Source organism: Trachypithecus francoisi, unplaced genomic scaffold (assembly GCF_009764315.1).
Source record: "Trachypithecus francoisi isolate TF-2019V2 unplaced genomic scaffold, Tfra_2.0 Lachesis_group18, whole genome shotgun sequence".
Lineage (NCBI taxonomy): Eukaryota > Metazoa > Chordata > Mammalia > Primates > Cercopithecidae > Trachypithecus > Trachypithecus francoisi.
In genome coordinates, this window is record NW_022681463.1 from 590,126 (window position 1) to 830,121 (window position 239,996).

The 239,996-nt window shown below is 42.5% G+C and overlaps 4 protein-coding genes, 1 long non-coding RNA gene and 4 pseudogenes across 17 annotated transcripts; 4 read left to right on the forward strand and 5 right to left on the reverse strand.

The window, feature by feature from the left end:
• Positions 1–832: 832 nt before the first annotated feature.
• EEF1AKMT1 (EEF1A lysine methyltransferase 1) lies at positions 833–52,899 on the forward strand. Of its 4 annotated transcripts, XR_004428876.1 has the most exons (6): positions 1,558–1,689; positions 22,780–22,942; positions 39,528–39,610; positions 45,878–46,158; positions 49,039–49,671; positions 52,384–52,899. XR_004428876.1 is itself a non-coding variant. In XM_033177051.1 (5 exons), the coding sequence occupies exons 2-5, from the start codon at positions 22,799–22,801 to the stop codon at positions 48,872–48,874; spliced, it is 645 nt and encodes a 214-aa protein (XP_033032942.1). In that variant the 5' UTR covers positions 833–954; positions 22,780–22,798; the 3' UTR covers positions 48,875–49,023. The 4 variants fall into 4 exon arrangements, 3 of the variants coding, with proteins under 3 accessions (XP_033032942.1, XP_033032941.1, XP_033032943.1); XM_033177051.1 differs by lacking the exons at positions 1,558–1,689; positions 49,039–49,671; positions 52,384–52,899 and adding exons at positions 833–954; positions 48,738–49,023; XM_033177050.1 differs by lacking the exons at positions 49,039–49,671; positions 52,384–52,899 and adding an exon at positions 48,738–49,023.
• LOC117063340 lies at positions 5,859–6,432 on the forward strand (annotated as a pseudogene).
• LOC117063397 lies at positions 32,655–34,270 on the forward strand (annotated as a pseudogene).
• A 1,716-nt stretch (positions 52,900–54,615) lies between the features above and the next one.
• IL17D (interleukin 17D) lies at positions 54,616–87,084 on the reverse strand. Of its 2 annotated transcripts, none has more exons than XM_033177053.1 (3): positions 86,399–87,084; positions 85,434–85,729; positions 54,616–56,043 (listed from the first exon to the last, which is right to left on the reverse strand). In XM_033177053.1, the coding sequence occupies exons 1-3, from the start codon at positions 86,411–86,413 to the stop codon at positions 55,725–55,727; spliced, it is 630 nt and encodes a 209-aa protein (XP_033032944.1). In that variant the 5' UTR covers positions 86,414–87,084; the 3' UTR covers positions 54,616–55,724. The 2 variants fall into 2 exon arrangements, with proteins under 2 accessions (XP_033032944.1, XP_033032945.1); XM_033177054.1 differs by having other exon boundaries at positions 86,275–87,084.
• A 2,952-nt stretch (positions 87,085–90,036) lies between these two features.
• LOC117063345 lies at positions 90,037–93,633 on the reverse strand. The gene is made up of 3 exons (XR_004428879.1): positions 93,345–93,633; positions 92,154–92,302; positions 90,037–90,270 (listed from the first exon to the last, which is right to left on the reverse strand). It is a non-coding gene; the product is annotated as an uncharacterized LOC117063345 (long non-coding RNA).
• Positions 93,634–94,640: 1,007 nt separating this feature from the next.
• On the reverse strand, positions 94,641–227,018 carry IFT88 (intraflagellar transport 88). Of its 9 annotated transcripts, none has more exons than XM_033177023.1 (26): positions 226,831–227,018; positions 218,644–218,739; positions 212,236–212,298; positions 204,703–204,759; positions 203,563–203,616; positions 202,910–202,973; positions 202,195–202,264; positions 198,151–198,241; positions 197,273–197,377; positions 195,319–195,421; positions 194,649–194,763; positions 192,275–192,503; positions 189,602–189,672; positions 178,066–178,152; positions 172,513–172,612; positions 167,279–167,365; positions 159,659–159,845; positions 156,858–156,966; positions 154,341–154,491; positions 152,786–152,901; positions 136,392–136,444; positions 133,930–133,995; positions 123,262–123,368; positions 114,702–114,768; positions 95,269–95,379; positions 94,713–95,024 (listed from the first exon to the last, which is right to left on the reverse strand). In XM_033177023.1, the coding sequence occupies exons 2-26, from the start codon at positions 218,731–218,733 to the stop codon at positions 94,903–94,905; spliced, it is 2,475 nt and encodes an 824-aa protein (XP_033032914.1). In that variant the 5' UTR covers positions 218,734–218,739; positions 226,831–227,018; the 3' UTR covers positions 94,713–94,902. The 9 variants fall into 9 exon arrangements, 7 of the variants coding, with proteins under 7 accessions (XP_033032914.1, XP_033032915.1, XP_033032918.1 ...); XM_033177024.1 differs by lacking the exon at positions 226,831–227,018 and adding an exon at positions 226,412–226,823; XR_004428874.1 differs by lacking the exon at positions 114,702–114,768 and having other exon boundaries at positions 94,641–95,024; positions 226,831–226,975.
• LOC117063628 (tetra-peptide repeat homeobox protein 1-like) lies at positions 99,373–105,059 on the forward strand. The gene is made up of 2 exons (XM_033177435.1): positions 99,373–99,384; positions 103,887–105,059. The coding sequence occupies exons 1-2, from the start codon at positions 99,373–99,375 to the stop codon at positions 105,057–105,059; spliced, it is 1,185 nt and encodes a 394-aa protein (XP_033033326.1).
• On the reverse strand, positions 181,629–181,806 carry LOC117063781 (annotated as a pseudogene).
• Positions 184,369–187,386, reverse strand: LOC117063342 (annotated as a pseudogene).
• Positions 227,019–239,996: the final 12,978 nt, after the last annotated feature.

Here is a 239,996-nt window from a genome sequence, read left to right on the forward strand (position 1 = left end):
TTAAAGTCAACGATTTGATTAAAAGACTGAGCAATCGGCCGGGCGCGGTGGCTCAAGCCTGTAATCCCAGCACTTTGGGAGGCCGAGGCGGGCGGATCACGAGGTCAGGAGATCGAGACCATCCTGGCTAACATGGTGAAACCCCGTCTCTACTAAAAATACAAAAAAACTAGCCGGGCGAGGTGGCGGGCGCCTGTAGTCCCAGCTAGTTGGGAGGCTGAGGCAGGAGAATGGCGTCAACCCGGGAAGCGGAGCTTGCAGTGAGCTGAGATCCGGCCACTGCACTCCAGTCCCGGCAACAGAGCGAGACTCCGCCTCAAAAAAAAAAAAAAAGACTGAGCAATCGACCAATGAAGTCTTGACTTTGAAAACCTACTTTGCACTTTGACTCTGCAAAACAGTGGGTTTAACTTTAATTAGGATCTTAATTTCTTTTTTTTTTTTTTTCAGGCGGAGCCTTGCTCTGTCACCCAGGCTGGAGTAGCTGTGGTGTGATCTCGGCTCAGCTCCCGGGCTCCAGCGAGTCTCCCGCCTCAGCCTCCTGTCTAGCTGGGATTACAGGCGCAGGCCACCACGCTCAGCTAAGTTTTGTATTTTTAGTAGAGAGGAGGGTTCACCATGTTGGTGAGGCTGGTCTCGAACTCCTGGCCTCAGGTGATCCGCCCGCCTCGGCCTCCCAAAGTGTTGGGATTACAGGTGTGAGCCACCACGCCCTGTAAGGGCCTTAAATATCTCTTGCCACCATTCTTGGAGGCAGCTGATGAGACAAGTGAAGGAACAACTCCCAGCTGGAGACAATCCCCACGATTGTAAACGCGAGAGTGAGACGCTGCCGGGAGATGGCCTGTCTTGCGCAAGCGCCTGGGCGGGAGGGTCTGCGCCTGCGCGAGCGCCACTCTGGTCAGCCCCGCCCACTGTTCCCGGCGAGTCTGGGCGACTGCGCACGCGCGGCTGGTGAGTGGCGGGTTCGCGCGCAGCTGTGGGGTTGGCTGCGCGCCGCCGAGGGGTTTTGGACTGGGTTAGGTGCCTTTCGTGTGTTTGTTTCTCACCCTTTTTCCAGGGCGGTAGTGGTGGAAGAGTTTAGTTAGCGGTGGCTAGCGGATGCCTGAGGGAAGGAGCTGGCGCTGGCCTGAGAATGGGTCCTGGTTGCTGGTTGGGCGCGGTCGGGCCTCGTGTCCGGGTCGCTGGAAGGGGCCGCGTCCTGGGCCGCGCACTTTGGCTTCCGGGCCTCAGGCAGCCTTGGTGCTGAGGGGAACGTGAACCCCTAGGCTGCGGCAGCGCGTGGAGGCCTTCCTTCCGATTAGAAACAGGACTCGGCCTGCGGTCCTTTCCATCTTTGCTCTCAGAAGTTCGCGGATGGAGTTTGCGAAATACCCGACCAAGCTTGACTGTCCGCTGCTGGAGGGCGGGCACCCGCGACGCCTGTCGCCGGGGCTTCTGAGGCGGGTCCCCTGCCGGGTGCGGGGGCTGCGAGGTGGAATAGACCAGGACGAGGGCGGCTTTACTGCGAAACGGCTTTACGGCTGCTGGCTTGGCTCCAAAGCCAGTAGCTTCGGAGGTGCAGAAGCAGCGCTGGGACGATCCCGGAGGGAGCCACGTGTCAGACAGGAAGGCCTTCCTGATGGGGTTGTGGTTACACGCGGTGTCCATCCCAACGTCGCACTGCACATCTACGACCTGCATTTCACTGTAAGCGTTACCTCCTTTTTAAAGTTAATTTAAAAACAGGATAAATAGAATTCTGGAAAGCAGTAAGGAAGGAACTGTTTGAGGCAGGGGGACTCAAAGATGAAAAGAGAATGAAAACCTTTGGCCCTTTTCTGGACGTAAATTGGATTAAGGGTAGAATCATACAGCAATCTATAAAAAGTATTTGGAGAATATCTAGGCCTTACCCATTCGTAGAGGGAGTCTCGCTCTCCTGCGGTTTACTGGAGTCTGGGATGGCTCCTAGGTTAATGCTCTTTCTGCTGGATCACACTATCTGAACCTAATTTCACACAAGAATGAATGTGGAAATTATAGTATGGTGGTTTTGCCCTAAGTAAATTTGATAACATCGAAATTGAGTAATTTTATACAAAAAGAGACTAACCACAGCCCATGAGAAGGCAGCTAATCCCTGCTTACGCTGCAAGCCAACGTGTCCGACCCTTTGGTCAGGCTGTTCCATCCTTCTGAAATCCTCACTCTTCATGCTTACCTTTCCTTCAGGCGAGTTGAAACTCCACCTGCTCTTTCACTCCTCTCCCCACTCAGTCCCTTCACTCTGATCCCAGGGCTCGAATGGTGCTTCTCTATAGAGGGCCTCCACCTTACCGTTGGTGTTCGCCATGTGTCTGCCTAACCTGGAATTTTTCAGCTGCAGCTTGTAGGGTGGGATACTTCTTTGATGTGGAGGGCTGTCTTGTGAATTTTAAGTTCGGCAGCCTCTACCCACCGATGCCAGTAGCACCCTCCTCCCCATTTATGGCAACCAAAATGTCTCCAGGCATTACCAGATGTTCCCCTTGGCGACAAAAGGGCTCCTCATTCTGTGAGAACTGCTGATCTAGAGTCTCATTAACCATCTAGTCTTTCTCAGGGATGGTTTCTCTTGATTTATTTTTTTCCTTTGAATGGGCCGTACTTTCCTGTTTCTTTGTGAGCCTTGTAATTTTTATGTTGAAAATTAGGCATTTGAATAATAATGTGATAACTCTGGAAGCCTTTGTGTTTGAATGTCTCAGTTCTTAGATGTCTGGCTTCCCGAAAGGGTAAAAAAGAAAAGTAAAAGCATGGGGGAAAGGTGCTGGCCCTTTAAATCTGCCGAAAGTCACTTTAGCCAGAGGGAGAGGGGCTTGCAACAATGACTGCCACCTGTGTCTTTGACTTTCTTATCAGAAGCAGCAAAGGTAGTCAGAACAGATTATTCCAATATTTGAAAGACGGGGCCGGGCGCGGTGGCTCAAGCCTGTAATCCCAGCACTTTGGGAGGCCGAGACGGGCGGATCACGAGGTCAGGAGATCGAGACCATCCTGGCTAACACGGTGAAACCCCGTCTCTACTAAAAATACAAAAACTAGCCGGGCGAGGTGGCGGCGCCTGTAGTCCCAGCTACTTGGGAGGCTGAGGCAGGAGAATGGCGTAAACCCGGGAGGCGGAGCTTGCAGTGAGCTGAGATCCGGTCACTGCACTCCAGTCCGGGCGACAAAGCGAGACTCCGCCTCAAAAAAAAAAAAAAAGAAAGACGGTATTTCCTGTAAGTTTTATGCAAGGTGTTTCCTCAATGTGTGCATAGCCAAGCTGCTCCTGGAACTATTGTGTGTTTACTTAGACGTTGTGTTTGCCTATTTGGCACGTATTAATTACAGGGATAAACTAAAGGCTAAAGTTGTTTACATCATCCTTTTTTTTTTTTTTTTTTTTTTGAGACGGAGTCTGGCTCTGTCTCCCAGGCTGGAGTGCAGTGGACGGATCTCAGCTCACCGCAAGCTCTGCCTCCCAGGTTTACGCCATTCTCCTGCCTCAGCCTCCTGAGTAGCTGGGACTACAGGCACCCGCCACCTCGCCCGGCTACCTTTTTGTATTTTTTAGTAGAGACGGAGTTTCACCGGGTTAGGCAGGATGGTCTCCATCTCCTGACCTTGTGATCCGCCCGTCTCGGCCCCCCAAAGTGCTGGGATTACAGGCTTGAGCCACCGCGCCCAGCCTACATCATCCTTTTAAGCCCTCTCTTGTGTGTGCACAAACCTCATATCACAGACTTCCTGGTGACAACCATAGAATGCCTGTTTTTGCTTTATGCCCTATAGGGGATGTCCCTACCTAGATCCTTCCCACTTATTTAGCAATAAAGGCATAGTCTCAGGTCCTTTCTCTGCTTTGTGCTCTCTGCTCGTGACAGAGTTTCACGTGGCCCCCTGTGGCATGCCATGACCCTCATTTCTGGGGAGAATTGTAACATTAAACTTTCTTTTCATTGGCATTGATCTTTCCATGTCCTCTCTGTCACCTTTATAAATTAAGACTTAAAACAAGAGTGCATGCATAGCTGCTTGTCAGGGGCCTGGAGGGTGAGAATGGGTAGCTGCTGCTGATCAGAGAGCTGAAATTCGCTGAAATTAACCACTATTTACCATCTAAGCCTTCCAATAGACCCTTCAAAAGATTGAGGTGTCCAGTCTTTTGGCTTCCCTGGGCTACACTGGAAGAAGAATTGTCTTGTGCCACACATAAAATACACTAATAGCTGAGAATCTGGGTAGGCCAAGATGGCTAGAGTGCAAGGCTGAGTACCAGAGAGAAGAGAGAAAGAACTCCAAGTATCTGCAGAGGGACCTCCTTGAGAAACTACTGGAAGATAGGGAAATAAACATCTGAAAATATTTGAAGGAACAGTACCTGACTCATTCAAGACCAAGAATAGTGTCTTTTTCTACCAGCTGGACTGGAAAACCTCATAATTTATGGGGCATTGGATAGAGTACTTCAAAGGGTTTTGCCTCAGTAATGGGGTGTAATCAGTTTAGACTAAGTGCTGCTCTGCTCTTGTCTAACAGTCTTGAAAATGAGACCTGAAAGGATCAAATTGTTTCCAAGTAACTAAACTGTGTCTCAGTGCAAATCAAGAATAATTATATAGGAATACAGAAATATACAGCATACAAGTTAAAATTCACAATGTCTGGCGTTCAATAAAACCCATCAGACATGTAAAAAAGCAAGAAAATACAATCCATAATGGGAAAATCAGTCCACTGAAACTGACCCAGAATAGATATATGTTAGAAGTAGTGGACAAGGATGCTAAAATAAATTTATATTCTATGCTTTCAAAAAGCTACAGGGAAGATTGAACATGTTAACTGGAAATATGCAAATAAAAACTCATGTAACTTTTGGAGATGTCTGAGATGAAATGTCTGTGGTGAAAATTACACTGTAGGGGATTAATAGATCAGACACAGAAGAATAGACGATTAGTAAACTTGAACACTGGAAATAGAAGCCATCACAAATGAAATACAAAGAGAAAGAAGTTTAAAATGAAGAAAGCATCAAAGACCTGTGGTGCAATGTGAAGCTGCTAAATGTGTGTGTGATTGGAGTCCCTGAAAGGGAAGGGCAGCAGAAGATTACGTAGGAAATAATGGGCAGAGTTTTTCCAATTTTGGTGAAAAACTATAAACCCACAGATCTAAGAAGCTCAATAAACACGAAGTACAAGAAATATGTAAAAAACCACACCAAGGCACATAATAATCAAATACCCAAAACCAGTAATAAAGAGAAAAACCTTAAAAACCATAGAAAAGAAAGACATGAAGAAAAATAAGAATTACAGCAGATTTTATGTGTGGAAACAATGGTACTGGGGAGGCTGAGGCAGGAGAATCGCTTGAAATCAGGAGGCGGAGGTTGCAGTGAGCCAAGACTGCATCACTGCACTCCAGCCTGGGCGAAAGTGAAACTCCATCTCAAAAAAAAAAAAATCAAGGGAAGAAACAGAAAGCAAATAATGAAATAGCAGGCTTAGCACAATATATCAATAATAACATTAAGTGTAAAAGGTCCAAATGCACCAATAAAAGAACTTACCAGTAAGGATTTATTTTTTATTTTTATTTTTGAGCTGGAGTCTCACACTGTTGCTTGGGCTGGAGTGCAATGGCACGATCTCACTCACTGCAACCTTCGCCTCCTGAGTTCAAGCGATTTTCCTGCGTCAGCCTCCCGAGTAGCTGGGATTACAGGTGTCCTCCACCATGCCTGGCTAGTTTTTGTATTTTTAGTAGAGATGGTGGTTCAGTATGTTGACTAGGCTGGTCTCGAACGCGTGACCTCATGATCCACCCGCCTCAGCCTCCCACAGTGCTGGGATAACAGGCATGAGCCACGCACCGCGCCTGGCCAGGATTTTTTTTTAGAAGAAAATTATGTGCTGCCCACAGGAAACTCACTTCAAAATTAGCGGGGTGTGTGTGTGTTGAAAGTGAAAGGAAGGGGAAAATATATACCATAGAAGCTTTTTAAAAAAAGCATGAGCACTTTTATTGATAGCAGGTAAAGTAGACATAAGAGTAAAGAAGTCAACTCGGTGGTGGCCTCTGCGCAGACCAGATTGCTCGTTCTTGCGCGCCTCTCTCCGCTTTTCCTCGGCAACCATGTCTGACAAACCCGATATGGCTGAGATCGAGAAATTCGATAAATCGAAACTGAAGAAGACAGAGACTGCAAGAGAAATATCCACCGCCTTCCAAAGAAATGATTGAACAGGAGAAGCAAGCAGGCGAATCGTAATGAGGCGTGCGCCGCCACTATGCACTGTGCATTCCACAAGCATTGCTGCCTTATTTTACTTCTTTTAGCTGTTTGACTTGTAAGATGCAAAGAGGTTGGATCAAGTTTAAATGACCGTGCTGCCCCTTTCACATCAAAGAACTACTGGCAACGAAGGCCACGCCTGCCTCTCCCATCTGTCTATCTGGCTGGCAGGGAAGGAAAGAACTTGCATGTTGGTGAAGGAAGAAGTGGGGTGGAAGAAGTGGGGGTGGGATGACAGTGAAATCTGGAGTAAAACCAAGCTGACCCAAGGTGTCCTGCAGGCTGTAATGCAGTTTAATCAGAGTGCCAATTTTTTTTGTTGTTGTTAAAATGATTTTGATTATCTGAATGTACGATTTTTTAAATATGCAAATAAGTTTTAAAACTTAAAAAAAAAAAAGTAAAGAAATCACCAGAACAACAACAACAGAATTACATAATGATGAGTGAATTCATCAAGAACAAACTACAATTCTAAGAGTGTACGTACCAAATGAGAACAATTTAAATTACATGAAGCATGAAGTAAAAACTGAATCCACAATTACAGCTGGGTACTTGAATTCCCTCTCAGCAATCGATAGAACTACTAGATGGGAAACCAGGAAGGATACAGGGGACTTAATAACACCATTAACCAAAAGGATCTATTCACATTTATGTAACCCTTCACCCAGCAACATCAAAATACACATTATTTTCAAGTATTCATGGAACATTTCACCAACATAGGCCATATCCATAGCCATTACACAAACTTCAGCATTTGAAAAAAGTATTGAAATTATACATGCTAGAAAACCTAACGAAAATCTCCAAACACTTGGAAATTAAACAGTGTACTTCTAAATAATATATGAGCCAGACAGAAATTTAAAAGTACACTGAACTGAATGAAAATGGGTGAAAAAGTATACAAATTTGCTGGGATGTTGCTAAAAGGGAATTTAAAGCACTAAACGCTTAAATTAGAAGAATGGTCTCAAAACAGTGTTCTAAACTCCCAGATCAAAAAGGTAGCTTAAAACAAAACAAATGCAAAGAAAGTAGAAGGAAGGAAATGAAAGGCACAAATCAGTGAAATTGAAAATAAAGTCTGATGCAAAAACTTGTTTTTTTTTTAAATTATACTTTAAGTTCTAGGGTACATGTGCATAACGTGCAGGTTTGTTACATATGTATACTTGTGCCATGTTGGTGTGCTGCACCCATCAACTTGTCAGCACCCATCAATTCATCATTTAAATCAGGCATAACTCCCAATGCAGTCCCTCCCCCCTTCCCCCTCCCCATGATAGGCCCCGGTGTGTGATGTTCCCCTTCCCGAGTCCAAGTGATCTCATTGTTAAGTTCCCACCTATGAGTGAGAACATGCGGTGTTTGGTTTTCTGTTCTTGTGATAGTTTGCTAAGAATGATGGTTTCCAGCTGCATCCATGTCCATACAAAGGACGCAAACTCATCCTTTCGTATGGCTGCATAGTATTCCATGGTGTATATGTGCCACATTTTCTTAATCCAGTCTGTCACAGATGGACATTTGGGTTGATTCCAAGTCTTTGCTATTGTGAATAGTGCCGCAATAAACATACGTGTGCATGTGTCTGTATAGCAGCATGATTTATAATCCTTTGGGTATATAGCCAGTAGTGGGATGGCTGGGTCATATGGTACATCTAGTTCTAGATCCTTGAGGAATTGCCATACTGTTTTCCATAATGGTTGAACTAGTTTACAACCCCACCAACAGTGTAAAAGTGTTCCTATTTCTCCACATCCTCTCCAACACCTGTTGTTTCCTGACTTTTTAATGATTGCCGTTCTAACTGGTGTGAGATGGTATCTCATTGTGGTTTTGATTTGCATTTCTCTGATGGCGAGTGATGATGAGCATTTTTTTGTGTGTCTCTTGGCTGTATGAATGTCTTCTTTTGAGAAATGTCTGTTCATATCCTTTGCCCACTTTTTGATGGGGTGTTTGTTTTTTTCTTGTAAATTTGTTTGAGTTCTTTGTAGATTCTGGATATTAGCCCTTTGTCAGATGAGTAGATTGCAAAAGTTTTCTCCCATTCTGTAGGTTGCCTGTTCACTCTGATGGTAGTTTCTTTTGCTGTGCAGAAGCTCTTTAGTTTAATTAGATCCCATTTGTCAATTTTGGCTTTGCTGCCGTTGCTTTTGGTGTTTTAGACATGAAGTCCTTGTCCATGCCTATGTCCTGAATGGTACTACCTAAATTTTCTTCTAGGGTTTTTATGGTATTAGGTCTAACATTTAAGTCTCTAATCCATCTTGAATTAATCTTCGTATAAGGAGTAAGGAAAGGATCCAGTTTCAGCTTTCTATTTATGGCTAGCCAACTTTCCCAGCACCATTTATTAAATAGGGAATCCTTTCCCCGTTTCTTGTTTCTCTCAGGTTTGTCAAAGATTAGATGGCTGTAGATGTGTGGTATTATTTCTGAGATCTCTGTTCTGTTCCATTGGTCTATAGCTCTGTTTTGGTACCAGTACCATGCTGTTTTGGTTACTGTAACCTTGTAGTATAGTTTGAAGTCAGGTAGCGTGACGCCTCCAACTTTGTCCTTTTGACTTAGGATTGTCTTGGCAATGCGGGTTCCTTTTGGTTCCATATGAACTTTAAAGCAGTTTTTTTTCCAATTCTGTGAAGAAACTCATTGGTAGCTTGATGGGGATGGCATTGAATCTATAAATCACCTTGGGCAATATGGCCATCTTCACGATATTGATTCTTCCTATCCATGAGCATGGTATGTTCTTCCATTTGTTTGTGTCCTCTTTTATTTTACTGAGCAGTGGTTTGTAGTTCTCCTTGAAGAGGTCCTTTACATCCCTTGTAAGTTGGAATCCTAGGTGTTTGATTCTCTTTGAAGCAATTGTGAATGGAAGTTCATTCATGATTTGGCTGTCTGTTTGTCTGTTACTGGTGTATAAGAATGCTTGTGATTTTTGCACATTAATTTTGTATCCTGAGACTTTGCTGAAGTTACTTATCAGCTTAAGGAGATTTTGGGCTGAGACAATGGGGTTTTCTAAATACACAATCATGTCATCTGCAAACAGGGACAGTTTGACTTCTTCTTTTTCCTAACTGAATACCCTTGATTTCTTTCTCTTGCCTGATTGCCCTAGCCAGAACTTCCAACACTATGTTGAATAGGAGTGGTGAGAGAGGGCATCCCTGTCTTGTGCCAGTTTTCAAAGGGAATTTTTCCAGTTTTTGCCCATTCAGTATGCTATTGGCTGTGGGTTTGTCATAAATAGCTCTTATTATTTTGAGGTACGTTCCATCAATACCGAATTTATTGAGCGTTTTTAGCATGAAGGGCTGTTGAATTTTGTCAAAAGCCTTTTCTGCATCTACTGAGATAATCATGTGGTTCTTGTCTTTGGTTCTGTTTATATGCTGGATTACGTTTATTGATTTGCGAATGTTGAACCAGCCTTGCATCCCAGGAATGAAGCCCACTTGATCATGGTGGATAAGCTTTTTGATGTGCTGCTGAATCCGGTTTGCCAGTATTTTATTGAGGATTTTTGCATTGATGTTCATCAGGGATATTGGTCTAAAATTCTCTTTTTGTTGTGTCTCTGCCAGGCTTTGGTATCAGGATGATGTTGGCCTCATAAAATGAGTTAGGGAAGATTCCCTCTTTTTCTATTGATTGGAATAGTTTCAGAAGGAATGGTACCAGCTCCTCCTTGTACCTGTGGTAGAATTCAGCTGTGAATCCATCTGGTCCTGGACTTTTTTTGGTTGGTAGGCTATTAATTATTGCCTCAATTTCAGAGCCTGCTATTGGTCTATTCAGGGATTCAACTTTTTCCTGGTTTAGTCTTGGGAGAGTGTAAGTGTCCAGGAAATTATCCATTTCTTCTAGATTTTCTAGTTGATTTGCGTAGAGGTGTTTATAGTATTCTCTGATGGTAGTTTGTATTTCTGTGGGGTTGGTGGTGATATCCCCTTTATCATTTTTTATTGCGTCTATTTGATTCCTCTCTTCTTTATTAGTCTTGCTAGCGGTCTGTCAATTTTGTTGATCTTTTCAAAAAACCAACTCCTGGATTCATTGATTTTTTGGAGGGTTTTTTGTGTCTCTGTCTCCTTCAGTTCTGCTCTGATCTTAGTTATTTCTTGCCTTCTGCTAGCTTTTGAATGTGCTTGCTCTTGCCTCTCTAGTTCTTTTAATTGTGATGTTAGAGGGTCAATTTTAGATCTTTCCTGCTTTCTCTTGTGGGCATTTAGTGCTATAAATTTGTCTCTACACACTGCTTTAAATGTGTCCCAGAGATTCTGGTATGTTGTATCTTTGTTCTCATTGGTTTCAAAGAACATCTTTATTTCTGCCTTCATTTCGTTATGTACCCAGTAGTCATTCAGGAGCAGGTTGTTCAGTTTCCATGTAGTTGAGCGGTTTTGATTGAGTTTCTTAGTCCTGAGTTCTAGTTTGATTGCACTGTGGTCTGAGAGACAGTTTGTTATAATTTCTGTCTTTTACACTTGCTGAGGAGTGCTTTACTTCCAATTATGTGGTCAATTTTGGAATAAGTGCGATGTGGTGCTGAGAAGAATGTATAGTCTGTTGATTTGGGGTGGAGAGTTCTATAGATGTCTATTAGGTCCGCTTGGTGCAGAGATGAGTTCAATTCCTGCTGGATCCTTGTTAACTTTCTGTCTCATTGATCTGTCTAATGTTGACAGTGGAGTGTTGAAGTCTCCCATTATTATTGTATGAGAGTCGAAGTCTCTTTGTGAGTCTCTAAGGACTTGCTTTATGAATCTGGGTGCTCCTGTATTGGGTGCATATATATTTAGGATAGTTAGGTCTTCCTGATGAATTGATCCCTTTACCATTATGTAATGGCCTTCTTTGTCTCTTTTGATCTTTGATGGTTTAAAGTCTATTTTATCAGAGACTAGGATTGCAACCCCTGCTTTTTTTTGTTCTCCATTTGCTTGGTAGATCTTCCTCCATCCCTTTATTTTGAGCCTATGTATGTCTCTGCATGTGAGATGGGTCTCCTGAATACAGTACACTGATGGGTCTTGACTCTTTATCCAGTTTGCCAGTCTGTGTCTTTTTTTTTTTTTTTTTTTTTTTTGGACGGAGTCTCACTCTGTCGCCGGGACTGGAGTGCAGTGGCCGGATCTCAGCTCACTGCAAGCTCCGCCTCCCGGGTTCACGCCATTCTCCTGCCTCAGCCTCCCGAGTAGCTGGGACTACAGGCGCCCACCACCTCGCCCGGCTAGTTTTTTGTATTTTTTAGTAGAGACGGGATTTCACCGTGTTAGCCAGGATGGTCTCGATCTCCTGACCTCGTGATCCGCCCATCTCGGCCTCCCAAAGTGCTGGGATTACAGGCTTGAGCCACCGCGCCCGGCCCAGTCTGTGTCTTTTAATTGGAGCATTTAGTCCATTTACATTTAAGGTTAATATTGTTATGTGTGAACTTGACCCTGCCATTATGATATTAACTGGTTATTTTGCTCGTTATTTGATGCAGTTTCCTCCTGGCCTCGGTGGTCTTTACATTTCGGCATGTTTTTGCAATGGCTGGTACTGGTTGTTCCTTTCCATGTTTAGGGCTTCCTTCAGGGACTCTTGTAAGGCAGGCCTGGTGGTGACAGAATCTCTAAGCATTTGCTTATCTGTAAAGGATTTTATTTCTCCTTCACTTATGAAACTTAGTTTGGCTGGATATGAAATCTGGGTTTAAAATTCTTTTCTTTAAGAATGTTGAATATTGGCCCCCACTCTCTTCTGGCTTGTAGAGTTTCTGCCGAGAGATCTGCTGTTAGTCTGATGGGCTTCCCTTTGTGGGTAACCTGACCTTTCTCTCTGGCTGCCTTAAGATTCTTTCCTTCATTTCAACTTTGGTGAATCTGGCAATTATGTGTCTTGGAGTTGCTCTTCTCGAGGAGTATCTTTGTGGCGTTCTCTGTATTTCCTGAATTTGAATGTTGGCCTACCCTACTAGCTTGGGGAAGTTCTCCTGGATGATATCCTGAAGAGTGTTTTCCAACTTGGTTCCATTTTTCCCTTTATTTTCAGGCACCCCAATCAGACGTAGATTTGGTCTTTTTACATAATCCCATACTTCTTGCAGGCTTTGTTCATTTCTTTTTCTTCTTTTTTCTTTTGTTTTCTCTTCTCGCTTCATTTCATTCATTTGATCCTCAATCGCTGATACTCTTTCTTCCAGTTGATGGAGTCGATTACTGAAGCTTGTGCATTTGTCACGTATTTCTCGTGTCAAGGTTTTCATCTCTGTCATTTCGTTTATGACTTCTGCATTAATTAGTCTAGCTGTCAATTCTTCTACTCTTTTTTCAAGATTTTTAGTTTCTTTGCGCTGGGTACATAATTCCTCCTTTAGCTCTGAGAAGTTTGATGGACTGAAGCCTTCTTCTCTCATCTCGTCAAAGTCATTCTCTGACCAGCTTTGATCCGTTGCTGGCGATGGGCTGCGCTCCTTTGCAGGGGGAGATGCGCTCTTATTTTTTGAATTTCCAGCTTTTCTGCCCTGTTTTTTCCCCATCTTTGTAGTTTTATCTGTCTCTGGTCTTTGATGATGGTGACGCACTGATGGGGTTTCGGTATAGGTGTCCTTCCTGTTTGATAGTTTTCCTTCTAACAGTCAGGACCCTCAGCTGTAGGTCTGTTGGAGATTTTTTGAGGTCCACTCCAGACCCTGTTTGCCTGGGTATCAGCAGCAGAGGTTGCAGAAGATAGAATATTGCTGAACAGCGAGTGTACCTGTCTGATTCTTACTTTGGAAGCTTCCTCTCAGGGGTGTACCCCACCCTGTGAGGTGTGGGGTGTCAGACTGCCCCTAGATGTCTCCCAGTTAGGCTACTCAGGGGTCAGGGACCCACTTGAGCAGGCAGTCTGTCCGTTCTCAGAACTCATCCTCCGTGTTGGGAGATCCACTGCTCTCTGCAAAGCTGTCAGACAGAGTCGTTTGCATCTGCAGAGGTTTCTTCTGCTTTTGTTGTTGTTGTTGTTGTTGTTGTTAGCTGTGCCCTGTCCCCAGAGGTGGAGTCTACAGAGAAGGCAGGTTTCCTTGAGCTGCTGTGAGCTCCACCCAGTTCGAGCTTCTCAGCGGCTTTGTTTACCTACTTAAGCCTCAGCAATGGCGTGCGCCCCTCCCCCAGCCTCGCTGCTGCCTTGCGGTTAGATGGCAGACTGCTGTGTTAGCAATGAGGGAGGCTCCGTGGGTGTGGGACCCTCCTGGCCAGGTGTGGGATATATTCTCCTGGTATGCCTGTTTGCTTAAAGCGCAGTATTGGGGTGGGAGTTACCCGATTTTCCAGGTGTTGTGTGTCTCAGTTCCCCTGGCTAGGAAAAGGGATTCCCTTCCCCCTTGCGCTTCCCAGGTGAGGCGATGCCTCGCCCTGCTTCAGCTCTCGCTGGTCGGGCTGCAGCAGCTGACCAGCACCGATTGTCCGGCACTCCCTAGTGAGATGACCCCAGTACCTCAGTTGAAAATGCAGAAATCATCAGTCTTATGTGTTGCTTGCGCTGGTAGTTGGAGACTGGAGCTGTTCCTATTCAGCCATCTTGCTCCGCCCCCCCCAAACATAAAAAAACTTATGTTTTAAAAGAGATCAATTGGCCGGGCGCGGTGGCTCAAGCCTGTAATCCCAGCACTTTGGGAGGCCGAGACGGGCGAATCACGAGGTCAGGAGATCGAGACCATCCTGGCTAACACGGTGAAACCCCGTCTCTACTAAAAAAATATAAAAAACTAGCCGGGCGTGGTGGTGGGCGCCTGTAGTCCCAGCTACTTGGGAGGCTGAGGCGGGAGAATGGCGTAAATCCGGGAGGCGGAGCTTCAGTGAGCTGAGATCCGGCCACTGCACTCCAGTCTGGGCGACAGAGCGAGACTCCGTCTCAAAAAAAAAAAAAAAAAAAGAGATCAATAAAATTAATGAACCTTTAATAAGAAAAAAGAGAAAATAGAAATTACTGACATTAGGAATGAAATGGGGATATCAGTACAGATCCTGAAGACGTTAGAAACTATTAGACACTGCTATAAACATCTCCATACATATAAATTTTAACAACTTAGATGAAGTGGACCGATTCGTTGAAACTACAAACTACCAGAACTCACCCAATATGAAATTGATAATGTGAATAGCCCTGTAAGTATTAAATTGAATTTGCAGTTAAAGACCTCTCAGAAAAGAAATTTTCAGGCCAGGCAGGGTGGCTCATGCCTGTAATTCCAGCACTGGGAGGTCAAGGCGGGTGATCACTGGAGGTCAGGAGTTTGAGACTGGCCTGGCCAACATGGTGAAGCTCCATCTCTACTAAAAATGCAACAATTAGCCAGGTGGGGTGGTGGGCGCCTGTAATCCCAGCTACTCGGGAGGCTGAGGCTGGAGAATCACTTGAACCCAGGAGGTAGAGGTTGCAGTGAGCCGAGATCGAGCCATTGCACTGCAGCCTGGGTGACAATAGCAAAACTCTGTTTCAAAAAAAAAAAAAAAAATTTCAGGCTTTAAATGCTAGGGATACTGTAACAAAATACCATAGACTGGGTGGCAACTATAGACCAATATACCTCATGAAGATAAGTGACAGAATCATCAGCAAAATGTTAGTAAATATGATCTAGAAGTACATAAGAAGAATTATATACCACAATTAAGTGGAACCTATTCCAGGAATGTGAGACTGGTTTAATAGAAAATCAGTCAGTTTAATTTATATCATGAGGTTAAAGAAAAATCACGATTGTATAAATTGATATCAAAAAGTTATTTGAAAATTTAACACCCATTCATGACCAAACTTGGCAAACTACTAATAAAGGGAACTTCATCATCTTAATATAGAACATCTACACTCTGGGTGCAGTGGCTCACACCTGTAATCCCAGCACTTTTGGAGGCTGAGGCAGGAAGAGAACACTTGAGCTCAGGAGTTTGAGACCAGCCTGGGCACCAAAGTGGGACCCCATCTCTACAAGAAATAAAAATGTTAGCTGGGCATGGTGATGCACGCCTGTAGTCGCAGCTACTTGGGAGGTTGAGGTGGAAAGATCACTTGAGCCCAGAAGGTTGTGGCTGCATCGTACTTAATGGTGAAAGATTGAATGGTTTCCCACTTAAAATCTGGGACAAGCATAGGATATCTGCTCTTACCACTCCTATTCAACTTACTAGAAGTCCTGGGCAGGCACGATGGTTCATGCCTGTAATCCAGCACTTTGGGAGGCCGAGGTGGGCGGATCACTTCAGGGTAGGAGTTCAAGACCAGCCTGACCAACATGGCGAAACCCTGTCTCTACTAAAAATGCAAAAAAAAAAAAAAAGTTGCTAGGTGTGGTGGCAGGCACCTGTAATCCCAGCTACTCAGGATGCTGAAGCAGGAGAATCACTTGAACCCGGGAGGTGGAGGTTGCAGTGAGCCGAGAACACACCATTGCACTCCAGCCTGGTGACAAAGAGAGACTCTGTCTCAAATTAAAAAAAAAAAAAAAGGTCCTAGCCAGTGCAATAAGGCAAGAAAAGGAAATAAATAGCATCTAAATTGGAAAGGAATAAATAAAATGATTCCTGATTACAGAGATGATTTTCTTTTCTTTTCTTTTTTGAGATGGAGTTTCCCTCTCCTTGCCCAGGCTGGAGTGCAATGGTGCGATCTCGGCTCACCACAACCTCCGCCTCCCGGGTTCAAGTGATTCTCCTGCCTCAGCCTCCCAAATAGCTGGGATTACAGGCATGTGCCACCACGTCCAGCCAATTTTGTATTTTAAGTAGAGATGGGGTTTCTCCATGTTGGTCAGGCTGGTCTTGAACTCCCGACCTCAGGTGATCCGCCCACCTCATGCCTCTCCTGGGATTACAGGCATGAGCCACCACACCCGGCCAGAGATCATTTTCTAAGTATAAAATCTCAAGGAATCGCTAAAGGATCTAGAAATAATGTAAGAGTTCATCATTTTTACAGGATAGATCAAAACACAAAAATCAGTATTTTTGTATATTAACATTTAACACTTTGAATCAAATTTGAAAAAATTCATTTACCATTGCCACGTCTCCCTGCTCCCTGAAATGAAATTGATATAAATCTAACAAAACAAGTGCGGGACCTGTGTGTTGAAAATTATAAAGGACTGATGAGGCCGGGAGCAGTGGCTCATGTCTGTAATCCCAGCACTTTGGGAGGCCAAGGTGGGCAGATCACGAGGTCAGGAGATCGAGACCATCCTAGCTAACACAGTGAATCTCCATCTCTACTAAAAATACAAAAAATTAGCTGGGCGTCGTGGCAGGAGTGCCTGCAGTCCCAGCTACTTGGGAGGCTGAGGCAGGAGAATGGCATGAACCCGGGAGGTGGAGCTTGCAGTGAGCTGAGATCGTGCCACTGCACTCCAGCCTGAGCAACAGAGCAAGACTCTGTCTCAAAAAAAAAAAAAAAAAAACCTGATGAAATAAATCAAAGATGAAGTAAGTAAATGGAAAGATGTGCCATGTTTTATGTTTTATGGATTGGAAGACCCCCCAAAAATAACGATATCAATCCTCTCTAAATTGATATGCAGTTTTAACACAATGTTTATCAACTTCCCAGGAAGATTTTTTTTTTGTAGCTGTTCATAAGCTTATTTTAAACTTTGTAGAGAAAGGCAAAGGAACTAGATGAAAACATTTTTTGATTAAGAAGAGTAAAATACGAAGAAACATGCCAACTGATTTTAAGACTCAGTATTCAACTTCAATCATCAAGAATGGTATTTTCAGTAGACCCAGATCAGTGGGACAGAACAGAGAACCCAGAAATAGACTTATACAAATGTCCCTAACCGATTTTTGACAAAGGTGAAAAGGCAATTTCAAGAATAGCCCTCTCAACAAATGTTGGAGCAATTTGTACATCCACACACAATAACAACAACAACAAAAAAGAACCTGACCTAAAACTTTTATGTGACGATTAATTAATTCAAAATGAATCATAGATTAAAATGTAAAGTTCTACATATAATAGAAAAAGTTTTATATAAAACGTCTTTGGGGCCAAACATGGTGGCTCACACTTGTAATACCAGCACTTTGGGAGGCCAAGGTTGGCAGATCACCTGAGGTCAGGAGTTTGAGACCAGCCTGGCCAACATGGTGAAACCCCATCTCTACTAAAAATACAAAAATTAGCCGGTCCTCGTGGCACATGCCTGTTATCCTAGCTACTCAGGAGGCTGAGGCAGGAGATTCACTTGAACCCGGGAGGCAGAGGTTGCAGTGAGCCAAGATTCCGCCACTGCACTCCAGCCTGTGAGACAGAGTGAGTCTCCATCTGAAACAAACAAAAAAAACTTCTTTGGGACTCTGTGGTTGACAAATCCTTCTTAGCACCAAATACAAGATCCATAAAAGAAGATGATATATTGAGCTATAGCAAGACACATGAGCAGAAATTTCACCAGAGATTAAAAAGAGATGGCAGATAGAAATATGAGAACACGTTCAACATTAAGCATTCAGGAAATGCAAATTAACACTGCCAGAAGCTAGCACTACACACACATTGAGACAGCTAAAATAAATACCAAATCCTGGTGAGGATGCAAAGGGACTGGATCTCTCAGATACTGCTAGAGGAAATGCAAAATGGTACAGACACTCAAGAAAAATGTTTCGCAATTACTTACAAAAGTAAACCATTTACAAAAGACTACATATTGTATGATTCAATTTGTAGATGGGATTTTGTTATGTGCAGAGTAACCAAATACATACAGACAAAGTAGATTAGTGGTTGCCTAGGACTAAGTGTGGATGGCGAGATAAGTGTGCCATACGCTAATAGGTATGACAAAAAAAAAAGAGCAAAACTCTTTTGGGAGTTTTGAAAATGTTCTAAAATTTGATTATAGTGATGGTTGCACAACTCTGAATATACTAAAAGTCATTGAATTATACACTTTATTTTTTTATCTTTTTTTTTTGACACAGGTTCTCGTTCTATTACTCAGGCTGGAGTACAGTGGTATGATCTTGACTCACTGTATCCTGTGCCTCCGGACTTAAGCGATCCTCCCAACTCAGCCTCCCATGTAGCTGGGTCTGTAGGCACATGCCATCACACTCAGCTAATTTTTAAAAACATTTTTGTAGAGACAAGGTCTCACTGTATTGCCCAGGCTGGCCTCAAACTCCTAGGCTCAAGTGATCCTCCTGCCCCAGCCTCCCACCTTCCACCTGAATTGTACACTTTAAATAGATGAATTGTATGGTATATCAATTAGATCTCAATAAGGATGTTTTAAAATTTGCACATTTCACTTCAATAGGCATTTCAAAAACAAACTACATGATTGCAAAGAGAACCCTGACTTCTCTGGCCACAGTAAACCGCATAGTACAGGGATTCAGTTCTTCATTTGATAAAACTCTCTTTTAATTTATCATCATGAAATAAATTTTTTAATGTCCTCAAACACACTCTAACCATGAAATCCAACATCATACTCTTGAACATTTATCCAGAGAAATGAAAATTCCTATACATTATACGGGAATGTTCACAACAGCTCTATTTGTAATAGCTTAAAATTAGAAACAGCCCAAATGTTTTAGTGGGTGAATGGTTAAGTAAAGTGTGGCCATACTATGGATTGCTACTCAGCAATAAAAAGGAATGAATTATTGATATACAGAACATCCTGGGTAAATTTTAAACCATGCTGAGTGAAAAATGACAATCTCAAGTTGTGTAATGTATGATTCCATTTATCTAAAATTCTTGAAGTGACAAAATTATTGAAATGGAGAACAAATTCATGCTCTCCAGGGGTTAGGAATGGAGGGTGAGGTGGGAGAGGATAGTAATGACTTTAAAAAGGTAGTACAACTCATCTCTGTGGTGCTGGTATATTCTGTCTCTTATCCAAGGAAGTGTTTTCATGAATCTACAGTGATAGCATTATATAGAACTATACACATGTGCATACATGTGCAAATAAATGTGTGTAAAATGGTTGAACTGAACGAGCTCTGTGGATTGTACTGTTCATTTCCTGGTTTGACATTGTACTGTAGTTATATAAGTTGTTACCATTGTGGAAAAATAGGTGGAAGGATACATGGGATGGACCTCCATTATTTTTGCAACTTCCTGTGAATCTGTGATTATTTCAGAGTAGAAAGCTTAGGAATGAGAATTGGTGTAGAAAGTAGAAATATTTATGTCCAAATTATCAGATTCCTTTCCAAAAGATTATGCCAATTTAAATTGTTATCTAAATTAGAGAGTATACCAATATCCCTGCATTCTCATCAGCATTAAGTATGTCCATTATTTCGATGTATTTGTTTTGTCTGTGAATTCTTTTTAATTTTTATTTTTTAGAATATGTATATTTTTTAATTTTAAAAAAATGTTTTATTTTTATTTTTAATTTTAGATTCAGAGCATACATGTGCAGGTTTTTCACATGAGTATATTGATTTGGGTGATGATGGAGTTTGGGTTTCCAGTGAACCCATCACGCAATATTGAACATAGTATCTGATAGGTAGTTTTTTCAATCCTTCCCCCACTCTTTCCCGCTCCTCTTTTGGAGTCCCCGGTATCTATTATTTCTGTCTTTATGTCCACCTGTACCCATTGTTTAGCTCCCATCTGCAAGTGAGAGCATGTGGTATTTGGTTTTCTGTTTCTCTTTTATTTCACGAAGGATAATAGCCTCTAGCTGCATCCATGTTGCTGCAAAGGACATGATTTCACTCTTTTTTATGGCTGTGTGCTAATCCATGGTGTATATGTACCACATTCTCTTTATCCAGCCCATCTTTGATAGGACACTTATGTTGATTCCATGGCTTTACTATTGTGAATAGTCCTGCAATAAGCAGACTAGTACAGGGATCTTTTTGTTTTCCATAGAATTAACTAACTTACATTCATACCAGCAGTGTATAAGCATTCCCTTTTCTCATATCCTTGCCCGCATCTGTTGTTTTTTGACTTTTTTTGAGAAAGAGTCTTGCTAGAGACTAGAGAATCTACAGGCTAGAGAGCAATGGCACAATATCAGCTCACTGCAAGCTGTACCTCCCGGGTTCACGCCATTCTTTTGCCTCAGCCTCCTGAGTAGCTGGGACTACAGGTGCCTGCCACCAACCTGGCTAATTTTTTTGTATTTTTAGTAGAGACGGGTTTCACTGTGTTAGCTAGGATGGTTTCGATCTCCTGACCTCGTGATGTGCCTGCCTGAGCCTCCCAAAGTGTTGGGATTACAGGCCTGAGCCATCGCGCCCGGCCTATTTATTGACTTTTTAGTAATAGCCATTCCGACTGGTGTGAGATGGCATCTCATTGCGATTTTAATTTGCACTTCTCTGATAATTAGTGATGCTGAGCATTTTTTCAAGTTTCTTGGTACTTGTGTGCCTTATTTTGATCGTGTACTTTGCCCACTTTTTAATGCAATTCTTTTTTTTCTTGTTGATTTAATTAAGTTTCTTATAGATTCTGTATATTAGTCCTTTGTTGGATGCATAGTTTGCAAATATTTTTTCTGATTCTGTAGGTTGTCTATTTACTTTGTTGATTGTTGTTTTTGCTGTGTAGAGCTTTACCATTGGTCAATTTTTGATTTTGTTGCAATTACTTTTGAGGTCTCAGTCATAAATTATTTGCCTAAGCCAGTGTCCAAAAGAGTTTTTCTTATATTTTCTCCTAGAGATTTTATAGTTTGAGGTATTACATTTCAGTCTTTAATATGTCTTGAGTTAATTATTGTATCTGGTAAGAGGTAGGTGTCCAGTTTTACTCTTCTGCAAATGGCTAGCTAGTTTTCTCAGCACCATTTATTGAATAGAATATCCTTTCCCCATTATTTATTTTTGTTGACTTGGTCGAAGACCAGTTGATTGTATGTGTGTGGCTTTATTTCTGGGTTTTCTATTGTATTCCATTATGTATATATATATATTTTTAACCTGTACCATGCTGTTTTGGTTATTATAACCTTGTAGTATAGTTTGAAGTCAAGTAATGGGATGCTTCTGGCTTTCTTCTTTTTGGTTAGGATTGCTTTGGCTATTACATTCTCTTTTTTGGTTCCATATGAATTTTAGAATTTTTTTTTAATTCTGTGGAAAATGATGTTTGTAATTTGTTAGGAATTGTATCGAATCTGTAGATTGCTTTGGGCAGTGTGATCTACTCTTATGTTGACCAACTGTTTCTCATACTGAGGATATATAAGCTAGCCAAAATATGATACATGATTTATATGCCATAATTTGTTTGATGTATATATAAATAAAACTATTCAGAAGAAATTGGCTTTATATGTTTTAGGGAGACATAAGACATCAATCGGTGCATGTAAGGTATATATTGGTTTGGTCCAGAAAGGCAGGACAACTGGAAGTGGAGGGCTTCCTGGTCATAGGTAGAGTCAAAAATTTTTTGATTGGCAGTTGGTTGAAAGAGTTAAGTCATTATCTTGGAATCAATGGAAAGGAGTGTCTGGATTAAGATAAAGGGTTCTGGAGACCAAGGTTCTTATTATTCTGTAGATGAAGCCTGCAAGCAGCAGGCTTCAGCGAGAAGCGATGCTAAATGCCTCTATCAGACCGAAAAAGGTGCCAGACTCTTAATCTCTCCTGGGTCCGGAGAAGACCTGGAAAGAGAAGGGGCTTCTCTATAGTATGTAGATTTTCTCCACATGAGACAACTTTTTAGGGCCATTTCAAAATATGTCAAAAGATCGGGTGCAGTGGCTCACACCTATAATCCCAGCACTTTGGAAGGCTGAGGCAGGCAGATCACGAGGTCAGCAGATCGAGACCATCCTGGCTAACATGGTGAAATCCCGTCTCTACTAAAAATACAAAAAAGTAGCCGGATGTGGTGGCGGGCGCCTATAGTCCCAGCTACTTGGGAGGCTGAGGCAGGAGAATGGCGTGAACCCAGGAGGCGGAGCTTACAGTGAGCCAAGATTGGGCCACTGCACTCCAGCCTGGGTGACAGAGCGAGACTCTGTCTCAAAAAAATAAAAATCAGAAAATATATTTGGGGATATTGGGGATAAAATACTTCAACTTCTTTTGGGGCCTCTTATCTGTTGTGTGTGCTATACTAGAGTCAGATTGGAATTTGATATCTTATTGTTACAAAGTCTGTTTTGTCACTCTTTAGATCTCCGTTTTAATGTTAATACTGGTCAGTTGTGTCTGAATTCCAGAGGAAGGAGAGTATAATGAGACATGTGCTTCCACCGTGGCCTGGTTTTTCAGGTTTACTTGGCCCCAGAAGAGGGATTTATTCAGTTGGCTGGGGGGCTTAGAATTTCATTTTTGGTTTACTTGTATAAAACTCACTTCAGTTTGGATCCTTGCTGTTAAATAAAATTTTTAAAAAATCATTTCTGGATGGGAAGGGGAAACAAAATCTGCATAGAATGTTTATTTCTCGATCTGCAGGTTATAAACAACTTGTGAAATGAGTGATTTGGAAGATGACGAGACACCCCAGCTTTCTGCCCACGCCTTAGCAGCTCTCCAGGAATTTTATGCTGAGCAAAAACAACAAATTGACCTAGGCGAGGATGATAAATATAACATTGGAATAATAGAAGAGAATTGGGTAAGTAAATGGCATTTCACAGCCATCAGGAAGTATTGATATGAAACCTACTCTGTGCATTAGTCCAGTGTTTGTCTCACCTAAAACCGGAATCTCTGTCACCTGTCGTTTGGGATCTGAACTTCTCTATGGGGAGCTAAGACAGAAAGCAGTTAGTGAACATTTTAGAACAGTGTAACAGCTTTTCTTGAACAGCTGTTCTTGATTCTGACTATCAGGCTGGTTGGTGATCAGAAGATGGGGTTTTTCAGATAAGGAGATAATGATGCAGGATTTTTCTGCTTGGTCACTTTGCAAGCTGGGGACCCTCGGCTGGCAATACCCCACCCAGGCCTTGCTCGGCCATGCTGGTGTGCCCCAGCTTGGCAGTGTTATAGCTCGGACCTACGTTCAGCGGTTCCCAAGCTCTTGTACTACGTCCAAGAAGAATGAGGATATGAGGGACACTGGAGAGTGAAGAGGGTGGGGAAGAATTTTAATGAGTGATGAAAACTGCTTTCAGCAGAGATGGGACACAGGGTTGGGGATGGTTACGCCTTGTGGTTGGGTCTGGGGCCTTTATGGACTCAGAATGGGGACTGTGTGCTGATTGGTTTGTGAGTATGCAAAAAAGGTGAAGGTGAAGGCACCACTCAAAGGTGGGCACAACAGTGTAGAAAAAACAAGTAGGAAAGGGTAAGTATATGTAAAATAGGTAAAGGGTGGAGAACAATCAGAAGAAAGTGTGCAAACGGGAAGGCAAGTTCTCAGTCTGATCCAAGGATTTAACTTGTAGCTTGGCTTTCAGGCTTTAAACTGTCTTTGTCTTGGAGGTGGGGTTTTTACTGGGGACCCACCCCATCTGCCTAGGCGTTTGTCTGCCTCTGTCAATAATACCTTATTATGTCCAACACAAAATTCTTCATATTTGGATACAGATACACCTACTGGTTTTTATGGACCCCAGAAATCCTGGTGGAAAGAAAATATTATCATTGCTGGAAATTGGGGAATTAAACATGTATTGAAAAATTGATGAAAAGGAAATTTAAAGAAGATATGAATAGTTTCTGGTGTATAATATGTATTTCAATTATATTTTTATCATCTGAATTACAATAGGGATTAGAAAAAAATGAGTTGAAGGAAACTCCTAACATGACCAGGAACCTATAATTTTTTTTTTTTTTTTTTTTTTGAGACGGAGTCTCACTCTGTCGCCCAGGCTGGAGTGCAGTGGCCGGATCTCAGCTCACTGCAAGCTCTGCCTCCCAGGTTCACACCATTCTCCTGCCTCAGCCTCCCGAGCAGCTGGGACTACAGGCGCCGCCACCTCACCTGGCTAGTTTTTTGTATTTTTTTAGTAGAGACGGGTTTCACCGTGTTAGCCAGGATGGTCTCGATCTCCTGACCTCGTGATCCACCCGTCTTGGCCTCCCAAAGTGCTGGGATTACAGGCTTGAGCCACCGCGCCTGGCAATTTTTTTTTTTTTTTAAGGAAATAGTTGAGAAACAGACAAGGCTTGAAGTTTGTCTGTGACTACCCCTTGATAATAGGTATATCTTCAACACTTTGCAGCTGGAAGGAAGATTCTGTATGCTTATCATTTTTTTATAGTCTTTTACATTTTTGTGTCCTGTTTGGATCTCTAAGTTAAATAAACTTTTCCTATTTACTCTGTTTGAAACTGTGATAAACATGTTTCTTTCCATTAATCTACATGTTCCACTTATTCTAAAGCCTCTTTCTTACTGTTTCCCTTCTTTATGTCTGTTTACCTTCTAGCTTGATGCTTCTATAAATAACAAATATAAGAAATTTGAAGTACTGCATTATTCTTGAGGTGATCTTTTTCTTTTTTCCTTCTTAATTTTTAAAATACTATGTACTTTTTTTCTAGTTATGAAAACTAGTGCTAATCTCACTACTTAGAATTAACACCTTTTCTAATTTTGAAACTTTGGTTTGATTATAAAATTGAGGAAATGTAGAAAACATAAACATCGACAGACAAAATTTCACCATGATGTCTGACTAGAGGTATTGGGTACTTGCCTCCTCCACAAATAAGAACCAAAATAGTGAGCCAATAATCTCACTTCAAATAGATTACCTTAGAGAGAATGCTGGAATCCAACAGGGAAGTGACAGGAAACACCTAAGGTGAGGAAGGAGAGGAAGCGAGGCAGCCTGCTTGACAGGGATCAATTAGGAGCCTAGAGCGGCTCCCCAGTGTGGGGAAAGGCTAAGTGAGCGACTTCTAGCAGTTTATATTCCCACCATGGATTCTGCAGTTCTAGCCACAGAAGAGCCCTTTTGACCCATACAGGTGGCCCTGATACAAACATAGGAAACTGCCTGGAGACCATGTGATAGCATTACTCCCGTAAGGGAACACATGCCAAGTCCCACACAAGGCACCATTTTGAGAGCCCAGCTCCCACAAGACTGCGTCCTGCCATGACACCCAGCAGCCCCTGCATCTCCACATCTCTGGAGCCCCATTGACTTCCCCCAGACTCAGCTGGGGCTGCTGTGGTCTGCTGCCACCAGGGCTGAAGTGTGAGCCTGAAGTGCCTCTAGTAGCAGGACCACTGCACAATTAAAAGTACTCTTAGGAAAGGCTACCCTGCTTATAGCCATGACTAGGGCCAAAGTGTGCACTTCCCAACCTCCTGTTCATGGCTGCTGCCACTGAAAGCCACACCACCCTCCCTAAGAATAGCACAGCTACTGCTGTTCCCACCAGGAATCCTGAGTAAAGGCCTGCTTAGCCTGGCTCCATCTTCCCCTACATGACATAAGGGACACCGTAAGTGGCCAATTTTTTTTAAATTTTCTTTTTTTCTGAGGCAGAGTCCCACTCTGTCGCCCAGGCGAGTGCAGTGCAGTGGTGCGATCTCGGCTCACTGCAACCTCTGCCTCCCGGGTTCAAGCAGTTACTATGCCTACAGGCATGAGCCACTACACCTGGCTAATTTTTTTGTATTTTTGGTAGAGACAGGGTTTTACCATGTTGGCCAGGCTGTTCTTGAAATGATCTGCCTGCCTTGGCCTCCCAAAGTGCTGGGATTACAGGCAGGAGCTACCACGCCTGGCTTTTTAAATATTTTCAGTGTCCCAGAAGGCAAAGAGAAGACAAAAGGGATAGAAAACCCATTTCATGGAATAATAGATGAAAACTTCCCAAGTCTAGCAGGAGATTTACACATCCAGATACAGGAAGCTTAGAGATTCCCAAACAGATTAAATTCAAAAAAGTCTTCTTTGTGGCACATTATTGTCAAACTGTCAGAAGTCAAAAGTAAAAGAGAGAATTCTAAAAATAGCAAGACAAAAGTGACTAGTCACTTATAAGGGAAACTTCATCAGACTAACAGCATATTCTCAGCAGAAATCTTATATTCCAGGAGAGAATGGGGTGATGTATTCAAAATATTGAAAGAAAAAAAAAACTGCCAGCAAAAGATTCTATACCCAGCAAAATTATTCTTCATAAATGAAAGAGAAATCAAGACTCCCTTGAGACAAGTAAAAGCTGAGGAAAATCATCACCTCTAGACCAGCCCTACAAGAAATACTTAAAGGAGTCCTACGCATCCTTTAGCATAAGCAAAAGGATGAAATCTACCATCATGGAAATACACTAACGTATAAAATCCACTGGTAAAGCAAACACAGAAAACCACCAAACCATAATGATAATAAGAGAGAAAGAAAGAAACAAAGAATATACAAGACAACCAGAAATAAACTAATAAAATGATAGGAATAAGCCCTCGCATGTCAACAACCTTGAATGTTAAATGGATTACACTTTCCTCTTAGAAGATAGAGACTGCCTGAACAGATTTAAAGTAAAAAAACTTGATCCACCTATATGCTGCCTACAAGAAACTCATCTCACCTGTAAAGACATACAGACTGAAAGTAAAGGGATGGAAAAAAAGATATTCCATGCACAAGGAAACCAAAAAACCAAAAATAAGCAGGACTAGCTGTGCTTATATCAGATAAAGCAGATTTTAAGTCAAAAACAGTACAAAGAAACAAGGTTGTTATATAATTAGAAAGCGATCAATTCACTAAACAATGATTCTAAACATATATGGACCCAACACTGGAGCACCTGATGTATGAAGCAGATCTTATTACATCTAAAAAGAGAGATAGACACGAATACAGTAATAGCTGGATACTCCAACATTAGATAGATCATCTACATAGAAAATTAACGAAGAAACATTGTATTTAAACTGCACTTTAGACCAATGTACTTAAGAGATGTTTGCAGAACATAGCATCCAGCAGCTAAAGAATATGCATTCTTCTCATCACCACATGGAACATTCTCCAGTTCCATGTGGTTATGTTTGGACAGAAAACAAGTCTCAACTATTTTTGAAAAATTGAAATGTCAGATATCTTCTCAGTTCATAACAGAATAAAACTAGAAATCAATAACAGGAGAAACTTTGGAAACTAAAAATACAGGGAATTTAAATATGCTCCTGAATGATCATTAGGTCGGGGATGAAATTAAAGAGGAAGTCAAAAAATTTCTTGAAAAAATGGAAAATCAAAGCACAACGTACCAAAATCTATGGAATACAGCAAAAATAGTGCTAAGAGTGAAGTTTATAGCAATAAAAGTCTACATCTAGAAACTAGGAAGAGTTCAAATAAATAATCTAACAGTACACCTTAAGAAACTAGAAAGGCAAGAACAAACCAGTCCCAAAATGTGTAGAAGGAAAGAAATAATAAAGAGCAGACAGAACTAAACAAAATGCAGAATTAAAAAAAAAAAATCAATGGATCAATGAAAAATTGGCTTTTTGAAAACATAGGCAAAACTAATAAACTACTGGCTAGACTAACCAAGAAAAAAGACTATAGACAAAAATAAATAAAATCAGAAATAAAGGAGACATTACAACTGAAGTCCAGGACCAGATGACTTTACCGCTGAATTCTACCAAACTTAAAAAGAATAATCATACCAATTATCTTTAAATTATTCCAGAAGTTTGAAGTGGAGAGAATTCTCCCTAATTCATTCTATGAGGCTAGCATTATCCTGACACCAAAACCAGACAATAATGTAAGAAATAAAGAAAATTACAGGCCAATATCCCAGATGAATATAGACACAAAAATCCTCAACAAAATATAGTAATAGAACCTAATAGTACATCAAAAAAATATTACACCATGATCAAGTGGGATTTATTCTGGAGATTCAAGGAAGATTCAACACCTGCAAATCAATAAACATAATACCTCACATTGACAGACTGTAGGAGAAATATTATATGATCATCTCAGTAGCTGCAGAAAAAGCATTTAAAAAAATTCAACATCTTCGTGATAAAAACTCTCAACAAACTAGGCATAAAGGAACATAACTCATCATAGTAAAGGTTATATGGCCGGGCGCGGTGGCTCAAGCCTGTAATCCCAGCACTTTGGGAGGCCGAGACGGGCGGATCACGAGGTCAGGAGATCGAGACCATCCTGGCTAACACGGTGAAACCCCATCTCTACTAAAAATACAAAAAACTAGCCGGGCGAGGTGGCGGGCGCCTGTAGTCCCAGCTACTCGGGAGGCTGAGGCAGGAGAAAACCCGGGAGGCGGAGCTTGCAGTGAGCTGAGATCCGGCCACTGCACTCCAGCCTGGGCGACAGAGCAAGACTCCGTCTCAAAAAAAAAAAAAAAAAAAAAAAAAGGCTATATATGATAAACCCACGGTTAACATCATACTGAATGGGGAAAAGCTGAAAGCCTTTCCTCTAAGATCAGGAATAAGAGAAGCATGCCCACTTCCACCACTGCTATTTAACATAGTACTAGAAGTCCTAACTAGGACAATCAGGCAAGAAAAAGAAAGAAAAAGTATCTAAATTGGAAAAGAGGAAATCAAATTGTCCCTCTTTATAGATGACATGATCTTACACTTAGAGAAACCTAAAGACTCTAGGAAAAAACTTTTAGATCGTATAAGTTCAGTAAAGTTGCAGCATACAAAATCAACATACAAAAATCAGTAGCATTTCCATACACCAGTAATGAACTAGCCGAAAAAGAAATCGAGAAGGCAATCCCATTTACAATAGCTACAAAAAAAAGAACTACCTAGTAATAAATTTAACCAAGGAGGTGAAAGGTGTCTACAAGGAAGACTACAAAACTCTGAGGAAAGAAATTGAAGACACCCAACAAATGGAAAGATATCCCACCCCAACAGATCAAAAGAATAATCACAGTTAAAATGATTATACCCAAAACAATGTATATATCCAGTACAATCCCTATCAATACTAATGTCATTTTTCACAGAAAAAAAAAAAGTCCTGAAATTTCTATGGAACCAAAAAACAGCCTGAATGGCCAAAGCAATCCTGAGCAAATAGAACAAGGGTGGAGGCATCACACTACCTGAGTTCAACTGATGCTACAAGGCTATAGTAACCAAAACAGTATGGTATTGGTATTACAACAGACACATAGACCAATGGAACAGAAGAGAGAACCCAGAAATTAATCCACGTATCTATAGCCAACTGATTTTTGACAGAGGTGCCAAGAACATACATTGGGGAAAGGACACCTCTTCAATAAATGGTGCTAGAAATATTAGATATCCATATGCAGAAGAATGAAACAGGACCCCTATCGCTCACCATATGCAAAAGTCAACTCAAGATGGATTAGACTTAAGCATATGGCCCGAAACTATAAAACTTCTAGAAGAAAACATAGGGGACACACTTTAGAACATTGGTCTAGGCAAAGATTTCATGGCTAAGACCTCAAAAGCACAAGAAACCAAAATAGACAAATGGGACTCTATGAAATTTAAATGCTTCTACACAGCAAAGAAAACAATCAGCAGAATGGAGAGGCAACACATTGAGATGTATAAAATATTTGAAAACCATTCATCTGACAAGGGACTCGTATCTAGAATATATAAGAAACTCAACCAAAATTTCAAAACCAAATAATCCCATTAAAATGAGCAAAGGACCTGAATAGACATTTCTCAAAAGAAGACATACAAATGGCCAACTGGCATATGAGGAAAGACTCAACATTACTAATCATTAGGGTAATGCAAATCAAAACCACAGTGAGATGTAATGTTACCCCAGAATGGCTATTATTAAAAAGATTTAAAATAACAGATACTGGTAAGGGTGTGGAGGAAAGGGAGCTCTTATACACTGTTGGTGGGAATGTAAATTAGTATAGCTACTATGGAAAACAGTATGGTGATTTCCCAAAAAACCAAAACCAGAAATACCATATGACCTAGCAGTCTCGCTGCTGAATATTTATTCAAAGGAAAAGAAATTAGTATATCAAAAAGTTACCTGCTTCTCATGTTTCTTGCAGCACTGTTCACAATAACAAGGATAGGAATCAACCTGTCCATCAACAAATTAATGGATAAAGAAAATGTGGTATTTATACACAATGGAATACTGTTTAGCCATAAAAAAATAGTGTAGTTATGTCATTTGCAACAATGTGGATGGAACTGGAGGTCATTATGTTAAGTGAAATAAGCCAGGCACAAAGACAAATATTGCATGTTCTTACATGTGGAGGCTAAAAATGTTGATGTCATGGAGATAGAGAATAGAATGATAGATACCAGAGGCTCAGAAGGTGGGGTAGGGGTGATGAAAAGAGATTGGTAAATGAGTACAAACATATAGTTAAATAGAAGGAATAAGATCTGATGTTCTATAGCAGAGTAGGGGGACTACAGTTAACAACAGTGTATTGTATATTGCAATATAGCTAGCAGAGAGGACTTGAAATGTTCCCAACACATGATAAATACTCAAGGTGATAGATACCGTAAATACCCTGACTTGATCATTACACATTCTATGCATGTAACAAAATATCACATGTACACCATAAATATGTACAAATAGGAAAGAAGACATTGGAAAACTAGCATAAATCCAGGAGGCTCAATATTCAACAAATAAGATTCCAGAAAAACAGAACAAAAAATGAAGAGGGAAAGAAAGCTTTAAAGAATATTAGAAATTTCCCAGAACTGAAGACCCTCATTAAGACACATGATTATCATGATTATGAAAATTCTGGATACAGATGACAAAGAACATCCTAGAACCTTCCAGAATAAAAACAGGTCTCCCACAAAGTCTTCACACTATGAGTTACATTGCACTTCTCAATAGCTTTATTAGAAACTTTTAAAAATAGAACGATGCCTTCAATATTTTGAGTGAAAATTTTGTTCGCCTTAGAATCCCTCTCCCTCTCCCTCTCTCTTTTTTGAAGTGGAGTCTCACTATGTTGCCCAGGCTAGTCTCAAACTCCTGGGCTCAAGCAAACTCAGCTTCCTGAGTAGCTGGGATTATACACATACTGCCACATGCAACTATATCCTACAATTCTATACCCAGCTACACTATTACTTGTGTGAAGATAAAATCAAAATCAAAATATTTTAGATATGTGAAGTCTCATTTACATTTCCCTCTTGTGTACTTCTCAAGAGCTGCAGGAGGGTTTGCTGCAAGTGAGAAGAAAGAATACTTGAGCTCCAAGGAATAGAAAATCTGATGCATATAGTAGGAGAGGGAATTCCCAGGATGATGGTGACACAGAATGTCCCAGTGTAACAGTTGTGCTGCAAGTCTGGAGAGCAGCCAATCTAGGTTGTAGTAGGAGGGTGGCGTGTTCCAGGACAGAGATCTTCAGGGGAAAAAATAAAAGTGATAGGATATCCAATATGTAGAAAATTTTATTGAAAGGCCAATAGAGGATATTAGAAGAATTAGGGATGAATACAAACTAACCAAGCAAATGAAACAGTCATGCATTTACTTACTCTAAGAAAAACAAAAAGGAATTCTACTGAAAAGAAATGCTATTATAGTATACCACTTGGCTCAGTAATGAACACTGACACTTAATGCTAACTAATCAAAACTTGCTTTAAAACTACATTGGGGCTGGGTACGGTGGCTCACGCCTGTAATTCCACCACTTCAGGAGGCCTAGCGGGGTAGATCTCCTGAGGTCAGGAGTTTGAGACCCTCCTGGCCAACATGGCAAATCCCATGTCTACTCAAAATACAAAAATTAACCAGGTATGGTGGTGTGTGCCTGTAGTCCCAGCTACTTGGGAGGCTGAGGTGGGAGGATCACTTGAGCCTGGGAAGCAGGGGTTGCAGTGAGCCGAGATTGTGCCACTGCATTCCAGCCTGGGCGACAGAATGAGACTCTGGCTCAAAAAATTAAATAAATAAATACCATATTGGGAGGGTGAAGGAGAGGCAAATGATGTGTATGAGAGGGCAAAATCCTCATCTATCATAATAAATACATAGTGTATATATGATGGATTATCAAGGGATAGCATTTAAAGCATAGTATTTAGAGATGTGGGGATAGATGATCAGAGAAAGAGCCAAGAGTTGAAAATGGTTGCTTTTGAGGAGTGAGGCTCAATGGCAGGGGGTCATGGGATACAAGACTATTGTTTTTCTTTATAAGCCTAGTAGTGCTTTTGACTTTTAAAGCCACATTCATGTAACATATTAAGAGCAGGATTCTCCTCAGTTGGACAGGCAGAAAGACGCTTCTGGAAGGAACATCATGATTGCCCAAGGGGAGTCCCAAGTCCAGTTCAAGCTTATATTGGTTGGTGATGTTGGTACTGGAAAAACTACATTTTTGAAATGTCAGTTGGTGAATTTGAGATGTACGTAGCTACCTTGGGTACTGAGGTTAATTGCCTTGTGTTGCACACCAACAGGACCCATTCTTTGTATGGGATACGGTTGGCCAGAAGAAATTTGGTGGAGTGAGAGATGGCTATTACATCCTAGCCCAGCATGCCATTATAATGTTTGATGTGACATCGAGAGTAACTTACAAGAATGTGCCGAGATCCTCTGGTGGCTCACGCCTGTAATCCGGGCACTTTGGGAGGCCGAGGTGGGCGGATCACCTGAGGTCAGGAGTTTAAGACCAGCCTGACCAACATGGTGAAACCCCATCTCTACAAAATTACAAAACTTAGCTAGGCGTGGTGGCATGTGCCTGTAATCCCAGCTACTTGGGAGACTGAGGCAGAACAATCTCTTGAACCCGGGAGGCGGAAGTTGCAGTGAGCTGAGATCGTGCCGTTCCACTCCACCCTAGGTGACAGAGAGACACTCCATCTCAAAAAAAAAAAAAAGAAAAAAAAAAGAATGTGCCTGACTGGCACAGAGATCTGGTATGAGTATGTGAAAACATCCCCATTGTGTTGACAGCAACTGAGTGGGTATAAAGGACAGGAAAGTGAAGGCAAAATCTGTTCTCTTCCACCAAAAGAAGAATCTTCAGTACTATGACATTTCTGCCAAAAATTACTACAACTTTGAAAAGCTCTTCCTCTGGCTTGCTAGGAAGTTCACTGGAGACCCTAACTTGGAGTTTGTTGCCATACCTGCCCTTGCCCCATCAGAGGTGGTCATGGACTGAGCATCAGTGCAATATGAGCACGATTTAGATAGAGGTTGTTCAGAGATCGTCATCTCCCTGATGAGGATGATAACCTGTGAGAATGAAGCTGGAGCCCGGCATCAGAAGTCTAGTTTTATTTGTCGTGTAATATCAGTGGTACAACATGTGTGCCCATTTATTATCTAGGTAAGTGGGGCGTGAGCTTCATCTGTGAGATGCTGGAGATGAATGGGCTTCACAGTGAATGTCACAGTTTTAAAAATACCTAAATTGTTTGGACTTGCATATTTTGCTGTTTTGGAATGCAGTTGATTCCTTCTTGAGTTTCAAATACAAGACTGCTTCAGTCACATCACAGTGCTCAGTGGTGAAATCTTGTTTGTTACTGTCATTCTTACTCCTTTTCATTTAGAATCAGAATAAGGTTGTATTTCAAATATCTTTAAAAAAGGAGTGGGACTCTTTATCTTTATGGAATAATATGAGGAGAGCCAAAATCTATCATTGTGCCCTGATGGTGTTGGAGTGAGGAAGAAGGGCAGTTCAGTAGTCACCCAGCAGACAACTCTTACCACTTACGGTGCATGATAGCAGATACTGTCTGCCACCTCCCAAATCAAGTGAACTCAAAATCCTTGCATTTTCTGTATGCTAGGGGCTTTCTTCCAGCTGTCCTTTGCAGAGGTAGAGGTCAGAGCTAGGCATTTTTCCAGTAGATAAGAATGGATAGACATGGCCAGGCGCAGTGGCTCATGCCTCTAATCCCAGCACTTTGGGAAGCTGAGGCGGGTGGATCACAAGGTCAGGAGTTTGAGACCAGCCTGACCAACATGGTGAAACGCCGTCTCTACTAAAAATACAAAAAATAGCTGGGCATGGTGGCATCAACCTGTAATCCCAGCTACTTGGGAGGCTGAGGGAGGAGAATCACTTGAACCCAGGAAGCGGAGGTTGCAGTGAGCTGACATTGTGCCATTGCACTTCAGCCTGGGTAACAAGAGCGAGACTCTATCTAAAAAAAAAAAAGAATGGATAGACAAATGTAGATATGAATTAATACATATACCCACATGTATATGTACATTTTGTCTTTGGAAATATTTTAAACTTGGACTTATGAATAAATATTTAGTAAATAGCATGCAGACATCCAGATGGGAAATATTTGAAGCAATTCTCTTTTTCATTATGTTCAGTAAATATTTATTGGTTTAAAGATGTGTTATTAATGTTTTCATTCATACCACTTGCCACTTTGAATTGTACCTTGTTTTAATTGTATAGTCATTTTGAATGCCATCTTGTTTTATTTTTATTTTTTTTCAAGACAGAGTCTCGCTCTGTCACCCAGGCTGGAGTGCAGTGGCACAATCTCAGCTCACTGCAACCTCTGCCTCCTGGGTTCACGCAGTTCTCTGTCTCACCTACCCAAGTAGCTGACATTATAGGCACCCGCCAGCAAGCCCAGCTAATTTTTGTATTTTTAGTAGAGATAGGGTTTCACCATCTTGACCAGGCTGGTCTTGAACTCCTGACCTCGTGATCCACCCACCTCAGCTTCCCAAAGTGCTGAGATTGCAGGTGTAAGCCACTGTACCTGGCCCACCACCTTGTTTTGAGTGTTTTAGAACCATTCCATATTAGTAAGATCATCCAGATAAACCTTTTAAAAGTCCAATAATAGACAAGCAGAGAACCAAATCATGAGTGAACTCCCATTCACAGTTGCTACAAAGAGAAGAAAATACCTAGAAATATAACTTACAAGGGACGTGAAGGACCTCTTCAAGGAGAGCTACAAACCACTGCTCAAGAAAATAAAAGAGGACATAAACAAATGGAAAAAAATTCCATGCCTTTGGGTAGGAAGAATCAATATTGTGAAAATGGCCATACTGCCCAAAGTAATTTATAGATTCAATGCTATTTCCATCAAGCTACCATTGACTTTCTTTGCAGAATTAGAAAAACTTATTTTAAATTTCATATGGAAAGAAAAAAGAGCCCATATAGCCAAGACAATCCTAAGCAAAAGAACAAAGCTGGAGGCATCACACTACCTGACTTCAAACTACACTACAAGGCTACAGTAACCAAAACAGCATGGTACTGGTGCCGAAACAGATATATAGACCAATGGAACAGAACAGAGATCTCAGAAATAATACCACACATCTACAGCCATCTGATCTTTGACAAACCTGACAAAAACAAGCAATGGGGAAAGGATTCCCTGTTTAATAAATGGTGCTGGGAAAACTGACTAGCTATATGCAGAAAAGAGAAACTGGGCCCCTTCCTTATACCTTATACAAAAATTAACTGAAGATGGATTAAAGACTTAAATGTAAAACCCCAAATCATAAAAACCCTAGAAGAAAACCTAGACCGTACCATTCAGGACATAGGCATGGGCAAAGATTTCATGACTAAAACACCAAAAGCAACTGCAACAAAAGCCAAAATTGATAAACGGGATCTAATTAAAATGAAAGAGCTTCTTCACAGCAAAAGAAACTATCATCAGAGTGAACAGGCAGCCTACAGAATGGGAGAAAATTTTTGCAATCTACTCATCTGACAAAGGTCTAATGTCCAGAATCTATAAGGAACATAAATTTACAAGAAAAAAACCAGCCCCATCAAAAAGTGGGCGAAGGATATGAACAGACACTTCTCAAAAGAAAAGAAGACATTTATGTGACCAATAAACATATGAACAAAAGCTCAATAGAGAAATGCAAATCAAAACCACAATGAGATACCATCTCACTCCAGTTAGAATGGTGATTATTAAAAAGTGAGGAAACAACAGATGCTGGCACGGCCGTGGAGAATTAGGAATGCTTTTACACTGTTGGTGGGATTGTAAATTAGTTCAACCATTGTAGAAAACAGTGTGGCGATTCCTCAAGGCTCTGGACCCAGAAATATGATTTGACTCATTACTGGGTATATACCCAAAGGATTATAAGTCATTCTGCTGTAAAGACACGTGCACACATATGTTTATTGCAGCACTGTTTACAGCAGCAAAGACTTGGAACCAACCCAAATGCGCATCAGTGATAGACTGGATAAAGAAAATGTGGCACATATACACCATGGAATACTATGCAGCCACGAAAAAGGATGAGTTCATGTCCTTTGCAGGGATATGGAGGAAACTAGAAGCCATAATTCTCAGCAAGCTAACACAGGAATAGAAAACCAAACACCACTTGTTCTCACTCATAAGTGGGAACTGAACAATGAGAATACATGGCATGGACAAAGGGAGGGGAACACCACACACCGGGGCCTGTCGGGGTGGGGGTCAAGGGAAGGGAGAGCATTAGGACAAATAACTAATGCATGTGGGGCTTAAAACCTACATGACGGGTTGATTGGTGCCCTAAACCACTGTGGCATGTGTATACCTATGCAACAAACCTGCACGTTCTGCACATGTATCCCAGAACGTAGTAAAATAAAAATACAAAAAACAAACAAAAAAAACCACAACATCAAGTGTAATATAACAATAAATAAAACACTGCCCTTGCTCTCAAGCAAACTATTCTAAGACAAAAGTGATAATTGGAGCAAAATGGGGAGCAAAATGCAAGGACACCTCCCCAGACTTTTGAGGTGGAGGGGAAGTCAAGGAAACCCACTCAGAGAAAGTGACAGGTATGAACTGAGTCCTGATGTATCCTAGATTTGGGAAAAAAAATTCAATCCTTATAATCCATACACAAAATTAAAGTCAAGGTGGATTAAAGAGCTAAACATAAAAATAATAAAAGTATTAGGCCAGGCACATTGACTCACGCTTGTAATCCCAGCACTTCGGGAGGCCGAGGCAGTCAGATCACTTGAGATCAGGAGTTTGAGACCAGCCTGGTTAACATGGTGAAACCTCATCTCTACTAAAAATACAAAAATTAGCTGGGGGTGGTGGTGCACACCTGTAATCCCAGCTACTCAGGAGGCTGAGGCAGGAGAATCGCTTGAATCTGGGAGATGGAGGTGGCAGTGAGCTGAGAGATTGCATCACTGCACTCCAGCCTGGAGACACAGCAAGACTCCGTCTCAACAACAGCAACAAAAAAAAGTAATTACAATGTTAAAAATCAACAAAGAAACAAAGGATGCTATTGACAGAAATTTCAGTAAATTTCTGGAAGAAAGAAAGTGGTTGTAAGATGGTCTGTGGAAGAGCAGAGAAAACTACCAGCCTCTCTGGGAACTGGAGCAAAGATGAGAGTCTGTCTTCCAGAGAAGAAGCAGAGACTCTGGGTTCCAAACTCAGAGCCTGTGATCGTAAGTGGTAAAAGGATGGCCTGCTGACATCTTTGGGCCAGTTGCTCTCTTCCCCTTCTGATCATATCCAGAAGGCATACATAGCATCGGAGGTACCACCTCCAGGCTGAATCCCTGAGGATTTTTCACTAAACAAACTGGAGAATCCGCTTTGGGATGCCCTAATTTGGGTAGGAAAGCCAGAAAGAGACACAGAATAGAATCTAAGATAACTCTAGAGCTCCACCATAGCATAGAAAGAAGGAAAAAGTCAGCTCCATTCAGGAAGGAAGTACACAAAAGTCCTCCATACTCTGAGTAAAGCTCTCCTTATTTAAGCAGATCTCAGTTTTGTTAAGATATAATTCACATACCATAAATTCACCTTTTAAAAGCATAGAAGTCAATGGTTTTGTTTGTTTGTTTTTGAGATGGAGTCTCACTCTGTCTCCCAGGCTGGAGTGCAATGGTGCAATTTTGGCTTACTGCAAGTAATCTGCCTCCCGGGTTCAAGTGATTCTCCTGCCTGAGTCTCTCGAGTAGCTGGGATTTCAGGAACGTGCCGCCATGCCCGGCTAATATTTTGTATTTTTAGTAGAAGCAGGGTTTCACCATGTTGACTAGGCTGGCTCGAACTCCTGGTCTCAGGTGATCCACCTGCCTTGGCTTCCCAAAGTGCTGGGATTACAGGTGTGAGCCACCACACCCGGCAAGTCAATGGTTTTTTAGTAAATTCACAGGTAGGTCCAACTATCACCACAGTCAATTTTGGAACATTTTCATTGCCTCTAAAAGAAACCCTATGTCCTTCAGCTGTCACCTCCTAATTCCCCAGTCCTCCCAACACCTGGCAACTACTAATCCACTTTCTGTCTCTGTAGACTTGCTACTTTGGACATTTCATATAAATGGAATCACACAGTATGTGGCCTTTTGTGTCTGATTTCTTTCATTCAGTATAATGTTTCCAAGGCTCATCCATGTATCATATATCAGTACCCTGTTCCTTTTTATGGCCAAGTAGTATTTCATTATATAGATGTACCACATTTTTTCTGTCCGTCCATTAGCTGATTGGCATTTGAGTTGTTTCCACACAGGGCAGATTTTTAAAGCAGAGAACCCCCAGTTGGCATGCCCCATGCAACTAGCTGCCCCCAGCCTGCCATTCAGGGAAGAGAGAGGCCTGTTGGAGAAACAGGTTTGTATGATTGCAGAGGAAAACCACGCTACTTCTTCCATTAAACTCCTGTTTAATTTATAACTATGAATAGATAATTAAAGATCACTAACATTTGTTTAAAATCATCAATCAGCATGAAACAGAAGGAGCAAGATGAAAAACAAACTTGCCCCCAAGGGAAAAACAAGTCATTCAGGAAACATGCATAAGGTAAGATGAGGCTGTGGGCAAGGAGCACAGTCTGGATTTTGCTGATTGTATTCTCTGGTGTTACTGAAGTCATTCTTCCATCCTCTGGGTTTGTAATTCTTTTCATTGCTAGTTGAACCTAGAAGCTTAACTAGATTCAAGTTCTATTTTTTTTTTTTGACAAAACTCATACGAAGGTTAGGGGTATGTTCTATCGGGAAAAACTGGTTGTCTCCTTTTGTGGTGTTAATTGCCATTGATACTCAATGCCCGGATTCCATTCATTCATTGAGGGCTTGTATTAATTTAAAGTAATTTCAAAGAAAAATTAATTTTCAAAAGAAAAAATTTTAAAAATATCTGCCCACCGGTATAGTAGATATAAATTGAAAGAACAAAGCTTATGCCAATTCTAAAATGTTATCAACCTGTTTCTCTGTTACAGCAGTTGAGCCAGTTTTGGTATAGTCAGGAAACTGCTCTGCAACTTGCACAGGAGGCAATTGCAGCTGTAGGAGAAGGTGGCAGGTGAGATTCCAATGTTGTTTCTCTTTTTGGCTTCTAATCTAATGGAATATTTTGAATGTCCTTCCTGGATGACAGATGGTTTGTAAGAAGTCTGAACTATAATCTGCAAATATTGTAGATCATGGTTTGCAGCACATGACAGATTAAGACCTGCTTCAACACTGAGTTTAGAGACCCACTCAGAAACCTATTCATTGTGGAATGTCTTATCTCTTTCCCTTTTAACATTTTCTAACCTGTTTCTTATCCGTATAGAGTTCAGTTCAAAAGAGAAAATCTTTTTTTTTTTTTTTTTTTTTGAGGCAGAGTCTCGCTCTGTCGCCCGGACTGGAGTGCAGTGGCCAGATCTCAGCTCACTGCAAGCTCCGCCTCCCGGGTTTATGCCATTCTCCTGCCTCAGCCTCCTGAGTAGCTGGGACTACAGGCGCCCGCCATCTCGCCCGGCTAGTTTTTGTATTTTTAGTAGAGATGGGGCGAAAATCTTAATGTTTGACCATTTTGAAGTTTTAAGAATATAGATTTTCTTTTTCGTTAATGTGGTATGTATGTATGTATTTATTTATTTATTATTTATCTTGAGATAGAGTCTCGCTCTGACAACCAGGCTGGAGTGCAGTGGCGCGTTCTTGGCTCACTGCAACCTCCGCCTCCCAGATTCAAGCGATCTCTTGCCTCAGCCTCCAAGCAGCTGGGACTACAGGCGCCCGCCACCACGCCCAGCTAATTTTTGTATTTTTAGTAGAGACGGGGTTTCACCGTATTGAACAGGCTGGTCTCGAACTCCTGACCTTGTGATCCACTTGCCTCGGCCTCCCAAAGTGCTGGGATTACAGGCGTGAGCCTCCATGCCCAGCGTAGTTTTTACATTTATCAGAACTTTTCATGCGTATAAAGAGTCAAATGGTGTCTGGGCGTGGTGGCTCATGCCTGAAATCCTAGCACTTTGGGAGGCTGAGGCGGGCGAATCACCTGAGGTTAGGAGTTTGAGACCAGTCTGGCCAACATGTTGAAACCCCGTCTCTACGAAATACAAAATTCGCTTGGGGTGGTGGTGCATCCTGTAATCCCAGCTACTCAGGAGACTGAGGCAGGAGAATTGCTTGAACCTGGGAGGCAGAGGTTGCAGTGTGCCAAGATCACCACCGCACTCTACCCTGAGAGACAGAGTGAGACTCTGTCTCAAAAAAAAAAAAAAGTCAAATGGTTCTAAAAGGCTTAATGTATTCTATACCCATATCCCTTATTAACCCCCGTACTCTCTGTCTAAATATCCTATCAGTAAGTTCAAACATATTTCAACTTCTTTAAAAAAAAATCTATTCCCAGGGCTCCGCTACCTGTCCCAGCCTGCATGGTCTCACACTGGTTTTGCTCCACCTCTTTTCTTGGTATCTCCTTTCATCATCATGCTGGAGTCCTTATACCTGTCTTTCGTTCTAGATTCCCTGTTTCCTACCCCATCCTAAGTTTACAGCCTTATCATGGTGGCGTACTTCCTCCGATAGCTGCTACAGAAAAGGCACGTAGGAGGGGAGTTTTTAGAACCTTTCATGTCTGAAAAATGCTTTTTCTCTACCCTTCCTCTTGATCGTGATGGTTTTGTTGGACAGCACATTCCAGGTTTTAAAGGCATTGCTCCATTGTCTCCAAAATTCCATACACGCTGTTGAGAAATCCAGTAGCATTCTGATTTCTTATAGGAAACTTGCTTTTTTCTATCCATGCCCACAGCAAGCTTAGGATTTTCTCTTAATCCCCAGTATTCAATGTGCCTCACTGTGGAGTTTTTATCTGTTGTCCTGGGTACTGGAGCGCCTTTCACCCTCAACACACATGTCCTTCCGTTTAAGAAATTATCTTACCGCCAGGCGTGGTGGCTCAAGCCTGTAATCCCAGCACTTTGGGAGGCCGAGACGGGCGGATCACGAGGTCAGGAGATCGAGACCATCCTGGCTAATATGGTGAAACCCCGTCTCTACTAAAGAATACAAAAAACTAGCTGGGCGACGAGGCGGGCGCCTGTAGTCCCAGCTACTTGGGAGGCTGAGGCAGGAGAATGGCATAAATCCGGGAGGCGGAGCTTGCAGTGAGCTGAGACCCGGCCACCGCACTCCATCCTGGGCGACAGAGCGAGACTCCGTCTCACAAAAAAAAAAAAAAAAAGAAAAATTATCTTACATTATTTCTTTGATTTCTTTCTCCACTTTTTTTCTGTTCCTCTTTTTGGAACTTCTTTGAATACTGGACCTGATCTTCTAATTTTATTCTTTTTCTATTTATTGTCTCTTTACTTTCTGGGAGAATTCCTCAACTTTATCTTCTAAACTTTCTACTGAGTTTACCATACCTGCTACCATGCTTGGAATTGTCTGCAGCTCTTTTTTTCTGGTGTTTGAGTATTTCTTTATTATTGTGTCTTGTTCATCCTTCTGAGGATATTACAGAATTTTTTTAAGTTCTCTTTTCCTTCCATAGTCTCTGTTTACCTCAAAATGCTGTTTCTGTTTGTTAATTTCATATGCTATATTTGTCTAATCTGTGTTCCTTAAGCGTCTGTGGACATTGAAGGGTGGGGCACTCGAAAACTGGGAGCCTCATCTGCTTTGATCTCTACAGTTGGAGCATCTGAATGAGCCATTCTCTTAGGGAACCCCCGTGTCTAAGACTTTTCTTGTTTTGTCAGTGGTCCAGGGAAGATTCTCCTAATTCCTGACTCGAAGTTACACATCTAGTTGACATCATCCTTGGAGGCATGTGACTGAAAGGCTGGAAGTTTCATCGTCCAATTTGTTTAACTTAATCCTCCTCTAATTTCCACATGGCACATCATCATCCACTGTGCCTGGCATCCTCCTTCCAAGCATCCCTTCATGCAGAAAACATCCCTCCAGTTTTCTGCCGCCGTCATGGGGAGGCAGGCTTTGGGATATAGCAGATAATGCTGAGAATGAATTGCTTCTTAAAATAGCCCTTTCAGTAAAACCTCCCAGTTTTGGCCCCACCTTCACCTCTGCTTCTTGAGTTACCGGGTTCTGTGGCTTCCTAAGCCCTCGCGTGTGCCACCATGTGAACCAGGGCGCTTCTCAGCTTTCCAGCTGCCCGTGTAGGATCCGGCCGTTGCAGGTCTGCCGAGCCCCACTACCCACCCATCTGCTGTGCCGCTTCCTCAGCGTGATTGCTTTAGTCTCGGCTGACATGCCCTTTGGTTTTTGTTCTTGTATTCCTAAATAAGACAACATGAAATTGCTCTCTTGTTTTGAGTGGGCCTTCGTGAGGGAGCATATTTACATGAATGTGTTCAGTCTCCCATCTGTAGTGGGAAATCTTCCATTTTTCTTTTCACTGTTCTTTTTCTTTTTTTGATTATATGTAGTTGTTTAGTAGGTTTTTCTTAGTGACACTGCTTTTACATATACTTTCCTTTTTGCCACTAATATGAAGGCCTTGGAAGCAACTTTTAATCTCATCTGAAAGTCAACTTCAGTATTCGTAGGAACTGAGTCATCATTTTAAAGATGAGTAAGAACTGCATTTCTTGAGTGCTTACTGTGTGCCCTCTCCTGCTGTAAGTGCGTTGTCAGGGTCATCTCATTCTATCCTCACATCTCTGTGCATTATTTCCTGTTACACTCTGCAGTTCAAAGACAGACACTGAGACCAGAGGTTCGGCTACTTGCAGAAGGTCACCCAGGGGGAAGTGGCAAAGCTGGGCTTTCAACATAGGTTCTCTGATCCCACTGCTGCCTGGTAACCACCACCATCCCCACCAGACCCACCAGTCTTTCTGCTCTCATTCCTTCTTGCATCCTGGACCACTGTCCTACCTGAAGGACATCCTTCAGGTGGATTTCTCAGGGAACACCTGCTGGAGGCAATTTTGTTGTCTGAAAATGTCTTTATTTCACCTTCTTTATCAGAAGATGTTTTCATAGTGTGCATATATAATCCTTGGTTGCAGTTCATTCTCTGTCAGCACAGTCAGGCTATAATCCCACTGTACTCCAGCTTCTTTTCCCCCTCCCACCGCACTGATCTAGAGCTGCTGTGCAGGGAGAGTTGTGTCCTGCCAGCAGGAACACACATGTTTCCACAGAAACATTATGTGATGTCACTGGTTCTGTTATCTGCTGCAGTGTCTTTGGGCTGAGAAGCCTGCTTAGCCTGGCGTGGGTACCTAAGTAAGATGGGTACATTGTCTCTGTTAAGAAATGCATCACATATTTTTAAAGCTGAGTGTAATTTTTAAATTAGGTCCTTGTTTGAATGACAATGTATGCACATATAACAATCCAAATGTAACAAAGGAATTGTGAGAAAAGGTCAATCTCTTCTCCATTGTATCCAGGTTCCCCAGGCACTCTCCCATGAGGCAGCCATGGTCACTGTCTCTTGGATACCTTCTAGAGGTCACCTGTACAACTATAAGCGTATATTCCCACTCCCAAGAAAGCATACTTTACACCATTCTGTTCCTTGAACAGATCTAAGAGATCATTCCTTATCAGCATAGAGAGGGCTGCTTCAGCCTTTTTTAAATGGCCACAGAACTTTCCATTGTAATAGGCATACCAGCTGGGCACAGTGGCTCATGCCTCCTTTGGGAGGTCAAGGCAGGCAGATGAGACCAGCCTGTGTAACGTGGCAAAACCACATCTCTGCAAAAAAATATATAAAAAATTAGTGGCCGGGCACAGTGGCTCACGCCTATAATCCCAGTACTTTGGGAGGCCGAGGCAGGTGGATCATGAAGTCAGGAGTTCAAGATCAGCCTGGCCAACATGGTGAAACCCCGTCTCTACTAAAAATACAAAAATTAGCCAAGTGTGGTGGCGGGTGCCTGTAATTCCAGCTACTCGGGAGGCTGAGGCAGGAGAATCGCTTGAACCCGGGAAGCAGAGGTTTCAGTGAGCTGAGGTCATTCCAGCCTGAGCAACAGAGTGAGGCCCCGTCTCACCAAAAAAAAAAAAAAAAAAAAAAATTGGTGTATCACAGTCAACTCAATAATTCCATATTTAGGTTACTTCTAGCTTTTCGGCAGTTGGTTTTATTTTTATTTTATTTATTTTGTTTTTTTGAGACAGAGTCTCGCTCTGTCGCCCAGGCTGGAGTGTGGTGGCGCTATCTCGGCTCACTGCAAGCTCCACCTCCTGGTTTCATGCCATTCTCCTGCCTTGGCCTCCCGAGTAGCTGGGACTACAGGCGCCCGCCACCATGCCCGGCTAATTTTTTGCATTTTTAGTAGAGACGGGGTTTCACCATATTAGCCAGGATGGTCTCGATCTCCTGACCTTGTGATCTGCCCACCTCGGCCTCCCAAAGTGCTGGGATTACAGGCGTGAGTCACCGCGCCCGGCCAGCAGTTGGTTTTAACAGTTAACTCTTGGAACACTACCCATTCATAAACTGTGGGCTGCTGTAATGAGATAGATACTTTAATTTCCTTATACAAAAAAGAAACAAAGCAGAAATTCAGAATAGCTTGTCTGCAGTGAGATCACGTTTTAATGTATCTTTGTGGAGAACTGGAGTGAGCTGGGGAGCTATTTGGGTTTATCTTTCAAGATCATGAATATTACAAAATAACTTTATAGTATTTAGTTGGGACAAAAAGTATTTAAAATAAATATCAAAGGCCTAGCATGAAAAAAATAGGTAAATTTAGGCTTTGGGTTAACTACATCTAAATTTTGTCATAATGTGTTCCTGCTATTTTACATTTTTCACTATAAAAACTATAGTCTTTCATACCTCAAAGTTATAAGTTATAGGCTGGGCGTGGTGGCTCACTCCTGTAATCCCAGCACTTTGGGAGGCCGAGGCAGGCACATCACCTGAGGTCAGGAGTTCAAGACCAGCCAAGCAACATGATGAAACGCCATTTCTACTAAAAATACAAAAAAATTAGCCAGGCGCAATGGCGCGTGCTTGTAATCCCAGCTACTCGGAAGGAATAGCAGGAGAATCGCTTGAACCCAGGAGGCAGAGGTTGCAGTGAGCCGAGATCACGCCACTTCCCTCCAGCCTTGGCAACAGAGTGAGACTCCATCTCAAAAAAAAAAAATTATAAGTTACAGACTTTTAAGTACCAGATTCCTTAAAAGTGGGACACTATAAAGTTTTTTCTCAACATTGACTATTACACTAGTTTGCATTGTTTCCTGTAAGAAAATCTGACTCGGACCTGTGTGTTTTTTTAGTGAAGTAGTTGTTAACACCGTAATCTCTCTATTAAAGATGTTTCATGAGTGTGTTCATTTTGTCTCCTAGAATCGCATGTGTGAGTGCCCCTAGTGTTTACCAGAAACTCAGAGAGCTGTGCAGAGAAAACTTTACTATATATATCTTTGAATATGACAAAAGATTTGCCGTGTATGGAGAGGAGTTTATTTTCTATGATTACAATAATCCATTGGACTTACCCGAAAGAATTGCTGCACATAGTTTTGACATCGTAATAGCAGATCCTCCCTATCTTTCGGAGGAATGTCTCAGAAAAACATCAGAAACCATCAAGTACCTGACACGGGGCAAGATTCTGCTGTGCACAGGTAAGTGTTGCATTTCATATCTCATGAAATTCACTGAGTGGCTATTCAGGTCTTAAGGGTCAAGAAGAAATCCTGAGTCCACCACCAGTGTGACTTGTGAACAAGTTATTTAACTCTTTGTGCCCTGGATTCCTCATCTGTAAACTGGGACTGATAATACTCTGCCATTAAGGGTCCTAAAGAATTAAGTGACACAAAGTACCCAACACTGGGTCTGGTGCATGGTGACTGCTTGATGAATGTCAGCTGTTACTTCTACGTACCATCATCAGTAGTAGTGGTATTTTATCCAGCCTCTACACTTTATCAAAGAGAAATGTGGAATCTATAGAATTTAAGTGAATTGCCTACAGTTACAGGGTAGACATTAGATTGGGTTAATGTAGAAGACTTTTCTGACTGGTGAGATTGATATACCTTTTTTTTTCTCTCTGTAACCTCAAACCACTGGGCTAAGTAGTCCTCCCACCTCAGCCTCCCAAGTAGCTGGGACTTACAGGTGTGTGCCACCAGGCTGGATTTGATATACTTAAGGCAGATATGGTAAAATTCAATAGAGTAAATCTGAGACCTTTAAGGTGGGAGGATTACTTGAGGCAAGGAGTTCTAGACCAGGCTGGGCAACATAGCAAGACGCCATCTCTACAAAAATTTTAAAAATTAGGTGTGGTTGTGTGGGCCTCCCAGCCATTTGGGAGATAGAGGTGGTGTGTCTGGAGTTTCTTCATTCTGGTGGGTTCTTGGTCTCACTGACTTTAAGAATTAAACTGTGGACCTTGCGGTGAGTTACACTTCTTAAAAGTGGCATGTCTGGTGTTGTTTGTTCCTCCTAGTAGGGTCGTGCTCATTTCAGAAATGAAGCTACAGACCCTCGTGGGGAGTGTTACAGCTCTTAAAGTTGGTGCGGACCCAAAGAGTGAGCAGCAGCAAGCTTTATTATGAAGAGCAAAAAACAAAACTTCCATACCATGGAAGGGGACAACAGCCGGTTGTGCTGCTGGCTGGGGTGGCCAGCTTTTATTCTCTTATTTGTCCCCACCCACATCCTGCTGATTGTTGCATTTACAATCCTTTAGCTAGACACAGAGCGCTGATTGATGCGTTTTTACAGAGTGCTGATTGTTGCATTTATAATCCTTTAGCTAGACACAGAGTGCTGATTGGTGTGTTTTTACAGAGTGCTGATTGGTGCGTTTATAATCCTTTAGCTAGACAGAAAAGTTCTGAAGTCCCCACTAGACCCAGGAAGTCCAGCTGGCTTCACCTCTCAGTGGGATGATTGCTTGATCTCTGGAGGTCGAGACTACAGTGAGCTGTGATGGTGCCACTGCACTCCAGCCTGGGCACTGAGCAAGACTGTCTCAAAGAAAAAAAAGAAAGTCTGAGAACTGAAACCTTACCAACTGACCCATCTCTTTACTTCTGGGCACCTGTGGTGTCCACACCCTTGAGTGCTGTTACGGACGCTATACTCCAATCACTCCGGGCTGTGTTTGTCCCCTGGGCACCCTGCTGGGACCAGGGCTGGGCCGGGAGTGGAGCCAGGGGGAGCTGTTCTGGTGTTCCGGAGCTGCGAGTGTGGGGAGGGGCGCTCTGTTCGCACAGATGCCACGGTTGCCTGCACTCTTATTCACTCTGTTTCTTCCTTGAGCTCTGTGGACCGCTCTGTGTACCAGCAGGCAGCGCTCTGGACTCATGGAGTGTGCATTTTAGTTTTAGGGGATACTTTTAACAAATAATAATTAAATAGACTAAAGACTGGAAGCACTAACCCTGGGAAGAGTAACAGAGACCCAGGCACCTGCATTTTGCCCCAGGGAACTGAGGGGTCAGGAGCCACCCCGGCCGCAGCGGCCCGGGAGGGCAGAATCGGGGGCAGGTCCCCAGTGCCTAACAGAGGGGACTGTGGGCATTGAGGTTTTCTAAGGAAGCCCGAGGCGACGGGATGCAAATTGTCTGAAGACGTAAGACGTTCGCTTTAACTTGACCCAGGTTTTGGGGCGCGTGAACCTGGGCACCGCGGGCTGTTGCTGCACCCCAGGGAGGGTGGTGGCCTGCAAGGAGGGTAGGGCAGGGGCGTCAAAGAGATACTTTGAAGATGAAGTCGAGAGAGCTTGCTGTGTTCGAGTGTGGAGGGGAAAAGAGGAGAGGAATCAGGGCTGTGGATGCCACCTCCTGCGGGGATGTCGCAGGGGAGCTGGCTGTGTGCAGTGGGCCCAGGGCGGGGAGAAATTGGGAGGAGGTGGCAAAAGGGAGTGGGAATACATTTGCACCTGTGTTTGCAAGATTAGATATTACTGAGAAAGGGTCTTGGCTCAAAGTTGGGAGATGCTAGTTTTTAGTAATTATTTTTACTTTGCATATATATGTGTTATATATGCATATATGCTTATAACATATATGCATGTTATATATGCATATATGTGCATATATATGTAAAGACTCACTCCCTGCCCCTACTTGTGAATTGTCAACTAATTGTCACCGGTGGTCCACCTAGAGCCCTTCTCACAGCTCAGGACACACTGAGCTCCAGCTGGGCTGTCATTCTCTGGATTCATTTGCTTTGTTCTCTTCAGGTGCCATCATGGAAGAACAGGCAGCAGAACTCCTTGGAGTGAAGATGTGCACGTTTGTTCCAAAACACACCCGGAACTTGGCAAATGAGTTTCGCTGTTATGTGAATTATGATTCTGGGCTGGACTGTGGGATCTAATTACAGATGGTGACATAACACAGGAAGGAACTCTGTCACATTCCCCTTTTTGTATTTTCCTAGTAGATTTAAAATATATAATCTCTTCCCCTCCCCCCAAACTGGAGCCAACCCTGGCCTGATTTTCAAAATAAAGTACGTGACCTTCATTATTGTTTCCTTAGGGAGGGGCTCCCTAGAGCTCAGTCTGCTGCCAACCTGAATCCAGGGAATTCGAGTTGGAAGAAACCTTAGAACCTGCCTGATCTACTCTCCTCATTTAACATATGTAAAAACAGCAGAACAGTTGCGTGGCTTGCCCAAGGGCTCCTGAATGAGACAGGACCTTGGCCTCTGCCTTGGGCCAGAGCAGTCTGGTAGCATCCTAGGGCTTGTGAGGACCCCCACCCCCCATGTCCCACCCCAGCCCTCCAAGGACACAGACTTGCCTCCATGAAAAAAGGCAATAACCCAATAACTAGCATCTGAATGCCTCTTGGAGCTCTCCTCCTCCAGGTTCTAGGTGAACTGCGAGGGATGACAGGTGCCCAGGTGCCCTCCCCACGTGGCTCAGACTCAGGACCCTACCTCTGAACTGCCTGAGAAAATGAAAGACCCATTTGTAAACCAAACACCAGGACCAAAAAAATGGAGCTGGGACAGAGTGCTAGATTCTCACTGTTCAGAAAATATTCCTCTGTGCATACCCCGGAGGACGTCTCAGCAATCAAAAGTGAACACGCAGCATGGCTGGGTCTCGAGGGCACGATGCTGATGAAAGAGCTGCGCTGCAGAGGCTACACACTGGATGCTTCTAGGTATGACGTTCCCAGGGAGGAGAGATTCGTGGGTGCAGGGGGAGCATCAGGATGGGGCGAAGGGGATGGGTGGCCCACAAAGGGGAGTTCTCCTTGCTGGTGGCGTGTTCTTTGTCTTGTCTGTGGTGGTGGCTTCACGAATCTGCCATGTGGCAGCATCGCATAGAACCACACACAGATGAGCTCGTGTGAAACTGTTGAACTTGGAATGGGGTCTGTGGGTTGAGCCAGTGTCCATTTTCTGATTGTGACACTGCACTATAATTATGTAAGATGTTACCATTAGGTAAACTCGGTGTAGGGCATGAGACCTATCAGTTTATTTTTGCAATTTCCTGGGAATCTACAATCATTTCAAAATGAAAACTTTCCAAAAAATTAACGCCCTCTTTCTGGGAAAGGATTATACTTCCCCACCTCATAAGACTTGCTTTGGCCAACAAAATGCGAAAGGTGGTCGGGTGCTGTGGCTGCTGTGGCCCGTGCCTGTAATCCCAGCACTTTGGGAGGCCAAGGCAGGTGGATTACTTGAGTCCAGGAGTTCAAGACCAGCTTGGGCGACATGGTGAAACCTTGTCTCTACCAAAAATTTTAAAAAATTTAAAAATTGGCTGGGCATGGTGGCATATTTCTGTAGTCCCAGCCACTTGGGAGGCTGAGGTGGGAGGATCACCTGAGCCCAAGAGGGCGAGGCTGCCGTGAACCGTGATGTACCACTGCACTCCAGCCTGAATGACAGAGCCAGACCCTGTCTCAAAAACAAAAACAAAAAAACCCCAAAATGTGAAAGGAAGTGATGTGTCATTTCCAACCTCTGGCTGTGAGTGGAGCAGGGCCACCGCCCACCTGCCAGAAATGCGAGGAGAACCAGGAATGAGCCTGTGTCATTGAACCATGGGCTTGTTACCCACTAGAGCAAAACCCAGTCTGTCGTGACCGAGCCAGAGAGGAGGCCTGAGTCAGGGAAGCCTGGAGGACAGGCCTGGTCTTTTTTGCTGTTTCTTAGCCCTCAGCTGCCCGAATTCTGGACAACTTTTAATTTACTTTAAAAATCACTCTTTTTGGCATGGTGGCTCACACCTGTAATCCCAGCACTCTGGGAGGCCGAGGCGGGTGTATTACCTGAGGTCAGGAGTTAAAGATCAGCCTGGTCAACATGGTGAAACCCCCTCTCTACTAAAAACACAAAAACACAAAAATTAGTTGGGCGTGGTGGCGGGCGCCTGTAATCCCAGCTATTCGGGAGGCTGAGGCAGGAGAATCACTTGAACCTCAGAGGCAGAGGTTGCAGTGAGCTGAGATGGTGCCATTGCACTCCAGCCTAGGTGACAAGAGCAAAACTCGATCTCCAAAAAAAAAATCACTCTTTTTTTTTTTTTTTGAGACGGAGTCTTGCTCTGCCGCCCAGGCTGGAGTGCAGTGGCCGGCTCTCAGCTCACTGCAAGCTCCGCCTCCCGGGTTCACGCCATTCTCCTGCCTCAGCCTCCCGAGTAGCTGGGACTACAGGCGCCGCCTCGTCGCCCGGCTAGTTTTTTGTATTTTTTAGTAGAAACGGGGTTTCACCGTATTAGCCAGGATGGTCTCGATCTCCTGACCTCGTGATCCGCCCGTCTCGGCCTCCCAAAGTGCTGGGATTACAGGCTTGAGCCACCGCGCCCGGCCAAAAATCACTCTTTTTATGCGACATTGGTATTTTTATCAGTGTACAAGCACCTGACCTTTGTTAAGTATTCAATAAGTGTTCTTTAAAAAATAACCCCTACCTTATTATTTCCATATGTAGTTCACTCTGTGTGTAATTTGTTACATTGTAGTAACAAACTATGTACAGAAATGCAATGTTTAACTTAGGAACTGTGGGAGAGTAGTAGTCTAGAAATAACAGAATTGTATTTGTCCTATAAATCCAGTGTTTAGTTGAAGAGAAACCTTATTTTTTCCCAGGAGGTGAGGGAGAGAAGGGACAAAGTTGGATTCCTATCAAAAAATGTACAAACGTTGTAAGTTAGGAGGTTGTTGAAATGAGGTGACGGCATTTTTTGTTTAATAAGCAGCCAACATGTTTCATGGCTTTGGACCCTGGTGTGATTTTGATTTTAGCAAATCTGTGTTCATATATGATTCACTTCTAGGTTTCATAAAAGGCCATCTATAACTCTGCAACCTTATATTTTAAAAAACTCATTCAGCCTGGTATGTTCCTTTGGGCGGTTAATTAGGTGGGAGGCATCGGGCTGGGCTATGCCCACAGTTGTCAGTGCCATCTGGAATCCCCAAGGCTCCCTCACCGCCAGTACCTTAGCAAAGCACTGCAGAGGTTAAAAGGAATGTTTTTAATCCACGTCTTTTTAAGTCCTTCCTGATTCGTGGGAAGGGGTAGAAGAAGAATTTCTGTTTTGGTAACAAAATCCCAGCACTTCTCAGACACTCTTCAGATGTGTGTCTGGGGTGATGAGGGCCTGAACGGCAAGAACAGATGAAAGGCAGCAGGAACTTGCAGACCCCATTTCAGATGGGGCTTCCATACTCCTCCTTTCATTCCTTCCTAAAATCAGAGCTGGCACCAGTTACTAAAAATGACCATTTCCCCCCTTTGCCCTGCTGGAAGAGAGGCGGTAAGACATAATGAGATAACTGGCCCCTGACTGTGGAACTGTTGGTATTTGTAGAGTGTTTTTGGATTTCTGTTCCCAAATGATTCCATTTTTGTAGAACAAGTATATAATTGAAATACTGTCACTTGGAAACGAACTTCAGGAACCAGCAAAGCACCTCCATTCCAAAGGCTGCCACAGAATCCTCCAGGTAGAATTCATGTGAAGGTAACATGCACTTTTCTGGGAGGAGGGGAAGAAGCTCTGAACTGTACAATATCATGTGTTGCCCCTCCACAAATCCTGGGAATGAAAGGCATGGAGGGAAATGGGTGAAATAAACCAAGTGGATGTGGGAGTAGGGAGAGAGATGTCACTGAACTTTGGCTGGCACAATTTATCTAGCCAGTAAACTTCCTTATTTGTTTGGTAAAACACAATACCAACCTCCCATCTCCGCAACACCCCCCCACCAAAAAAAACCCTTCAGTTTTAGCAAGAGAAAAAAATTTTGTCCCAAAAAGATCTTGTTTTGAAACAGTACCTTCCCAAGCTTAGCCACCACCTCTAATTTCAACATATTATATTTAAATGCTGCTGCTCAGTTAAAGTTCTACATTTTGTTTTCTTTATTATTTTACTTGTCAGTTTTTTTGTTCGTTTGTTTTTTTTTTTGAGACGGAATCGTGCTCTGTCACCCAGACTGGAGTGCAGTGCCACGATCTCAGCTCACTGCAACCTCTGCCTCCTGGGTTCAAGCAATTTTCCTGTCTCAGCCTCCCGAGTAGCTGGGACTACAGGCGCCCACCACCGCACCAGCTAATTTTTGTATTTTTAGTAGAGACAAGATTTCACCATCTTGGCCAGGCTGGTCTTGAACTCTTGACCTCATGATCCCCCCCCACCTTGGCCTTCCAAAGTGCTGGGATTACAGGCGTGAGCCACCGCGTCCAGCCATTTTTTTTTTTAATTGAGATGGAGTTTCACTCTTGTTTTCCAGGCTGCAATGCAATGGCGTGATCTTGGCTCACCACAACCTCCACCTCCTAGGTTCAAGCGATTCTCCTGCCTCAGCCTCCCAAATAGCTGGGATTACAGTTGCGCACCACCACGTCCAGCTAATTTTTTTGTATTTTTAGTAGAGATGGGGTTTCACCATGTTGGTCAGGCTGGTCTCCAACTCCTGACCTCAGGTGATCCACCTACCTCAGCCTCCCAAAGTGCTGGGGTTACAAGTGTAAGCCACCCTGTATTGAAGCACCCGACCCAGTGATTTCATTTTAAACTTATCTTTTGTACAAAAAAAGTATACAGACTGTCACAATCTGTCACTTGTAACTGACAGATGCCTCCTAAAGCGACATAACATGGAGAAGGCTTAGCTTAATGTTTATTTTCAATGTGGCTTATAAATGACTGCAATGATGCGTCCATGTCCACACATGTGTTCATGTGTGCCAGACGCTGTGGCAGGTACTTGACCAACAGTGTTGAGTCCTCACAGGGTGGGCGCTGTGACCTCATTTCACACGGAACGAAAATGAAGCATAGTGGGGCGAAGGGAGCAGGTTCATAGAGTGGCCCCCCAGGCGCGAGGCGCTTTAGCAGCTCTGTCATTTCATCATTTTAGTGGACGAGGGAGATTGTCTTGCTCACCACTGCCTTGCAGGAGCTGGGTGACTGGAACCAGGCAGGTGCCCAGTAGATGGTCACTAAGTGGATGAACGTATGGTATAGAGAAAAAACACAGAGGCTGCCTTTCTCGATCTTCAAATGGAAAGCTCATTTCTTCTGCTGGGAATGTGCTACCTTTTAGCAAGCTGAGGGTAAACGAATAATTAATGCAGTGAATAAAATCATGACATTTTCCCCATGCAGAGCATTTCCTCTCCTTGGGTGCCTTTCCTCCAAGGCTTGCACTATTTATATTTGAGGAGTGACCTGGAAAGTGTTACACAACAGCAGTGATAATGGAGAAAACACCTAAGTCGCTGATTTAAAAGGCAGTTCTGGGCCGGGTGCGGTGGCTCATGTCTGTAATCCCAGCACTTTGGGAGACCAAGGCAAGCAGATCACGAGGTCAGGAGATTCAGACTATCCTGGCTAATACGATGAAACCCTGTCTCTACTAAAAACACAAAAAATTTGCCGGGCATGGTGGCAGCACCTGTAGCCCCAGCTACTCGGGAGGCTGAGGCAGGAGAATGGCGGGAGGCGGAGCTTGCAGTGAGCTGAGATCCGGCCACTGCACTCCAGCCTGGGTGACAGAGCAAGACTCCGTCTCAAAAAAAAAAAAAAAAAATTAGCCTGGCCCATCAAGCAGAATTGAGAGACATACACACAGCCAGTGTATCCTATAGCGAGACTCTTTTAATGACTTAAAAAGAACTTCTACCTTTTACAAATAATTGTGTTCAGAGACAGACTTTGAATCTAAAGAAAAGAGCAAGGACCTAGCTCTGGTGGCAGAATGTAGAAACAGAAGCCCCCAGAGTGATCTCTGCAGAGTCTAGCGTGGCCCACTTTGTCTTCATATTCGGCCTGATCCTAAAACTCTTACAACTAACCCAGTCAGTACCTGCTTGGATTCTTCCTGACAACTGGCAAAGATGTCACATTCCACTTCTTATCTCACCACCTCTTAACCACAAATTGGCCCCCGGGACTTTCAAAAGGGAAAAAAAACTGTACAAGTTTGAGACTGTTTCTGTACTCATGACTCATAAAACCAAATCTCAGATCTCTGGAACTCTTAGCTGGCCCTGGGGCATGCGAGCCGCCTGTGCATCCCTTTGTCCACCTGGAGGCCGGTGAAGACGTTCAGTGGAAGGAAGAGTGCGTCAGATCAGACATGTCCATTTCATCAGTCAGCCGTCAGTGACAGGCTGAATTCAGAGACCCAGGCCAGAGTGTGCCAGCTAAAAAATTTATCCAAGGGTTCCAATTATGCCTAAAAAAAAATCCGACCAGAAGAAAAAACAATGTTTATATGTTAAGTAAAAAATGTAATAGAGTAGCTCTAATTTGCTAATATAAAGTAGCTCTGCCTCTATTCAAAACAGTTGATTTTAAAAGTAGGTATATAGTCGCTCTACTTATTATTATTTTTAGATTGCTTTAAAAAGCATATGCGTCCCTATCTCTTTGGCAAGCACCCAGCGGTGAGTCACACCCTGCACCCGCCGCAGCTGACCTGGGAGGCTCCTCCGTGCACTTCTCCCAACCTCCGTGCGGGCTGCACACAGGGTGGCCGTGCCAGGGCGTTTCCCGTCAGCTTCCAGCCGTCCTGCTTGCTTGTGGCTAAGAGCAGCCAGAGATGCCCGTGTCCGATGAGTCTCCGTGCAAAGGCGGTGCGGATGCTCGCGCTCTCTTCAGAGGTCGCCTCCCGAGCCCTCCAGACCGCTGCAGCCTGGGCGCCTCGGGATGCGGGCCGGGGAGACCCCCGGGGCAGGACAGGCCTCAGGGGCCGGCGGGCGCGTCGTTGGGGCCCAGCAGGAGCTTGGTGCCCTGTTTGTCGATGCTGGAGTTGATGCTGTCTGCGTCCTTCTCCGGCTCCGGGATGCAGGTGCAGCCCACGGGGATGGTGACGTAGGCCTCGGTGTAGACGGAACGGCCGCCGGCGCAGGCGGGGGTGCGGCGCAGCACCACGGTGGGCATGTAGACCGGGGCGCTGCGGAAGCGCACGTCCTCCTCCCCGAACAGCCCGGTCAGGCAGCCGCGGCACAGGCAGTAGGCTTCGGGCAGGTACCGGGGGTACCGCGCCGGGTCGTAGGAGATTCTGCAGGGAGAGAGCACGGGTGAGGTCACACCTGGGGGCAGCCCCACGCCGCGCACGGAGGTCCCTGGTTAGAGGCACCGGGGAAGGCCTCCGGGACGGTCCTGTCCTCCGCCTGCGGGTGCGTGCGAGCGAGGCCAGCCGACAACGGATCCGCCCAGCGCTTCCTTACATTTGAAATGACGGCGCATCCAGCCAGCCCTGAGCCAGGCCAGAACACTGCCTCCAGAGACTGGGCTAATGTGCGCAGAAAAATAAAATCCAGGCCGCCTGCATGGGCCCACCGGTGCCACCAGAACAGAATGAGGCGCCCTGTCTGCCCGGGGCCCCGGAGCCGCTGCCTCCCGCCGGCAAGGCTCTGCAGACCCCGAGGGCCTAGGCTGGGGGCAGGTAGGGTGGGCTTCAAGGACAGGCTTGGGGCAGGCCTAGAAAAAGAGGGGCTGGCGGAGGACAATGCTGACTGGCCGGGAGCCAGAGGCCTGCAGGGCTCTCACGGGAGTGAAGGACAAGCGCTTTCTGCATCAGGGAGATGTGGTGCCGAGTGCCAGCTCTCAGTGGTGTATGGAGGTCGGGGGCTCAGGAAAGCATAGGATTATCTTCTTCCGTTTGTGTCTGAGGGACTAGAGCACGCCTGGGAGGTGAAGAGTCTGGAAGTGGTGTGTCCTCGTCACTGGACGTGGATCCACTGCCACCTTCGTGCCAGGACCTAAGGCGGGAGTCTGCGGGGGGGCAAAGGGGAGTGGACTGGGGTAGGAAGAGCCCAAGGCCACCCGCCAGGCTGCCATCAGAGCAAGTCGATGACACAGGACTGCACCCAGCCACCTCTTATGCTTGTGGAACCCCAGAGGGACATTTCCAAGCACTAGGCCACTGTTTGAATGTGGGGGATGAGGTCGGACAGAAAGTCAGCAATGACTCCAAGGCTTCCAGTCGGTGACCAGAGGATGGGGCAGCACAAGGATCAGGAGCTTGGCCAAGTGGCCTTGCTGGCAGTGGAGCCCCAGAGGTAGGAGCCCAGGTGAAGGCACTGGAGAGGGCAGTGGGGACCGCCTGCAAAATGCACAAGTTGTCTCTGAAGCAAAACATAAAAAAGCACAGTCTGACTTCATTTATTCATGCTTCCCTCCAACATACACCCAAATAATTGCAGAATGTTTTTCACAGGTCTCATACCACTGCACTCCAGCCTGGGTTAGAGTGAGACCTGTCACCCAGGCTGGAGTGCAGTGGCATGATCATGGCTCACTGCAGCCTTGACCTCCCCGGCTCAAGTGATCCTCCCACCTCAGCCTCCCAAGTAGCTGCGACTACAGGCGCACACCACCATGTCCACCTAATTTTTTTTTCTATTTTTTTGTAGAGAGGGGGCCTCACTGTGTTCTCCAGGCTGAAAGAAATTCTTTTTCAGCTCCTCATGGCTGCTGTTTCTTCAGTTCTGTAGCTGGAGGCCTCTAAGGCACAACAGCTTGACCCACACCAGGATGGATGAAGCCATCCTCTCCCTTTGGCATCCCACATTCCAGGCACCTCAAAGTGGAAGGCCCCTTACAGACCCCACAGTCAAGATGCCACCTTCTCCAAGCCACTGTCAACTCCATGAAGTCTTCCTATATTTTAAGGTCCAATTCATTATCTTAAGAGTTTTCAGATGTCCTCAAATTCAACTCCTTCCTTCCCCATGTGTTCATAACCTGTGAACCCCACACGATCCTAGTCTGCCCTGCTCAGGAAGGTTAAGGACTGAGTTGTGATTTCCCTTGGTGCCCTGATGTGCCTGTCACAGCGCGTTCTAGAGGAGGAGCTCCAGAGCCGGGAAGCAGGCGAAGCTGACCCTGGGTCCTACCAGCTTCCTGTTCTTTTTTTATTTTTTTGAGATGGAGTTTCGCTCTTGTTGCCCAGGCTGGAGTGCAATGGCGCAATCTCGGCTCAACACAACCTCCGCCTCCCAGGTTCAAGCGATTCTCCTGCCTCAGCCTCCCAAGTAGCTGAGATTACAGGTGCCTGTGATCACGCCAGACTAATTTTTGTAGTTTCAGTAGAGACAGGGGTTTCACCATGCTGGCCATGCTGATCTTGAACCCCCGACCTCAGATGATCCGCCCACCTCGGCCCCCCAAAGTGCTGGGATTACAGGCATGAGCCACCGCGCCCGGCCAAGCTTCCTGTTCTTACACCCTGAGGTCAGTATAAGACCCTGACTTAATGTTAGAAGGAAAAGGAAATTCTAAATAGTTAGGATTTGTAACATCTCCAATCACTTCCAGCATTTACGCCACAAGTATCTGAGTGTTCTTTCAGGCAGTGGGGCTAGAGATGAAACGTGTACCCAAGGACTCACTCTCTGGAGATAAACATGTAGGTGAACACAGAGTGCGCTCACTCCGCCCATGGCCACCGGTGGCTCCTGGGGGATTTATCCAGGTGAAGAAGGGAGAAGGGCATGGCAGGCAGAGGTCAAAGCACAGGGTCAAGGGACAATCACCAGTAGGAAGTACGAGGAGAAAGTGTGCCCCTCAGATGGAATTTTAGAAAGATCCCTCAGACTATGGGGTGGAAGATGGTCTGGAGCCCCAGAGGGAGCTCTTGGCTGAAGGCAGAGTTTTAAGTTGTCCATTGATAGATGGTGGTTAAATAAGATAATCTCGGGGGGCACATGGAGGGAGAACAAATAGAGACAGAGGAGAGCAGAGTACACCTGTGGGGAAAAGAAAGAGAGATCAGTCTGTTACTGTGTCTACATAGAAGGAAGTAGACATAAGAGACTCCATTTGGTTCTGTATTTGAGATGCTGTTAATCTGTGACCCTACCCCCAGCCTTGTCCTTGCAAGAGACATGGGCTGTGGTGACTCAAGGCTTAATGGATATTGGGCTGTGCAGGATGTGTCTTTGTTAAACAAGTACCTGAAGGCTGCTTGGTTAAAAATCCTGCCCGTCCCTGGGCATTGGAACATCTCCGTGTAAAACCCATTTGTGCTTTGTTTACTGAGCAAGGAGAAAACCTCCTTTAGGAATAAGGTGGGACTTGCTGGAGCAATGCTGCTAAAAGGTTTATGGAGACGTTTGCATATGCATCTCAAGGCACAGCATTTTCCTTTGAACTTATTCATGTCACAGAGATCTTTATCCATATGTCTTACTGCTAATTTTCTATCTACAATGATCCTATTATCCTGCCACTTCCTTTTCTTTAAAATGGTAAAGATAATTATCAATAAATACTAAGGGAACTCAGAGGCCGGTGCTGGCGTGGGTCCTCTGTAAGCTGAGCGCCGGTCCCCTGGGCCCCGCTTTTCTTTCTCTGTGTCTTATTTCTTTTCTAAAGTCTCTTGTTCCATGTAACGAGAAACACGCACTAGTCAATGAGAGACTCCCAAGTACGTCTACAGTCAGCCTTGCGGTAAGCTTGTGCACTCGGAAGAACCTAGGGTAACAATGGGGCAAACTAAAAGTAAATATGCCTCTTATCGCAGCTTTATAAAAATTCTCTTAAAAAGAGGGGGAGTTAAAGTCTCTACCAAAAATCTAAATACACTATTTCAAACAATAGAACAGTTTTGTCCATGGTTTCCAGAACAGGGAACTTTAGATCTAAAAGACTGGGAAAAAATTGGCAAAGAATTAAAACAAGCAAGTAGGGAGGGTAAAATCATCCCACTTACAGTATGGAATGATTGGGTCATTATTAAAGTAGCTTTAGAACCACTGCAAACAGAAGAAGATAGCGCTGCAGTTTCCGATGTCCCTAAAAGCTGTGCAGTAGATTGTGAAAAAGAGGCAGGGATAGAATCCTGGAAAGGAAAGGAAAATTCACACTGTAAATGTGTAGCAGAGCCGGTAATGGCTCGGTCAACGCAAAATGTTGACCATAATCAATTACAGGAGGTAATATATCCTGAAACATTAAGATTAGAGGAAAAAGATCCAGAATTAGCAGAGCCATCAGAGTCTAAACCACGATGGCCAACTCCTCTTACAACAGCTCAGATGCCTGCAACCTTACAACCTCAAATGCAGGTTAAACAAGTACAAACTCCAAAAGAAGATCAAATAGAAAAAGATAGAGTCTCTGTCATGGCAATGCCAATCCAAATACAGTGTCCACAATATCAGCAGGTAGAAAATAAGATCCAGCAGCCAGTAGCCTATCAATACTGGCCGCCAGCCGAACTGCAGTATCGGCAGCCCCTAGAAAATCTGTATGAATATTTCCAGTGCCACAGGGCAGGGCGCCATATCCTCAGCCGCCCACCAGGAGACTTAATCCTACAGCACCGCCTAGTACACAGAGTAGTGCAATACATAAAATTATGAGGCATGAAAACAGGGAGATATTGAGGCGTGGCAATTCCCAGTAATATTAGAAGCAAGACCACCTGGAGAAGGGGCCCAAGAGGGAAAGCCTCCCATAGCTGAAGCCAGATATCAGTCCTTTTCTATAAAAATGCTAAAAGAGATGAAAGAAGGAGTAAAACAGTATGGACCCAACTCTCCTTACATGAGAACATTATTAGATTCCATTGCTCATGGACATAGACTCATTCCTTATGATTGGGAGATTCTGGCAAAATCCTCACTTTCACCCTCTCAATTTTTACAATTTAAGACTTGGTGGATTGATGGGGCACAAGTGCAGGTCTGAAGAAATAGGACTGCCAATCCTCCAGTTAACATAGACATAGATCAACTATTAGGAGTAGGTCAAAATTGGAGCACTGTTGACCAACAAGCAATAATGCCAAGTGAGGCCATTGAGCAAATCAGGGCTATCTGCCTTAGGGCCTGGGAGAAAATCCAAGACCCAGGAACTGCCTGCCCATCCTTTAATACAGTAAGACAAGGCTCTAAAGAGCCCTACCCTGATTTTGTAGCAAGACTTCAAGATGCTGCTCAAAAGTCATTTACCAATGAGAATGCCCGTAAGGTTATAGTGGAGTCGATGGCATATGAAAATGCCAATCCTGATTGTCAATCAGCCATTAAGCCATTAAAAGGAAGGGTTCCCGCAGGAATAGATGTAATCTCAGAGTACGTTAAAGCCTGCGATGGAATTGGAGGAGCTATGCATAAAGCTATGCTTATGGCTCAAGCAATCACAGGAGTTGCTTTAGGAGGACAAGTTAGAACATTTGGGGGGAAATGTTATAATTGTGGTCAAATTGGTCATCTAAAAAAGAATTGCCTAGTCTCAAGTAAACAAAATGTAACTACTCAAGCTACTACAACAACAGATAAAGAGCCACCTGGCCTATGTCCAAGGTGTAAAAAGGGAAAACATTGGAGTATTCAATGTCGGTCTAAATTTGATAAAAATGGGCAACCACTGTCGGGAAACGAGAGGAGGGGCCAGCCTCAGGCCCCGCAACCAACTGGGGCATTCCAAATTCAACCCTTTGTTCCTCAGGGTTTTCAGGAACAACAACCCCCACTGTTCCAAGTGTCTCAGGGAATAAGCCAGTTCTCACAATACAGCAGTTATCCCCCGTGACTAGTGGCAGTGCAGCAGATTTATGTACTTTACAAGCAGTCTCTCTGCTTCCAGGGGAGCCTCCACAAAAACTCCCCACAGGGGTATACGGCCCATTGCCTGAGGGGACTGTAGGACTAATCTTAGGAAGATCAAGTTTAAATCTAAAAGGAGTTCAAATTCATACTGGTGTGGTTGATTCAGAGTATAAAGGAGAAATTCAATTGGTTATTAGTTCCTCAATTCCTTGGAGTGCCAGTCCAGGAGACAGAATTGCTCAATTATTACTCCTACCTTATATTAAAGTTGGAAACAGTGAGATAAAAAGAACAGGAGGGTTCGGAAGCACTGATCTGGCAGGAAAGGCTGCATATTGGGCAAGTCTGGTCTCTGAGAGCAGACCTGTGTGTAAGGCCATTATTCAAGGAAAACAGTTTGAAAGGTTGGTAGACACAGGAGCAGATATCTCTGTCATTGCTTTAAATCAGTGGCCAAAAAATGGGCCTAAACAAAAGGCTGTTACAAGACTTGTTGGCGTAGGCACAGCTTCAGAAGTATATGAAAGTACAATGATTTTACATTGTTTAGGGCCAGATAATCAAGAAAGTACTGTTCAGCCAATGATTACTTCAATTCCTGTTAATCTATGGGATCGAGACTTGTTACAACAATGGGGTGCAGAAATCATTATGCCCGCTCCATTATACAGCCCCACGAGTCAAAAAATCATGACTAAGATGGGATATATACCAGGAAAGGGATTAGGAAAAAAGGAAAATGGCATTAAAGTCCCAATTGAGACTAAGAAAAATCAAAAAAGAAAAGGAATAGGGTATCCTTTTTAGGGGCGGCCACTGTAGAGCCTCCTAAACCCATTCCATTAACTTGGAAAACAGAAAAACCAGTATGGGTAAATCAGTGGCCGCTACCAAAACAAAAACTGGAGGCTTTACATTTATTAGCAAAGGAACAATTAAAAAAGGGACACTTTGAGCCTTCATTCTCACCCTGGAATTCTCCTGTATTTGTAATTCAAAAAAAATCAGGCAAATGGCATATGTTAATGGACTTAAGAGCCGTAAATGCCATAATTCAACCCATGGGGCCTCTTCAACCCCGATGGCCCTCTGTGGCCATGATCCCAAAAGACTGGCCTTTAGTTATAATTGATCTAAAGGATTGCTTTTTTACCATTCCTCTGGCAGAGCAAGATTGTGAAAAATTTGCCTTTACTATACCAGCCATAAATAATAAAGAACCAGCCACCAGGTTTCAGTGGAAAGTATTACCTCGGGGACTGCTTAATAGTCCAACTATTTGTCAAACTTTCGTAGGTCAAGTCCTTCAACCAGTTCGAGACAAATTTTCAGATTGTTATATCATTCACTATATTGATGATATTTTATGTGCTGCAGAAACAAGAGACAAATTAATTGACTGTTACACATTTCTGCAAGCAGAGGTTGCCAACGCAGGACTAACAATAGCATCTGATAAGGTCCAAACCTCTGATCCTTTTCATTATTTGGGATGCAGATAGAAAATAAAAAAATTAAGCCACAAAAAATAGAAATAAGAAAAGACACATTAAAAACATTAAATGACTTTCAAAAATTGTTAGGTGATATTAATTGGATTCGGCCAACTCTAGGCATTCCTACTTATGCCATGTAAAATTTGTTCTCTATCCTAAGAGGAGATCCAGACTTAAATAGTAAAAGAATATTAACCCCAGAGGCAACAAAAGAAATTAAATTAGTGGAAGAAAAAATTCAGTCAGCACAAATAAGTAGAATAGATTCTTTAGCCCCACTCCAACTTTTGATTTTTGCCACTGCACATTCTCCAACAGGCATCATTGTTCAAAATACTGATCTTGTGGAGTGGTCATTCCTTCCTCAGTACAATTAAAACTTTTACATTGTACTTGGATCAAATAGCTACATTAATTGGTCAGACAATGTAAGAAATCAAACATATATCTCAGTCCTAGGCCCAGTACAAACATTCCTCCATTTGTCTCAACTTCCTGGGCCCAGTGCAAACATTCCTCCATTTGTCTCAACTTCCTGGGCCCAGTGCAAACATTCCTCCATTTGTCTCAACTTTAGAAAAACACCACCTGGAGAGTCCCCGATAAGGTCACAACAGTTTGTGGAGTGGTTTTACTGAAAGCGCGGGAACCAATAAAAAAACTGCTAAATGTATAACTTAAAATGTTAACCAATTGTAATGCTGTAACCCAAAGAATTCCCTTGTTTCTCTGTAACCTTACATATCCTGTTTACATCAGGCTATAAAAAGCGAGCACATGCATCGTTCGGGGCCCTCTTGTATGCTGTGGAGCAGGGGGACCAAGTTCGAATTTGCAATAAAGATCCTTGCCGCTTGGCTTTGACTCTGGACTCTGGTGGTCTTCTTCGGGGAATAAACGGTCTGGGCATAACAACAAGATTACGAATAATAAAATTGCATGGTAATGACCCAGACAAAATAGTTGTTCCTTTAACCAAGGAACAAGTTAAACAAGCCTTTATCAATTCTGGTGCATGGCAGATTGGCCTTGCTGATTTTGTGGGAACTATTGATAATCATTACCCAAAAACAAAAATCTTCCAGTTTTTAAAATTGACTACTTGGATTTTACCTAAAATTACCAGATGTGAACCTTTAGAAAATGCTCTGACAGTATTTACTGATGGTTCCAGCAATGGAAAAGTGGCTTACACAGGGCCAAAAGAGTGAGTAATCAAAACTCAGTATCAATCAGCTCAAAGGGCAGAGTTGGTTGCAGTCATTACAGTGTTAGAAGATTTTAATCAACCTGTTAATATTATATCAGATTCTGCATATATAGTACAGGCTACAAGGGATGTTGAGACAGCTCTAATTAAATATAGCATGGATGATCAGTTAAACCAGCTGTTCGATTTATTACAACAAACTGTAAGAAAAAGGAATTTCCCATTTTATATTACTCATATTTGAACACACACTAATTTACCAGGACCTTTAACTAAAGCAAATAAACAAGCTGACTTACTGGTATCCTCTGCATTCATAAAAGCACAAGAACTTCATGCTCTGACTCATGTAAATGCAGCAGGGTTAAAAAACAAATTTGATGTCACATGGAAACAGGCAAAAAATATTGTACAACATTGCACCCAGTGTCAAGTACTACACCTGCCCACCCAAGAGAGAGGAGTTAATCCCAGAGGTCTGTGTCCTAATGCATTATGGCAAATGGATGTTACCCATGTACCTTCATTTGGAAAATTATCATATGTTCATGTAACAGTTGATACTTATTCACATTTCATATGGGCAACATGTCAGACAGGAGAAAGTACTTCCCATGTTAAAAAACATTTATTGGGCGCGGTGGCTCAAGCCTGTAATCCCAGCACTTTGGGAGGCTGAGACAGGCGGATCACGAGGTCAGGAGATCGAGACCATCCTGGCTAACACGGTGAAACCCCGTCTCTACTAAAAAAAATGCAAAAAACTAGCCGGGCGAGGTGGCAGCGCCTGTAGTCCCAGCTACTCGGGAGGCTGAGGCAGGAGAATGGCGTGAACCCGGGAGGCGGAGCTTGCAGTGAGCTGAGATCCGGCCACTGCACTCCAGCCTGGGCAACGGAGCAAGACTCTGTCTCAAAAAAAAAAAAAAAAAAATTATTATCTTGTTTTGCTGTGATGGGAGTTCCAGAAAAAATTAAAACTGACAATGGACCAGGTTATTGTAGTAAAGCTTTCCAGAAATTCTTAAATCAGTGGAATATTACACATACAACAGGAATTCCTTATAATTCCCAAGGACAGGCCATAGTTCAAAGAACGAATAGAACACTCAAAACTCAGTTAGTTAAACAAAAAGAAGGGGAAGACAGTAAGGAGTGTACCTCTCCTCAGATGCAGCTTAATCTAGCACTCTATACTTTACATTTTTTAAACATTTATAGAAATCAGACTACTACCTCTGCAGAACCACATCTTACTGGTAAAAAGAACAGCCCACATGAAGGAAAACTGATTTGGTGGAAAGAACAAAGATAGGACGTGGGAAACAGGGAAGGTGAAAACCTGGGGAAGAGGTTTTGCTTGTGCTTCACCAGGAGAGAATCAGCTTCCTATTTGGATACCCACTGGACATCTGAAGTTCTACAATGAACCCAGCGGAGATGCAAAGAAAAGCGCCTCCACGGAGACGGAAACACCGCAGTCGAGCACCATTGACTCGCAGGATGAGTCAAGTGGTGATATCAGAAGAACAGATGAAGTCACCACACACCAAGAAGACGGAGCTGCCGACCTGGGCACAGTTAAAGAAGCTGACACTGTCAGCTAGAAAAAGCCTAGCAAGCACAAAGGTGACACAATCCCCAGAAAAAATGCTGCTTGCAGCTTTAATGGTTGTATCAACCGTGGTAAGTCTCCCCATGCCTGCAGGAGCAGCTGTAGCTAATTATACCTACTGGGCCTATGTGCCTTTCCCGCCTTTAATTCGGGAAGTCACATGGATGGATAATCCTACTGAAGTATATGTTAATAATAGTGTGTGGGTAGCTGGTCCCACAGATGATCGTTGCCCTGCCAAACCAGAGGAAGAAGGAATGATGATAAATATTTCCATTGGGTATCGTTATCCTCCTATTTGCCTAGGGAGAGCACCAGGATGTTTAATGCCTGCTATCCAAAATTGGTTGGTAGAAGTACCTACTCTCAATCCCATCAGTAGATTTACTTATCACATGGTAAGCGGAATGTCACTCAAACCACAGGTAAACTATTTACAAGACTTCTCTTATCAAAGATCATTAAAATTTAGGCCAAAAGGGAAACCTTGTCCCAAGGAGATTTCCAAAGAATCAAAAGATTTAGTTTGGGAAGAATGTGTGGCCGATAGTGCGGTGATTTTACAAAACAATACATTCGGAACTGTTATAGATTGGGCACCTCGAGGTCAATTCTACCACGATTGCACAGGACAAACTCAATTCTGTCCCAGTGCACTAGTGAGTCCCACTGTTGATACAGTGACTTAGCAGAAAATTTAGACAAACATAAGCACAAAAAATTACAGTCTTTCTACCCTTGGATATGGGAAGAAAAGGGAATCTCTACTCCAAGACCAAAAATAATAAGTCCTGTTTTTGGTCCTGAGCATCCAGAATTATGGAGGCTTACTGTGGCTTCATACCACCTTAGAATTTGGTCTGGAAACCAAACTACAGAAACAAGAGATTATAAGCCATTTTACTCTATCAACCTAAATTCCAGTCTAACAGTTCCTTTACAGAGTTGTGTAAAGCCCCCTTATATGTTAGTCATAGGAAATATAGTTATTAAACCAGACTCCCAAACTATAACGTGTGAAAATTGCAAATTGTTTACTTGCATTGATTCGACTTTTGATTGGCAGCACCATATTCCGCTAGTGAGAGCAAGAGAAGGCATGTGGATCCCTGTGTCCATGGACCTACCATGGGAGGCCTCACCATCCATCTTTTTTTTTTTTTTTTTTTTGAGACGGAGTCTCGCTCTGTCACCCAGGCTGGAGTGCAGTGGCCAGATCTCAGCTCACTGCAAGCTCCGCCGCCCGGGTTTATGCCATTCTGCTGCCTCAGCCTCCTGAGTAGCTGGGACTACAGGCGCCACCACCTCGCCTGGCTAGTTTTTTGTGGTTTTTTTTTTTTTTAGTAGAGACGGGGTTTCACCATGTTAGCCAGGATGGTCTCGATCTCCTGACCTCGTGATCCACCCGTCTTGGCCTCCCAAATGCTGGGATTACAGGCTTGAGCCACCACGCCTGGCCCATCCATCCATATTTTGACTGAAGTATTAAAAGGCGTTTTAAATAGATCCAAAAGATTCATTTTTACTTTAATTGCAGTGATTATGGGATTAATTGCAGTCACAGCTACAGCCGCTGTGGCAGGAGTTGCATTGCACTCTTCTGTTCAGACAGTAAGCTTTGTTGACAATTGGCAAAAAGAATTCCACAAGGTTGTGGAATTCACAATCTGGTATCGATCAAAAATTGGCAAATCAAATTAATGATCTTAGACAAACTGTCATTTGGATAGGAGATAGACTCATGAGCTTGGAACATCGTTTCCAGTTACAGTGTGACTGGAATACGTCAGATTTTTGTATTACACCCCAAGTTTATAATGAGTCTAAACATCACTGGGATATGGTAAGACGCCATCTACAGGGAAGAGCAGATAATCTCACTTTAGACATTTCTAAATTAAAAGAACAAATTTTTGAAGCCTCTCAGAGTCACTTAAATATTGTGCCTGGAGCTGAGGCGTTAGATCAAGTGGCAAAAAATCTTTATGGATTAAACCCCACGATTTGGATTAAGTCTATTGGGAACTCTACTGCAGTAAATTTTGGAATTATGTGTCTTTGTTTAATCGGCATGTTTTTAGTGTGCCGGACCAGTCGAAGAATCCTGCACCAAAATCGAGAGAACGAACAAGCCTTCATCGCCGTGGCACATTTATATAGAGGAAAAAGGAGGGAGAATGTTGTGGGAAGTCAGGGACCTTGAACGGAGGGACTGGCTGAAGCCACAGCAGAAAAACATAAAATATGAAGATTTCGTGGACATTTTATTAGTTCTCCAAAATTAATACTTTTGTAATTTCTTATGTCTTTACTTTAATCTCTTAATCCCATCATCTTCTTTGTAAACTGAGGAGGATATATGTCACCTCAGGACCCTGTGATGACTGCCTCAACTGCACAAATTGTTTGTAGAGCATGTGTGTTTGAACAATACGAAATCTGGGCATCTTGAAAAAAGAACAGGATAACAGCGATGCTCAGGGAACAAGGGAGGTAACCTCGAACTGACCGCTGGTGAGCCGGACGGAACAGAGCCATATTTCTTCTCCTTTTGAATGCAAATAGGAGAAATATTGCTGAATTCTTTTTCTCAGCAAGGAATATCCCTGAGAAGGAGAATGCGCTCTGAGGGTAGGCCTATAAACGACCCCCTTGGAGGCGTGCCGCCTTTTACGGTTGAAGCCGAAGGGATGAAATAAGCCCCGGCCTCCTGTAGTGCTCCCAGGCTTATTAGGATGAGGAAATTCCCACCGAATAAATTTTGGTCAGTCAGGTTGTCTGCTCTCAAACCCTATTTCCTGATAAGATGTTATCAATGACAATGCGTGCCCAAAATGTCATTAGCAATTTCAATTTTAACACCATCCTGTGATCCCGTCCTGCCTCCACTTGCTTTGTGATATTCTATTACTTTGTGAAGTATGTAATCTCGGTGTCATGATGACAATGGTGGTTTTGTTGAAAAGAAAAGGGGGAAATGTGGGGAAAAGAAAGAGAGATCAGCCTGTTACTGTGTCTATATAGAAGGAAGTAGACATAAGAGACTCCATTTAGTTCTGTATTTGAGATGCTGTTAATCTGTGACCCCACCCCCAACCTTGTCCTTGCAAGAGACATGGGCTGTGGTGACTCAAGGCTTAATGGATATTGGGCTGTGCAGGATGTGTCTTTGTTAAACAAGTACCTGAAGGCAGCTTGCTGGTTAAAAATCCTGACCGTCCCTGGGCAATGGAATATCTTGGTGTAAAACCCATTGTGTGCTTTGTTTACTGAGCAAGGAGAAAACCGCCTTTAGGAATAAGGTGGGACTTGCTGGAGCAATGCTGCTAAAAGGTTTATGGAAATGTTTGCATATGCATCTCAAGGCACAGCATTTTCCTTTGAACTTATTCATGTCACAGAGATCTTTATCCATATGTCTTACTGCTAATTTTCTACCTACAATGATCCTATTATCCTGCCACTTCCTTTTCTTTAAAATGGTAAAGATAATTATCAATAAATACTAAGGGAACTCAGAGGCCGGTGCTGGCGTGGGTCCTCTGTAAGCTGAGCGCGGGTCCCCTGGGCCCCGCTTTTCTTTCTCTATACTTTGTCTCTGTGTCTTATTTCTTTTCTAAAGTCTCTCGTTCCACCTAACGAGAAACACGCACTAGTGTGGAGGGGCAGGCCACCCCTTCAGACACCCCCTTCCCAGGGAGAAGGCTGATGGTGAAGACTGGGTGCATCCTCGGTCCATGAAGGGCAGAAGCTTGAGGGGGCTGGGTCAAACCTGAACTTGAACCTGATGGAGCCAAGCTACCAGAAATAGAGAGAAATGACACTATGAGGACGTGACCAACAAAGGACAGAATGTAGGAAACTTGATATGTCCCGTGTTGTTCCGGGAGAAGAACAAGAGGGAGGGAAACTACACTTGAGAGCCCCACAAGCCGGGGGTGTCCTGGCTGGGCCCACACCTGCCATCCTGGCACAGCGACAGGAAGCCAGCCGCTTCCACTCCCAGTATCACTACCAGCACAATCAGTTATCAAACACATGCAACCCAGACTCAGGGGCATTCCACAAAACCAGTGGCCACTAGAGGTTGGATCCCAGGGCAGAAAGGGGCATTTGTGGACCCCCTAAAGAAGGCCTGCGGGGCAGGTAACAGTGTCATGTCTGTTCATTTCCTGATCTTGAGCATTTTGCTGAGTGACAATACTGACATTTGGGGAACCCAGGTAAACAGTATATGGGAACCTGTCCTAATCTCACAACAGTTTTATTAGTTTGAAATGATTTCAAAATGAAGTATTAGAAAATAGAGAAAATCATGTATGGGAGAATCACAGAAATTTGTGAACACGAGTGTGAGCATGAGTGTGACAGGTGCGTGGGTGTGTGTGGGCAGGTGTGTGTGAGCGTGGGTAGGTGGTTGTGGGCAGGTGTGTGGGAAGCTGTGAGCATGGGCAGGTGTGGGCAGGTGTGTAAGCACGGGCGGGTGTGAGCGCGGGCATGTGTGTGAGCATGGGCTGGTGTGTGTCAGTGTGGGCAGGTGTGGGTGTGGGCAGGTTGTGAGCGTGGGCAGGTGTGGGTGGGTGTGTCGGCAGACGTGTGTGATCATGGGCAGGTGTGAGTATGGGCATGTGTAAGTGTGAGCATGGGCACCTGTGAGCATGGGCAGGCATGTGTTAGTGTGAACAGGTGTGTGATCGTGGACAGGTGTGGGTGAGTGTGGGGAGGTGTGCGAGCATGGGCAGGTGTGAGCATGGGCAGTTGTGTGAGTGTGGGCAGGTGTGTGGGGAGCAGATGTGTGAGCGTGGGCGTGTGTGTGAGCAATGGCAGGTGTGTGTGGGTGTTAGCGTGGGCATATGTGTGTGTAGGTGTGTGAGTGGGCAGGTGTGTGTGAGCATGGGCATCTGAGAGTGGGCAGGTGTGAGTGTGAGCAGGTGTGTGTGGGTGTGTGAGCATGGGGGGTTGTGTAAGTATGGGCAGGTGTGTGAGCATGGGCGTGTGTGTAAGCATGGACAGGTGTGTGTGTACTCGCACGCACGTGGCACGCAACAGGCTGGAGCCGTGGTGAGCTATTTCGGAGGTGCACAGGGGCCCGGACACCACAGCAGTTAGTCTGGATGTGATCTTGCTCCTGGAAACTCATGAAGGGCACTGGGCAGCTGCGCACACGTGAGATGTGGGTTTGGAAAGGCTGTCAGAACAGCATGGAGGATGTGCTGCAGGAAAACCAAAGGCGGGCGGGCGGGTCAGGCATTTCTCTGTGGACTCAGTCTCTTCACGGGTGGGGTGAGTTTGATCTGAGGGCACTGCCCGGCCCTCTGAGTTCTCGTCACCTGGGAATGGTCTTTCCGTGCCCTCGGTATGTAGGTAACTGCTCATATTTCACCATCGTTTGGGTTCTTCATGAACAACTGTCACTCAGGCGTCACCCCCAGTAGTTTTGTAGGTGATAACTGACAGTCGCTTGGATGCGGTGAGGGTCAGAGTTTCATCCGCCTAAAAATACGCAGCGCAGCCCTCCAGTGGACTTGGGACTGAAATTGCCCCCACCGCTGCGATGCCTCTGGATAAGGCCTCTGACAAGACACCTCCCCCGATGGCTGCCTGGGCCGTGGGAGATCAGAGGTATAAACCGGTGGGTTTCAGGCTGTTCTCTCACAATGGGAAGGTGCCACTAAGGGGGGTGCGGGGCACGAGGCCTGCAGTCCCAGAGAAGCAGAAAGACAAGGCCTGCGCCTTCAGAAGGACCCATCGGGGGCCTGGGAAAGAGATCCTGAGAGAAGCCCTGGGGACCTCGCTGGCACAGACAGAGTTGAAGTCCCTCACCCCAGCCTCCTGCCTGGGGTCTGCGGACGTCAACAGCTAGGTGTGCTTTTTGGTTAAGGAAAGCTGCCACCAAAAAGAAACAGCAAGAAACTGCAACGGAAGCCTTTTCTCTTACCAAACATGGACAAGCAACCGAGCAGAGTTCTGCCCTGTGCCGCGCCTCCTGTGGGCAGTCATTCTTTTGTCTTCACATTTTCTGCGTGCTGCTCTGCGGAAGCTTGGCACCGGGGCATGCTTGAAACACATCAGGTTTTCCCCTCTGATGGGATCTCTGAAGTGTCCCTGCCCACGTGGGAAGCTTGGCTTGAGAGAGTGACAGGTGGCCCGGCTTAATCCAGGAACAAAGGACGAGTCCTCCAGGGATGATTAGAGGTGATGGAAACCGAGCTGGGAGAGGAATGTAAGTGACAGCAGAGACAGAAAAAGAGCCCTACCCCTGGGGCCGGACGTGGTAGGAAACAATTTGAAGCGGCTCCGGAGCTCAGAAAACAATGAACACATTCCGAGGGAGGATGGGGCCACCTGACGTGTCCTCCAACCGATGCCCAAGGAGGATCGCTGGGGCACTGGTTGGCACACGCGCCTTGATGTGGCTCACCCTCCCACCTTGCAGAACATGAAATGATTTCAGAGCAGCAGGGCTCAGGATGACTGTTTATCTCACAGCAGTCGAAAGACCCCAGCCCAGGAACAAAGTGGGGGCAATGCCTTCTCCAATCCTGGCTAGAACCCACAAGCCCCTAAATGTGTCCGTGGAGACAGCCTGCCTCGGTAGCATGGCTTGCCACATCCAAAGGTCAGTGAGTTCAACCCAGCAGACTCTTAAAAAGGGAGTATGGAGTCCTACTATACCCGGCTGTGGGGCCAGGGAGTAACTGGGACCTAAAACTGTAGCCCAACTTAGTCACTACCCAGTAACCACCTTGCCTGATTCTTTGCAAAGTGAAGGAGATGGATTCGATGAGCACTTCCCCCAATTTCCTGACGGTGGGACTGATAATGTGACATTTTCACCAATGTTTTATGCTCAGAAAAGACACTGGCAATACATTGAGTCTCTAAGGTCTTGGAAAATTCCAATTAATCTATAAAGTCGTGCAATTCTAACCAAATCCCAGAAAGATTTCTCTGAGAACTTGGCAAGCTGATCCTAAAATTCATAGAGATGAAAAGGGCCAAGAATACTCAAGACAATTTTGAAGAAGAATGAGGGGGCAGACTCACACCAGAAGATCTCAAGACGTTATACAACCATGGTAATACCAAGACATCCGCTGTCCTTTGGGGGCACTGAGGGACATGCAGCATCCCTCTCCAAGAGCTGAGAGTCCTCTGAAAAACACTAACCTTTGCAAGAGATGAGGCGGCGGCATAAACAAGATTTCTAAAACATGGTTTTCAGACCACCTGCATGAAGCCTATTTGGGACTCTTGTTAAAAATGTAGGTTCTGGCAAGGTGCGGTGGCTCATGCCTGTAATCGCAGCACTTTGGGACGCCTCTTGAGCTCAGGAGTTCAAGACCAGCCTGCGCAACAGTGAGACTCCATCTCTACAAAACATATTTAAAAGAATACAAATGAGCCAGGCGTGGTCGTGCACACCTGTAGTCCTAGCTCCTTAGGCTGAGGTGGGAGGATTGCTTGAGCCTGGGAGGTCGAGGCCGCAGTGAGCCATGATCATGCCACTGCACTCCAGTCTGGGTGACAGAGTGTAACTGTCTCAAAAAAATAAAAACAAAAAAAAATGTATAGATACATCTGTATCCCAAAACAAAACTTTTAAGTTAAAAAAAATCTTAATGCAAATTCTCAGACTTAACACTACACCCAAGGAGTCGGAAGCTCTCCACACTAACAAGCTGTCCAAGTGATCTGTTTCACTCATTTAAGCTGGGGAGTCATTGATTCAAATGAATCATGAGAAACCCATTTCTGGCTGCACAGTCAACTACGTAAGTGCTATCCCTAGAGGCTAGCTGGCCATTGGCTAACCTGGATCTATCGATTTGCAGCTGATGGCAAACAACTGGATGACGGCATTTTCCCAAGTGGGTGTGAATTTCATGACCATACCGGCCCAGGACTTTTTCTACATTTCCTCCAATGAGTACATAAGGTCATTATTAATCCAGTAAGCAATCAGTGCTGCTGGCTTCCCTGGAGGCACACAAATGAGCTTATAAAAAGTAGTCATCAGTGTCCCCCCTCCGACCTCCAGAGATTCTGAATCAATTGCTCTAGAGTGGAGCCGGCGGCTGGTATTTTTTAAAAGCTCCCCAGTTAACTCTAATAGACAGCCCTGGTATAGGCCAGTTGGTCTCTGTGTTTAAGAGAAGCAATGAGTCACGAAGACAGGTTTGTGTTAGCCTTCCGATCTCTCATTTTCCCTTTGGAACAGGCCCAGCAGCTGGGAGGGGGAATGGTTTTGAGACCACAGGGGAAGGAAGGGGCAGGACCGCCACGTTGGAAGCACTGTGTGCAGCCAGGCCGGCTGTGGGGCCAGGGCCGGGTATAGTAGGGCTCTGTTGGCCGGCCAGGGAGTAACTGGAGACCACAAACAGCTTCCCTGCTGCCAAGCTGTGGCCAGCAGACCCATCAGCTCCACCCTTCTTCCATGCGCTAAGGCCCCAGGGAGCCAAGGATCTTCGATATGTGCTGCCAAGAAGCTCTGAAAAATGCTTTTCTGGCCCCTACAAGAAAACATCAGTCGTGCATTTCTCATGAAAGAGGACATGGAAAAATCAGCCTGGGATAGCAATGAGGTCTGCCCAGGGCACTGGTCCCCACTGGCTTCCCCAGGCCAAGGAGAACTAGCGGTCAGTCCTGCCCTATCTGGGGACTGAGGTTGACTTTGGTGCGATCCTGAACTTCACATCAAGGTCAGGGCTCCGGAATGAACCCTGCTCCTCTGCCAACTGACCGGCTCTGGGCGATTAGGAGCAAGAAGGCTTAGCCTGCCCACCCTCTCCTGTCACTCAGGAGGAAACTGAGGCACCAACAGAGTAGCAGACTTGCCCAGTCTTCCAGCTCTCCTGGGTTAGCCCAGCCGCCTGCACTGCCCCACACAGCCAAGCTGCCTAAGCCTCACAGTAATAACAGACGCGGTGCTGCGGTTTGTGGCTATTTAGCAACCAGCCAGGGGCTTGGTAAATGGTGAAGCTACAACCAGGAAATCCATTTATTCTGGGGAAAGTTGTTCATCTGGGAGGTAGCGGAGGAGGAGAGAAAGACTAATGCTTTGGAAAAGAATTTGGAAGATAATTCAGAAAAAAAAGTTTTACAGAGGGAAAGGGAGAAGAAGAAATGAGAATGAGAACCCACATTTCTTGAAGGGTTTTATTCTTTTGTCATGGCAAATGCCACACATTCATTGCAGCTGGGAAACATCTCTTCAAAGGAAAAACACGACTCTTGCACACAGGCTGGCTCAGCTATCCGCCCGGGGGAAGCTGCAGAATGTGGGTTCAGAGCCATCTTTGAAGTGTCTGTCCTTGGGGCAGGCGCCTGTGTGCACCAAGGTGGGAGTCCACCCGCCCGCCAGTGAGTCCGTTGTGGCCACAACACTGGTTATGAGGAATACTCGCTATCACATGAGTCTGGACTCTAATTCTGGAAGAGTTTCTGGCAGATTCTTTTCTCTTTGGCCTCCTATTAACTTAGTGAGCAGTGTGCTCATTGCCAGTTTTTCATGTGTCACTTCTGGAAGACAGACACCACAAAGAATGTCACTTCATGGCATGTGCAGAACTTTCTGAGTTTGCCCAGATCATTCTGTTGGCATTAGGGCACACGCATTTTATTCAGGTGAGGAGCATTGCCAGAGGCGCTGATGGAATGAAATATTATGATCATCCCTGGTTACTCTAAGAATGCCATAGTAATACCCAGGCAGTAAGGGGAAAATAACTATCAAAGCAAAACGAACATACCTATTTTCAGAACGAGAGACTTTAATCCCATGACAATGCTCCTGACAATGCTTTTATTTTTACCCTGTGAAACCGTGATAGGTGCAGTAGAGCCTGCTGTATTTTAAGAAGCTGGGGCAAGGGGGGAGTAGCGGGGTCTGTGCTGTGCCTTGGCCAATTCAAGGTCATTTATGCATACAAACATTTTAGGGGGAAAATACCAATATTTCTTAAATAAGTTGCTTTAAACAACGAGTGACTCTTTTTTTCCAAGAATGAATGAGGATGAACAATGCCCCGCCGGCCGACTCACAGGATATGACTGAGACTTTCCCAGCCAGGCAGCAGAGCCCCCTCTCCTTTACTCCTCCTGTCCATTTCTCTAGGCTCCCGTTTTCTCAACAAAGCGTTATCGTTAGAGGATGGCGGCGAAAGGACACTGCACCTGTGCTCATGTACTGTGTGCAGATACTCCGGGAAGGCGAGGCTTAGTTTGCTTTAAGACATTAGAAAATAACCCACAGGCCGGGCGCGATGGCTCAAGCCTGTAATCCCAGCACTTTGGGAGGCCGAGACGGGCGGATCACGAGGTCAGGAGATCGAGACCATCCTGGCTAACACGGTGAAACCCCGTCTCTACTAAAAATACAAAAAACTAGCCGGGCGAGGTGGCGGCGCCTGTAGTCCCAGCTACTCGGGAGGCTGAGGCAGGAGAATGGCGTGAACCCGGGAGGCGGAGCTTGCAGTGAGCTGAGATCCGGCCCCTGCACTCCAGCCTGGGCGACAGAGCGAGACTCCGTCTCAAAAAAAAAAAAAAAAGAAAGAAAAGAAAATAACCCACAGTTTGGAAGCAGGGACCCAACGAAAAGGTTAGAAAAAAGGAGGGAGGGAGGCAGCGGGGAAGGAAGGGAGGAAGGAAGGAGAGAAAGAGAAAAGAAAGATAAGGAAGAAAAGCACCTCCCATCCCCGAACTCCGGAGACCACGCGGTGGGCGGGCCCGGCAGCTGGTGCGCGGGGCGGGGACGCTGGCGCGGTGCTGCCCCCTGTCGGCCACAGACGCCGCTGCAGACACCTTCGCGGGCCGGTGCCCAGGACGGGGGACGCGCCTACCACGGGAGTCTAAGCCTGCGCGGTGGGTTTTTTTTTTTTTTTAGGGTCTGCACACACATTTGAAAGTGCATTAAAGAGAGGCGTGCATTTGTTAAAGGGTGGAGGATAAATAGGAGTTTGTTTTTTTTGTTTTTGAGAGGTAGTTTTGCTCTGCCGCCCAGACTGGAGTGCAATGGCGCGATCTCAGCTCACCGCAACCCCCGCCTTCGGGGTTCAAGCAATTCTCCTTCCTCAGCCTCCTGAGTAACTGGGATTACAGGCGCCCGCCACCACGCCTGGCCACTTTTCTATTTTTAGTAGAGAAGAGGTTTCACCATGTTGGTCAGGCTGGTCTTGAACTCCTGACCTCAGATGATCCACCCGCCTCGGCCTCCCAAAGTGCTGGGATTACAGGCATGAGCCATTTTTAAGATTCCCGGCCTGGAATCTTAAAAAGGAGGATAGCTGGCCGGGCGCGGTGGCTCAAGCCTGTAATCCCAGCACTTTGGGAGGCCGAGACGGGCGGATCACAAGGTCAGGAGATCGAGACCATCCTGGCTAATACGGTGAAACCCCGTCTCTACTAAAGAATACAAAAAACTAGCAGGGCGACGAGGCGGGCGCCTGTAGTCCCAGCTACTCGGGAGGCTGAGGCAGGAGAATGGCGTGAACCCGGGAGGCGGAGCTTGCAGTGAGCTGAGATCCGGCCACTGCACTCCAGCCTGGGCGACAGAGCCAGACTCCGTCTCAAAAAAAAAAAAAAGAGGATAGCTGTAGTGAGGATAGTCTTCCGTAACATTATACTCCTAATCTCTCTAGCTTTCTCTAATGTTATAACCCCTTTGATAAACTTTTTAAAAAAGATTTGATGGAGAGAAAGTGATGCGAACAGTACCTTGTGACTACAGGAGGAGTGTCAGGGTCTGTGGTTCCCGGTTGTATTCCGGGGGGCCTGCCCACCAGCCCCCAGACAATAGTTGATGAATGAATGTGACCCTGGGTTTCAATATCGGTCACATGGAATAATTAATGGACAGCCCACACGGGAAACAGGATGTTTGGGTTAGCTAAACGTAAGGGTTAGAGGAGGGGTAAGTAAAAATATCCTTTTTATAAATCCAGCCTTTCCTGATGACAACATTGCTAAAATACAGCATTGCTACTAAATACCAGATGATGGACTTACCAGAGCATGAGGGTCGCAGTGCATGGGCCATTGCTGAACTGCCCACAGGTAACTGGAAGCTGAACTTGGGCATGCATAGGAAGTAGGGGATGTCCTTAGGTACACTGAGAGCCGCCAGTCTTCACAGCTGTATAGTATTTTATCTGACTAGCTGCGTATCGGGGTGGGGGGGGGTTGTTCAGGTGACTTCTAGTCCCTGGCTATTACACATCTGTATCCCAAGGTGGCGCTTTTCAAATGAAATCCCTGAAGGGAATTTATTTTCTTCTGATTTTCCCTCTTCCCAAATGTCATCTGCTGAAAGTTCTGGTAACTTGGGTTCTCCACAGGAAAATACCGGCTTCCTTGAGCCGGGGCACCTGCACTGGGCTGCTGGGGAGGGTCTCATGGCCTCTTCAAATGCCGTTGGTGACCTGCTGTGTCTATCTGAAAGTCACTTGATCTCCTGTCCCCTGTTCTCCCTACTCTCCTTTACTCTCTGCTATGGTTTGTGTCCCCCCAACAGTTCATGTGTTAAAAACCCAACTGCCGTGGTAACAGTGTGGGAGGTGGGGCCTTGAAGAGGTAATTGCGTCAGGAGGGCTCTGGCATCCTAGGAGAGGTTCCTGGTAAAAGGATGAGTTCTGCCCTTCCCTCTCTGTCACTTGCTCCCACCTGCTAGTGTGGGAGGACCCTCACCAGATGCCAGCACCACACCCTTGGGCTTTCTAGCCTCCAGAGCCAGGAGCCAAATACACTTGTACTTTTTTTTTTTTTTTTTTGAGACAGTTTCGCTCGTTTCCCAGGCTAGAGTGCAATGGCATGATGCAGCTCACTGCAACCTCCGCCTCCCTGGTTCAAGTGATTCTCCTGCCTCAGCCTCCTGAGTAGCTGGGATTACAGGTGTGTACCACCATGCTAGGCTAATTTTGTATTTTTAGTAGAGATGGAGTTTCTCCACACTGGTCAGGCTCATCTCGAACTCCTGACCTCAAGTGATCCACCCACCTGGGCCTCCCAAAGTGCTGGAATTACAGGCATGAGCCACCGTGCCTGGTCAACTTGTACTCTTTACAAATTACCCCATCTGTGGTATCTGTGATGGCAGCAGAAAACAAAAAAAGAAAAGGACACTCCTTGTCCTTTTCTTTACCTCCCGACTACAGCTATCCACAGAGTTGTTTACTGTAAAATAAATTTAGGTGTAGTTTCTTAAATTGTCAGAGGAAAGGAGTTAAAGAAAAAAGTAACAAATAAGGCCTAAAAATAAATTACTGCACATTATTCATAACCTAGAGAAAAGTTATCTTTAGACGACTACCAAAATTTGGAAAACATAAGCCGTTAAAAAATATTCGGAGTACTGTACTGGTAGGTGTTTATCTCTGGGGTTTCATCAGAAATGAGTGATGTGTATCTTAAACTTCAATAAACCTCAGTGTTCTTACAACATATTTCTTAATATATCAATTTGACTTTTAAAAACTTACTGAGCAATCCAATTGACTTTATTTTTGGCATTTTTGTTTTTAAAGCTAAAGAGAAAGAAACATTATGCCACAAAGTAAATGAAAAAATATTTTTGTATGCTGGAAGCTGAACGTTGTTTTCTAACAGCACACCGGGTGGGACGTGGGCTAGACGGAACCAGAGAGGTCCAGGATGAGCTCCTGGCTCTACTATTTCCTGTCTGTCACCTGGGGCCAATGCCCTTATCTCTCCAGGCCTGGGCTCCTCACCAGGAGCACAAACCAGCCGCGGAGTTGCAGGAGCTCTGAAAATCCACCCAGATGTCTGCAGTGCTTCTTCAGGAAGCCCCAGAGCCTTTAAGAGCAAACGGTGCCCTTCAACCAATGCTCTTGGTATGTCGAGCAAACGGTGCCCTTCAACCAATGCTCTTGGTATGTCCCAGAAGCTTCGTGCTGAAGCTTCATGTTCTCAGTATCTGCTTTTTCCTCATTGTTGGAGAACCTCCCTTTCTGCTCTCAACTTAAAAATTAACATGTCTTTGAAATAAGAAGTATGTGCACATAGCAGAAAATTTAAAAGATACAAGAGTAAAAAGTAGGGCTCTTCCCCAACCCCAGCCTCCAGAGCCCCTCATAAGAGGCACCACAATACCCCGTTCTAAGGATGCCTGTGTGCGTATATATGTAGGCGTTTAAAACAGAATTTGTCATATGTACATATTATGTCATATTTTCCCTTTTAAGATAGAAACGGCAGCATGCTATATACACCTTTCCCCACCGTGTATTGGTGATTGATTGATCCACTTATGACTCTTAGAGCTGCCTCCTTCTTCCTTACAGTGCACAGTGTCTAACTCGGCGCGCCTGGTTCTTCCCTACATAGTACAGTGTCTAACTCGGCATGCCTCATTCTTCCTTACAGGGTACAGTGTCTAACTTGATGCGCCTCGTTCTTCCTTACATTGTACAGTGTCTAACTCGGCGCGCCTGGTTCTTCCTTACAGTGCACAGTGTCTACCATGTACAGTGTGTAACTCGGTGCGCCTCCTTCTTCCTTACAGGGTACAGTGTCTAACTCAGTGCCTGCTGGGGGGTGTTTAGGTGGCTTCCAATCTCTTGCTATTACAGCAGTGAACACATATCCTTGTACACATATCATTCGGCACATGGGCAAGTGTATCTGAAATAGTCAAAGGGTGTGTGAATTTAAAATCTTGGTATTTATAACCAAATCGCCCTCCATACAAGTTGTGCTGATTCATACCCTGCAGCTGGATGAGAATGCCTTTTCCTTCACAACCTTGCCAACGTAGCCTGTTGGGTGCCAGGAAAAAAAAAAAGGGCTTCTCAGTAGAGTCTCCACACGCACTTCGCTTATGCCTGAAGCTAGTGTCGCTTTCTGTGTTAAGCGTTTGAGTCATTTGACCTTCCTTCCCTGGGAACAGTCCTGATCTTTGCTCATCTTTCCATGACGTCGCTGGTCCTTTTCTTACTGATTCGTGGGAGCTCTTTGTGACTTGGGTTGCAAACATTTTTTCCCAGTTTGCCCTTGTATTTTTCTTACTTTACTTTGCCAAGAAGAAACGTGTATAATTATGTAACTCCATTTCTCAATCTTGTCTTCTGTGACTTTTGGGGACTGTGAGCAGCTAAATAGGGCCTCCTCCACTCCAAGATTATAAATATAATTGCTTGTGTTTTTCTCTGCTTTTGTGGTTTTTTTACATTTAAATCTTTGATTCATCTGCAATTTATTTTCACAGAGGAGTGAGACCCAGGCTGTCCCAACACCACTTACTGAATGACCCATCTCTCCATTCCATCCGTATGGAAAGCCACCTTCCAAATGCCTATTGTAAAACTTACCCACCAAAAGTGATCCTTGCTGTGCCCATCAGTACTCCTGATGTTCAGTCCATCTCCCCACCTGTCTTTCTCAGCATTCTCTCTGACTGCTGTGCCTTTAGGGACTAGTGGCTCAGGCCTGTAATCCCAGCACTTTAGGGGACCAAGGCAGGCAAATCACTTGAGGCCAGGAGTTCAAGACCAGCCTGACCAACATGGCGAAACCCCGTCTCTACTAAAAATACAAAAATCAGCCAGGCGTGGTGGCATGCCTCTGTAATCCCAGCTACTCCAGAAGCTGAGACAGGAGAATCGCTTGAACCCAGGAGGTGGAGGTTGCAGTCGGCCAAGATCATGCCACTGCATTCTGGCCTGGGTGACAGAGCAAAACTGTGTCTCGAAAGAAAGAAAGAAATACCACCTGACCCTGTGCCCAGCCTGCAGGTGGACACTCTTCTACCCAGGCCCCACCCTAAGACACTCTACCAAGGAACAAGCCCTGGCCTGGCACTATGGCTTACACCTGTAATCCCAGCACTATGAGAGGCTGAGGCACGAGGGTCACTTGAGCCCAGGTATTCAAGACGAGCCTGGGCAACAAAGTGAGACCCCCATCTCTAAAAAACAAAACAAAACAAAAATTAGCCACATGTGGTGGTGCACACCTGTGGTCCCAGCTACATGGGAGGCTGAGGTAGGAGGATCCCTTGAGCCTAGGAGGTCAAGGGCTGCATTGAGCTGTTTGTGTCACTGTACTCCAGCCTGCGTGGCAGAGCGAGATTCTGTCTAAAAAAGCAAAGCCTGTCCTTCCACAAAACCTTTTAGTAGAGGCTCCACACTTCCATGGTCTCCCTTTTATTTATTTATTTTTATTTTTGAGACAAGTTCTCACTCTGTTGCCCAGGCCACAGTGCAGTGGCCCAATCAGAGTTTACTACAGCCTCAGCCTTCCTGGGTCAAACTTCCCAAGTAGCTGGGACCACAGGCAAACATGACCACACCTGGCTAATAGTTTTCAATTTTTTTGTAGTGATAGAGTCTCATACTATGTTGCCCAGGCTGGTCTCAAACTTCTGGGCTCAAGTGATCCTCCCACCTCTGCCTCCTGAGTAGCTGGGAATTTACAGGTGTGAACCACTGGGCCTGGCTGGGTCTCACTTTTTCTAATCTTCCCAATCAGCCAGGAGATGGTGAGAGGTGACGGGAGGGAGAAGGGCAGAGAGGGCTCTCCTGGCAGGAAAATGCATGAGCAGCTTTGGCAGTCAGCAGTCTGGAGTCCCAGCCCAGCAGGCATCCCCTGAAGACTCTCTTTCCTTCAGCAAATGTAAGCCGCCCACCTCTGCTTGCCCATGGGGAGTGATCTCATCACTGTTGCTAAATAACATAAAAAATGATGCACACGACACCTTCAGCCACCTGCTGCAACTGTCACTCCCGCTCCTGGGACCCCCCAGCACTGAGGCTCCACACATGGGCAGATCTGGGTGGCCCAGACCATACTCCCAGAACCCTGTGCATCATTCTCATCCATAATCTCCCTCTGCTCCCAGAGCCTGCCTGGGGCGACACAGGTGTCATCTGTAGCAAGGGCAACTCAATTTAAATTCCCACACACAGAATGCCAGGGCTGCTAACTCTCAATATGTCCTCCAGCCCTGCTCTGTCTTCTGAGCTCCAACCGGTCATTGTCACCTGTACGCCTTTCAGGCAGGCAAAACTCAACAGGCTTGACACTAAATTCATTATTTCCTCCCACAACACTTGTTCCTAAGTCTATTTTCCCATTTTGCTCAAATACCATCAACAACCCAAGCCAGAAACATGGGAGACATGCCTTTGGGAGGCTTTGTGCTACTCTTACGCCCTTGGCCCAGCCTGTGGGGAGTTCGAATCTGATACAGAAAGATGCAGGGCCAGCAGCTTCTGTCCAGAGAAGTTAGACTCTGGTTCTGAGAGATTCCCCATGTGGGTTCAATCCTATTTGGCATATCAGAGGCATAACACGAGGTTGGAGAAAGAAGAATGCCATAGCCCATCCCCTTGGGTCCTGGAAATGGAGGAGAGAGAGAAAAGCAAGAGCACCAAGACACCAAAACGAACGGCACCACGTGTGTGCCGTGCAGGCTCTGGCTGAAGGAGTGAGAAGGGCGGGAGGGCGGGAGGGGTCCCACCCAACTTCCCCAGAGGCAGGGGCTCTGAGGGGGCTCTGCCACAGTGACCTTGGTCCTCTGCAGAGTAGCCAGGAGGCCCTAAAATTTGGCTTCCCAGGACAGCCTAGGGGTCCTGTGTGTTCTCGAGTAAAAGGAAATCTCCCTACCCAGCAGCCGGCAGGGAGAGGCTCCGGGGAAGCCTAGATGTGTTTTAGACAAAATCATCACATTTGCTCTGACTCTCCACAGCACTTGTCTTCTTAAAGAGCGTCTTTCACGCTGGTCCTAGTCTCCCCTTCCCACCGCGCTGCCTGAGTGAAGCCCTAGGTCCTTTGCATGGAGCGTTGGGGCGCATGCATTGTCCAGTCCATGTCCCTAATGGGACACCCTCCTAAACCAGACTGGCTGTATGGCTTCCTCCATCTCAAGTGTCAAGCCTTTTTTTTTTTTTCTTTAATTTTTATTTTAGAGACAGAGTCTCGCTCTGTCACCCAGGTTGGAAAGCAGTGGTGCCACCACAGCTCACTGCAGCCTGAACCTCCTGGGCTCAATCAATCCTCCCACGTAAGCCTCTGAAGTAGCTGGGACCACAGGCACGTGCCACCACACTTAGCTAATCCTTAAAAATTGTTTGCAGATGCCGGGCACAGTGGCTCACGCCTGTAATCCCAGTACTTTGGGAGGCTGAGGCGGGCAGATCACGAGGTCAGGAGATCGAGACCATCCTGGCTAACAGGGTGAAACCCCGTCTCTACTAAAAATACAAAAAATTAGCCAGGCATGGTGGCAGGTACCTGTAGTCCCAGCTACTCAGGAGGCTGAGGCAGGAGAATGGCGTGAACCCGGGAGGCGGAGCTTGCACTGAGCCGAGATCGCGCCACTGCACTCCAGCCTGGGCAACAGAGCAAGACTCCATCTCAAAAAACAACAAAAAAAAGTGTTTGCAGAAACGGGATCTCGCTATGTTTCCCAGGCTGGTCTCGAACTCCTGGACTTAAATCCTCCTGCCTTGGCCTCCCAAAGTGCTGGGATTCCAGGCCTGAGGGTGAAGCTCCACATTGCTGACAAGGCCGGGATCCAGCTCCTGCGCCTGTCTCCAGCCTCACATCGATGCCCATCCCACAGGCAAACACCTCGCCTACACCCCCCGCCCACCTTGTGGCTCTCCCCATTTTCCGAGCGCTTTGTCCCCGCTTGCCATCAGCGGTCCCTTCCCGCAGCACGGCCTTTGTAGGCGACTTGCTCTCCTCCATCAAGACTCAGCTCTTTCACGAAGCCTTTCTTGACCTCTGTGGCCCTGTGAGGCCTCCCCGCTAGGGCAGCTCCTCCTGCTCCAGCTAGAGGGAAGACGTCACAGGTGCCTGCTGAGGACACTGCCGCATCCTGCCTGCACGCCCCCAGCTTCCCAGCCTTCCCCTTTTGCAGCCTGTCCCTTTCTTCTGAAATGACCTCTGTTGATGACCAACACGCTCTCCGAACTGTTCATGTCACTCCATGCCCTGCCTGGTGGTGTGGTTTCCTTCCCAATCATCCCCACTCCTCCCTGAAGCTATGAAACGAGAGATGCTCAGAGGGCGCTTCCCCGGGCTCCACGCCAGCGGCCTCTGGACCACAGGGGCACTCAGGAAATACGTGGATAGTACCGCGCACACCCAGCAGCACCTCCCCGGGCCCCCTGTGCAGAGTACGGTCCACATCACTGTGTCCACATCACGGAAGGGTCCCTGGCTAGTGCCTTGTGGACCCATCCAACCTGGCAGAGATTAGGTGTTCGAGAGATACCTATTGCACAGGAAATACTGGAGGGTAAAGGGGGAAGCGGGACTCCTTCAAGGGAGGTGGTGGGGGTGGGACTTCGCGGTTTAGGAATGGTCCCCCGGCGCTCCAACAGCCCCGCCCCACCTCACCGCAGCGCCTGCAGCACCCCGCCCCCCCCCCCACCGCACCCGGTCTCGCCCCACACCACCCCACCCCTACCTGCTCCGCCTCGCCCCGCGTGCCACGCCCCCTCCGCGTCGCCCCGCCCCACCCGTCCCGCCTCGGCCCGGCCCCACCCACTGGCCCCGCCCCGCCCTGCCCTCCCCACCTGCCGGCCCCGCCAGGACGCGCCCGCAGCTCACCTGTAGGCCCAGGGCGACACGCTGCGCAGGTTGGTGGGCGGCCGGAAGCGGCGGTCGGCGGGCCTGCCCCCTGCCGGGCAGCTCGCGTTGCGCGCCTGCTCGCGCGGCCCCAGCTGCAGCGTGTGGTGGAAGGCGCTGAGCACGCCGGCAGCCAGGCGCCCGTACAGCTGCTCCAGGAGTTCCTCCGGCCGGTCCGCGCAGCCCCGCGGCCGCGCCGGGCGCCTGCCCGCTCTCGGGGCGCCCGCGGCCCACCCGGGCGGCAGCGCCAACAGGAAGCCGGCTACCAGCATCCAGACCTGAGGGACAGGCCACGCTCAGCGCCCGCGCGCGCCGGAGGAGCCCGCCTGCGCCCCGCGCTCCGCCCGCCGCGCCCGGAGCCGGCGGGCGCCTCCCCTCGCCCCGCGGAGCCGGAGGCCGGCCCGGAGGATGGGAGCCGCGCGGGCGGGCCCCAGAGCGCCCTCCCCGCCTGCCCGCCGCCCGCGGGGTCCCCGTGGCCCAGCCCGGCGCCGGCCCGCGCGCCCCCGGCCGCCGCCGCCGCCGCCGCCCCGAGCCGGGCGCCGTCCGGGGGGCGGGTGCGGGGCGCGCGTGCACGTGTGCGTGTGCCTGCCGGGCTGCTGCGCCGCGGGCTGCGAGTGCTTGTGACCCGCCGCACCCTCACCCCCGGGCGCGCCATCCCTGTGCTGCCGCCAGCGAGGGAGCCCAGGAGCCTGAGACGCCCGGACCCGCCGCCTCGCAGACCCACCCATGCCCCCGCGCCTCGTCATCCGCCCGCCCCCGCCAACCCACGCGGGGTCCGGGGCCCCCTTTTCCGCGAGAAGCCCTCTGTGGTCTTTCCTCGTACCCCGGGACTCGGACCGAGGAGCTGACTGAGCGAGGTCGCCGCCCGGCCTCACGGACACAGAGCGGCTCTGCACCCTTCGCCTGCAGGAGCTGAAAACATTTTGTCACTTGTGAAGTGTACTCACCAGTGCCCCCAACATCTTCTCCCCCGAAAACGCTTTCAGATTCGCGCCGAGATGGGGCGACGCGGCGGCTCTTTAGCGGAGTAACTCGAAGGGCCACGCAAACGGGCTCCCAGCCGCGAGCATGCGGCGGGGCGCCCAGGGCCCGGGGTCGCGCGCTGCGGGCCTGTGCTGCGCCACGCAGGGGGAGGAGAGGGCTGGCCCTGCCGGTCGCGGCTGCGGGCCCCACTGACTGAAGGAGGAGTAGGGACTGGCCTGGAAGTCTCCGGAGCAGAAAAGTGGGGCCGACAGGATGGAGTTGGGGGAGGCCGAGTTTTGGCTCAGAGAGATTTCTCTGTTAAGGAAAGCAGTCCAAGAAGGGAATAGGCCCCCTGAAAGAGGAATGCACTCAAACCCAGAGGGATTCTCCTTAGAGCTACCTCTTTTGAGATTCCGTACTTCGAGGAAATGAGAGATTTTTTTAAATCTCTTTTTTTAACAAGGTGGGAGGAGGCTGTTTCTCCTTTCTCCTCAACAACGTGAAATGATCCTGTGCCTCTATCCAACAACAATAAAACAAAGCACTGCGTCCTTCCCTGACTGGCACTTTCATGGCTGTTCACGGGCATCTCTTGGCCTATGACGACGATATTGGAGAGTTCCTACTCCGTGATAAATGAGTTCTAAGTGCAGGCAGTCACGTGAAATGATATACTTCGTAACACAAGACAACGCGCTCGTTCATTCTGCAAGTAAACGCTTAATGCTTTCTAGGTGGCAGGCTAATGAATATGATCATTTTAAAGCAGTCATGCTTTGAAAACAACCCATCCCAGCTGTAAGCTTTTTGAAAGTGTACGAATTATGTAATTGATGACTCCCTAAATGGTTTGCAGCTTTGGTATTTGACTGAATTGTAAACCATTAGTTAAACTACATTTCAGTTGTGCTTTGTAAGAAAAACACTTTTCTATGCCTTGAATGTTCTAGAACTAAGGAGCTTGGTAATCTAAAAATCTCACTGAAATCTCCAGTTTAAGCGATTAAAGCAATTTACAGCTCTTGGCAAATATTTGTTTTCGGTTATAAAACACTTTTTTTCTGACTAGTAAATTGTTCATGTTCTTTGTTTACTTTCCAGTAAAATGGTAATAAAGGTTTCAGTACTCAAATGCTGCGTAGTTTTTATTGGGAAAAAGGAAGCGTGGGAGGCTTTTAAGAGAGTATCATTATGAGAGTTTCATAGAAATACTATGTCTCATTTCCGCATCCATTCCTATATGAGGTGACATAGTACCAGACTTAGTTCTGTATAGTATTCAACAAAATATTTTCCACTGTCTGGTAACATGGCAACTTCTCTCGTTTTCCCCGCCGCCCCCCCCCCCCCCCCCATTACCTTGGAAGTGGGAAGGAAAATACTTACTTTCCAGCAGTTTTCGTTACAAGTGACTGAAAATGCTCACCTATTTGACAGAACAAAGTTGAACTTTGTGAGACTAATCAGTTGAGAAAAAGTCTTATAAATAGGTGCAAATGTTTATGAGTTCCCCTCAAATTTCAACATATTTATGAAGATGAAAAATAAGCATGTTAATAATTAAGTTCAAACCTAAGACATGCAAGTGAAAAAAGGGAACAAAATACTCAAAAGCAGGCTCATCGTGTTCCCTTAAAACCAAGACATCTGCAGTGTGGCCACGCAAGCTACATTTGAAGCCTCTCCAGTCCCTCATCCCCTGGTTTACTCAGCACCCCCAATACCAGCACAGCTGCAGGACTGCTTAGCGTGAGGCAAGCTGCTGGGGAAAATCTTTTAAATCATCCTTAGGCACTGTAACTCCAAAAGCCGGTATGCGGTTGGCTCATTGCATACTTATCTTCGTGGGTTACTGATGTTCAAATCTACCCAAGCCTCTTTCTTTTCCTTAAAAGCCTGTCCTTGGGGCTGGGCACGGTGGCTCACGCCTGTAATCCCAGCGTTTTGGGAGGCCTAGGCGGGCGGATCAAGAGGTCAGGAGGTCGAGACCAGCCCACCCAACATGTGGTGAAACCATGTCTCTACTAAAAAAAAATACAAAAAGCCGAGAGTGGTAGCACATGCCTGTAATCTTAGCTACTCAGGAGGCTGAGGCAGAGGAATCGCTTGAATCTGGGAGGTGGAGTTTGCAGTGAGCCGAGATTGCACCACTGCACTCCAGCCTGGGCAACAGAGCTAGACTTCGTCTCAAAGAAAAACAAAAAAAACAACGAACAAAACTGTGCTTGGATGTTCCTACTGATAGTGCTTCTCATTGCTGTCACCTTCCTGGTCACTCACTTGATTCACCGATTTCAGCTCCTGGATCTACCGTTATTCCTGCTGATCATTCCTGGCACCGTAACCTCCGCAGAGACGATTTACATGCTGATTTCTAAGTGACTGTGTTAGTTCCAATGGTCTTTATTTCTCATCTCAACTGTTGTCATATGGTCATATCCAAGGTTTCGTCGTCACCAATAACTGCAGCATATCCGAATATCGGATTTCAAATATCCTATTCCCTGACACAGGTACCTTCTGTTTTCGCCCACTCCTGCAGTTCTCTGCCGTCATCCAACCTTCTCCCACTTCTCACTCACCAATTCCACCCTGGAGTCCTTATGCCCTTTCTTGTCTAGTTTAGATTTCACAGTTCGACACTCACCACACCCTTACTTAATCCCTTTCTCCTTTTTTCTCTGTTGTACTTGCCTAGAATCCCAACTCTTAAAAATCATACCACTGAGCTGAGTAGACTCAATTCTGAGTTATGACCACAAATCTCAGATGAACTTTCAACATAAGTATCCTATTACACCTCTGCAATTATGATCTTTTCCAGTATCACTAATCTACATATTCACTCTCCTCAAGTCTCTGCTGCCCAATTCCTTCCTCACACCTTCCACAGACACAGATGAGAGCTTTTACATTTCTTTCAACCAGCAAATGCGCTTACTCCCACCGAGTCTGATGTCTCCCACCTTCTTTCCTGATGCATTTGATAAACCCTTTCTTGACCCCAGGTCCCACTTGACTCCCCTTTACAGCTAAGATTCTGAATTTTTTTTTTTTTGAGGCGGAGTCTCGCTCTGTCGCCCAGGCTGGAGTGCAGTGGCCGGATCTCAGCTCACTGCAAGCTCCGCCTCCCGGGTTCCCGCCATTCTCCTGCCTCAGCCTCCCGAGTAGCTGGGACTACAGGCGCCCGCCACCTCGCCCGGCTAGTTTTTTGTATTTTTAGTAGAGATGGGGTTTCACCGTGTTAGCCAGGATGGTCTCGATCTCCTGACCTCGTGATCCACCCGTCTCGGCTTCCCAAAGTGCTGGGATCACAGGCTTGAGCCGCGCCCGGCCTCATCTGCTCTTTATTCCTTTATTTCTCCTTTACCTGCCTTTCTTTGGATTAATCAAGTATTTTTTATCATTATATTTTGTCCTCCATTAGCTTTTTTATTTGTATTTATTATTTTTAGACATGGGGTCTTGCTCTGTCACCAAGGCTGGAGTGCAGTAGTACTCATAGCCCACTGTAACCTCGAGTCCCTGGGCTCAAGCCGTCGTCCTGCCTCAGCCTCCTGAGCAGCTAGGACTACAGGTGAACACCACCATGCCCGGCTATATTAGCTTAAAAAAAAAAGTTTATTTTGAAATAATTTCAGACTTACAGAAAAGTTGTAAGAAGAATATGAAGGAACTCCACATACCCTTCACTCAGTTCCACTATTTGTTAACGTTTCTCCACATTGCTTTTCCACCGCTTTCTTCTGAACCACTGAGCCACCGAGTTGCAGAAATTAGGACCCTTTGTCCCACAACACCTCAGTGTGTATTTCTCAGGAACAACGACATTCACTTATGTAACCGAAGTGCAATTCTAAAAATTAAGACATTTTACAAATACTTACATAGATGGTCTCCAGCGTATGATTGTTCAATTATGATCGTTCGACTTTGTGATGAGCTTTTTGGGACATAGCCCTATGGTAAGTCGAGGAGCATCTGGATTTAATGATAGTTCGAGCTATGATTTTTCATCTTCATGACTGGTATAATCGAGTAGTAAATGTGTTTTCAACGTGTGATATGTTTTAACAATGGGTTTATCAGGACACAGCCCCATCATGAGTTGAGGAACATCCGTACATTCCTATTCCCATTTCACCAGCTGTCTCTACAGCAAAATTCCCCCAGTCCAGGATCTCAGCAAGGATCACGCATTACATTTTGTTGACATGTCTCTTTAGTCTTCCTTCCTCTCCCCTTCTATCCCCTCCCCTCCTCTTCCTTCCCCTCCCCTCCCTCCCTGCCTTCCTTCCTTCCTTTTCTCTCTTCCTCTTTCCTTCCTTCCTTCTTTCTTCTCTCTCCTTCCTTCCTTTTTCCTCTCCCTCTCCTTCCTTCCTTCCTTCCTTTCTTCCTTCCTTCCTCCCTCCCTCCCTCCCTCCCGTCTCTTTTTTGTTTTTTGTTTTTTTGACAGAGTCTCACTCTGTTGCCCAGGTTGGAGTGCAGTGGCACAATCTCGGTTCACTGCAACCTCCGCCTCCTGGGTTCAACCGATTCTTGTTCCTCAGCCTCCCAAGAAGCTGGGATTACAGGCGTGCACCACCAGCCCAGCTAATTTTTTGTATTTTTAGTAGAGAACAGAGCGGGGGGTCCCGCTATGTTGGCCAGACTGGTCTTGAACTCCTGTCCTCAAGCGATCCACCTGCCTTGGCCTCCCAAAGTGTTGGGATTACAGGCATGAGTCACTGCACCTGGCCTGCTTTAGTCTTCCTTAATCTGGAATCGTTCCTCAGACTTTTTTTTATCTTTCATGGCCTTGACATTTTTGAGAAGGAGCGGCCAGTTATTTTGTCGAATGTTCTTCAGTTTGATATTTCTTCATGATTCGGTTTAGGTTAGTTTTTCTGGCAGGAATATTGACTAGGTAATCTTGTATTTTTTCAGTGTCTCACATCAGGAGGCACAAGGATTTTATTCATCCCATTATTGGCTGTGTTAACTTTGGTCATGACTGAGGTACCACCAGGTTTCTCCAATATAAAATTTCTTTTCTTCCTCTTACGATTAATAAGTAATTCATGGGGGAAAACTTTGGGGCTATGTAAATATGCTATTCTCATCAAAATTCCTTCACTTGCTTTAGCGATCAGTGATGATTCTTGCTTGGATTAATTAATATTGTGGTGGTTATAAAGTGGCAATTTTCATTTTATTTATCTATTAGTTACTATTTCTCTATTTAGAGATAGTGTGACGCTCTGCCACTCAGGCTGGAGTACAGTGGTGCCATCATAGCTCACTGTAGCCTCAAACTCTTGAGCTCAAGTGATCCTCCCACCTCAGCCTCCCAAATAGGTGGAACTATAGGCACTTGCCTCTGTGCCTGGCTTATATTTTAATTTTTTGTAGAGACATTGTCTTGCTTTGTTGCCCAGGCTGGTCTCAAACTCCTGCCTTCAAGCAATCCTTCTGCCTCGGCCTCTCAAAGTGCTGGGATTACAGGCATGAGTCACTGCACCTGGCTGATTTTATAATTCTTTCCATATTCATTAGTTGTACCATTAGCTTTTTAATTGTAAATTGTGCAAACCACTCCTCATTATGGTCTAGCACTGTCTGAATGATACAAGAAACTTCCCAGTCCCAATCTTTGGACTAGTATTGTCAATATTTTATTTCTATGTATCTTAAAATTCCACAAGGCATTATTATTGTTGTTTTAAATAGCCAACATATATCTTTTATATATCCCCATACCCTTCCGGTACTTTTCATTATTTTTCTACTTTGTGATCAGTTTCTGTCATTTCATGCTTCTTTCTAGGATCATCTTCCTTTAGCCTGTAGGACTTTAAGCATTTTCTGTAGAGCTTGTCTTCTGGTAATTATATTTCCTCAAATTTTGTCTGAAAAGTCTTTTTTTTTTTTTTTTTTTTTTTTTTTAAGACGGAGTCTTGCTCTGTTGCCCAGGCTGCAGTGCAGTGGTGCGGTCTCAGCTCACTGCAACCTCCACCTCCCAGGTTCAAGCGATTCTCCTGCCTCAGTCTCCTGAGTAGTTGGGATTACAGGTGCCTGCCACCACGCCCAGCTAACATTTGTATTTTTTAGTAGAGACGGGGTTTCACCATGTTGGCAAGGCTGGTCTTGAACTCCTAACTTCAGGCGATCCACCCTCCTTGGCCTCCCAAAGTGCTGTACTCACGAGCACATTGCTTATACTTCTTCTCTATCCTCACTCTCAGACCTAAGTGATCTCATTCAGTTGCATGGTTTTAAGTCCGACGTGTACATAGACGGATCCCACATCTCTACCTGTAGCCTTCACCTCTTCTGTGACCTCCAGACTTTAAAGAGTAACTGCATTCTTTGTATCTCAAATTGAATGCTTAAGAGACAAACTTAACATGGCTAAACCACATCTACTTATTCCCCCCAAATCTATTCCTATCTTACTAAAAAGACAACACTAGCCACTCCATTCCTTAGCCATAAATTTTGGCATCATCTTTTCCTTTCTTCCCCTCACAATCCACATCCAACCCATTAGTAAGTCTCAGCTCCGCCTCCAAATATATGCTGAATCTGACCAATTCTCACAATTTCTATTGCTAAAAACCTGGTCTCAATTGCTTTCATCTCTTACCCAGGCTACTGCTAGTAGTTTCCACTCTTCCCTTCCATCCCACTTGCCCACTTCATCTTCATGGCAACCAGTGTGATGACTGGTTTCTAAAGGTTAAATGAAAGCACTTAACTCACCTCCCTTGCATGAAACCTTCTAGCAGCTGTTCTATAGTAACTAGGATAAGATCCACACTGTCTTTATAAGGCTGTACATGCTCTGAACCCTGCCTACCTTTTGGATCTCATCTCCTTTCCCTTTCCTGCCTATGTAGCACACCACCCACATTGCTGGATCCCAAACCCTCTCACTCACTGTCACTGTACCTCAATCACCCTGTGACACATCCGGATCATTCATTTTTCAGCGTGCGGCACGTGCTGCTGCTCCTGCTCAGAACCCTGCTTTCTTCTCAACCTTCTAATGTTAATACCAAGGCCACCTCTTAGAGTCCCTCCTCTATAATCACTACCTATTGCATTACTCCATTTTGTTCTCTTAACTGTAATTAACAATATCTAGAGTCCTTTAAAAACATATTTTCTGGCCGGGCATGGTGACTCACACCTGTAATCCCAGCTTTGGGAGGCCAAGGTGGGTGGAACGAGGTCAAGAGTTCAAGACCAGCCTGGCCAACATGGTGAAACCCCATCTGACTAAAAATACAACAATTAACCAGGTGTGGTGGTGCGTGCCTGTAATCCCAGCAACTCGGGAGGCTGAGGCAGGAGCATCGCTTGAAACCAGGAGGTGGAGGTTGCAGTGAGCCGACATTGTGCCACAGCACTCCTGCCTGGGCAATAGAGTGAGATTCCATCTCAAAAAAACCCCAAACAAAATATATTTTCCATCTTCCCCATCAGAATTTAAGCTTCTTGAAAGCAAGGTATAGTTTTCACTACTGTATCCCCGAAATCTTAATTAATTCTCTGCACATACTGGATGTTTAGTGTATTTGTTGGATGTCTCATCCATTAGAGTATAACCTACTTTGGGAGCAAGGAATGTGGTCTAGTTTTGGTTTTCCTCCCTCGCATCTAAGACTAGCATGCACATTGCAGAGACAATGGTAAGTAAGATTGAGGGGTCTATTCTCTTTGGTATAGTGTTAAGAGATAAGCCACTTCTTCTGACTTCCTCATCCTTATAGTTCCTCTGGAGACTCTAGACCAGCCAAACACATTGGTAAAGAAAAATGCAGGCAGTCATGCCCCCCACCTCACTAAGTCACAAATGAGAAAAGCAATCTTAGAGTTGTTACTGCTCTGTGCTTTTGGTGCACACCCCCGGGCTGAGGTAGAACGGAACTTCTGAAAAGAGCACTAGGGTTATGGTTTGGTATTTAATCCCATTACCCTTTATACTGCTTCCAAAACATGATTTTTTAAGTGTTTCTAATCCCCACGAAGCAAAGCTTCCAAAGAGTTTCCAAACTCCAAGCAATTTAAGTATGAATAGAAATTGTGCTATGTCCACAGAGCGTTTTTCAAGTTGCAAGCCATGAAATCACTGTAGTGACTTCACTACTAGTACTTTGTTTGAATGAAACTATAGAAAATATTAGCATGTACTGCAATAATAAGGGTAAATTTTTATGACTACATACACATATATGTACTACGTTGTGTTATAAATTTATTTCTTTCTGTGTGCCAATGTTTTCAAAAAGCTAAGGAAGTCACTGGCCTAAAGTATTAGTTTTACCTGTTTTTATTCCTTAAAAGAAAAAACAACTTAAATGCATACTTACAGAATAGAATACACTTATTTAAAGTTTTGACAGTGAAAAAAAATTACAGGTTAGGTATTTAATCCAAGGTTTAACATGAGGATGGTCTCATAAGGCAATTCCTTTCCTTAATAAATAATATATTAAAGTGAATATTATTCTGGAAGCAAATCATCTCCTAATTCTTCATCAGCAAAATCATCCTCATCGATCCTTTTTTTGGCTGCAGTTTTTGGTCTTTCTATTTGAGGGCCAAGCGGGTCCACATAGGAGGCATCTAGGTTTCAAAAGAGATTGTCATGTTAGAGTTATATAAACAAACAAAACAAAACAAATGTGAAACCAGTCAGGCTCATCATCAAAACGAATAACTCAGAGTGAACAGAAATGGTCTCCCAAGTCATTTTACATTTTATCTGTAAATATCAATTTCTTAAGAATTCCCAGCGACACCTTTTGGCCATCTCACCAGTCTTCTTCAAACCTGCTATGTGTGGAGGAACTGGGTGGGGAGCACTTGCCTATTTCTTTGTTACTGCTACTTTCATAAGGTTCATTTGTCCCAGGTAAAGCTCTGAGTCTGGCACTTAGTCGTTCACCTTTACTACTGGCACTATAGTTCTGGCCACTATCTGGAAACACAAAAATAAAAACGCATTTGTTTAATATGTTGAGAAAACATAAAACTACATTATGCATCTTAAAGCATACTTATTTGCCAAGAAACAAGCAGGTTGTTTCATTTGGAAGTCAACTTCTTAGGGATGTAATTCTTGTTTTCTGAAATGTAAAAGAAATACCTTGTGGGAATCCATAATATAGATAAAACATCACTTAAGAGTAGTCTGTATATGTATTCTTTCAAATGTGCACTTAGTTATCGGTTTTAATTTTATGGAAGATCTTAAGAGAAAGTAAGAGATCACCCTGACTAGTATAATCTAGCAAAGAACAAAGCACCTGAAGAAGGAACAAATGGGAAGTCACAAGCTCAGATCAACCTCCTGTCATAGCTGGAGAGGGGCCCTAAAACCACATCACATGAAAAACAGCAGAGGAGGCTAGGTAAACTTAACCTAGTGGGCAGAGAACCTAGACCACACAAGCACTTTCTTCAAACATTTGAAGTGTGTTCACAGAGAAGAGGATTAGACTTCCCCTGTATAGCAGGATAGATTTTGGCTTGATACAATGACGAACCTAAAAAAGAATTATAATTGCCCAAATAGGCAATGGCTGCCTTAGGGAAAAATGTAGTATGTATCACTGAGGCTTTTCAGATACAGCTGAACACTAACATGAGTAGGAAATGCTATAGTACTTTTTAACCAGAAATTTCTGTAGTATTTTCTAGAAGAACTACTCCTCTAACCCCACAGTTTTCCTTTCTTCCCCTTAGAATTCCTACAGTGATATTTTTTTCTATTATGTAAGCCTCACTTTTAATGAGAGTAGTCCACTGATAAACACACTGACCATTTCTTTTTTGAATATACTTTGTATTTTAGTTTACTGATAATGTCTCTGGGAATAAATCAGAACAAGATGGTCTTGAAAATCCCCACATTTTAAGATTGGCCAACTGACCCAAAATAGTAAGTCCTCGCTAAGGTTCTTATCCAAAACTTTACCATTGCCCTTACCACTGATGTTACCGGAAAATAAAGCGCTTCAGTGTATTGAATATGTCTACACACTTTAGTATATTTTAAATTATTCTGTCCCTCTCTATTTTTTGTTAAAACAAAAGTTAATTTTTTCCATGCAGAAATGTATATGGGTGTCTGTTAAACTGCCTGCGCAAGCTCAGATCAATAAAGTTTGAAAAACATTGCTCTAGGGATATTTCTTTTACTTTGCTTTTTTTTCCTGAATAATGTATATCCTACCTATCTCCAAGAAAGGTTTAAGATAAGCCACCAAATATATACATAATAACCATACAGCGATCTTTTAAAAGATGAATGAGTATGTGAGAAGAAAAGTTTGGGTGAGAAACGTAAAACAAAGTTGGGAGGGAGTGGTCCAAACAGGCCTTCTTGCCTTAGGGTTTGCAGTCAAGGAAGGGCACGGGCCCGCACAGTTCTTTGACTCATGGGTACAGAAGATATGACAACCAATGTCTCCACAAAAATGTAGGTGTTCCCATTACAGAGATAAGATGGAAATGCCTCACAGAACTGCTCACTGAGGAATACTGTGGAATGTCAGAAACACACCCTCATTAATAAATACAACAACGTTATTTCACTTTTTATATAGATGTAAATTACCAACAAAACCCTGATAGCTCCCTCAGGCACCCCAAACCCTTCTGAAATCCAAATCCAAATTCCTAGCCTGAAAGATTCAAATTTTGTGGAAAAAGCAAATCTTTAAAAAGTAAAATTTGGGGCCAGGTGTGGTGGTTCACGCCTGTAATCCCAGCACTTTGGGAGGCCAAGGTGGACGGATCATGAAGTCAGGAGTTCGAGACCAGCCTGATCAACATGGTTAAACCCCATCTCTACTAAAAATACAAAAATTAGTCGGGCATGGTGGCACACGCCTGTAATCCCAGCTACTCGGGAGGCTGAGGGAGAAGAATCACTTGAGCCTGGGAGGCAGAGGCTGCAGTGAGCTGAGATCCTGCCACTGCACTCCAGCCTGGGCTACAGAGCAAGATTCTGTCTCAATAAATAAATAAATAAATACATACATAAAAATAAAATAAAGTGCTTATATAAAACATAAAACTTGGCTGGGCAGAGTGGCATGCACCTATTATCCTAGCTGCTTGTGGGATGAGGTGGGAGGATCACCTGAGCCCAGGTGTTCAATGCTGCAATGAGCTATGACAGTACCACTGCACTCAGTCTGGGTGATACAGCGAGAACCCATCTCTAAAATGAATAAATAATAAATAAAACCTGACCTCATTTGAAAAATTTCAGTTGTCCAGTTGAAAAACTATAAATGCAATTTTTGAAAGTTTTATAATGAGGACTAGTGTGGGTAATATTGTGAATACTGTGGTTTCATCATTTTCAACTAACTTTCATGGAGTAATAATGTCAAATGATCTTTTTTTTTTTTTGAGACGGAGTCTCGCTCTGTCGCCCAGGCTGGAGTGCAGTGGCCGGATCTCAGCTCACTGCAAGCTCTGCCTCCCAGGTTTACGCCATTCTCCTGCCTCAGCCTCCCGAGTAGCTGGGACTACAAGTGCCCGCCACCTCGCCTGGCTAGATTTTTGTATTTTTTAGTAGAGACGGGGTTTCACCGTGTTAGCCAGGATGGTCTCGATCTCCTGACCTTGTGATCCGCCCGTCTCGGCCTCCCAAAGTGCTGGGATTACAGGCTTGAGCCACTGCGCCCGGCCCAAATGATCTTTAACAAAGGTACCAAGGCTACACACTGGGGCAAAAACAGTCTCTTTAACAAGTGGTGGTAGGAAAACCAGCTATTTCTATGCAAAATAATGACATCAGATCCTTACCTCACACCATAAGCAAAAATTTAACTCAACATACATTCAGTAGTTAAATGTAAGATCTGAAATTATAAAACTCCTAGAAGAAAACATAGTGGAAAATTGACATGACAGTAGATTTGGCAATGGTTTTTTGGATATGGTATCAAAAGCACACACAAGAAAAGCAAACATAGGCAAATGGTACTATGTTAAACTTAACAACTCCTGTGCAGCAAAGGAAACAACCAACTGGGTGAACAGGCAACCTATAATATTTGCATACTATATATCTGATAAGCGCTTATCCAAAATACATTAAATATCCAAAATACATAAATAATTAAAACTAAATCAATCTAAAAATTGGGATCTGAATAGACATTTCTCCAACGAAGATATACAAATGGCCAACAGGTATATGAAAAGCATATGTTCAACATCGCTATTCATCAGGGAACTGCAAACCAAAACCACAGTGACACACAGCCTCACACCAGTTAGGATGACTACTATTACACACATACACACAAATACCAAAAAACCCTAGAAAATAACAAGTGTTGGTAAGAATGTGGAAAAATTGTATCTCTCATGCATCCTTAAAGGAAGTGTAAAATGGTGCAGCCACTATGAAACACAATGGAGGTTCCTCAAAAAAAAAAAAAAAAAAATAGAAATAGTGGTAGTATACGATCTAGCAAATCCCACTTGCGAGTATTTAGCCAAAATAAATGAGAAGAGGATTTCAGTGTCTTCACATCCATATTCACTGCAGTATTATTCACAATAGCCAAAAGATGGAAGCAACCTAATTGTCCATTGATAAATGAATGAATTTTTAAAATGTGGCATATACATACAATGAAATATTATTAACCTTCAAAAACAAGGAAATCCTGTCACACACTAAAACAGGGTTGAACTATGAGGACTTTATGCTAAGAGAAATAAGCCAGTCACAATAAGACAAATACTGCATAATTCTACTTACATGAGGTATCCAATGTAGCCAAACTCTTAGAAAGTAGAATGGTGGTTGCCAGGAGAGGGGAAAGGGTGAAGAGGGAAGTTGTTCATTGGATACAGAGTTTTAATTTTGCAAGACGAAAAATTTCTAGAGCTCTGTTGCACAACAATGTGCGTGTAGCTAATACTCTGTATCGTACACTTAAAAATGGGTAAGATGGTAAGTCTTTTTTTTTTTTTTTTTTTTTTTTTGAGGCGGAGTCTCGCTCTGTCGCCCAGACTGGAGTGCAGTGGCCAGATCTCAGCTCACTGCAAGCTCTGCCTCCCGGGTTTACACCATTCTCCTGCCTCAGCCTCCCGAGTAGCTGGGACTACAGGCGCCCGCCACCTTGCCCGGCTAGTTTTTGTATTTTTAGTAGAGACGGGGTTTCACCGTGTTAGCCAGGATGGTCTCGATCTCCTGACCTCGTGATCCGCCCGTCTCGGCCTCCCAAAGTGCTGGGATTACAGGCTTGAGCCACCGCGCCCGGCGATGGTAAGTCTTAAGGGTTTCTGACCATCATAAAAAAGGATTTAAAATTTTGCATACCTTTATATTCAACAATTCCACTTTAAAAAATGTTTATTAAGAAAATAAAAAAAAAATTTTGGCTGGGCATGGTGGCTCATGCCTGTAATCCCAGCACTTTGGGAGTCTGAGGCGGTGGATCACTTGAGGCCAGGAGTTTGAGACCAGCCTGACCAACATGGCGAAACCCCATCTCTACTAAAAATACAAAAATTAGCCAGGCATGGTGGCACATGCCTGTAATCCCAACTACTTGGGAGGCTGAGGCACAAGAATTTCTTGAACTTGGGAGGTGGAGGTTGCAATGAGCCAAGATCACACCACTGCATTCCAGCCTGGGCAACTGAACGAGACTCTGTCTCAAAAAAAAGAGAAAAAGAAAATCATAAAACTATTTGATGACAGAGGAAGATGTGCATGATATCATGGGAAATTATGGAAACAGGGTACAAGTACACACACATATTCATCTCTGGGTATGTGATTTTGATAACTTTAGTTTCTTCTTCTTCCTATCATTATTATTTTATTTTATTCTGGAGATAGGATCTTGCTATGTTACCCAGGCTGGAGTGCAGTGGCTATTTACAGGAACAATCAGTACACTGCAGCTCTTGGTCCCATGATCCTCCCACTTCAGCCTCACAAGTAGAGTGCACCACTGTAAATGGCTCCTGTTAATTATTTCTGTAATTTAGTTACCAATTATTTTTGTCTGGCAGTTTTCATCTTCCACAATAAATAATATCCATTTTGGGGGCAGTATTTTAATCTGAAAAAATTTTATCTGAATCTATTCAGTCCTAGAGTTCAGACATCTGTAGTCTCACTTTTAAAATATATTCTTTATCTGATAATTACAATATTTGTAGTCTTTGAAGACTGGACTCTATAGTTTCTGTTGTTGCTTACTCTTAGTGGCTTATTTCCTCATGCGTGCCTACTTTTTCTTAACTGTAGGTTCTTATTCTTTGAAACCTAAAGTAAATTCCTTCAAGGAGGATTTACGTTTATTTCTTGTAGGCATCTTGTAGCCTCACCAACTCCAGTCCACTTGAAACCAAGTTTTCAGCTTGGTGTTCTTCAGAACACACAGATATAACATGTACTCCAGCTCCAAAACTATGTGAGTGAAGGCTTATGGTTAGGAATTATCAAAAGAGCTCTTCTTGTTTTCTACATTAGAACCAAGGTGAAAATCCATCATCTGTAAGGTGGCCTCTTTTCTTTTCTTTTTTTTTTTTTTTTGAGACAGAGTTTCGCTCTTGTTGCCCAGGCTGGAGTGCAATGGCGTGATCTCGGCTCACTGCAACCTCCGCATCCCGAGTTCAAGCGATTCTCCTGCCTCAGCCTCTCGAGTAGCTGCGATTACAGGCATGCGCCACCACGCCTGGCTAATTTTTTTTTTTTGTATTTTTAGCAGAAACGGGGTTTCACCATGTTGGCCAGGCTGGTCTCAGCTCCTGACCACAGGTGATCCGCCTGCCTCGGCCTCCCAAAGTGCTGGGATTACAGGCGTGAACCACCGTGCCAGGCCAGGGTGGCCCCTTTTCTACTTGACCTACTGGAAGTATTGCCGGTGAGAAGTCCTAGCTGTGTGACAGGGATTCTTTGATCTGACCTCTGCTCTGGCGTTGCTGAGGCCCCAGGCCCTATCTCTTGGTCCCCAGGAGTGTCTATAATCTGAGGCTCTCGATCATGAGGGATTAGCTAGGCAAATGCCAGTTCCCACACTTGCTTTACTCTTTTGGATTTAAACTTTCTAGACCTTTTTGGCCTCCAAAGAATTTCCTTCTTTCCTTCCAACTCGGTCATGCATTTTTAAAGGCTTTTTTCATTTTGTTTTCTTTTTTCCTCCTCCTTCTTCTTTTCTTTTCTTTAACATTCAACATAACACTTTTAGGAGAGCTATACTTGGAGTTTTCCTGAATATTTAGACTATCTTACCATCAGACATAGATGTCTGTAATAATTTTATAGTCAGTAGAAACACGCAAAAATGTCATTTAAAAGGCTAAGTCTACCCCTTTATTTTTCAGATGAGAAAAGAGGCTTAGGATAGTGAAGCGAAGTGACTTGTTCAAGAGTGCATAGTTAGTGACAAGCTCAGCACCAAAACCCAGCCTTCCTGCCAGCCTGGTCCTTGCCTGTTAGACAAATAGTGCCTCTTTAGCAAACCATCCGTGTAAAGTGTGGCACCTGGACCTCATTCATATTCAGATTCCAAGCATATGCTATTCCCAGCTCAGCAGTTTGGCTCGCCCCACAAAATGTGGCTGTCTTAATAATGTCAGTTAAGCATTTCAAGGAAACTCACAATCTCTTTTCACCACCCTGTATTTTAGACCCTTCTGCTGGCCCCAGAACAACCTGACCCCCTCCTTGCCTTATTAAGCAAGTCTGCAAAAAAATCTTAACACATTTCTACTTGGTGGCCCTCTACATTCTGACTTGACCAATGTTTTTACAAGGCAATGCATACTAAGAAGATGACCTATTTGTAACATTTTAGAGTGATGTAGTTTTAAAATATGAAGGTTTTTTTTTTTTTTGTAAGAAAGTGACTTTTAAGCCGGGTGTGGTGGCCTGAGCCTGTAATCTCAGCTACTCAGGAGGCTGAGGCAGGAGGAGAATTTGAGGCCAGGAGTTCAAGAAAGTGAGTCTTATAAACGGCTCTATTCACAGAATAAATTAAGTAAGGTTAAGGGGCTAACTACATAAACTTTGGTGAAAATTTCTCTCCAAATAAAAATGAATTGTTTCCAAGGAAAGGCAGTCTTTACTCATTTAGAAAGAATATGGTTATGAGTATGAAAATAATTTATAGCAATAATAAACTTAAGATAGAAAAAATACAGAGAAGATGAAAAGCAATGCCCTTCATTTTTGCTAATTTTCTAAACAGGTTATGGCAAAGATTTTTATCATACTTAAATTCAATGATTTTGTGAAACTGAGTACATAGTACATTTACATAAGTAGTGAAAATAAGAAAAAAAGTATCAATTTCTTTATCTTTAACACCACCGATGCTATTTTAAATTCTGATGAGTGTTAACTGTGCTCCTGCTCAGTACCTTATGCTGTTCACACCCAGCAGAGGCAAAAGGAGACGCAGCCACTGCCTTCAGGAACTTTACAGTCTGTGGGTGACTTTTACCTTAAGCATTCACTATAAATAATTTCCATGATGTCATACCTATAACATGTTTTAAAGATCCAATAAAAGTACTTGCCTTTCCTGCATTTTTCTTATTTTATTGATTTCTGTATGAATATTATTTTGTTTAGAGAAAAGTAAAAAGGAAACTACATTGTGTGATTATTATTAGTCACTGCACTCCAGCTCCAAATAAGATTGTCTCTCGGAAGGTATATCATCTCTTAAAGCTGTTATGTTAAGTGATCTAAGTCTATGGAGCTTCCAACGGCAACAGCATCCCCCTTAAAGATGAGCCAAGGAAGCTCGATGTGGGATATCACCGCAGTGGGGAAAAAGGGGCCTGTAATAACTGCTGCAGGGGACACAACTGTGGAGAACATAATTCAACTGGGAATTATTTCCAGTTGAACATTTAGTTTATTCCCAATGTTTCTACTGTAAATAATGTGATCAATATGTATGTACATAATTATTTCTTTAAAGTAAGTTCCTATCAAAGGGTATGGGCATTTTAATTAATTAATTAATTTTTTGCGATGGAGTCTTGTTCTGTCTCCCAGGCTGGAATGCAGTGGCGCAATCTCCGCTCACTGCGACCTCCACCTCCAGGGTTCAAATGATTCGCCTGCTTCAGCCTCCTGAGTAGCTGGAACTACAAGTGTGTGCCACCACACCCTGCTAATTTTTGTATTTTTAGTAGAGACAGGGTCTCACCATGTTGGTTAGGCTGGTCTCGAACTCCTGACTTTAAGTGATCTGCCTGCCTTGGCCTCCCACAGTGCTGGGCTTACAGGCATAAGCCACCGCATCCGGCTGCGTATGGGCATTTTAAAGGGCTTGATGAATATTTCCAAACATTCCCAGCAGGGTGTGCCACTTAGAACTCTCCCCAGCAGAATTTAGTTAATAAAGAGTGCTCATCTCATCTCATCCTTGCTATCCTTAGGAATTACCTTTTAAAAAAATTCATTGCACTCATGTCTGGGAACAGAGCAGGACGCAGGTGCAAGACCCTGGTCATCTCCAAGGCCCTCCCCTGGCCCCGGACCCTCCAAGGAGACAGCGGCAGGAGCGCACGGTCTACACTCAAAGCCAGCAGGAAGTGCTAGAAAGTTACTTTCAGAACGACCAGTACCCGAACTACCACAAGCGACTGAAACTGGCGGAGGAACTCGGCCTCAAGGAGCACCAACTGCAGGTGTGGTTCAAGAATCGCCGCGCCAAACTAGCTCGGGAGCGACGGCTCCAGCAACAGCCCCAGCGCGTCCCTGGGCGGAGAGGCCGAGGAGCCCGTGCTGAGCCCCTAGTCCCTGCAGCCGCTGCCTCCGCCCCTCAGCCGGGCCTCTCGGGAATCCTTCCAGCAGCGGAACCCACGATCTGCAGCCTCGACCAGGCCTGGGGTGGCCCCGAGTGCAGAGCCCAAAAGGGCATCCCAGATGTCCTGGGTCCAGGCTGTGGCCCGAGCCCAGCCCCAATCCGAGGCCCAGCTCAGGTCCCAGGTCCACTCCCTGGCCCAATCCCAGGCGCAATTTCAGGCCCAGTCCAGATCCCAGGCCCACTCCTTGGCCCAATCCCAGGCCCAGCCCAGATCCCAGGCCCACTCGCTGGTCCACTCCCAGGCCCAAGTTCAGGCCCAATTTCAGGCCCAGCCCAGATCCCAGGCCCACTCCTTGGCCCAATCCCAGGCCCAGCTCAGGTCCCAGGCTCAGCCCAGATCCCAGGCCCAATCTCAGGCCCAGGCCAGATCATAGGCCAGATCCCAGGCCCAGGCAGACTCGGAGGCCCAGGTCCCATCTTAAGTCCTGGCCGGATGCCAAGCTCAGGTTCACTTCCAGGCCCACCCCCGATTTTAGGCCCAGGCCCAGGCTCAGTCCCAGCCCCAATCCCAGGTCCAGGATCATTCCTAGCCCCAGCCCCAGGCCCCTTATGGCCTCAGAGCCCCGATGCCTCCGACTTCTTGCCAGACACCCAGTTATTCCCTCAATTCACAGAGCTGCTCCCACCCCTAGACCCCTTGGAGGGATCCTCAGTCTCCACCATGACCTCTCAGTACCAAGAAGGGGATGATTCTATGGGCCAAAAAGACTCAGGGTCTCAGTACCAAGAGGAAGGTGGCTCTGTGAATGAAAATCACTCAGGCCCCAGGTCATTACTGGATTTATAGGGGGCCTGTGCCTGCAAAGTTCTTCAGATCCCAGTGGGCCTGGAGTGGCTGGTCTACACTACTGGTGACTTTCTGCAGTGAATGCACCACCCTTTACCCACCCTGCTGCAGTCGGACATTTGCTGTCTTCACTGTGCAGCCATCACAGGTGGCCTGTGAATGTGCCTGCCCCTCATTTGAATTGAGCCTGAGCCTTTCTCTGCTGGGATTGGAGTCACTGCTCACTGGGATGTTTGGCATTAGTGGATGCCGCCTGAGAGCTTTGTAAAGGGCTTTTCCCAGTGCTTCTGATGGTCAGCATCTTCCCCAACACTTAGGATTGTGAGACCTTTTAATGTTTGTTGATGCAATGACTTGTGGTTTTGTTGTGGCTGTAATATCCATTTCCCTGATGTTTGAGAGGTTAAACTCTCACATGTTAACTGAACCTTAGAAATCCTCATAATATGTCTCTTTGTTTACCCCTTTCCTTCATTTATTTGAATGTATTCTTATATTCTCTTGGCAATTAAAGTTCTGCAAACGCCTTTCCTATTTGCAAAAAAAAAAAAAAAAAAAAAAAAAAATTCATTGCTAATTTTATAGGTTAGTTTGTGCTGGTAGCAAGCCCTAACCCTGTCATAAACAGGCCTGAAAGAAACTGGCCATAAACAGGATTTCTGCAGCAATGTGACATGTTCGTGATGACTATCCCACACACTGCTAGAAGCTGTTGGTTTACTGGAGCAGGGCAAGGAAAACCTGGCCCCCGCCCTGAGCAGAAAACTGCTCAAACCACAGACAATAGCAGGAGCGGCCTGTGCTTTAACATGTTTTTGCTGCAGATAATCAGCCAGGGCCTGTTTCTCTGCTCCTTGCTAAAAATGCTGTGTTTCCTATAAGGAATGCTTTTAGCTAATCTATAACCTATAGAAGCAATGCTTAGCACTGGCTTACTGTCAATAATGTATGGGTCAGATTCTGTTCGTGGCTCTCAGCTGTGAAGGCTGTCAGCCCCATGATCCCACTCTGAACTCTATTTCTGTGTCTGAGTCTTTAATTCCTCCAGTGCTGCTGGGCTAGGGTCTCCTTGACCGAGCTGGTCTTGGCAAGTTTGCATTGTTTTAGTTACTGGTGAGGCTGTATATTTTACCACCATGTGTGAGACAATAGTTTATATCCTCTTCTCTACCTCCCTGCAACTCATTCACTTCTTAAATCATTAGAGTCTGACTTTTGCCTGTAACAGTGCACTGAGACTGCTTTCTTTAGGGCTATCAACACTATCTTAGATGAAAAATCTAACGGCCTTCTGTAGTCTTTAAGGCCCAATTAATCAATACATATGTAATCATTTTTCAACATTCCCCTTCCCTTACGCTAGGAAGTCTATCAATTGCCCCATTAGTTTCTTATTTTTTGAAAGTACTATCTAAAATGAAACTTCCTAAAAAATTCTGCCCATTTCCTTGAATGTGTGATGAATATAGTGGTTCTAACTTTTTCAAATCTCTTCTTAAATAACTCTCTTTTGGTGTGCTATAAATTGACTTCATTATCCATTAGACACTTTGTAAAAGTGTTTTATCTGTTTCTTCTACTTTTAAGAAGATGATATTCAATTTAGCCTCTACTAAGAAGCAATAATTAAGATCTATTTTCACTCCTTAAGTATGAGGAAATGTTTGTTTATATCTAGAAATACTGAAGAGCATCACACAATCCCTTTGGGACCTTTAGCAGGACTTTACTGTCCAGTTTACTTGGGTGCTCTGTAATCTGACTTGGCAATGACCTATCCTCTTATTACCAGGAAGCTGGTCTTCCTTTGCTCCTGTCCGTTTCCAAAGTTAAGAGGCACTGCACCACAGCTAGGGATCCAAAGTGCTCTCCCAACCCACAGTCCAAGAAAGTAACGACCTCATCAGCTCAGATGACATAATACTCAGATAATTTTACATAGATTGGACCTAGCCTTACTCTGAGAATTTCAGCTCATTCTTACATTGTTACAGCTGCAATTCTGTTTGATTTCACCCCTCACCCCCTACTTCTATTGATCCAATTACATGATTACCCAACAAAACCTAACAGGAATACACTAAAATTGTAAAAATGAACCCCGATAGCTACTGTATAGGCAACACTCAAGTGAGGAGAGGGAGACTGTGGAGGGACTCAGTGAAGATGTAAGCAAAGGAGGTAACATTATATATTTGTTATATGTGGCAACTTAAATACTTAACACCTAGCATATAAAGAGGATATGAGAGGTGAAGGTGGAAGAATGTTGGTATTTACTGAGTACTTATTATGGATAGAAAATGTGAGAAATGCTTATCTGTTGATAAGACAGCAGAAAGGTAGGAAGGGAAAGAGGGTAAAAAAGAACTCATAAAATGTGTGTCTGTATGTATGTGCACACACATGTATATATAAAATACATGTGTATATATTTTACAGATAGGGTATATGCTTGCATATATATGTGTGTATGCGCATATATGTATGTATGTGCATATATATTTTGTAAAAGTTTTAGATTAAATTTCCTGTGCTTTTTGTAACTTGCCTCTGAAGGCAATTACAAAAAAGGAATTTCACGAATGTTTTGATTAACAGCAGCATTACTGGAGTAAATATTCAGCTTTCCAAATTGGTAACTTCAAGAACCAACATTTAGTTTTATTTATAAGCACTAGTATTTTTGTTTAAAAAAAATTAAACTCAACAGTGAGACAGGGGACACTTGGTTACACTGCATGGATAAACATGACCCTCTCTTGTTAGGGAGAAACTGAGGCTCTCACACTCAGAGGTTACACACTGGCAGTGGTGAGAACATGGGCGCTGGCAGAGCAGTGGACACTGGTATTCCAGGCCCCGTCCATGCACTCCCTTTGTCAGACGGGAGTCACAGTAGCCATGCTCACCCTTGCACGTGCTTGCCCTTATCAGGAGTTTCTCTAAGAGCTTTCCACACCAGCCCATTTCCTCCTCTCAGCAACCCTATCAGGAAGGTCCTGTTTTCACTGTCATTTGACTGATGAGGAAACGGTGACAAAGAGATTTAAGTAACTTGTTCACATAAGATGTGGTGAATTCAGGAAGGGGGTCCATGGATGTTGAATGAATGCCAGGAATGGGGATTAATGGCAAGGACCGAAAACTTAGGGCAACAAGCTAAAGGCAAGAGGAAAGGAGCATGTTCTGCTGAAGGCACAAAGTCTCATCATACGCTCTGTGATGTGTGTTGACATAGTAAGGTGCGTGAGTTGTAAACAACTAAGGTGGTTTTAAGAGAAGAAGTTCACGGATACAGACGCTTCCTGTTCAAGCTGTACACCAGGGTGAAATGGCTTCAAGCAGTGCTTTGATCAAAAGGATAATTCCCATGCCCCACCTGTCATTACCAAAAATATTCACGGAGATTTTGGCTTAGAGCAGGGATTAGCAAACTACAGTGTGTAGGCCAAATCTGGCCCACCTTGTTTTTGTCTATCCAGCAAGCTGATGATTTGTACATTTTGAAATGGTTAGGCACTTTTACACTGTTGGTGGGACTGTAAACTAGTTCAACCACTGTGGAAGACAGTGTGGCGATTCCTCAAGGATTTAGAACTAGAAATACCATTTGACCCAGCCATCCCATTAATACATCCAAAGGATTATAAGTCATGCTGCTATAAAGACACATGCACACGTATGTTTACTGCGGCACTATTCACAATAGCAAAGACTTGGAACCAACCCAAATGTCCATCAGTGACAGACTCGATTAAGAAAATGCGGCACATATACACCATGGAATACTATGCAGCCATAAAAAAGGATGAGTTCATGTCCTTTGTAGGGACATGGATACAGCAGGAAACCATCATTCTCAGCAAACTATCGCCAAGAACAGAAAACCAAACACTGCATGTTCTCACTCATAGATGGGAATTGAACAATGAGATCACTTGGACATAGGAAGGGGAACATCACACACCAGGGCCTGTTGTGGGGTGGGGGGAGGGATAGCATTAGGAGATATACCTAAAGTAAATGATGAGTTAATGGGTGCAGCACACCAACATGGCACATGCATACATATGTAACAAACCTGCACGTTGTGCACATGTACCCTAGAACATAAAGTATAATTAAAAAAAAGAAAAAAAAGAAAATGGTTAGGAAGAAAAGCAAATAACATTTTGTGACATATAAAACTTATATAACATTCTAACTTCAGGGCCAATAATTAAGTTTTATAGAACACTATCACATTTATTCACTTATACACTGTGTACAGCTGCTTTCAATACACAACAGCACAGTGGAATATTCTCGGCAAATGACACTTGGCCTGCAAGCCTAAACTATTTACTATCTGGCCCTTTAGAGAAAAAGTCTGCATACCCCAAATTACTAAGAATTACTGTATCAGAACACAGGGGACACACTGGCAAATTACACCAGTTGGGTATACTGGCATAGGCAAACTTCTTCTGGAACTGTAACACTGAGACTACTTTGGTGCTCTGATGCTGTTCACTATCTTCTAATACTTATTATTCATGTAGATTCCTTTGTGGTACATACCGTATACAAAGTAGGCTGGATACTTGGGTATCCTGAAAAACTATGGTCTAGATTTATGGGGTGAAGAGACATGCAAGTTGGGACTGAGGCTGACAGGCATGATCCTTAGAGAAATGACAGCACCCACCCCCCCAGTCTCTCAAGACTCCCTCCCCGCATAGATGCCCAGCAATTCTTCCTGTAATTGGCTGAGTTGTGTCAGTCTGTCCTCTACATTTAGGCCTATGCACCTCCTCAGAGCGTACGCTCCTCGTCTCGTTCTCCCTGGTGGGCACTGAGCATGACTTGTTCATTCTCGGCTTGTGACACCATCAAGGCCCAGCAAAACTGTGGAAAGGTGTTAATTAACCACATTCAACCTTGGACTAGAATATTAAAATATAACTTCAGTTTGTTTTTTAAATAAAATATGTTTACCATGTACTTTATAAAAGGTACCATGAAGTGAATTTCTGTTCACTGAGTCTTATCCTGATTTTCATTATAAAATTATTTTGAGTCTAAAATTGATAAGATTTTCATTGGAAAAGTTTATATCCAAGACATAAAAATCAAACTAAAAATGCAGCAAGCCATTAAAAATCACACAGGGTAAACCAAAAAGCACTTTAAAAATGAAAGCTTAATAACACCATACTCAAAATACATCATAAAATGTCACTATCATGCAAAAATAGAAAATGCCATCCACGATCATTAAAAAGTCAGGAAACAACAGGTGCTGGAGAGGATGTGGAGAAACAGGAACACTTTTACACTGTTGGTGGGACTGTAAACTAGTTCAACCATTGTGGAAGACAGTGTGGCGATTCCTCAAGGATCTAGAACTAGAAATACCATTTGACCCAGCCATCCCATTACTGGGGATATACCCAAAGGATTATAAGTCATGCTGCTATAAAGACACATGCACACGTATGTTTATTGCGGCACTATTCACAATAGCAAAGACTTGGAATCAACCCAAATGTCCATCAGTGACAGACTGGATTAAGAAAATGTGGCACATATACACCATGGAATACTATGCAGCCATAAAAAAGGATGAGTTCATGTCCTTTGTAGGGACATGGATGAAGCCGGAAAACATCATTCTCAGCAAACTATCGCAAGGACAGAAAACCAAACACCGCATGTTCTCACTCATAGGTGGGAAGTGAACAATGAGAACACTTGGACACAGGAAGGGGAACATCACACATCCAGGCCTGTCGTTGGGTGGGGGGACGGGGGAGGGGGAGGGATAGCATTAGGAGATATACCCAATGTAAATGACGAGTTAATGGGTGCAGCACACCAACATGGCACATGTATACATATGTAACAAACCTGCATGTTGTGCACATGTACCCTAGAACTTAAAAGTATAATAATAATAATAATAAAAAGAAAATGCCACCCAAGAAGGAATTCTTGTGTCTTGAGGACAGCTACATGTGAGAAGCAGATGTGTTCTGTCAACTTCTCGACCTTTAACAAAATTCAAACACAACAACAGGCAGAATATAGTTACTCCCCTCATCAGTTTATCTGCAGAGAATATAAATACTGTTAACTATCAAGACTTTGAAATAAAAAGGAAGGAGAAAGGGAGAGAAGCCTCATAGCCTGGGTTCATTCCGACTTCACAGCCAGGGCCAGCCTTGGAGTGTGGCCTGTGCTGAGAACTGGAGAAGGGGGACAGAAAACACGATTCCTGCAGAAGTGTCAGGGTAGAACCAGCTCAGCCACAGAAAGCAACATTCAAACTGGGCTCCAGGATGAAATGAAAAAGTCTGGGATGATGTATAACTCAAGATGTCAGAAAATAAGGAACGAAAAGGCAAATGATGGGGGAAAGCACCCTAGGAAGGGACTGATGAGTGATTTCAATTTGTGCCAGAAGAACCTAGTAACATGTAATCCTGCTTGTAAAATTCCATGAGAGCACAGAGTTTGTATGCTGGAAGTCCCTCATGTGAGAATAAAGCTTATTTGTGCACTAGAACTGACTATTTGTGTTGGACTGAAATGGACTAGGAGAAAGGACAATGGATGAAAAAAGAAACAGCAGCAGTGGGAGGCCAGGACCAGAAGGGGACTCTTCAACAGGGAGGCCCCTCTTTTCCTGCACACAGGTTACCAGATCTGGGGTGGTCCTACCTCTCTTCATTGTCAGTCCCTTGTTTCCTGACTGTGGAGGAGCGGGTCAAGCCCTCTCTGCTCTGCTGCCTGCGTGACTGAAAGAAGGCAATGGGAAAGGCCACCAGGGAGGCTGGGCAATGCTCCATGTCAAAGGACCTGGACCTGTGGCGGCCTGAGGCACACTGATGAATCTGTTTCTGAGAGGCAGCTGTCAGTCTTCCTGGGGTTACTTTCTCGGGGGTAGGACCCTGGACACTGTCCCCTGGGCTCTAGGGAAGCACCACACCATTCAGCAGTTTTTCGGGCGTGCTATCACATCTCATTAGAAGGTCCTGATGTGTCTGAGGCAGATTTTCAAAGTGATGACATCTGGGAAACTAAGGTTTAAGTTAAGGGGAGAGATTTTATAAACTTACGAATTACCAGGGAAGGCTCAGAGAACTTAACATAAGTTTGTTGATGTTTAGAAGGAACTGGTTGGTTATTCTGAACTTAACGATTTTCAGAGAGAAATGCAGAATCCTTAGGGGATGGTGAATCTGGCCCTAGAATTTTAATAGCTAATACTTCCTTAGGGGTTACTCAAGACAATTATTCCTTAAAGGGACAGTTATTTCCAAGAGAGCTCATATCATGTACTTCCTGCTTCCTAAGAGCAAGGATGAACAAGTTCCTGCTTCCTAAGAGCAAGGATGAATAAGCAGCACTGTGCTAGTCTGGGGAGCTGTCTAGAGTTGCTTTTGACTGCTGCACAATGCCTAGTCTGTGGACTTCTTGGCTGTTACGAACATTTTTGGTACACATCCATGATCCCTCATCTACAATTCCAAATTCCAAAGAGCTCTGAAAGCCAACTTTTCAGGTGGCAATACATAAACTTCTTGGGTATAGAACGTGACTTGATTTGAGGCTATTTATAGTCTTTATTTATCCTCAGTGTGAATATTCATGGTTCACTGAATTAGTATGTCTGAGGTCCTCTCCTTGGGTAGTATGTGATACGTGGCTAATACATCATCTTGCTTTCTAAACTCCAAAGGTTCTGAATTTCACAATACACCTGGCCCCAGGGGTTTTGGGAAAGGAGCTGTGGGCTTATGGCTGTCTCTGGTTTAAGAAGAACTGCTGGGCCAGATCTCTCTGACTAAATCCAACTCCAGATAGTCACACAGATCCATTAAAGTGGAGTGTGTGAGATATCTGGGGCTAGGGAAGAGCAAGGAGACAGGAGTATCCACCAGGACCATGGTGGCTAAAGAAGTGGAAGTGGCTACTCTTTGATGTGACAGACTGCCTTTGCTACTCTTGAGACTTGGGCTCAATGCTGCTTTTACTGATTTCTCCAGCTCTGCGTAATGGCTCCTGAAGGTAAACAGGCAAGCACCATGAGGTTTAGCTGGAGAGGCTGGACTGATTCTTGGGGAATCAAGTGGCCTGGCTAGAACCCGATGCCACTTATGCCTGTAACTGCCTACTAAGTTATAAATTGAATTTGACTGCAGTTGGGATGAAGACTCCTTGCATTTCAAAGCACAGCTCTGAATTCAACAAGTCTTCGTCCCAACTGCAGTTTCTATCCCTAGGAAAATTTGAAAACTCATGTACATTTCTCTACCATGGAGAGCATCCACAGCACCATTAGAAGCCGTGTGTCTTTCCAACTAGATTCTAACTTCTTTGAGCGTGGGAACCACGTCTTAATTGTTCCCATGTCCTTGGCTCTTAGCACAGTGTTTGGCACATAGTATGCATCCAATAAACACTGTGAATGGATGAAAGGCCTGCCTAATTAAGAGCTACATTTGTCTTTGTCCTGACTCCTACATCACAAACAGATATGACAGAATGCAGCTGGATAGTGACATGGAGCTGGGTCATATATGCATGAGAGTGCTGAGTATGGATAGGAGAGAATGTAGGTGTATTTATAGACCCCAAATCGACATTTATTTTTAAAATTAGCTTCTTTAAAATCACCAAATTTCTACTAAGTTTAACTTACATTGCCTGCCTGAAGTAGAGAAAGAAGGTAGATTGTTGATGGGAAGAAGGGATGGAAAACTCAATAAAATGTCTTATTATGTAAAGATGTCACAAGGAGTAAAATAATTTTAGAGATGCAAAGAACTTCAGAAATCACCAAAAGCCTATAGCATATATGTGGTTGGTCCAAAGACATATATACACTGTCACAATCAAGAGTGGGACTCACACTATGTCTCCTAATTCCTAGCTTGTCACTAATTCTACACTACAGGATTGAGGGCTGCCAGCATTCTATAAGACCATCCTGCTTCTCTTTTTTTTTTTTGAGACGGAGTCTCGCTCTGTCGCCCAGGCTGCAGTGCCGTGGCTGGATCTCAGCTCACTGCAAGCTCCGCCTCCCGGGTTCACGCCATTCTCCTGCCTCAGCCTCCCGAGTAGCTGGGACTACAGGCGCCCGCCACCTCGCCCGGCTAGTTTTTTGTATTTTTAGTAGAGACGGGGTTTCACCATGTTAGCCAGGATGGTCTCGATCTCCTGACCTCGTGATCCGCCCGTCTCGGCCTCCCAAAGTGCTGGGATTACAGGCTTGAGCCACTGCGCCCGGCCAAGACCATCCTGCTTCTCATGGCACTTCCTTCAAATGGAAATTTTACAAACGTAACACAGCAAAACCTCCTAAGTACGCCCATCTATGATAATCTATCCAACCTGACAGATTAATAAATGAAAAACTTGTTTATTAATCAATTAGCAAAAACAAGCATGGTTATTTAAGAAAATCTGCTAGCATTTACAAATACTCATTTACATATCAGACTGCTTACCAAATTAATTAATGTGAGGTTTTACTGTGTATAAAACAAACCGACAGACACATAAGAATACTTTAGATTATTGTGAGATATTTCTAGAAGCCCACATACTAGAAATGTGGAAACCCAGTTTTTCAGGGAAAGAGAAAACACTTACCACCGCTAGCACTTCCTTCTCTTTTGCCACAGAAGCCCCCACTGCCATCTCTGCCTGACTTTATGCGCTAGAGCAATGAGAAGACAAGTTTAAAAGAGTAAGTGATATTCCTTCAAAGTTGAATATAGATTTTAAAATTAACATTACTACATAACCTTAGGACTTTTAAAATTAACATTACTACATAACCCTTGGGACTAACCCATCACACCTGAGAGTTGATTCTATAGAAAAAAAAACGCCTGAGTTGTTTTGTAAGTGGAGGTTTCAAGCCTTCCCCTCTAGGGCTCTTGAGAAAACTCGGATAGCACTTTAATTCAAAAGTGCAGCGTAACCTTGGCTTGCACAAACAACTCAAAACCAAACAGTATTTTCTGGATGTGAATGTTCAGGGCTTAACCATGATCTTTAGTTTAAGGGAGAGATGGGTGAGGAGGGGAAGGGAATGTACAAAAGGGTGATTTCCTGCTATACACAATGCTGTAGTCCTCATATACCATTTCCTGCTATACACAATGCTGTAGTCCTCATATACCATTTCCTGCTATACACAATGTTGTAGTCCTCATATACCATTTCCTGCTATATACAATGTTGTAGTCCTCATATACCATTTCCTGCTATCTACAATGTTGTAGTCCTCATATACAATGGTTAGACCTGAACTATTTGAGGGGAAAAAAAAAAAAAGAAAAGCTGAATTTTGAAATTCAATTTATAAAATAAAAGTATGATTAAAACCTCACAAAATACACCTAAGATCTATCCAAGAGTCTACTTTCCTAGATACAGACCTGCCTTCAAAGCCTAAGAAGCATGTCCACACTGTGGCATTGTTAGGTTTCTTTCTACATTTGATAGTTCTTTTGTGTTTTGCCTAAGTATTAGAATTTTTGTATTAACACTGAATCTGCCTCAAGTCATACTATCAAATTTTCATATGTATAATGGTTCATTTATACAGCTACAGGATGATTAGTGAACAGAGACAGAATTTTTGTATTAACATTGAATCTGCCTCAAGTCACACTATCAAATTTTCATATGTATAATGGTTCATTTATACAGCTATAGGATGATTAGTGAACAGAGATAGATGGCTTTTTATATTATAATTGAATTAAACTTCTGAACATAGGTAGATATTTTATTTAGATCTTCAATAACATAATAATATAAACATAATTTCGTATTTAATTCAAAGGACAAATTATTTAACTCCTTAACCCTGACAACTTCCCAAATATTTATAAATTATCAGGTCATGGATAAAGTTATTATCTGCGGTCTGCTAGGAAGAAAGAAATTCTTTTCAATGATTTAACTCATTTCTGTAAGATGAAATACTCTCTTAAAACTCAGGACTTCCAAATGTTACATAAACATATCCGATTTTTTTTCCATTGAAAGGAAAAGCACTTCCCTTGAAATCCCATCTTTCTCCTTGCCTTCATAAACAAAAGAAAATCTTAAAAAGATGTAGCAAAGTAAGAATTTAAACATCGATAATCTGACTTTATTTCAAAACTTGATTTTCATCCATCCACAGATAAATCATCATCAGCATATCAAAAAGACCTCTAAATGCTGAAAATAGGCCAGGTGCGGTGGCTCACGCCTGTAATCTCAGCACTTTGGGAAGCCGAGGAGGGTGGATCACCTGAGGTCAGGAGTTCAAGACCAGCCTGGTCAACATGGCAAAACCCGGTCTCTACTAAAAATACAAAAATTAGCCGGGTGTGGTGGCAGGCACCTGTAATCCCAGCTACTCTGGAGGCTGAGGCAGAAGAATTGCTTGAACCTGGGAGGTGGGGGTTGCAGTGAGACGAGATCACACCATTGTACACCAGACTGGGTGATGTAGAGGGACTCTGTCTCAAAAAAAAAAAAAAGCTGAAAATAAATTCATCAAGACAAATGTCCACATAGCTTGACAGTTTTTAAAACCACATGTGAAAACTTGCACCCTGTTTAAGTGACCAGAGGTTCAGAACAGGATATGAGAAGGTAAGTAAGCACTTCCATAATCACTACACTCTTTATTGCCTGACACCTGTTCCCTGCCCTCATTTAGAATTTTCCAGTCCTCTGGCTCTCATCACTCTTCTCTTTTAATCTCTTTAAATTCCTACTTTCTGTCCGGACTAGAATCAAGGCCTACCACGTGCCGTGACGCCACATTGGAACTACGGCCCTTGCCTTCTTGTCTTTCTGCTTCACTCACCAAGAGAAACCTAAGCCTCTGTTGGTTCAGTGACTTCCCTTTTTCCTCTCCTACTCCCAGAACACTGCGCCCTGCTGGGGAAACAGCTCCATCAGTACAAAAACCAGGCAAGCCTCAGGGCTCCCCACTGCTCACTGAGGTCCTCCCCTGTGCTCCATGCAGGCCATCTCACTTCTCACAGACACCACTTTTTGTCCTCATCACTTTTGGAACTGACTGTCCCACCTGCTTAGAGAATAAAAGGAAAACAGCATCTCCTTGGATATGCCAGCTGGCATGGACCCTGCATGGATGGGTCGGCTACTCCCTGTCCTCCTGCCCTTCCTCATCTTTTCAGCTATTTCCTCCTCCCTCATCTCCTCAGGAGACCCCCTGTGTGTCCCCTCGTCGGGGCTGGCTCCATGTGCTCTCATTATGCTTAGGGTCCCACTCTACCAGCTTGTCTTTCTCCTTCATCAACCTCCTGTGCACAGAGAGATGTGAATGTGGTGTTCTTTTCCAAGTGAATGCCTATTTGCAGCTGAGAATCAGTGAACTCCACCATGAGTCTTGTGTACTACCCATTGCAATAGCTGTAGCAAGGACTTCTTGTGGAAGTTATAGAGAAGGCAACTTCAAAAGTAAAACCAAAACATTGATCAAAACCTTAGTTTGATAAGGTTCTAAGTTCAAAGAACTCCCTAAGAATGTGCCTACTATGTAAGAAAAAAAAAAAAGAAATCTCAACTGTCAAGACTCAGTTAACTGCACATCTCTCATACCATTCACACAACAGACCTCTGCTCAGTAGTGTTTTCAGGGATGATCTAAGTTCTTCCTTTGGAGATGCAAAGTAAACACCCAAAAGACAGCTGCTGCCAACAGCAATCCCACCGGGCAACGGGACAGACTCTGTGATGCGCCCCTGGGTATTCCAGGGCTGCCCAGCAGCTGACCTTGCCCTTTAAGTGTGTGATGGAGGTAAAGTGGCCTCAGTGCAGTCCAGAGGAACTGCAGGAAGCCAGGAGGGGCCACATGTACAGAGCTGCTGCTAAGTCAGGCAGACGGAAAGTTAGAGTGTCCATCATATTGACTGCTATGTAAGTGAATAATCTTAGTGAGGGTAGTTTTAGCAGTGTGAATGGAGGTAGCCACGGTTAGACTGATTTGAAGAGCACCTGGGAAATGAGAAAATAAAGATCAAGTATAGATAAAGTACATTGTTCTTTGGCTGGAAGGATAAAGAATGGTGACAGTGGGGCAGATCCAGAATGTGTGGGGCCAGAAGCTTATACAGTTTGGGGGAAACTTTCTGAGAAAGAGGATACAAAACTGTGAAAATGGGCCGGGCGCAGTGGCTCACACCTGTAATCCCAGCACTTCGAGAGGCTGAGGTGGGCGGATCACAAGGTCAGGAGTTCAAGACCAGCCTGACCCACATGGTGAAATCCCGTCTCTACTAAAAAAAAAATACAAAAAAGAAAACAAAAAGCCAAACCAAAAAACTGTGAAAATGAAATGAATGCAAAAATAAAAATTTATTAGACAGAGGCAATGCAAATGAGGGCCTGCAGTTCAAGCTCCCTGACTCCACGGGGAACACCCTGGGCTGTGGGCACTGCTGCTCCTCAGGGCACACTGGGCAGGGAATTCCTGCCATGACACCACGGGCCCAAGTCTCACACAGACTCATATGACATACGACCCACCGCAGATCTAGCACAGGCATGGGTACATTTTAGGAGCACAGTAAACACTTGTTAAACATAGTGATGACGACATTCTCATCGTATGGTATATGAGGGCTCAAGTAGGAGATACACTTTTCAAAATTATTTCCCTCAACTTTCCAGAGTTTTAACACTTCATAAAGTTCACAGAAATTCTTATCACTTTGTAGTGGATGTGAGGTAAGGCCTCATGGTAGATAAGAGAGGAAGCATTTAAACAATGATTGACATAAATGATTCTTATCATATCAACGCTAAAATGTGCAGGAAACAGCCATGTAACAAAATATGGAGCACAAAGTGATGGAAATACATATTTACTGACATGGGAAGTGGTCCATGTTATTTTCTGAAATGGGTGGAAAAGCTTATAAAACAGTATTTTTTGTTAAAATCTCATTTTTGTTTTAAAAAAAAGTCCCACTAAAAATATATGTGTTGATATATGTTTGTATATATTTGTAAAAATGCCTGGGAAGGCGGAATGATTAACAGTGATGTCTAAGTGGTGGGATAGGTGATTTTCACTTTTTTCTTTATACATTTTTATTTGGATTAAAAATTATTTACAAAAGCAATTTTCCTATATTTTTAAAAGAATGTTTATTGTTTTAATAAATGTGGAAAAAAGATGGGATTCCTAATCTGGAAAAAATATTATGTCATTCTCACTTTGGAAAAAAAAATGAGAGAAGGCACAGAATGGAGGAGCAAAGTAGCCACAAATAAAATAACTGAACAAATTAAGTGAATAAATGCTGGAAGACAGAAAATAAACATTTTTTTCCCTTTAAACCTACTCTTTATTATGAATCTGTGACCATAAACTCGCATGCCACTCTTCTGGAGACTGGAAGAACCATTATGAGCTGGTGGATCCTATGGGTCATCCAGAATGGGCCACCCAGAGTGGGGTCTGGAAACCACTGATGGCCCACAAAGTGCCACCTGTCCTCAATGAGATGAACAGAGGGCAAGTGCCTACAAACTTGTACAGCACCAAAATGTTACTGGATGTTGGACCCAGCTGACATCCAAGTACAGGATCATTTTTCTAGTAATGTCAGTGACAGACTGGCAAAAAATAATTTCACCACAGATAGTTTGAGAAGTTCAAAGCTAGAACACTATCTTCATTTTACAGCTGATAAGAATGAGGTCCAGAAAGGTAAACGTCCATTCCAGATCACCTGGTTGACCAATGGTCATGTCAGGAAAAAAGTCCAGGGTTCCCTCCACCGTACTATGCTTTTACTTCCTAAGAATTGGGTTTCTGTCTTATGGAACAAGGAGCAGTTACTTGTTACGTGGTTAAGGGTTCTTAAGAAGATTGGCCCTGGCCGGGCGCGGTGGCTCAAGCCTGTAATCCCAGCACTTTGGGAGGCCGAGACGGGCGGATCACGAGGTCAGGAGATCAAGACCATCCTGGCTAACATGGTGAAACCCCGTCTCTACTAAAAAATACAAAAAACTAGCCGGGCGAGGTGGCGGGCGCCTGTAGTCCCAGCTACTTGGGAGGCTGAGGCAGGAGAATGGCGTGAACCCGGGAGGCGGAGCTTGCCGTGAGCTGAGATCCGGCCACTGCACTCCAGCCCGGGCCACAGAGCGAGACTCTGTCTCAAAAAAAAAAAATAAAAAAAAAAATAAGATTGGCCCTGACGTAAATACAAGACAAAACAAAACTAAAAACATTCCTTAGTGACTTCAATTCCAAAGAACCCATAAACGTGGCCTTAATTTCCTGTCCTCAGACCTCTGCCCACATTTTTTTCTCTCCACCCCAAACTCCAAGTGTCCAATCATGCCCACTCCAAACACAAGCCCTCCAGGAACTGCCTCTGAGTACCTCCTCTGGAGCGAAGGCCCTCCCTCTCCGTCCCACAGCTCTGCCTCGAGTGCCTCAGGCGCCAGGGCCAACTCCTGGGCCTCACTGTGTCCTCCAGACGCATGGCAGATCATAATCAATGTTTTCCCAGCGAATCAACAGAGAGGCTAACACCAGACTATCTGAAATCAATGGCCTTGAAGAAGTGACTGGTGATCTTATCCTAGAAAACGTAATCACCACGCAAATCACCACCAGTTTTGTACTAAGGATATATTCTGTTCAGTAGTTTTGCTGACTTTTGTCAATAATATATAAATTGTACAAGACATTCTTGTAGCCATTATTACACATATAAACTTTTTTTAAAATTGCATTTTTTAGTTTGGTTACTTTTAAAGCTAAATATGGGATCTTTTTTTTTTTTTTTTTGAGACGGAGTCTCGCTCTGCCGCCCGGCTGGAGTGCAGTGGCCGGATCTCAGCTCACTGCAAGCTCCGCCTCCCGGGTTCACGCCATTCTCCTGCCTCAGCCTCCCGAGTAGCTGGGACTACAGGCGCCGCCACCTCGCCCGGCTAATTTTTGTATTTTTAGTAGAGACGGGGTTTCACCGTGTTAGCCAGGATGGTCTCGATCTCCTGACCTCGTGATCCGCCCGTCTCGGCCTCCCAAAGTGCTGGGATGACAGGCGTGAGCCCCCGCGCCCGGCCTTATGGGATCTTAATACTGGATCTCTCTCCTTTCAAGAAATATAACCAAAAGGGCTTCTGTTCAACTCAACTGTGTGTGTGTTTTCATTGTGTTTTGGTAATAACTGGAAATTTGAGTATAGGTACCAACGACATATTAATTCTGAATGTCTCATGCTATTTTGTCAATCTGGCCAAAAGAAAGTATTTCTTGGCATTGTTTCCTGATTACTTTGGGGGAAAACTGGCAAATATTGAAACAGCATTTCTCTATTTGAATATTCTGAAAATTCAGAAATTTGATTTAAAAATTGAATATATTTTTATCTTCAGACTAGCAATGAAAATATTCTGTATTTGCCCAGGCTGGAGTGCAGTGACATGATCTCAGCTCACTGCAAGCTCCGCCTCCCGGGTTCACACCATTCTCCTGCCTCAGTCTCCTGAGTAGCTGGGACTACAGGCACCTGCCACCACGCCCGGTTAATTTTTTGTATTTTTAGTAGAGACGGGGTTTCATGGTTAGCCAGGATGGTCTGGATCTCCTGACCTCGTGATCTGCCCACCTCGGCCTCCCAAAGTGTTGGGATTACAGGCGTGAGCCACCACGCCTGGCCTCTGTTATTTCTTTACTTTCTTTCTTTCTTTTTTTTTTTGAGACGGAGTCTCGTTCTGTCGCCCAGGCTGGAGTGCAGTGGCGCAATCTCGGCTCACTGCAAGCTCCGCCTCGCGGGTTCACGTCATTCTCCTGCCTCAGCCTCCCGAGTAGCTGGGACTACAGGTGCCCGACACCTCGCCTGGCTAATTTTTTGTATTTTTTTAGTAGAGACAGGGTTTCACCGTGTTAGCCAGGATGGTCTCGATCTCCTGACCTCGTGATCCACCCGTCTCCGCCTCCCAAAGTGCTGGGATTACAGGCTTGAGCCACCGCGCCCAGCCTATTTTCTTTTCTTTCTTAATAGTTTACCTTTATTCTCCAATCTTCTTTGGTGTTTTGGCTGTTTTTTTCTCCCTTTTTCATATTTAAAATATTCATTCCTCAAGCCCTGCTCTTTCCATTTTGCTCTATTCCAAACATACACTCTTGCTTTGACAGACCTCTTTGTTTGTCTGCTAATGTTTTTCATGTTCAGTGAAGCAGAAAAGCAAAACATACTTTAAAAAACAGCACTGCTACATGGTTTACAGTTTCCAGGGGCTGGTCCACACCACTATGGGGCTCGCAGTGTTCAGGAATGGAAGGCTGAGAGTGAGTCTGTCTCGCCTGACCAACAACCCAGTGCCACAATCGCTTCTTGCTGGCACCAATGAATGTATCATGTACAATGTATAAAGTTTTCTTCTTACCCAAAAATGTGGATCCCCCAAGCACAAAAAAGAGAACAGTCTTCCTTTCCATAATAGTTCCAGAAAGAGGACTAATTTCTCTGAAAAATCATTTTAGATAAAACTTCTAGTTTTAACATTTTAAAACAGGAGTTAGGGACTCAGCAAGAGAAATTACCCTGACCCACATAAATCTGAATTGGTTTATCTTCCTCTCTTAAGTTTATACAAATCTTTTTCCATTTTAAAACAATTTTTAAAAATCCATCCCCTGATATATTTTATGTCTACTTTTTCACCTCTTAAATCAGCTTCTATATCCTGAGTTGGTGTTTGATCAAGGTAACCCTTCAGAAGCATAAAGCCTGGGTGCTTCTCAAACTTTGGTGACAATAAAAATCACCTAGAAAACTTGTTAGAGTACACACTCAGAGATTCCATTGTTGCAGAGAAGTAATTGTCTCTCATGGTCCACAGGACTTTCCAATTAAAATTATGTCTTCAAATTAAACTGTAAGTTATTTCATGTTGCGGAAAATTATTTGTCTGTTAGTAGCTATACACTAAGATAATATGAAATCTATTGCACTTTCTCTCCCTGGGAATCCACTTTTGCCACAATTTTATCCTCAAACTAGAGTTTTAATTATTCCTCCTATTATGTTAGAGCAGAAAAAAAATTTCAACTCTGTTTTCTTATAGAAGTTCCTAACATCACACATTTGAACTATAGAAGGCTGACATTCTAAAAATTAACAGAGAGCAGTTTTGGGCCCATATGAGATACCTGTTCCCTTATTTCTTTCATTTTTTCCAACCTCTTCAGTTTTCTGGCATATTCTTGAGCATCTTTTAATCCAAGATCTGTGCAGAGACGAACCAAGAAACGCAGACCTAAATTGTAAAATATACATTTAGGAAAGAATATAGGCACAATATATTTGTTAGAAGCTTAATAAATCAATGAACTCAGTCTTTTGGGATACAGGTAGGAATGGTGCTTACAAATAGTACTTTTCTCCTGAAAAATAATTATACTTTGCAATCTCTGGACCAGGGAGAACTGACTTCCTTGGAAGGAGGTTTAAAGGGTCTCCCTCCATGTATCCTGTCCTCACGCTGCCAGAACCTAGAAGGACCATGGCACAGGACACTGCTGGCAGAGAACTTAGAAGGCAAATGGAACATTTGTTAATGTTCTAGAGCCGTTTCATAAATACATATAAAGAGCTGTAAGACAGACGAGGCTAAAAAGTGTAGGCAGTTTATACATATAATAATCATTACTAATAAATGTTATTACTGTCAGTAAATTCATTTTTAAAATAAGTATTATTCACACGATGTGCAAAGTACTAGGAAGATAAAAAAGATGTATTTTACAGTTGCTGGTCTTACAGTTGGCATCAAATATATAAAATAATCACAATGAAAAGTTTTGTGTTCATCATGTCTTGTAAACACTAACAACAACAAAAGCTTCCCTCACTTTACACGCATCGCCAGATGGCACACTGCCCCGTCCTGCCTGCCACGGGGCTTACACGATGGCACTGCTCTGTTTACTGCTCTGTTCACAGGCCCCTGGGATTTGCTTTTTCATTCAAGCTTGTGCTGCTTCTAAAATCAGCAACATTTTAAAACATTCAGTCAATGCTAAAAACACAAGAATTTTGCTTTGACATTTATAAGAATGGCCTTTGTCATTTGTGGTCTAAATTACTTTAAAATATTTTTATTATCTCATTTAAAAATAATATTTTCCTTCAATACAACTGCAATGCAGGTCATTATCGAGAATTTATAAAACATACAAAGGTAAAAAATAAAAAATAAAAGTTACTCATTACTCATCCATCCAGAGACAAAACCAAAGATTTTTATATTTCTTTTTATGCTCCTCAGTTACTTTAGAGTGGAATTACTGAATCCAAACATTATGACCTTTTTTTTTTTCTGAGACAGAGTCTCACTCTGTCACCCAGGATGGAGTGCAGTGGTGTGATCTTGGCTCACTGCAACCTCCGCCTCCCGGGTTCAAGCAATTCTCCTGCCTCAGCCTCCCAAGTAGCTGGGATTACAGTAGACACCCACCACCACGCCCAGCTAATTTTTGTATTTTTAGTAGAGATGCAGTTTCACCCAAGTGGCCAGGTGGTCTATCAATTTTGTTGATCTTTTCAAAAAACCAGCTCCTGGATTCATTGATTTTTTTGAAGGGTTTTTTGTGTCTCTATCTCCTTCAGTTGTGCTCTGATCTTAGTTATTTCTTGCCTTCTGCTAGCTTTTGAATGTGTTTGCTCTTGCTTCTCTAGTTCTTTTAATTGTGATGCTAGGGTGTCAATTTTAGATCTTTCCTGCTTTTTCTTGTGGGCATTTAGTGCTATAAATTTCCCTCTACTCACTGCTTTAAATGTGTCCCAGAGATTCTGGTATGTTGTATCTTTGTTCTCATTGGTGGCATTCTCTGTATTTCCTGAATTTGAATGTTGGCCTGCCTTGCTAGGTTGGGGAAGTTCTCCTGGACAATATCCTGAAGAGTGTTTTCTAACTTGGTTCCATTCTCCCTGTCACTTTCAGGTACACCAATCATAGGTAGATTTGGTCTTTTCACATAGTCCCATATTTCTTAGAGGCTTTGTTTCTTTTCACTCTTTTTTCTCTAATCTTGTCTTCTTGCTTTATTTCATTAATTTGATCTTCAATCACTGATATCCTTTCTTGCACTTGATTGAATTGGCTACTGAAGCTTGTGTATGCTTCACAAAGTTCTCATACTGTGGTTTTCAGCTCTATCAGGTCATTTAAGCTCTTCTCTGCACTGGTTATTCTAGTTAGCCATTCGTCCAGCCTTTTTTCAAGGTTTTTAGCTTCCTTGCAATGGGTTAGAACATGTTCCTTCAGCTCAGAGATGTTTGTTATTACCGACCTTCTGAAGCCTACTTCTGTCAGCTCGTCAAACTTATTCTCCGTCCAGTTTTGTTTCCTTGCTGGCAAGAAGCTGTGTTCCTTTGGAGAAGAAGAGGCATTCTGGTTTCTGGAATTTGCAGCCTTTCTGCTCTGTTTCTCCCCATCTTTGTGGTTTTATCTACCTTTGGTCTTTGATGTTGGTGACCTATGGATGGATTTTGGTGTGGGTGTCCTTTTTGTTGATGTTCATGCTATTCCTTTCTGTTTTTCAGTTTTCCATCTAACAGACAGGCCCCTCAGCTGCAGGTCTGTTGGAGTCTGCTGGAGGTCTACTCCAGACCCTGTTTGCCTGGGTATCACCAGCAGAGGCTGCAGAACAGCAAATACTGCTGCCTGATCCTTCTTCTGGCAGCTTCGTCCCAGACGGGCACCCATCTGTATGAGATGCCTGTCACCCCCTTCTGGGAGGGGTCTCCCAGTCAGGCTACGTGGGGGTCAGCGACCCACTTGAGGAGGCAGTCTGTCTGTTATCGGAGCTTGAACACTGTGCTGGGAGAACCACTGCTCTCTTCAGAGCTGTCAGGCAGGGACGTTTAACTTTGCAGAAGCTGTCTGCTGCCTTTTGTTCAGATATGCCCTGCCCCCAGAGGTGGAATCTAGAGAGGCAGCAGGTCTTGCTAAGCTGTGGTGGGCTCCACCCAGTTCGAACTTGCCTGCTGCTTTGTTTACACTGTGCGCATAGAACCACCTACTCAAGCCTCAGCAATGGCAAACTCCCCTCCCCCAACCAAGCTCCAGCGTCCCTGGTTGATCTCAGACTGCTGCACTAGCAGTGAGCAAGGCTCCATGTGTGTGGGACCGGCCAAGCTAGGCACAGGAGGGAATTTCCTGGTCTGCTGGTCGTGAAATCTCTGGGAAAAGCGCAGTATTTGGGCAGCAGTGTATTGTTCCTCCAGGTACAGTCACTCACGGCTTCCCTTGGCTAGGAAAGGGAAATCCCCCAATCCCTTGCGCTTCCCAGGTGAGGCGACGCTCTGCCCCGCTTCGGCTCGCCCTCTGTAGGCTGCACCCACTGTCCAACCAGTCCCAATGAGATGAACCAGATACCTCAGTTGGAAATGTAGAAATCACCCATCTTTTGTGTCAATCTCGCTGGTAGCTGTAGACTGGAGCTGTTTCTATTCATCCATCTTGGAAGCTTCTCTTACTTATTTTCGTCTTTTTTTTTTTTTAGATGGAGTTTTGTTCTTGTCCCCCAGGCTGTAATGCAGTGACACCATCTTGACTCACTGAAACCTCCACCTCCTGGGTTCAAGCAATTCTCCTGCCTCAGTCTCTTGAGTAGTTGGGACTACTGGCGCCCACCAACAGGCCCAGCTAATTTTTATGTTTTTAGTAGAGATGGGGTTTCACCAAGTTGGCCAGGCTGGCCTCTAACTCCTTAAGTCAGGTGATCCACCTGTCTTGGCCTCCCAAAGTGCCAAGATTACAAGTATGAGCCACCACGTCTGGCCTTCTCTTACTTATCTTCTGTATCTTATCTTATTCAGTCTTTGTTCTTAGAATTATGGAGTAACATAGTTTTTCAATTACTACTATGATTTTCGGCTCCATACTGCCTCCAGGTAGATTTTAATTTTGCTGTATATTTTTATTTCCCTTATCTTTTTTCTTATATATTGTCCTATTATCATCTCCCTTCTTTTGTAACATTCTATTATCTTTTCACCTCAGCCTGTGACTTTCTGCCTCTGAAGTAAATAGAGGTTATGTATTTCTTGAATCTTACAGAAGGGGCCAAATATTTCTACAAATTTTCTTCTAGTTCCTGTAATAATTTTTTTGAACTCTTCTATTTTTCTAGGTCATAAAAACTATTTTTTAATGGCATTTTTTTTTTCATAGCTCTGTACTGGCTTTCTCTTATTTGGGTTGAAATGAGGAAAGATCTATCAAGACCTTGTATTTGCCAAGAGTGAAGTGTATGGCTTGGCCTTAGTTCCTGTACTTGGTCTACAAGGATGTTGATTAAAAGATCCTTCTCCTCTTCATTAGGCTGACTTTTAAATATTCTCCTGTACGAGGAAGGTTCTAGTACCTTTCAAAAGTTAACCTATCTATCCTATACTGTTATTCCTTCCCTGGCATAGTTTCAATTTTTCCTTTTCTACTAGATAATTCCCATTAGGCAAAGAAACATTCACCTCTATTCATCCTTTAAAAAAAAAAAAGTTTTCCCCAGCCTGGCAAATATGGTGAAGCCCTATCTCTACTAAAAATACAAAAAAAAAAAAAAAAAAAAGAAAACCAGATGTGGTGGTGTGCACCTGTAATTCCAGCTGACTCAGGAGGCTGAGGCACAAGAACTGCTTGAACCTGGGAGGCAGAGATTGCAGTTAGCCAAGATTGCACCACTGCACTCCAGCCTGGGCAACAGAGCAAGACTCTGTCTCAAAAAAAAAAAAAAAAAAAAAAGAGAAAAAAAAAGTTTCCCTGGACCTTGCTACATTCTTCAGATGTCACCCTCCCTTCTCTTTCCTTGAACTTCGAGTTCCAAGTTTTTCTTCTCTTTTTCCTACTTCTATAATTAATCATTTTGGCTCTGTTAAATATCTTTCAAATACATCTCCCCACATCAATCACCAACATTATCACTGCATTCTGCCTAAATTCCTGCTGTACGATTTAGGTAGGGCATTTGAAAATCTAGCTGTGTCTCATCCAGACTTGTAGCCAACCCTCTTGTTTTCAGAAGCAGCCAGCACACCTCCCATTTTCTGATGCCTCCAATTCCTGGGATTTCCTGGGGTTCTATGTCATGACTTGTTTTGCTTCTGCTGACTTCTCCACTACCTACCTACTCCTGCAGTTCTTCTAATTTGCTAAGCAGAAAACTTTCCTAAAATTTAATTACCTCTTTGCTCTTGTGCATTTATAATTTTTTTTTTTTTTCTTTTTTAGATGGAGTCTTGCTCTATCACCTGGGCTGGAGCACAGTGGCGTGATCTCGGCTCACTGCAACCTCTCTGCCTCCTGGGTTCAAGCGATTAGCCTGTCTCAGCCTCTCGAGTAGCTGGGATGTTACAGGTGCCCAATACTACGCCCAGCTAATTTTTTGTATTTTCAGTAGATACGGGGTTTCACTATGTGGGCCAGGCTGGTCTTGAACTCCTAGCCTCGTGATTCATCCGCCTCGGCTTCCCAAAGTGCTGGGATTACAGGTGTGTGCCACCGTGCCCGGCTGCATTTATAATTTTTATAAACTGTCTTTTTTTGGTTTGTAGTATAAGAAAACACATGTTCAATCTGCTACGATTTCCACAATAGACTACCTTTTGAAATAGACTCTGCATCCCTGTATCTCTGCCCTTACTAATGCTGCTTGTCTACCTTCAGTGCCTGTTCCTGCCTTCCCTTCCTGGTAAACATACCCTTCAAGGCCACTTCAAATGTTACCTCCTCTGTAAAACCTAATTCTGTCAATCGTCCCCTAGTTTGGGCAGAGTTAAGAGCTCCTCTGTATTTTGACAGCACTTTGCACATTTTTCAGTTATCTCATTTATTATCCCATATCAGTTAACTATTTGTGAGTCCTAGGAGGCAGAAATCAAGTTGATATATCTGTTGTATCCCCAGCACATAAAAAATAGTTGGTAAGTCCGGGCGCGGTGGCTCAAGCCTGTAATCCCAGCACTTTGGGAGGCTGAGACGGGCAGATCACAATGTCAGGAGATCGAGACCATCCTGGCTAACACGGTGAAACCCCGTCTCTACTAAAAATATAAAAAAAACTAGCCGGGCGAGGTGGCGGCGCCTGTAGTCCCAGCTACTCCGGAGGCTGAGGCGGGAGAATGGCGTAAACCCGGGAGGCGGAGCTTGCAGTGAGCTGAGATCTGGCCACTGCACTCCAGTCCGGGCGACAGAGCGAGACTCCGCCTCAAAAAAAAAAAAAAAAAAAATAGTTGGTAAAAGTTTTGGGGAACAAATGAATGGATAAAGAAACAGGAAAGTCTTAGGCTAGTGAACACTCATTTTTTTCAAAAATATTACTGATAGTATATATAATAACAGAACACAAAAATGTGTGCTAAACATGCTGAAATAAATGTATATGAAGATGTCCCCAACTTCCCCCTAAGTGCTTATTTAACACATCCTCTTGGACACTGAAGAGGCAGCTCAAACACAACACATCTGAAAAAAGGGTTTGTTTTTCCCTCCAAAAGCTGCTTCTTCCCCAGTTTCCCACATCTCAGTGGATGGCAGGTCCATCCTTCCAGCTGCCCAGAGCTGTATTTGTGCAGTCACCCATGACACTCTCTCCCTCGTATCTCACATCTAAATGGCCAGCAAGTGCTGGCACTGATACCTTTTTACACATATTCAGAATCCGTCTTGCCCACCTCCACTGCTATCTCATTAGTCCAAGTGAATACTGTGATTTTGCATTTAGGTACTGCCCACCCCAGCTTATTCTCCATACAGCAGCCAAAACAATCTTTTGATTTGGATCTCAGGTACAGAAGCTTGAGTTAATCATACTTTAGAACCTTTTGAAAACATATGTCAAATTGTATTATTCTTCCACACAAAATCCTCCAATGGTTCATCATCTCCCCAAAAATATAATCTGAAGCCTGATCAAAGGCCTGTGAGGATCCACAGGTCCTGGCCTGCCCATTCTGCCTCTCTCTCCCCATCACATCGTCCACTGTGCTTCGACCACACTGACGTCCACATTGTCACGGCTTGCTTCTTTCTATTCTTTCAGGTCTCTGCTCAAATGCTAATTTAATAGAAAGCCCTTCCATGACAACCCTGTCTCAAATACCAGCCCCTCCCATATTCTCTATCTCCTTACCTGTTTTTCCTTCATAGTACTTATAACTACTGATATTATTTGTTTATTGTCTTTTCCTACTAGAAAGAAATTCCATGACACCAAAGTTTTGGTCTGTTTTGTTTTCTGCTACATCCACAGTGGCAGAACAACGTCTGGAACAGAGTAGTCACTCAACTCCACAATAATTTGTAAATATACAAGCAATTTAAGACCATTAAAGTGAACCGGGCACGGTGGCTCACACCTGTAATCCCAGCACTTTGGGAGGCCGAGGTGGGTAGATCATAAGGTCAGGAGTTCAAGACCAGCCTGGCCAAGATGGTGAAACCCCATCCCTACTAAAACTACAAAAATTAGCTGGGCATGGTGGCAGGCACCTGTAATCCCAGCTACTAGGGAGGCTGAGGCAGGAGAATTACTTGAACCCGGGCAAGAGGTTACGGTGAACCGAGATCGCACCACTGCACTCTAGTCTGGGTGACAGAGTGAGACTCTGTCTCAAAAAAAAAAAAAAAAACCATTAAAGTATTGTAGAAGTTAATAGTATAAAGTAACTTAAAATGTCACACATTACTATATAAATTGCCTTTGCATATACATTTATATTAATAATTCATAATAAGAAGGTAATTTGTACTTTCTGCAAATAAAGAGTGGCTTAGGATTTTTTTTTTTTTTTGATTTAGAGATGCCCAGGCTGGAGCGCAGTGGCACAATCACAGCTCATTGCAATTTGGAAGTCCTGGGTTCAAGTGATCCCTCCGTCTCAGCCTCCTCAGCAGCTGGAACTACAAGAGCACGCCACCATGCCCTGCTATTTTTTTCATATTTAGAAGAGATGAGGTCTTGCTATGTTTCCCAGGCTAGTCTTGAATTCCTGGGGTCAAGCAATCCTCTGGCCTTGGTCTCCCAAAGTGTAGAGATTACAGACATGAGCCATCACGCATAGCCAGAAACATTTAATGTAAAGTAAAAATCATTATTTTTGGTGGATGTTCTCTGAAATTTAGTATATCGTCTGTAACTCTGTAAAGCAGGTCAATTTTTGGTGAATAATATATTTTAAAACTAAATTATCCTGCTAGTTTTATCTAGAAAACTACTCTTCTTAAAACAGCACATTCCACGGGTGTAAATGTTTTTTCTACGACTACAGTTAAGGTAGAGTATTGATTACATTTGTTTTGAAAATTAAATAGGCCAAAGTTATCTTAGACACCCCCTACGGCATAGACAATCATTCATTTGATTCTTAGAGTGACTCATACTCTTAAGAAAAAAACCTGGCCTTCCTTGAAGACATTCCCCTTTCTGGCCCAGTGCAGAGGTGCTATGGTTACTGCAAGAGTTCTCAACTGTCATCAATTTTGCACCCCCAAGAGACACTGGCAATGCCTAGGGACATTTCTGGGGTGGGAGCGCTACTAGCTAATCTATTGGATAGCAGCAAAGGATTTTGTTAAACATTCCATAACCTCCTGGATGGCCTCCCACAATGTGGAACTGCACAATCCCAAATGTCAGAGGTGCCAAGGCTGAGAAACTCTGGCCTAGCAGACTTTTGGGTTGCTCCACTTTCAAGAAAAGTTATTACTGCTATCTCTCATTTAATCTCTAAAGCACTAGTTCTCTAATATGACTGAGATTAAGAATCACATAGAAAGTTCTTTAAAAAGAAATAGGAAAAAACAGATGCCTGCGTCCACTGCAAATCTAAATGAAAATCTTTCTAGGTAGGGCTAGAAATTTGTACTTTAAAAAAGTTCTAGGCCAGGTGTGGTGGCTCACACCTGCAATCCTAGCAGTTTGGGAGGCTGAAGCGAGAGAATCGCTTGAAGAGTGATTTTGTTTTTAGTAGAATCTCCGTCTCTACTAAAAACAAAAATGAGCTGGGCGTGGTGGCGTGCGCCTGTAATCCCAGCTACTAGGGACGCTGAAGCGGGAGAATCTCTTGAACCTGGGAGGCAGAGGTTGCAGTGAGCCAAGATCATGCCACTGCACTCCAGCCTACGTGACAAGAAGAAAACTCCGTCTCAAAAAAAAAAAAAGTTCTAGAAGTAATTCCCATGTAGCCTATTTCCTGACTGGCATTTGTGAAAACTGCTGCTATTAAATTAATGAGTCTACTTCTAATCAGCATTAGAGAACACCCTGCTCCTATACTCCTACCAAAGACCATAGCCAAGCTAACTGCTGTTGAGCACTTCTGAAAGCCAAATGGAGAAATACATTAGTGAAGAAACATGTAGTACATCTAGTCCTTGGCCATCAGAAAACTTGGCTCAGAAAAGATTTGTTTTTACTAAATTGTAATGCATTGTTTTGTGTTCATTGTCATTGAAGAACAAATTTGTTTATTTATTTGTTTATTTATTTATTTATTTTGAGACAGAATCTCGCTCTGTTGGCCAGGCTGGTCTTGACCTCCTGACCTCAGGTGATCTGCCTACCTCAGCCTCCCAAAGTGCTGGGATTACAGGTGTGAGCCACTGTGCCCAGCCTTGAAGAACAAATTTTAACATGGTCGTTTCCAGCATATTATTTTATTTGCTATAGGGATGTTATTTAAGAAAGTACTGTATCTTTCAATGATTTTATCTACTGTATCTCTCAATGTCTAAAGAGAAGTGAATTAAGAGTTGAAGAAGTACTTCTTCCCAATAAATTGCTTTATATTTCCACATAAAACAGTAAAAATTATACAACTACTTGTAACTTTTTTCTTTCCTTTGGCTGCAAAGCTATTCAGGGACAAATTTATAGTTTAGTGAGAACATGTGGCATATGAATGTGCTTACGTTATGTTTTTCTTGATTCTGTTACTGCTATAATACTTCACATTAATACTGTAAGTTGCAACAGTCCACTGTGCAACAAGATAGTAAATAAATGAATATCTTCTACAAAGATAACTTTACAAGTGAGTAAGCAGCATATTAACATAATGTTTTAAAATTGAAGTAACATTAAAAATTATTTGCGGCCAGACGCAGTGGCTCATGCCTGTAATCCCAGCACTTTGGGAAGCCAAGGTGGGTAGATCACGAGGTCAGGAGTTTGAGACCAGCCTGGTCAACACAGTGAAACCCCGTCTCTACTAAAAATATAAAAATTAGCCTGGCACAGTGGCACATGCCTAGAGTCCCAGCTACCAGGGAGGCTGAGGAAGGAGAATCACTTGAACCCGGGAGGTGGAGGTTGTGGTGAGCCGAGATCACACCACTGCACTTTAGCCTGGGCAACAGAGCAAGACTCTAAGTAAAAAAATTATTTGCTATTATATCAGCAAGATATTAATGTTCTATTTTTATAAACCCTAAAATTATTTTCTCAACCTTAAAAAGTTGTTTACTAAAATGGACAGTTAAAAATGTCTTTCCTATAAAACACTACAGGTTTACAAACTTTGAAAAATCAACCATAGGCCAAATGCTTTCTTAAAACTCTACAGAACTCTGAAATATGTATTTGTTTAGTATTTTTAAAAATTCTGTGGTATATTTAAATCCATCAACAATTAGTTACATAAAAATACGTACTTGCATAGTCAAATTTTCTGATCCTATAAAATATTTAAAGTATGTATCACAAATTATAGGTTGGTATTTATAAATACAATTACTGTAGCAAATGTAATTATATATTAGAACATAAAATATGAGAACTTATCACTTCAAAGTTATATTATGTAATGCCACTTACATTCGACATTTTCTGGAAATTTTCTGTGAGTATCTTTATAAGTATCTAATGCTTTTTGGTAGTTACCTATAAACAAACAAAAGAAAAATATAACATATTAGCAAATTATAGAAACAGGATTCAGAAAAATATTAATTTTAACTGACATACTGGCTATTTAATGGTTTAATAGAAAGGTTTCATGTTTTATATACCACTCAATATAACTTTTAGAAAAAAAATGTATAGATAAAATAAATTTGAAATAAGGGTTAAAGCAGAAGTAAATGGGTGATAGTTGAAATTTAGCTTCTTCCTTTTTTTTTTTTTTTTAAGAGACGAGGTCTTACTCTGTTGCCCAGGCTGGAGTGCAGTGGCTATTTACAGACACAATCATTATGCACTACAGCCTATAAAATCCTGAGCTGAAACAATCCTCCTGTCTTAGCCTCCAGGGTAGCTGGGACTACAGATGCACATTGCTGAGCCTGGTTCACTTTAAATATTTTAGTGGCAAAAATTAAGATCCACTCACTTTTCTAAAAAAGATTATTCCAGATGAACTGACAAATTTAAAAATAATCTAAGTTATATACTTATAGTAATGTCAATGTCATTCATTTAGTTGGAAAATATGTAAGATGTTTTTATAGTTTTTTTGGGCTGGGCGTGGTGCTCACTCCTGTAATCCCAGCACTTTGGGAGGCCGAGGTGGGTGGACCACTTGAGGTCAGGAGTTTGAGATCAGCCTGGGCAACATGGTAAAACCCCTTCTATACTAAAAATACAAAAATTAACTGGCCATGGTGGCGCACGCCTATAATCCCAGCTACTGGGGAAGCTGACACAGGAGAATCGCTTGAACCCAGGAGGTGGAAGTTGCACTGCACTGAGATTAGTGCCACTGCAGCCCAGCCTGGGTGACAGAGCAAAACTCTGTCTCAAAATAAATAGATGAATGAATAAATAAATAAATGTTTTTGTGTTATTAATTTTTTTTTTTTCCAGACAGAGTGCAGTGGTGCAATCTCGGCTCACTGTAACCTCCAACCTCCGTCTCCCAGGTTCAAGCGATTCTCCTGCCTCAGCATCCCGAGTAGCTGGGACTACAGGCATGTGCCACCATTCCCAGCTAATTTTTGTGTTTTTAGTAGAGATGGGGTTTCACCATGTTGGCCAGGATGGTCTCGATCTCTTGACCTCATGATCTGCCCGCCTCAGCCTCCCAGAGTGCTGAAATTACAGGAGTGAGCCACTGTGCCCGGCCTTTACGGTTTTTTAAACATTAAAAAGTTTATAGAAAGCAATTTATTTTATAACAAAATAATTTAGTTTCATGTAGCAGCAAATAATAGGAAAAACGAATTTGGGTCAAAGATCTTTCCTAAAATCTTAGCAAATGAGTTATAAATTTCTCTGGGCCTCTCTCTACAAGAGGGATGAAATAGAGACACGAAGCATCTGACACAAAGCCAGTTCTCAATGCTAGCTGCTGCTTCTAATCTGTACTTCCATAACTGAAGCAGGCTATGTCTTTAAATAATTTAGAATAGTTCATATGTATATATATATATACTTTCTATATGACTGACGTTGAAATGAACATAGGCAATTGAGAACTCATGTTGATATAAATTGAATGTATATGTTATAGTCATGTTGTATATCCAGTAAGAATTACAGATCCCCCCTAAAACGATTTGAAGCATACACTGAGTTATGTATTAAAACGTTTCTGAAGGTGCTCACAGAGATAAAGAAGGAAACCTCCCGCAAACTGGGTGAGAACAAACTGCCAACACTTTCAAAACTTGTGCTTCCCTCTTCCCTTAGATTGAATACTTTCTTTTCCTGGGTCATTTTTATGCTCTACAAGAGGGATTATAAATTTGTTAACATTTCTCTCCCAGCTTGATCTTTGACATTTTATGCATATTATTCACTTCACAGTTAGCCTAAAACTAATAGCATCTCCATCCTTCAGGACATGTGTCATCAGCAAGAATTTAATACAAGCAGTAACAAAACACAAACCGAGATAGCTAGTGATCTTTGGTAAAAAAAGCATATAGTCGCACTTGTCTCAGTGTGAGCTTTTCTCGGGCTTCACAAATGTCATAAATTTGGCCGATCACACAAGACATTCACAACCAACTGAGTAGAAAATGGTCATATAATGTATACAGTATGCCCATTTTTTTTCTGTGGCTAACTTGTGAAAATGATTACATGTTAAGTTTGAGAAATAATAAATCTGTTTTTAAGACAAGTATTGGAATACATGATTAATATCTACTTTGTAAGCACAACTTTTTTTGTATGTAGTAATTATTGTGTTTTTCACACAATGCTTTGAATATGTACAGTTATAAAAAGTTGGTGTTTTAATAAGCAGATATGCAACTGGAACACATTTATATGCATGATTACCTAGAAGGAAAGAAGCAAAATATCTATAAAATGAATAAAACTAAAGCATTTACCACTTCTTCTAAAACAACTAGCTACCATCAGCTGCCATTTCACTTGTGTAGGCCTATAAAAGAAATAAATGAGATGAAATTAGATATAAATCTGTGATGCTCAGTTTTATAAAGCTATATATCTATTATTTTATATTACTTTTTGATCTTTTGTTAGATCATTTTTATTACTGAAAACAGCAGATATATAATTTCCTTCAGTATTGTCTGTCATATTTATATTAAGACATATAAATTTAAGTGTTCTTCAAAGTTCCTCTAGTTCATACCTTTATTTAGATATTCATATGAGAACCACTTAACCTGTTTGGTTAAAAACCACTGCATTCTACTTTAAACTTAAAGGATCATTACTTTTGCTATAATCTTTTATCATAATACTTACACTTGCTTGCAAATTTAGTACCTGAGAAGCAATTTTTGATCTAGTGTTTGAAGAATCAGGCTTCGACTAAAGAGAGAATAAAAAAATTCTACTAATCCCTTTTTGTCCCTTAAAAAGAAATCAAATTCTTTTCTAAAATAAATAACCACAACCGGGATTTCTAAACACTTCTGTTAAAAATATCTCAGGATGGCAAGATATGAAGAAAGAAACAGCTAGGGAACAATTTATGCTTGTCTCATGTTTTTGAATCTCCTTTCTAACTAGAAGCCGGATGGCTTCAAAGAAAACCTCAGTTCCTACTTGATTTGATGGCAAACCTACCAGCTTTGGAATCAAATAGATCTGGCTTTAAATCACAGCCCTGCTACTGGGGCAAGTTACTTAACTTCAACTCCATTGCCTACACGGCCACCCACTGTGATCTAAATAAAATACATATCTAACCACATTACTTCCCTCCTTAAAGCCTGTTACCTCCCTTCCACCTACATGCTAAATCCAAGATTCTAACCCAGTTTATCTACTTTCTAGATCTTTTCTGCCTCTCCAACTCATCTTCCACCATGCCTTGCTTAACATTTCATGTTACAGCAAATTCACACAGCAGCACGGACTTCCCTGTATCCCCTGCATTTGCTAGACTCCTGGCTTTTGTATACACCACCATGTCTGCTTAGAGGGTCATTCCAACCTCTTTACTCTCTGCTAATGCCACATGGATAGACTGTTCCATATGCTCTCCTAACACCCTAGAATCACTTAGCATTGCATTTACCATGTGGTATTATTATTTATGTTTCTGAATACATTACCTTCCTTCCTCCATAAAGGTAACTATCATGACTTTTAACACTGTCAATCTAGCCTGTTTTTGAACTTTAAATGAATACAATCATATAGTACGTAACTTTTTTTTTTTTTTTTGAGACAGGGTCCCAGTCTGTCACCCAGATTGAAGTGCAGTGGCATGATATGAGCTCACTGCAACCTCCCCTTCCCAGGCTCAAGCGATCCTCTTGCCTCAGCCTCCCAAGTAGCTGGGATCACTGGCGCACACTGCCATGGCAGGCTAGATTTTATTTTTTTTAAAAGATATTTTGCCATGTTGCCCAGGCTAGTTTCAAATTCTTGAGCTCAAGCAATCTGCCTGCCTCATCCTCCCAAAGTGCTGGAATTACAGGCATGAGCCACTGCACCTGGCAGTATGTATCCTTTTATTACTGCTGAATACTGAGATAGTCTTCAGATACCATACAGTTTACCTACTTAAAGGACACAATACAATGCTTTTAGTGTATTAATTCTTTAAAATTATGATAAACTATATACAACATAAACATTTGCCAAAATTTACCATTCTTAGGTGTACAATTCAGTGGCATTTATCACACTAACAATGTTGTGCAACCATTACCAGTATTTCCAAAACATTTTATGACACCAAACAGAAACTCTGCAACCATTAAACAGCAACTCTTCATTCCCTTTCCCACAATTCCCAGTAACTTCTGATCTACTTTCCATCTCTACAAATTTGCCCATTTTAGACACTTCATGTAAGTGGAATATTTGTTCTTTTGTGTCTGGCTTCTTTCACTTAGCTAATGTTTTCAAAGTCCTTCCATGTTGTAGCATGTAACAGAACTTCCTTTTTATAGTGGAATAATATTCCATTTTATGTATATACAGTGGTCCCCCCTTATCTGTGGTAGATATGTTCCAAGATCACCAGTAGATACCTGAAACTACAAATACTACTGAACCCTCTATATACTATGTTTTTTCCTATACAAACATACCTATGATAAAGTTCAATTTATACCTTAGGCATGGTAAGTGGTTAATAACAATAACTAATAAAATAAAACAATAAACTATAATAGAATTATGTAGATGTGGTCTCTGTCTCTCTCAAAATATCTTATTATACTTTACTGAGGGTAACTGAAACTGTGGACAGCAAAACACTGTATAAAGGTAGACTACTGTACCATGTTTTGTTTATTCATTGTTGATGGACACCTGGGTTGTTTCTAGCTTTTGGCTACTATAAATAATGCTGAGGCTACTTTTGGCTATCGTAAATTGAAAGCTGAGGCTCAAACAGATCAGATACTTACACAAACATGTGTAAGTATCTTACTTATCTTACATGTTTGTGTAAGTATCTGTTTGAGCCTTAGCTTTCAATTCCTTTGGGTATATACTTACTATACACTGAAAACTACACAACATTGTTGAAAGAAATTAAAGAAGACATAGATGGAGAGGCATGTGTGTGCTTGAATTGGAAGACTTAATATGTTTAAGAAAACATACTACTCAAAGTGATCTATAACGTCAGTGCAATCCCTATCAAAATCTCAATGGTGTTTTTGCAAAAATAGGAAAACTCACCCTAATATTCATGTAGAATCTCAAGGAACCATGAATAGCCAAAACAATTTGAAAAAGAACAAAGTTGAAGAACTGGTGTTTCCTGATTTTAAAATTTGCTTTAATGCTACAATAATTGAAACTGTGTGGTACTACTGCAGAAGAACAGATATACACACCAAAAGAACAGAATCTAGAACCCAGAAATAAATCCTCACATATATGGTGAATTCATTTCCAACAAAGGTGCCAAAAGGTGCCAAGCCCACTCAATGGAAAAGGGACAGTCTCTTGCCTCCACAGCTAAATTAATCCCTATTTCATTCTTTTTGATATCACTGTAAATGGAATTTTTTTCTCAATTTCCTTTTTGGATTTTTCATTGTAAATGCATAGAAATACAACTAGTTTTGTGGGTTAATTTTATATCCTGCAACTTTGCTGAATTTGTTTTATTATTACATCTAAAATTTTTATGTGGATTCCTTAGAGATTTTACATATAAGATCATGTCATCTGTGAACAGGGTTAATTTTTACTTCATCTCTTCCAACGTAGATGTCTTTTATTTCTTTTTCTTGCCTACCTGCTCTGGCTAGAATTTCCAGTACCATGTTGATTAGAAGCAGTGTTAAGTGGGCATCGTTGTTTCTGATCTTAAGAAAGCAAGCTTTTGGTCTTTCACCATTCAGTATCCTGTTAGCTGTGAGTTTCCATACAATACTTTACCATGTTAAGGAAGTTCTTTCTGTTCCTGATTTGAGTATTTTTATCAAAAAGGGGTGTTGAATTTTGTCATATGCCCTTTCTGCATTAATTGAGATGATTACGTGAGTTTTTCCTTCATTCTATTTACGTGAAGTATTAAATTGACTGATCTTCATATGTTGAACTATCCTTGCATTCTGGGAATAAATTCCACTTGTGAATGATGTACTTCTTTTACTATGTGGCTAAATTTGGTTTGCTAGTATTTTGTTGAGTATTTTTGCATTTATATTCACAAAAGACATTGGTCTGTAGTTTTCTTGTAGTGTCTTTGTTTGCCTTTGGGATAAGGATAATGCTGGCCTAAATGACTGAGTTAGGAAGTGTTTACCTTCTCTTCAATGTTTACGAGAATTTGAAAAAACTGGTGTGAATTTTTCTTGAAATGTCTGGCAGAATTCACCAGCGAATCCAGGTAGCCCATGGCTTTTCTTTCTTGGAATATTTTTTATTATTGACTTAATTTCCTTACTGGTTATAGGTCTATGCAGATTTTTTATTTCTTCTTGAGTTGGCTTTGGTTGATTGTGTTTCTACAAATTTGTCCATTTTATCTAGGTTATCTAATTTGTTGAGGCAAAGTTTTCTTATAACTTTTTATTTCTGTAAAATTAGTAGTGAGGCCTCCACTTGCATTTCTAATCTTAGTAATCAAGTCTTTTTTTTGTTAGTCCATCTAGCTAGAGATTTGCCAATTTGGCTGAGCTTTTCAAACAATCAATTTCTGGTTTTGTTGATTTTCTCTACAGCTTTTCTATTCTCTGTTTTATTTATCTCTGCTCTAACTTTTATTATTTCCTTCCTGCTGCTAGCTTTGGGTTTAAAGTGCTCTTCTTTTTCTAATTCCTTAAGGTGTTTCGTTAGGTTACAAACCTAAGATCTTTCTTCTTCTTTAATGTACTTACAGATATAAATTTCCCTCTTAGGGCTGCTTTTGCAGCATCTTGTAAGTTTTAGTACATTGTGTTTCATTTTCACTTGTCTCAGGTATTTTCTAACTTCCCTGGTGATTTCATATTTGATCCACTAGTTAAGAGTGTGTTCTTTAATTCCACATATTTGTGAATTTTCCAGTTTTCCTTCTGTTATTAATTTCTAGTTTCATTATATTATGACAGAAGATAATTTGTATGACTTCAATCTTTTCAATTTACTAAGTTGTGGCCTAACCTATGGTTTATCCTGGAGAATGTTCCATGTACACTTAAGAATGTATAATCTCCTGTTGCTGGGTTCAGTGTTTTGTGTATGACTGTTAGGTCTACCTCGTTTATAAACTGCTTAAGTCTTTCTTTTCTTTTCTTTTCTTTTTTTTTTTTTTTTGAGACGGAGTCTCACTCTGCCGCCCAGGCTGAAGTGCAGTGGCCCGATCTCAGCTCACTGCAAGCTCCGCCTCCCAGGTTCACGCCATTCTCCTGCCTCAGCCTCCTGAGTAGCTGGAACTACAGGCGCCCGCCACCACGCCCGGCTAGTTTTTTGTATTTTTTTAGTAGAGACGGGGTTTCACCGTGTTAGCCAGGATGGTCTCGATCTCCTGACCTCGTGATCCGCCCGTCTCGGCCTCCCAAAGTGCTGGGATTACAGGCTTGAGCCACCGTGCCCGGCCTTAAGTCTTTCTTTTCTTTTTTTTTTTTTTTGAGACAGAGTCTCGCTCTGTCGCCCAGGCTGGAGTGCAGTGGCCGGATCTCAGCTCACTGCAAGCTCCGCCTCCCGGGTTCCCGCCATTCTCCTGCCTGAGCCTCCTGAGTAGCTGGGACTACAGGCGCCCACCACTGTGCCCAGCTAATTTTTGTATTTTTAGTAGAGACGAGGTTTCACTGTGGTCTCGATCTCCTGACCTTGTGATCCGCCCGCCTCGGCCTCCCAAAGTGCTGGGATTACAAGCGTGAGCCACCGCGCCCGGCCAGTCTTTATTTTTCTTATTTATCTTCTGTGTGAGGTTCACAGAAGGCAACACACATTTTTGAAACTATTAAGTCTCAAACTAATATTGAGGTCTATTTCACCCTTTAATTATATCAATTTTTGCTTCATATATTCTGGGGCTCCTCTGTTGGGTTTTTAAGTGTTGTACATTCTTGCAGTAATGAACCTTTTACCAATATATAGTGTCATTCTTCGGCTCTTGTAACCTTTTGTGACTTAAAGTCTATTTTGTCTGGCAATAATACGGCCTCCCAGCTCTCTTTTGGTTACCATTAATATTTGTTTGGAGTATCTTTTTCAATCCTTTTGCTTTCAACCTCTTTTGTGTCCTTATATCTAAAGTGCATCTCTTGTAGACAGTATGTAAATAGACCCTGATTTTCTTATTAAATCTGCTAATTTTTTCTTTTAATGGGAAAGTTTAATACATTTATATTTAATGTGATTATTGACATAGAAGGATTTGCTTCTGCTGTCTGTTTCCTGCATGTGTTATATGTTTTTTCTTCCTCAATTCTTCCATTACTACCCTTTTTTGGTATTTTGGTGATTTTTTTTACTGTACTATTTCGATTTTTAGTTATTTGCCTAATAATTTTTTATAGTGTACTATTTGATTTTTTAGTTATTTTCCTAATGATTATCTTGGGTATTATAATTAATATCTGAAACTTATAAGCATCTCACTTGAACAATAAAAACTTACTTTATTTTATTTTATTTTATTTTATTTATTGAGATGGAGTCTTGCTCTGTCACCCAGGCTGGAGTGCAGTGGTGCGATCTCTGCTCATTGCAACCTCCACCTTCCAGGTTCAAGCGACTCTCATGCCTCAGCCTCCTGAGTAGCTGGGACTACAGGTGCCTGCCACCATACCCAGTTAATGTTTATATTTTTAGTAGAGACGGAGCTTTGCCATGATGGCCAGGCTGGTCTTGAACTCCTGACCTCAGGTGATCCACCTGCCTGGGCCTCCAAAGTGCTGGGATTACAGGTATGAACCAGCACGCCTGGACAAGATACAGAATTCTTGGTTGACAGTTTGTGTTTTGTTTGTTTGCTTTTAAATTTCAGGACTTTATATCATTCCATTGCTTTCTGGCCTCCAAGGTTTCTGGTGAGAAATCTACTAATAATCGTACTGAGGGTCCCTGTATGTGATGAGCTACTTTTCTCATGTTGCTTTTGAGATTCTTTGTTTTTGGATAGTTTGATCATAATGTGTCTCATTGTAGATCTTTTAGGATTTTTCCTACATAGAGTTCACTGACCTGTGCAGACTTCTGGATTCATGTCTTTCCTCAAATTTGGGAAGTACGGCAATAATTCTTCAAATAGTCTCTTTCCTCCCTTTTCCTCTCTCTTCCCCTTCTGGAATTCCCATAATGCCTATATTGGTCCACTTGATGGTGTCTTATAATAATCATCATCACAATCAATATTAAAGAACATTACCTAATGCTGCTTAAGAATGGAATTACATTAAGTGGACCAGTCAGAACTAGGATTTCTTCATATTTTAATACATGATTTATGAATGTAAAGAAAATAAAAGACAACAGTTTAGGCTTAAACCAATTGTCAAAAACACCATATTACTAAGAACCATAAAAATCTAAGAGATACAGCAAGGCGAGGAGTTTCTACGGTAAAGAAATTTAATTCAACTACATGCCAAGTTGACATGTAAAGAATAATTAAAAAATACATAAAGAACTGTGACATAAGAACTAATACTCTCACTTCTCAAAAAGCCTACATTTTATTGTGGCAGTAGAACTTACAGAACAAATCAAAGCTTAGCATGTAAAAAAAAGAAAATGTGAAAATTAAGATATATGGTGTAGAAAACAAACGCTCAAGAGATGTAACATAATGAATATATATCGAATAAATTTGTCACTGAGAAGGAGATTAACAGCAGGTGCAAGTGGAAGTTTATAGGAAAGTAGGGAGAGAGAAATGTTAGGAAGGTTTCTAAAAAAGGCTTCATATTCTGGGAAACTGAGGCAGAAAATACATAGGGGAATTGAAGAGATCAGAGAAACAGGAGGGCGAGAAATACTTAAGACTGATGAGCAGTGCTCATTATCACACAGATTTGTGTGGCATCAATTCACCTGGTTACACAATTTACCTCTGACAGTGCTTCACAGCCTGTGTAAACGAATGGAATCAATGGCTAGAATAACCTAAGAACTGAAATCTCTTGGAATGAATGGGGTAGTAAAGCAAGAGAGAGAGAGAAGAAAAACAGGAATGTTAGCAAGAAAGGGAAAAGATGTGGCCAATTAAGCAATCTAGTATGGATAAGCTCAGAATTAAAGTCAGAAGGAGGCTGAGACTGCAAGATAAGGTGAAGGTCAAGAGGGGAAGTCTCAATATCACCAAAGAAAAATACACTGGAAAACAGGGAGCATGGAAGTTGGAAAGATAAGAGGTTATGTTCAGACAGCTGGATATTGTAACTTAAGATTTTATTGGTGTAGGCTGGGCACAGTATCTCACGCCTGTAATCCCAGCACTTTGGGAGGCTGAGGCGAACAGATCACTTGAGATCAGGAGTTCAAGACCAGCCTCACTAACATGGTGAAAAACCCCATTTCTACTAAAAAAAAAAAAAAAAAAAAAAAATTAGCTAGGTGTAGTGGTATGTGACTGTAATCCCAGCTACTCCAGAGGCTAAGGCAGAAGAATCACTTAAACCTGGGAAGCAGAGGTTGCAGTGAGCTGGGATCACGCCACTGCACTCCAGCCTGGGTGACAAAGCAAGACTCTGTCCTCCATCTCAAAAAAAAAAAAAGAGGAAAGATTTTATTGGTGTAAATGTGTTAGTAATAATCACAATCAGATGAGTCAGGTGACTGAACTACAGAGAGGGTAAAGATCAATGAAGTTAGGGAGGTCAAAACTTGTGGGGCTAGAATACTGATGGAATGAAAAGCAAGAATATAAGCTAGACTAGGTAAGGGACTGACTGTTAATCAACATCTCACATTTAGAAATAGGAGTTAAAAATGGAACAGTGGCAGACTGAGCCTCAAAGAAGGGAGGGTCTTGCATGAGCTAACGGCTAATGTTAGAGTAGTATTACATGTAATTAAAAAGCTTACAGTGTATTACTGAAATAGCTTTAATCTTAAAGATGTAACTAAAACTATCTCCTCATCCTTGGTAATTAATTTTATAATTCTCAAAAAAAATTTACGTGAAATAAATATCATAAAAATGAATTGCCTAATACAAATTCCAAACAGAAATTATTTTACTTATTAAGCATTTCTTTATCATTCAAATCATTCAAATTATTCCTAGGGACATTTGATCTTAAAATTCAAATGGCCAAATACAAAGCAGATGATGATGTATTAAAATTCTTTTTGAGTGGGCGTGCCCAAGATGGCTGAATAGGAACGGCTCCGGCCTCCAGCTCCCAGCATGAGCGACACAGAAGATGGGTGATTTCTGCATTTTCTACTGAGGTATCGGGTTCATCTCACTAGGGCATGTCAGACAGTTGCTGCTGGTCCGCGGGTGCAACACGACCAGCAAGAGCTGAAGCAGGGCGAGGCATCGCCTCACCTGGGAAGCGCAAGGGGGAAGGGAATTCCTTTTCCTAGCCAAAGGAAACTGAGACACACACCACCTGGAAAATCAGGTCACTCCCACCCTAATACTGTGCTTTACCAAGGGTCTTAGCAAATGGGACACCAGGAGATTATATACCACACCTGGCCCAGAGGGTCCCACACCCACGGAGCCTCCCTCATTGCTAGCACAGCAGACTGAGATCTAACTGCAAGGTGGCAGTGAGGCTGGGGGAGGGGCGCCCAACATTGCTGAGGCTTAAGTAGGTAAACAAAGCCACCGGGGAAGCTTGAATTGGGTGGAGCCCACCACAGCTCAAGGAGGCCAGCCTGCCTCTGTAAACTCTTCCTCTGGGGACAGAGCATAGTTAAACAAAAAGCAGCAGAAACCTCGGCAGAGGTAAATGCCCCTGTCTGACAGCTTTGAAGAGAGCAGTGGATCTCCTAGCACGGAGGCTGGGATCTGAGAACGGACAGACTGCCTGCTCAAGCGGGTCCTTGACCCCTGAGTAGCCTAACTGGGAGACATCCCCCATTAGGTGCAGACCCACAACTCACGCCTCACACAGCGGGGTACACCCCTGAGATGAAGCTTCCAGAGCGAGAATCAGACAGCAATACTCGCTGTTCAGCAATATTCTATCTTCTGCAGCCTCCGCTGCTGATACCCAGGCAAACAGGGTCTGGAGTGGACCTCAAGCAAACTCCAACAGACCTGCAGCTGAGGGTCCTGACTGTTAGAAGGAAAAATAAACAGAAAGGACATCCACACCAAAATCCCATCTGTATGTCACCATCGTCAAAGACCAAAGGTAGATAAAACCACAAAGAAGGGGAAAAAGCAGTACAGAAAAGCTGGAAATTCTAAAAATCAGAGCACCTCTCTCCTTCCGAAGGAGCGCAGCTTCTTGCCAGCAATGGAACAAAGCTGGACGGAGAATGACTTTGACATGTTGAGAGAAGAAGACTTCAGACAAACTTCTCCGAGCTAAAGGAGGAATTACGAACCCAGCGCAAAGAAACTAAAAACCTTGAAAAAAGATTTGACAAATGGCTCACTAGAATAACCAATGCAGAGAAGTCCTTAAACGACCTGATAAACATGAAAACCATGACACGAGAACTACGTGACAAATGCACAAGCTTCAGGCACCGACTCGATCACTTGGAAGAAAGGGTATCAGTGATTGAAGCTCAAATGAATGAAATGAAGTGAGAAGAGAAGTTTAGAGAAAAAGGAGTAAAAAGAAATGAACAAAGCCTCCAAGAAATATGGGACTATGTGAAAAGACCAAATCTACGTCTGATTAGCGTACCTGAAAGTGATGGGGAGAATGGAACCAAGTTGGAAAACACTCTGTAGGATATTATCCGGGAGGACTTCCCCAACCTAGCAAGGCAGGCCAACATTCAAATTCAGGAAATATAGAGAACGCCACAAAGATACTTCTCAAGAAGAGCAACTCCAAGACACGTAACTGTCAGATTCACCAAAGTTGAAATGAAGGAAAAAATGTTAAGGGCAGCCAGAGAGAAAGGTCGGGTTACCCACAAAGGGAAGCCCATCAGACTAACAGCAGATCTCTTGGCAGAAACTCTCCAAGCCAGAAGAGAGTGGGGGCCAATATTCAACATTCTTTTTTTTTTTTTTTCTTTTTTTTTTTTTTGAGACCGTGTCTCGCTCTGCCACCCAGGCTGGAGTGCAGTGGCCGGATCTCAGCTCACTGCAAGCTCCGCCTCCCGGGTTTACGCCATTCTCCTGCCTCAGCCTCCCGAGTAGCTGGGACTACAGGCGCCCACTACCTCACCCGGCTAGTTTTTTTTTGTATTCTTTTAGTAGAGATGAGGTTTCACCGAGTTAGCCAGGATGGTCTCGATCTCCTGACCTCGTGATCTGCCCGTCTCGGCCTCCCAAAGTGCTGGGATTACAGGCTTGAGCCACCGCGCCTGGCCCTCAACATTCTTAAAGAAAAGAATTTTCAACCCAGAATTTCATATCCAGCCAAACTAAGTTTCATAAGTGAAGGAGAAATAAAATCCTTTACAGACAAGCACATGCTTAGCGATTTTGTCAGCACCAGGCCTGCCCTACAAAAGATCATGAAGGAAGCACTAAACGTGGAAAGGAACAACAGGTACCAGCCATTGCAAAAACATGTCAAAATGTAAAGTCCATCGGTGCTAGGAAGAAACTGCATCAACTGGCGAGCAAAATAACCAGCTAATATCATAATGACAGGATCAAGTTCACACATAACAATATTAACCTTAAATGTAATGTAAATGGACTAAATGGTCCAATTAAAAGACACAGACTGGCAAACTGGATAAAGAGTCAAGACCCATCAGTGTACTGTATTCAGGAGACCCATCTCACATGCAGAGACACACATAGGCTCAAAATAAAGGGATGGAGGAAGATCTACCAAGCAAATGGAAAACAAAAAAAAGCAGGGGTTGCAATCCTAGTCTCTGATAAAATAGACTTTAAACCGTCAAAGATCAAAAGAGACAAAGAAGGCCATTACATAATGGTAAAGGGATCAATTCATCAGGAAGACCTAACTATCCTAAATATATATGCACCCAATACAGGAGCACCCAGATTCGTAAAGCAAGTCCTTAGAGACTTACAAAGAGACTTAGACTCCCATACAATAATAATGGGAGACTTTAACATCCCACTGTCAACATCAGACAGATCAACGAGAAAGAAAGTTAACAAGGATATCCAGGAACTGAACTCAACTCTGCACCAAGCGGACCTAATAGACATCTACAGAACTCTCCACCCCAAATCAAGAGAATATACATTCTTCTCAGCACCACATCGCACCTATTCCAAAATTGACCACATGGTTGGAAGTAAAGCACTGCTTAGCAAATGTAAAAGAACAGAAATTATAACAAACTGTCTCTCAGACCACAGTGCAATCAAACTAGAACTCAGGACTAAGAAACTTAATCAAAGCCGCTCAACAACATGGAAACTGAACAACCTGCTCCTGAATACTACTGGGTACATAACGAAATGAAGGCAGAAATAAAGATGTTCTTTGAAACCAGTGAGAGCAAAGATACAACATACCAGAATCCCTGGGACACTTTTAAAGCAGTGTGCAGAGGGAAATTTATAGCACTAAATGCCCACAAGAGAAAGCAGGAAAGATCTGAAATTGACACTCTAACATCACAATTAAAAGAACTAGAGAAGCAAAAGCAAACACATTCAAAAGCTAGCAAAAGGCAAGAAATAACTAACATCAGAGCAGAACTGAAGGAGATAAGAGACACAAAAAACCCTCCAACAAATCAATGAATCGGAGCTGGTTTTTTTTAAAAGATCAACAAAATTGATAGACCACTAGCAAGACTAGTAATAAAGAAGAAATGAGAGAAGAATCAAATAGACGCAATAAAAAATGATAAAGGGATATCACCACTGACCCCAGAGAAATACAAACTATCCATCAGAGAATACTATAAACACCTCTACGCAAATAAACTAGAAAACCTAGAAGAAATGGATAATTTCCTGGACACTTACACTCTCCCAAGACTAAACCAGGAAGAAGTTGAATCCCTGAATAGACCAACAGCAGGCTCTGAAATTGAGGCAATAATTAATAGCCTACCAACTAAAAAAAGTCCAGGACCAGACGGATTCACAGCCGAATTCTACCAGAGGTACAAGAAGGAGTTGGTACCATTCCTTCTGAAACGATTCCAATCAATAGAAAAAGAAGGAATCCTCCCTAACTCATTTTATGAGGCCAACATCATCCCGATACCAAAGCCTGACAGAGATACAACAAAAAGAGAATTTTAGACCAATATCCCTGATGAACATCAATGCAAAAATCCTCAATAAAATACTAGCAAACCGGATCCAGCAGCACATCAAAAAGCTTATCCACCATGATCAAGTGGGCTTCATCCCTGGGATGCAAGGCTGGTTCAACATACGCAAACCAATAACTGTAATCCAGCATATAAACAGAACCAAAGACAAAAACCACATGATTATCTCAATAGATGCAGAAAAGGCCTTTGACAAAATTCAACAGCCCTTCATGCTAAAAACGCTCAATAAATTCAGTATTCATGGAATGTATCTCAAAATAATAAGAGGTATTTATGACAAACCCACAGCCAATATCATACTGAAGGGGCAAAAACTGGAAAAATTCCTTTTGAAAACTGGCACAAGACAGGTATGCCCTCTCTCACCACTCCTATTCAACATAGTGTTGGAAGTTCTGGCCAAGGCAATTAGGCAAGAGAAAGAAATCAAAGGTATTCAGTTAGGAAAAGAAGAAGTCAAATTGTCCCTGTTTGCAGATGACATGATTGTATATTTAGAAAACCCCATTGTCGGCCGGGCGCGGTGGCTCAAGCCTGTAATCCCAGCACTTTGGGAGGCCGAGACGGGTGGATCACGAGGTCAGGAGATCGAGACCATCCTGGCTAATACGGTGAAACCCCGTCTCTACTAAAAATACAAAAACTAGCCGGCGAGGTGGCGGGCGCCTGTAGTCCCAGCTACTCCGGAGGCTGAGGCAGGAGAATGGCGGAAACCCGGGAGGCGGAGCTTGCAGTGAGCTGAGATCTGGCCACTGCACTCCAGTCCGGGCGACAGAGCGAGACTCCGCCTCAAAAAAAAAAAAAAAAAAAAAAGAAAACCCCATTGTCTCAGCCCAAAAATAAGCAACTTCAGCAAAGTCTCAGGATACAAAATCAATGTGCAAAAATCACAAGCATTCTTATACACCAGTAACAGACAAACAGACAGCCAAATCATGAATGAACTCTCATTCACAATAGCTTCAAAGAGAATAAAATACCTAGGAATACAACTTACAAGGGATGTAAAGGACCTCTTCAAGGAGAACTACAAACCACTGCTCAGTGAAATAAAAGAGGACACAAACAAATGGAAGAACATACCATGCTCATGGATAGGAAGAATCAATATTGTGAAAATGGCCATACTGCCCAAGGTAATTTATAGATTCAATGCCATCCCCATTAAGCTACAAATTACTTTCTTCACAGAATTGGAAAAAACTGCTTTAAAGTTGATATGGAACCAAAAAAGACCCCACATTGCCAAGACAATCCTAAGCTAAAAGAACAAAGCTGGAGGCATCATGCTACCTGACTTCAAACTATACTACAAGGCTACAGTAACCAAAACAGCATGGTACTGGTACCAAAACAGAGATATAGACCAATGGAACAGAACAGAACCCTCAGAAATAATACCACACATCTACAGCCGTCTGATCTTTGACAAACCTGAGAAAAACAAGAAATGGGGAAAGGATTCCCTATTTAATAAATGGTGCTGGGAAAGTTGGCTAGCCGTAAGGAGAAAGCTGAAACTGGATCCTTTCCTTACTCCTTATATGAGAATTAATTCAAGATGGATTAGAGACTTAAATGTTAGACTTAAAACCATAAAAACCCTAGAAGAAAACCTAGGTAATACCATTTAGGACATAGGCATGGGCAAGGACCTCATGTCTAAACCACCAAAAGCAACAGCAACAAAAGCCAGAATTGAAAAATGGGATCTAATTAAACTAAAGAGCTTCTGCACAGCAAAAGAAACTACCATCAGCGTGAACAGGCAATCTACAGAATGGGAGAAAATTTTTGCAATCTACTCATCTGACAAAGGGCTAATATCCAGAACCTATAAAGAACTCAAACAAATTTACAAGAAAAAAACAAACAACCCCATCAAAAAGTGGGCAAAGGATATGAACAGACACTTCTCAAAAGAAGACATTCACACAGCCAACAGACACATGAAAAAATGCTCATCATCACTCGCCATCAGAGAAATGCAAATCAAAACCACAATGAGATACCATCTCACACCAGTTAGAATGGCAATCATTAAAAAGTCAGGAAACAACAGGTGCTGGAGAGGATGTGGAGAAACAGGAACACTTTTACACTGTTGGTGGGATTGTAAACTAGTTCAACCATTGTGGAAGACAGTGTGGCGATTCCTCAAGGATCTAGAACTAGAAATACCATTTGACCCAGCCATCCCATTACTGGGGATATACCCAAAGGATTATAAATCATGCTGCTATAAAGACACATGCACATGTATGTTTATTGCGGCACTATTCACAACAGCAAAGACTTGGAATCAACCAAAATGTCCATCAGTGACAGACTGGATTAAGAAAATATGGCACATATACACCATGGAATACTATGCAGCCATAAAAAAGGATGAGTTCGTGTCCTTTGTAGGGACATGGATGCAGCTGAAAACCGTCATTCTCAGCAAATTATCGCAAGAACAGAAAACCAAATACCACATGTTCTCACTCACAGGTGGGAACTGAACAATGAGATCACTTGCATACAGGAAGGGGATCATCACACACCAGGTCCTATTGTGGGGGTGGGGGGGATAGCATTAGGAGATATACCTAATGTAAATAACGAGTTAATGGATGCAGCACACCAACATGGCACATGTATACATATGTAACAAACCTGCACATTGTGCACACGTACCCTAGAACTTAAAGTACAATAAAAAATATATATTTTTGAATTTTTTTGAATCAGATACATATAAAACATTCTGATATACACTTAAATACATTGAAAACATTTTAATTTTTAATATATATCAATTATAAATTGAAATCAACAAAACTGTTTTGTATTAAGACTCTTTTAGAAATGAAACTTTTGTCTTAGGACTGAGATAGTCATTTTCTCATTGATAAAGAAATAATTGTTTGCTGAGGTATGAGTAAGAAAAACACATAAAGAAAAGTACCTTAAAGAGGATATTTTAAAATTCTATGCAAAGGGAAATATATTTATCACAATAAATACCATGTCAAATGGAATAAAATATAAGAAAATAAAAATAATTTGGCCAGACGCAGTGGCTCATGTCTGTAATCCCAGCACTTTGAGAGGCTGAGGCGGGTGGATCACCTGAGGTCAGGAGTTCGAGAACAGACTGGACAATATGGTGAAACCCTGTGTCTACTAAAATACAAAAAATTAGCCAGGCGTGGTGGCACATGCCTGTAATCCCAGATACTCGGGAGGCTGAAGCAGAAGAATCGCTTGAACTCGGGAGGCAGAGGTTGCAGTGAGCCGAGATCATGCCATTGCACTGCAGCCTGGGAAACGAGTGAAACCCCGTCTCAAACAAACAAACAAACAAACAAAAATAATTTATGAATGTCCATCCATCAACATCTGTTCTTCAATGTACTAGGTCTATCAGATACTAATTCTAGGGATTAAAAAAACTCAAGACATGACATTAACTAAACATAAAATCCTAATGATTACTTACTGCATAAGAGAAGCTCTTTCAAAGTACTGAATGGCTTTTTCCCAAAACTGGGTGTCAATGTAATAGGCTCCAAGCCACTCAATGACTTCAATATTACAAGGAAAATACCTATATGACTGGAAAAATATATGGAATGTAACAATACAACTTCAATGGCAATATGTAATTTATTTCTTGAATACTTTACCTATTGAATAAATTTATCCAATATGACATTTCTTAATAAAGGAGTATGAGCTGTCCTAAGTACTTTGTAAATTCTGAAACTATATAATATTTAGAAAACCTAAGCTTTGCTTGACACATTTTTCAATTATCTGTAAATACTTTTGCTATAACAATATATGAGCTGAGTTCAATTAAATATTTAAAAGAATAAAAAAGAGACGCAAATCGTGCTTCAAGAGAAAAACGAATTTGTACTTCTTTTTATTATTAATATTATTAATTATGATTATTTTAAGACGGTCTTGCTCTGTAGCCCAGCCTGGAGCGTACTAAACGAATTTGTACTTCTTTGTATTATTAATATTAGTTATGATGATTTTCAGACGGTCTTGCTCTGTGGCCAGCCTGGAGTGTACTAAACGAATTTGTACTTCTTTGTATTATTAATATTATTAGTTATGATGATTTTCAGACAGTCTTGCTCTGTAGCCAGCCTGGAGCCTGGAGTGTACTAAATATGATCTTGGCTCACCACAATCTCTGCCTCCTGGGTTCAGGCAATTCTTGTGCTTTAGCGTCCTGAGTAGCTAGGGTCACAGGCATGCCACAACCACACTTGGCTAATTTTTGTATTTTTAGTAGAGAGGGGGTTTCCTCATGTTGGCCAGGCTGGTCACATACTCCTGGGCCTCAAGTGATCTGCCTTCTTTGGCCTCCCAAAGTGCTGGGATTAAAGGTATGGGCCACCACGCCTATCCTTTTAGCATTATTATTTTAGAGATAGGGTCTTGTTATGTTGCCTAGGCTGGTCTTGATCTCTTGGTCTTAAGCAATCCTCTCACTCTGGCCTCCCAAAGTGTTGAGATTATAGATGTGAGCCACCACACCCAGATCTATTTCATTTTTTTTCATTAAAGCAAGTAAAAACCTACCTTCAGGCCTGGCGTGGTGGTAATCCCACCACTTTGGGAGGCTGAGGCGGGCAGATCAGCTGAAGTCAAGAGTTCGAGACCAGCCTGGCCAACATGGTGAAATGTCCCTTTACTAAAGATACAAAAATTAGCTGGGCGTGGTGGCAGGCGCCTGTAATCCCAGCTACTTGGGAGGCTGAGGCAAGAAAACTGCTTAAACCTAGGAGAAGGAGGCTGCAGTGAGCCGAGACTACACTACTGTGCAGCAGCCTGGGCGACAGAGCAAGACTATCTCAAAACAAAACAAAACAAAACAAAACAAAAACAAAAACTAATTTCATTTTCCAAGAATGCTTTATTTTAAATAAATCATTTAAAACTGGGAAGATCTTCTAAAATTTCAAAGCCTTGCTGCCGTCTTTATAACAACTCATAAAATGCTAAAACACAGAAGGAAATTAAGATAACACACCTACCTCATAGTAATATTGAAATGCTTGAGATTTATCTCCTTCATGATCATATAATTCTCCCAGTTTAGATAAAACTTGAGGATCGGTTGGAACAACACTGACCACCTGCATTAGCCATTCAATAGCTTGACTGGGATTTTCCATTAACTCATATCTTAGGCCATGTCAGTTAAGGAAAACACGTTTTCTAAATTCATTAATCAATAAACAAATTTAAAAAACATTACAGTAACAATATTTCTTAGGCTACAGTAATGTGCTATTGTATACTGTTCCCTCTGGATTTCTCAGGGGTGGAGATGGAATGCAGCAGTACTGTGGAGGTAACATTCTTACTCCCTAGGTATAGCCTGCTTTCCCTTTTCCTTCATTACTATCCACTAAGATCAACTCCCAAATTTCTGGTAGAATTATTCAAAGTATTGTCCAAAAATTGTCCTTAATAAAAATGTCCTGAATGTTGCATCCAGTTATTATCTCTCTCTTAACATGTTCAGCATATTAAGGGAATTACTTTCATGTGTTTTTCCTGTGAGTTTTCCCTAATTAGATTATAAACCCAAGGATAGTTGGGTTTTTTTTTTTCTGTAGCTTTCTTTAGTACCTACTAAGTCTTCTGTGTATACACAAATAATTTATTCATACCAATACTTTTTGACTAATTACTATTTATTTTATACATATTAGATATCTCAGTGAATGGAAGATATTCCAATCCAAAGTTTATTGAAAAAGAAGCACTGTTTTCAATGGTGACAAGTGTGATACCAGAAAAATCTACTATTTTTAATAACAAGTGTGATACCACAAGAAAAAAAAAATGGAAACGTACTCAGTCTCAAATATAACAATTGCTTGACTTGATCCTAGCTGATCATGAACTGGGTAGTAAAAGATAATGACACTGCCAGTTTCAGAGAACTTAAATGAACAAAACAGAACAGAAAGACTACCAGGAGTAACTATGATGCTATCTGATCTAAAACTAATTTTTTTTTTTTTTTTTTTAGGCAGTCCAGCTCTGCACCCAGACTGGAGTGCCATGGCACTATCTTGGCTCACTGCAACCTCTGCCTCCCAGGTTCAAGTGATTCCCCTGCCTCAGTCTTGGGAGTAACTGGGATTACACGCGCCTGCCACAACACCTGGCTAATTTTTGTATTTATAGTAGAGATGGGGTTTCACCATGATGGCCAGGCTGGTCTCGAACTCCTGACCTCAAATGATTCGCCTGCCTCGGCCTCCCAAAGTGCTGGGATTATAGGTATGAGCCACTGTGCCTGGCTTAAAACTAAAATTTTTAAATAAAATTCTTTATCAAAAGTACAGCAGATGGTACTTAAAATTATTAATGGTACACCTCACAATATACACAATTTTCTAAACATATTTGTATAAAATTTAAATCAAGATAACAGTAACCTGAAAACCCACCTAAGATGTTTAACGCTTCCCAATGTTGTGGCCAAAGCTTACTAAAATAAGGAGAGAAATTAAAGTGCTTTTCAAATAGCATGAAAAGCATTAAAAACATTAACACATTTCAGCTTTTTAAACCAAGAGCAGGGCTTATTAAGAAAGCTACGTGTTGTGGAAGAAACTGATATGAGGGCAACATTTTATAGTTCTACAGTCCCCTGAGTTTGAAATATAATACTGATACACATAGTATACATTCAATAAACGACTATTAAATGAACAGAATGAATGAGTGAGTTCATATGAAGAATTACGTAATTTTAGAGGGTAACAGTCTTTGGACACCTCATTATAGCCACAGGTCAGTTAAAAAAATAAGAAAAATCGGCCGGGCGCGGTGGCTCAAGCCTGTAATCCCAGCACTTTGGGAGGCCGAGACGGGTGGATCATGAGGTCAGGAGATGGAGACCAGCCTGGCTAACACCGTGAAACCCCGTCTCTACTAAAAAATACAAAAAAAACTAGACGGGCAAGGTGGCGGGCGCCTGTAGTCCCAGCTACTTGGGAGCCTGAGGCAGGAGAATGGCGTAAACCCGGGAGGCGGAGCTTGCAGTGAGCTGAGATCTGGCCACTGCACTCCAGCCCGGGCGACAGAGCGAGACTCCGTCTCAAAAAAAAAAAAAAAAAGAAAGAAAAGTTATCCAAACTCAATCAAAAATATGAATCAGTAATAAACAGTATTTTATTTAGTAAGTTAGTGCTTCAATGATACCCTACAAGCTTTAGAATTAATACAATGTTCTAAAGCACCAAATTGACTTTCAATGAATGGCTTATATGTACCCAAATGCCATAATTACTTGTTATTTTCAAAATTTAATAAATAATAGTTTTAACCATTAATTCCTCTTTCAATGCAAATGACATTTTAAAATAGCACTACTCAAATGATTTATCACATGATAATCTGCTAGTTAGATTATCCTCATCACTTACTTCAAATATTATCCTCAATTACTTCATTAAACTTATTTAACAATTGATCTTCAATCACCAATTGAGAGAATTAATAACTGTTCCTAAGTTTTTCAAATAAGATACGTATTTGCTATCTGGTAAAGAACTTCCGCACTATTTCGTAGGATTGCATGAAGTTTCAAGAAACAGTCCAAAGCCTCATCCAGCCGATTTAGTTTCTCATAGGTAAGGCCTTAAAAAAAGAAAAAGAAAAAAAAGAAAACCTATAAGCATCATTATTGGTATTAATTTATTTAACGTTAACAGAATAAATCTCAAAATATATGTAAATATTTATCCAGAAGAGAAAATGAAGATGAACTGAGGTTTTTGTTTTTTGATACAGGTCTCACTCCTGCTGCCCATGCTGGAGTGTAGTGGCGCAAACATGGCTCACAGCAGCCTCGATCTCCCAGGCTCAGATGATTCTCCTACCTCAGCCTCTCAAGTAGCTAGGATTACATGCGTGTGCTACCCACGCCCAGTTAATTTTTTGTATTTTTAGTAGAGACGGTATTTTGCCATATTGCTCAGGCTGGTCTGGAACTCCTAGCCTCAAGAGATCCACCTGCCTCAGCCTCCCAAAGTGCTGGGATTACAGGTATGAGCCACCACACCCGGCCAACTGAGGATGTTTTTAAAGAATAATGTTAGGGTGGGGATTCTCCACTGGCAGACACCAAAAGATGCTACAAAGCTGCAGTGATTTTAAAAGTGTCGTGGGGGGCAGGAATAGACAAACAGACTAATAGAACAGAACAAATAGTTCAGAAATGCACTCAATTATAGAGTTTAGTTAAAGACATTTAAAATCAGTGGGGAGGAAAATGCTAGTAATAAGTGGTGCCAGAACAACCGACTATACATTATTATTATTTTTTTGTGGGGGGGGAGGGGCAGAGTCTTGCTCTTTCGCCCAGACTGGAGTGCAGTGGCTGATCTTGGCTCAGTGCAAAATTCGCCTCCCGGGTTCACGCCATTCTCCTGCCTCAGTCTCCCGAGTAGCTGGGACTACAGGTGCCTGCAACCACGCCCAGCTAATTTTTTGTATTTTTAGTAGAGATTAGGGCTTCACTGTGTTAGTCAGGATGGTCTCCATCTCCTGACCTTGTGATCCGCCTGCCTCGGCCTCCCAAAGTGCTGGGATTTACATGCGTGAGCCACTGCGCCCGGCCATTAATTTTTTAAAATGTAGATTCTTATTTCATAAAAAATGAACTCAAAATTTTGAAACTCAACAGAAAAAACAAAGCTATAAGAAGAGTATGAAAATATAGAAAAATGATTTATAATCTTAAGGTAAGAAGGGCTTCATAAAGCAATAAACAAATCAATAAAGCAATAAACACAATTTTTTAAAATGACAAATTTGGCCAGGCGTGGTGGCTCACGCCTGTAATCCCATCACTTTGGGAGGCCGAGGCAGGTGGATCACTTGAGGTCAGGAGTTCGAGACCAGCCTGGCCAACACGGTGAAACCCTGTCTCTACTAAAAATGCAAAAAATTAGACTGGCATAGTGGAGCGTGCCTGTGGTTCCAGCTACGGCAGGAGAATCACTTGAATCTGGAAGGTGGAGGTTGCAGTGAGCTGAGATCATGCCACTGCACCCCAGCCTGGACAACAGAGCGAGACTCAGTCTCAAAAAAAAAAAAAAAAAAAGATAAATTTTACTATATCAATAATAAAACAATTCTTCCATAGAAGAAATAAGAAACAAAGTTAAAATCTAAGCAATGGAGAAAGGAGAAATATTTAATAGTTACAAAACAAATAAATAAGGATATACCTAAGAAGCAAGCTCCTGCATGAAGACCTTTGTCCTCTCTTCAATGCTCTCTTCCCAGATACCCAAGTGGTCATAGCCTCCCTTCCTTCAGTGACTTGAAACATACATTCTCAATGAGGCTCTCCCAGACTCCACCTAAAATGGCTAATTCCTTCTTGCCTCCCCTATTCTTCAAGGTTGGCAGTAGGCCTTCCCTCCGCCTTCAGGCAGGAGATTAAAGAGTCTTTTCTGGGAGGAAAGATACAATTGACTTATGGGCAGGTCTCCAACTAAACAGACCAGACCAGACAGATGCCCTACAGCAGAGTCCCAACCCATCAATCTCCTTCATGGACCTAGAGAGTCCACTCAGTTTTTAGCCATAAACTCCTGACATAACATAGAAAGGAGAATAAAATAAGCTAACCAAAGAAAGCAAAAAATACCTAGGCAGGGAGAAGAAAACTTCGGAAGAAACGTTATTAAGAATCCAAGAGACAAGACCCAGTACTGCAGGGACATGTGTTTGCAAAACTGCAAATTCATGCCCGGGGTGATGTTCATGCCCGGGGTGATATTCATGCCTGGGGTGATGATGCCCCACTTCAGGCAACCTCTGAAAGGCGGGGAAGAGAACGTGATGGTGGTGAGACTCCATGGCTTGTAATATTTGGCTTATTAAAAACAAAATCTGAAGTAAAGATGGCGAAATGTGAAAATGTGTTAAACTGGGGTGATAGGTGCACAGGTATTTATTTCTTGTGTGTACTTTTATGTATGTTTGAAATTCCATCTATCGGCTTGGCAAAAGTTAAAAAGAATGATAATATCCAGTATTAGCAGAAATTTGGGAAATTAGGATTATACACTGTGATGGAAAAGCCTTTTTAGAGGGCAGTATAGCAAGCCTGATCCAAATTTTGCAGTGCATAGCTCCTGAATCATTAATTCCACTAAAATAAACTATAATCTAAGAGGCAGTAGTCTTCAATTTTCTGTTAGAAGGAAGTCAACTCCTCCTCCTAATGTGTTCGAGCTCTTTAAGCAAAACAAAACAAAAACAAACACAAAGCAAAAAATAAATAATTTAAAAAGCAGTTTCGCCTTGTTTCACTTACCAATATTATAAAGCGCTTCAGTACAAGAAGAATCATTTCTTAGAGCCTCTTTATAGAATTCAGCGGCCTTCTCATAATCACCATTTGCAAAAACTGTATTACCTTTATTAGTAAGAGCTGCTGGATTATATCTATCAGAGTTCACAGCTATATCTGCATAGCTGCTGGCTTGTGCAAAATCCTTTCCCTAAGTAAAATACATATACAAAGTACTTGAATTTCATGAAATACTTTTTCTGACTGTTCTGAGATTACAGACATAATAAATAGACTTTCTGAGATTACAAATATAATGAACAAAAATATTTTACATATCTTGGTCTTGATAGTCTGATTCTACATAAGAGTTTTACTCATCAAGCTCAACCACCCAAGCTTCTTGTGATTGACTTCTCCAGTCTCATGGTTAGAATAACAACACTATTTATATGTAGGTGGTTCCATGCTCAACGCCCAAATTCCATGTCACCATTTGCTGCAGCGCTCCCCCTCCCACTTGAAGCCCTGAAATAGCTGTCACAAAAGCACTACCCTTCCTGCCCCTAGCACACTGGCTGCATCACCTACTAGGTCTCTGCACTGGTGGCAATCCATTGTTTTTTTCCGTCTCCATGCCAAATGCTCTGTCAGGGCCTTACCATCATTCACGTGAGCTACAGGAACCTCTGTTCTTAAATATCATGACCATCTGTGCCAGGTCAGCTTGGTTAACCCAGGAACTACATTTCTAAGAAGGTCCTTCACTATTAGGCTCTTGTCTAGACTTGGCCAAAAGAGGAACTTGTGTGACATCTGGAATGCAGACCTGAAGCAGTGGCCTTTAGTCTCTGAAAGGCTTTTTCTTGTCATCAGATGCAGGACTGATGCAGAAGTGTCCATGGGTACCAGCTTCTCCTCACTCACTCCACTCCATGGGCAGCTCTTCTTCCTGACTATGCCGTCCCTGCTCCATGACAGGGTTTGGCTGTGGCCCCCAGAGGAGGCAGCTGCACAGAGGTATCTACTTCCCACAGAACTCCCCATGAAGGCCTTCTGGGTTCTACTGTGGCAGCTGGATGTGTGCGGCCACTCACTGACTGATGGTGATTCCTCCTCAGATCTCCAGCTCCCCTACTGCACCGTCACCACCAGGGCTCCTTCACAACCGTGTAACATTAAATTCCCATGCCCCTTCTCCCACGTCACTCACAGTGACCGTCCTTGGTTAAACTTTGTAAAAAGTTTAGATATAACTTATATATAATAAACCTGACCCCTTTAAAATGTAGAATTCTGTGGCATTTAGTAGGTTCACAAAGTTGTGCAACCACTGTCAATATCTACTTCCACCCTCAAAAGAAACCGTGTACCCATTAGTAGTCACTCCCCATTCTCCTCTGCCCCCAGCCCCTGGCAACCACTAATCTGTTTCCTGTCTCCATGCCTATTCTGGACACCAAATATAAATAGAATCATAAAATATGCAGTCTTTTGTGTCTGACTTCTTTCACTCAGCATAATATTTTTAAGGTCCGTCCATGTTTTAGCAGACATCTGTGCTGCGGTCCTTGTAAAGGCTGAATAACGTCCCACTGTGTGGATAGCCAACATGTCCTTTATCCACTCACTGTTGAGGGACACTTGGGTTGCTTCCAGGCTCCTTTATGGTTACTACAAATAACGCTGCCATGAACATTCATGTGCAAGTTTTTGTGTGAACTCTGATTGAACTCTGAAACAAAAATTGGTACCTACAAGTGGGGTGCTGCTGTTATAAAAACATGTAACATTGTCTTTTGGACTATACAGCAGGCAAAACTGAGAAAAGCTGTGAGGGGCTGTGTTGGGGACTGGAGAGATGGTGGAGCATGAGTGAGCCTGCAAAGGCAGAAGGAATCATCAGAGGCTGGATACAGAGCAGGCCGCACTGTCACCGTGAAGCACTGACACCAGTGGCACCCACAGAGTGGGCTGGAGGACAGGAAGTGCACCTGATAAATATGCCCGTGTGGCCAAGGCAATTTCTAGGCAGGATGCTGCAGGGCCAATGAACTGATTTTAACTGGGTATATAACTGATCAGGCATAGGAAGATAAAAATGAGCTAAGGAGAGAACTGTTCAGTTTGCAGGTAGAATTTCGAGAAAATATAGAAGAACTAGGACTCGCTAAGGTAGAAAATAAAATTATTTCATGTCTCCAGTTTCTTGTGGTGGCACAAGATTCTCAAAGTAGGACCTGGTGGCAGGTTAGGGAACAATTCAAAGGTGTGGCTGTAATACCTTTCGTAAACATCTCACAAAGATTTAAGGTCATACCTAGCAGACCTTCTCTCCCAGGCAGTGAAAAGGGCTTCTAAGACACTTCAAGGCTCTGTTCTACAGCAGCTTATACACCTAGTGGGAAGGAGTCTGTCCTGAAAAGAATTCTGGATGCAGCTGTTGAGACATGTGGGAAATCCTAACAAGACTTAGAGAAAACCCTCCAAGGTTTTAGGGGAGTTTTTTTTTGTTGTTTGTTTGTTTGTTTTTGAGGCGGAATCTTGCTCTGTCGCCCGGACTGGAGTGCAGTGGCCGGATCTCAGCTCACTGCAAGCTCCGCCTCCCAGGTTCACGCCATTCTCCTGCCTCAGCCTCCCGAGTAGCTGGGACTACAGACGCCGCCACCTCGCCCGGCTCGTTTTTTGTATTCTTTAGTAGAGACGGGGTTTCACCGTGTTAGCCAGGATGGTCTCGATCTCCTGACCTCGTGATCTGCCCGTCTCGGCCTCCCAAAGTGCTTCATTACAGGCTTTAGCCACCGCGCCCGGCCGGGTTTTAGGGGAGTTGTACTGACTGTTGCTAGTTTGGATTAAAGGCACAGACAGAGTCCAAAATGAAAAAAGCTCTCTGTGTCCCAAATGTCTCAGGGCAGAACACAGACTGAGAAAGTTAATCAGCTGCAAATACAGGCTATTTCTTTCTCTTCTTTTTTTACATTTTACTTTAAGTTATGGGATACATGTGTAGAATGTGCAGGTTTGTTACATAGGTATACATGTGCCATGGTGGTTTGCTGCATCCATCAACCTGTCACCTAGGTTTTAATCCCCGCATGCACTAGGTATTGGTCCTAATGCTCTCCCTTCCCTTGCCTTCCACTCCTTGACAGGCCCCAGGGTGTGATGCTCCCCTCCCTGTGTCCATGTGTTCTCACTGCTCAGCTCTCGCTTCTGAGTGAGAACATGCAGTGTTTGGTTTTCTCGCTTCTGAGCGGGAACATGCAGTGTTTGGTTTTCTCGCTTCTGAGCGGGAACATGCAGTGTTTGGTTTTCTCGCTTCTGAGCGGGAACATGCAGTGTTTGGTTTTCTCGCTTCTGAGCGGGAACATGCAGTGTTTGGTTTTCTCGCTTCTGAGCGGGAACATGCAGTGTTTGGCTTTCTCGCTTCTGAGCGGGAACATGCAGTGTTTGGTTTTCTCGCTTCTGAGCGGGAACATGCAGTGTTTGGCTTTCTCGCTTCTGAGCGGGAACATGCAGTGTTTGGTTTTCTCGCTTCTGAGTGGGAACATGCAGTGTTTGGTTTTCTGTTCCTGAAACACAGGCTGTTTCTTATACAAAAGGAAGCTGCTCTCAGAAGGCAGAGCCAAGAGTCATAGAGGAAAAAGAATTAGGGGGCCACTTCGAGGGAGCAGAGCTGGGCCCTAATCAAGGAATATTCCTTTTTCTCAGACTAGGGAGCACTGGCCACACCTGCTTTGCTAGGTTTCAGAATCATTAAGGAAAGTGACTGTGATGTGCCTCTATCCCTCCGCTTTGGAGATGAGTGTCTTACAGGGGATGAGTGCCTGTCTCTTCATTCAGAAATCTTTGGATCAAGAAGAAAGAAATTGTGCCTGAGAAAGCTCCATTTCTTGTTTTTTTGTTTGTTTGAGACGGAGTCTCATTCTGTCGCCCAGGTTGGAATGCAGTGGCACGATCCTGGCTCACTGCGACCTTTGCCTTCCAGGTTCAAGCAATTCTCATGCCTCAGCCTTCCGAGGAGCTGGGACTACAGGCATGCACCACCATGCCTGGCTAATTTTTTATATTTTTGGTAGAGACAGGGTTTCACCGTGTTTAGCAGAGATGAGGTTTCACTATGTTGGCCAGGCTCAAACTCCTGGCCTCAAGTGATCCATCTGCCTCAGCCTCCCAAAGTGCTGGGATTACAGGCATGAGCCACCAAACCCAGCTGGAAAGCCCCATTTCTATCCAGACCTGATGTAGATCCTGGCCTTTGAACCTGATGCTGTGGTGGAATGAGACTCTGAGAGTCTTAGGAGGGCTATGAATAACTGGGGTCTGAGTGCAGGCAGTGGTAGATTCTTACAATAATGACTTCAGTGGATCACACCTCCCAGGATTCATGCATGACTCATTCAGGAATGATTCTCCCTCATGTTTGTTTTGTTCAATAAAATAATAACAAACTCAATGCGCTAATATACACCTGTGTACTGGGGTTTGTTCTGATGGAACCCAGTCCCACCTGAGAAGGCTGGGATCCCCTGCTGGAGATGCTCTGAGGGAAGACTGAGTTGCCCTGGCCAACAGTTCAGCTAAGTGACAGGCATGAGATAGGAATTTGGAACATCCACTCTCAGTTATGCCTCAGAGGATGGCAGCTGCATGAGTAAGGCCAGGCAAGCCCAGCGAAAGAAGCATCCAGGTGAACCCAGCTCACTGGGTAGAATGTAAGCAAATACCTGGTGATTTCAAGCCACTACGGCTTGGAGCAGTTCATTACACAGCAAGAGAAAATAGATACAACTATATGCCGGATACCAACAATATACTTTCAACTACATATCATATAAAACTACATAGGAGACTCATCACTTGGCCTCAAAACATTCTTGATTACAACCATTTTCTTCAGAACCAAGTGTAAGAAATTGCTGATGAGATGCTCTAATAGCTCTGCTTGGTTGATTAAATTTAACAATTCTCTTTGCTTCTTTAAATTTTCTATTGGTCTCCTCCTGCACAGTCATCAAACTTGGTAAAGATCTGGTGACGAACTGGGTCAAAAAATTCATTAGTGATTTTCTAAATTCAAAATTTAATGGCCATGATAGACACCACGCTTCACCCCGTGGACTTGCCCGTCAGAGCTGCTGGAAGTGCTACTGGCCACCAGCCTCAGCAGGCAGCCCTCTCTGGAAACTGGGTGGAAGACAGAGGCACCTTGTCCCCCTTCCTAGAGATGACCCTTTTTTGGGAGGCAGGCCACATCCAATGGCTGGCTGGTGTAGGGGTACAAAGGTCCACCCTCTCTCTTTTCCTGCCTCCTTGTGAAGAAGGTGCTTGCTTCTCCTTCTGCTATGACTGTAAGTTTCCTGAGGTTTCCCTGGCCATACAAAAATGTCAGTCAATTAAACCTCTTTCTTTTATAAATTACCCAGTCTCGGGTAATTTCTTTACAGCAGTGTGAGAACAGACTAACACACCTCCTGTCTACTTGTTTCCATCATTACAAAAAATGTTTAAATATATTTAAAAAGAAACTCAACATCTTTTCCCCCAATCAGCACCCCCGTCTAGACATGTAACTAACTGGTACCACTCTCCTACCAGCAGATTAAAGCACTGGAGTCATTCTTCAACCAGGGGTTTGGATCTCTTTCTTCATCTTTACATATATGAGGGATATGATACCTTTCCACTAGCAACAGCAGTTCAGCACAGTAGTGCTTCTCAGTGGTGCACAGATCAGAAGCTCTAAGAGGGACTGGAAACATGGTTTAATAAAATACCATGACTTTTTTTCTCATTTGTTAGTAAATGTTTAATAAGCACCTGTCATCAGCAAGGCACTGTGCACAATACAAAGCTGAAGCTGATGGGCTAATGGAGAAGAATCACATATAAACCATTAAAATACAATGCTGTAAGTGCAAACAAAATATTCTAGGAGCACAAAGGAAGGTGAGAATATCTGCCAAGGAGAGTCAGGAAGGCCTTCATATTTCAGCTGGGTCATGAAAGTAAATTTAAACAAGGGGTTGGATAATGGAATATTCTTACAATAAGGGCAGTTCTTGGAAATCTGTTAAGCCCATTCCTATGCCATTATTCTGAGCAAAACTTAAGCAAAACCCAAGACGCTGGAAATTCGAGAGTTAGTGGCTAAGGCAGAGTTAAGGAGTTGTGGCAGCCTTCTAATAGTTTACCTCCCAGGTATATGGTGAGGTTTGGGTTGCTGTCATGCCTTCATCTGGACCCTTCCGTGGCCCTGCCACCTCAGCATCAACAGTCATTCCTAAGGAAAGCTCTTACAGGCTTCTTCTACACGCAGGACAAAATTAAATCTCAGATCATTTCCTCTAAGAATCATAGAATGACAGAATTGAAAAGGATACTGAAAAATGACACAGTTCAGTTGTTTCTAACCTCCAGTCCTTAAAATCGTAGAGGTTCTCAAAGTGACAAATGAAAATCTACAATTTTTTTTTTTTTTGAGACAAGGTATCTGTCACCAAACAGGAGTACAATGGCACAATCATGGCTCACAACAGCCTTGACCTCCTCAGCTCAGGTGGATCCTCCCACCTCAGCCTTCTGAGTAGCTGGGACTACAGGCATGCACCACCATGCCCAGCTGATTTTTTGAACTTTTTGTAGAGACAGGCATTGTGTTGCCCAGGCTGGTCTCAAACTCCTAGGCTCAAGTGATCCACATGCCTCAGCCTCCCAAAGTGCTGGGACTGTAGGCTTGAGGCACCACACCTACCTATAATCAATTTTCAATATTCAGAAAAAGCCTACCAGAAATTCTGAATTTTCTGGTGAAAAGAAATGACTCTTACACACACTTCCCTCCCAGCACTTTCTTGCCTCTGTATTTTTGTTTAGTCCCCGTCTCCCTACAAATGCCCCTTTCTATATTCTGACCTGCAAGATCCAACTCTCTATGAAATCTTTCCTGAAAGCCCTAAATTAGAATGTTCTTTGCCTCCTCTGAATTTCTGAAGCACTTATTATTTATGTTAGTTTATTGTTCTCTACTTTAAACCTTCCTTCCTTGTCTACCTCCTTTGTTCCAAAGACAAGAACGCTCCCCTTTAGGGAGCTTTTAGACTTTTGGTAGTCCCATGATTGGCATCCAGTAGATGCTCAATGAAAGCTTGTTAGAGATGATACTCTGTAACCTTACATAAATCTTTTAACCTAAGATGTCACTTTCTTTACTAATAACACAAAGGAGTTGAAACACATCTCTAGCTCTTCCAGCTGTACGTTCCATAATCTATGATGTGATACTTATCACTACAATTTTTCTCCCTCCCTTCTCCTTCAGAGATGGTCTTCTCACTCATGTCTGCCAACTCAGCCCCTGGCCTTGCACTTGTCATGATCAGATCCTCTATACACCTCAGTCCACTTACTATTCTCCACCAGTATTCTTTGGGACTTCTCCTTAGGCATGATCCTCAGGCAGAAATTTAGCAATACAAAATTAGCAATACAAAAAAGAGTTACTCATATTAGCATATGATTAACCAGTAAAATAGCACATATAAACCATTAAAATACAATGCTGTAAGTGCAAACAAAATATTCTAGGAGCACAAAGGAAGGAAGGTGCTAACATGATTAACTCTTAGTAGTAAAAAAACTTACCATATAATACAGGGCTGAGAGATTGGTCGCAGCTGCACTTTTCACTCTACTGTCCTTTTTTTCCAACATTTTTAAGATCTCTACAGCCTAGAAACAGAATATCTGAAGGTTACTACCATTATAATACCACAGTACTCAAGCTTATGGTTGGGGAAAAGATCAGTGTTCCTGAAGGGTACGACCAGGGAAGGGCACAAAAGGGGTGGATTAACATGTTCAAGAAAACAGATTACAAGAAGAGAATTTCATTTGAGAACTAGAATTTATAAAAAAGAATAAAATGGAAATTCTGGAATTAAAAATATAATTAAGACAACAGAGCTGAAGAGAGGCCTGGTAACTGGAAGAAAGGTCAGTAGTAAGTAATGAGCCTTGGAAGGCTGGGCATGGTGGCTCATGCCTATAATCTCAGCACTTTGGGAGGCTGCGGCAGAAGAACTGCTTGAGGTCAGGAGTTTGAGACTAGACTGGGCATAGGCGTGAGACTCTGTCTAAAAAATAAAAATATGATAACAATAATAATAATAATAATGAGCCTTGGGAGTCATGTGATGCAGCTGTTTATCCTGCATAACGGGGTGGGCAATGAGGCCTTGAAAGGTTTTGCCTAAGAGATCAAATTTGATCTTTACAAAATAATTCTGAGGTTTCTGCTTCTGGCCATGACTGACCAGCCTATAGAAGACCATTCTTTGACGGAGAACAACTAGAAAGATGATAGAAAATACTAAAAATATTTTTTGAAGGCACTGTAGAGCTAGCAAAGCAACCAGGATTTCAAGGCCAAGGTCCCAGAAAATGTTCAGAATAAATGAAGCATGGCAAAATAGATGGCTAAAAAAGGTTCCTAGAAAAGAACACAAGAGACTTATGGGAGCATAATGAAAAGGTCTAACAGAAATGTAATTGGAGTTTCAGAAGGCTAAGAAGGAAAAATGGCACGGAATTTTTCAAAACCAGTAACAGAAAATAATTCTGGGAGTATTACAAAAAGTGATCTGAAGTAGATCCAAATATAATTACATTTTTAAATCATGAGAAATGAAAGTATGTTTTTAACTACCTGGCAGGTCTGAGACAATCCTAACCAAATAAGATGTGTGGAACGCTCAGACACTTTACATGAAAGGTAAATGAGTATTCAACCTAGAAATTGCTACAGAATATCAGAAAGAAAAAACAAGGTAGAGAAAGGCACTGGGTCTTCCTTCCTTCCTTCCTCTTAAAACACATTTACTGATTAGAGGACTTGACTCTTGGTGCCTCCTGCTCCTAGAAAGCAGCTGTGTACAAGCAAAAGTAACCATGTTAGCGTTTATAATGGTTGTCAGCTACAGCTGTTGCAAATGTCTGACAGATTCTGAGATGTGGGCTCTTCAGTGTCTGACCTCAAATGAAGTATCAGTAGGCACACTGACTCAATTTTTTTGAAGGACAGAAGACTTTAAAACATTCAATTTCAGATACTTTGGTTAGAATATGAGTAAATTGTTATCCTTTTATTTGTATTATTTGCACAACAAAGTTGCCAAGCAAATTATTCTTTTAAAGGGTTTTTGATGACTTCAAAGAAAACTGATGGAAGTTTCTAGGTCAGCAGTTTACAATTCTACAAAGTAAACACTGGAAAAGAAAAACCCAAACATTGTATCCTCACTTTCAAAATTCTATCATTTGCTTTCTTGGAAAGATCTTATAACACTGCCACAAGTTCCTTAAATTTACCTAAAAAATAATTGCTGCTAATACTGCTTATCCTATAGAAACTACCTCGCTGATTCTTTATACAACCTCCGCAACTATTAATATAAAAGCTACCACTGTTTTGAATCTCTAAGTTTTATAAGTTTTATAAGCTGCATTTCACTTTAAATAAGTTTTATAAGCTGCATTTCACTTTAAGAATTGAGATAGTTTAATCTTCACTTTTAGACTGTGTCACAATAATAAATAAAATAATAATAATAATAATAAAAAAACAACTATATTACTTTGAAATATAAGGCACTTGGACAGGTGTAACTCATATACCCATTAAACTCTCCAAAGTGTACAGGAAAACAAAGCTATTCTCTACAACATCCACAAAACAATACAAAAAGAATGCTAACAAGCAATAAAAACAAATTTTTTTAAAAAAAGGAGTGTTATAGTCCTTTGTATCATTCCTTTTAGAAGCGGCCATTTACATTATAGTCAAGGAAATGTGTTAAATTTTAAAATTTTGATATATACTACTTTGTAACTCATAAAACAATATTTTAAGGCTATATTTAACATCAAATCTATTTTCTCCCAAAATGGTTATTATGAATCCAAAAAACAGTGCAATCCAAAACTATTACTTAAAAAACTTGGCAAAGGTATTTACAACTTAAAACATCCTAAATGGATATCATGTGACAAACTAAAAACACTTCATATTATACGTTTCTAAACTATGATCTATTCTAAAAAGGCAACATAATTATTCTAATAAAAGGAACACTCTTGGGTATTTTTTGGCTCAAGTTTTTGTTTTGAAACAGGCTGTTTTCATAACTGTTCTCTACATGTCCATAAATCTATATAAAATACTTGTTTTTAAAAGTAGAATATTGTAAGTTTATTTATAAATGGAATTGATAAAAGTGCAGTCAAAACGGCAAAACAAAAAAATAAAAACAAACAGTGTTAGCTTGTTTGTTTGTTTCCCTGAAAACAATGAGGAAAAGGGATCTATGTCTGTCCTGGTCTCCTTTCCCAGCTGATGCCATCTAGCTCCTGGCTTCAGCATTCCGCTGAGCCTGCCCCTACACTGAAACAGGCCTCCAGGCCAATGGCTTCATTTCATCCACTTTGGGCTTTTTGGCAGAGTCTATTTTTTCAATTACAAAAGTGGCTACAAACACCATTATTATCAAAAAGACCCATACTCTGTGATTTCAGCATCTTTTTCCTAAAAAAAAAAAAAAAAGTATTTAGAGCTAACTCCAGAACTATATCCTCACAGAAGACATAAATTTTTCCTTTTCACTTTGAATTGTAAATAAAGTAGTTGCCATCAAATGATTATTATGAGATACGTCAACTTTTTCACTTAATAACATTTCTTTCAAACTAAGATGGTATTATACCCACCTCATAATACTTACAATATACAAACAAAAGAAAGACAGAGTGAAAGCAGCAATGATGAAAAGAAAGCAGAAATGGCATTTTAAAAAAATCAGTAAACCAATTGATATTAAAAACTTGAAAATGCAAATGGAACATAAGATATTTTGAACGAGAATAGCTAGGAAAGCACAGATAGTAAGATCTGAGTTCAATAGGTTTTAACATTTAAAAATTAGAGTGTTTATTGCTTAATAAACATAGTTTTAAAACATGAGCTATGACAATGCATTCTTAACCTTTTTTTTTTTTTTTGAGATGAAGTCTCACTCTGTGCAGTGGTGGGATCTCAGCTCACTGCAACTTCCACCTCCTGGGTTCAAGCAATTCTCCTGTCTCAGCCTCCCGAGTAGCTGGGACTACAGGCACACACCACCAGGCCTGGCTAATTTTTATATTTTCAGTAGAGACGGGGTTTCGCCATATTGGTTAGGCTGGTCTCAAAACTCTTGACCTCAGGTGATCCACCTGCCTTGGCCTCCCAAAGTGCTGAGATTACACGTGTGAGCCACCATGCCCGGCCTCTTAACCCTTTCTAAAAAGATCATTTAAAAATAAAATGTCAAAGGAAAACTGTGCAAACATGGTTTTCTCCATTTTGTCATCTATTACATTACATGTCACACACAAAATTTTTTTGTCCATATAGCACTTTAGCAAGATAATAAAGACCAATTTGATTCACGTCACTTCCATATAAAAAGCATTACAACAACGTTAGAGAGTCACTGGAGGCATTCTTCGTGACCAAGGATGTGATGATCAAATGACAGGATAGATACTTTGAAAAGTTTTTTTCAAATGTTTTGTAAATGCTCAAAAAATTAAGCTCAGTAAATTAACATATGCAATGGAACCACCCCATAGTACTACATTATTATATTTATTTCATGAACACTAGGGTTGCTTTTTCCTACCCTCACCTTCTTTGAGTAGATAGTATTCTCCCCACTTCCTTTGTTAGTCCTTTCTGTTGTCTCCCAGGGCAAAAAGTTCTCTAAATAGGAAGACAAACGGAAAGCACAGGCTTGGGAGGGGATGTGGGAAAGATGCTATCGCTTTCTCTGGTCCTTGCTCTCTGGATCTAACTGCGAAGAGCTGAGTTTTCTAGTTGCTGGCATATAATGACACCAACCACTGGTGTTACAGACCAGGACATCAAGTCATTCTGTTTACTCTCTTTGGTTATCCCTCTTTCTTACAGCTGTTTAAGCTTCCTGATTTTGTGTCAGCTCTGTCCTAACTGAGAGACTGCTGAAGGGGGAGCACCCACTCTACCCCCACCCAACGTAGCAAGGGAGCAGCAGTGCCAGTGAGAGATCTGCAGGGTTCTAAAACCCCATACAGCCACGTATGGACCCTTTCATTCCCAATGCAGTGTCAATGAGGAAACCAAACACATAAAACAGACTACAAGGAAGCTGCTCTGGTGAGGATGGCAGGCTCCTGGCTTCCCATGCTCCCTAGCATAATCAGTGTTCCTAAAAACTTTATGCTTTGGGGAACACTTTGAAAACCTCTAGGGTAAAGTTAATCTCTGGAATAGAATATGGTTTATAATTTAGCAACCATGCTATACAAAGAAAGTATTTTAAGAAACAACGGCCAGGCACGGTGGCCCACGCCTGCAATCCCAGCACTTTAGGATCACGAGGTCAGGAGATCAAGACCATCCTGACTAACACGGTGAAACCTTGTCTCTACTAAAAATACAAAAAATTAGCCAGGCATGGTAGCGGGTGCCTATAGTACCAGCTACTCGGGAGGCTGAGGCAGGAGAATGGTGTGAACTCGGGAGGCGGAGCTTGCAGTGAGCTGAGATCGCGCCACTGCACTCCAGCCTAGACGACAGAGCAAGACTCTGTCTTAAAAAAAAAAAAGAAAAGAAAAAGAAACAACAGACAAAAATTAATAAAAGTTTAAAACTACTTTAATGAAAATTATGATAAAATAGAAATAAAAATATTAAACTTCAGAATAATCACAGATAACATTATTCTAGAAAGGAGTTTCCCTGTTTTTATTGCTTTGACCAATTAAGATATGGAATTCCATCTGAAAACTTTTTTAAAACTTACCTGGTTATAGTCCTTTTGTCTCAAGTATGTAACTGCTTTGTTTATTTCCAGATCATTGGCTAGCTCTACATATTGAGAAGCTTTCACCACTTCCACGCACCTATAAGGGAAAGCATAAAAAAGCTTACTTGATTTCGTTTTAGTATATTGATGCTGTTGGTTTTCTTAAATGTGGCTTTTCAAAGATTTTTTAAAGGGTCCCTAGTACTCTGTAAAGATAAGCACTTGAGGCCGGGCGCGGTGGCTCAAGCCTGTAATCCCAGCACTTTGGGAGGCCGAGACGGGCGGATCACGAGGTCAGGAGATCGAGACCATCCTGGCTAACACGGTGAAACCCCGTCTCTACTAAAAATACAAAAACTAGCCGGGCGAGGTGGCGGGCGCCTGTAGTCCCAGCTACTCGGGAGGCTGAGGCAGGAGAATGGCGTAAACCCGGGAGGCGGAGCTTGCAGTGAGCTGAGATCCGGCCACTGCACTCCAGTCCGGGCGACAGAGCGAGACTCCGCCTCAAAAAAAAAAAAAAAAAAAAAAAAAAAAAGATAAGCACTTGAGTTGCTCCAACACAGGTTTTAAGTTACTGAAGTCTTCAGTTCTAAATTACTTTTCTTACCCAATTTATCATTAGTCTATTTTAATTTCTAATCAATTTAAGTAAAAATTGGATTGATATCTACATTCTCATTTTTGAATTAACTATTGTAACAACTTCAATTTGTAACAGATGACAGTTTCCATATATTTTTCCATCTTAAATGCTCTCATGGTGAGAAAAATTCTACAGAACTTGTAGAATATATTTAATTTGTGTGCCAACTTAAATAGATGTTTATGAAAGCACAAAACATTTGCTGTTTACTCTGTATCGGGGCAGTGCTAATTGCTTTACAAGCTTTAATACGTTTAACCCTCACAACAACCCTAAAAGGATTATTTTAATTTTATAGATAGGAAAATGGAAGATCTGAGATCACATTGATTATAACAAATGTACCACACTGGAATGGCATACTGGTGAGGGAGGCTCTGGGTAGGAAGTGGGGAAAGTATATGGAAACTCTGTACATTCTGCTCAATTATGCTAAGAAACTAAAACTGCTCTAAAAAAAAAAAGTCTTTTGATTTTTTACTTTTTTAAAAAAGTCTTTTTTGTTTTAATCTCAGCAGGTTTTTGGAAAATTGACAAGTTGGTTTTAAAATCTATGTGGAAATGAGAAAAACCAAGAATACTCAAGGTAATCCTCAGCAACAAGGCTGGAGGACTTATACTGACTGCTCTAGTGTGTGCAGGCTGCTATAACGAAATACCATAAACTCAGCTGGGTGCAGTGGCTCACACCTGTAATCCCAGCAGTTTGGGAGGCCGAGGTGGGCAGATCACTTGAGGCCAGAAGTTTGGGACCAGGCTGGCCAATATGGCTAAATCCTGTCTCTACTAAAAATACAAAACTTAGCCACATGTGGTGGCACTGTGCCTTTAGTCCCAGATACTTGGGAGGCTAAGTTACGAGAATTTCTTGAAACTAGGGAGGTGGAGGTTGCAGTGAGCCAAGATTGCGCCACTGCACTCTAGCCTGGGTGACAGAGCAAGACTCTGTCTAAAAAACAAACAAACAAACAAAAAAACCAAACCATAAATTAGGTAGCCCAAACAAGAGACATTTATTTTTCACAGTTATGAAGACTGAGAAGTCCAAGAACTAGACGCCAGCAGCAGGGTGGGTGTCTGGTGAGGGCCCACTTCCTGGTTCACAGAATGCTGTCTTTTTGCTGTGTCCTCACATAACAGTAGGGGCTAGCTAGCTCTCCAGGGTCTCTTTTTATAAGGGCACTAATCCCATTCAAAAAGTGTCCTACCAGCTGGGTATGGTGGCTCACACCTATAATCCCAGCACTTTGGGAGGCTGAGGCAGGCGGATCACGAGGTCAGGAGATTGAGACTATCCTGGCGAACATGGTGAAACCCCATCTCTATTAAAATACAAAAAATCAGCCAGGAATGGTGACGTGCGCCTGTAGTCCCAGCTACTCAGGAGGCTGAGGCAGGGGAATTGCTTGAACCCGGGAGGTGGAGGTTGCAGTGAGCCAAGATCGTGCCACTGCACTCCAGCCTGGCGACAGAGTAAGACTCCGTCTCAAAAAATAAAAATAAAAATAAAGCGACCTACCTTCGTGTCCTAATCACCTCGAAAGGGACGACCTCCTAATACTATCACCTTGGGGGTTAGGATTTCAACATATGAATTTTGGGGACACAAATATTCAGATCATAGCACTCCAGATATCAAGTGTTACTATAAACTATAGAAATGTAAGCAATGTGGTTTGCCTGCAAGAGTAGAGAAATGGACCAAAGGGATTGAATAAAGAGTCTACAAACAGACTAATGTATAGTCACTTGGTATATGTCAAAGGTGACATTACAGTGCAGTGGAAAAAGTAAACTATTTTCCATAAATGATGCTGGGTTAACTGGATAGCCCTATTACAGAAAAGAAAAGAGAGAGAAAAGAAAAAAAAAATCTTAACCTTACTTCATACTACACACAAAAATCAGTTCCACAGAGATCCTATATCTAAATGTGAAAAGTAAAACCTCTAGAAGAAAACGTAAGAAAATATTTTCATGAAGTTGGGGCATGCAAAAGTTGCCTTAAAAGGACACAAAAAGAACTAACTAAAGAAATACAAACAAGGGCGAAAGTCTTGAACGGGAACTTCTCAAAAAATAATATTCATATGGCAAATAAACATACAAAATCAGCTGTCAGTGAAATGGAAATTAAAACTACAATGAGATGCCACCAGTATGGCTGGCTAAAATGAAAAAATACAAAATACACCAAGTATTTGTAAAATATTCGAATTTTCATGCACTCTTGGTGGGGGTGTAAACAAGTATAGGAACTTTGGAAAACTGTTTAGCGGTATCAAAGCTGGACCTAACACACACGCTAGGACCAAGCCATTTCACTCATAGGTATACATTGAACAGAAATGTAGGCACCACCCACCAAGAGACATGCACAACTGTACCATAATATTGATAGGAGCATTTACAACAGGTACAACCTGAAAATCACAATGCCCAGTCACACTGAAATGGATACATTTTTACATATTAATACCATGAACTACTAGATAGCAATGAAAATGAACAAACCACAGCTACACGCGAGGACATGGACAACACTTACAAACATAGAGTAAAAGAAGTCATATGCAGAAGAATATGTATACTACGATTCATTTATATAATGCTTTTAAAACCTGGCAAAACTAAATTATGGATGCCTGCTTAGGTGGTTAAAGTATGAAGAAAAGCAAGTAAATGATTATCATCAAAGTCACTCTTCAGGGACATCAGTCACTCTTCAGAGTTGGGTAGTCAGTGATTAGGATTGGCATTTTGCAAGGTGCTAACAATGTTCTATTCTTTAAATTTTACTTATTAGGGTATGCAATGGTTAAATGTTTGTTTGTATTGTGATGTATCATTGAGCTGAGTTACCATTTTGGATAATTTTTTGTATGTTTATATTTAACAAACATAAACAAATCCAGAAAAAACGTTAAAAATAATGTAATCGTATACAAATAAGTTAACAGAAATACAGTAAGAATGCCAGAAGAATTCATAGTAAAAATTGCAAGTAATTGCAGAACTAAGTTTTCTCTTCTGTTTTTCAGTAAAACTGTGGAATTATATGTAATTTCCATTATACATGACAGTTACCTGGACAGCATTAAAAAATATAGATGCTCTATCCCATTTAAGACCAACCGAATACCTATTTTTAATGAGTTCTTCAGTCAGTGGCATTCAAGAACTATTTGCATAGTATAGAGCAATAGTTCTGTATGTGGGATTTATATCACAGAACTCCCTAGGAGTCTTTATAAATACTGATCCCTCTGTCCCAACACCCAGAAATTCTGATTCAACTAGTCTCCGGTGCAGCCTGTGTGTTAGGACTATTAAAAATTCCCTGATTTTAACATAACACCGGTAAAGAGTTACAGTATAGTAGGTATCAGAATCACTTGGGGAGGCTTGACGCAAATGCAAATACTCACTCCAGACCTCAGAACCCTGACTCAGATCTACAGAGAAAGATGTAGGGAGCCAGATTATCTGCACTTTTACCAAGTAACCAGGACAATTCCAGTGAACAACAATCATATGCTACATAAGAAAGTTTTGATCTGGCCGGGTGTGGTGGCTCATGCCTGGAATCCCAGCACTTTGGGAGGCCGAGGTGGGTGGATCATGAGGTCAGGAGATCGAGACCATCCTGGCTAACATGGTGAAACCCCATCTCTACTAAAAATACAAAAAATTAGCTGGGCGTGGTGGCGGGCGCCTGTAGTCCCAGCTACTCGGGAGGCTGAGGCGGGAGAACAGCATGAACCCGGGAGGCAGAGGTTGCAGTGAGCAGAGATTGTGCCACTGCACTCCAGCCTGGGTGACAGAACAAGACTCCGTCTCAAAAAAAAAAAAATGCTTTGGTCCAGGACCAACCACATAGACAACAGTGGTCCCATAAGATAATGGCACTGAAAAATTCCTATTGCCAAATGACATCCTAGGTGCTGTAACACTGCATCACAACTCATGTGTTTGTGGTGAAGTTGGTGTAAACAAATCTACCGCACTGTGTCAGTCTTATGAAAGCACAGCACATACAATTATGTACATTACATAATACTTGATAATAAACGATTATGTTACTGGTTTATGTATTTACTGTACAGTAAAGCATCGCTTGATGATGGGGATATGTTCTGAGAACTGTGTCATCAGGCAATTTCGTCATTGTGGAAATATCGTAGGGTGTACTTACACAAACCTATATGGCATGGCCTATAACACACTGAGGCTATACAGTATAGCCTACTGCTCCTAGGCTACAACCCTCCACAGCATGTCACTGTATTGAATACTACAAGCAAATATAACACAATGGTAAGTATTTGTATATCTAAATCTATCTGAACATAGAAAAGGTACAATTAAAATATGGTATAAAAGATTTTTTAAATGTCATGCCTGTATAGGGTGCTTACCATGAATGGAGCTTCCAGGAATGGAAGTTGCCTTGGATGAGTCACAAAGTAAACTCTGAGTGAATGTGAAGGCCTAGGCTATTACTGCATACTTTTCTACAACTGGCAGCAGGTTTGTTTATATCAGCATCACCCACAAACAAGTGAATAATGCATTATAATACAATTTCGAGACAGCTACAATGTCACTAGGTGATAGGAATTTTTCAGCTTCCTATCTTACCAGACCACTGTTATATGTGTGGTCCATTATTGACTGAAATGTGGTATATAACTACTTTATTTACAAAATAACATGAGTAATAAGAAAAATATCTTATTAGGAACTTTAAAATAGCTTATATTAATCTTAACATATAATATTATCTGCTTGATAAATATGAATCAACATTTATATTCATTTTTCTAATGACAATATTAATTTAAATTTAAAAGTATAAATTATGAAAACAACCATATCCATGCAGTATTATAGACTTTTTCTCTTACCAATCATAACCTGCAGCAAAAGATGTTTCAATTACAGGAGCAATGAGTTTTGCAGATGTCATAATGTATTTTTCTGCCATGGCTTTCCTATATCAAATAAACCAAAAAGTTGTATTTAGAGATACAGTATAAAATAGTTTGGATTTATTTCCTAAAATTTAAGTGTAAACATTATCTATCAAAACTAACATACCACAAAAGCCTACTAAACAATGGACAGCTACCACAGAAATCTATTTACGATTCAGGTTTAAAACCATGACTAGGAAACGTGATTAGCAAGCCATGATTGCCTGCTGGGTCAACGGTGTTCATTTCTTTTCTTTTTCTGCTTTATGATGTCATCTGACAAACTGAAAAGATACTGGAGAAACACAAGGCCTTGCAGCGGAACTTACATAGCCTACACTGCAGACAGGAAAGTAAACAGTGAAATTACCACTGAAGAAATTGTGTGTGGTAAAGAGTAAAACTGAATTACTACTTGTTGCTTTTGTGTGTATATATGTGTAGCTGTATCTATGTGTGTGTATATATATGCACATGTACATATATAAAATGTGTATCGTCAAGGTTACTGGAAAATCCCCAAGTGCTTTTCAAAGTGGATATACCAATTTATAGTGGTAGGTAAAAGTTCTCTTAGTCATTTCTTCTCGAATTTATATGTAAGTAGTGGTTTTTAAAATGGACTCAAAATGTATATACTATTTTATAACTTGTTCCTGATACCATGTTATATTAATACAGAAATAATCTTTACAGGCGGGGCGCAGTGGCTCATGCTCGTAATCCCAGCACTTTGGGACGCCAAGGCAGGTGGATCACAAGGTCAGGATATCGAGACCATCCTGGCTAGCATGGTGAAATCCCGTCTCTACCAACAATACAAAAAATCAGCCAGGCGTGTTGGCAGGTGCCTGTAGTCCCAGCTACTCCGGAGGCTGAGGCAGGAGAATGGCGTGAACTCAGGATGCAGAGCTTGCAGTCAGCCGAGATTGGGCCACTGCACCCCATCCTGGGCGACAGAGCCAGACTCCATCTCAAAACAAACAAACAAACAAAATAGTCTTTCCAAGTCATTAAACATTCATCTTGTTATTCTTTCTTTTGAACTTTGAGACAACTATAGATTCACATGCATTTGTAAAAAATAATGGAGATTCCATGTACCCTTTACCCAGTTTCCTCCAACAGTAACATCTTTCAAATATCACAAGATTACTGTTGATACAGTCAAGACACAGAATATTTCCACTCTATTTCCATTCCTTTGTTTCCCTCCAACTCCCACCCCTTCTTCATCTCCTAACAACCACTAATCTGATCTCCAGTTCTACAATTTTATCATTTTGAGTGTTATATATAAAAAATAAGATTATATATAATCTTCTGGAATTGGCTATTTTCACACAGTATACTTCCCTTCAGATCTATCCAAACTGTTGCATGTATCAATAGTTCATTCCTTTTTGTTGCTGAGTAATATCCACGTTATATGTCAACTGTTACAGAAAAAGCATTTGACAAAGTTCAACACTCACTCATCATAAAAACATAAGAAATAAGAGAGCTTTCTCAATATTACTGAATCGTGGTTTTTCCTTCGTTTGTTAGTATGGTGAATGACGTTGAATTAAAAATAACGAAGCAACCTTGCAGCCCTGGAACTAATCCTACTTGGTCATGGCGTGTAATTTTAAAAACATATTTCTGAATTTTTAAAAAACAGCTTGATAGGGATATAACTCATATACCATACAGCTCACCCAATATAAAGTCTACAATGCAATGGTTTAGGTATATTCACAGATTTGTGCAACAAGCACCACAATCGCTTTTGAAACATTTTCATCATCCCAAAAAGAAACACAGTGTCCATTAGCAGAGACTGCCCTGTCCCTATCCAGCCCCTGGCAACCACTAATCTACTTTCTGTCTTTATAGATTTGCCTCATTTGTACCTTTCATATAAACAGAATCACAAAACATGTGGTCTTTTTGTGACTGGCTTCTTTCATTTATCACATTTTCAAGGTTCATCCGTATTGTATTGGTTGGTGCAAAGTAATTGCATTCAATGGGAAAAACCGCAATTACTTTTGCACCAACCTAATAGCATGTATCAGGACTTCACTCCTTTATGCGGCTGAATAACATTCCATATTATGGACAGATCATATATTATTTATACATTCATTAATTGTTGCACATTTGGATTATTTCTATTTTTTGATATTATGAATAATATCACTATGAAAATCTGTATACAAGTTGTCATGTGGACATATATATACTCTAATTACTTTTAGGTAAATATCTAGAAGTAAAATTGCTGGGTTATATGGTAAGTCTATGCTTAACCTTTTGGGGCACTTCTAGGCTGTTTTACAAAGCACCATTTTATACTCCCACCATCAGCATTTAAGAGTTCCAATTTCTCCACACTCTTGCCAATACTTGTTATTTTCTTTTTTATTATAGCATACTAGTAGGTGTGAAGTAGTATCTCACTGCATTTTCAGCTGCATTTCCCTACCAATTACTGAAGTTCAGCATCTTTTCATGTGTGTATTGGACATCTGTGTATCTATTTTGAAGAAATATCTATTCATATCTTTTGCACATTTTTAATTGGGCTACTGGCCTTTTTATTATGAGTTGGACATTACCTATATAATCTAGAAATAAGTCCCCTCTCAGATATATCATCCATAAATATTTTCTCCCATTCAGTGGGTCGTCTTTTCACTCTCTGGATAGCGTCCTCTGAAGTATGTAAGTTTTTAATTTTGATAACGTCCAGTTTACCTATTTTTTTCTTATGTCACTTGTGCTTTTGGTGTCATATCTACAAAACCTTTGCTTAACCCACAGTCAATGATATTTCTCTTTTTTTCTAACAATTTTATAGTTTTAGCTCTTACATTTAGTTCTATAGTTCATTTTAAGGTAATTTTTGTGTATGGTGTGAAAAAGACGTACAACTTCATTCTTTTGCAAGAGAATATCCAGTTTTCCCAGTACAACTTGTTGAAAAGACTCTCCTTTCTTCTCTTAAATTTTCCTGGCACCTCCATTGGCTATAAATGTTTAAGAGTTTTTTCCTTGTTTCTCAATTCCATTTCGTTCATTTATACCTCTGTCTTCACAGTGTCTTTATCAGTGTTGCCTTCTAGTTTGAGTCCCAACTTTGCTTTTCTTTTTCAACACTGTTTGGACTATTCTGGTTCTCTTCCATTTCCATATGAGTTTTAGGATCAATTTGTCACTTTCTGTAAAAATGTTGCTGGAATTTTGACAAGGGTGGCAGTGAATCTGTATATTAATTTGGGGAGCACTGCCATTTTAACAACATTAAGTGCCTGTCCATAAAAATATGACAGATTTTACTTAGTGTCTTTATATTCTTTCCATGTCTTATGGTTTTCAGAGTTTAGGTTTTGCATTTCTTTCATTAAATTTATTGCTAATAATTTTTATGCAATTATAAATGTAATTGTTAATTTCATTTTTGGGATAATTCATTGGTAGTATATAGTATATTTCTTCTTTTTTTCCTGAGGGGGTGCACAGTTCCTGGAGTTACTGCACTAGCAGGTCAATGCATACAGCAGATGGAGCAAGGTCCTATTCAATCTCCCTGCCCCAAAAATTCATTTAACAGATTGTCCTTGGATAGTGGAAGCATCAGATATGCAAATACTACACTTGATCTTAGCCAAAAGGCTGAGAAGATATTAATATATTTCTGCACTACACTATTGATTTTTGTATATTGATTTTTTTTTTTGCTCTACAACCTCACCGAACTCATTTATTCTAACAGATTTTAAGTTGATTCCTTAGGATTTTCTATATACAAGATCATGTCATCTGAAAAAAGATGGCTTTAACTGTTCCTTTCTAATCTGGATGTCTTTAACTCCAGTTTTATTTGTTTTGAAAACTGCCAAAGATGGAATCTTCCAGTTCAATGATGAACAGAACTGGTGAAAGCAGGCTGGGTGTGGTGGCTCATGCCTGTGATCCCAGCACTTTGGAAGGCCAAGGTGGGTGTATCACCTGAGGTCAGGAGTTCAAGACCAGCCTGGCCAACATGGTGAAACCCTGTCTCTACTAAAAATACAAAAATTAGTCCAGCATGGTGGCGGGTGCCTGTAGTCCCAGCTACTCAGGAGGCTGAGGCAGAGGAATCGCTTGAACCCAGGAAGCGGAGGTTGCAGGGAGCTGAGATTGCACTACTGCACTCCAGCCTGGACGACAGAGCAAGATTCCATCTCAGAAAACAAAATAAAACAAAACAAAAAACTGGTAAAAAGTGGATATCCCTATCTTGTTTCTGATGCAAAGCATTCAGTCTTTTTTTTTTGACACTGGGTCATGCTCTGTCTCCCAGGCTGGGGTGCAGTGGCACAACTTTGGTTCACTGCAACCTCCATCTCCCAGGCTCAACCAATTCTCCCAAATATCTGGGACTACAGTGCACATCACCACGCCTGGCTAATTTTTGTATTTTTTGTGGAGAAAGAGTTTCGCCATGTTGCCCAGGCTAGCATTTAGTCTCTTTCCATTAAGTATGATGTTAGCCGTGGGTGTGTCATAGATGTACTAGATGTACTTTATCAAATTGGGGAACTTCCTTTCTACTTGTTTCTTGTTGGACTTTTTGTTTTTAATCTTGAAAACGCTTTGAATTTTGTGAAAAAATTTTTCTGGTTTCTACTGAGATGGTTGTGTAGTTTTCATCCTTCATTCTACTGATATCCTATATTATTATTATTATTATTTGAGATAGGGTCTCACTCTGTCGCCCAGGCTGGTATGCAGTGGCATGATCACCGCTCACTGCAGACTCAACCTCCCCAGGTTCAGGTGATCCTCCACCTCAGTTTTTGTTATTTTTAGTAGAGCCAGGGTTTCACCATGTTTCCCAGGCTGGTCTCAAACTCCTGGGATCAAGTGATCCACCCACCTCGGCACCACAAAGTGTCAGGATTACAGGCAAGAGCCACCACACTTGGCCACCTGTACAATATTAATTGATTTTTACATGTTAAACCAATTTCACATTCCTGGGACAAATCCCATTTGGTCCAGACGCATAATTTTTAAAAATATTTTGTTAATATTTCAATTTGCTTTTGAGTCTGTATTCATATATTCACATGATATTAATCTGTATTTATCTTTCTTTCTTTTTTTCTTGGTATTGGCTGATTTTGGTAGTAGGGTACTTCTACCTTTATAAAGGAAAACAGGTTCTGAAAGAGATTATGTAGAACTGAAGTTAATTCCTTTTTTTTTTTTCCAGCAACGTCAGACATCTCATTAAACCTGAATGGAGGTCGAATTCATTTTGGAGTTCAATGACATGTTCAAAGAAGCAGGTACTATAATTGTATAGACAACTCCTGTAATATATCCACAGTGCAAAATTATCCCCATTTCCTGTCATTCCCCAGTGAGAAAAATCCAACTGCAGACTTGACTGCCTTTGGTGAAGGCACACGGCAAATTCTTCTGAAAAATAATACCCTTCAGGATTGACTCTTCCCGTTTTACACAGCAATTGTCTCAGCTTGGGACCAAAGTATTCACAAAGCAAGCAAACAACAGACTAGCGAACAGGGACGCTTCTGAAGCCGGTGATGCAGAAACCCACTGCCAAGCAGGGTGGGGGGCCAGTCACCTCTCCAGGAGTGTTCCATATGTAAGCTGACACAATTTAACATCTTAAATACAGAATTCCAATCAAACGAAAAGCAAACGAATGAACACAAAAAAACAGCAGTCAAGCATAAGCAGTGTTACTTCCTCTCTGAACAGGGAAACATCTTGCTCACTGGGAGATAAAGGGTGAACCTCTCATCTGCTGCTGTCTCCCCGCAAGTGCCAGCAAAAAGCTGGGTGTGATGATGAAGAAAGATGGCAGCCATCACCCAAGACCCCACAAGCCAAGCTGTGGTCCCCTCCCTGAGGGCACAGTCCTTTCATGAAGCCATAAAAGACTGAGACCACAGCTCAGACCTGACCACTCAGGGTTACCTACTGGGGTCTTGTAATATTCCTGATGTGATTTCTGCCAAAACCCAGACTGGTTCTTTGTTTATTTTTTTCTTTTTTTTTTCTGTTTGTTTGTTTGTTTTTGAGACAGAGTCTCACTCTGTTGGCCAGGCTGGAGTGTAGTGGCATGATCTCGGCTCACTGCAACCTCCACCTCCTGGGCTCAAGTGATTCTCCTGCCTCAGCCTCCCAAGTAGCTGGGACTACAGGCATGTGCTATCATGCCTGGCTAATTTTTGCATCTTTTTAGTAGAGAAAGAGTTCACCACGTTGGCCAGGCTGGTCTCTAGTGATCCACCTGCCTCAGCCTCCCAAAGTGCTGGGATTACAGGGGTGACCCACTGCACCCAGCCCTAAACTGACTCTTGACCAAAGAATCTGATTTGGCAAACCAAATCCTACTGCAGTGTTCGCTGCTTCTCCCCTTACCCAGAACATGATTCAGATCCTAACAAAAACACAAAAACAGGTCAGGGAACCAAAACGCCATGGTCTTGTCTATTATGCAAAATATTGAGATAATGTTCATGATTCATTCTGTTTTCAGCAATTGTGTCCATTTTGAAGCTTCTCTCGAAGACTTCATTGTTTCCTACTAAATACCAAAATGTGTCGCACAGGCATCACCAGTGGGAACTTTGTTTTTAAACATTTAGAAATAAAACAGTTTTTGACCCATAAGCCAGTCCTAACGCACACGGTAATGGGGATCGAGGCATAGAAACACACACACAACTACAAAATATTCCCTAGAAAAATGTAAGATCCTCAGAAAATCAAGGTCTCCCTACCAAACAATGTACCAAGTCATTGCAGAAGAGGTGAAGACTCCTCTCAAAAGATAAGTGCTATAGAAATAGAGCTTGAAATACTGAATATGATTTCTCGAAGATCTTTCTTGTTACCCCAAGAGAAGCGGAGGCAGAGGAGAGAGAGAGAGCAGTTTCCCTTCCCTCTGGATCCAGGTGGACGCCAACTCTGATGTGCAGGGCAGAGCACCAGGCTGTAGGAATTGGATGCTAATTGCAATCGCTTTTCGCTTTGGAATGTTTGCCAGGAACTTGTGAATCATTAAGGGGATGACTGGGAAACCGGATCCATCTCTGTGGCTGGGGATGTTTTTGAATGATTTTCACAGGCTCCTTGTCTGCTCAGAGACCCTGTTGGTCCTATGCATGCCTGAGCTGGGGAATTAAAGTAGCCAGTCTGACGTTCTCAAGGACCACCCCGTCACCCCCACTGCCAGCCCATGGTCTACAGGCACAGCGATCCCAGCGTTCCAGACAGGGTCCTGCATGTTATCTGGAATGCAGACACAAGTGTTTTGAGATACACCGTTTGGGGAGTAATTCCACATGGAAAGGTACAATGTGGCCAAGATCTCGGCAGGGACCCAGCCCTCAGATGACAGTCTCCAGGAAGAAAGAGCATGAGACACCAGTCTCTGTTTAGGTTTGCCCAGAGCCCACAGCCATCTGAACTGCAGGCAACGCATCCTCCTGCAGCTCATGGGGGGCTGGGAACCTCAGTGCTTCTGATGGAGAGTTATGCACCATTCCCTCAGCTGGGCTGTACATTCACTGGATGTTGGGCTGTACATTCACAGGATGTCAGAAGTTTCTGAAACTGCTGTGGGGGCGGGGGAAGGAGTTGCAGAACAGTCTGGTCCTGTCCTCTGAACTCTACAAGTCACAGCGGTTCCAACTTCGAGTTTGGGTAGCTCTGCCAGCTGTACTGGAAATCGTCTGTTAAGATGTTGTTGTAGCCATGAGAGTCCCTGTGCTGGGGGAAGAGGAGGCCGTTGGTGGGGCTTCTCCAGTGGGCTCCGGTGATGCTCCTTGCTGCTCGGGTCCACTGTGGGCTCCGGTGATGCTCCCTGCTGCTCAGGTCCACAGTGGGCTCCGGTGATGCTCCTTGCTGCTCAGGTCCACAGTGGGCTCCGGTGATGCTCCTTGCTGCTCAGGTCCACAGTGGGCTCTGGTGATGCTCCCTGCTGCTCAGGTCCTCTGTGGGCTCCGGTGATGCTCCTTGCTGCTCAGGTCCACAGTGGGCTCTGGTGATGCTCCCTGCTGCTCAGGTCCTCTGTGGGCTCCGGTGATGCTCCTTGCTGCTCAGGTCCACAGTGAGCTCCCGTGATGCTCCTTGCTGCTCAGGTCCACTGTGGGCTCCGGTGATGCTCCCTGCTGCTCAGGTCCACTGTGGTGCCAGCAGGAGGTGCTTCCTGACTTGCTGGTTTGCATCTTACTTGGTCTAGTTGTAGAGGAAGACCCCAAGGATGGCGGTCATCATGCCCAGGATGTTGGTGCTGGTGACTGGGTTGGGCAGCATGATCAGGGACACTGTGATGACCATGATTCTCTTGGTGGCGCTGACAACCGAATAGCTCAGGGGGCTGATGAGGCTGAGGATACTGAAGGCAATGACATTTTGGGCAAAGTTATAGAAGCCGCTGACAGCCAGAAGCAGAAGCATCCAGGGCCACTGGGAGACGTAAGTCAAGACGCTGCTGACCAGGAAAGCCGAGAGGGCCACCAGAACCCAGGTGGGGATCGTAAAAAAGACAGCGTGGCAGCCCAGGATGTTGAGCAGCGGGAGATGGTGGATCTGCAAATCTCCCAAGATCTTTTTGGAGAAAATGTTCTGAAACAAGAAGCACAGCGTGGCAGCCTCCCCACATGTCAAAAGACAACTTGGTGACTGTGGCCATCAGGACACTGCTGATGATGGGGATGAGTGACAAGTACGCCTTGGTGCTCTGCTTCTCCTTTATAATGATCTGGAACATGAGGACCACCCAAATGGGCATGGTGGCCTTGATGGTGTGTGCATGGGCACCTTTCAGAAGCGGACGTGCACTGACAGGGACGCGAAGTACTTGCTGAAGGCGAGTGGCAGCACGCAGTGTGGGTAGATGCGCAGCAGCAGCAGCGGGCCAGGCAACGGATGCAGACTGGGCCCGGGGCCTGAGATGGGTGGTGTGGGGGGCATGCACCAGGCGCGCAGCAGGAGCCCCACGTATAGTGCCAGGATGTGGCACAAGGACATGGTCACCGGGAACTGGAAGGTGCTCAGGATCACCTTGTTGACCACGCTGCTGCCTGTGCTCAGCACGTACCACAGGAGGCACAGTGCCCCACCGGTGCGCCCTTGAGCGCCCCCACCGCTGCTCTTTGCACCCGGACCTCCTGCACCGGGGCCCGCGCCCACTGCAGCCATGCCATCCTGCCCAAGTGGGCACCCCTTCCCGCCCATGATATAAATTCTTTTTTTTTTTTTTTTTTTTTGAGGCGGAGACTCGCTCTGCCACCCAGGCTGGAGTGCAGTGGCCGGATCTCAGCTCACTGCAAGCTCCGCCTCCCGGGTTCCCGCCATTCTCCTGCCTCAGCCTCCCGAGTAGCTGGGACTACAGGCGCCCGCCACCTCACCCGGCTAGTTTTTTGTATTTTTAGTAGAGACGGGGTTTCACCGTGTTAGCCAGGATGGTCTCGATCTCCTGACCTCGTGATCCGCCCGTCTCAGCCTCCCAAAGTGCTGGGATTACAGGCTTGAGCCACCGCGCCTGGCCAGTAAATTCTTAATAGAATTCTCCAGTAAAACCCATCTGGGCCTAGAGATAGGTTTCTTTCTTCAGAGTTTTTAAATTATCATTCGATATCCTTAAGATTTATAGGGCTATTCAATCTTATTTATTTATTTATTTATTTTTTGAGACGGAGTCCTGCTCTGTCACCCAGCCTGGAGTGCAGTGGCGCTATCTCGGCGCTCACTGCAACCTCCGCCTCCTGGGTTCAAGCAATTCTCCTGTCCCAGCCTCCCGAGTAGCTGGTACTACATGCACACGCCACCATGCCTGGATAATTTTTGTATTTTTAGTAGAGATGGGGTTTCACCATATTGGTCAGGTTGGTCTCAAACTTTTGACCTCAGGTGATCTACCTGGCTCAGCCTCCCAAAGTGCTGGGACTACAGGCGTGAGCCACCGTGCCCAGCCAACAATGATTCTTAATGAACACTTGGACATTTCTGAATTATGAGACCCTGGATCTTAAGTATTCTGTTTTAGCTGGCTTTCTGGATACTACTCCAGCAGAGGAAGGAGACACTCCACCTTGCCACTGCCAGGTGAAGGTGGAAATCCAGCCCCTGCCACATGGCTTCCGTTAACACCCAGAAAAGGCAGGGGGCCCTTGTATCTGTTGGGCAGGGTGGGAGTTCTTGCTTCCCAAATAGTCCATCCTACTAACATCATGGTGGGAGGGCTTTGCTACAACTGGGTGACAGTGAAAGCCCTGACGCTCCACTAAGCCTCCTCTGACACGACCCAAGGAGAAAGGATTCGGGGTGCGTCAGTACTGCTGGGAAGGGGTGGAATTCCAGGCTCCCCACATGTCATCCACTGACATCAGAGGAATGGAACAGCCTTTAGGGGTTAAAGTCTTAGCTCCCCACTTGGCCTTTTCTGACACCACCCCAGTTGTACTTTTAATTCCACCCCCCAATCTCCATGGAAGGGAGAAAGGCTGCAGACTGAGTTCAATCACCAATGGCCAATGATAAAAACCAGTCATGCCTACCTACATCATGAAATCTCCCTAAAAACCCTAAATGACACAGTTCAGAGAGTTTCCAGGTTGATGAACACACGGAGGTGCTGGAAGGGTGGTGCACCCAGAGAGTGCATAGAAGCTCTGCACTACTTCCGCCATATTCTGCCCTATGCACTTCTTCCATTTGATTGTCTCTGAGTTGTATCCTTTGTAATAAAGTGGTAAGTATAAATAAAGTATTTTCCTGAGTTTTGTGAACTGTTCTAGAAAACTACTGACCCTGAGGAGGGGGTAGTGGGAGCCCTCCATTCACAGCAGGTCAGTCAGGAGTTCAGGAGGCCCAGGCTTACAACTGGCATCTGTAGTTAGGAACAGGGAGCAGTATTGTGGGACTAAGCCCTTGGTGTCCAGGGAGTTGGATAATTGGTTGTTGGTGTGAGAAAAACCACACATTTGGTGTCAGAAGTGTTGTAAGTAGAAACAGGTTGTAGTACCATATTAGAGGAAGGAAGAAACAAAATAAATAGAATTTTGTCTATGAGAGCTAATACTTAATTGTGAGGCAGGATAAAAAAAACAAAGACATCATTTTTGAAATAAAGGTAAGATAAACAAATCTCCAATAATGTACCAAATGCAGAGGGAAACAACTGACAGAATAACAGATCGAGTGAGATTAGCACGAGCACTGATTATTCTGAATGAGAAAAGAGAACCAGTAAGTACAAAAATGAAATAATAGCACTATTCAAGAAATATATTGAATATAACAAGTTCTGTAAGAAATAGTATGCACATTCAACCCTTTTATAAAAATTAAAACTAAATCATTTTAAGTTTCAAATATTAAGTATCTTAATACTAAACATTAAATATTTTAAATAGTGTAATTAATAACTACATTATTAAGTTTAAAATATTACCTTTCACATTCCATTTGCCTGAGATGATCGTTTTTTATAGCTTCAGTTACTAAGTTAGTATGAGGATCATCCTGGTAAAATAAAATGAAAGAAAAAAAGAATAATTCAGAAGTAAACAGCAAGAACTTAATTTTTGTTTTGTTTTGTTTTGAGATACAGCCTCACTCTATTGCCCAGGCTGGAGTGCAGTGGCATGATCATGGCTCAACGCAGTCTTCACCTCACTGGGCTCAGGTGATCCTCCCACCTCAGCCTCCCAAGTAGCTGGGCATGCCATGATGCCTGGCTAACTTTTGTATTTTTTGTAGAGATGGGGTTACCCCATTTTGCCCAGGCTGGTCTTCAATTCCTGGGCTCAAGTGATCTGCTCACCTCAGCCTTTCAAAGTATTGGGATTACAGGCATAAGCCACCATGTCCAGCCAAGAACTTGAACTTCCGATAAGCCTCCCCACTTATTAGATGATCCTCCCACCTCAGCCTTTTAAATTAGTTTTACAAAAGAGAGAGTAAATTAATCCTTCTATTTTCCCTTATGTAAATTAGAACTTTCTTTTTTCATATTTCTGATTACCAATCACATTCCCCATTGAACTAACCTACAGTCTAAGAAGCTGATAAAATGATCAGGATGGAAAGATTAGGACCAAGTACACAGAAGCTGTGGTTGTTAGTACAAATATGTAATACTTATTCTAAACTCAAATATAAATGCTTCAATCATCAATTGCTTAGTATGATCCATATCTCTACTCCCCATTAAAAACACAGATGATTTCTACAACATACATTTTTTCTCAATATGAAAATAATATATAATAATTAACATTTGCCCAGCACCTAACTGTCTTCTATGTGCTCCATGTTTTTGTTTGGTTAGTTTTGTTTTGAGACAGTCTTGCTCTGTTGCCCAGAATGGAACACTGTGGCACAATCATGGGTCACTGCAGCCTCAACCTGAGCCTAGCTCAAGCCATCTTCCCACTCAGCTTCTCGAGTAGGTGGGACTATAGACAAGCGCCACCACGCCTGGCTAATTTTTTATTTTTTTATTTGTTATTTTACTTTTGAGACAAGGTCTCACTCTGTCATCCAGGATGGAGGACAGTGTTGTGATCACAACCCTTGACCTCCCTGGGCTTAGATGATCCTCCCACCTCAGCTCCAGAGTAGCTGGAACTACAGGTACACACCACCATGGCTGGCTAATTTTTTATTTTTTTGAGACAAGGTCTTACTCTGTCACCCAAGCTAGTGTGCAGGGGTGTGATCACAGCTCACTGCAGCCTTGACCTCCGCAGGCTCAGGTGATCCTCCCACCACAGCCTCCCAAGTAGCTGGGACTACAGGAGTACAACATCAAGTTCGGCTAATTTTCATATTTTTTTGTAGAGTTTTGCCATGTTGCACAGGCTGGTCTTGAACTCCCAGGCTCAAGCAATCCTCCCACCTCGGCCTCCCAAAGTGCTGGGATTACAGGTATGCACCACTGTGCCCAGCCGCCAGCTACTATTTTAAGCATTTCACATGCATTAACTCATGTAATTCTCACCTATAATCCTCACCCTAACCCTGTAAGATAGGTTATAATAGTTAGTCCTATTACATATATAGAAGAACTGAGGCACAGGGAGAGTAAGAGTAGTAGAGCCAAGGCATCTGGCTTCAGAGCCTATACTCTTTAGCCACTTGCTACACTACCCTTATCATCTTTTTTTTTTTGAGATGGAGTTTGCTCTTGTCACCCAGGCTGGAGTATAGTGGCACAATCTCGGCTCACTGCAACTTCCACCTCCCAAGTTCAAGCAATTCTTCTGCCTCAGCCTCCCAAGTAGCTGAGATTACAGGCTCCCGCCACCGCATCCAGCTAATTTTTATATTTTCAGTAGAGACAGGGTTTCACCATGTTGGTCAGGCTGGTCTCGAACTACTGATCTCACAATCTGTCCACCTCAGCCTCCTAAAGTGCTGGGATTACAGGCGTGAGCCACCACGACCGGCCTTCACTCTTGATATATTTAGTACATGGTTGAGGTTCCCTCTGCTCCAGAATGGCTCTTAATAGGTGAAATAAGGATTTGGAGGTTTCTTGGTCAAGATATTACCCTTGGCCGGCCTCACACCTGTAATCCCAGCACTTTGGGAAGTGGAGGCAGGTGGATCACATGAAGCCAGGAGTTCTAGACCAGCCTGGGCAACATGGCAAAACCTCTTCTCTACTAAAAATAAAAAACTTAGCCAGGCATGGTGGCACATACCTGTAATCCCAGCTACTCAGGAGGCTGAGGCATGAGAATTGCCGGAGCCTGGGAGGCAGAGATTGCAGTGAACTGAGATGGCCCCACTGCACTCCAGCCTGGAAGGCAGGCTCTCTGTCTCAAAAAAAAAAAAAAAAAAAAAAAAAGATATGCTTAATGCATGACATGGAATCTTCTTTTTTAATGATTTTTTTAACTAAAATTGTAGTCTGTTTTAACCATAATCTCTACCCCATTTCAATAGAGTCTCATTCTCAACCCAATTTAAATAACACATGAAATACATCAATAATAAAACGCATTGGTACGGGCCTGGGAGAAACCCAAGAAGTCATCTTTTCCAGCTTTCTCATTCTGAAAACAGAAAAGCACAGATAACTGGAAAGTGGCTACAGAAATGTCTTTTTCCTACTCACGCTTGGTGAAATATATTTATCTTCATCAATTTCTAATGGAACAGCAATCAACTTTTGGAATGCTTTCTTCATTTTTTCTCGGTCTCCAACAGCAAAATAACAGATAGTGAGGTTGTAGCCTGCCTTCAGATTTGGTGCCATGCTCATTATGTGCTCATATGAATTAATAGCATCCGAATACTGACCAGCCTGAATAAATGTAACTCCAATGTTCTGCATTATTTTAATCCTAAAAGAAAAAGACATGGATTAGCTTTAAAATTTTTAACTCTTTAGTATGGCATTCAAGTCATTCCACAAAGAGCTTTCTTTTTTCCTCTCCCACTTTACTTCTTTTTTGTTTTGTTAAAGCATTACTGATAAAAGCTTTATATACATACCATAAAGTTCACTCATTTTAAGTATATGATTCAATAATTATTGCTGTATTTATATAGTTGTGGAACTATAACCACATCTCTATTTTAATTTGTTTCCATTACCCTAAAAATAAAACCTGTGCCCATTAACAGTCATTCCCCATTCTTATCCCCAGCCCTAGGTAACCATTCGTCTTTTTTTTTTTTTTTTTAAGACAGGGTCTCCCTGTGTCACTCAGGCTGGAATGCAGTGGCATGATCTCTGCTCACTGAAACCTCCAAATCCTGGGTTCAAGCAATTCTCCCGCCTCAGCCTCCTGAGTAGCTGGGATTACAGGCACATGCCACCACGCACAGATAATTTTTGTATTTTTAGTAGAGACGGGGTTTCATCATATTGGTCAGGCCGGTCTGGAACTCCCCACCTCAGGTGATTCGCTCACCTCGGCTTCCCAAAGTGCTGGGATTACAGGCATGAGGCACCGTGCCCGGCCCATTAGTCTATTTTCTGTCTCTCTGTCTCTTCTAGACATTGTATATAAATGGAATCATACAATTTGTGATATTTTGTCTTGCTTCTTTCACTTGGCATAATTTTTTGAGATTCTTCCATTTTGTAGCATGTATCAGTACTTCATTCCTTTTTTTGTCAAACAGCATTTCATAGTATGAATACACACCGTATTTTATTTATACATTACCTACTCGGTAGACATTTGTCTTGTTTCTACTTTTTGGCTGTTATGAATAATTTGTTATGAACGTTTGTGTAAAAGCCTTTGTGACAATCTATATTTTCATTTCTCTTGGGTATGTACCTAAAAGCAGAATTGCTGGTCACATGGTAAATTTGTGTTTAACTTTTTTAGCTAACTGCCTATTTTCCGAAGTAGCTGTACCATTTGACATCTCCAGTGAATTAGGTTTCTAATTTCTCTAAATATTCACCAAAACTTGTTATCGTTTCTTTGATTGGAGCCATTCTAACGGATGTGATCCCATCTTATTTCTAAACACTCTTCAATATAATCCCTCTATTTCAACTCAATTAGTTTATTCATAATTCTCTGATCATAAAGACTATTACTTCCTGGCCTTTTTCTCAGATGTTATCCCTTCTCTCCTCCTAAATAGCCAATATCAAGTATGCCGCCTTCATAAAGCCTTTCTTGACCATTCTTGCTCTCAATAATTATTTCTCCCACTGAATTATTATAACACCCATTGTCTTGATTGTTGATTATGAAGCACTTAATATATGTTACTCAATACTATTTTTTTTCTAAAATGCTCGAATCCCTGGTCTCACCTGGCTTAAAAGTACTTAAAGGGCATGGTGTTCTGTAAATTAGATAATATTTGCTAATGATAATGAGATATTACGTAAAATTCAAAAACAAATGATCGTAAAACGTGGTATTGCAAATAAATTAACTTTCACAGAGAAACTGTACCATGCCTAGGGGAAATTATGATCAGTAAATATCCTGGAAACTTCCTAGGTCCCCACAGTTATCTCTAGACCATAAGAGAACTTGCTGTTTCTCCTCCTGAATATCATAAGAATAGAAAATATCCCAGCTTCCCCCTCTTCTAAGACTGAGAAGTAATCCTTTTCTCTCACTATTTCATTCTCAAGCTACAGCAAGAACGTAAGGGGGGCTTAATTTCTAGCCTTGTATTGATATGTTTGATACGTTCTGGAGGACTGCTCTTATGATTTTGTGTCCGCAGTAAGTTATATAAGGGTAGTAATGGCCTTCAGGGTTAACCCCTTTATTGGTCACTTAGCTTAGTTTTATTTCATATGATCACATGCAATGCTTTAACCTTTAACTTGTCATCACAAAAATGTGTACAAGTAGTAAGAAGGGAATAGATCAAAATACTACACATATAAATCTCACGTACAAACACTTCAAAATGTTCAACCCACTGAAAACAGGTCAGAAGAGTTATCTTGTTTTAGAAAAACACTTATATTTTACAATTATTATCTACTGTTATAAACTTACCTCATTTGCTTATTGACACTTGGAACTTGGTCTAATGCCATTCGGTAGAATTTAATGGCTTTGGAATAATTTCTTTGCTTTAAATAGATATTTCCCATGTTCATTTTCAATATTCCTAATTTAAAAAAATTTAATGAATGTATAATATTCTCATCTTTCCACTCTTTCTGATATTTTAGATGACTTTTAATTCATATTCTCTGAAGCATTTCTCAGTTATGAAGTCTCAGACATTATCTAAAATTCTAACTTTAAAACAGTTATACCTTTCAAACTTATATCCTGTGAAGAATGAAACTTAAGACAGATAGATTCCTGAAACTATGGCTAGAAAACAACTGATTTACATTATTGTGCTTTACATTATTGTGTATTCTTCTAAGAAAATATGGAACTTAAAGCACATTCTATGAGGATGCCATGGCTCATTCTACTTGTGATAACAGGGTACATTTGTTTGTTTAATATTAGGCAGTATACCTCATATTAACTATATTTCTTCATCTGTAAGGATTTTTATACAAATAGCATGTTTAAGCAGGATACCCCTATCATAAATACTGATTTGTTGAGAGCACAGATCATTTCATTTTAAGGAAGCATATGAGGAGACATGCATTAATGCTATGAAAGAATTACATCTACTGGAAAACAGATTAGGGACACCTACCTGCATTGCTAAACATCTTATTTTTCACTATAACTTGATATGTGTTAAGTGCTTCGGCATACATTTCATTAACTGAATACTGACTGGCCAAATTGAAAAGAACCTAAGGAAGAAAATATTATAGAAAAGACACATAAGGACCACTTTAGGCCCCTTTCACCTATAATCTTTCTAGAGATTAAAATTGTATAACAAAGTTAGCTACTTATATCAAGATACTCAGCCAATTATGAAATTAAGTAAACAAAAGAATTATCTTGCATTACAAATGAACACTAAGAAAGGAAGAGCTGTCTTCTAAATTTCACCTTAACTTTCTATGTATTCTATTTAATTTAGTAGCATTTGCCATCTATTAATCTCTGAAAGACCTATAAAAAATAATATGTATCATTAATGCTGCTGGTGATCAAAGAAATAAGCAAGATCATGAACTAAATTCTCTTTGTAAACATAAATTAAACATGTGGAAATATCTTTTTTTTTTTTTTTTTGAGACGGAGTCTTGCTCTGCCGCCCAGGCTGGAGTGCAGTGGCCGGCTCTCAGCTCACTGCAAGCTCCGCCTCCCGGGTTCACGCCATTCTCCTGTCTCAGCCTCCCGAGTAGCTGGGACTACAGGCGCCCGCCTCGTCGCCCGGCTAGTTTTTTGTATTTTTTAGTAGAGACGGGGTTTCGCCGTATTAGCCAGGATGGTCTCGATCTCCTGACCTCGTGATCCGCCCGTCTCGGCCTCCCAAAGTGCTGGGATTACAGGCTTGAGCCACCGCGCCCGGCCATGTGGAAATATCTTAAACCTTAAAGTCTATCAGAAGAATTTGTATAGTAAGCTCTATATACTAAATTACAATTTAAGTAATTAACTTACAGTAAATTATGTTCCTAAAGGTAAAAAATGATGATCATAAATTATCTCTGAAAGATTTCCTGGAATCTTAAGAATATCAGCTATAAACAATAAGCATCTAACATTTCAAAATTTCAAACGCCCTTTTTTCCTATGTGTTTAGTATACGAAAACTTTACCCACTGAAAATACGCCCTTTCTTTTTTTTTTTTTGAGACGGAGTCTTGCTCTGCCACCCAGGCTGGAGTGCAGTGGCCGGCTCTCAGCTCACTGCAAGCTCCGCCTCCCGGGTTCACGCCATTCTCCTGTCTCAGCCTCCCGAGTAGCTGGGACTACAGGCGCCCGCCTCGTCGCCCGGCTAGTTTTTTGTATTTTTTAGTAGAGACGGGGTTTCACCGTATTAGCCAGGATGGTCTCGATCTCCTGACCTCGTGATCCGCCCGTCTCGGCCTCCCAAAGTGCTGGGATTACAGGCTTGAGCCACCGCGCCCGGCCGAAAATACGCCCTTTCAAACAGAAGTGCAAACATTAAGGAGATGTCTCTTCAGAATTAAATAAATGTTGCTAGAAATTAGAGGCATTAGATTTTTTTCCCCACTACCCTCATAGAACATTATCTTATATGCCTAGTTTGAAGTTCTTGAAAATCACTGACCGAAAAGTCTACATTACAATCTCATCAAAATAACCACCTTGATAGAGCAAAAAAATTAGTGCTCTTCAAACAGAGCCACTGGATGGTAGGTTTACAGGTACTTACTAAGTTATCAAAATATATACATATTTTTTAATAAGCAGAGACAAGGTCTCACTCTGTTGCCCAGGCTGGTCGCAAACTTCTGAGCTCAAGTAATTCTCCCACCTTCACCTCCCGAAGTGTTAGGATTACAGGTGTGAGCCACTGCACCCAGCCCAAAATAACTAGTTAAATAAATAAAAGAGCTCTTTGCACAAAACAAAGAGTGTTTCATGAAGTAAAGATTATTATTAATCTAATTCTGAGCACCTGAAGACCAGTAAGATTTCAAAAATAAAAGAAAAAAGACTCTGGAACCCATTAACCGTAGTCAAAATTTTATTTAAAAATTGTGTTATATTTCAATACCTACTGAGTAAGTTAAATCCAAATTGATATTTTCTGGAGTTGTAACTTGTTCTCGCTGTCTCACCAGGACTCTCTCTTTTCTTCCCGCATCTTTTGCTTTTTCTAAGGCCTGAAATCAGATTTACACCTTGTAACTTCCTTTAAGTGTTCATCAACTTTTATGCATTTGAAAAATATCTACATAAAGGCTGGATGAATTCATTTTCTATCCTCAGATTCCTCAGGACACCCCTCTGTGCTCTCACCAGAAACTTCCCTTGGAAAGGGCCTTTTTTTTTTTTCCAAAATGACAAAAAAAAAGCACCAGTTCTATGAGTAATAAAAGTAGCTTTTTAAAGTGAACACTTCTTTCTAATGGTATTCATTAATCCAATAACTAATGGAAATTATATGATATGACAATCAAAGTAATATGAACAAAGCAAATTAAAAGAAAAGATTGATATTTAAAAAGCAATGTTGGATTCCCAAAAAGCAAACTATAATTTTTTAGTTTACTTAGGAAAAAATATTCAACAGTAGTGAGGCTTCAAGAAGAAAACAGCCCTTGACACTGTGGGTGGCTTCTGGTAGCTATACCTTTCAGCAGCACATTGCTGTCTAATCCAACAGTCCACCTGGCTGCCAAGTTAAGTGTACCAACACATTACAATTTTTTCCCTACTGAAAAGATCAATGTCAAAAATTACAAAATCAGCCAATTATTTTGACATTCAAATTTATGAAACTGAGTTACAATTCCTGGTTCTCAAAATAATTGCTTCTTATCCTAAGACCAGTCAATGGCAAACAAAAATATTTGTCTGTACATATGGTGTATGTATAAAAGCAGACATACATCTATAAATGCTTCATAATCTTGAATCTTGTTTATGAACTTACCAATTTTAAGTCTCCACAACTACTGGCAATACAGCTTTCTTCTACCAACTCATTTACTTCCTTCTCTAATTGCTTTATTTTTTCTTCTGGGCTATTAAAGACAAAAGCAGGTACAATTTAAATCATTCAACCTCTAACAATCTATACTAAAATTTATTTTATTTTATTTTACAAACAAGGTCTCACTTGGTTGCCCAGGCTGGAGTGCAGTGGCACAATCATATCTCACTGCAGCCTGAAGTCTTGACTCCTGGGTTCAGCTGATCTCCTCCCACCTCAGCCTCTCAAGTAGCTAGGACTACAGGTGCATGCCAGCATACATGAATAATTTTGTTTTTGTTTTTTGTAGAGACAGAGTCTCCTCATCTTGTCCAAGGAGGCTGGTCTTAAACTCCAGGCCTCAAGCAATCCTCCCTCCTCAGCCTCCCAAAGTGCTGGGATTACAGGTTTGAGCCACGACACCAGCCTAATTTACTTTCAACATTGAATGATGTGCATTTAAACTTTAAGAATAGGTTATACATAAGACAAATGTATACATGGTATTAAAGAGCAAATGTTGTACTGTTTTTAACAACTACACCATGTAATTATTCATAACAGTAAAATAACAACAACAGTCAAGATAGGTAACATGGCTGGGCGTGGCGGCTCCTGCCTGTAATCCCAGCAATTTGGGAGGCTGAGGCGGGTGGATCACTTGAGGTCAGGAGTTTGACACCATCCTGGCCAACATGGTGAAACCCTGTCTCTACTAAAAAACACAAAAATTAGCCGGGTGTTGTGGCAGGCACCTATAATCCCAGCTACTTGGGAGGCTAAGGCAGGAGAATATTACTTGAACCTGGGAGGCAGAGGTTGCAGTGAGCGATATTGCGCCACTGCACTCCATACTCCAGCCAGGGTGACAGAGCAAGACTCTGTCTCAAAAAAATAAATAAATAAATAAATAAAAATAAAAAGACAGGTTCTTGCTATGTTGCCAAGGCTGGAATACAGTGGCTATTCACAGGCACAATCATAATGTGCTACGGCTTGAACTCTTGGGCTTAAGCGATCTTTCTGTCTCAGCCTCCTGAGTAGTTGACACTGTAGGCGTGCCCCACCATGCCTGGCCATAGAGAAAGTTTCTAATGAGGTGAAGAAGCGTCAAAATCCTGGCTCTGTTAATAGCAAATCAAGTATTCCCAAATCGGTTACCTGTCAAAATAACATTAATGTTGTTTTGCTACCACTTTCTTTCGGCAAAATATGACAATACTCTGAACACACATCAACGCCTAAATAAAATTTTACTACGGCTATATTAGAAGAGACAGTAGTTCTCTTAATTCTCTACAAACGGACTTTATAAACGTATACAGGAATAAACTGAACAGCATAACTTTCTCTATAAAATTATATTCTTTGGGTAAACCTGGGACTAAGACTACCAAGTTTATTAGTTTAGAAAGATCTGTTCTAACTGAGCAATACGCATAATAGATGGTAGTCTTATGAAGGTTACAGGAAGTATAGAATTCTATTTTCTAGTTGTCTGAAACACTTTAATGTATGTCTTAAATGTTGCTTAAATTCAAAATATCAACATAAAATTTTAAAGTTAAAAATCTGTAAGAGAACTTTATGAAGACACTGAAAGTAACTTACCCAGTCCCTATCAAATGCAAAAAAAATGCAATCTATATTCAGGCACTGTTGGCTACCTACCCACACAGAGCCCGCCAGCCGCCCCTCTTCTTTGCATGCAGAATCTAAGGAAGTCAAGAGAATCGCATTCTCTTTGTCAAGTGTTTGGTTCAGCCACGAGCATTTGATGTATTCCATGCTGAGAAATGAAGGCATATCTGTTTCAGGTAGAGGGCTGCTAGAAAGATCTTCTTGGCTTTTTAAGAGACCTACGACTAGGAATGTTCTGCCTCTAGACTCCATTAGTTACACGGAGATTTCGAACTCTCAACACTCTCCTGGCAGCACAATGATCAGCAGGCGCTTGGGGAAAGCCAAGGGAACAACGAGAAGCTGGGCCAGGGGTGACGTTACTGAGCAGGTAAATTAATCACCCCAGAACTTCCTACTATGTAAGATCATAAATTTTCTTGTTAATTATGTATACGACTTTTTTTTACATCTTTCTTTGAGACAGGGTCTTGCTCTGTTGCCCAGGCTGGGGTGCAGTGGTGTGATCACAGCTTACCGCAGTCACCACCTCCTGGGCTCAAGCCATCCTCCCACCTCAGCCTTCCGAGTAGCTGGAACTACAGGTGTGTGCTACCATACCTAGCTAATTTTTTAATTTTTTGTACAGATGGGGTCTTGCTGTGCTGCCCAGGCTAGTCTTGAACTCCTGGGCTCAAGTGATCCTCTCACCTTGGCCTCCCAAAAGACTGAGATTATAGGCATGAGCCACCACGCTTGGGCTGTGTTCTTTTTTTTTTTTCTTTTTCTTTTTTTAATTTAGATGGAGTCTTGCTGTGTCGCCCAGGCTGGAGTGCAGGGGTGCGATCTCGGCTCACTGCAAGCTCTGCCTCCCAGGTTCACGCCATTCTCCTGCCTCAGCCTCCTGAGTAGCTGGGACTACAAGCGCCCGCCACTGCACCGGGCTAATTTTTTGTATTTTTATTAGAGATGGGGTTTCACCATGTTAGCCAGGATATTCTCAATCTCCTGACCTCCTGATCCGTCCGCCTCAGCCTCCCACAGTGCTAGGATTACAAGTGTAAGCCACCACACCTGGTCTCTTTTTAAAAAAAAAACAAAAAACATGTTTTCTGTTATCAGCAGCTGAAAGGACCATAAATGACATAATATTTAAATAAAAAATGCTTTTATTAGCAAATATGCTGTCATTAATTAAGATAAAGTGATTTTCTATAGAGGTTCCTTGTTAGTCAAAAATGGAAATTATGTAATTTACACAAAAGCCTAAATATTGGGTTTAAGAATTACAATTTAAATTTAAAAAAAAGAAACAAAAAAAAAAAGAATTACAATTTAAAAAGATATATTCTATAGAAGCAAAACAGTATAGTGATTAATTCCAGTTCTAGTTCCAGAGCTTGTGCTGGAACTAGAAAAACTGGGTTTGAATCTCAGCCTTGTCATTTATTAGCTTTAGAAAGTTAAGACAGTTGGGCTTCAGTCCTCCTCTTTATGAACTAGTGAGAGTAATAGCTCTGTTTTCATAGGGAAGGTACTTGGAAAGGTGCCTGGCACACAGCAAAGACTCAGTTAATGTTAGCTTTTATTACTATTTGTAAAATGTATACATTAAGGTTCTTAGATACCAGCAGATGTACATAATTAAATGTATAACATACCTTTTTGGCTACTGTCCAGCTGCTAGCACAAAATTAAGTTTGTTCTATAAAAAATTAAAATTTTCAATAATATGACAAAGTAATTTCATATGTGTTCTCTTAATTTTTTCCCTTGAAATGTCCTCTCAAAATAATCATATCTTATAACATTTACAATCCCATTTGGCTGTCAAGAGACTCAATACTGGCCCTGATAAAAAGTTAGACCATATCGTCAAGTCAAATAATATCACAATAAAATTGCACAGAATACATATGGCTATTCTTAATTTTGTTAGTTCTGGCAACTAGGGATGGTTTTTTGTTTACTACTCTGCTGACACAAACTTTCTAAAGATTAAGAATTACGTATTTGGGCTGGTGCGGGGGTTCGCGCCTGTAAGGCCAACACTTTGGTAGGCTGAGGTTGGCAGATCATTTGAGATTGGGAGTTTGAGACCAGCCTGGTCAACATGGCAAAACCTCATCTCTACCAAAAATACAAAAATTATCTGGACATAGTCGTGGGCACCTGTAATCCCAGCTACTCAGGAAGCTGAGGCAGGAGAATCACTTGAACCTGGGAGGTGAAGGTTGTAGTGAGCCAAGATCACATCACTGCAACTCCAGCCTGGGCAACAGAGTGAGACATCATCTCAAAAAAAAAAAAAAATTATGTATTTGGAAAATAAAAATTAAAAATATGCAGCAACCATAACAAACAACAACATAAGGACTTACATACCTATCTTTTTTCTTGGCTTCCAAAGGGGGAGCAGGGCCCCTTGACTGACCAAGGGGGTCAAATGCAGAGCCTGAGACACAATTCAAGAGTTAATATTCTATTTGTAACCCAGCAAAATCGAAAAAAATATGAAAATATAAAACTCTACATAAGCTATTTCATTTACCTCTTTATTAAATGGTTTCAATTACCTATTTATTAAACAGAGATAACATTGTATCTATATAAACATACTGGGAAATTGGTAAGATTTTTAACATACACAAAGCTATGTAAATAACACATGTATTAAACTTAAAAACAAAAATAAAATATTCTCAGCATTCACTTTCTCTTCCACAGTGACCCATCCCTATTATCAACCCTAAATCATCAGGCACGCGTCTTATAACCTGGCATTGGCTTTTTAGTTTCCTTATTGGCATACTAAACATTCATTTTTGTTACAATTTTATTTTTAAATTATCATTTAACTTTCTACATATTATTTCAATACATTTTGACAAATTACACCATGGTTTAATTACCACCCCAACAGATATGTAGAAGGTTTTCATTATCCCTTTCCTTTCTTAATGGTACCTAAAATATCAGTGCATCTTATAATCAATGGCATTGTTAGATTTTATTTAAAATGGCATTAATATTTATATCACAAAATGATAAAAGATTAAAAGATCCAAAAAAGATTATTAGTAGAGATAGTGTAACAAACCTCTCAAAGCTGTTTTGGTAAAACCAGCTGCTCTCACTGCTGTCATGGGTCTAGTAACTCCATCCTTTAAAGAGAATGGGAATCATTCATTCTTAAATAAGATCTATCTCCTATGTACAGTTCTGCACATTACACATACTTAATATAGACCCATTTTTAAAATGCTAATTTTTAATCACTATACGTTTATTCCTTACTTCTACCTCCTCATGTATCAATCCTGTCCTTTCTCCCCTTTAGAATTTCAATTCTTTGATCTAACTGGCCTAGAATTCTAAAAAAAGTTAATCAGCTTGTTAGCCAGCTACTCTCTTACTTTTGGTTGGTCTGTTACATGCCTATGAGAGAAACCACAGAAATTGTTGTAAATGGTAGCACAGGAAAAACGGGCCCCAGAATACATCATATAAGCAATGATCAGTTCTATGTCCACTCCCCAATAGGGATTCATTTGATACGTGAGTAAATAAATCTAAAGAGACCTTGCCTTCCAAGATTTACAACAGTCTACACTTTAGCCCACAATTTAAAGAATCTGGGTCACTATGTAAGTAATATCTTAACATTTTAAAATAACAAAGTAAAAAAACTTTGGTAGTAAATTCCAAGTCACAAAAAAGGCACAAAATGAACAAGCATGCAAATAGAGATACCTGAATAGCCCCTGTCATTGGTCTTCCTATTGATGATGCCAGAGATGTCTTGGACTAGTAAACAGAAAAGTTAAGTTAAAAAGATTCCTAAAAATATCTACCTTAAATTTTTAAACCAAGTTATAGAAGTTTTCTTCATTCTATCGGCAAATAAACGTAATTTATTACTTTTACCTCCTGAGGGTACAGGGTAAAACTATAAAACAGGGATCAGCAAACTACAACACATAGCCTTTGTCAATAAAGTTTTACTGGAATATAGCAATGCCCCATTCCTTTGCACACTGCCTATGGCTGCTTTTGCTATACAAATGCAGAGTTGGATAGCAGCAACAGAGACCATACGATCTGCAAAGCCTAAAATATCTAGCCCTTCATGGAAAAAGTTTGCTCTTATTCTGCAACACCCCCAAAAATCAAATTTATGAGTAATATACACTCAGGCTAACTAATAAGAGCATGTTTCATATGACACATGGTTATATTACGTAGAAGGCTACTTTCTTCACTCATATAAAGGAACATTATGAAAGCAAGTGCCCTGGACCTCTAGGTTCTGAAGACATTTTTTTGACTAAGAAAAGCTATTCCACCTAATTTTTCCATTTTTCTCATTCCTCCGTTATTTCATATAAGCTAAAACATCCAAATTACAGGTAATTTGGGCAAGATTAAAAAGTTTATTACTTTTATAGAGTTTGATATATCTTTCCTCCAAAGGCTTCTAAGACCCAAATATACACTTCTGAAACACTTTTCTTAAATTTTATATTTGTTAATTAATAAATGTTTCCCAATTATACACACTATTACATTTATATAAAATTTAACTTTACATAAAATATATGAATGGAATACATGAGACTTGGTTGTATCATGTAGAAAATGAAAGGAAGTCAACGAACACAGGGTTTACAAATGGAAAAAGGTAATAAAATATTTTCCAATACTTACAAATCAAAATGACTAGAATATTCAAATTTATTAATCAAACTAGACTTGTATAATGTTCGTAAGTATCCAAAATGGAAAATATATCTGGGTTATGACCTAAAATATAATAAAATTATCCAGAACTGCCTAAAGTGAACTATTGTATGAGAAAAAGCATCTTAATATTTTCAGCTTACAAAAACCTACCCCATATCCAGTAGCTATAGGTCTAGTAACTGCCGTGCTTGATATTTTAGCAGTTATCTTGGGGAGGAAAAAGAACATAGTTAACAGGATTCAGACTGAGCTATATAATAGAAAACTGGAAAAGAAATAGAAAATATAGACTCAACAATAAAGAAATATTTCTATAATACTTAGAATGATTTCTTTTAAATTATCTTAAATATTAGGGAGCTCAGGTATTTTAAGTATGTGAGAAGGAGACTCATTCTGGAATTCATTTTAAAAGAGAAAGGGGACTTTTGAATGATCTGAGGTGCCAATAAGAAAGATTTGTTTTCATGCTTACAACCATCATGAATTAAACACTTTACTGCGTAATTACTACTGCTAGCCACTAGGCCAAACAGTAGACACAAGATCTGGGGTCTGAGAACTTCAGTTTGAATCTCAGCTATCTCTATAACAGCTACCTTTATTTAATCTCTTTGAACCTACAGTTTTCTCATCTTTCAAATAAGAAAACAAAGCATACGGATCACAAAATTGTAGTTAGAATCAAACAGGAGCACATCAGTGAAAGTATACTAAAAATGTTAGTTGTTAGGCAGAATTGTTAGAAATATTTATTAAATATCACTCACGGAGGAATTCTACTTTCGGCTATGATGGACTGTTTTTTAAAACCTCACTAAGAACTATTAAAAAATATACATAGGGTCAAAATATTTTTTTTTAAGTGTGAGTATATTAGAGAACCATCAAGACAGCGAAGAATTACAAGGTCTGAAAATTAAGAAGAGACGGGAAGGCTAGAGAGGTGAGTCCACATTTAGGCCTGCTTTCCTTCTAGATGCATCTGTTAATTCCAGCGGCAAATCTGAGACACTGGGCAAAGCTTTTGAGACTCACAGCCTGAGGGGATAAACACTGGAGAGGAGGGCCTGCCAAGAACACAGCCTTGGCAATCCTCTGGGCTTTAGACTGTGATCTCAAAAGGCTACACCCTAAGATTAAAAGGTAAATCACAGTATACTAACCCTCATAAGGGCTGACATCCAATTCAGAATCATCTCAAACCCAACTGGATTAAGGTGATCCCGGATTCCTACTGTTGCTAGTACCATAAGTAAAAGCAAATTCTCTCCAGTGAAAGATAAGATCCTCTAGCACTATTCTATCCAATAAACTTTCTGTAGTGATGGAAAAGTTCTGTATCTGCCCTTTCTGACAAGACACCCATTGGCCACACAAGGCTGATGAACATATGAAACGTAAGCAGTTTTTAGTTTTAAATAATTTATTTTAGTTTTAAATAATTTAAATGTAAATAGTTTCATGTGGCTATTGTCTCTCATACTGAGTAGTGCAGACACAGAGCCATAAAGTGTCTCCAAAATTTTTCATTTATAATGTCTCACAATTAAAACCAACCAGACATATAAGAGGCAAGACTACCTAACCAAAAGCCAAGATAAACAAAAGAATAGAAAGAAACTCAGAAGTGGATACATATAATGGAAATATCAGACATAGACTTTAATATAACGATGCTTAACATGATCAATGAATTAAAATATTAGCAATATCAGCAACTGAAAATGAACTAAAAACTATAAAAAAGGAATATGTGGAAATTCTAGAACTGAAAAATTAAAAATAATGTAAAATCCTGGCACTGTCCAGGCAGTAGTGAAACTATTAATTTATATTAGACTTTAAAAAGTTAAAGATGAGTATCATAATATTTAGGGAAGCACTAAAAGGATAGTCAGAGAATGTAAACTACTAAGATAACAGAAAAAGGAAATGGCATAATAAAAAACAAGCAAAAAAGAAAGCAAGTAAGGAGAGAAAATGAAATATACAAGAGCCAGGAAAAAACAAAAGCAAATAGTAACATAGCAAATGTTAATCAGTAACTTCATCAAATGTAAGTGGAATAAATACTTAACTAAAATAAGATCGTCAGACTATTAAAAAAACAAAAACCAATCACATGCTGCTAATAAGAATTACATTTTAAATAAATTGATATGGAAAAGTTGGAAGTAAAAAGACAGGAAAGACATACAATAAAAATGCTAGACAAAGAGCTTGTATAGCTATAACAACATATTAGTATCTTACAAACAGACAAAAGGCATTACTAGAGATAGAGGCATACTTCATAACAATAAAAGGCTCAGTTACTATGAAAATATAGCAATTCTAAATATCTTTGTTCCACATATATAAAGCAAAAACCTAAAAAAAATACAAACTCACAACCACAGTGCAAGAATTGATCACACTTTCTCATTAAAAATAGAACCAGTAGGCCAGGCACAGTGGCTTGCACCCGTAATCCCAGCACTTTGGGAGACTGAGGTGGGTGGATCACCTGAGGTCAGGAATTCGAGACCAGCCTGACTAACATGAACATGGTGAAACCCCGTCTTTACTAAAAATATAAAAATTAGCCAGGTATGGTGGCTCACGCCTGTAGTCTCAGCTACTCAGGAGGCTGAGGCATGAGAATCGCTTGAACCCAGGAGGTGGAGGTTGCAGTGAGCCAAGATCACACCACTGTACTCCAGCCTGGGAAAGAGAGTAAGACTTGGTGAAAGAAAAGAAAAGAAAGAAAAAAAAGAAAAGAAAAGAAGGAAAGGAAAGGAAAAAGAAAAAAGAAAAGAAAGACTACAGTAGGCAAACAAAAAATCAATAAAAATACTGAACATCTTAACAAAACCATTAACACACTTTACCTAATTGACATATTACACTGTACCCATTGTAGAACATATATTCTTTAAGAATGCATTTGGGACATTAACAAATTTCAAAACATTGAAAGCATACAGATTATGTTCTCTATCTAAGAATAAAACTAGAAATCAGTAACACAGAGATAACTAGAAAAATTTAATATGTTTGGAAATTAAGAAATACACTTCTAAAAAACCTACAGGTCAAAGAAGAAATACCCATGGAAATTAGAAAATGTTTTGAACTGAATCATAATGATAATGTAATTAGAGGCAAAATATGGGAAAAAACATACATATATGTTAATTCTGTAGGAAAACAAATGCCTGAATTACAGGTGATAAGATATAAAGTTGTTAGGTGAACTTTAGACATCGAAAGGTATTTTAATTGTATACATGTTTCAAGGCTTAAACTCATGCTTGAATAAGATTGGCTCCAGGTCTTAGAAAAAACTGAAAAGGAAGCATATGGGTCTCCGCAACTTCTTCCGTGAGAACAAACTGAGGGGAAGACCATTATTTTTTTTTTTTTTTTTTTTTTTTTTTTTTTTGAGACGGAGTCTCGCTCTGTCGCCCAGGCTGGAGTGCTGTGGCCGGATCTCGGCTCACTGCAAGCTCCGCCTCCCGGGTTCACGCCATTCTCCTGCCTCAGCCTCCCGAGCAGCTGGGACTACAGGCGCCCACCACCTCGCCCGGCTAGTTTTTTGTATTTTTTAGTAGAGACGGGGTTTCACCGTGTTAGCCAGGATGGTCTCGATCTCCTGACCTCGTGATCCACCCGACTCGGCCTCCCAAAGTGCTGGGATTACAGGCTTGAGCCACCGCGCCCGGCCAACCATTATTTTTTTTAACTACTACCTAACGACTAAATCTCGTTTTTGAGTTTTGTTGTCAGCATTGGGCAGCTCCTACACTCGCTTCCCTCATTCACCTTGTACCCTTACCTGCAATGCCCTTTTCTCCTGTATCTCAAGGTCAATCTCAGTTCTACATATCCTGTAATAATCAACTCTTAATTTATCTTCTAAGCAACCTCTTCTGATTTTCCCAACTAATGGTAAATGACCTCTCTTTGAAATTTCATAGCAATTTTTACTCTTTTATTATAATTTATTACTTCATGCCTTGTAATATCTAAGTGTGTCCATTTAATTTTCCTTCTGAGGATTGTAAGCTCCTTAGGAGCAACCTAGAATTTTGTCCTCTTTAGTGAACCTGTAAGATTTTTCATATGAAAAGTATAAAACTTTTTCCCATTTAATATAGTAAGTCGGATGTGATGAAAATATCATTCGGCTGGGCGCGGTGACTCAAGCCTGTAATCCCAGCACTTTGGGAGGCCGAGACGGGCGGATCACGAGGTCATGAGATCGAGATCATCCTGGCTAACACAGTGAAACCCCATCTCTACTAAAAAAATACAAAAAACTAGCCGGGCAAGGTGGCGGGCGCCTGTAGTTCCAGCTACTCCAGAGGCTGAGGCAGGAGAATGGTGTAAACCCGGGAGGCGGAGCTTGCAGTGAGCTGAGCTCTGGCCACTGCACTCCAGCCTGGGCGACAGAGCGAGACTCCGTCTCAAAAAAGAAAAAAAAAGAAAGTATCATTCAACAGAAGATCAAATGACCCACACTCTATCCCAATTACAGACAGCTATGAGACCTTGGCTTTTCTAGGCTTCAGTTTCCTCATCTATAAAATAAGAATCTCCAAAGTCATTTCTAAAGATCTTTGGAAGGGCCACCTGGCAAAATTATCACCTGCTATGTGATCCCTGAAATCACTTAATTGAAGACAAAGTTCACTGATTTACTAAGTTAGTCAATAAAGATGTATGGAACACTTAAGTAGACAAGGAAAAGAATGATGAATAAGATAATCTGCCTCTTTGAAAAGCTTACAGTCTAATCACTAGCCTAGTGGAAGGACTCAGAGCCTATGGTTTTTCTTCCCATAATGAAGGTAACTTCAAAATTAAAATATGGGTTGTAAAAAAATTAAATAAATAAAATATGGGTTTTAGAATGTGTACTGAAGAATTAACTTTACTCAAAGAGAGGTGTGGCCTTTTTTGTTGGCTCCTAAGAGATGATTTCTACACCCCTGAAATGCTCTGCCTGACAGGAGTGTCTTTGTCTGCCCTGGCTTTGGCCCCTGGTCAGTCTATCAATGTGATTCACAATGGGAGCTTTGGGACACATCAGCTTCTGGAGTTATTAGCCCGAACCTCCGGGGCTAGAGACTAAAGGTTGGCCTGGTGGGCGGTATGTGATCAAGCCTTAGTAAAAACTCTGAATGCCAAAGTCTAGGGTAGGATTCCCTGGTTGGCAATACTCTTCAAGTACTGTCACACTGTGGTTAGGAAAAGGCACTGCCATGTCTTGCTCCACAGGGAGAGGATAATCAGAAGCTCTCTGTTTGGACCACTCCTAGGCCCTGCTCTATGCATCTCTTCCCTTGGTGGATTTTAATTTGTATCCTTCCCATGATTAAACTGTAAGTGTAGGAGATTTCAGTGAGTTCTTTGAGTCTTTCCAGAGAATTATCAAGCCTGAGGATGGTTCTGGGAACCATGAACTTGCAGTTGGTGTCAGAAGTGGGAGTGGTCTTATGGAGGACTGACTGTGTCCTCTACCTGTGCAGTGGTTTAGCCAAACTTATTGCAAGGAACCACACTAAATGCATTTACCCTATATGAGATGGGCAAGCTATTCACAATGATTTATTTTTGCTAAAGTACGTAGGACAGGGAGGAAGGGAGAACATGACAAAGTGAGGGAAGATAATAGCAGAAGGACACTTCATCTAAAGCAGAGGAGTTTGGGCTGGATATTTCTTTATTACTAGGGGCTGGCCTATGCATTGTAGAATGGTTAGCAGCACCTCTGGCTGCTACCCACTAGGTGCCAGTAGCACCCACTCAAGTTGTGACAACCTAAAATATCTCTCCAAGCATTGCCAAATGTCCCTGGTGGGGGGGGGGGGGGGCGGGCACAAGTGCCCCCAGCTGAAAGCCACTGCTATATAGTATTAGATGGATAGGGAGAAGCAGCATTCAATAAAGGAATATTAGATATAGAACATTAGGGATATAACTTTTTCTGCTTCACTATTTAGTGTCAACCTTGTTTATTTTCAACTACAAACAAAGCTTGGCAGATTTCATGCACTGTGAAAGGCAGATGTCTATGCTTTGTATGACATATACAAAAACCTTAATACTAACACTGAAAAAAACTACTCTAGCAATTCATGTACTGGTAGAAAATTAATTCATAAGAGTATTAATTAATATTAATACAAGGAAGGGTAAATTAAGCCCCAATGTTTTGAGGGATCAATATTTATGCTACTTTAAAAATTAGAAAAGCAAATATTTTTAAAACAATGAATGTTTTAGGTAAACAATATTCTGATGCCTAATAAAAATAATGTTTACATTTTCAATAACATAAGAAATCCTTTGATCTCAAATACTTTAAAATTCACTTACTAGATACACTGAAAACTACAAAACATTGATGAATTAAAGAACACATAAACAAATGGAAAGGCATCCTGTGTTCATGGGTTCATAGACTGAAAGACTTAGTATTGTTAAGATGTCCATACTACCCAGTTAATTCAATATAATCTTATCAAATCCTTATCATCCCAATGACTTTTTTTTTACAGAAATAGAGATTCATCCCAAAATTAATATGGAGTACCAAGGGACCCCAAGTAGCTAAAACAATTGTGAAAAAAAAGAACAAAGTTTGAAAGTTCCCATTTCCTGATTTTAAAACATATTACAAAGCTACAGTAATCAAAACAGTGTGGTTACTGGCATAAAGACAGACAAACAGACCAATAGAACAGCATAGAAAGCCCAGAAACAAACCCTTACATATATGGTCAAATGATCTTCAACAATGGTGCCAAGACTATTCAATAGGGAAGGGACAGTCTGCACAGCAAATAGTGTTGGGAGAACTAAATATCAATATGCAAAAGAATGAAGTTGGACCTTTATCTTATACCATATATAAAAATTAACACAAAATGGATTAAAGATCTAAATGTAAGACCTAAAACTACAAAAATGCTAGAAGAAAACATAGGGGAAAAGCTTCATGACATTATTCTTGGCAATGATCTCTTGAATATGACACCAAAAGCACAAGCAACAAAAGTAAAGATGGACAACTGGCACTATATCAAACTAAAAAACTTTGGTGTATCAAAGGACACATCAGTGTTAAAAGCCATCTACAAAATGAAAGAAAATATTTGCAAATCGTATATCTGATAAGACATTAATATCCAGAATATATAGAGAACTCCTACAACTGAATGACAAAAATGGACAAGTGTTCATTGACAGATGAATGAATAAACAAAATGTGGTATAAACATACAATCGAATACTATTCAGACTTAAAAAGGAAGGAGCTTTTGTCACATGCTACAACATGGATGAACCTTGAGGACATTATACTAAGTGAATAAGCCAGTCACAAAAAGACAAATACTCTGAGATTCCACTTATGTAAGGTATCTAAATTAGTCAAATTCATAGAAATAGAAAGTAGAATGGTAGTTACAGGGGCTTTGGAAGTAGGAGAAAATGGGAAGTTTTTGTTTAATAGATACAGAGTTTCAGATATACAAGATGAAAACCTTCTGAAGATCTGTTTCACTACCATCTAAACTTAATGATGGTTATAATCTTTAACACTACAGGAATATACAGGTAAGAATGGTTAATTTGGTAAATTTCATGTTATGTGTTTTTTACTACAATTAAAAAAAATGTTTTTTCACTTACTGGAGGTCTTCTGCCATGACTAGTCCTCACAGCTTGCTGAAAAGCTGCATCATTCTCCAATTCCTAAAATGAAAAGGCAAATTTCACATTCAACACAGAGTAAGAATTGGGGGAAAAAATAACTTTAAACTCCTGTTTGGTACCCAAGAGCCTCTATAATTCATTTTATCCCAACTGTTGACACCTAAGTAGGGACGAACGGACTCTTACCTCAAATATCCCCACTTCACACTACCCAGAATAGCAAACCTCCTTCCTCTCCTAGAATGAGGAGTACTGGTCATGTTAGTCAATTTTATGGACATTTTATTGGCTACAGTTTTTATGAGTGGTATCACAATGCTGGGTTGAAAGATCAAGTATACAAGGATGGGGCCTTTCTTCTGTTTCTTCTTTCCTGGTAGCTTAGAATTGAGATTTACATCTCTCTTTCTCTCTCCTTCTCTCTCCCCCACCCCCGTGTCTTTCTCTTTTTCTCCCGCCCTACCTGATAAAGCCTCAGGATAAAAAAGGCCATACTTTGTACAAGCAGGGGACACTCTCTTTGGTGCCACTTCCATCTGCCCAAATGAAAAGGATTTTTCATCTCACTGGAGAGGTCAAGTCTGAGACGCAGACTGGAGCTAATCTAAGCAAATGGGGAGCGCTCAACAAGTCCAACCTGCACTACCATTTGGAATAACGTCTCAGTAGAAATAAAATGTTATCTGGCTTTGCTGATTCCTGAACTGTACTTACATTCCCTTCAGGAAATTTGAGGAAAAGAATATTAAGGGCAGGATATAAGGGTTCCTGTGTTTCCTAAGAAAATACCATTTTCATAGTCTCTCAAAAGAACCCAGTCTCACCAACAGCCAGTCTTCCAGCCATCCTTTATTTCCTACTTCCTCTTCTCTAACACATACGCTGGCTTTAACCCTTCAGACACATTAAATGCAGTTCTCATCCTCTCATCCTTGCCTCTGATATACTTCAATCTACTTCCCACAAAAATATACTTGTCCAGTATTTTAAAAATAAACAATTCATAAAAAATAAAGTCACTATCAATTAACTTTTTTAAAAATTTGAAAATAATCAAAATAAAATGTTTATATTACCAGGATGCTACAAGCCTTCTTCTTTAATTTTTACTTTAAATTATCTTTTTTTTTTTTTTTTTTTTGAGACAGGGTCTCACTTCAACCGCCAGGCTGGAGTACAGTAGTGCAATCACAGCTCACTGCAGCCTCAACTTCCCAGGCTCAGGTGATTGTCCCACCTCAGTCTCCCTAGGAGCTGGGACCACAGGCACACACTACCACAACCTGCTAATTTTTGTATTTTTTAAGAGACAGGAGTTTGCCATGTTACCCAGGCTGGTCTCAAACTGAGCTCAAGTGATCCATCCCTGAGCCTCCTAACGGGATTACAGGCATAAGCCACTGTGCCCGGCCTAAATTACCTTTGTAACCTTCCATATCAACTACACAAAATTACATGATTCTCACTTACCCATAGAAACTAAAGACTTTTGAATGAAGTATAAATCCAAAGGTAATCTTCAACATAATTTATTATACTTCTACTTTAGCAGATCTTTGGGTAAAAAAATTTCCCTTAAGATTCCTAAATTATTAGTAAAATTTGGTTAATCAGCTCAGTAAATCCTAACTAAATGACAAACTAAAAAGGCCAGTCAACAAATTCTCCAATTACACCAAACTTATACAACTTTTGGAACTTTTTGTCACTTTGTTAACAAATGGCATCTTCTATGAGTATCTTAAGCCACTGCTTCAAGTAATTCATTTATTTATTGAACTTGTTATTATTATAGTTAAGATCAAAGAAAACCAAGCATAAGTCAAAAATTATTTTTACTTCACTGTCTTAATTTATTTTTGGGTCTGATATTCTGATTATTCACTTCACATTAAATTATGCAGCCACAATGCAACAACCTGAGGAGGTAGGAAGTCTCCCTGATGCTTTAAAAATGATAATCTTCGGGCCAGGGCGGTGGCTCACGCCTGTAATCCCAGCACTTTGGGAGGCTGAGGTGGGTGGATCACGAGGTCTGGACATCGAAACCATCCTGACTAACACGGTGAAACCCCATCTCCACTAAAAATACAAAAAATTAGCCGGGCTACTGTGACTACAGTAGCGGGTGCCTGTAGTCACAGCTACTGGGGAGACTGAGGCAGGAGAATGGCGTGAACCCGGGAGGCGGAGCTTGCAGTGAGCAGAGGTTTCACCACTGCACTCCAGCCTGGGCAACAGAGACTCTGTCTCAAAAAAAAAAAAAAATGTGTCTCTGCACGTGAGATGGGTCTCCTGGATACAGCAAATTGATGGGTCTTGACTCTATCCAATTTGCCAGTCTATGTCTTTTAATTGGACCATTTAGGCCATTTACATTTAAGGTTAATATTGTTATGTGTGAACCTGATCCTGTCATTATGATGTTAGCTGCTTATTTTGCTCGTTAGTTGATGCAGTTTCTTCCCAGCATTGATGGTTTTTACGTTTGGCATGTTTTTGCAATGGCTGGTACTGGTTGTTCCTTTCCACGTTTAGTGCTTCCTTCAGGAGCTCTTGTAGGGCAGGCCTGGTGCTGACAAAATCTCTAAGCATTTGTTTGTCTGTAAAGGATTTTATTTCTCCTTCATTTATGAAACTTAGTTTGGCTGGATATGAAATGCTGGGTTGAAAATTTTTTTCTTTAAGAATGTTGAGTATTGGCCCCCACTCTCTTCTGGCTTGGAGAGTTTCTGCCAAGAGATCTGCTATTAGTCTGATGGGCTTCCCTTTGTGGGTAACCCCACCTTTCTCTCTGGCTGCCCTTAACATTTTTTCTGTCATTTCAACTTTGGTGAATCTGACAATTATGTGTCTTGGAGTTGCTCTTCTCGAGGAGTATCTTTGTGGCATTCTCTGTATTTCCTGAATTTGAATGTTGGCCTGCCTTGCTAGGTTGGGGAAGTTCTCCTGGATAATACCCTGCAGAGTGTTTTCCAACTTGGTTCCATTCTCCCTGTCACTTTCAGGTACGCTAATCAGACGTAGATTTGGTCTTTTCACATAGTCCCATATTTCTTGGAGGCTTTGTTCATTTCTTTTTACTCCTTTTTCTCTAAACTTCTCTTCTCACTTCATTTCATTCATTTGATCTTCAATCACTGATACCCTTTCTTCCAGTTGATCGAATCGGTTACTGAAGCTTGTGCATTTGTCACGTAGTTCTCGTGTCATGGTTTTCATGTTTATCAGGTCGTTTAAGGACTTCTCTGCATTGGTTATTCTAGTGAGCCATTTGTCAAATCTTTTTTCAAGGTTTTTAGTTTCTTTGCGCTGGGTTCGTAATTCCTCCTTTAGCTCGGAGAAGTTTGTCTGAAGTCTTCTTCTCTCAACTCATCAAAGTCATTCTCCGTCCAGCTTTGTTCCATTGCTGGCAAGAAGCTGCGCTCCTTTGGTGGGGGAGAGGCACTCTGATTTTTAGAATTTCCAGCTTTTCTGTACTGCTTTCTCCCCATCTTTGTGGTTTTATCTACCTTTGGTCTTTGACGATGGTGACATACAGATGGGATTTTGGTGTGGATGTCCTTTCTGTTTATTTTTCCTTCTAACAGTCAGGTCCCTCAGCTGCAGGTCTGTTGGAGTTTGCTCGACGTCCACTCCAGACCCTGTTTGCCTGGGTATCAGCAGCGGAGGCTGCAGAAGAGTGAATGTTGCTGAACAGCGAGTGTTGCTGTCTGACTGTTCCTCTGGAAGCTTCATCTCAGAGGTGTACCCGGCCGTGTGAGGTGTGAGGTGTCGGTCTGCCCCTAGTGAGGGGTGTCTCCCAGTTAGGCTACTCGGGGGTCAGGGACCCACTTGAGCAGACAGTCTGTCTGTTCTCAGATCTCAACCTCCATGCTGGGAAAACCACTACTCTCTTCAAAGCTGTCAGACAGGGATATTTACATCTGCAGAGGTTTCTGCTGCCTTTTGTTTGGCTATGCCCTGTCCCCAGAGGTGGAGTCTACAGAGGCAGACCAGCTGCCTCGAGCTGCGGTGGGCTCCACCCAGTTCGAGCTTCCTGGCTGGTTTGTTTACCTACTTAAGCCTCAGCAATGGCGGGCACCCCTCCCCCAGCCTCGCTGCCACCTTGCAGTTAGATCTCAGACTGTTGTGTTAGCAATGAGGGAGGCCACGTGGGCGTGGGACCCCCTGAGCCAGGCATGGGATATAATCTCCTGGTGCGCCATTTGCTAAGACCCTTGGTAAAGCGTAGTATTAAGGTGGGAGTGACCTGATTTTCCAGGTGTTGTGTGTCATGATTCCCCTTGGCTAGGAAAGGGAATTCCCTTCCCCCTTGCACTTCCCGGGTGCAGCGATGCCACGCCCTGCTTCAGCTCTCACTTGCTGGGCTGCACCCACTGTCCTGTACCCACTGTCCGACACGCCCCAGTGAGATAAACCCAGTACCTCAGTTGGAAATGCCAGAAATCACCTGTCTTCTGTGTTGCTCACACTGGGAGCTGGAGGCTAGAACTGTTCCTATTCAGCCATCTTGGCGTGGGTGCCCCACCCATGTAGGAGAAAATATTTATAAACTATCCCTCTGACAAGGGATTAATAACCAGAATATGTAATGAACTCAACTGTAGGAACAAAACCTAATAATCTGATTTAAAAATGGGCAAAAGATCTGAATAGATATTTCTCAAAAGAAGACATACAAATGGCCAAGCATGTATATGAAAAAGTGTTCAACATCATTGACCATCAGCGAAATGGAAATCAAAACTACAATGAGATGTCATCTCATTCCAGTTAAAATGGCTTTTATCCAAAAGACAGGTAATAACAAATGCTGGTGAGAATGTGGAGAAAAGGGAAACCTCATATACTATTAGTGAGAATGTAAATTAGTACAACCCCTAGGGAGAACAGTTTAGAGGTTCCTCAAAAAACTAAAAATAGATCTACCATATCCAACAATCCCACTGCTAGGAATATACTCAAAAGAAAAGAAATCAGTATGTACCAGGCCATTCTTGCATTGCTATCAGGTTGGTGCAAAAGTAATTGTAGTTTTGCAATTAAAATGGCAAAAACTGCAGTTACTTTTGCACCAAAGAATGCCTGAGATTGGGTAATTCATAAAGAAAAAAGGTTTGATTGGCTCATGGTTCTGCAGGCTATACAAACATGACATCAGTATCTGCTCAGTTTCTGGGGAGGCCTCAGGGAGCTTTCACTCATGACAGAAGGCAAAATGGGAGCAGTCATGTCACATGGGGTGAGGATGGCACCAAGAAGATAATGCTAAATCATTCATGAGAAATCCACTCTCATGATCCTATCACCTCCCACCAGGTCTCACCTCCAATGCTGGGTATTATTACAATTCAACATTAAGATGTGGGTGGGGATAAATATACAAACTACATCATAGCATATCAAAGAGATATCTGCACTCCCATGTTTGCTGCAGCAGTATTCACAACAGTCAAGATTTGGAAGCAACTTACATGTCTGTCAACAGACAAATGGATAAAGAAAATGTACATATATCCATGGAAAACTAGCCATAAAAAAGAATTGAGATCCTGTTATTTGCAACAATGTGGATGGAACTGGAGGCCATTCTATTAAGTGAAATAAGCCTGGCACAGAAAGACAAACATCGCATGTTTTCACTTATTTCTGGGATCTAAAAATTAAAACAACTGAACTCAAGGAGATAGAGAATAGAAGGATGATTACCAGAGGCTGGGAAGGGTAGTGGCAGGGGGAAGGGGTGGGAATGGTTAATAGGTACAAAAAAAAAAAATAGAAAGAATGCATAAGATCTAGTATTTGATAGCAAAATGGGGTGACTATAGTCAATAATTTAATTACACATTTAAAAATAACTAAAAGAATATAATCAAATGGTTTGAAATACAAAGGATAAATGCTTGATGTAACAGAAACCCTATTTACCTTTATGTGATTATTACACACTGTATGCCTGTATCAAAATATCCCATATTCCCCATAAATATATGCACCTACTATGTACTCACAAAAATTAAAAAACAAATAAACAAAAAAAAAAAACAAGCCATTTCAACTTTAGAATTTTTTTAAAACCCTAATTTTAAATACCTTCAGGTGATCTAAGTCTTTTACACATTTGGACAGCTAGTGCTGAAGAATACAAGTATATATAATTCATCTTAATTCATTTTTGTAACCTGTCTCATGATCTTTCCTTCTGCTGCAATTATTATTTTTGGTGGAAGTCAGTAGAATCTCCTGTAATAGCACTTTTCTAGATTTTTTAATCAGCTTATTTAATCTAAAGCATAATAAAGTAGAACTCTCAAATCCACAGTCTTCATAAACCAGCTGTTTAACCAAGACCAATGTAAAAAAACAACTAGCTTTCGTTACCTCGATATCACAGATTGGATTGTAGTCATTATAGCCGGAATAAAGATCATCTTCATCTGTCTCTGGAGCCAGGTGCACATTTTGCATCATTTATACCTAGGAAAAACTGGCAGTGTAAATATGTTCTTGGTATAAGAAATATATATATTTTTTGAGATATGTCTTGCTCTGTTGCCTAGGCCGGAATGCAGTAGCACAATCACGGCTCACTATAGCCTTGACCTCTCTGGCACAAGTGATCCTCCCACCTCAGCCTCCCTGGTACTACAGGCTTGTGCCACCACACCCAACTAAGTTTGAAATTTTTTGTAGGCCGGGCGCGGTGGCTCAAGCCTGTAATCCCAGCACTTTGGGAGGCCGAGACGGGTGGATCACGAGGTCAGGAGATCGAGACCATCCTGGCTAACACCGTGAAACCCTGTCTCTACTAAAAAATACAAAGAACTAGCCGGGCGAGGTGGCGGGCGCCTGTAGTCCCAGCTACTCCGGAGGCTGAGGCAGGAGAATGGCGTAAACCCGGGAGGCGGAGCTTGCAGTGAGCTGAGATCCAGCCACTGCACTCCAGCCCGAGCGACAGAGTGAGACTCTGTCTCAAAAAAAAAAAAAGAAATTTTTTGTAAAGATGGGATCTCCCTATGTTGCTCAGGCTGGACTCAATCTCCTGAGCTCAAGTCATCCTCCAACTTTGGCCTCCCAAAATGCTGGGATTACCAGCATGAGCCACCATGCCAGGCCAGAAATAATTCTTTTTTTTTTTTTTGAGACGGAGTCTTGCGCTGTCGCCCAGGCTGGAGTGCAGTGGCCGGATCTCAGTTCACTGCAAGCTCCGCCTCCCAGGTTTACGCCATTCTCCTGCCTCAGCCTCCCGAGTAGCTGGGACTACAGGCGCCCGCCACCGCGCCCGGCTAGTTTTTTGTATTTTTTTAGTAGAGACGGGGTTTCACCGTGTTAGCCAGGATGGTCTCGATCTCCTGACCTCGCGATCGGCCCGTCTCGGCCTCCCAAAGTGCTGGGATTACAGGCTTGAGCCACCGCACCCGGCCCAGAAATAATTCTTAATTCCAATAAAGTATAACTATTTAATAACATTTTTGGTCAAATTTATCTGTATATATTTTCAAGGTTTCAATTTTTTTCACATCAAATTCCCAAAACTAGATGTCAAAACATTAAGTTATTGCCCTCATTTCACACTGATTTCACAACCACGACACTGAAAGAACAGTGACAGGCACTAGAGGGGGGTACAAGTGATTGTCCTGATTTTCATGGAGCTTAGTATCAAGTGCAGAAGAAAGGTATGCAATAGTCAATTAAAATGCAAGGCAGAAACTACCACATACCCATCAGAATGTGTAAAATTAAAAAGACCAACAACGCATAATGTCAGCAAAGATGTGGAGCAACCAGAGTCCTCATACACTGCTGATGGGAGTATAAGATGATACACTTTGGAAGAAAAGTCTTGCAGTTTCATAAAATTAACATGTACCTTTTATGACCCAGCAATTCCACTCAAAAATTTTTACTAAAGAGAAATGAAAACATATGTCTACAAAAAGATTTGTATAAGAATGTTCATACCAGCTGTCGACCTAAAGAAAGGAATTGAAGCATAAAATATAATTCTAAAAAGTTTACTTGAGCCAAAATGAGGATGGCTGCCTGTCCAGAAGACTCAGACTTCATAACCCTGAGCAGGCGCTCCCTTTGGCCTTTGTTTCAAGCAGATCTTTAAAGGCAAAAAAGTGGGGCAGGGAGTGGGCTGACACAAAGCTGTCTGTCAGAAATTCTCACTGGTTTATGAAAATAATGTTGATTAGTGATTGGCTACATTGTATGGGTCATAGTATCCAGACGGTGATGTTGTTAGATTAATTTACAGCTACTTGTGGCAATAGCAAGCAAGTTTCAAGATATGATTACTTAGCCCAAGAAGGTAAAGGAGATGTGACTGCTGTTTCACTCCCATACCTCTCTGGACCTGGTAATTTAGAGGAAACTCTCATTCTTCAAATTAAACCTTTCTTTTCTTTGTCATAGCTTTATTCATAATCCCGAAAAATAAGAAACAAACCAGACACCCATCAGTAAAATGGACAAGCAAAATGTGGCATACTTACACAACGAAGTACTATCCAGCAATAAAAAAGAATCCCAATTATGCTGAGTGAAAGAAGCCTTACGTAAAGCAGCACATTATGCACTGTTTTCTTTATACAAAGTTCTCAAACAGACAAAACTAATTTACAGTAGAAAACCATCAGAATTGAGGTCGCTTCTTAGGGATGGGGGGTAGGGAATGAATGGAAAAGGACATGAGAGAATTTTCTGGAGTGATGATAAACGTTCTATATCTTGGCAGGGGTTTGAGTCACACAAGTGTATGCATTTGTGAAAACTCAGCAAATGTACACTGAGATTTCTGCTTTGTAAATTTTATCTCAAAAGAACTATAAACAGGCCGGGCGCGGTGGCTCAAGCCTGTAATCCCAGCACTTTGGGAGGCCGAGACGGGCGGATCACGAGGTCAGGAGATCGAGACCATCCTGGCTAACACGGTGAAACCCCGTCTCTACTAAAAAAATACAAAAAATTAGCCGGGCGAGATGGCGGGCGCCTGTAGTCCCAGCTACTCGGGAGGCTGAGGCGAGAGAATGGCGTAAACCCGGGAGGCGGAGCTTGCAGTGAGCTGAGATCCGGCCACTGCACTCCAGCCTGGGCGACAGAGCGAGACTCCGTCTCAAAAAAAAAAAAAAAAAAAAAAAAGAACTATAAACAAATATTGAACTGTATAATTGATATGCATGCTGGTATTTCAGGGAATGTATAATAGCTGTAATTTAGCTTAAAATACATAAAATAAGATGGCTTTGGCCGGGCGCCATGGCTCATGCCTGTAATTCCAACACTTTGGAAGGCCAAGACAGGTGGATAACTTGAGGTCAGGAGTTTGAGACCAGCTTGGTCAACATGGTGAAACCCTGTCGCTACTAAAAATACAAAAACTAGCAGGGCATGGTGGTGCACACCTGTAATTCAAGCTACTCGGGAGGCTGAGGCATGAGAATCGCTTGAACCCAGGAGGCAGAGGTTGCAGTGAACTGAGATCATGCCACTGCACTCCAACCTGGTTGACAGTGAGACTCTGTCTCTCTAAAAAAAAAGACGGCTTGATAGATGGATTGAGAGATAGGTAAATGGGTAAGTACATGATAAAGCAACTATAGAAAAAGGTTAATGGTGGAATCTAGGTAGCAGGAGTAACATTCACCATAAAATTCTTTAAACCTTACTGCATGTTTGAAAATTTTCGTAACGAAATGTTGAGGGAAAAAATGCAAGACAGAAAAAAAAAGATATCAAAGCAAAGTGAAACAGAAGAGTAAAAGCTGATCATACAAATTGAGTCATTCTTCTCATACCCAACTAAAACAGAGTCAAGAAGCTGGGGTGTGTTGGTGGGGAGGCACTCAGGACACACAACATTGCTTAAAGATAGTGGAATTCTCTGCAAGTCTGGCTGCTGAAACTGGCTGCTATAACCTGAGGCCAATTTTACTTATAGCTGCTGAGATAACTTGCTGCAAACATAGGACTAATTCTGGCCACCACAGCTACCCACCAATTAGAACTTGCCAGCTTCCCAGAACCTCACTAGCTTCAGTGAACTTTCTCGAAGAGCACTACATAACATTTCTCCTTTTGATAAAAAACTTTCTCTTTGTTCTTTGGGCATACCAAAGACCACCTGGTCCTCAAATTGCAATTCTTTCTTCCCAAATAAAAATGTAAAATTTCGGCTGGGTGCAGTGGTTCATGCCTGTAATCCCAGCACTTTGGGAGGCTGAGGTGGGCAGATCACGAGGTCAGGAGATTGAGACCATCCTGCCTAATGCGGTGAAACCCCGTTTCTACTAAAAAATACAAAAAATTAGCCAGGCGTGGTGGCAAGCGCCTGTAGTCCCAGCTGCTTGGGAGGGTGAGGCAGGAGAATGGCGTGAACCCGGGAGGCGGAGCTTACAGTGAGCCAAGATCGCGCCACCGCACTCCAGCCTGGGCAACAGAGCGAGACTCCGTCTCAAAAAAAAAAAAAAGGTAAAATTTCAAGATTCATCTCTACATTTTGACTTGGACAGAAGCATGGGAGAAATGAAACTACCATATAGATATATTGTAAATCTAATAATTACTAAAGAATCTGGCAAGGATTCCTGGAAGTATCATTCAAATCAAGTCAGTATTTTAGGCAATTTGAGGGGTGGGAGGTGGAGGAGGGCTAATTACCCAAGAAATGTAGTATTGCTAGTATCTAAGAAATGTATTTTCTTTAAAGCAAATACATATTTTCTTTAAGGCCTGTACATTTTAAGTTCACCAGCAAATTCCCAAGAAATTTTCAGGTTAGGCCGGGCACAGTGGCTCACGCCTATAATCTCAGCACTTTGGGAGGCTGAGGCGGGTGGATCACGAGGTCAGGAGATCGTGACCATCCTAGCTAATATGGTGAAACCCCATCTCTACTACAAATACAAAAAAATTAGCCAGGCATGATGGTAGGCACCTGTAATCCCAGCTACTCGGGAGGCTGAGGCAGGGGAATTGCCTGAACGTGGGAGGCGGAGGTTGCAGTAGGCCAAGATTGCGCCACTGCACTCCGGCCTGGGCGACACAGCCAGACTCCGTCTCAAAAAATAAATAAATAAAAAATAAAAATAACAAAATAAATTTTCAGCTTAATCTTTTTCTCAGCATAATACCATATATGTGGCTTCTCACAACCTTTAAAAATTTATATATTTTAAATACTAACAAAAGTATTTTTTGAGCTACAGTTCGTATACCATACAATTTAACTTTTCAAGGTGCATAATTCAGTGGTTATTAGTATATTCACAAGGCTGTGCAACCATCCCCAGTATGTAATTCCAGAACATTTTCATCATCCCAATAAAGAAATATGGGGCCTGTTAGCAGCTCTCCATGCCTCCCTTCCCTTTCCTCAGTTCCTGGCAACCATTAATCTATTTTCTGTCTCTATGAATTTGCCACTTCTGGACATTTCATGTTAAGGAAATTACACAATATGTAGCCTTTTGTGTCTGGTCTCTTTCCCTTAGCATAATGCTTTCAAGGTTCATCCATGCAGTAGTATGTATCAATATTTCATTACTTTTTATGGCTAAATAATACATCTACAACATTTTGCTTATCCGTTCATCAGTTAATGGACGTTTGGTTTCTACTTTTTGACTTTTATGAATAACATCACTATGAACGTGTGTGTACAAGTTTTAGCATAGATATATATGTTCAGTTCTACTGGGAATATATCTAGGAAAGGAATTGCTGGATCATATAGTAACTCTATGTTTAACTTTTGGAAGAACAGCTAGACTGTTTTCCAAAGTGGCTGCATATTTTACATCCCACCTGCAATGCATGAAGGTTCCAATTTATCCATGTCCTAGCCAACACTTGTTATTGTTCCTGTTTCTGATTATAGCAATTCTAGTGAGTATGAAATGGTATCTCATTGTAGTACTGACTTGCATTCCCCTGATGACTAATGATGTTGAACATCTTTTCATCTTATTACTCATTTCTGTGTCTCTTTGGAGAAATGTCTGTTCAGATCTTCTGCTCACTTTTTTTTTTTTTGAGACGGAATCTCGCTCTGTCCCCTAGGCTAGAGTGCAGTGGCGCAATCTCGGCTCACTGCAAGCTCTGCCTCCCGGTTTTACGCCATTCTCCTGCCTCAGTCTCCCGAGTAGCTGGGACTACAGGCACCCGGCCACCACATCCAGCAAATTTTTGTGTTTGTTTTTTTTTGTTTCTCGTATTTTTAGTAAAGACGGGGTTTCACCATGTTAGCCGGGATGGTCTTGATCTCCTGACCTCGTGACCCACCTGCCTCGGCCTCCCAAAGTGCTGAGATTACAGGCGTGAGCCACGGTGCCCAGCCTGCTCATTCCTAAAAATCGGGTTATCACATGAATTATAAAGATCCTCTACATATTCTGGATTCTAAACATTATATAAATGATTTACAAATACTTTCCCCCATTCTATGCCTCATCATTTTACATTCTTTGTAGTATACTTTGAAGCACAAATGTTTTAAATTTTGATGATACACAATTTATTTTTTCTTTGGTTGCATGTACTTTTGGTATTGTATGTAAGAAAGAATTGCCTAATCCAAGGTCAAGAATATTTATACCTATGGTTTTTTTCTAATAGTTTTACAGTTTTAGCTCTTATAATTTAGGTCACTGATCAATTTTGAGTTAATTTCTCATAATTTTTTGAAATGAAAATTAACTACTGTAAGGGCAAATGTCACCCACATAGAAATGGTCATTTCAAAATAGCTTCAAAAGGTATCAAAAGTCAGTGGTAAAAGATATATAAAATATTTTTATTTAAAAGTTTTAGCTCAGATAATACTAAACCAGTGGTTCTCAAACCCAGGTGATGCTGAGGCTGCTGGTCTGGGGACCACACTTTGAGAACCACTATTCTGAACCATAATTTCAGATTATGAACCCTATTTAAGTCAGTTTAGATGACACATAAGTTACAGAAAGAAGCAACTTTTATAATGAGAAATCCTTTCTGCTAGGTTGTAACCAGATTTTTAAAAGGTTTGACTTGAGACTTTAGTTGAATAGACATCTTGTGGAACATACAAATGTTAAAAGATGTGGAAAGTGAGGCCAGGAAAAGTGAAGGGAATCAAGCATGGCTAATAGCTACGGGTGGCAGAACAACTGTTGTTATACAACCCAGGGTTTCTGGATTCTCCAGGCTATTTCCAAAACAGCTCATACATGTAACAAACCTTCCATGTTGAAATAATCTGAGGATAATGCCACCTATATTTAATATAAATTAAATGCTAGTAAAGCCTTTTTTTTTAAACTGTTTTTTAATACTCTTCTACTGACTATGACGGACAGTCTACTTCAAACTTTTCCAACCCCGGCCCGCACGTGGCACAGGACGGCTTTGAATGCGGCCCAATACAAATTCATAAACTTTCTGAAAGCATTATGAGATTTTTTTGCGATTTTTTTTAAAGCTCATCAGCTATCTTAGGGTTTGTGTATTTTATGTGTGGCCCAAGACAATTCTTCCGATGTGGCCCAGGGAAGCCAAACGATTGGACACCCTTGGTCTACTTCCAAGAAGCCTACTGCAGTTTCTCAAGGAAAATAAATAAATAAATAAATAAATAAAATAACTCACAACCAGAAAATCAGACTGGTAAAAGTGTAATTCTAGGCTTAGAAAGAATCTTGGGACGGCTGGGCGCGGTGGCTCGCGCCTGTCATCCCAGCACTTTGGCAGGCCGAGGCGGGCGGATCACCTCAGGTCAGCAGTTCGAGACCAGCCTGACCAACATGGAGAAACCCCGTCTCTACTAAAAATACAAAAATTAGCCAGGCGTGGTGGCGCATGCCTGTAGTCCCAGCTACTCGGGAGGCTGAGGCAGGAGAATCACTTGAACCCGGGAGGCGGAGGTTGCGGTGAGCCGAGATCGCACCATTGCCCTCCAGCCTGGGCAACAAAGAATGAAACTCCGTCTTTAAAAAAAAAAAAAAAAAAAAAAAAAAAAAAAACAAAGAATCTTGGGACAACAGTACTTCACGTTTCTGGAATGTTTCCATCTTTGTGAGGCTAAGTAGGCGCTTTCTGTATTCCGTTGTGTACTTTTATCTTCACTCCTGATTCAACTTGTGTCAGGCAATTTCAAGTGCTTTACCTAACAAGAAAACGAAAGAGCGACGTGCCCGCCTCTGCTGCGCGACTCCAGAGCTGGCACAGGGGTCCAACTGGGTCTGAAGTTTCCCGTCAGCCGCGACTGGGGCTTGGGACAGCCACGGCCAAACGGCCCGCGACGCCCGTCCCAGTTCAGAGGAGCAAGCTAGGCCCGGGGACAGCGATGTGAGAACCAACGCCCACGTTTCCGCGTGGACAACTCGGGCGCCTGAGGGACGCACTCGGGGCCCCGCGGGAGAAAAGCAGGGGCAGGCCGAGTCCATTCGGGGCCCCGCCTCAGACCGCCCCGGGGTGGGCAGGAGCCGCGCAAAGAGGCGATCGGCGGGGCTCGGCGCACAGGACGCCGCGGGGGCACGGCTGCCAGGGACCCTGAAGCACTAGGCCCCAGCGCCCTTCTCCTACCTCACGCTGAGGGAAGCGGGCGACAGTTAGTCGGGCCCAGGGACGACGCGGCGGTTGGCCAAAGCGCGACGCCGAGCCGTTGCCAAGCGCGGAATCCAAGGAAGCCGCTCCCACAGTCCTCCGCGCGGGGGCGGGCGGGGCCGGAAGCGCGGGGGCGGGAGGGAGCGCGGCGGGAAGCGGGTGGCGCGGGCTGCCTGCGGAAGTGGGTGGGGGCAGAGAACGGCGGCTCAGAGAGAAGGGAGCCGGGTCGCCCCCGGGGGAAGGGAGCGGCGATGCGCGGAGGGTGTGGAGGGAAAGGAGCGGCGGTGCGCGGAGGGTGTAGAGGGGACTGTGCCAGCGGCTTGCGGGAAGCCGGGCGATGCGGGGAGAACGGTGGAGGAGAGGGCAGGGAGGCCGGGGCCTCCCGTGGAAGGGAACCCGGGGGGCCGGGAGGCCGGGGGCGGCCTGTGTGAAGGGGTGGGGAGGGAAAGGCTGGCGGCTAGTATATGCAGGAGGGAGGCGGGCCTGGAGGGGCTCCGGGCGGGCGGCCTCTGTGAGGAAGGGGAAGGATATGCAACCAAGATCCTTTAAATCCTGATGAACTTGTCCGTAAAGCAGATGCCCAAAGGATGATAGTAAGCTTACTGTGAAATAGCTCGCGGAGCCGCAGCACGAGCCTTGTGAGCCTTGGAAGCCCATTTTCCGCGCAGTCACTAACTCGCTTAGTCACTCTGTGTAAAAGTTATTCTGGGATGACACCTGCGTGGGAAGTCTCACCTTTCCCCCCACTTCCTCCTGTCTGCGTATTGTTCTGTAGCACCGCGTGCACACCTTGATTGTAACGCTTAAGGCGTCAGTTTTATTTACTAGAGAGGGATTGAACCACTGTGTCCCAACCACCTAGAACCTGGGTCATAGTGTAAAGCTTAATAAATGTAATATAAATGGGGTATTAAATTCTTAATTGTTTACTGTTTCATTAAGTTTTGTTTTAAATTTTAAAAGTAAATGTTGGGGGTGTGGGGGGGAGAGAGAGTCTAAAGACACCAGTAATTAATGGTTTTTTAAAAAATAAGCAGTATTGGCTGGGCACGGTGGCTCATGCCTATAATTCCATCACTTTGGGAGGCTGAGGCTGGCGGATCACCTGAGGTCAGGAGTTGGAGACCAGCCTGGCCAATGTGGTGAAACCCTGTCTCTACTAAAAATAGAAAAATTAGCTGGGCGAGGTGGCGGGCCCCTGTAATCAATCCCAGCTACTCAGGAGGCTAAGGCAGGAGAATCGCTTGAAGCCGGGAGGTGGAGGTTGCAGTGAGCGAGATCGTGGCATTGCACTACAGGCTGGGGGACAAGAGCGAAACTCCATCCCTCCCCCAAACAAAAAGTACTGTTGGGAAACAATTCTCATGGGTCCCCTGCACTTTCCCATGTTTTGTGAGCAGAGACACCATCTTTGTTCTGGACTATTATGATGGCTAGTTTTATGTGTCAACTGGGTTAGTCTGTGCAACCCAGTTTTTGGTCAAACACCAGTCTAGAAGGTATTTTTTAAGATGTGATTAACAGTTAAATTAGACTTGAGTAAAGCAGTTGATCCTCCACAATGTGTGTGGGCCTCATCCAGTCAAGGGAAGGTCATAAGAGAAAAGACTAAGGTCCTCTGAGAAAGAAGGAATCCTGCCCCCAGATTGCCTTCAGCTCTTTCCTAGGTCTCTAGCCTGACCTGCAAATTTTAGGCTTGCCAGTGTTTATAAAGTTTTGCTGCTACAAAAGAAATAGCACTCGAATATAAAATTCTCTTTTTTTCTTCTCAGCAAGGCAATTTATTTCTGTAGAAGGGTGCGCCCTCACAGATGGAGCAATGGTGGGTGCACACCTGGACAAGTGAGGGGAAGGGGTTCTTATTCGTGGCCCTCCTGCTGTGTCCTTCCCTTATTGGCTAAGGTTAGACCACACAGGCTAAACTAATTCCGATTGGCTAATTTGAAGAGAGGGCCGGGGTAAGTGGTCTGCTGGGAAATATGGTTATGGCAGAGCAGGAAATCGGAATGAGTCAGGGTGGAGAATGAATCAGGGCAGAGCAGGTAATCGAAAAAGATTGCTTTACGAGGAAGTTGTTTTTGTTTGTTGTTTGTTTTTGTTTGTTTAAGACAGTCTCACTCTGTAGTCCAGGCTGGAGTGCAGTGGCAGGATCTTGGCTCACTGCAAGCTCCGCCTCCTGAGTTCTCCTGCCTCAGCCTCCCGAGTAGCTGGGACTACAGGTGCCCACCACCACACCCAGCTTATTTTTTACATTTTTAGTAGAGAGGGGTTTGACTGTGTTAGCCAGGATGGTCTTGATCTCCAGACCTCGTGATCCGCCTGCCTTGGCCTCCCAAAGTACTGGGATTACAGGCGTGGGCCACCATGCCTGGCCAGAACTTAAGTTTAAAAGTAGAAGACAAAGAATTGAACATACTGACATATTGATTCTTCGAAGAGAAATTTAGAACTCATATCAAACACCAGCCTCCAATTGCGTGTCAATTCCTTCAAATAAACTCTCTCTGCAATATGCAGAGTCTCACTCTGTCACCCAGGCTGGAGTGCAGTGGTGCCATCTCAGCTCAATGCAACCTCTGCCTCCCAGGTACAAACGATTCTGCTGCCTCAGCCTCCTGAGTAGCTGAGACTACAGGCGTGAGCCAGCACACCTGGCTATTGTTTGTATTTTTAGTAGAAATGGGGTTTCACCATGTTGGCCAGGCTGGTCTCGAACTCCTGGACCTCATGTGATCCGCCCACCTCTGCCTCCCAAAGTGCTGGGATTACAGGCATGAGCCACTGCTCCTGGGCCTCAACTTGGTTGCTCTTTGAGTGTCCATGGAGTGCTCGGTCATGTTCATTTTAAACATTGTAGCTAGCATTTAATGAACACACCTATTATTGCCAGGCAAAATGTTAGGGCCACCTAGCTTATATTACTGAAATACAAGCTCCACAGAGAACGGGTGTGTTTGTCTTTTTTGTTCTAGACTATATCTCCAGTACTTAGGAAAGTGCCTGGAACTAGTTAGCTGTCAATAATTGTTTATTGAATGAATTGTCAGGACTTGTAATTAATTATATAGAGAGTTGGGGGTGAATGGGTAGTAAGCAGCAAGCATGAAGCCCAAGTTTGGCATGAGTAATGGGATGAGTGCTAGCACCATGTATTAATATGGAGAATACTGGAAGAGAAGCAAGTTTGAGAGAGAAAATAAGTTTAGTTTTGAATATGTTGAGCTTCAGATGCCTGTAAAATATGTAAATAGAGCTGTTGACTAGGCAGCTGCTGAGTATATACAGTTGTGTTAATAAAGCTCAGTAAAAAGATCCTTAGGCCTGATATGGTAGCTCACATCTATACCTGCACTTTGGTGCCAAGGTGGGAGGATTGCTTGAGGCCAGGAGTCCAAGACCAGCCTGGGCAGCATAGCAAGACCCTGTCTCTACATGTAAATAAAAATGAGCAAGGTGTAATGGTCCACACTTGTAGTCTTAGCTACTCAGGAGGCTGAGGCAGGAGGATCCCTTGAGCCCAGGAGTTTGGAAGCTGTGTTGAGCTATGATCATGCCACTGCACTCCAGCCTGGGTAACAAGGTGAAGACTCGTGAAAAGAAAAAGAGTCCGGGCGTGGTGGCTCACGCCTATAATCTCAGCACTTTGGGAGGCCAAGGCGGGCGGATCATGAGGTCAGGAGTTTGAGACCAGCCTGGCCAACATGGTAAAACCCCATGTCTACTAAAAATACAAAAATTAGCCAGGCATGGTGGCACGTGCCTGTAGTCCCAGCTGCTTAGGAGATTGAGGCAGAAGAATCACTTGAACCCGGGAGGTTGCAGTGAGCCAAGATTGTGCCACTGCACTCCAGCCTGGGCGACACAGCAAGACTCTGTCTCCAAAAAAAAAAAAAGGAAAAAGAAAAATCCTGTCTAGAGATACACAGTTGTTATTCACTAGCTCCTAAAACAGATGGATTTAAGCCTAAGAGAGTGAGATTGCTTACAGTGAAGGAGGATATAGAGGGGCAGGAAAAGAGAGTCTAAAATTGAGTCATGAAAAAGTAATATTTAAAGATGTTGTACGCCGGTGCAGTGGCTCACACCTGTAATCCTGGCACTTTGGGAGGCTGAGGCGGGCAGATCATGAGGTCAGGAGATCAAACCATCCTGGCTAACACGGTGAAACCCCATCTCTACTAAAAATACAAAAAATTAGCCGGGCGTGGTGGTGGGTGCCTGTAGTCCCAGCTACTCGGGAGGCTGAGTCAGGAGAATTATGTGAACCAGAGAGGCGGACGTTGCAGTGAGCTGATATTGTGCCACCGAACTCCAGCCTGGGCAACAGAGCAAGACTCCATCTTAAAAAGAAAAAAAAAGATTTTGTAGAAGAGGAGCCCCTGATGATTCTGTTTAATGGTCAGACATATTTGAGCAAAACCAGGAAAGTGAAGGTAATGGAAGCTAAACGAAGACAACGTGTCATTTGAATTCTGGCACTCTGAATTAAAAAACAAAAAAGTCAGGTCCGGGCGCCGTGGCTCACGCCTGTAATCCCAGCACTTTGGGAGGCCGAGGCGGGTGGATCACGAGGTCACGAGATCGAGAGTTTTTGTTGGTTTGTTTTAAAAGATGGAAGATAATTAGAGCATGTTTTAATAGTCACGGAAATAATCCAGTCGAAAGAGTTCAAAGGTACGGGGGAGACGGCTAAGAGGGAGGAGAATGGAAGAGGTTCCAAGGTTGAAATAAGGTGGAGAAGGTCTAGAATAAGCAGAGAAGAGGAGAGATGCTAACTACAGAAATACAGTAACATTGCTTGGTAAGTTTAGGTGCTCAATTGACACCAACAATTGTGAGTTTATAGTGAAGCCTTGTCTGGTACTCTTGTAACCCCATTTTTTCCCACTGGTCTTTATCAGGTACAGACATGGAAAAGACAGATGGGGAGATGTACCCAAGGTTGAAATTTGTTGGGCAGTTGCAGAGAAAGGACTGTGTTATCATCATAGACATGAAATTTAATATAAACGACAATCTATATTAAATGTATTTTATTATTTATATTAATTTAATATAAATATAAGAAATGAATGGGGCTAGTGAACAGGAAGAAAGTGGAGGAGTTAGATTAGAGGTCCTGATGACGTTAGAACAGTTGCAATAGTCACTTCAGCATTTTGAATTAGTGATCATGGAAGTGGAACAGTTTTGAGCTGGTAACAAGGTTCAGGGTTTGACCATGGGCGTGGTCTGGAGGAGGCCATTTGAGATAAGGAGTCCAAGGTTTGAAGCCACTGGAATAAGTGGAGAGGTCGCTGTGAGCCAGGTGACAAAGACTGAGGGAAAGCAAAGAGGAAGTTGGAAGAGATTTGGTAAAGGGTATGCCAGATGGCCCAAGATTCACAGCTGCAGAAAATCTGCAAAAGGGTGGAAAAACCAAGGAGAAACCACCAACCCTGCCTTCTGACTCAGACATCCCTGAGCTGTGAAAGAATCAATAACCTTGACCTGATAGGGCTCCAAGGGAAGCAGTATCTTCAAAAGACTACCAGTTTTCTGTGAAAGGAGAAGTGGGGAGAATATTGGGGGGAAAAGTGGAAGATATGGGGCATCTGCTAATCACAAAACAGAAATTCCAGTGGGCTTTGGGAGGGATTGGACCAGGATATGTTGCTGACCAGAGTGACCTGTAGTCTGAGTGGTGACCAAGGACAACAGATGTGTGAAAGGAGGTGGATTTAGACCTGACATACACTTCTAACAGAATATGGGTATGGCCTGCAAGTGAGGCTCAGTGGCTCTGGCAAGAGGCTTGTCACTCTTCCTTTTTCACCCAGGTCAGCTGGTGATGCAGTTGCAGCCAGGAATGAGTGAGCACCAGCCTGGGAATATTTATTCAGCAAAGGTGGTGGAGGATGGGCCCCTGCAGGCTGGTTTCCGACATGAGGCTGATGCTGTCATGGTTTTAGGGTCAGTGTTTTTGGGTCTTGGCTGTCTGATGTTCATCAATAATTTGACCTGACCTGCTGCATTTCTCTCCAATCATTGCACCTGTCTCCTTCCCCCTACAACCTAGAGGGTCTAGGCAGCCTCTTCTCTCACCTGCCCTGTTACCACAGCCTCCTGCCTTTTCTCACTGTTTTCTCTCTACTCTTCTGTCTTCCAGCTTGCTCTCGCTCAATGTATTCTCCACACAGTCCCTCCTCCCCACTCTGCCTTGACTTTTGGACAAAGTCTAAACTCCATAGTGTGGCTTAGAAGGCCCTTCACAGTATGACTGACCCCTATGGCACTACTCAGGATTCTTTGTTTCAGCCAAGAAAAGCCAATTCTTGTTGATTAAGCAGAAAAGGAGTCTTTTTGGAAAGATATCAAGTAACTCATAGAATTGTCCAGAAGGCTAAGGAACAGGCTTGGAAAAACAACAGAAGCTCAGGGAGGTAAGGCACAGTCAAAACCCTAACACAGAAACCATCTGCTCATGTGGCAGAGACCAGTCCTCCCAGTTTCCTCAGGACGAGTTGGTCACCCTGCTTAGTCAGCGGCTGTGGGCAGGATCTCCACTTGACACCTGCCATCTTGCCATTGGACACTGGTTGCCACACAGCTGCACTCTCTTATCGGGCACTTTCTGCCCCATTGGACACGGGGATCTCCGACAGGCTCTGTGAACCATTTCTAACCATCCTCCCCTTTATTTGCCTACCTCCCAAGTCAGAGTCCTGGATAGGAACACAAGCTGGCTGTGTGTAAGTCAGTGTACTGTGTTGTAGCTGCCAGGAGCTCAAAGACGGGGTATCTGCTTGCTTTAACCCTCCTCCCACCTATTTAGGGATTCTCATAAAGTGGAAAATGTGTTCAGATACTGCGCAGCCAAAAATGACAGCTACCCATTGAAGTTTAACTGTCCCTGGCATTTTCCTTTGCCTCCTCTCGTTTACTATGCTCCAGCCATACTTCGCATGTTTCAAGTCACTGCAAGGTACCATAACCTCTCTCACCTCTAGGCCTTCACACATGCTATTCTCTTGTCCTAAAATGGGCTTTCCTACAGTCCTCTTAGCCTGGCCATTCCTTTCTCTAGGAGGCTTTTCTAGAGCTGCTGTAACAAAACACCACATAATGGTGGTCTTTTTTTCTTTTTTTTTCCAGCACTTTGGGAGGCCGAGATGGGTGGATCACTTGAGGTCAGGAGTTTGAGACCAGTCATGGCCAACATGGTGAAACCCCTTCTTTACTAAAAATGCAAAAATTAGCCAGGCGTGGTGGCAGGCGCCTGTAATCCCAGCTACTCGGGAGGCTGAGGCACGAGAATCGCTTGAACCCAGGAGGTGGAGGTTGCAGTGAGCTAAGATGGCGCCACTGCGCTCCAGCCTGGGTGACAAGAGACTCTGTCTCAAACAAACAAACAAAAAAACATGTAAGAAAGACAGTAGGTAGGCCCAACTTCCCATATACTGCATCAAGTGTACTGTACTCTCTCCTTTAACAGTCACCTAAGTGAGACCCATATTCTTTTTTTTTGAGACCAAGTCTTGCTCTGTCCGCCCAGGCTGGAGTGCAGTGGCACGATCTCGGCTCACTGCAAGCTCCGCCTCCCAGGTTCACACCATTCTCCTGTGTCAGTCTCCTGAGTAGCTGGGACTACAGGTGCCCACCACCACACCCGGCTTATTTTTTGTATTTTTAGTAGAGAGGGGTTTCACCGTGTTAGCCAGGCTGGTCTCAATCTCCTGACCTCGTGATCTGCCCACCTCAGCCTCCCAAAGTGTTGGGATTACAGGCGTGAGCCTCTGTGCCCGGCCGAGACCCATATTCTTTAATATGAAAAACACTGTTTTTCTAACTGTCACCAATCAAGTCCAGGGAAATCATCCTCATGGCCTTTGGACAGGATCTTTAGATTCTAGATTGTGACTACACCGTGTACTTACACTTTAACCCAAAATCACACTTTGAAACCAGGCTTGCAAGCTTTCTTACTTGCAAATTACAAATTAACTTGAGTCTGCCAGCAATTTCAATCTGTTCTAAAACAAATGGACATTGGACTATTAAATTACCCTGATGAAAGAGTCCTATGTCCACTCACACCACAAAAACCGCAGCCATTAGCAAGTCGGAATTAATATGTAGCATACAGGAAACCATGAGGCATTTCAAGTTGTGCTCCTACTATCACAAGCCCCAATGGCAGTGTATGAACTAAAGCGCAGTTTATCTAAGGAAGTCTATTTTTAAAGAAAGGACTACTCGCTAAAGTCTGACTGTTAATTTCATAGCATATTGTTTGCCAGAGAGGAACTAGGTATAATGACTTAGCACCATTCATGACATATCCCGATTATGATACTATATATAAATTATGATAGGGTACCATAATCGGGAAGAAGTGAAAACCACGGAGGTGCTGTTACACTGAAATGAGCACTTCACTTTCATAGAGAAGACCGCCTCTTGACAAACCATGGAGATACACTTACACTCCAGAGCCCACAGATGCTCTCCTGACAGAGACTGGGTTCCTAGGGCCTCATCCGCAGAGCTGAAGTTCTCTGGGTCAGATCAGGTTCCTTGCTTGACAGTAAACCTTTCTCCCAACCTCATCTTTGCTCCCAGAGTCTTTATCTCTTCTTAACAGAAAAAAAATAAGGTTAGAAAGGCAGGTGAAATTCTTGGGAGGCCGAGATGGGCACATCACTTGAGGTCAGGAGTTTGAGAGCAGCCTGGCCAACGTGGCAAATATATAGTATTTATTTATATTTTAGTTCACATTCAAAAGTAAGATTTCTCTTCACACAAACGTCTCACTTTTTTTTTTTTTTTGAGACAGAGTCTTGCTGTCTTGCCCAGGCTGGAGTGCAATGGCATGATCTCAGCTCACTGCAATCTTCACCTCCTGGGTTCAAGAGATTCTCCTGCTTCAACCTCTCGAAGCTGGGACTACAGGCGTGCACCACCACGCCCAGCTAATTTTTCCATTTTTAGTAGAGATGGGGTTCCACCATGTTGGCCAGGATGGTCTCAATCTCTTGACCTTGTGATCCATCCGCCTCAGCCTCCCAAAGTGCTGGGATTACATGTGTGAGCCACTGTGCCGGCCACGTCTCACTTTTAAGAATCAGTAGAGTGCTCTAGATTTAAGGTAGTAAGTCTATATTCAGAGATCACTGATTAAAACAGAAGGGAGTGGAGCAGAGGGAAGAAAGAAAAGTGGAAAAATACTCTAATAAATGTACAAAATGTACAAAAATACTCTAATAAATGCCGCTTTTATGGATGGAAAATAGTAAAAAGCTGGCCTGTGGCATGCTCTAATTGCAGCCCACATGACCCTGCTGGTGCCTGGAGCCAAGTGGGGCCCTGTGAAAGGTTTCCTCACAAAGCAGCACAGGCTGGCTGGTCATGAACTCACACACTGCACTGCTGTTACAGCCAGGCTTTCATGCTGCACCAGAGCTGATTTCTAAAAGGGCGTTTGTGCAGTCTGTGTGCAAAGTAAATTTCCATCACTTTGGCTTTTCTTTTGGTGCTTTCAGAAGAGCTGGCTTATAAAAAGCCTTATTCCCTGGTATAACATGTCCATTTTTTCTACTTGCTTGAGTCAGTAATTAAATTGGTTTCATAATAACAGATATGAATTTAGCTTTTCAACTTGAAAGTAGGATCAGTGAAGGTTGGAATGTGGCTTGAAAAGAAGCCAACAAGTTCTTTCCAACCCAAAGTCAACTCTCCCTTGTGCAGCATCCAAAATCACTAAAACACAAGCACTCAAATTAACCAAATAAATATTGTACGAAGATATTTGATGACAAGAAACAGTGAAATTAAGTACATTATGTTTTCAGCATTAATTATCTTTGTTGATCCATGTCAGCTCTATACAGGGTCTAACAGTAACATGTTCACTCATTGCTTCATCCATCTGTTCATTTGCAGGGGTTTCACAAATGGATCAGCCAGAAGGAAGGCACTCCTGGCAGACACAAGAGCATATGCAAGCTGCGCACCTAACACGGTAGCCACTAGCCACGGGTGGCTGTTGAAACAGAAGGCAAGGCGTGGTGGCTCATGCCTGTAATTCCAGCATTTTGAGTAGCTGTGGCAGGAGGATCACTTGAGGCCAGGAGTTGGGGACCAGCCTGAGCCACATAGTGAGATCTGTCTCTATAAAAAAAATTAATGTAAATTAAAATAATTCTAATTAATGTTATACTTATGTGTGCTTTTCAAAATTATATCAAATTAAAATTTCAGGCCGAGAATGGTGGCTCACGCCTGTAATCCCAGCACTTTGGGAGGCCAAGGCAGGTGGATCACCTGAGGTCAGGAGTTTGAGATCAGCCTGGCCAACACAGTGAAACCTCATCTCTACCAAAAATACAAAAATTAGCCAGGCGTGGTGGTGCACACCTGTAATCCCAGCTACTTGGGAGGCTGAGGCAGGAGAATCGCTTTAACCCAGGAGGCGCAGGTTGCAGTGAGCCAAGATCATGCCACTGCACTCCAGCCTGGGCAACAGAGTGAGACTCTGTCTCAAAAATAAAAAGAATAATAATAATTCAGTTCCTCAGTCACACTAGCCATATCCAGGTGCTCAACTGCCACACAGGGATAGTGGCTACTTTGTTGGGGAACGTGACATAGAACATTTCCTTTATTGCAGACAGTTCTGTTGGATAGTGCTGCAAGGATGGAGAGACTATTAAGATCACCTGACTATAACATTTAAAAACAACTTTGAATGAACTATCTTTGTTCATAAGCCCCAAAACATGGTCTGAAGACTCATTAGTGACCTGATCCTACAGCTGACCTCTGAACAACATGAGTTTGAACTGTGTGGGGGACACTTACAGGCGAGTGTGTTCAACTGCACAGGGCAGGAGCAGTTGGTGCCCAATCTGCTAAGTGTTCAAAGGTAGAGTGTAGTTTTTAAAGACAAGTGAGGTAATTTCTTTTAAATCTCTAGGCTACTGCAGTGCAGAATGCTGGGAAATGAACCGCTTGTGACTAATGGGATGTCACCCCGCAAAAACATTGTTAGTTTCCCATCGATTCCGCTGGTTTGAGTGTGTTTAATGCTGGGGAAAGTGAGAGTTGTTTGGGAAGATGGTAGGTTTTTGTCTTTTTGAGGTGGTTCATTTACTTTGAGAATCATCATTCTCTATTTTTAAAACCAAGTCTTGTATGCAAAATTCTTGAACTGTGAGAAAAGGCAAATAAAATCTTTCTTTTTCATTGCAAATGTGTCTTCATCCAGTAATGACTTTGAAACGGGCATCTAAATACTCTCTCTGAAACCCCAGTGAAGAAAGTCAAGGGGTTACCCAGGGTGAAGATCTTAACTGGCCTGTTTCCTTGAGCAAAGACTGCATCCTTGTTGATTTAGCTTCTCAGCTTCTAATTTTTGTAGATTTCTCAAATTCAGAATCTCCATCTCCCTTCCTCTTACTCATCATCCTTCTACCACCCCCAGAATCCTGAACCTAGACAAAGATAAAATCCCTAAGTGACATTTTCTATAAGTGAATTTGGAAATAATTTGGGAAAAAGCTACAGTAATTATAAGTGGTTATGAAATCCTAATTTTCTGACAAGAAGCTACTATCTCTCTGGACATGGTTATGCTCAAGCACATCAGTTTCCCTAGACGATATCATACACATCATAGCCTCTGTGACATATGGCTGTATAGGTTGTGGGCTGTGCACTGCACAAGGACACATTTAAGGAGGTGTCACTCACATTATCGACATCACAGATTTGGTACGTATTACAAAAATAAAAATAATTTTCCAGAAGATGGCAGTAAAGTTGTTGGAGGCTGAAAGAATGAGGGTCGTGGTCAACTCAGTGTACCACTGGAGGCTCTATGAGCAAATAGCACACTGTTCTCATGAAAGCAGGATGTTGGTCAACTGACAAACTGCGTCTGCCACCCAGAAGGAGTGCTAAGGGCAGTCACACCCCAGGCACAAGTGTTTCTTGTAATTAGGCACATCTGAAGCCTGTTAGCAATCATGTGAACCTGTGCTCAGTTAAGCCGCTGACCAATCATTACCTCCTCCTCCCTGTTCTTTCTACCCAATAAACGTGAAGGGCTGAAGGAACTCGAGGCTACCTTTGCTCAGTAATTAGGCACATCTGAAGCCTGCTAGCAATCATGTGAACCTGTGATCAATTAAGCCTCTGACCAATCTACCTCCTCCTCCCTGCTCTTTCTACCCAATAAACGTGAAGGGCTGAAGGAGCTCGAGGCTACCTTTGCTCACTAGAATCAGGGAGCTCTCTTCTTCTTCTTCCCCTGGACCCTTCCTTTAAAACAGTGACTTTTGTCTGAAGTTTTCATTTCCACGTTCATTCCTTCATGCAGTCTGGTAATGAGGGCCTCAAGTAGTGACAGTAGTAACTGTCTCAAGTAGTAACAGTAATAACTGTTGTAGCCACGGGTCTCAAGTAGTAACTATGGCAGTCTCGCACATAAAGTATCTTGTTCTAAAAAAAATCAAGGGGCCAGGCCCGGTGGCTCACGCCTGTAATCCCACACTGTGGGAGGCCGAGGCGAGCAGATCACGAGGTCAAGAGATTGAGACCATCCTGGCCAACATGGTGAAACACCGTCTCTACTAAAAACACAAACATTAGCTGGGTGTGGTGGTGTGCACCTGTAGTCCTAGCTACTCAAGAAGCTGAGGCAAGAGAATCGCTCGAACCCGGGAGGCAGAGATTGCAGTGAGTCGAGATCACACCACTGTACTCCCACTGTACACAGCGGGACTCTGTCTAAAAAAAAAAAAAAATTCAATACATTAGGAAATTTTCTGTAGAGGGGGGTACAATGTCTTGATGAAGTGCCTTTTTCTGATTTACACAAAGGTATGAAATAGACTACCATTGGCTCTACGGCCTGTATAAAATCAAATCCTGACTATTAGTGAAAGTGAACCAATGCAGTTTAATAAGTAAAGAAAAAAAAGAATGACCAATAATAAATATATTGAGGCCAGGCACAGTGGCTCACGCCTGTAATCCCAGCACTCTGGGGAGCCGAGGTGGGCTGATCTCCTTGAGTTGAGGAGTTTGAGACCAGCCTGGGCAACATGGCAAAACCCTGCCTCTACTAAAAATACAAAAACTGGGAGCGGGGGGCGGTTGGTGGT

Bases quoted from the DNA above. Each gene is read 5' to 3' on its own strand.
- IL17D (XM_033177053.1), bottom strand. The intron at 56,044-85,433 runs GTGAGCTGCGGG...CTCTCCCTGCAG, and splicing joins GTGTCGCCCTGGGCCTACAG to AATCTCCTACGACCCGGCGC.
- EEF1AKMT1 (XM_033177051.1), top strand. From the start codon at position 22,799: ATGAGTGATTTGGAAGATGACGAGACACCCCAGCTTTCTGCCCACGCC. The intron at 22,943-39,527 runs GTAAGTAAATGG...TCTCTGTTACAG, and splicing joins GAATAATAGAAGAGAATTGG to CAGTTGAGCCAGTTTTGGTA. The intron at 46,159-48,737 runs GTAAGTGTTGCA...TGTTCTCTTCAG, and splicing joins CAAGATTCTGCTGTGCACAG to GTGCCATCATGGAAGAACAG.
- IFT88 (XM_033177023.1), bottom strand. From the start codon at position 218,733: ATGATGCAAAATGTGCACCTGGCTCCAGAGACAGATGAAGATGATCTT. The intron at 204,760-212,235 runs GTAAGTGAAAAA...TTCCTCCCCAAG, and splicing joins GTCATGGCAGAAGACCTCCA to ATAACTGCTAAAATATCAAG. The intron at 203,617-204,702 runs GTAGGTTTTTGT...TCTGTTTACTAG, and splicing joins CTATAGCTACTGGATATGGG to TCCAAGACATCTCTGGCATC.